Below are 254,118 nucleotides of genomic sequence, written 5' to 3' on the forward strand. Positions count from 1 at the left end.
TTAGCTGCCTTATACCATAACTCGCACAAAAAGAGCTTCCGTGTGACAAAGGTGACGCTTCAATGTCCCGAGACGCTTCTTGAGAAAATCCGCTCTTAAGCGCAGCAGCTCTACTGCCCGCATTCTCGCAAAATCCGGGTGAACTTAGCGAGCGCGCGGATGCGGGGGAGTTCGTACTTAGTTTGGCCTTGAAGCATAACTACGACTGCAGAAATACAAATTCTGGCTAATTATATGTTGCAAGGAGGCGTTATTTTACAATAAATAATATTGTTACGTGGCGGCCAGCCGAAGGAGACACGATGATCGATGGCAATGAGATGATTTAATGGCTGCTGGCCTAGCGCGAGCGCTCCTGCCCGCGCCACTGCACAGTTCGCCGTCTTTTTCGTCGCAATATGTTTACTGTACATTGCATTGAATGAGCAGAGCAGTCGACAGGCGTAAATGAGCACCGAATTTGCCCTTTGCGAGAGAGGGCTTTCTCTAAATGCCGTCAAATATAGCGAACCTTGGGAAATAATTTTTTTTTTTTTGCGTTTAACAGCGATACTTTTCAGAACAGATATTTCAACAACAAAAAAAAAACGCTTAAAATAGTACACTTTAGAAGCTTTAGTTTTGCACTGTTAAAAGCAGTCACGTTTCATTGGTGTAGTTTGCTATTGCGGGTTCGCGCCCCATGACCGTGCCATCAGAAACTTTCCCGAGCCCTCGCTTTTCAATGAGAAACTAGTTCGCATGCACTAAATGCTGGCTCTCGCCATATCCTGCCACTGCGCTTACAGATTTTGCTAAGAAAAGTATCAATTTGGAAGCGGAAAACTGTCCCACGTTAAGTAAATGACGGCTGTGTTCATGCTGACAAATGTAGCATGCGGGTATTTGCGTCAATTAATTCATGAAGTGGAAGTCGCTCCTGCATGCAATGCGCGGCAAGAGCCAGCCTTTGATAAGCAAACGCAATCCCCGGCGAGTATGGTTAACATATAGCTGCGCTTGTAGAAGAACTTTGCGCAAAAGATGTCTACAAAACTTCTAAGAGAAAATGTACAGTGATCACAGCAGCAGACGGTTGAGTTTTAAGTTCACAAAAACTTCGTCCCTTCTTTCACCTATCAATGCACAGGTAGCACAAGATTCTGCTGTACAAAGCCAGCTTGCTGCGCAAATGGCTCCAAGCGATGGGGCAAACCGACTTCAGGCCTAGCATGCACCAGACGTTGTGTTCAGCTCATTTCGAGCGCCCTCGGATCTCAAATCAACTGCGCGCGTAGCTGTTTAACTACCACCACAAAGCGCACAAAGCATCGGTGAAAAACTGCAGTAGTGAAAACGAAACTGAGCAACCAAAAAAATTCAATCCGTAGCGCAGTCAACAAGCTACCAGATGTAAATCCGCAACCGCCGACTGTGCTCTGCGGCTGCTGCGTTTCTATGGAGGCGTTACGCTAGGGCGCCCGTGTGCTGTATGATGTCAGTGTACGTTAAAGATCCCCAGGTGGCCAAAATTATTCCGGAGCCCTCCACTACGGCACCTCTTTCTTCCTTTCTTCTTTCACTCCCTCCTTTATCCCTTGCCTTACGGCGCGGTTCAGGTGTCCGCTGATGTGTGAGACAGATACTGCACCATTTCCTTTCACCGAAAACCAATTTTCAAGGGACGACGACAGAGTGAAAGGAGAGCTCTTCTCTGTCGCGTCGTCCCTTAATTTTATTCGCGTTGTTCCATAAGTTTCGGCGCATGAGGAGCGCAGGAAATCTAGCGTAAAAGCGACATCCGCTGGTGACGTGTCGCAAAGACTGCGGCGCCTAATTCGAAACGAACGTAGTACATGTTGTAATTTGCTCGAGCCTCGACGCACAGCTTAGACTGCGGGCGGCGTTATCTTTTGCTTCGTCGCAAGGAAAAAGCTATTCATCGTCAACTACGCGGCCGCCGATTTTGAGAGTAAGCGCATCCTGTAGTTTTCTTTCTTTTTCTCTGTCTCCGCCACTTTTGATGTGACTATCATGCAGACGGGCTAGATGGGAGGCGTTAGCGACTGCTCGTGCATAATCGCTGCGTGCTAGGAAGCTCACTAGACAACGAAAAGTTTCTTCCACGAAGGAGAGCTTGCGCGGCAGTGGCGGTAGGCTATTAGGCAGTTGTTCTTGTGGTTTATAGTGCCACTAGGTTTTACAAAAAGCTGTGATGTTTGCCTAGGTGCTTGTTTTGGCGGTGCGCGGGCGATATATGGGCGTTGCAGTGTCATGGGGGAGTGTCACCTCGCCCATCAAAAACGCGAACTTCAACGTCGCAGCGTGAATATTGCAGAATGGCCGCGCCAGCGCAACTCCAATACTCTGTTGCCGAGAAGATGGACATTGTGATCGCTTAATTAAGTGAGCACTTAAACGGACGCGGAGCTGACATCCACACTGTACGCTGCCCAACATCCTGGCCGTGGTGTGCCGGCTCATCCGCCGTTTTTATCGATATCCAATCGAGTTAGGACCACTGGATCAGTCCATATCCAGAAAAGGAAGCGGCCAGCCAGTGCTACGAATGATTTTGACATCGATGTCCTCGCGTGCATCTCCGTCAAACTGGAAGCAAGCATCAGTGAAATTGCCGGCGCATATGGAGCGAGCCCTGCTTCAGTTTGGAGGTCACTGTCAAGACAGAGCTACCACCCATATCATGTGTGTGTTCACCATGGGAGCTGAGACCAAATGACCTAATTTCAGAAGGCTGCGGCATAAGGTATGTAGGGCGGACTTGGTACTTTTTTTCCCGAGTACGTCCTGACCAATGTTTTTCGGAGTCCGACGATTTGATGCTCGCTCGGCGGTCTGCCCGATTTTGTTCTCGTTGCGCGCCTTTGGTTTGCCATCTACGAGTACAGTTATGCATTAAGTTGGTTTACGATCACTGCCCGGAATGGGGCGGTTGTAGTTCGGCGCACGCACTTCGATAGCGCAGCACTTGTTATACCACGCGCGTGTAAAAACCCCTTGTATGTACCGTCGTCTGCCAAAAGTAACCAGGCAGCCGCGTCGGCGGCGCATGCGCTGTCTGCGTTGGCCGCTGCTCCCCGGCTGCTATAGTGTCAACCAGCTGACGTAAGCATTCGCCCTCGTTCTCCTTCCTTGGATGATAAGTAAGCGGGCAGCATTTGCGACAAGCTATTTCTCGCCTTCGGAGCGCTGTAATACTTAGCGAGGGCGCAGGCTTAGTTAACAGTCGCAGCCGGGGAGCAGCGGTCGGTGCCTGAGACCGACGCCGCCACTCGGCTCCGAGACCGCTCCGGCAGCCGACGCAGCTGCTCGGTTACTTCTGGCAAAAACGGTGCATACTACTCCGGTTGCACTGTTTGCCGCCCTTGGTTTGATTACAGCGTGCGGACTACAAAATTACTCCAGATATTTCCATTCAGCATATGGGGCACCTATATATGTGCTTTTCTGCCGTGTGCCGGAACCCGCCTCGTCAACTTGGAAGCTTGATTCCGGCCGGCTAGCCGTTGTCCTCCAGTCGAACTGTTGCAAGTTAGCGCTCGTGTGTGTTCTTTCATGTCCTTGTCTGATGCTGCGCTATTTTATACGTCATGCACTACCAACAAGCCTAAACCGCCACCTTATTGGACTCCAGTAGAAGTTTTGTGCCGGCTGCATCGGTGCTCCAAATACATATGCGTATTTGTGTAGACAGCTGAGCATGGGCCCTTCGGCTCGCGCAGAGCTCGAATCCACTCGGACAAGCTGCAAACAGGGTACTTAATTTCTCGCCTTTCTCTTAAAAGCGCTGGCGTTTGCCCGGGAGTGGCTCATGCACACTTCCGGCTTTGCGGTTGCTCTTTTCCCGTGCATCGTGGTGAAGCACGCCTTTGCCTCGGCAGGAACGTTGGCTTTGTCATCGCTGTTGTGGCAGTAACTGTAGTCCTAAACAAATTGACATATTGCTTTTTCCATGGCTGTAAGGCAGATTTTAAAAATTTTAAACATGACCATTCTATTCGCCGGTAAAGAAGAGCTAGCATATGATATTTCCTGCGCATTACAACTTATAAGATGCGTTGTTCCTGGTACGAAGGCTCGATCCATGGCAAATACATAATTTCCGCCAGCACAAATTGTAATGATATATCTAGCCAAGCAGAACGAGGTGAGAGATTACGAGACTGTTTACTAAGCCGGAGTGCGAATTCACCGATCGAGTACATTGCTGGCCGCCGCGTCGCCTGGCCGCACCGCCGTTTGCATGCGACATGGCGAGAAGACGCTGATGTGTGCGATTTTTGAGAGCGCTGCGAGTGTTTCACCACGTCAGAACATAATCGTGTGCAATTAATATCGCGGATTCCTCATGCATGGCAGTGCCCAAGTCGCGACGAGCGGACAAGCTACCGGGTATGGTATTCCAGTGCCAACATTGACCCCCCAAAGGATTTTCCTGCGAAATCTTGAAAGGACATGCGGATACCCCCAGGAAGTGAGGACAAACTCCCGCAAACATTCCTCCAATATCCTTTGGCTGCGCTTTCTGTATCCAAGGGAGGTCCGTAGGAAGTCCTTGAGGATTTTCATAGGCCTTAACAAAAACATTGTTTATCGGTCAAATAACGATAAATTTCCCTAGGGATTTTTATGGTCCCGAGAGAAAAAAAAAACTTGCTCGGACCACGTGAAAAATATTCGCTAAGCTAAATTTACATTTGCTGCGATTTGGACGTGAAAAAAAATGACTACAGCTGATTACAGTGGTGTAGTTGCTTGGCCCAGTGTTGGCATTTTTACGGGTAAAATCTGCATAGCGCCACACGCTGTCACGGTGAACATGTCTAACAAGCATATGCGAAACACGGATCAAGCTACAAACAAGGAGTCATGCAACACCAACATATTGAGCGTACATTCACTAAACGAAGAATTTCCACGAGCTTTCCAAATCTAAGATCCTTTTGAAGCCAGTGACCCTTGTACTTTAAGCAATATTATTTCATTCAATTACCAATCCGCCGTGACACAAACAAGAAATGAAAATGAGCAGACCACGTTGTAGATATCTTCTATTAGAAAAAAAAAACAGTCCACTCTGTCATCTTTTTCGGGAACATTATGTAAACGTAAGCAAGGCAGCAATGTGGGCTAGTTGGTTGCACATTTGATGTGAATAACGCGCTATACATTGTCCGCTTGCGCGCTTGTCCTGTGTCAGCCGTTTCAGTTGTTTTTGTCAGTGTGTAGCGCGTTATTCACATTATGTAAACGTAATGAGACCTGATTCAAGCAAATGTCCTTAATATCACCTTAGCGGGATATCCACCGGATAAAGTGTCAGGACAAATCTACAGAAAAAATCCATATCAAGTTAGTGTCCGCAATATCACTCGAACGGGATATCCAAGTCCATCGCGTTTTCAAAGGATGAGGCTATACCTCCGGTCCTGACCGTAGAAGGTCAAACAGCCCTCGGAGTACTTAAGGAACTAGTCAGTGCCCCGCCTCAATCATGCGTAGTGCTCTCCGTAGGAGTCGGTAATGGCAAGAACATCGACGGTATCATCGAGGGGAACACGCAGTTGCTCCTAGACCGAGAGAGTGGCATCGCGAGAGGAATGGCCCGCTTCCGGAATGGACAGGCACAGATGCTGCTGGCGTTCTTCAGCGAAGAATACAGGCACATCAACAGATGAACGACTATAGCTTTCTTGGGCAAAATATCCGACGTCCGAGACGCATTCGCCCTCTCCGCTCTTATCCCAAGAGATCCACACGAGGAATATCGCACAGCCGTCTTCGACATAAACCTAGCCCTGCCCCGGAGCAGACAAGACCTGGTGCGCAGCCTTTTTCGAAGCTACAGCGACTGCTTTTCGTCATCGTCGAACGTCCAGCGCAGATTGCCAAGCATCGGATTGCAACCGACGAGCATGGCGCCCGACCTCTCCGCCAAAGCCCCTACCATACGTCACCGCGAGAACGCCAAGCCATCCAGTATCAAGTGGAAGAAATGCTTCGCGACGATGTCATCCAGCCGTCGAAGAGCCCCTGGGCAGCACCGGTTGTTTTGGTGCGAAAGAAAGACGGTACCCTTCGGATCTCTGTCATTACCGACGCCTGAACAGCGTCACAAAGAAAGACGTCTACTTTCTCCCAAGGATCGACGAAACGGGAGACCGACTCTGCCACACCATGTACGTACTTTTCGTCGACAGATCTGAAGAGCGAGCAATGGCAGACTGAAGGCGAAGGAAAAGACCGGGGAACTTGTAGCCTTCATAAAGCCGGACGGGTTACTATGCGAGTTCAAAGCCATGCCATTCAGGCTTTGTTCAACACCAGCAACATTTCAACGAGTAATATGGGCATGGTGTTGGCAGGCCTCAAGCGGCAAACCTTTCTCGTGTATCTAGACTACGTCGTATTCTTCTGGATGAGCTTCGACGAACACCAGCAGAGGAAGAAGGCAGTACTGGACGTGATAAATTGTTCTGGACTTACCCTAAAGCCTGAGAAGTGCTGACTTGCCTACCAGGAGCTGCTATTTCTCGGCCACATCACCAGCAAGGATGGCTTTCACCCCGATCCGCGCAAGACGGCCGCTATTGCCCAGATTCCGCAGCCTGACGACAATAAGGCCGTTCGCAGACAACGCCGTGAACAATGGACGAGCGGAGTAGCATAAAATTAAATTCAAACTCCTTATTGGGCGAACTTGGGCCCACAAAGAGCTGAACAGCTCGTAGACGACGGTATAGCAACAAGCGTGCTCGGCGGTCGTCGAACAGAATCCGTGCCGCTGTTGGCTGCGCTCAGTTTAAAACTGGCAAGGAACCATCGAGATAAGGCGCTGAACCAACTACACCAATCTGTAACAATATGGAATCAGTTGTGGCCCGTGGCTGTGATCATTCGATATAGGTCTGCTCGTATGTCGTGTCACAAACAAAATGATAAAGCTGAGTGTCGGAGGCTTTGAGTGTGAGCAAACCAACAGCACAAAGATTTTCAGCAATATGTTTGTCAAAACGAGCCCCTGATTTCCCTTCTTTTGTCTGCTTTCTAGAATAGCTAGGGTAGCCCAGATAAGCCTTGCGTCAAAGCACTCGCACAGATTACATGAGTGTTTTTTTTTCGTTACCGTTATAGTAGTTTTTCTTTGCGTTGTACACATCAAAACAGCCTGGATGGTGGGCAGCAGACAACAGGCCACAATACTGTATTTGAGGAAACTAGCCGGACCGTTACTTAAAATTTTTTATTCTGTAATGTAGTGCATTTATTATTGTGTGTGTACTGCATATGCCCAGCCTTGATAGCTTTGAAGTGAACTATATTTGTAAGTATATTAATTGCCATGTCATTTGTGACAGCTGTGTGGTGACATATTTTTTAGCGGTAATAGACAGCTTCAGTAGTCGATAAACAATGGTTTACTGAAGGTTTATAAGACAGATGCTTATATACTTGTGCACACAAAACTCTAATAGAAGTGAAATGCCATAAATATGTAGAATTTTCATAGGCCTGAGACCACTATACCAGTATACATGTCCATTGACAAAAGTCTACCATAAACCTATAGATTGGCTATAGAGCTCTCTATAAAATGTTCCACGTGACACTCGCGGCAATACAGGACGTACCACGTCCGCCGCTAAGGACAAGGGGGGCGCTGGTGAACACTCCCCAGTTTAAGTTACACGTAACATGATAACCCCGAAAGGAGAAGATTGCACAGCCGCCGCCGTTGCTCAGTTGGCAGAGCACCGGACGAGAAATTCGGATGTCGTTGGTTCAGATCTCATCGGCGGCATGTGTCTGTTTTTCTTCTACTTTCTAATGAATAATCTTTAAGCCAGAATATAATTCCTATTGATTAATGCCACAAATTAAAAAAAGACAAAGATTCTCTATGCTTTTCTTGCTTTCAGTGACTGTTGGCTTTCTTTATATGTACACTCTAAACAAATACACCTATATGGGAGTAAAAAGAGAGTAAACTGTCTTTACTCCCTTTTTACTCCTTTTGTTTAGAGTGTAAATCATATTGAGCCATTCATTTCCCTATACCTTGTCTGCTCAATACGTTAATAGGAGATAATATTCATATTACAACAATAGCCATAACACAAAACAATTAAAAAGCATTTAAAATAAAACGACTAGGGTGTTATTAACTCGCGCTTATTCCTTAACACAGCCTGCTCTCTTCCTATCTCTTAACGTTACACCTATCATTAGCTTTCGTTAGCTTCTATATAGTTTCCGTCTAATATAGGTGAGCACTGGCGATCAAGATATATGATGGTGCACTTCCTTCTTGAGGGATACTGCTAAGCTGCTATTCATGACCTTTGTGTGCCTGCCATTTGCGCTACATCCCTTTCTTATTCTCTCACTTCTCTCTCGTGGCCCGGGTCAGCAGTTACTACCTACTCAAGTAGCAGTACTCCATCACAACTTCTAGCGCTTCGCTGTCTATCGTAAAGTGTTGCATCCCTCCAAGACTATTGAACATTGCTTTTGATTTTTCCATATTGATTTTTAGATCCCCTCGTTCTGCTTTGCCTCTTTAGGTTATCGATCATGCCTTTCAGTTCGTCCCCCGAGTCACTTAACAAGGCAATGTCATCAGCAAATCTGAGATTATTAAGGTATTATTTATTACCTTTTATCTCAACCTCTTCCCTATCCACTTGTGTGAATACCTCCTGTAAGTACAGTGCTGGATAGATCATGTCCCCTGTCTGAGTACTCTTCCTGAATGGAATTTATCACTCTACGTAAGGAAGTACCTTTACATATGTCTCTTATAGTTATGTTATTACCTAAATCGATCGCTTGAGGCAAAAAAATGTCGGCACGAAAACACGGTCTTTTTCGTCTCATCCAGCATACTGCTATAAACGTGGGACATGATCGGCCAGCGATTGCACGAGCCCACAGTATTTTGACGTTGCTGTAAGCCGTTGCGAGCTCCATTAACGGCGCGCCTATAAATGCGCATTTCAGAAGTATCGATCGTTCGCCACATCGCGCCAGCTTTCCCAATTACACGCCCGCTAGATTAGGAAGCGTTCGGTATTTCGTCTTTCTCGGTGCAGAATGGCCGATCAAAGGCCTCGTCTGTGCTTAGGAGCACGTACTCTTTTGAACCGAGTCACGCTCCTGAAGAGCGTAATAGGGCATATCTGCGGCTCGAAAGTGGACGTCTGGGCGATTCCGCGCCAGTAATACGCGGGAACAACGCTTCATGCTGGACAACATTAATGGCTTCCCTCGCATATCGCGCTTGAAATTCCGCACTCTGAAGATCAAGCGGCTCATCAAAAACACCGCCGACGCGGCCTCTATGCATAGCCGGGCTTCTCTTTATGGTAGTTACGCTGGTTTCGCGGTTCATAGACCGTTTCGCATATTTAAATGGTTTAGATGTGCGTGGCACCGAATCAGTCGAGTGTAGGTTCGACGCTGCCGCCCTCGCCGCCCTGTGATTGCAATGGTGAGATACGCAAATTTGTGGATGGAGTCGGACTCTACACTGTAAACACGAATATGCATATATGCGTTCTAGAGGTCAGCTTATTTTTTTTTTTACTTTTTTCTGTTTAGAGTGTAACCTCTGAGCCTCTTTCCGTGGAAGCGTGAAACATAACAGAGGCCGTTTCCGTGCTCATCCGTTTATTCGGGAGCTTTTGCGCAGCTGGAAGGCCGCACTTCAACTCGTCGCTGTTGACAATCTGCTGCCGCGAAGTACCACAGGCGGCAGCTATACCAATGCGCATGCGCAATAGGCGCCTGAGTGGCCCGGAATACGGCGACGCTCGCACTTCTCCGTGAAGTGCTAAAACTCAGTTTCCTCCTGGCGTGTACACATGTGAGCGTCCTTAGTATGCTTTCATCGCATGTAACATGAAATCGACTTGTTTCATACACTGAAAACCTGAAATGGGCAGTACTGTGATTTCTACCCGAAAATATGCGCCTTCCAAAAAATGCAATTTGCTGTAGAGCACAAAACTGAAGGCACCACACAGGAAGTAGCGGACGTTTCGTAGTTATCTAAAGCAGTGATCTCCGTTGGTTATTCTTTCCTTCTTTCTTTCTTTCTTTCCTTCTTTCTTTCTTTCTTTCCTTCTTTCTTTCCTTCTTCTTTCCTTCTTTCCTTCTTCTTTCTTTCTTTCTTTCTTTCTTTCTTTCTTTCTTTCTTTCTTTCTTTCTTTCTTTCAATCTTAATATCCTTACATTCATATCGTTTACAAGGTTGTAAGAGACAGCGAGAGTAAGCGGAAAAACAGAGAGGTTCGATAAGGCTGCTGCCCTTTAAAATGGCCGCCTTTATCAGGAATTAATGTTTATGCAGTGTACAAATGCAGGCAGGTCTAGCACAGGCGCGGAATGGATGTACTTGAGTGTGGTAATAATTGCTGTAAATCAGAGAGAGAGAGTGAAAAAAAAATGGTCTTAATTAAATAGTTTCTTGACGAAAGCGTTTATTTCCGCGCTTTTTCAGAAAATTATGAGTATAAACAGCATTTCATGTAACGCATAAGAGCTAGCGCTAATAGTCGATGATTTTGTGGAAAAAGTAACCCGAAAAAACTCGAGTAATGAAAGTATTTGCTTAATGGCCCGATTTTAGCCGAATTTGAAATAGAAATATAGCGTCGAATTTTTACCCTCCCGAATTTTGAAAAGAAATCAAATTCGAAAACCAACGGGCCCCCTATACACGAGCCGAAAGCTTCTGAGCTTATTAGTCTATTTATTATCGATGCACACTTTGGAAAATTTTCGCCTTCAGGACATGTTACTTCAAATTAAACGCTAGAAAATACATTTGATTAAAACTAATAATTGTTTCTGCCTTATTCCTAATCACACAAGTAGTTTAATGCATGCAGAGACGGCTCTTTGTTTGCTGCTTGTTAATTTCTTGATCATAGAAGGTTTGATCATAATTTCTTGATATTTAGCCTTAAATCATCCAGCTAGCGAATCAAAGTCCGTCAACTACAAGGCCGAGTAGCGTCAAGCATTAGACAGTCTTCTTTGTTGTTTAAATTAACACATGAGGAAAAAAAAAAGCGGAGAAATGTATCGTGCCTTCTCTCCCAAACACGCAGCTTCTCCCGGTTGTCATCGTGCTGTCAGTGTTCGGCCACACCCGAGCTGAGGACAAGTGCACGCCGGAGGGAGGCATCGTGAGAAGCCTTTTACCCATTTACCCGAATTACAGGACAGAACGGTCTAGCGGTTTCGTATGCACACGCACCAAGGTCTTTCCGCTTGATGCAACCTCCTTCACGCACTTATGAAAGTGAAACAATAATGGCACCGTTTCACGATTTCGCGAAAAGTAATCGCGGGTGTACCGATCCGCTAAACGCTGTGGTGAAGGAGTGTGTTTCCACCGGTTGCACTTCCGTGTGCGCTCATGTATTCCGACGTCATCCATTGGGACGGCCAGCTTTCGCCGGTGAACCGGGCAACAGCGGCGGCAAAAGCCAATGGGCACGTGGAGTGGGGGCACACCCAAACATTCTATGAATTTTAGGTTAGGTTAGGTTAGGCAACAGCGGCGGCAAAAGCCAATGGGCTCGTGGAGTGGGGGCACACTCAAACATTCTATGAATTTTAGGTTAGGTTAGGTTAGGCAACAGCGGCGGCAAAAGCCAATCGGCTCGTGGAGTGGGGGCACACTCAAACATTCTATGAATTTTAGGTTAGGTTAGGTTAGGTTAGGCAACAGTGGCGGCAAAAGCCAATGGGCTCGTGGAGGGAGGGCACACCCAAACATTCTATTAATTTCAGGTTAGGTTAGGTTAGGCAACAGCGGCGGCAAAAGCCAATGGGCTCGTGGAGTGAGGGCACACCCAAACATTCTATGAATTTTAGGTTAGGTTAGGTTAGGCAACAGCGGCGGCAAAAGCCAATGGGCTCGTGGAGTGGGGGCACGTGGAGTGGGGGCACACCCAAACATTCTATGAATTTTAGGTTACGTTAGGTTAGGTTAGGTTAGGCAACAGTGGCGGCAAAAGCCAATGGGCTCATGGAGGGAGGGCACACCCAAACATTCTATTAATTTCAGGTTAGGTTAGGTTAGGCAACAGCGGCGGCAAAAGCCAATGGGCACGTGGAGTGGGGGCACACCCAAACATTCTATGAATTTTAGGTTAGGTTAGGTTAGGCAACAGCGGCGGCAAAAGCCAATGGGCACGTGGAGTGGGGGCACACCCAAACATTCTATGAATTTTAGGTTAGGTTAGGTTAGGCAACAGCGGCGGCAAAAGCCAATGGGCTCGTGGAGTGGGGGCACACTCAAACATTCTATGAATTTTAGGTTAGGTTAGGTTATGTTAGGCAACAGTGGCGGCAAAAGCCAATGGGCTCGTGGAGGGAGGGCACACCCAAACATTCTATTAATTTCAGGTTAGGTTAGGCAACAGCGGCGGCAAAAGCCAATGGGCTCGTGGAGTGAGGGCACACCCAAACATTCTATGAATTTTAAGTTAGGTTAGGTTAGGCAACAGCGGCGGCAAAAGCCAATGGGCTCGTGGAGTGGGGGCACGTGGAGTGGGGGCACACCCAAACATTCTATGAATTTTAGGTTAGGTTAGGTTAGGTTAGGCAACAGCGGAGGCAAAAGCCAATGGGCTCGTGGAGTGAGGGCACACCCAAACATTCTATGAATTTTAAGTTAGGTTAGGTTAGGCAACAGCGGCGGCAAAAGCCAATGGGCTCGTGGAGTGAGGGCACACCCAAACATTCTATGAATTTTAAGTTAGGTTAGGTTAGGCAACAGCGGCGGCAAAAGCCAATGGGCTCGTGGAGTGGGGGCACGTGGAGTGGGGGCACACCCAAACATTCTATGAATTTTAGGTTAGGTTAGGTTAGGTTAGGCAACAGCGGAGGCAAAAGCCAATGGGCTCGTGGAGTGAGGGCACACCCAAACATTCCATGAATTTTAGGTTAGGTTAGGTTACGCAACAGCGGCGGCAAAAGCCAATGGGCTCGTGGAGTGAGGGCACACGCAAACATTCTATGAATTTTAGGTTAGGTTAGGTTAAACAACAGTGGCGGCAAAAGCCAATGGGCTCGTGGAGCGAGGGCACACTCAAACATTCCATGAATTTTAGGTTAGGTTAGGTTAGGCAACAGCGGCGGCAAAAGCCAATGGGCTCGTGGAGTGAGGGCACACGCAAACATTCTATGATTTTTAGGTTAGGTTAGGCAACAGCGGAGGCAAAAGCCAATGGGTTCGTGGAGTGAGGGCACACCCAAACATTCTATGAATTTTAGGTTAGGTTAGGTTAGGTTAGGCAACAGCCGAGGCAAAAGCCAATGGGCTCGTGGAGTGAGGGCACACGCAAACATTCTATGATTTTTAGGTTAGGTTACGCAACAGCGGCGGCAAAAGCCAATGGGCTCGTGGAGTGAGGGCACACGCAAACATTCTATGAATTTTAGGTTAGGTTAGGTTAAACAACAGTGGCGGCAAAAGCCAATGGGCTCGTGGAGCGAGGGCACACTCAAACATTCCATGAATTTTAGGTTAGGTTAGGTTAGGCAACAGCGGCGGCAAAAGCCAATGGGCTCGTGGAGTGAGGGCACACGCAAACATTCTATGATTTTTAGGTTAGGTTAGGCAACAGCGGAGGCAAAAGCCAATGGGTTCGTGGAGTGAGGGCACACCCAAACATTCTACGAATTTTAGGTTAGGTTAGGTTAGGTTATGCAACAGCCGAGGCAAAAGCCAATGGGCTCGTGGAGTGAGAGCACACCCAAACACATGAATTTTAGGTTAGGTTAGGTTAGACAACAGCGGAGGCAAAAGCCAATGGGCTCGTGGAGTGAGGGCACACCCAAACATTCTATGAATTTTAGGTTAGGTTAGGTTAGCAAATCACAATACTGCTCCTTTCTCTCTCTCATGTGCTCTTCTTCTTCCAGGAGCTCGCATAAAGGCTCATTATTCTATCTAGGCTCTATTCTTCTTTTTCTACTCCTTCTGCTTTCTCTTCCTAGCTCGTCTGGATATCGTGGATAACATGCGGATAACCGCACGACCACAGACATGACGCTATAGAGGCGAGTAGCTGCAGCCTGTGACTGGCGCGTGCGTGCAGTGCCACTTCCTGACGGTGCCGTGCTGCCCAAAGCTGACGTGCATCCGGTTCACGCGCACCTCGGGCATGAACGGCATCTGCATGCTGGACGTGCACTCGGGCGACGAGTACAACGTGCCGCTGTTCACGCCCCAGCCCGAGGAGAGCACGCCCAGTCTGCCGGACACCACACGCTTCACGGTGCCCCCCGCTCCGACGGCGCCCACCGGCCTCACCAACCCGACCACGCAGCACGTCTGTTGCACGCAGACGTTCAGCTGCTAACGCTAGGCGCATAACTAGCGCTCTCTATCCGCAACAGGTGCCAGACGCCTGTAGACTGCTTGTCTCTGAAATACTCCCAACGATTGGTCCAAATTTAAAGGGGCTCTGAAACACCTTCCGACGGGAGCACATCAACTCGCTCAATCGCTGCACTGTGTTGTCATGGAAACCTGAGGCAAATAATACACTGCTACATGCAGCAGAGGACCCACGATCACGCGCTTAAGTTGGCGAGCTCTTCCCGGCGACTTTTTCAAGCTCGCACCCTCCTCCGTCGTTCGCACCTGCGCATACAAGGCGTGAAGTGGCTATTGGTTTGTTTCTTTCAGACGTCGGGCAGCTACCATGGCCGCGGCCGCGTAGCTCCGGCGGGTCAGGAAGCTCTCCCCCGGAGGAGGGGCCGGCGGAGGAGCGCCGACCTTCGAGCGTGCAAAAGTGACCAGAGGGAAAGGCGCCGCGAAGACGCGGAAATTCAAACTTTGGCTACAGATAAAGCGAAATAAAAAAAATTCTTGCTGGACAATATTCATGAAGCAGTGTGTTTGAACATCCCAGGCATACCGAAACTTTATTAGAGCCCCTTTCAGAGCCCCTTTAACATATTAATGACTATTGACAACTAGACCATCAAGATATTCCGTTGGCATTGTTGCATACATGAAAGAAAGTCTCTAGTTTCTCTAAGTAGTTGCGAATTCAATTTCTTCCTAACGTGCTTTGTCGAACAGAGGTTTTCATATAATTTATTTTGATCGGCAGTCTCTTTCAAGGTACATTGTCCAATTATTATAGTCAAATTCATACGAGTCGTATATTATTTCAGACACGTACAGTAGTACCAGCGAATACCCCACGAAAAAAAAAGTCGATATAGGCTTCAGTCTCTGGCACGAAGTTTGTAGCTACTTGACATTTTTTGTAAAGTCGATCTTTAATCGTTTTACAGCGAGCTGCTCACAGATATTTCAAAAGCTGTCGAAGTTGACGTCACAGCTCGAAGATGACATATTCGCTCTGCCGCCAGCCTTTGTTATGCTTGCTTTTCCGTGTTCATTTTTGTTTTTTCAATGTCAGTACGCGTCCTTTCCGGTTTCTGTTTGCCGCGCTACACATGAGCAGATCGCTCTGGATCCTGAGCGACAGATTCTGTATACGATGCTCGGGATTCCTCGCGCCGGAAAGTTTCCAGTCATTCATTTACATATACAGCGCGGCCGAGAGCAGCTGTCATGCTGGTGCCGACGACCGCCATGCAAGCGTGGATCTTGTTACCCGTATACCGCGGAGCTGTTTCTTCAGTTTCAGTTCTGCCCAAATAAACAACCTGTTTTTCAGTGCATCTGTGCACATTTTTGCCCGGCTGCCGTTGCTGCATGTCAGATCAGTGCATCCTTGCCTGCTGAAGCTGGTCACATGAGATGACTGTATTTCGAACCCGAGTCTTTAGATTTAGCACCAGGTACGACTGAAGCACTCTCGCTTCCATATGGAGCTCGAACCGGAAGCTTGTGTGCGGTGCGTTTCGTGGCGGCCACCATGCATTTTGTGACGTCAGGAAGAAGACTAGCAAGAATAGTCGCTGGTGGGTTAAAAGGTCCTGCCATATGTTCCTGAAATACAGCCTCCTTAATCCAGGCTGGTTAAGCGTCTTTATACATACACGGCGCTACCGGTCGCTGGCTGGATTCGGCTGCGCATATGAATGATAGTTCGAACATATATGGCCTGCACATGAGTATAGCTTAGTGTAAATACGCATATAAATACCTTTGGTTCTTCTGGAAATTCATTATTTTCAATTTGAAATCACAGTCAGGCTGAAATGAAGCTGATATTTATTTGTAACTTAAATATAACTGAACAGAAACGTCACGTTACTTATAAGCCAACGTCTGCGCCGGCGTGGACGAGGGTGCCTATTCCGAATAAAGCTTTTCGCTGCGATCAAGAATAAAACAGAAAAGTGGGAAACACTTTTGCTTAATTGTAATGTTTGTAGTGGTTCCTCCTCGTTACAGTCGGCCCGCGATAGTCTTCCGTACCGGTCTACGTTTCTTTCAGTTTGTGACAGAGGACACAGTAGTGCACGAAGACGCGACGTAGCCCGAAAAAAAAAAAAACGAGCATAGGCACGATCGTCAGCACAGGAAAACAAGTGTTCAAGTGTTACTGAAATAACCAAAAGAACGAAAGTACGTGGGCTGCGCATTTGTGAAAGTGGGTGACGAATGTCGAGAAAGACTCCCCTTAACAGGGGCGGTTGGGAGAGTTGGTTTGGCGTTTTCTACCAAAAGGTTCCAGAAGTAAATGGCAAATAAATACTAGTATTTAACGAGAGAAATATAGCCGGTAGAAATACTAGCAATTAAGAAGAGAAATGCTTTAGGCCTTGGAAATAAAGAATCGAGATGTTTCCTGTGTTTGGGATCTTTCACTGTCTTTATCGGGGGAGGATCTGGCATTCATTGGGTTCAGTGCGTAAACGCAAAAAAGTTGCTCTGCCACGTTCTTTATTTTTTTTTCGTGTTACATGTGATGGTAGAGATTTTCTGTGTGTTTATCGCTTGGCTGTCAGTTGTTAGTGCGCCTACATGCGCCCGGACCTGGGCGAACTACCCGTGCGAACTTTAGTTAGTTTTTTTTCGCTCTGCGGCGTACTTTTGGCGCCTTTTCGTAAAATAAAAAAATGAAAACATTCGCTTGCTGAGAGTTGAGGAACTCAATACACGACTTTTAATATACGTCTTTGCTACTTAATCAATTTTCCCGTCCCTGAGCCTTGGCATAGTGGTTACTTCCATCCGACATTTCGATTCTCAAAGCTCTCAATTCCGGTCGTACCGGAATTGAGAGCTTGAGACCTCAAATTATAATTAGCGTATAAGGCTAAGTTTTATTCTTAACTGTCATGTAACTGTTAGAATGATTTCATCGTTTTTCTTGTGTTCTGGTTTCTTGCGTGCAGTACCTGAGTGGTTAAACAACATCAGCTCACCCAAACTTCAGTCCTACTGTTCGACTTATACTTGTAATGTATATAATTAATGCGACGCACCAAAAACATGAAGATGACTAAGAGGTCCCTGAGGTGATGCCTCATGCGGTCGACCCAATCCTGGTGAGCATCCGTAAAACGTCACGCCTTACGTTACACATCCAGCTTCTGTGGCTGGAAATACAAAGTCCCGTGTCCACTTGCGAGATCTTTGGTTTAAACAACTGCTTTCTGCACCGAACGAACTGGGAGACAAGGGAGTTTGTCCGCTCTATTAGACTCTGCTTAAACATTTAATGCTTAGGTACTGAGTTACAGGGTCGCAAACTCGGCGTGGTAGACACGCTTTGTGAAGAGTTCGCAAGGATAGCGTAGACTGACCAGTTTTTAGGCTTTGATCTATGGGTGATGCTTCGTTGGTTCTCTCTGAGGTCGTAGAAGGTAAGCTGAAGCATTCTCCATTTTGAGAATGCTTGAGGCAAAAGCGCGCAGGAGTGTATAATAACAGCCTGGAAAGTAGTGCGGTTCTTCGTAAAGTGGCTTCCATATTTTTGACAAAAGGTGTAAGCTTTATTAGAAACGCACGGAAGAAAAGAAGCGAAACCTTTAAACAGCCCCGGGGAAAAAAAAAGTGTACAGGGCAAGGATATTGTGCTGTGTTGTGGTTGGCTTTTTTTTTTCGTTCGCGTTGTGTTTTTGTACTGTCTATTAAGAAACTTGGTTCTTCTTTTTGAATGTCCGTTGACTTCTTCGGTGCACGTGTCTTAAATATTGGCTTCTCTCAGTTCCCCCTTGCTAAGTACCAATTGTTCAATGGCTAAGCTATAGCAGTCTTCGACGGCCCTCAGTTTAGATGACGTGAAATGGGTTCTGAAAGAAAATTTTAAAAATGGAAAGACTCGGCTGCTGACCCGAAAGACGCGGGTTCGATCTCGGCCGCGGGAGTCGAATTTCGATGGAGGCGAAATTCTAGAGGCCCGTGTACTGTGCGATGTCAGTGCACGTTAAAGAACCTCTGATGGTCGAAATTTCTGGAGCCCTTCACTACGGTGTCCCTCATAGCCTGAGTCGCTTCGGGACGTTAAACCCCTATAAACCATAAACCATAAAAATGGAAAGACTGCGTAGGTCGTTTTCTCTTTACGCGGAGTTATAGCTGCGCAGTATTCCTGACGAACGCTGCTAAAAGCTATTTCAATTTCAAATACTTTACGGGTGATCGATTTAGCAGTTCAGCAAATCTCTACACATTAGTATCTGTGCGACGAGGCGGGTCTAATCAAGACAGCGTGACCTCCACGAACTTCTCTGGCTTTCAACGATAAGCGGTGTCGTCAGCCGCTGGTTTGGCTCGTCTGCATGCAGCTTGTGCCTGCAAGTGTTGTCGGCCCATGTGATCACAGCTGCCTACATTTGTGCACACCTTCATGTCGCAGTGTATTCGGTGACCTTAGCAGCAGAAACTCAAACTCTTTCCAATAAATAGCGATATAAATAGCACTTCTCGTGTGCTGTAGCAATCAAGGTCATCTGTCAAAATTGCTAATCGTTACTGACTTTTTTGCCTTCTAATACAACTCTAAAACAACTCTGAAAGCAACTATGAAAAAAAAAATAGTTTGCTTCGACTGCATGTCTTAACGCCGCCGCGGTGGCTCAGTATAGTTACGTGCACAATTGCTGACCAGAGAGACAGTAGTTCGATACTGGCCGTGGCGGTCGAATTTCGATAGAGCCGAAATGCTAGAGGCTTGTGTACTATGCGATGTCATAATCATAATCATCATCATCACTAGCCTGACTATGCCCACTGCAGGGCAAAGACCTCTCTCATGTCTCTCCAATTAACCCTGTCCTTTGCCAGCTACGGCCACCCTATGCCTCCAAACTTCTTGATCTCAGCCACCCACCTAACTTTCTGCCGCCACCTGCTACGCGTGCCTTCTCTTGCAATCCATTCCGTTACCCTTAAGGACCAGCGGTTATCTTGCCTTCGCATTACATACCCTGTCCAAGCCCATTTCTTCTTCTTGATTTCTACTAGGATGTCATTAACCCGTGTTTGTTCCCTCACCCACTCTGCCCTTTTCCTGTCTCTCTATGTTGCACCGTTCATTTTTCTTTCCATAGCTCGCTGCGTTGTCCTTAACTTAAGCTGAACCCTTTTCATTAGACTCCACGTTTCTGCCCCATTGATGAGTACCGGTAACATACAGCTGTTCTATATTTTCCTCTTGAGGAATATTCGTAAACTGCCATTCGTGATCTCAGAAACTGCCATATGCGCTTCACCCCATTCTTATTCTTCTAGTTATTTTCCTCTCATGATCTGAATCAGCGGTCACTCCCTACCCTTTATCACTTCCAGCACCTCGCTGTCATTTGTAAACTGCTGCTCCCTTGCGGGACTGTAGAACATTACTTTTTGAGGTGCGATGTCAGTGCACGTTAAATAATCCCAGGTGGTCGGAATTATCCTCCACTACGGCATTCCCGTAGCCTGCTGTAGAAGTGCAGGTTAACTACTACCCCCTGGAGTTACTTGTCCCATTATGAGGAATTCGGGACAGCTCCCAGCCACTATACCGTTAAGCCTATAGCGGCCTATCACGTTCTTCTGCGGTCACTCAGTCATCCTTTCTCTTTATTACGTCACGGATGATGTCAGCGCGGTGCTTCTTTAAATGCTCAAAGTCATGCGCCACGTGGTGGTAGCCAAGGAAACTAGAAGCGTTCGTCCCGTGTTCGTGGTAAAGCATCGACGTTTCAGCTCACAGGCACTTTTACATTTCGCAGGAAAAGATGAATACAAAAGTAAAAATTTTCCTATTGGTAAACCTGGTTCAGAAAAGATGCGTGTCAAAGTTAATTGGGCAAAGCGCTGGGCTTGCGAGTAAATACTATAACTCACTCAGTTATCGAATACGTGTTTTGTTATTTAGCAGTTCATTTCCTTCTATCATGGAGCTGAACTTACAGGAGTATTGGGCCGCCGTGGTGGCTCAGTGGTTATGGCGCTTGGCAGCTGACCCGAAAGACGCGGGTTCGATCCCGGCCTTGGCGGTCGAATTTCGATCGAGGCGAAATGCTAGAGGCCCGTGTACTGTGCGATGTCAGTGCACGATAAAGAAGCCCAGGTGGTCGAAATTTCCGGAGCCCTTCACTACGGCATCCCTTAATGGCATGAGTCAGTTTAGGACGTTAAGCTCCCATAAACCAAACCCAACAGGAGTATTGGAGTAAAGTAGCGCACATTATTCACAAACGAAGACGTCGAGTAAGCTTTATTTAGTTTATTTTAAGGCATGTCTTCGTTCGCTCCGCTGCGTTAACAGAAAAAGTTTTCGTACTAACTGCAATAAGGATGATTGCTTGGCATATTGGTTCATGACTAAGGCAAGGGAGAACGGCGCGAAAGACGGCGTAAAAAAAAGTAGCGAACGACAGACTCAATTAACGACCCCTGAAATTCATTGTTGCGGTTTCAGTGCCCCTACGGAAAGCAACAGCTGCTGCAATGGCGCCTTTGGTCCTTACTCATCAAACCTAAGCTCGAACGTTTCCTTGCGGTCTGCGTGCGTCAATACCATGTGCGATTTCAAAAGCAGAGAAGGGCGTGCAATGAACACTAAAAATGAGTAACCTATATTCGGATCAATCAAAGGAGTCCTTCCAGCCAATGGTGTCGACAGACTCTGATGACGTTGCAGTTGATCCAATTTTACGAAGGCACCTGCCAGCCGCCTGCTTTGTCGCGGCATTGGGTTAAGAGCGGCGTTATGACGAACGGCCGACGCCATTGGCTAGAGGGCCTCCTTCGAGGGGTATCCGCCGCTGTATCCTTGAGTTGTATCCAACTACATGCGCCATCTCACAAGTAGTTTGCGGCACTGTGTAACCTACAGCTTTCCCATCCACAAGAAATGGTCCCTCAAATATTTGGACAGTGCTAAACTGTTTCTCAAACGATTGTTGCAGTGATTGGAAAGGTAGTCGTCTTTTTTTAGAGGACAGGGAGCGTTTCATTCAATGATTAAATTAGCAAAAAAAAAAACTGCGAACACAGTACTGCGGAGGCTTGCTCCGAAGTGGTGCGCCGCCATTGACAAACATGGCGTCCACCGAGTCTTATGCGTGCAGCAGCTGCAAACAGGTGTTCTTTTCTCCCTAGTGATGGAGCCACCAGTCGCGTAATGAGTGGCACAGAGGAACACATATGCGCCGCCCGCCTTTCCGATTGGCTCATATCGGTGCAGGTTGCAGAGTGCTGCGAACTACTTGTGAGATGTGATATTCCGCAAGCTTCATGTAGTGCTGTGACAAGTTTAATAAAAGCAAAGAGAAAAAAACTGAACGTATCTCGTAAATTGTGAGTCTTAGTTTATTCCGCTCCATCAGAGGATTGCCTCCGTCTTTCGTGACCCGCATGTGCACTTAGTCTGACAGGACAACCGACGCCGAAAGCGATAGAAAACATCCGGTAAAACTGCCTAAGGTTGACAGGAAATAAATTGCCTTGGCGAGTTGCATAGGAATGCCCTATTGTTCCAAAAATTTCGACAAGCATATCGAATATCCTCCTATTCGATTCGCTGAACGAATAAAACAGTACACGTTTAAGATTATCCTAAACTAATCGAAGTTTTCGAATAATTGGCGCGATCGAAGGTCGAATTGGCCATGCCGCAGTTTTCTTTTACGATTTTTTTTTCAATAACCGGACCTCCTCCTCCTCCGACAGCGCGCAGCATGGAGCCGGGATCAGACTGCGCGGGGTGGAGGGTTCAGCGCCGCTACGCGGTTAATTCGTGTTGAGGAGTTCATAAGTCTTACACATGACCTCCAAGATTGGGCGACGCGTCAGGGTTCAGGCAGGTTTAGACAACCCTGCCTTAATGCCCCATCTCGGAGGACACCATTCATAGCTGTCGCACCTCTCATCTACTGAGGTGTGGCGCTATAATTTATTCGCTGTTGTCATCAGTGACCAAAGGTAATTTTCCTGTGCGTATCACATGATAGTCATAGAGTTAGGGCAGACTTTGTGCTACGTCGTACCCTCTTTTGCCAAAAGTAGCCACGTTGCCCGGCTTGCTTCTCAGTTGTGTAGAGGAACTGCTACCGCACCCGTCAAACTGTAAACCACAGTGAGGTAAGGAGAACCCTTTTCCTCACCTTCCGATAATAATAATTGGTTTTTTGGGGAAAGAAAATGGCGCAGTATCTGTCTTATATGTCATTGGACACCTGAACCGCGCCGTAAGGGAAGGGATAAAGGAGGGAGTGAAAGAAGAAAGGAAGAGAGAGGTGCCGTAGTGGAGGACTCCGCAATAATTTCGACCACCTGGGGATCTTTAACGTGCACTGACATCGCGCAGCACACGGGCGCCTTAGCGTTTTGCCTCCTTAAAAACGCAGCCGCCGCGGTCCGGTTCGAACCCGGGAAATCTGGATCAGTAGCCGAGCGCCCTAACCACTGAGCCACCGCGGCGGGGTCACCTTCCAATACCTTTTGGTTTTTAGGAGAGCCGTAGGGTATCCACTTATGAAGGAGAAGGAAACCATGCAGCCTGGTTAGTTTGGGCAAAGACTTGCCCCATAGTGGAGATTAGCGCTGCATATTTTGGCAGACAATGTTATGTGTTATAGCGCCCTACCGCAGCGCCGCCGCTAGTCCTCAGCCGTTTCTCGCGGATATTTGTTTTGAACGAATATTAACGCATGTGGAGAATATTTTAACGAATGCTCGGTTCGTATTCGATTCAGGGCTATCACTATTCGATTCGTGTTCGATTCGACTTTAAGCTGCACAGTTCTTATTGGATTTGGTTTTGAAAAAGCACTTTTTGTCCATTTCTAGTGTTTTAGGCAACGATGAATGAGGACAGAGAACTAGCAGTGGGCAATATGTTCGTAAAAGAAAAGAAGGAAAGTGAATTGACGCAACTACCGCGACGCTTCGACGCACACAAAACGTTTTGCACATTGTTAAACTGTATATTTACAAACATATACGAAAACTGACGCTATAATAAAATGAGAAATATTCGAACTCCATAGGAATGGAACACAGATTAATGCTTTCTAAGATCCCTTGAACCATATAGGTAGCTTAAACCATCTCTACTGCCGAGAGCAGAAATGGCGTGTACATCACGAGCTTCGACTGAACTGCGTCGCGGCGCCAAGCCTCCGGCATTTTCGATGAACAAGAGCACAGGGATCGAAACCAGGAAACTGACATTCATGCACGTAAAAAAAAAAATCTTGGAGAACGTCTAGCTACCATTAGCTGTGACAATGCGACAGCATACAAACCTCGTGAGAGTGCCAGCCGCGCTCAGGTAGCGCATTCCTCTGCCCGCATCAGAACCTCCTCCTTCGACGGTAGTTACCCTCTGGGTCCTTCCCCTGGCGCCACATGCCATGATTGGCAGGTGGCTGGCTCTTCCGTGTACCAACCTTGTAAGGTGGCAGCGTTCTTCCTTTGGCAGCCACCTTCCAGTCTCTCCCTCCTCTCCCCTAGAAGGGAGTAGGACTTCCCTCGCTCCACATTGCCACGCTCTAAACAGAAAGGAGTAACAAGGGAATAAGCTGTCCTTTAGCAAACACCCTTTTGTAAAAGGTATGCACTAGATGAGCACTTACTCCCTTTCTACTGCCATTACGCGTACTCGCGTTCAGAGTGCGCCTGCCAACCGTGGCAGGTGGCAGGTCGCAGCCGGAATTTCCATGGACCAACCGCGAACAACCCCTGTAGCTTGTAAATTGTGGCACCACCTGTAAGTGCGACTTTTTCGACACCAGACGCAGTCATAACGTGGCGGCATGATGCAGCGTGTTCGAAGCTCGCGTGGCAGACACCACTTTTGCTCCAGGCAGTGCGCAACGCGACGCTTTCCGTGCTTTAGGCTTGGTGAAGGCTGAAAATAACCTATCGGTCATATCTAAGTTTTTACATCTCTTCTTCCTCTTTTGCACAGAGTTTGTGCCTTTGCGGGGTGGTGTTCTTGGTCTCCGATGTCACTTGTGACACGCCCAAACACCGCTCGCACAGGATGGGTCCACGTGAGCCTCTGGCAACAAGTTCGTGGCGTCCGCAGCGGCGGCGGACGTCTATTGGGTCGCCGGAGCGTCGTAGGCGCCGTTGAAGTGCGCCGGCAACCGAGCACGCGATGCGCTGTCCTGCATTGCGAACAAGGGAGGCATGGACGTGAGCGGAGGATTGGTGCGATCTGCGCTGGTGTTCAGTTCAAATTGCTAAGGTTTAGGCAAATTTTTTCAGCAGCTTTCTTGCACAATCAATCAATCAATCAATCAATCAATCAATCAATCGAATTGCGATTATGTAGAAAATGCACGGCAATACACACTACTGAGGAGAAAAGACTCCGAAAGCGTGCTATTGCGGACTAAAAGTGTTTGCAGCGTTTTGTATGAGCTACGTCATAGGCTACAGGCAACGAGAAGAAAGGTAAACGGTGAAACAGGATATTACGGTATTCGACTTACGTGCTTGTTCGTGCACAAATGTCATTACTTCAGTATTACGTAACATGCATATCTTGAGCGAGTGATGCTTCACGAGAGGGGACTGTCCTCACCGGCGGCTGCTCGACCATGGCGATCTGGTTCCCCTTGGCGGCTGGCCTGGAGGCAGCCTCTTCAGCGCCTGCCGTGTCGGCCTCCACCTCCCACGAGGGGTAGTCATCGAAGAGCTCATCATCCTTGGGAGGGTCTAGTAGCGGCAGCCGCATCACCATGCCTGCGATTCAAAGGAGCACGTACTCTTTGACATATGCTATGGTTCCACATGCTCAAGCTTGAACTTTAAAGCTAACACAGCAATTGCTGTGACCATGGTAGACGACGTTGCCTCACCGACGCTGTCAGCATTGCCGTCATATGGCGTGATTAAATACTCGTTTTCGGTGCTGACCAGTGTGAACGTTTAACCAGATCGGTGTGGACGCCGCGGTTGTTCCGATTCAGCCGACGTCCAAGGAGATTAACCGCAAGGTCATGAGAATCGGTCGACGCCGGTTGGAGGGCCCCCTTTGAGGGGAATTTGCTGCTTCGTTCTTGAGTTGAATCCGACTTAAAAGAATATGCCACCTGGGTCACTTGTTCTTGGTAGGCCTTAGAGAGGGCCCGCCTTTTTAATCGGGGAGAGGGGGCGGAACAACTAACACTTACTCCGCTTCATCGCCGCGTGGGAGTGCGAAACGTGGTCCCTAGAATATGCGAAGATGGCCACTCGGGGGACAACTGTAAGCTTGCTGCTCACTGCTCCACCCTAGACGGAACTGAAATGGGCATGTGGTACGTGCACAACAGAGTGGTGGACGTTGCTATGCACGCTCCGCAGCAGCGCGATTGTCGAATGGCGTGCGAAATGGCCAGAATTTGTTGAGCCACAGTAGCCACAGTGCAGAGGGTAATCGCGTTTTCGAAACACTGATACGGAGAGAGAGAGAAACAATTTTTTGAAGGCCATCGAAGTTAACCGAAGCCATTTGGTTCCTCAGCTGGTCCAAGGCTAACGAGGCCAGCCTTAGAAGCGCCCCATAGAGCCCGTGAAACTTGCTAGCAGTGGCTAGCTGTAAGGCTCCAGTTGCCGCCAGGCGCCTAAATATTTCAGGAGTGCATGTTGTTGGGCGAGTCGGTCGTACATTGTTGAGTAAAGGTACTGTGCAAAATAATACAAACATGGACAAGAAGGGCACAAGGACGGGCGCAGTCTGCGCAGTTAGCTTGCTAGTTTACACGATTCACCTGTTTTCTAACGTCCGCTAGCAAAGGAACTACGATGCCGCAAGTCGTCTTACATCTAAAAAATTAAACACTAAAAATTATTGGGTGGCTGCTGTGTAATGTCAGTGCATGTTAAAGATCCCCAGGAGGTCGAAATTATTCCGGAGCCCTCCACTACGGCACCTCTTTCTCTCTTTCGTCTGTCACTCCCACCTTCCTCGCTTCCCTTACAGTGGAGTGCAGGTGTCCACCGAGATATGAGGAATTACTGCGCCATTTAATTTACTAATAATAATAATAATTGGTTTTTGGGGAAAGGAAATGGCGCAGTATCTGTCTCATATATCGTTGGACACCTGAACCGCGCCGTAAGGGACGGGATAAAGGAGGGAGTGAAAGAAGAAAGGAAGAGAGAGGTGCCGTAGTGGAGGGCTCCGGAATAATTTCGACCACCTGGGGATCTTTAACGTGCACTGACATCGCACAGCACACGGGCGCCTTAGCGTTTTTCCTCCATAAAAACGCAGCCGCCGCGGTCGGGTTCGAACCCGGGAACTCCGGATCAGTAGTCGAGCGCCCTAACCACTGAGCCACCGCGGCGGGGCCATTTAATTTACTCAAAAAAATAATAATAATCAATATGTGATGATGAAGGAGGTACAGGCCGGAGGGGTGTAAGGCACCCGAGAGAACCTGGCGGATGCGTTCCATGTAAGTTTCGTCTGCCAAGCCACTGCGTCCGCCACTTCAGGGCGAGCGAGCCACTACTGAGAATTAAGTCGGTAATCAGTCCATAGGAAGCATTCAAGTCAAGCGAACTGAAAACTGAAAATTGATTTTTCCTTTCCTCTTTCACTCCCTCCTTTGTCCCTTCCCTTACGGCGCGGTTCAGGTGTCCAACGATATTTGAGACAGATACTGCGCCATTTCCTTCCCCAAAAACCAATTATTATTATTATTATTTTGGACCATTTAATTTACTCAATAATAATAATAATAATTGGTTTTGGGGGAAGGAAATGGCGCAGTATCTGTCTCATATATCGTTGGACACCTGAACCGCGCCGTAAGGGAAGGGACAAAGAAGGGAGTGAAAGAGGAAAGGAAAAATCAATTTTCAATTTTCAGTTCGCTTGACTTGAATGCTTCCTATGGACTGATTACCGACTTAATTCTCAGTAGTGGCTCGCTCGCCCTGAAGTGGCGGACGCAGTGGCTTGGCAGAGGAAACTTACATGGAACGCATCCGCCAGGTTCTCTCGGGTGCCTTACACCCCTCCGGCCTGTACCTCCTTCATCATCACATATTGATTTTCGCCTCTGGCACGGGCTGACCCCCTCTTTAGTGCCACATTTCTTCTCTTTTCCTCTTTTCATTCATTTGCCCCGCAATAATATCCTCAACCCTGTCACCCATGTGAGATGGAGAGTTACTATGTCTTTCCTTCTCATTCCAAATCGCACAGCTTCGCTACTGCTGCTTACCACTGCGTTGCCGCAGCGTCCACTCACCGGTGAACAGGCCTCCCGCTATGGCGATGGCTAGCGTGGCGGCCACGGCAGCGAGCTGGTAGAGCGCTTGAGCACTCGCTGTGCGCCCGTCTCCAGCCACCACCTCGACGGTGTAGAACAGCACCTGGCTCAGGTCTGTGGAGTTCTCTGTCGGCGCCCGCGCCGGGTACAGGGTGTACAGACTGCGATAGACATCACCCATGCTTGGTACAGGCTTGTACAGGTGTTCTTATCAAACACCGCCTCTATGAACGGCGGATTTAGAACAACACGCCGTTGACGCCGGCCCCATTTGCAATACAAGCACAGACTAGTGTCTATGGGGCACTGCTTGTCGACAAGGGAACAACTGCGCTGTCCAGGAAACCGTCTATGTCCTTCTTGCCTGGAAGCAAAATAAAATATGCAACTGGAAGGAAAGGACGCTGCGAAGGCACAAGTTTAGAAGTCTCTACTTTCAAGTGCTCTGAAGCTGAAGGTCTCGAAGCGCCTAGAAACTCTGGCCGTATGCGGGCAGTGCAAAGTAGTCTCTAGCCGGCCTTGTTGGTTGGCCATTTGATGTTGAGTACCATGAACAGGATACAGACAGACAGGCGGCTAGATTACGCGAATCAGTGCCCGTGTCTCTCCTCATGGCGCTTGCCTGTATACTGTCTGCGCTTCCCAAGGGAGCGAACTTAGGAGAGAGGTGAACTTCATTTTCACACCGTGCATGGCGCAAAATCAATGCCGAGTAGCCGTGGGATCTTCGGGTGCCAGCACAAGAGAACTTCGATCTATGAATTTAGAGTAGATCTGTCACCTCTGGAAAGCGGGGTACGAGGACGTGGTGTCGTCGATTATATTGTGTGCGCTTAATTGACTAGGTAGTTTCTGCGCTATGGCGAAGCACACGTACTTCAGAAAACGCGAAATGTTACAGGTTAGGTCAGCTTGGGCCGATGGGGGAGTGCTTCCGATAATACGTTACCCGCGGTCCTATGGCCGTTGCGTCGCTTTGAGTGGGGCTCACTCATAAGTTGTATGTGGTGACGGAATACTGGAAGAAATGGAAGGCCCGGATGATCTTTGCTGGAGGACATCCTCTGAGTGAATTAAAACCCTCTCAACAGGCATCACACATGTAGCATCAAGTATGCCAGAGGTCGTGCCCTCACAGTATCCCATTACATTCGTTGACTACTGCACTTTTGACGCGTGTATAGAGCGTGTGCAGCAAGTCCCCTGAGCGTATACCTATAGTTGTATTCCTCCTCGGTGGCGCTGGCGGCGATGACAGCGCTCGTCACGCCGGCCAGGATTCCGGGCATGCCGTGCAGGTTGTTCACCCCGCATGTGTCGTGGATCCTCAGCCTCCGGGATAACAGCGGCTGCAACCAGAAGCCATTGTCGGCGTGTCAGAGTTTGAATGCTTGTACGCGGGCTCAATTTTACAGGCACTATCGGCGTAAATGAGATACTTCTCTGCGCGCTTTTATTTTCTTTTGTATGGTCTGGTGGCGGTTTGATGGGCTTTAACGTCCCGAAGTGACTCTGGCTATGAGGGAACCCATAGTGGAGGGCTCCGGATAATTTCGACCATCTGGGGTTCTTTAGCGCGCACTGACATGGTACGGTACACGGACCTTTAGCATTTCGTTTCCATCGTAATACAACCGCCGTGGCCGGGATCGAACCCGCGTCTTTCGGGTCAGCAGCCGAGCGCTATAACCACTGAGGCACCGTGGTGGCTTTCTTATGTATGATAAGTGCATGTAAATCTTTATGGTGTGATGATGTATTACGCAAATGCATCTTTAGGTTATGCATATAATGCATGATATATTAAAATAAGCCAATTGTTCAGCTGTGTTCACACTTGTTGCTATATGTTTCAAATTTAGAATTACATTTGCATCCTTCTCATTGACAGAACTTGAACCCTATTCGAGCAAAAAATTATCGCAGCTCTATATGTGGCCAGTTCAATACATGGGCGGAATAAATTATTTTTCTCACTTTCGCTCTCTTGTCGACCACTGTTTCTTAATTTACCATAACCGACCTTTCCTTTACTTTGGTCAGCCACCTCGGATAATTATTAAAAATACGCAATATTTAAGAGCAAATTGACGAATACATATCCGAACTCAAATCGATGCGCTGGCTGCTGTCATTCACCAGCCACAAATGTTTTAACACGAGCACTTTTCACGTTGCAATCTTCGCTTTACGCGCGGCATAGAGAGCCAATATTGACTCGTGAAAGTTCTGCCGATCAATGCGTGCTGGTTTGTTTATAAAGTCTGTCTTTCTTTTCTTTTCACTTTAGTTTTGACAAATGCGAATGCTCGTTGTTTACCCTCGATGTCGCCTTGCGAAGCGGATCGACCGAATTCCTCTCAATAATGGCGGTAAAGTTCATCAGGTCGGAGCAAGACCATTTGTCTTCTATGGAAGAAGGCCATTAGTGTCTGGACATTGGTTTCGAGGCCCGCCATATCATCCAAGACTTGATGAACTGAACGAGGAGCTTTGAAGGTCCTTTCGAGAGAGAAAAATATATGTCTCTTCCTTTTGTACGCCATTCCGATGAGGGCATTGCTTAAAGTTTGTACGTATCGATGACGATCCAATCGATGTCGATGTCGGCTTCGCGTTCTAGCAGTTCGTCTCTGTCGTCGTTTCTCCAATGATTTTTTTCAGTATACAAAGAACGTTTACGTGTCTTTTTAACTGCCTCGCAGCTTCCTCTGTAACGTCCTTTTCTTTTTGTTTTCACAAAAGAAAATTTCTTCGGAGCGCCCGTGCATCGTCGTGAATCCATGGCGTGACGTGCACGTGGATGTAGACGGAAAGCAGTGTTGCAAAATACCGACTATTTTGTATTGAAGCCATCTGCGGTGCAGTGCTAACGTTATATGGTCAAGAGTTCTGTACGCGTTGTCTTTTGCGCGCTCCGGATGATCATTATACAGGCTGGAAAATAGTTTCCTGAAAAAAAAAAACGATTTCGCAAAACTGATTGTTGCAACCACCAACTTACCCGCCGCAGTGGCTCAGTGGTTAGGGCGCTCGGCTACTGATCCGGAGTTCCCGGGTTCGAACCCGACCGCGGCGGCTGCGCTTTTATGGAGGAAAAACGCTAAGGCACCCGTGTGCTGTGCGATGTCAGTGCACGTTAAAGATGCCCAGGTGGTCGAAATTATTCCGGAGCCCTCCACTACGGCACCTATTTCTTCCTTTCTTCTTTCACTCCCTCCTTTATCCCTTCCCTTACGGCGCGGTTCAGGTGTCCAACGATATATGAGACAGATACCGCGCCATTTCCTTTTCCCCGAAACCAATTATTAATTATTATTATTATTAACCACCAACTTCCCTAGCCATGACACTGGAAGTGTATAGATACGACAGAGCGGCTGTTAGAAGAAAGAGAAAGCATTGTCCGCCGCTCTCAAGTTCGCTGCAGCGCTATTTTGCTGCACAGAAAGGAAATATATATAAACTCTATGCTTGCTATCAAGTTTTCCGCATGAATTACTCTGATCTAAAATATAGTAATACCGAAGACTAAGATTGGGTGAAGTATTTTTCATTGTTGCCGTATGGCTGCGCTTGGGTGGATGCCAATGAGTAATTACCCCCTTATTACAAATGTACTCCACCTTAGGGGAATTCCCCTAAACATTTGACCAACACTGTTCCCACTTCGAGTTATTGATTAGTTCGCTCTCGCCCTGCCATAAGCGTGCCGTCCCGGTTATCTCAATTGGTAGAGTGACTGCTCCGGAGAAGCGGTTGTCCCGCGTTCGAGCCTCGGACCAGGAGGAATTTCTCTTTAACTACGAAGTTTCCGAGAAATCTGTACAGATTTCCTTTTCAGTGGTATGGCTGCGCTTGGGTGGATCTCAATGAGTAATTACTCCCTTATTATTTTAATTGATTTTCACCTTTGTTCAATTGCCGCCGCATGCACGTAAATTGTCCAGTCGCCAAATCCTAAGCCCCCTGATGCACAGACATACATTATTGAAGAGACACAAAACCTTTATTTCCGTGCTTGTGTGTGTTTTTGTTCTTGAGCTATTTACTTCAAGTCATGTCAAGCGAGCATGCTCAGCTACAAGTTTTTCAGAGCGGAGCGGCGCTCAGACGAACGACTGACAAGAACACACGTTAGCGGTCACTCTAATTAAATTTTGCGATTTCTCGTCATTTCGGCGCATTGCACGGGCACAGAGTTTGATCAAGGAGACTGATGTTTATTACTCAGAAATACCAGACTATTTCTTCAATGGCTTCTGCGGAGTGCTGGTGCGGCTGAATTTTCTCATACAATGAAAACATCAGAATGACGTGGCAGTATTTTAAGTGGCGCGCCCATCATCATCATCATCATCATCATCATCATCATCATCATCATCATCATCATCATCCTGACTACACCCATTGCAGTGCAAAGCCCTCTGCCATGTTTCTCCAATTCACCCTGTCCTTACCGTGACAAACTTGAAGCCGAACACGGACAGAGCGCCGGCCAGGGCGCCCAGGATGAGAGCGCCGTAAGGATGCAGCATCATGTCGGCCGTGGCGCCCACCGCTACTCCTCCAGCCAGCGTGCAGTTCTGCACGTGCACCTGCGCCGGGGACAAACGTCGGTGCAGTGAGAACGACCGCTATCCGCCTGGCTCTCGTGTAGGCATCGCATCAGAACCACAGTGCTCCTGTACGAAGACTAATTCCTCTTCACCCTTCGCGGTTCCCAAAACGTACTACCATAAGTATGCGGTCACAAAATCTGCCTTGCCCCCAAATTTCTGCTCTAAGTGCAATAAACATTTTCACGAACGTCGGTTTGTGCAGACGTGCAATAACATTGTTGGTCAAATGTTTAGGAGAATCACCCAAGGTGGAGAAGATTAGTAATAAGGGAGTAATTACTCATTGGCATCCACCCAAGCACAGCCATACGGCTACAACAGAAAGCTATACAGCTTTCCCTAAAACTTCGTAGTTAAAGAAAAATTCGTTCTGAAAATTCGTCCTGAAAATTTTCTTTAACTACGAAGCTTTTTAAGAAAGCTTATAGCTTTCGGTTGTAGCCGAATGGCTTGCGCTTGGGTGGATGCCAATGAGTAATTACTCCCTTAGTGCAACCACGTCGCCTACATATCATCGGGGGCTGAAGTTACAGACACCCCCCTCCAAGTTCCGAACCGTGCCACTCTGCGTGGAGGCGCCACCTGACCAAACCCTTCTGGCATCGAGAGCGGCGCAGTGGGCCCGTTTCGGCATCAGAAGTGTTTTGTCAGATGGCGCCCCTACGCAGAGTGGCACGGTTCGGAACTTGGAGGAGGGTCTGTTACTTTTTCCCCTGATGGTAGATAGCCTTGGTCATCGTGCCCTAACCGTACGCTGGTGGCACGCCGTCTTCCAAAATACAGCTGGGACAGTAGTTATGATTGCTCTATCCCCGTATGCCGAAAGCTATACGAGGATTTTATATTTCCAGACTCCATGCGGGCCAAGAATCAAGCAGCACTGCATCTCACTAGTGAATTCAAAACAAAATAGGCAGACATGCATTGCGAGAGGTCTCGAAATAGCACAGGAAGGGCAGACGTGAATTAAAAATACTCCGGCCAAAAAAAATAAGGTCATGCATTGAGGAAACTAAGAGCCTCTTTGCTAACGTGAACTGCAATGCACTCCTATCCGACATGGCTTTTTTTTTTCTTATAGTGAAATTCCCGTCATAAACAACACCTTGAACCAGTACCTTGATTTCTAAACTGCATATTGCACGAAACTTTCCCAAACTAACCGCAATTACACAGCGTATACTGCTGAGGCGCAAATATGAAAACAAATGAGGTGCATTCACGTCACGTCCATACAACGCGCAGCTTCAGCGATGCAAGCCGGATCAGGTGGCGGTAAGCCGTTCAGACGTCCGCACGTCCTTTCGCCGTGCTGCATGAACCACGAAATGGCGGCCACCGTAACGTAGGTGCTAACTGCATATACCCGCCAGCAGTTGCGCGTGTCACCGCAATCACCTGCTACAATAAAGAAGAAACCCATATCACGTCGTGTCTTGCGCGTGTAGCCGATTGCCTCCCCACGCCTGCAACACCATGAAACCTATTGCCACTACGATGGTAGTGACAATGCTAGCGTGCGTAACGTGCTGTAACGCCACACACCGAGCAGGCTGCTCATTATTATTCATGCAGCTTGCCGTTTCCTTTTCCGCGCCTTGTTGCATGGACTATGAGGAACAAAAGCGGTGAAGAAGGTTGAAGGAAGTCGGCGCAAGCTTGTCCTTCGACCATGCTTGCGCAAGTGTTTCCCAGCTGTTCCTGCTGCTCGCGAGAGTCGGCAAGGCATGCACTTGCCATCGTGAATCGATTCTTGGGATCGACGAGCGCCGACACAGCGTACGAGGTGATGGTGCAGGCCACCAGCGCCAGGAACGTGTTGAGCACGGCGCGATGCCTGGCGTCGCCGTACGCCGACACCGCGTTGAAGCTCGGCCAGAACACCCACAGGAAGAGCGTGCCTGCAGAGTGGAAGCACGGGTCAAGGCGTTGTGTTAAACTAAAAGCCGCACGAGCGGTGCTGCGCTCCGTGAAACTTTCCCGCCCGCCCAACCCGACATTCAACACTTTAGTCACTACTGATCCGGTGTTCACGGATTCGAACCCGACCGCGGCGGCTGCGTTTTTATGGAGGAAGAACGCTAAGGCGCCCGTGTGCTGTGCGATGTCAGTGCACGTTAAAGATCCCCAGGTGGTCGAAATTATTCTGGAGCCCTCCACTACGGCACCCCTTTCTTCCTTTCATCTTTCACTCCCTCCCTTATCCCTTCCCTTACGGCGCGGTTCAGGTGTTCAACGATATATGAGACAGATACTGCGCCATTTCCTTTCCTCCCAAAAAACCAATTATTATTATTATTATTAGTCTCTTTGCCTCGAGGCTGTGGAGACCTCCTTCTTTCTCCGTGCAACCTGTCCCAACAATTACTTATGTCTTCTTTCCTTCTCCGCAGTCCCGGTGTGATGGGTAAACACAAGCACAAGAGACCATGACAGCACAATCAATCAATCAATCAATCAATCAATCAATCAATCAATCAATCAATCAATGAAACAATCAATCAATGAATGAAACAATCAATAAACCAACCAACCAACCAATCAATCAATAATTATTTAATTAATACTTAGTCGCCGATCGATAACCAATCAATCAATCGGCCGGTCGGTCGGTTGGTCAAATACGTTTGGTTCTATCAAACTAGTGAAACAAGGCTGTCCGACTGAGACTCAGTTCGGTTCTCATGAAACTAGTGAATCTAGACTGTCCGACTGAGATTCACTCTCGCGCGAACCCGGTGCGGTGGTGGCGGTTTCCCTCACCGATCATGGCGAATATGTCCGAGTGGTAGACGGAGCCCTCCTTGCGGTGGTCGCAGTGTTCCTTCTTGTTGAGCACGAACGCCACCGCCAGGCCGAAGTACGCGCCGAACATGTGCAGGAAGATGGAGCCGCCGATGTCCACCGCCTGCGAGACACACGCATCACTCTCCCATCCGCAGGAGAGGAAGGACACTTGCGACCGCCAATATCGGTCCATTTTTTTTTTGTTGTGGTATGGTCTGCAAGCTCGGCGAACGTACTGTATTTGTGCAGGAAGTGCGGAAACAGACCAAGAACAACACACGGGAACGTTCTCGGAAGCGCTAATTGGATAACAATGAACAGAGATTATTGTTCAAACTCGAACAGTTTACTCTTGCCGACTGAAGAAAGTTCGTCTGGAGGGCACTGAGTTTGGATAAAGAGGCCCATATTTTCACGTTTACCGCCTCGTGCCGTGTATCCCGCGTCCGTGTTAGCCTTTTGTAGTGCACGCACGAACCGCCCTTGAACCATGGCAGCCAACGTATGGAAAGAACTCGGTTTATTTATTGACGCGCACACATACGTATATACACTTATAACTCTGGCCGCCTGGCGGTGTTCACATTGAAAAAGAACTAGCTATTCAACACCTTTGTTCTCTGGCATGAGCCATTCCCTTTCGGGACATTGGGCGCAGTCTAAGGACAAATTTCTGTGGTAGAATGCCTTGTTCACGAAATGTTTACGCCGAAATTTCTCCTGTGCATTTATTTGCCGTAGGATTGAAGCGAAGCCAAATGAGATCTTTCTAAAATAGCCCTATAGCATGCAAGAGATTGAGGTGAGCGCGACGGTGAAGCAATGAGGAGTTACTGGCCAAGTAGACCGATGACAAAGCTGGGCAAGAAATAACACTAATGAGGATAAAAACAAGAATAAACAGCAAAACTGAGAACAACTGCGACAACAACAACGGATAATGCCGGAGCCAAAAATAGTTCCCACGTGGTATATATGTGCCTTGTAACCACAGTCCGAAGCTGCTAATATATAGACGAAGCCTGCGAACTTTCTTTATGAACCAAATTTTAATTTTTCGTCGATAATTTTACAAAAAGAAAGCTATAGTGCTCGCTGCTACCTCTTCGTGTTGTTCTTTCACGTTCTGCCATGTTTTGCCATGTTATTACATGGCAAACTCCCTAGACCCCGTTTTTCTTGCAGCGTGAAAAAGTTATTGATTTTTTTTTTCCTGGGCTTAGCGTTGTCACAACCGTCTGATTTGGTTGTCTAGCTTACGCATTGGCTCCGTTGGTCTACTGAAAAAAAAAAGAGAAATGAGTGGAGAGTGGTAGACAAGCTTAGGTGCACAACTTTACAGAGATACTTGTCAGATTCCATGCTCAGTTGTTGATGGCGATGACGAAGGCAGTGTTCTAGAGTGCACTATACATATTGTTTCTGAGTGCGTGAATGTTGGGTATGCTTGATTTCATCTCTAACCATTTCTTTTTTCGCTTCTCTCTTTTTCACCCTCCTCTTCTCTTATCTTTTCTTTCACCCTCGCCTGGAATAGCAGGCTAGGCTAACAACCACGCAGACATCTCCTTATTCATTACAGTCTCTCCTCTCTCTCATACATACGAGTTTGTTCACGAGCCAATGTGCTGTTAGGACGCCTTTCCTCTGCGTCGCGGTTTATAGCTTAAATGCAATGTAGCCCGAGGTACTTTCTTATTTCCGCGCGAGTTTTTCTTACGGCGGTACGAGGAAGGGCAGACGGAAAGTGCAGTGCTTTGTGGATGAAGGGCAACACGTTTCTCCTGAGAATAGCAACTACATGTGCGGCCAACGGCTGCACGGAAGCCAAGTACAAGCGAGTAGGTAAGGAAGGGAGCAAAGATTGGACGCTAGCCAGGAGTTAGCGTTGACACAAAGAACTGCCCTGGGAAGGCGCCGCACTCCGGCGATTCTGTGCCGTCCGGATGGCTCTTCCGGCCGAGAACAAAAAGATAAGTCCTCAAGTGCATCAGCAATGAAGTACGGACTGTGGTAAAGCTCCGCGGCACTTGGCTTGCGCGAACCGAGCAGTAATATGTCTGAAGACCCTATTGACTTCTCTCATAGTCACGAATTCACAATACTCATTTCCCTGCCCTGAAAAGCCTTATATGTTTGCATGGACACGAGCGACTTTTATGCGTATGCGTGTGCATCACGTCCTGGTTTGCAATCATCTAGAGTAGCCTGCCAGGCAGATCATCCCGCAAACGTATTTAGTCACCATTACAGAGCTTCCTCAAGCAGGAGATAGGACGAGAGAAGAAGAAACGGTGTCTGGTGCCATTGTCTTCCGCGGCGGCTGCGTTTCGATGGAGGCAAAACGCTAAGGCTCCCGTGTGCTGTGCTATGTCAGTGCACGTTAAAGATCCCCAGGTGGTCGAAATTATTCCGGAGCCCTTCACTACGGCACCTCTTCCTTCCTTTCTTCTTTCACTTTCTCCTTTATTCTTTCCCTTACGGCGCGTTTCAGGTGTCAGCCTAGATGTGAGACAGATACTGAGCCATTTCCTTTCCCCAAAAACCACTTTTCCACTTTTCAAATTTTCGCTTCGCTGGCATCCTGCGTGAATGCAAGTGTGCAGCAGCGATTCACCTAGAGAGCTTCACTGCAGCGCTCACTGTGTTGTTAACCAAAGGGTGGCCACTGGAAGTAATTTCAGCCGGCGTAAAAAGGTCCACCATAGACAAGCTGCCAATTGCCGCTGTAAATACTGTTCGAAATTAATACTAAGCACAACACAAGGAATACAAAATTTCAGACATTACATGGCCCCTGTCAAGAAATCTAAGCGGATTCCATCATTCTCAGTAGACGTTACTGAGAGTATTTTCGAAGAAATTCTTGTTTTAATGAAAGGGCTGGGAACGCGAGAAGCGCGAATAGGTTCGAGGTGCCAATACCACGACTCTGCAGTCACTGTGAGCGGTAAAGAGAGTGGCTGAGGCCAGTACCTTGAGCTGGCCCACCCCGAGGTGCTCGTTGCAGGAGAAGAGCACCACCTCGACGGCGGCCATGACGACCAGCTGCAGTGGGCTGGTCTTCCCCAGCACGGCTCCGAACGAGATGAGGACGCTGGCGGCCGCGAACTCGGCGCCCACAAGGCTGCGTTTCCAGCGATATACTGGTCAAGTGTGGAACTGGCCGACTTTTTGCACTAGCATGCGACCAGGTTTCAGTTCCTCCCTTCTGCGACTCTCTCAAGCATGGCGCGGATCCAGACCAGTATTGTTGGGAGGGGGGGAATAAGTGTACTATATGTTTGTAGCCTAATTTCTATGTTTTGTTGTCATTTACTTCCCGTTCTAGCTCCTTTGTTGGCAAAACCAAGACGACGCTAGTCGGCGAGTTTTGAAGCGTGCGACGTATTCAGGAACTCAGATTATTACGCATGATTTTGTCGGGTATTCGCTAGAGAACCGTGCAAAAATGCCTCAACATTACTTTAAGGCACAAAATTATTTTGCTGAACTCGCCAGGAGGCTGGGGAGGTGGGTGAGGGGGAAGGGGGATCACCCATTCGTGAAACCCCGGCTCCTAATCACCCCCCCACACACACACACACACACGTACACACCCCGGGCACACTCTATGACCGACGCTGATCTCAATCCAGAGTTTGCAGCAGACTTTCTCTTAAAATCTCCTCCGCGCCCACCCCTGTAGCTCTTCCTTAATTTGAACTCTGAACTCGTTGCATTCAAGCGTGTGCTTGTGTGCAAAATGTGTTGCATAACGTCGGAAGCAAATCACAGTGAAATACAGCTTACTCAAGGAACCCTCCTTTGCCCTCCCTCTTGCTCGATTTCTTTTCGTGAAAGAACTTTAAGACACTGATTGTGCTCATGGCGGATAAAATTCCCACAGAGTCGTTTCCAATCGTTTGCAGTTATCTTTTAGGCGAAATGAGAAATTGGAATCGGTATTGATCAATGTCTCTAGAGGGGCGGGAGTATTGGAAAGAGGAGGACACTACTGAAAAGCCCGGAAGGTTGAGGGGAGGGGAAGAAAGATCGTAACACTGCCCGAAAGGTTGCGTCGCTCACCGCACCGTGGCTGACCTGTGCGTGCTCCTGTCGCGTTACTCGGAGGCTAACGATGTCCGGCGGTCTTTAGATCGATGGCTCCGCGATATTTCGACCGGCCTGTGGAGCAGCAGTACGGCTTCGCCGTTTGATCGCCCCCGAAGCGAGCGCCCAATGACTTGGCTCAAGTAAAAAAATGAAGTAATGAATAGCTACCTGACGGTAGCTGGGCGACATGCGCATAATGCTATGCGGAATCTAGGGGAACCTTTGCCATCAATAGTCCTGCAGGTCACGTGTGCAGTGTTCCTATTATCAAGGCCAGCCAGCGTATGGTGTACGGCGGCTATATATATAGCGCCTGACGTAGGCATTCCCGTGGAGTTCCAGATAATTGAGTTATGCTTTACTATTACAGCTTCTGGTCGGCCTAAATAGAAAACTGAGCAGTGCGGTTGCTTTGGAATTACAGATATCCCGCGTTTCGTCCCCCGAGCCCGTAATTACTATTTTCTGGACACTTTTAACAAGAAAAATCCGGTAACGTTTTTATTTTGCTTGCATCAGTGCGAATAAGTCGATAGTAGCGGCTTCCTTTCTTTATGTCATTATGTATAAGTACACCGACGGTTAAATGAGGTACAATCGAATTATTCTTCTTTTCTTTTTTTGCACGGTCGGTCGACTGGAGGTTAGCAACTGGAAGTTTGTTGTGATGCATGGTCTTGCATTGAGGCGCGACACAATCGGTTTCTCCGGTAAATTCAGGGCGATAAAGGTGTCTTCTGATAATTTTATCTCCTCTTACACGCCGGCCATCAGAAAAATTTACTTCCCGGTGGCTCTACTCAGCTTCAGGTGTTTGAAAATTTTCTACGGAATTCAATAACACAAACATAAGCCAGCCCTCTTCACTGAGCCTGCTGCGGATGGGAACACGAAAGCGTCGAATAGAAATTACATTGAATAATTATTCAGGACATACGTTAGATTGTGAATTAAGAATAAATAAAAATAAAAGTAACCTGCCCGCACCGCAATTCGCACGACGGGCTAGATGGACGCGAACCCGCCGCTGTGGCTGTGTGGCTTTGGCATTCGGGCGGCGATCCCAAGTTCGCAGGATCGAATCCCGGCCACGGCGGCCGCACTTCGGAGGCGAAACGCGATGTCAGTGCACGGTAAAGACATCCAGAGGATCGAAATTAAGCTGGAGCCCTCCTTATAGCTATACGGCGTCCCTCATAGCCCACGTCGCTTCAGGGCTCTAAACTCCTCATATCAATCAATACCTGTCATGGCGGCAGGGTGAACATTGAAGATTTAGTCGGGCTAATCGCTGTCTCAACATATCGTGTTAGATCTACGTACAGGGTTGGTCAAAAGTTCCCAGCCTACACGTTCTGCTTTTCTTTCGTATATTCTGGCACTTAAGATTCCGATGAGGCTATCAAGGCATTCACAAGCTAGAGCGATATTTATTGCATCTTATACAGACATTTTGAGCTTCGCAGGTGTCTTAACTGCCGAACTGTACTGCTCAAAAACAGACCCTGTGGCCTGGGAACTTTTGACCGACCCTGTACATGCGTTCAGTTCTTCCGCTGCGTGCATGGTCACATGTAGCGTTAGATAAATTGTGTAAAGTAAATATAAAAGGCTGTACTCAACCAATGGAGAGTCATTAAGACGAAGTAATGTAGTCACGTATCCAAACTAGGTTACAACTAAACCGTACACAAATTGGACTGGAACAGAGTGAAGAAGCTACGAACAAAGCTCGCCACCACTGACTCTGCATGTTGAGGCCGTTAGCTGCTTATTTTAACGAGCCCGCTCGACCTACAGCAGGCGGCACGCAATAAGGTTTTTTTTTTTTTTTTGAGAAATAGGCGCCGACCCACAGGGATTGGGTCCAGCCATCGGTCGGTCCTGAAGACCCCTACGCAGGCCAGCGTTCACGCTCGTTTTCCGCCAAAGAATAAGGGTTCCCGCAGTGGTTGTGGACACCGCTCAACGAGGCATGTCTACCTTTCCCACACCACATCGGTCAGTAGAAGAGATTGATGTCCCGCGCGGGAGTCTGATGTTTCGGAGGGAGGCTTCCCGGTTTCTCCTTCGGTAACTCTGTGACAGAGAACTGAGCGAAAGGTGATGACAACGCAGCTAGAAAGGATTTAGGCGGCGAGACCCGTTATACGGAGCCAAACGTGAGCTTTCGTGTAACCGTGGTCCGTAGAATTTGGCAGGTGCCCGGATGTGTACCCACCGGAGGAGAGCACCTTTCGAGTCCAGATGGTGCCTGCTCCGGAGCATCCACCAGTGGGTGCACGGCCGGGCGCCTTCCGGACCCGAAAGGTGCCCGGAAATTGTAATCCGTTCCCTTGACACACGCATACGCGCACATACACACACGCGCACGCAAGCACGCACGCTCGCGCAAACACACACATACACGCTCGCTTAACCGCTGCGCCACTGCGCTGTTAGAGGTATGAGGACTCGCCGCGATCTGTGGATTGGACACATTTTGTCTAGTTGCGATGTCGAAATTCGAAGATAATCAGAATTATAATATATTGGGGAGTGAAAGACAGTGAACTCAGAAATGGAATAGGAGCAGAATTGGAACTGACAGTCAAATGAAAGAGCAATTCTATCGCTTTTCCTCCGAATCAGTCAATTTTTCAGTTTATAGGCCTCTCACGACTCACAAACACTGCCTGATTGCTGCAGCGCAGCAATCGCGCGGCAGCAATCGCATGACTAGTCTCCGCTTTAGACAGCAACCAGCTCAACCTTTATCTTCCTCTCTCGCCCCCCCCCCCCCCCCCCGTTTCCCCTCTTCCTTCACTCACTCGCCGTACCCTCAAAAAAGAAAAAAAAACACAGTCCAATCTATACCTTCACTTGTTAACCAAGTCACCTTTACTATTTTGCACTCTGCTTGTACGCGGGGTGTTGGATAGATTTTTTTTCTTCTATGTTTTTACTTTTTTGTTCAGTGATGAAATTGAAAGATGTATCACTCAACCGAAAGTTTAGGATGCACTGCGCTAAACCCTGCCAGACACTAATAAAGTTATCACTCACTCACTCACTCACTCACTCACTCACTCACTCGCTCGCTCGCTCGCTCACTCACTCACTCACTCACTCACTCACTCACTCACTCACTCACTCACTCACTCACTCACTCACTCACTCACTCACTCACTCACTCACTCACTCACTCACTCACTCACTCACTCACTCACTGCAGACACCAAACGTACTGGAAGATACGCTACCAGTAAATCACAATGCTCAGTAGCATGAGCCTCAGAGTACGCCTAGGGGTCACATCATGGCTTTCAACTTCAGCGCAGAGTATACCCGTGGCAACGGCGGGAGTACGCATTTAGCGTTCACCCTGCTCAGCGTGAATCGGTTTCTTACCTGAGCACGTTGACGAGGATCCATCCCTTGCGGGCGTGCCACACTCCGCGCATGATCACCGCCCACTGGATGCTGAGGGCGGCGATGAGCAGCGTGAAGCCCACGGCGCCGTAGCCGTAGCGCTTGAGGAACGTCATCAGGAAGCCGAAGCCGATGAACACCATCACGTTCACGTCCTGGAACACTGCGGGGGACAAGTCCGGTGAGGGCACGGCACGCCACGAAGAAGGAAGGAAGGAAGGAAGGAAGGAAGGAAGGAAGGAAGGAAGGAAGGAAGGAAGGAAGGAAGGAAGGGAAGGAAGGAAGGAAGGAAGGAAGGAAGGAAGGAAGGAAGGAAGGAAGGAAGGAAGGAAGGAAGGAAGGAAGGAAGGAAGGAAGGGAAGGAAGGAAGGAAGGAAGGAAGGAAGGAAGGAAGGAATGGAATGGAATGGAATGGAATCGGAAGGAGGGAAGGGAGGAAGAAAGGAAAGGAAGGAAGAAAGAAAGGAAAGAAAGGGAACGAATGAATGGAAAGGAAGTTATGAATAGGAAGGAAGGAAGTAAGGAAGGAAGGAAGGAAGGAAGGAAGGAAGGAAGGAAGGAAGGAAGGAAGGAAAGAAAGAAAGGGAGGGAATGAATGGAAATGAATGCAAGTTATGAATAGGAAGGAAGGAAGGGAGGAAGGAAGGAAGGAAGGAAGAAAGAAAAAGAAAGGAAGAAAGAAAGAAGAAAGTAAAAGAAAGAAGGAAGGAAGGAAGGAAGGAAGGAAGGAAGGAAGGAATGGAAAGTTGACAGCGATAGGTTTAAGGTTTGCATGGTTTTAACGTTCCAAAGCCACTCAGGCTATAAGGGACGCCGTAGTGAAGGGCTCCGGAAATTTCTACCATCTGGGGTTCTTTAACGTGCACTGACATCGCACAGTACACGGACCTCTAGAATTTCGCCTCGATCGAAATTCGACCGCCGCGGCTGGAATCGAACCCGTGTCTTTCAGGTCAGCACCCGAGCGCCATAACCACATAGCCACCGCGGCGGGGACAGCAATAACTAAATGTGCATCCTAGTGGCCACCTCAAGAAAAAACTCCAGCCACGGCGTATCTAACGGAGGGTGGGGTGCGGAGGGGAGACGGCTATGGGTAAAGGAAATACGCAGTAAGTGTCTCAGGATGGACACCTGAATCGCGTCGTGATTCAAGGGGTGTAGGAGGGTTACGTGGAGGGAGATGAAGAGTCGCCGTTGTAAACGGCTGTGGATTAATTTCGGCCACTCAGATCGCACAACGCCTCGGTAGAGTTGCATTTCGCCTCCATTACAATGCGGCTGCCGAAGTAGTTAGTGATTTTATTAAAAATATTAATAAACAAGGAACGAAAGGATTTTTGCTAGCCCCGGCAGCTGCCATCAATACTGAAGCACCTGAGCTGGGGCAGCGGAAGTAAAGGATAGCAGGCAGAATGGAGAAATGAAATGAAAGAGGTGAGGGGACAGGAAGAGAGGATAGGGAGAGAGGTGATGTACACAAAAACTATTTACACAATAATAAATATATACAGGAGGCTGCCGAAGCCGAAACGAGCTTCCGCGGCGTCGTACTTCTTCATCCGAACGCTGTAAGCCAGCGCGGGGATGACAAGGATTTTTAGGCCACAAAAACGACCTGGGTGAAATCCATAAAATTTAATGGAAGTGTTGGATTTGTGTTTGCAGTAATCAATACAAAATTCCAAGAGATCTTAAGACGAAGATATTGAAATATATACTTTTTCCGGTTTTTTACTTCATAGCTAAAACAAATATTGAAAATTTTTCAAGCCGCCGCGGTGGCTCAGTGGTTAGGGCGCTCGACTACTGAGCCGGAGTTCCCAGGTTCGAACCCGACCGCGGCGGCTGCGTTTTTATGGAAGAAAAACGCTAAGGCGCCCGCGTGCTGTGCGATGTCAGTGCACGTTAAAGATCCCCAGGTGGTCGAAATTATTCCGGAGCCCTCCACTACGGCACCTATTTCTTCCTTTCTTCTTTCACTCCCTCCCTTATCCCTTTCCATACGGCGCGGTTCAGGTTTCCAACGATATATGAGACAGACACTGCGCCATTTCCTTTCCCCAAAAACCAATTATTATTAAATTTTTCAAGTAAACTTGTCACAAACCAAGAAAAGCAGGCTTATACAGCAGAAAAAGAACATAAGATTCAGATGGGCGGGATTTTCTGCCATTATTTCATTATTAAGACTTTCGCGAAAATTTTTCAGTAAACATCAGTTTTCATGCGCAGTGTTATAAGACAAACCATACTGTTCACTTTAAATGTCCTAATATGCGCTTTTGATCAAATTTCAATGTTTTAGTTGCTGGGCTACAGTTTCGTTGCCATGAATACGTGACACACTTGCCAAAGCCACATTAGGCTTGATATAAAAAGAAAACAAACAGCAAGCATTAAAACCAATGAGAATTGCGAAACAGAAAAAAACACACACGTAATCTCAGCATTCTCAAAAACTATTTAACTGAAATTTGTTTATGAACGCAATTTTTTACATATCGTAAGAATGCACCCTATTAATTAACATATCCGCAGATTACCCATCAGGTCGCTTGCAGTTTCCTAGTATTTGTTGTAAAAAACACATTCCGCTAGTTTTATATGACAGTCGTAACTACTCGGTGCGAGCGCATGACCAACTTTGAAAGTGGTATTTCATTACGCATTGTAAGATTAAACCATTGCCACCAGTACGTTCATAACAGCACCTTACAATATTCCACAGCTGTTTCCTAGTTAAAAGTGACGTCCAGAAAAACTGAACTTCCACACTGACACTGAAATGTAGCATGTGATAGTTCATATTGCAGTGCAACCAAGCAATGGCAGTGCAGTTATATAGTCCCTTACAACAGTAAAATTATGTCGTACACAAACCCGTGGTAATATGTTGGAATTAAAAAGAGAAAGCGAGACAGGATATACTAGTAATCTAAGCACGGTAAAATACATCGCGGTGACAAAATCTGACACTTACCGCTTTATAAAACACAAACTTCAACCTGTTTCATATTTGTCACTTCTGACAAATGTAGGCAAGAAAACTGGGATTATAAATCAAAATGTTGCATGCTTTAGGGGCCACATTTTAATTTGTCTTTATATATAGCAAGATTTACGCAAGACAGCGGAATAGGCGCCTACAGAGTGAATTTCTGTATTTTACGTACACGCGAATTGGAAAACCAGTGTGGGATTCGAACTAGAACTTCAACTAATTCCCGGGGAAGGGAAAAGAGCAGAAGCGAAAGATGTATGGCTTATGGTCTATGGGTGTTTAACGTCCTAAATCGACTCAGGCTATGAGGGTCGCCGTAGTGAAGGGCTCCGGAAATTTCAACCACCCGGGGTTCTTTAACGTGCACTCACATCGCACAGTATACAGACGGTGCATAACAAACATGCACGCAGGAAAAAGAAGCCCAAAGCGTCCAAAGGCGGCCCCTCGAGCCTGCTCAAGTAACGTCGATAAACCACTTCAGGTATCTTAGACAAACTCTTGTGGTTTATGAACTGATAAAAGGTGAAGAGGGTCGGGAATCTTGGCTTTCGTAAACAGTCCCCTGTCTGATCTCTGCGATGACGCCCGTAAATACATTTTGACTTGATGTCAACGTGGAGACAGCGACAGGACAGGTTTTCGGTGGCCTATTTTGATCCACAATAGCGGCACGTTTGTTTGCAAGTCCATTCAGTCAAGGCTACTAGAAATTCCAAAACCAATGGTTCGTTAAGGTTGCGGAGTAGATTCGGAGAGGTGGAAAACCGCAGGGAACGGCAGCGAGTCAGGCGGGGAAATGTCGCTAGGGTAGTTTTGGGGGATACGGTGGCTATGGCTGGAGCGCAGGACTGGGCTAATTGGAAACCAGTGGGAGGCTGGACCTGTCTCTTGCAGTGGACGTAAGCGGTTTGACGACAACAACGATGCTGATGATGATTAAATATTCCAATGGCACCAAACAGAAAAAAAAAGATTGGCTGTCCCATTAGCTTCTTCCAAAGGGACTCCATATGCTTATCAACTAAAGGATCTCGAAGAACTGACACTGTAAGGAAAATTGTAGAGTAGATATCAAGGAAAGGGGGATTAATGTACACCCGGTCTTCCATTTCCAATGTTTAGCGTAAGACGAAGTACGCGGATTCGTAACAACGAACTATACTCATTGGAAGAGTTCTCAGATCGAGCCCTGCAGTTATTTTTATGCGCACCGAAGCTTCAGAAGCTTAATGGCTGCCGTCGTCTAGTGTTTTCAGCGCATCAAACACCAATTTCTTCCTGAATTTTCCAGTGCCTTAGGCCAGGCACTGTCCAGGCCTCTTAATGGTTTATGCTATCGCCTAGAACTCGTAAAGCTGCCCAACTTGGTGTTGAACGATTGCCAGAATTCTCTTCTTGTTTCTTCTGAATGTTGATTTCCAGTGCCACCGACGTTGATTTCGCCAGCTGCGCAAAGCTTTTAACTTAAAGGGACACTGAGGAGAACCCTATCAAAATTTTTTTGTTAGCAATATCTGATAGTTCGGCATTTCATGGCTTTGTTGACGCTTGTCCGGGAGCGAAAGATGCATTTATTTCAAAGAAATTTGGATTCGAAGTTGAAAAATTTTTTCCCGCCGCTCCGGTTCAAACTCGAGAACTCCTATTACGACACGGAGAACTCTTATGACGACACAGAACGGAGTGACGTAAATGGAGACTCCGTGATTTCTGGCTGCTAGCGGTGCGGTCTAGCAGGGGGGGTAAAGTGCGGTGAGGAGGTTGTCATACACTTGAGCAGCGCCATCTTGCTACTCCCGTAGTTGCCTGTACTTATTAGTTGTTTGCGCTACTGAAAATTAAGCGATTATTTCCAATACAGCTACACAAAACACATTAAAAATAGACCTCTAAAACTTTAAACATCCAAGAAGAGGTTTGAACATTACGCCAAACTCTTTTTGTTGTTTCAAAATTTCGAATATGCAGACCTGTACAAGAAAACTTGGGAAAGTTTCGTTTTCGTTTCGTCTGCTGTAGCAGCTGTAAGTTATCGACGTATGCTAGTTCATTACTACTTACAGCGTAGATTGCAGGACAGAATTAAGATACGGCAGTTTGATATGCCCAATACGCTCTGCATTACACACCTCTCCGCCCCATGTGTCTGCTCAAGGCACTCCCGAGCATACCACACTGAGAGCGGTATCCCTCTTTTTAGACCGTGCGTTCTAGCCACTCTTCGCACTTTGGACACATTCACTCCCGCCGCTCGGTTCGCTGTTTTTCGCACGAACGTTGCCTTCTCTGCTGGTTTTGGATGTCTGATTCGGTGCCGGGAAAGCGCTGCAGACGCAAGTCGTTTCCCGTGCGCACGTTGGTCTATCGTATCTCTTGCGCGCACGGCGGTCGATCGCGCACAAGAATCTGGACTCTGGACCCGTCGGCAGCGTTCAGAGCGACACCCGAAACTACCATAGCAGTCGGCCAAGCGAGTAAGCCCGCCTTCGCTCAAAAGCATAAGAACACAGATAACAAACAAGATAATACAGAGAACAGAACCGTCGGCTAACACACGCTCGCCTGTCAGTTGCTCAGTAGATGCCGTAAGCACGCAGCGCGCTGTGGCTCCGCGCGTCGCGGTCTACCGCTTTGAATCGCTCGTGCACAGAGTTTCAGCAGAATGCCGCCATCGTGCTTCTTGTGCGAGTACTGTTCTTCTCTGAAAAATTGATAACGGCACTGTCGCGTGTTTTTTTTTTAAGATTTTCCGCTGCAGTGATGAGCAAGGGCACAAAAACGTTGACCGCTTGGCCATACAGTCCTTCCAGCAGTTCTGCCAACGGCATGAGCAGAGCTTGAAGGAAGTAGAACATTACAAACAGAGCCCAGCACATGTAATTGGAGTGATAAAGTTCGTTTTGAAGAAATATCTGACACTCAGACTGAGAGAGGAGGCTACAAAGATAACAGAGAAGGCAAGAGGGGCATATGTTAGAGCACTGCTTACAAAGCAAATCTTGTTTCAGCATCAATAACAACCATTTCCAATTGCACTAATCAACTTAATGACATATATATGAAGGAATCCAAAGTTAATGAACAGTCAGTGTATATGTCATAATCATCCCCTCGATTATCTCCCTTTGTATGCACCACAACTTAGTGACAATTATTCAGTGCAAAGCAAGGAATGAAGGAAACAGGAATAAACTAATAATAAGAAATTTTTACAAGCCAAAGTCGCACTTGGGTTATGCAGCACGCTGCAGAAGAGGATTCTTCAATAATTTTGATACCTGGGGGTCTTACACACGCCGAAAATTTATTACAAAATACAGAGTACCAGCTGTTCCAACTAGCCGCATTTCATATTCTCTTAAATACTCCTGATTTTACATTATCAAAAGTTGGCGTTCAACTGTTGCTACAGTGACCGTAGTGGGGTAGCTTCACCAGTGCATTGTAGGAATGAACCTGGCCAATGTGCATGTTTATAAAGTGGTATCGCAGTGTAAAATTCAGGACTGCGTTCCATTGCCTTGCAAAGATCTCGTGTCGTGCCTTATGTCAGATAAATGGCAATGATGCATGACACGCAAGGTAAATATGTCTGTTGATTGTAGTAGAAGAAATAAGAATCCTTTTGTTGAAGTTCCTTAAAACACACCTTATATGTGTAATGCAACAACTCTTCACCAGTGCAATGTTCAGTGCAGAAAATGTTTCCGAAGCTAAGATCACTGAACTGTTCAGCAAGTACTCAAACATTTATTCGCATTAAGGAAATCTAAATGCAAAGCAGTTGCACATTTCAGCTTTTACACAGATGCTCATGTGCATTTCTGAAGGTTCTATTTTTTGGTTTTGTGGGGTTTAACGTCCCAGAGTGGCACGGACTATGAGGGATGCTATTTCTGAAGGGATTTGCACCAGATGCACAGTCCTGCTATAGATAACAAGTATGATGAAGAGCGACATCGAACCCTTATTCGAACATTGTTCATGCAAAATCACTGTATTGATACTAGGTTGAACATGTCTTTTTTTCCATGTTCCCCTTAGTACTGCATCAAGACTGCCCTATTAGGTGTTCAAAAAATGAGAGCAGAGGTCTTGGTACTGTTTCTATTTTTTTCATGTGCATTCTTTGAGTGTGTGAAAAGATGTGCAATGACATTATTTACCAGCTATGATACTTTTATTTGTCTATTGTGTACAACAATAACATCAGTGAATTTATGGCAGAAATAAAAAGCAGGCATTCACGAACATAACTGCTCAAGTTAAATGAGTGTGAACTATGAAACCAGCTGTAACTTTGCAGTGGCAGGTTGTATAATAATCTCACATGCTTGTAATTCTGCAGATACAGTGATTGTCAATTTTTTGTTTTACAGAATATGGCCTGAATTTATAATATTTCCAAAGCTGTACGCAAGCAAACCGCATTCCAACGTTTCTCTTTACTATCATCACCTTGCACAATACTCTGTTAGTGCTCTCCGAGTGCGACTTATCCCACATGTCTCTTGCATAAAGTTCTTCCATGTATGTACAGTTTGGTGCTTCGTTGCGAGCAGATTAAACCTTTCGGAACGGAGTCTGTTACAGATCTTCCGTTGTATTCAAACAGAATTCGCATCTTAACAGGCAGCGGTACAGAAGGCATGCGCTGCACTCTGCGCGAGTGTCGTCTCCCTTCTGCCTCGTCTCCTGTGTGGAACACCAACGAGATCTGACCGCCGGAGAAGACAGGAGGTGGCGATGGTGCACACTTTACTAAAGGGACTCCAGGTTACGTCAAAAGGCACGGGGCATGCATGTTTTATAATACCCCGTACATCAAAACAAACCTTGCTGAAACTCGCCAACAATCCTCGTTGATCTCGGCTCACACAAACACAAATCATACGTAATCAGCGGCACAAGATTCGCCACCACCTGGAAGTATCTTCGTGCGCGCACCATCCGGAACATTTTGCGCATGAACTAGAAAGGAATTCAACACGGTACGTAAGCAAGCCGCAGCACCATTCCTCGTACAACTTTTTGACGCGCACTACGAAGCGTGCGGCCATGCTGGGGGAAGTTGTGAGGTTGCCAGGTTAGTACGCTGCAAACTGCCGTTAAACCTGGTCTAGGTCGCCTGGACCATTCAGGGAACCTTGAGCGGAGTAACAAGATGGATGTCGTCCACGGTTATAAAAAAGAGGAGAGGGTTTACATGGGAATGCTGCCGCCGCTTTCGCTCTAGTGTTGGTAGTAGTAGCTCTATGTCTAGCAGCTGCCGAAATGAAAGCTGCCGCCACCGCACGTTGAAGGCATCTATCGGGGGTCGCCACCGTCGCTTCGTTTACGTTTGCACCGGCGTCTTGCCAGCGTTACGATGGATCCCGTTCCCGAACCCGACGACGTAGTTCTCGCAAAAACTCTGGCCTGCATTTCAGCGACCTCAGCCCCACAGAGCGTGCGATGCTTTTGAGGGAGCACGGTTAGGTTAGGCGCCGGCGGGTGGTTTCCCCCCTTCCTCAGAGAGCAGCCGTTGCAAACTAAATATCATAACCCCAGTGCGGGGAGTCGCGAGGGGTGCGTTGCGCCCATTGGAGGCTGGCCGGGGCTTTGGGGCCAACGGATTGGAGATTCCTTGAACGGAGCGATTGCATGGCGCAGCAGGCCGCGTCGAGGTCTCCCACGGTTGCAAGGGCCAAGTTATTTATTTATTTTTTGCCACAAAAAACAAATGGGTGCCCGACGGCGGTCGCGTTTAAAGTCGGCGGCTTGAAACCAAAGACGGCGCACGACGCTTCAACGGCTTCCGCTAGATACAACGGGTCCACTTGGATCTAGCTCTCTCGCCAACTTGCATGTACCTTCAGATATGTACTGTGAATGGATTAAAATAGCCGAGCTCGAAGAGAACAGCTCCGCCGAACTGCCGCAGCTATTGAATATAACGCGCACCTCGCCGCGGAGCCATATCAGTCTGGCCGGGCCGGCGGCGGCTGGCGCACTCGGCGCGAAATAGATACATGCTCCAATCTCCCCGCCAATGCGGTCAGAGTGCGCCGAAGCCGCCGAACGCGTCGGCGGTCAAGCGCAGTATAGAGGGTCTCGCTTTGACCGACGTAACTTCGCCGTGCAGGGCGCGCGCGCGCGCGCGCCTCGCCGCAGCATAAACGCGCCTTAACAGAGCCTGCGCTTAACCGCTAACCAACGTGTTCAGCGGCGGCATCCATGGGAGCCATTGAAACCCCCCGCCCACTGACTAAATAAAAGAAGTCCGGTGCCGAGGTTCGGAATCGAACCAATAAAAAATCGAAACTCTCCTGGCCGCCTGTGGCGCCGCCAAGCATCCGTATTCTTTGCTTCCAACATTCAGGTTGTCTTTTGCCTGCCTTCCTTGTGTGATAAAAGTGCACTATTGGTTTTAATACAAAACTTACTTCAATATTGATCTGCGCTACCTACCTTTGTCAGCCTCAGAGATTCGCGACGCTAAGTAGAATGGAAAATTCCTCCAAGGTGGCGTCTCTTGTCCTATGGCGTCACTACGCTTGTACTTGCAAGATTGGCCTGTGGTGGCGATACCTGTATTTTGGTTCTTGCTATTTTCTACCTTACAAGAGCTTTGTTTTCAGTAAGAGCGGCGTTTTTGTGATCAGGAGCTGGTATTCTATCGATACAAGCCAACTTCAATTTCTCCTCAGTGTCCCTTTAAAAGCCCTGCGAAGACAGAATGATTACATGAAAAGTTGGCTATTAGAGTTAGTTACCGGAAAAGTTTTCAGATTACTACAGAAGCGCTTTTCCTGCTTGAAACATAATGCTGCAGCCAAAAATCTCCCAAACCTGGAGGCAAATGACAAAGGATCGCGATACTTTCAAAACGTTCCAACTGGCTACAACGCACCGCCTTGTGCGAGCCTCACCGAGACGCCGTCACTGTATCGCACGCGTTTCAACCGCTCCCTGTGTGTGCGCCTGACTCCGCTACACGCGAGGCCAGAGCCGCCAGAGCTGTCCGTCCGCACCACCAAGGCCGGAGCACGTGCGTTCGCTCAACGGGACAGCCCTCTCACCTTGCAACCTCGTTTTCGTCATGCGTGCAAGAGCGGAACGAGACCTTTGACAAACATTCTTCGGCATGCAGCAGCGTAATCGCATCATGTCACGATATCAACAACAACCCCTGCCCCGCCCCCTCACGCAATTTTCATTTCAGAAGCGAGGGAGAAGGGTTTTAGCCCAACCGTTGTTGGCTTCAAAATCGGCAAAAGGCGAGTTCCTACATTCACTGTGACAAAAACTAGTACAGATATAAATTGTGCGCTTACTTTGAACATTGCTAACATGGTGTAGCTGTCCTTGAGTGTATATCGGGTGTCCCAGCTAACTTGAGCCAAAGGTTAAAGAATAAATTATTAGAGACAGGCGAGTGAAACCAGTTGCATATTGGTGATAGCCATCTCGCGCACCACATGCAATTTTTCGTTTCGCCATTAATTAACAGTTTAATTAAGTTTAATTATCTAAATTAATAAATATTGACTTTAGACAACAAATTGCATTTGAAGAGTTGTCGAGCACCTTCAGAAACCCCCATTCCACCATTTACGATAAGGAAACCCTCACGTGTGTGTTTCTTTTTTCCCCAGCTCCAAAGAAAGCCCGCGAAATACAAAATAAACCACGTGACTAACGCAGCTGCGCGCCAAGATCGTGCTGCTCTCAAGCGTGGTTTGAGCAAACGAAATAGCCTGCAGCATTGATTCGACGGCCCCGCAGCAGCGGCAGGCCGATATGTTGGCGGCGGTTTTTTCGTCTGCGTCAGCCAGTGGCACACAAGACGCTGCGAGTTGCCGCCGCCAGCATATCGGCCTGCCGCTACTGCGGGGCCGTCGAATCAAGGCTGCTGGTGATTTCGTTTGCTCAAATCACGCTTGAGAGCAGCACGATCGTGGCGCGCAGCTGCGTTAGTCGGGTGGTTTATTTTGTATTTCGCGGGCTTTCTTTGGAGCTGGGAAAAAAGAGACACACGTGAGGGTTTCCTTATCGTAAGTGATTGAATGGGGGTTTCTGAAGGTGCTCGACAACTCTTCAAACGCAATTTTTTTGTCTAAAGTCAATATTTATTAATTTAGGTAATTAAACTTCATCAAAATATAATTATTTGCGAAACAAAAGATTGCCTGTAGTGCGCAGGATGATTGTCACGAATATGATATGCAACTGGTTTCACTCGCCTGTCTCTCATAATTTATTTTTTAACCCTTGGCTCAAGTTAGCTGGACACCCGGTATAGGAGCGTCGACATATGTATATTCCTGTCAGTAACGCCACGCCTCTGTTAAACGCCCCTGCCTCAGTGGACGCGGTGTTAACGTATTTGTTACATAAATGTGCATCTTCCTTACAAGATACTGCACATGACCCACAAATGACCTTTTTCTTTGTTTCGCGGTCGTTCGAATCTTTAGCGCGGGTCTCGTGACTCTCCCATTTAAGCGAAAGTCACTCGCAGCTACCTACAATCTATGAGGTCATGTTACAGGATAAAAGCTGTAGCGAACCCAACGTGAATCACAAGAAGCACCTGCGTGGTGCTTCGCTAGCATGTGGACGGTATCACAAACGCTGTGTGCGAACAGTACACAGCGCGTGTCAGCTTTGCGTAGAGCGTTCGAGAAAGGCATTGAGGAGCAAACAAATCGACGCCTCGTCGCGGCAGCTAGGTCCTACATCGCTGTTTGCTTGGAAGCGCTACTACCTGGACCTATTATAGCAGCACGAGCTCCTCACCTTATGCCGAAAGGTTGCAGTAGATATGTCCGCTTTTTACTGGTTGTCGCACAGCGCCCTAGCGCTCTATTCAGGGTGACGAGTACTCACGCGAAGCTGCCTTTAAGAATTCGCAGGCCTGTTCATTCATAGTGTTCATGGTGTCATACCGTGCACCCGTTCTCCCGTCTTCTGCAATTCTGAAGCCATTCAATCTATCGTCTGCAGTGTATCATTCGCAGTAATGTCAGCGACCTCCGATACTTCGCTCTCAAGTTCAGTACGTCCATTTTCGTTCTACCCTGTGGTAGATGCGAAAAGAAAAAGATCTTCCACGCTTAACGGAGACTAACGGATGAGTGCGCTTCTGTTGTCGTGCAAATTGACTTCGTGTCCAGCGTCTATCTGCCGTGTGCCCGTGAACGCACGCATCGCGCTCCGTGAGCAATCCTTAATACCAGGCTACACAGAAAAGGCCAAGGTTGCGTTTTGTTGATACACGCAGCACTCATGTGAGAAGCACGCGTGGGCCCTATGCGTGGGTAATCTTTTGGTCCCCGACAATGGTTCGGTAATTGGCGAAACATACCCGCCGGCTATGCAGCCAGTGCGCAGGCAAAGATAAAAAAGGCACGAACTGTGCTGAAGAAAATAGGGCCAGAGTGAGCGAACCGGCCACCGGATGCCAGCGCCACGGTTCGCGTGGCCTCAACACGGAAAGAAAGAGGAGTAGAAAGAAACGGAGGAACGAATAGTACATAAAGAGTGAAGAAAGAAAGAGAGAGAGAGAGGAAGAAAGAAACAAAGAAAGAAAGAAAAAAGACGGAAAGAAAAACGGAAGGAAGGAAGGAAGAAAGAAACAAACAAACAAATCAAAAAAGAAAGAAAGAAAGAAAGAAAGAAAGAAAGAAAGAAAGAAAGAAAGAAAGAAAGAAAAGGACCGAGAGAGACAGGAAAACCCATAAAGACAGAGAGAAAGATGAAATGAAAGGAAGGGAATAGAGGGGGTGGGTGGGAAAGGCTAGTCTCGATCAAAAACGCCGGCGGCCATCACGGCACGGGCCAGCGGCGAGTAGCAGCGCTCGCCCCACTGATTCCGTGGAACGAGAAATCGTTTTCGACCACGCGACAGTCACGGCTGCTTTGTTCTTGGCCGCACACTATGGCCCGCCGCCGGCGTGTATAATTAGATGCGCGGAATGCGGCGTGCCCCGACGCCGCTGTGTGACGTGCTGTCGCCGAATGTTTCACAATATCGGCCGTTCTGATCAATCGCCCTTTCTCGTGTGGAGATGCTCGCGTGGAGCTGCTGCGTTTGTTTTTCAAGGGTCACTTTCCAGATCGGTCCTGATAGGTCAGCCCGTAGTAAACATCTGTAATCTATGGCTGCCGATGGCGCGAAAGCGTTTGAACGAAGTTGGCGGGCTAGTTGGTTAAGCAATCTGTATCGAACAGCGCGAACACAGACAAGCACAAGAGGATCAAGAGGAAGCGCTGCTGTGTTCGTGTGTCTCCTCGTCTCTTGTGCTTGTCTGTGTTCGCGCTGTTCGATACAGGATGCGAGATCATTTTGTTCAGGCGCACACTTTCCATTTGTGCTGCTGCACGGACGTTTTAAGTATCGCATTGGGAGCGACTTCGCGAGTACTTTTGTTTTCGTTCAGACAAATTGATTCAGCGTACGTGCATATTGGAGTGTGCCATGCATGCCCAATAGTCTGTTGCTGTGAAATCCGCCAGTGAAACGGTACAGTTCAGAAGTTATGGGGTTGCGCTCAAAAGGATGAATTTGAAAAAGTCTATAGTTGAAGAAAAGGACGTTGTCTCATTTCTGAGTGCCATGGAGATCGATCGCGGCGATGTTTTACTATTCTGGTTTAGCATACAGACGAAGAGTATCAATGGTTATGTAGCTTAGATAGAATAGCACTGTTCCTATAGTCACACCTGTGGACATTCATTTACGTGCGTCTGAGTCATCGCGCATGCCGTAATTATAATAATTGATTTTTGAGGAAAGGAAATGGCGCAGTATCTATCTCGTATATCGTTAGACACCTGAACCGCGCCGTAAGGGAAGGGATAAAGGAGGGAGCGAAAGAAGAAAGGAAGAGGTGCCGTAGTGATTCCGGAGCCCTCCACTACTGCCATAATTTTCAGCATTGCTTTTGGAGCAAATGCCAGAGGCAGATTACATACCTTGGTCCTGTGCACCACACCACAATGTTTTGCGCAAGCCCTGCATGCCTGTCTAAGCGGTGTGGAAGACCGAAATGACGAAGCTTTAGCTAACTACCCCTAATAGCCAAAAGTTTGAAACTGCCCTTGGGTTAGGGCATTACATAAGGGGAAGGGAGGGGGGGGGGGAGGAGCAGCCGAGACATAATACATTGGTCAATAATCAAAAACCAAAATTTCAGCTAGAAAACGTTAAAGCGCAAAAAATGTATCGGCCAGAGAAACGCGAGCTTGTGTCCTCTTCGGTCTGTGGTTGGCGCTTCCACAAGGGGCCCTTTGTGTTCGCCCGAGCAGCGACTTCCTGGTGCGAGCGACGCGCAGCGCGTGGCTCGGGTATTTCGGCCCCCCGTCCTCGAGGAAAGCAACGGCATGGTGTCGGGCCCTTTGTCGGTGACTGATGACCACGAGCCACCCCCCCTTGCGTTACTCTCCACGTCACTCGGGCATCTTGGTCGAGTATAGGCTGCCTTGCGGCTCAGTTCGGCAGCCGATCAGCGCCAAGTGCCAGTCACTCTGCGACGACAAAGGGCGCTTCAAACTGCCCTCTTCACGTAATCTTCTGTGCACTACTGGAACGACCCACACGCATGTCACGAAAGTTCCACGTGACCTTGTGTTTTTGTGATCGAGTATTCTGAAAAAGCGTTCTGACAGCTAGACTCGAGCTAACTCTGCAAGCCAGTGAAAGTTATCGATATATATACATCTAATTACACAGCTACAAGGTAACAAACGGCCGCATATTTCGCTTACTTACTGATTGGTTCCTTGGTCACCTCGATAACGAATCAATGGCAGTTCGATTTACCATTTCTAGGAAAAGAGTATGTGCTCTTATATGGCGAGCCACATAACCAACAGACACGCAAAATAGACAAACAGCGCCATCGCGACTGTGGCCCATTCAAGGACCCTCGCGTGAGGTTAAAACGTAAAGCTTTTTTTTTTCTCGAACTTCGGGCACACCACCCGGAAACCACCAATACAAACACTGTCCGGGATGCCCCGATAACGCTCCTATATGCAAAACTGCACACACATTAGAACGATCATTACCATCATACTCATCATCAGCGTCATCTTCGCCCAGTCCTTACTACTAATTCCTGCTTGAATACCGCCTTATTTATTGGGTCAGCCGGCTCTCTTGAACGACCTAGCTTCTCAGTACTTGTAAGTCGAAGCTGTCAGACTATCCTGGAGCCATACAATCGGATTTCACGTTTCAGTAGTGAAAACGTTTTCTCCCGTTAATGCTCTTGGGTGTCTTGCCACTCGCATACATGCAGCAATGATAGGCAGCATAGCGAGAACCTATGCGCCTGCTAATGGGGGTCGGGATGTCTGGGGTCTGGCAGAAGCTGGCGAACTTTTATTTCAGTCCCGCTGCTTGTTTAGTTAACCCTTCACCTGCTAATTCAGTCCGTGACCGTGCTGTATCCATGCGGCGGCCAATCCCGACAGTCCAAGGTGAGGCACAGAGCTTGCGGGCGGAAATTGCAACCAGAACTTGCAGTCAAAAGCGTTTGCCTAAAATCTAAACCGTGGCAGCAAGAAAGCTCAGAAGGGAGCGTTACGTCATGATGTCGACCTCCGCAATCTCAGCCCTCTTGAAAATGTTGTTTGTTGGGTTACTTGGATGGCATTTTCCTGTATATATAACGCTTGTCCTGTCCAGTTCTGTCGTCCCTTGTGTACACCTGCGCTTTCAAAATTCGGAGTACAAGCCCTCTTGAAGCTGCTTTTTTTCTCCTTTCTCTTTCCGGCCAAGCTAAAGTCTGCCCCATGTGAGAGCCGAGACCCGGACGTGGCGAACAAAACACCTCACAGGAGGCTGCGCGGGACTGACTTTATCGCAAAATGGTGCTGTAGCTCCACAAGACAGACTAGCAGAAGAAGAAAGGACAGGCCAAAGTGCTGATTGTATCGCATCGTCCTGCGCTGACTTTTATCACTTATTATGACCAGGCTTTGAAGCGGTCACTTTTCACTCCCCCCCTCCTCCAGGTTTTTATTCTTGCTAATATTATCAGACCAAGTCTTGCATGTGGTATATGGGTATAACCGCCATTAACAAGCATGGCTCAGTTCATTGACAAATTATAAGACATGAAATTTCGAGTATCCTTCAAGGCGCGAGAGAAGCCAGTGGAGCGACGAAGTCGAAATTTCTAACAATAAACAACGTGTTAGCTTTTACACGGAGCTCTCTTCAGAAAGCAAATCTGCTAAAAGTGTGTGGTTATGCACGCCTTATCACGTGCTGGAAGCGATATCGCATCCACTTACGGAAGACTGTCGCCACTCCTGTTTGTATATATTGTGCGTATGGTGCATTATCTCCAGCATCTCCACAGCACTTGCTCCCAAGTGTGCCCAAGACGCAAACGGTCAAGAGGCTCGGTGCGAAGATAGGAAGGGAGGGGGGGGGGGGGGGGGGGGGTCGGCGGTGCGTCTTTCCTCGCAATCTCTCCACGGAGCGTTTTCCTTCTGGGCCCGGCTTGTTGACACAGGGGGGGAAAGGGAAGAATGGCGGCGCCCACTCACTGGGGTAGTACTTGTCGATGGAATTATCCTTGGGCGCGTTGCCCCCGAGTGCCTCGGACATGCTGTTGAGGCCGTTGGAGGCGTCGGCCGCCTCCTCGTATTGCACGCACAGGGCGTACACGATGATCACGGAGACCTGCGCGGAGACGTGCAGTGGCGTAAAAACCTCAAAGAGCACCCGAGACTTGAACCAATTCGCAACGTCGGACACTTCAAGATTGAGGGGCTAGTTATGCTAGAGAAACTGCAAGCAGAACTGAAAGGTTGAGATTGACGTTTCTCCCCCAGTAAGTTGTCCGCTCCAAGCCCTAGAGGCCATGCATATTTGAAAAGAAAATTGAACGTATTCTTTCTAGACACTGATAAAGATGTTGAAGTTTTATGATTATCCAAGAGCACAATAGGACTGGAACTTCTTACCGCTCAGAGCAATGATACCGTCACCGCCACTTTCAATACCACGTTTTTGCCCCTGTTGTATTGATTAGTAGTTTGCCCTTTCGGCTAGTAGGCTCTGGATTTTCATTGTTTTCCTTTTTTTGTGGCTGCTATACGCCCTGGATTTCTTTTTGCTGTGATTTTGTGCACTGTGCTCACTCGTTGCCTCATTTTTAAAAGAACAGCGCTAGGCTGTGCGGGAATCGAAACAAACAAACAAACAAACAAACAAACAAACAAACAAACAAACAAACAAACAAACAAACAAACAAACAAACAAATTAGCCTTGTCATGCAGGGCGTAACGTGTGTTCTTCACAAGCTTTGGAAGAGCTGAACCTTGGGTTCCCCTGTATTGCTTGCACGCGTTTCATGCAAACATAAAAAAATAGCATTATTATTGCTTTTCTTGTTATATTTGTTGTTACCATCGACATCATGAGAGCATTTGAACGGAGGGCATTGTAAACGACCGAATTTTTGGGAGGACATAAATTGCACATATGAAATGGCCGCGAGTCCAGTTTATATACTCCAACGACGCATATTAAAACAGGCACAATACATTTCAGCTCTTCTCTTCTTGCGAAAATTAGCAAAGAAAAAGCAAAACGTAGACACGACGAAAACTAGAAAAGCCGATTTTACCACAATTGAGCACGGGCTGTTCATACAACAATGAATTTCGCAGAAGTGCATGTGTCAAGCAGTTTCAAGGAGTCGTCATGTCATGTCTTTCTTTCAGATAACTATGCCTGCACGGAAGTTTCTTTTAAGAGATCCTGGAGGAAATGAGCAGTATGATAAATCAACACTGCGTCTTAAGTAAAAAAATAAATATAAAAGGCGTATTCTCCGTAACGTTAGAGTTTGCGTACGGTCATCCCCATTGTCTGACGCATACTAATTTCACCACACCTGTAAAGGATCGAGCATAATTGCTAAGCAAGAGTCATAATGCCTTCAGTAAATATTCTCTGCTACGAAGGCAGTAATTCTTTCATCGAGCTTAAGAATGCGATTCTTGAAACACTTTTGAACCATATGGAGTCCCGTACGCATAGGTAACTGAATTGAATTTTCCATGCGATTCTGCTTTTTAGTGCGACCTTAAAATCAAGCCGTCGGTGGCACAAATTTTATTCACGTAATTTTTACCGATAATCTTTCACCTTGACGCCGTTGTTTAATAGCGCGAAGCTTGCTGAATCCATGTGGTGTGTATGCACTCCAGCCTATTGTTCTTAGGTGGTGGGTTGCGAAACAAGATGAAAGAGTCGGCATCTGTTCTTGACTTATTAGCTCCGCCGTTAAATTGCAGTTCGTACTTTCGCGACCAGCAGTGCCGTTCGAGCAGCTGCCGTTGGCCGCAACACTGTGCATTGCCGTCGTTGCAAGGAGTTCTAATTTCCGTGCTGCAGCTGCTGTCTATCGCGCCCAGCTATAGTATTTCAACGCGTCCACAGTGGAAGCCTAGGAACGCGTTTGCGGACCGTGCCCAGCTAGCTATACTATTTCAACGCGGCCACAGTGGAATCCTGGGAACGCGTTTGCGGACACGGGAAATGTGGAAACCTGGATCTCTCACTCTTCCGGTCTGTCTCTGCACCGCGCGCGTCTCATCTTCCAGAGCAGAGGAGGAGGTACGTGCGCGAAAAACGACGCGATTCGGCGCGACTTGCCACGCTGACTCTCGTTTCAAAGAGACGGAACGGCGCTCCACGCGTGCGACCAACCAGATATTGCTGCACGCTTGTCCACGACTGATTGCGCTAGCTGACTGCGTCGTTCAATAGCAGGGCAGATGGCGCCAACGTCATGCTGACGTAGGGGGCACACATGATTATTCGTCAGGCTGACCTGTCCGCCTTGACATGAGCGGTCGGTGTCTCGAAAGTGAGCTGTACTTCGCTTTGTGTGCTAAATTGCGACCCCTGCGGTGAAGCAGTTTTAAATATGAGTCACGTGGGACCATGCAGGCACGTTGACCAATGGCGAGGTGCTGGTATTAGCGAAGAAGAGAATTTGTACGCCTAGCCATCGATTAGTCGGCCGCCGGTTTCAGTCGCTCGACCGCACGTTCCGCGCCTGAATGCGTAGCGGAGACCAACTGTGAATTTATTTGTGTGTTGGAAGAACAAGCAGCCACAACCTAGCAAACACTATGGGACAACAGCGACTTTTGCAACAGCAACAACTAGTGGTGTGAAGGCGATTTATAGGCCCAATTCACAATGCCCTCCGCAGTGCCCTTCAACTGCATGTACAGTCACGGGATCAAAACAAGTGTTGAAGGCGAGAGATGTCGTAGATATGTCTGTTGGGAATTATCCGTTTTGTTTCTTGGCTTCAGTCTGAAGCGACGCAGGAGTGTGCACATTATTTTAAGCGGAAGCCTTCATGCGGCCCAAAACACTTCTCACTGCTCCGGCCGAAAAGCCTTGAATGACTACAAGCCTAGCTCGGTTGAAAATACAAAAAACAAGGCGCAGAAATTTCGGCATCACTTGCTCACCATGAGCCGTTTTTTTGCGTGCGCGTTCGAAAATACTTACAGGTCATAAACTTTTTGCGCCATAAAATGTGCCATCCATTAAATACTCGTATTCTTCAGCCGTTTGTTGTTAACCACTATCTGTAATAATTTTTGGCACAAATTTCGCTAGTTTTACGTTAACACTGATAAACGTGTTTATTTGCTCTCTGGAATAGTAAAACTTCAAATAATCAAGCGACACTTTAGAGATAGGCAATAAATTATTGGCAGCGCCTCCTTGTTTCTTAATGCTCGGCCGGGGGATTCTTCTGTGTTGTTATCGCTAAATTTCTGATGGCGAAGTCGCTAGCCGCAGACCCTGCTGTTTTTAGGTCATTCTGATCGTCGTCGAACGATACATCCTAACCTTTACAGTGTTGATATAAACGCGCCCCAAATATGTTTAATCTTTTCATTTTACTCCATGCCGGCTCCCGTCGACTGCATCCGCCAATCTGCCTGCTTGTCCAAAGGGGTCCTTTGCAATCCTAGGGCCTACTGACGCGGAACGGCTCCGAGGACAAGCCAGCTCAAAAGCGACAACTTCTGAGAGTTCTTACATCCGCGTTGTTGCGCTATAGTTGTTCGCGGGCACCACAACAAGAATTAACAAGCTGTTAACGCGATGGGTAAGCAACTCCATGCACACGCAGACTCATCGCGAAATAGATGCTATGGAACATGCATGACCCAAGTGCAGTTTCGACCATGTTTTCTTACACTCATTTTGTGGAGAGTCTCTGTGCGTGGTGCTTCGCTTAACTCGTAACGCGTATTAACTAGCCCGCCAAGAAGTCCCAGTCGAGACGAATGATACCTGTAAGAGGAGGAGAAGGAAGGCGAGCTTTCCCCGCTTCCACATGTCTGCGACGGTGATGGGAGAGTCCAAATCCCGTGTGAGGTCCGACGTAGGCGCGCAACCACAAGCACACTCTCAGGGCTCTGCCGCTGACAGCGGGAATCGCGTCTTCACTTGCCCAAGGAAAGTGGAAAGGGCAGAAGGAAGAGGAAAGAGAAAGAGAGAGAGAGAGAGAGAGCAACCGCGGGGCGGACCGCGGAGAGGCAAACGGCGGAGAAATGTCGTCATGTCGCGCGCGCACACTTGCGGGAGGTCCCAAGCACCGGCCTCGGTCGGGAGCGAAACGACATCTGTCGTGGTGGCCCTACACCACCGCGACTTGGTTGATTCTCTGAGCCAGCCACACGCGCAGTCGACCTTCGCGCTTGATTGGTGCAGCGTGTATCGAGGAGAAACCCCTTCCAAAGAAAAAAACTCCTTTTTATTGTCGTACACACTGGCCACTCCCAAATTATAGTGGGCCGAAAGAAAGCGAGACTAGAGCAGCGGGTAACAAGACAACAAACGATAATGGCTGTTGTTAACGATGGCAACAAGGGATAAAGCAAAAAAAAGTAGGCAGGTACCTATCGTGAGTTTACTAGCTAGGTTGTCAAAGCTGGCTTTATGCTTTGACGCAGTAGGTTGGCATACATTGTTACAAGCGTCTTAATTACGCATCCAGTGCGCGTTAGCCGTCAGCTAGAAAGAATAACCACGCTAATTGTGATTTACGTCCGCTGTGTACAGGTTTTATGTATCTGCTTGCTTAACTACTGTTTGTTTTAGTATATTAGCGTAACTTCCCTCCTATTTCTTTTTTATCTGTACTTTTATTACTATGCTGGTTCTTCTACACTTGCAGCGGTGCACTACCATTCCCCCTTAGACTCTTCTAAGAAGGTTAGAAGCCAAACATATCACACACTCTAAGCGTGAAAGCGTACAACAGCTACTTTGCAAGCGAAGTGCGGAGAATGTGTGACAGACTAAAGACAGAATTCGAGGGACTATTTTTCCTCTCAGCCTTTGCACAGTATAGAGTTTTCGCTGCCTGCTATTAACGAAACCGGAGCTCTTCAAATTCCGCTGTGTTTGTCTTACTCCGCAGCAGAATAGCCTGTCATGTCGACCGCGTCTGGTCAGCGCCCCTGGCGTGAATAATAGCCGTCAAAAGTCGAACGCAAACTCTTCCTTGCACCTCCGCCTATGTGGCCTAGCGCCTTTCGTGAGTTATGTCTTGACATGACATAGAGGAAGTGAATGCGAATAAGGCCGAACGCAATCTCGAACGTAGTTAAGAGGAGTCGACATCTGCATTTTGTGCCCCAACTTCTGTGACTAACGGAATGGCTTGAAAACTTTTTGGGAAGGGCGCTGACTCTTTCCGGCTAAGGGGTCTTAGGAAGTAGACAAAAAATAGTTAGTCGAGGTTAAAGAGAGAAAAAAAATGGTTAAGAATCTAACACTAGTGGCGACATCTTGTTCTGGGCGTACAGGAAGCGAACGAAAAGTTGACAGCTTCCGTGTATATATCGGATGTTTTGCGGTGGTTCACTACGTCGACGGAGCTCCGTGGCAGTTGAGCTGATCTACGAAATGTGTGCCGAGCTGGATCAGATTACGGGTAGATGCATTTACCGCCTTTGTCAAAAGTAAAGAGCCCAAAGGGTTTGATTCAGAGCAAAATACATGTCGCCGTTGAAGCATCCGTGGAAATCCTAACTTTCGGACGGGTGAGTACAAAAGTTTCTCTCACCTTCATGGGACTTGGAAAGGTGGCGATGCATAACGAGACAGACAGCATGATACTCTCGCAAAGCTTTTGGGTTATATACTTTTGACGAAGGCTGTGCGTAGGGAAGGGTGAAAGATGTAGTAGACTCGAATGCCATCGGCTCGAACCTCGGCAGCCAGAACCCACTGGTTGCACGATGTGCGGAATTTTTTTTTCATTTGATGGGCACGTTGAGCACGCATCCACCAGAATGTGTGCCTCGTCTCTTTCTTGTCCCGTTTATTCACGCTGTTTTTCGTTGCATTTACGCTTCACAAACTACCTCAACTCCAGACTGTGACCAGAATGAGAAGAATGTTTATTTAGTAACAAGCGAGCAATGCACCAGTGCAAAGCAGGGGCAAACATATACACGCACAGCATTATGCGAACAACAAAGCAACGGCAACAAAGTCTCGCTGTGCGCCTGGCACGTGGCTGGTGGCAAAAGCTTGGTGTATTACTGCAGCTCGCTGCCTTTGGGCGCAGCCAGCCAACATTTGCGTTCATGTGCTGGTGCTTTTACAGCCAGTTAGCCGAGCTACAGCGTCACATGGGGTGGCTGCGTCGTCACAAACGAGATTAAACAGCGTTTAGGTCACGTGAGAGCAAGAACTGCGATGTAATCGTTGCTTCATCACGCCACGCCAGCCTATACCCAGAGAGTCAGAAAACAACAAATCAACAAACATAGTTTTTTTTAAATGCCTCATGTGACTTCAACGTTCCTAAACTTGTCTCTGACGTCGTAGTCATCGCTGCCCTGTTGAAACCGAAACAACCTGGGGGAGGAAAATGTATTTTAAATTATTTACCGCGCTTAAACAAACTCTGCGTTATATAAAGAAAACACTAGAACAATTTGGTGCTCTTTAATTTTTAAAAAGATAATTCGTTTGCGGCTTACATGTCGCAGGGTATCGTCCAATGCTGTAGAAAATGACTGCGGGTTTCCATATGGAAATACTGGTGTTAACTCTTTCTTTTTTTCATAGTTTGAATGCTCCCCCCCCCCTCCCCCCTTCCTTTCCTGATTCTCGGAAAAAGGAAGGCAGGCAAGGGCATCGAGATGTTCTAGCAAAGCTAGGACTGGCGTGTCGTAGCTGTAAGCAAAGATCATAAACGGATTCAGAGTGCAGCATGTTGAGCGAACGGGCTTCAATCTTCAAGACTACTGTTGTGTCAACGTTATATGGCTGGTGAGGTCTCGTTTCTGGTAAATAAATTGTATTTGTTTATTTAAACATATTTAAACAATTTATTGTTTCCTCGAAGGGCAATTAATGGATCATACGGGGATTACATATGAGATTATTCTGGAATTAATCCAGCTACGTTCTTGCCGTTATCATAACATGCCACCCGTCTTCGTGGTCGGCTGCTTGACGTCCCATGATGCGACTTCAGATAGATCGTGGCTTCCGTTTCGTATCAGGGTGGCAACAGCTGCTGCGTAAAGGTAACAACTCCTTAGGGATCGGCATCGAATTTATTACGCCTATTTCAGTTTTTTCTTACTTAAACTATGCCCTTGCACTGTGCTTCTTAGATGCTATTATCTCGTCCTGCTTATTTTCCAACACAACGGAAAAACTTCCACTTCTATAGTCTGAAACAACTTAAGTCTGCAGTGAAGCTCCGCCCACACTCAGGACCGCCGCACAAGATTCTTCCGCGACAAAAAAAGTAGTCCGTTGTTAAAACATTTATTCTTACCTAAGCAAGCAGCTAATAAGAATAAAAAAAAAGTTGTAAGCTCTAGAATTTTGATGTCTGGCTTGTTTAATATAGTCAAACATTACAAACCTGATTTCGTTTATTGTTGCGATTGGCCAACAAACTAATACAGAACACCGCGGGCCGTGGCGCAATGTAACCAACTGCTGTTTTTTGCTTGATAAAGTTATTTATTGCCTCTGAGCATAAAGGGAGTTGTGAGGGTAAAAAGAAAAGAAAAAAGGAGCTGGGTGTTAAATGAATGCGAAGAGGTGGGCCGATCTCGGTCTACTCCGACGCGTCAATCATAGCCGAGATATCTGCCAGGACATACATCGTCTGGCGGCTCCCATCCGACAAGCCATTCGAATTGAGTGGGTCCGCTGTCTTCACAAAGCTGTGCAGATTCTGCAACACGCTTGGTGACCCTATCCTCGTCAATGCCTCGGTTCCTCAGCATGGATGATGCTACCCTCCTTCTCACAAGAAAGGAACTCCGGCGCCGCACACGTGCTCTCATCCCTCCGTGTGCGACAACCCTCCCCCGAGGTCTTAGCAGTGCAGATGAGGTTGTGCTTCGGAGGATTCGAGTCGCGGTTGTCCTCACTCCTGCCGTCACTCGGACGTGGCCTCACTTTCGCCACTTATATCCGCGCGCAGGGTGCCCTGTCCGCAACTCGCAAAATGCTGGGGCTGATATTCACCTCTTGTTCTGGGTTTACCTGGCGCTGAACCCAACGAGAATTCGGCACCTGGAAGCAGCGGGTCTTCCGCCGAAGAACCTGTCCTCATATATTGCTTCGACGAAGGGGCCACGTCACTGCTGTTTTTTTTTTAAGTTGTGCCCTGCTGTAGGTATGCCACAGAGCTTAAAAGAAACAAATAAGAGCAATTGAAAAATCAAGGCGACGCTGATGTGGGTTATATTTGACGTTTATTCAACGTTTTCGGCAAAGACAAGTGTACCCAGCACACACACACAGATTGTTCGGCTTAGGCTAATGCAGGGTGCGCTTGGCGGTATTGAGATGGCCGACAGGGGAGAACGCGACAAGGAAAGCGGGCTGAATAACTCGCTCAGCAGATGGTAGTTGAAACGTACGCGAAGGAAGAGGGAGATATCTTCAACATCGGTGAGGTCTGGCAAGACGTCACTTATGTGTACGGTTTGAATCGTTATCGTTCAGCAGGCGTGGAAGTTATACTAAGAAACAGTGCAGAACAGTAAATATCGCGTCATGCGTGAGAACAACTGCGTGCGGGCTTCTAGCAGTATTTCGGCTCGGAGCATGGAACCTGAATTCCGAACAAACTCGCCAGGGCTGGAGTTCCTGATGACGTGCAAATTGAACGTAGGCGTTCGCAGTGGCAAATCAAGCGCAAACTTTCGATGCACAGACACATGTAACGAGCCAAACAGCGCTTCTCGCATGCTTGCGCTGCGACTCCTCTCCCTAATAGACCCACTTTTCTGGCACCTTGAAGGACAAGTATTTAGTCAATCAAGTCCGGGTACGCAAGCGAAATAGGCAGCACGTTCAAAACGCGGCGAAAGCGGGGGGAGGGGACAGAAACCTTAGTGAAGAAAGTGCACACCCCACAAATACAAGGGCAAGGAGAAGTCGCGGACAGGGCATATGGAGAGAGTTGGTACAACACTGGTGGTGACTGGCGAGGTACTGCGGCATCACTCGCTGTGTCGCGAGTCGGTTCGCGCCAGCGGACGAGAGCAGCAAATGCACGCGGCGTCCGCAGTGCCCGCAGTGGTCAAGGCCTTCTGGGCCGCTGCCATGCCGGGATCCTCATCCCCCTCGGCGATGGGGCCGCTGTCCTTGCCTCCGTCGGCGCCACCGCCCGCCTCTACGCCTGCATGCCCGCGCCAGCGTAAGAGAGTTTTAGCACAACGACGGCCTTGCCGTATACCACCACCGCCAGCCGCCAACAGAGCATGCGCAAATGGCGGTAGCTGTGCACGGCAGGGGTACACTGTAACGATCTGCTAAAGCTCTATATTATTCACACCACCCTCTTTATAGATACTGCGTCATGCACTGTGACACTATAATAAAAAAAATGATAAAGCAGGGCCATATCCATCTTCTATTTCTTGCAAGGAAAGGTTAGTCTGTGGAGAGACGAACTGTGGCTCTAAGGGAGTAATGGTAATGGAGTAAGAAAGTCATTCTCAATGGGAGTAATGGTTGCCTTTTTGATGAACTAGTGTTCGTTGTAACGCAGTTAGTCCCTGAGAGAACTAGCCCCTGTAGGACATTTAGTCCTTCTTGGTCTAGATTGTACGAACCGAATCGCGATTCCGGACCACAAGCCGAGTATCCAGCACCGAACAGCTTAGCGTGCATGGCTTGACCGTTTTTGTTCTGCTGATGGCGCGGTTAGATGCCACTTTGTCACTTGACAATAACACCGCTAGCAATAACTGCAGTCTGACAGGTGTGCTGTTGTCTGATGCAGTTTTAGCGCACCTAACCGAGATCGCGTTGTGCAAGCAGTGAAGTAGCTTGCTTGACGGTATTGCCTTGTTCACACGAACGGAGTGAAGGCGTAGTTCATTTGCCTAAGATTTTGTCCTAAGCAGCCAGATAAAATTATGTGTAACCTCGTGAGTGAAGAATACGAAAAAATTGTGAATTTCGTTTAATCAGAAAATTTTCCTTCGAAGCTCTCGGCACATAAATTATCGTCCTCTTCGTTCTTTTTTCTCCATATAGTTTGGTAAACACCTTACGCTGCATTTGCCTTCAGCAAAGGTTTTCTGTATATTACGTACGAAAGCTGATTAAAAGCGCAGATTTAAAGATCGCCCCAGAGGAAGCGCGCACTTCAGCCGTTGCACCGGTCGTGTTAAAAAATGCACCTTGCAGTTTAGGTAAAGCGCGCCGCGTAGTAAGGGTGAGGGGCCGCATTCCATAAGAACCCATTATCCAGTTCCCATTTCATTTCGCATGACGTCAGAGTGACAGCAGCATCAGCCGAAAGCAGCAATCGGCCAGTCACAAAAAAAAAAAACACAAGGTATCGGATCCCCACGTTGACGATAGCCTCCGCCATTCGCCGCACGCATCGACTCCCCATTGGCTGCATTTCACGGCCAATGATAATGTCCGGTCGTCAATGAGCCAATGGTCCGGTCGCTTCCCACGGACGCACGCTTGAAAGCTGGGGTACGTCACCGAACAACAGTAACCAATGCCAGAGGGCCAGTTGGATCCGAAATGGAAAATGGATTATGGATGCTTCTATAATACGGCCCCCAAACCCGTTCGATGGCATGAGGCTACACCGGTGAGCTTCGGTCACATGTTAAGCTTCGTACTCACTCTTGCTTTCCTTGAGAGGCGCTCTTAAGTAGTTTCTGTCGCAGGCCTGTCCAATAAATATGTACAGACAGGAAAGCACAGAAATGGCACGTACTTTTTTAAAAAGTATAACGAAAAATCATTCGAATATCTTCAAAAGGGTGAAATCTAAAACCAAAACAGAGAAACAAAATGAAAAGGCTTTTAACTCACATTTCTCACAAAGGGAGGCGGCTAATAACGTCTGAATGCCTGGAAACAAAATAAGAGCAGCTGTAATGCGTCTTCAACAAATTATTAAAATCGATAAGAAGGTTTACTGCGCAACTTATGGCGTGCTAAGTAGTACTATGACCAAGCCGAACTCACAAAAAATAAATAAAATGACCTATAGTCGGATACAACTCGAGAACGCAGCGGCTTTTCCCCGTCAGAGGGCCCCCTTCCCGCTAATGGCGTTAGCCGATTCTCATGACACTGCTATGCGACAAAGCAGGGAGTGGTAGATGAAAGGGGATAATCCCTTCCCTCTATAGTCGGGGATAGACCCCTCTCTCCATTGCGTCGCCGCTAACTGCTTTGTCACGCTAGCAGGGTCACGAGAATCGCCCGACGCCATTAACTGGATGGTTGTCCTTTGACGAGGGAAAGCCGCTTCGTTCTTGAGTTGTATCCGACTATACCTAGCTTTCTTCCTTCTCGTGCATCGAAGAAGTTAAAAAAGCTGCGTCATTTTTCCTTCTCTCCCACGGTGAAATTTTCACTGCTCGAGGGGCCCACTTAGACCACTTAGGTCAGATGGCGAATTCCTCTTGGCTAGCAGTTGAACGCAGCAGTGCTTCATTCTCATTGGTCAGAGGAAAATCACCTGACCTAGGAGTTGTGACGTCGCCGAGTGTTCTGTTACGACATACAGCCACTATATATACTACGACAACGACGACTCGTCAAAAAAATAAAAGAAAAAAAGAAAAGAGGTGAGCCCCATCTAGCTGGCACTGCAGCACACTGCATTGCGGGAGCGAGTGCTCACCCCTGGAGGAGGCGATGAGCGAGTTGACGAGGTCCATGCGCGAGTCCAGGCTGAGCTGCTTCTGGCAGAGCATGAAGCGCTTGACGCGGCGCCGCAGCTCGGGGCTCTCCTTGGCCGTCAGCGAGAAGCGGTTCGAGTAGCGGCTCACCAGCTGCCGCAGCGCGTCCTCTCCCTCGAACAGCGCCACGTAGCTGCCGTTGACCACCTTGGGCGTCATCGGGCTGTTGGACAGCAGGAGGCTCGAGCCTGCGATGGGCAATCAGCGTCTCGCTATGTGCGGGAAACACTCTTTGGCTGCCTTTGCAGTCTCACAAGGGCTATTAAGGGGGAAAGAAGAGAGAAAGAGAGAGAGAGAGAGGGTTTATTGATAGGAAAGGCAGAGAGGTTGGCCTGAAAAAATAAATATCTGGCCTGCTACTCTGCTCTGGGGGACGGGAAGAGGAGATATAAGAAGGTCACGATGGGGGACGATGATGATGGGAGGAGGCCGATGAAAAACTACTTAAAAAAAAAAACAAGGCACACTTTCTGACATCACAAACGCGAGACAAGGTCCGTGTCGCTCAAAAAGCGTGAGAGCGCTCGCATTGCCTTTACAGTCCTAAAACTATCTGGCCAAGCGCCGAGGATCAAATCCTCAGAGAGGAGCGATGTGTCCATAGGCTTCAGAGCAGATGCGAGTATGAGTCTTTGACGTGCATACGCTGGACACGCCACTAAAACATGTTCTATAGTCTCTAGCACGCCACACGTGGTACATTCCGGGGAGTCCGCTTGTCCTATTAAGTGCAAGTATTTGCGCGTGAATGCCACGTTTAAACGTAGTCTACGTATAACGCATGCAATAGGGCGAGGTATTCCGCGAGGAACTGAAAAGGTCATCGTCGGATCTAGCCGTTTAAGGCGGATGTGGCGGGTGTCTGGCAGGGCCCAGTACCTAGCCTTCGCCCTTCTCATCAAATCCGAAAGGAGACAAGTTGTGTCCACTATAGAGAACGGTACAGCTGTACGCAGGCCTTCAGCAGTCTCACCAGGGCTATTAACTGAACACCGAGGAAAGGGTGGGGATGACAATGAATACGAAGATGACGCGGCTGACGTGCAAGATAGAGCGAAGACGCTTGAGTTGAAATTAAAGGAAAACGAAACAGCATTAAAAAAATCGCCCCCTGGATTCAGATTCGGTATGTGCCGTGTGACCAAGAAAACAACAACAACAACAACAACAACAACAACAACAACAACAACAACAACAACAACAACAACAACAACAACAACAACAACAACAACAACAACAACAACAGCAACAGCAACAACAACAACAACGACGACGACGACGACGACAACAACGATAATGACGACGACGACGACGACGACGACGACGACGACAACAGATAAGCGCTGGGGGAAGGGTGACACGATTCCGGCTGTTATTGGTGTTTGTTCGCTGCAGACACCGCGGAATAGCGGCTATCAGGCGGTGCCTTTCTGTTATCCTTGTTTAATTACCTGTCTTGTCTTATTGGACGATAGGGGCAGATTGACTGTGGGAACCCGGCTGACATCTCGAGATTATCTTTGCCAAGGGAACCCCCTATGTCCGGCTCTGCTCTCCTCCGCGGCATTGCCTCTAATCAACTTCTACAGCAGCGGCAAGGAGCATATCGTTACAGTGGTGCCACCAGATGAGGTGTCATACGACCAAAAAACCCTGCGTCAGTAATTGTCGGCACCAAGCAGGAGTGATTACAATGGTGTGAACAAAAACTAAACAGATCAAGTTCACTTGGGATACAGCAGCGCGGCAAGATACTGGGATGTGTGGAACAACGCTAAGGTCGAAATAAATATACAGTGAAACAGATCAACATCAAAGGTACTTAAGAAATCGTTTCAAATTGCTGTTTTGATTACACTTAACAAAAACAGGCAAACTATTCCAAAGTGCGATCGCACTTGGGAACAAGGAATACTTATTTTAATAAATATTTAAGTTTTATGTTATATATTTAAGTATTTAAGTAGGTTAATAAATATTTATGTGTATTAATATTAAAGTGTTGGACTTAGTATCTGATGCGGTCAGTGCCTTCCTCGTTCCTCACATTGCTCGCACGAAATATCGTTTAGTACGCGGTATCGACTCCCGAGTGCGCCTGTCCGAAATTTTTGCTGGTGTGGTTTCCATCCATCGCTCGGCGCGGATCGGCATCGGCTTCGCGGCATCGGCGCGGAACGCTGTGCGCGATGCCGGAGCTGGAACCCAGAGCCGCCTCCGTTCGGCACTACGTGTTCTGAATGCAGCCGCCTACGGTTCGAGTACCGCAGTAGCTGCGCTGAAAAATCCCATTACCGAGAAGCGTAGTCGTCGGCTAATTTTTTTATTGAAACTTGATGTTGCCCGACGTATAAAAGGTGGCGCCTGGTGGCTATATAGTTACGCTGCAGAAATGATTCGTTTTAGTAGTGTTGGATGGTCGGTGTGGCTGCTTGGCGGAGGGGATCTCGGTCGAGCCCCAGTTAGGTTACCCTGTCTTGGACGGTCGGAGATTCCGGCAACGTTCTTTGTGGTATGGAAGTGGAGGCCGAGAGCCGCACTATCGGTTGAAATTTGAGTGCTCGCCCTCCTGGAAATGAGCTCAATGGCATCAGAAATACGAAAAAAAATTCCCCTGTCCCCATATCGTCCTAATTCCTATGACCCCATCCCTATATCTTATATCCTATTCCCGTATCCCGTTCCTACCTGCTACTTCCCTGGGGAGATCAGGGGAGTCTAGCCGGGCCCGCTCCCTTGCTGTGCACGGGTCTCTTTAGTAGCTCATCCCCGTTTTTTTAACAATTTTTCCCACCTTCGGGCGGCAAAACCACAATTGCCCTCGGGCCTCCTCTTATATATTACAATTGAATTAAGCCTGTTGTGCAACAGTGGTGCAGGCAGGGGCTATTATATTTCATTCATTCATTTCACCCCACTATACTTATTGTCCCTATCAACTTGTTGATGTCTTTGAGTGCAACTTGATGCTTAGCTGTTTATCAGAAGACCTACTCCTTACCAAGCAAAAACCATTGTTAGAAGCACTCGTTAGAAGCACGGAATGTATGAGGTAGCACTCATTTGGCACGGAGTCAAGATATCTTCACGGCACAACACGTATCCACCCACTGTGTCTGAGGGAAGCACGCCTTGGCCCGCCGCCGCAAGAATAGTTGGGGAATCGCACATTACTCCTCCTGAGTGAAGGCGGCGTCGGTGTGTGCCATTGATTTGTGTGTCGGGGCCGACGCGCGGAGTGGACGACTGCTTCGGCAGACTCCCAGCGATTCCAGAGAAGGACGCCACTCGCTCGACGCTCTCCGACCCGTGGCTTTCTTTTTTGCGCAGTTGAAAATAAATCTTCGTTCTCTGCCTTAAAGTATCTCTGGGATATTGCTGAAAAACTGACACACCTTGGCCATGGAACTATGTAGGTATTAGAGGCATACAAGATTGTAAAATCAAGAAACGGCATTGCTAGTTAAGTCTTCATACTCCAAACGGGGAAAGAAAATTACTCTTGAGATAGTGGATCGTAATATTTGGTTTTATTGTTCGCAATAGTTATTTACTTGATTTATTTTGTTGTATTAGATTACATATATCTATTCATAGCGTTGCAATAAAACTCTGTTCTGTCAGCGCATACCAACAAGGCGAACTCTATGTCCTGATTCAGAGCATATGTGTCCCTTGTTGTTGTTGTTTTCTTGTTTCCTGCCACTTTCCTTGAACCGAAGTGTACAATCTCGACCTACATGGGAGAAGAAATTCAAGCTTACATTATTCATAAGTACATTTGATTTCTACGTGATGATGCATGTTGACGAATGTCTTGTGAATCTAGTCGACAAGAGAAAAATGGGATGACTGAAAGCCCACAATAGATAGATAAAAAAGTTTATTATTCATATTTTACGCTTAGAAGCTAGCAACGGGCTATGAGGGACACAGCAGTGGTGAGTTCTCGATTAATTTCCGGGCTTAAATCTCACGTGCACTCAAATGACGTATATAGGGCATTTTCTCCCTGCTACGCAGCTGTATTCTCTCCTTTTTTTTAAATTTTACCTACACAAATATGGTCTGGCTACTGTCATTATATTACGGAACTGGTACGGGCAGGAACACTCCAAATACTCCAAATGCTCTACTACAACAGATGATGAATATGATGACGGTGATGATGAATGTTTATGGCGCAAGAGGATCTGTGGCTAAACAGCGCCATGGCACAAGGTTTTTTCATTTGTTCGAGGTGAGGTGAAATACCTGCTTCGCAAGCATTTTACACCAGAGAAACCGAGCACTAGGCCAGGGGGAGCTTGTACCCATTGTTTCACCGGTGGGTACCTGGCGGCACTGGGGATCGAACCCCGCACCTCCAGCATGCGAGGCGGATGCTCAAACGACTAGGTTACCTCTGCGTTGTGATATGCTCTACTACTTCGGCGGCATTGGAAGTGCTCGCACTCACCGAACTCGGGGTCCTGTTTCTTGAGCTCGGCGAGCGTGATGCGGTGCGGCGCCACCTCGTCTGCCGTCTGGCAGATGACGCTCCAGTCGCGCAGTATGTCCGCCTCGTTGGTGTGCGTCGACGTCACCACGTAGCGGATGACGTACTTGCCTTTGAAGGCGGCCGGCACGCAGTGCAACTTGCCGCTCGCGTTCAGCCGCTTCAGCAGCTTCTCCGTGGTCGCGTTGGGACCCTGCGCGCGCACGCGGTTTGCTGCAGTGGATACTCAGCAGTAGTGCAAGTGCAGAATAAGGGGCAGCGTTTGTTGAACATTTATTTCGTTGTGTTCTTCAATGGCGGCAAGATATTTCCTCCTCTAGCTGCGTGTCATTCCTTAGAAAAACGTGTTTCTGAAATAGTGCGACCTGAGCGCATGTCTGGACACATTGGGTATATAGGAACGTCAAGGCGGTCTCATGGTGTTACCACTTTAATCTTTTTTTGTTATTCCGCAAAGGCTACTGGTTTGGTTGCCAGATTCTCTCATACAGCAGGAAGTATACAGTCGCAAATATACTAATCCGGTCGTCTTTCAGCTATGTGTCATCCAGTCATCAATGATGAATAATTGTACCACGTGTGAAAAGTAATCGTTATAGACGTCAAAACGTTGGGTGCCAGAATTTTCCGGCAACTCGCTGATGGTCTGTTAATACGCAGAAACCTAGACTCATTGTTGTGTGCAACGGTTTTCGAGAGACCAGCACCTACTCTTTTGCCAGGTAGGCAAAACTGCATGAAACAGCAAAGTGGCAAAAACGCGAAAGGCGTAAAGGGAAGAAGTCTTGTCATAGTCGGCCTTGCGGACTGTCCCCAAAGCGCACAGCTTGAGCGACCATCTCAAACGGTGGAAAATGGAAAGAGGAAATGGGGACAAAGAGAAAGGATGAGGAAAGTGTTGCTGTGCTCATTCTTTTTTGTTGTTGTGAAAACGGAGACTGAAGACAAATTGAAGTAGTCTTGCATCGATATATTACCCGTTCTTACGACAAAAGATGTCAGTTTCCCTGGAAAGTGAGACAGAAATCGGCAAAAAATACGGGTATCACCATGACCAGACGATTTCGGAAATAAGTTGTGTGCGGTTTTTTCGCGGATCCCAGAGGCTATGCTAAACCGCCATTCATTTCCAAACTGTGAGCACGGAGTAATTTTGGGTGTAGACGTCACTAGTATGAATCGAGTGGGTGGAAAAAGTTTTAAATGCATTTTTGAGAAATGAATGCGCATTTTGTTGAGGGAAAAACATCAGCATAGCCACAAAAAGCTGTTGAATAGATGTTTATTAAGCAAAAACATTGGACGGAGTTCTCTTCACTGCCCGTTTAAGGGAACGAAAGTGGCAACAGACTGGTTCGCCGGAGCATGCACTGTTTTTCTTCTTTTGGCGGGGGGAGGGGCACACGACAGTGTTCTTTTTGTTTTTTTAGGAAAGGAAATGGCGCAGTAACTCTCGTTTCACGGTGGACACCTGAACTGCGCCGTAAGAGAAGGGAGGAAGGTGGGAGTGAAAAAAAGAGAGAAAAAACGGTGCCATAGTGGAGAACACAACATGCGTAAAGAGCACCAGAGGCGTTCCCACCTTGAGTCGGAAGACGACGACGCCGAGGTGTCGTTTGGCGGGAATTTCAAAACGCTTGTCCGCTTCCACAAGACTCTCGAAGATCTCGGCCATCTGAACACTCTGTGAAGCAGATATGGACAGTGCCATCGAGTGCGCAAGCGCAGCCTGTTTCTCCGCCGAAATAAAATTTCAAACATTGCTTTAACGCCTCGGAAGCAAATAAAAAGGGCTGTGCAATGAAAAATGCATTGTGTCTCTCGTTATTCGTTTCACCCACCCGCGTTCTTAGAATTGGCACAAATCTACACTCTAAAGAGGTGTAAAAAGGGGAGTAAGCTGTCATGTAGCCCACTCCCTATTATAAAAATGGAGAGTGCTAGAGGACAGCTCACTCCTTTTTGTACTCCCATAAAGGCGTATTCGCGTTTAGAGCGTAAGTGCGCTCAGGTTGCTACCTTCTGCGCAGGCTGAAATTTGACTGCTTGGAACAGTCACGAATAATGGCTTGTTTTAACTTTCTCCGTTTTACGCTGCAATGCTGCACTGTCATCTTTTGCAATATTTTGTGATTAAAAGTTATGCCGTTTTTTGTTGAGTTATATTTTGCCGTTTCAACTGAGGCTAACAGCAATAACATACAAATGTGTTCTGAGAGAACTAAGTGAAGCTGCATGTAAGCTGCCTTAGACTGTCTTTAACATCCAAAACAAACTTCTACCCTCTGGTAACTGATTATCGCTCCTTATTTTCAAGTGTGCAAGTGTTTAGCGATTGCATGGCACCTTGAATGTATACTCCATGCTCTCCGGTTTAGAGCAATGATGTTACCTGGATGATTTAATATGAAATCTGCAGGATGCAGTTCTCTTCAAGAGTTCGTTCAGTGATCGCCTTTCTGATAAGTTACTGTTAAATGCCTTACCTTTACTTTCTCGTTAAATTCATTGTTATGCTGTGCACTTTCAATATATCTTCAATGCTATATATTGTCCCTTTATGTTGAGCGTAGTTTAAATGCACAGTTATAACGGCGTACTAATGATGTTTTCTTACGTTCTCTTATATACCGGGTGTTACAAGGAAGATTTTAAGTAAGTTTAAAAAATAAAATTTTTGGGACAAAAATATTGCTTTTCCTTAATGGTATTTCCAGGGTCGGCGGACGCTAAAAAACCGGTGAATCATCTTAACTATGAAGCTGGTTAACTAATTTCCAATGATTAACTTCTTAACTATTAGAGATAGGCGCCTAGTTGCAATTATAGATTTGTAGCCGGTCGTTAGTAATATCTATATTAGTTCTTAGAATTTTGAAAATGAGATACTCTCAGCGCTGTGGCTCGACAAAATTTGGCTTTTTCGACTAGTTACGTGCATTGGAGGGGTTCCTTTGCCTGCATGCTTTCGAAAGCGCATGTATTTTCGCACGATGCAGTTTTGTGGCGTCCGCCAATCCTGGCAATACCACGCCGCAAAAGCCATATTTTGCCTCAAAAGTCCTATTTTTGAAAATTACTTAAAGTCTTCATTGTAACACCGGTATAGATACGCGCGCCTAAGGGTCATTATAGGTGAATAAATGATAATGCTGTAGTTTTTTTTTTTTTTGTGGAAGATTCTTGTTGTGCTGCAAGCTTATAGCGTTAACCTAAACGCTTCACACGTGCTTAAGTTGCAGGCAACTGCAGTAGCGGCCTCGTAACAAACCCGAACAACCAGGCAGCGCTTTCAGACCAGCTGGACACGCACTTACCCTGCGGATGTGATCCTGTATCCCTGCCACGCCGTAGCTTCTCAGAACAAACCACAGCTTGAGGCTGCGGAACCGCCGGCTCAGGCCGATTTGCCAATGCTGTGGTGGGTCGAGGAGGCATCAGCAGATTATTGGCGGCTCTCTCGTAAAGCTATGATCAAAACGACCAACACCGACGCGTGCGGGAAAAAGATCTGACCTCGGTTGCCGCGGGTAAGTGAGAGTCGTAAAATAAATTCAACATCGAAGGGTCGCCCCTCTTCAGATGCTAAACCGGAGCGCACTTGGTCAGCTGTTCCGCCTCAGAGTTACGAAAGGCACCCCCATGTTACGAGAGCACCGCTCGTTTTATAGCTCGTCACAGACAGTCCGGATATCCATTTCTGAGAACGGCTAGAAATTGTTTGCGCGATGAAAGCTGCTCTAGCTATTTATTTTTCAATAAATTTGCGGCCGTGATGCAATGTTGCTGTTCTACTCTGTGGCGAAATTCCAGGCGCTAGTGTGTTTGTGCGGAGTATTTTTATATTCTTACGGAGAACAAGAATTAGCGGATCACAATGGATCACAATGGGTTAGTTTTGATGTAGCGCCCCGGTAATCAAAGGTTAGGCGCTCCAACACATGGCGTAGGAGGCTTGGAGGCAGCTTTGAGCATGTACTGCAGTCGTTCTGATGGAGCAGTACCTGACATGCATTTATAAAATGTAGAGCATCAGGAGCTTTTAGCGAAGAGAAACCTACCCAAGACTTCACTTATTTCGAATTCCTTAGCTCCTCAGCGACCAGCTTAGCACGCACCATGGACTGAAAACAGGTCATTACGCGTAGATAAAAAGATAATAAAAATGAAGTATGTGTGGCTGATTAAAAACGAAGGACTAAGATGGCTATGCACGAGATTCAAAACAGCGACACCGCCTTGAAAGCATGAGGTTATTCCGGTGTGCCATAGTAGCACTGGTCAGCGAAAGTCCTTGGATAAGGTCACCGCAAGTCATGTAAAACATCTTTCTTTGCATACCAGTTTCTAAAGTCAACAGTGGAGACCGCTCAAAGAAATCCTGTAGTTCAAAAATTCTCAACATCTGATCATTTGGCGGCCATTTCCTGACGGTATCAGAGTTCGTCTTTGGTGACAAATCGCGAAAAAAAAAACGCTCCGATTTAATTCCTCTTTAAAATTTGCCATGCAAGGTGACTCTAGACTTACTGCGCACAACTTACAGATCTCTGTTGTTGTTTCCAAACTTATTCCAAAATTTTGTTCACTATTCTGTACTCCGTGAAACGCATCGCATTTAACCACTAGTTTCAGTTTATTGCTTGCAAGTACGGTTGGCTTCGTGTAAACGAGCACAGGTCCCTTTGTATAGCCGCCGTTTCCGGGAGATTTAAATTCTTAAAGTCACGTGCAGAAGCTATAGTCAGATACAACTTAAAGTCACGTGCAGAAGCTATAGTCAGATACAACTTAAGTCTGCAGTGAAGCTCTGCCCACATTTAGGACCGCCACACAGAATTCTTCCACGACAAAAGAGTAGTTCGTTGTTAAAACTTTTCTAGATGCCGAAAAAGAAGCTAACCACTAGAAAAAAAATTGTAAGCTCTACAATTTTTATATCTGGCTTGTTTAATAAAGGGAAACGTTAAAAGTTGATTTTCGTTTATTTTTGTGACTGGCTAGCGGAGTAGTACACGACGCCGCGGACCGTGGCCCAGTGTTAACAACTGCAGTTTTTTTTTTAAGCTGTATCCTACTATAGCGGGAGAAGTATGGACCAATGGCCTGTTCAGGATTGTTTCCCTTGCGAAACGCGTGGCCATGGTGAGGGAATCGCTCGCTGCTCCCTAGTGGCGCTGCGGAGTATGTTTTGTTAGTGTTCCTGTATATATATGCTCCCTGCGGGAGCATATACATGAACACTATGTTTTGTCGCTTGGCAGGAACCGCCTTAGAGCGCGAGCACTAGCACTTCCAATTTCAGATTTCACAAATGTTTGTCTCTCTGAAGCGCCTCTCCGTGACCTTGAGGTTGCTCGAGAAGAGCAACTTGGATCTCACAAGCGACACCGGTGTCAGCAGCTGCCATCGCAGAGCAGTGGCGCGTCGCTTAACCGCTGCACCACTGCGCAAGGAGTGGTGTAAGGACTTCCAGCAATCTATGAATATAAAGCAGAGAATGACTAATCCCGCATCTATGGGTATTAACCCATTAACGCTATCGCGTCATACGCTTAAAGCTGAGCTTAAACCCGATTTAGCCGATCTTTGTCTGAAGCCTGTTTGACCTTGAAAACCGAGCCTCGATCCGGAACTTAAGTGAAAACCGATGTGCTCGCGCACCTAATTCTCATTTGACCTAACCACGCTAAATCTACCGCCATTTTTTTTCTTTGCGCCCTAACTCTTTGTAAGCACGATGAGGCGAATTGAATCCAAAAGTGTAACTTTCTTGTGTGACGCTTGCGGGATCATCGAAGGTAACATCAATACATGCTTGCCCCTCGTAACCTGAGTTTCTTTGGGACGTGAAACCCACATAAACCAAACCAAATCAAACCAATACACGCTTCAACTGTGCGCTTATGCGAAACGTGCAGACTCTGCTTACGTACCATGAAGTCCACGGCGTAACCTGAAAGAGAAAGAGCCAACGTTTGAAAAGGATCCAACCCTGCAGGCCAGCGCAGAGGATTACAAACCTGAATTCTCGTGTTGGAGGTAGAGAGGCTCCACATTGAAAGCGTGATGAATTGTGCTGCTGTTTTTAACCCTGCAATAAAATCGGCATGCATCACTTTTGAGGCTCACTGCTAGTATTCCAGTTGTCCCAGAGAAGGTTATGACTAATTTTTAAAAATAGGATTTTTGAAGTAGAGAGAAGCCTTTTGCGGCATAGTATTACCAGTCTTGGCAGACGTAAAAAAACAACAACAGGCTATTCATGTTAACTACTAAAGGAATTAACTAAATTCTTATAGTTAACTTTTGAACTATTACCGATAGGCAGCTGATATCAATAAGAGATTTGTAGCGGCCGTTAGAAATAGCCATACCAGTTTTTAGAATTTCTAAAACGCGATTATCCTCGGCGCTGTGGCTCGACAAAATTTGGCTACATCGTGTCAGAATGTATGTGTGTTCGCAAAGCATGCAGGCAAAGCCACCCCTCCAGGGCACGTAACTAGTCGAAACAGCCAAATTGTGTCGAGTCACAGCGCCGAGGGTAATCGCGTTTTCGAAACTCTAAAAACTGATGTGGCTATTACTAACGGCCGACTACAAATCTCTAACTGCAATCAGGGGTCTATCGGTAATGGTTAAAAAGTTGACTATTAGAATTAGGTTAATAACTTTACTAGTTAACAAAGCCTAAGATAGAGAACAACGCGGCTACGGAGAGGGCGTTTCCAGAAGCGCGGTTGTAATCCGGGAGGCTGACGTCATTTTCCTTCATCCACGTTTACCTTAGATTTACACCTTTCAGGCCAGCGCAAAACAGCGCCTGTATCGCTCCGTGCATCTGAAAGAGCCGCTATAGTAGACAAGCTATCCTGGCGCCATCCGCAAAATTTCTTGCAGAACATGCAACGCAACCTATGTAGGCGAGTCAGGGGATTTCAGAAGGAGGTTCAAGAAACATCAGCATGACATCAAGAATGAAAAAGTGGCTCTCAACGCCTTAGCAGAATCCCATCAAAGCATGGGCCACTTGATTGACGAATTCCGCGCGTATACTTGAAAGAGAAAAAAAATCTTTATCTAAGTGCCTGCTCAAGGAGTCCCTTCGTCTTCAAATGACCACTGAAATGATAAACAGGACGCGGAGCAGTGTTCCCTAGATATGCATGAACTGTGTATGTCACGTTTTTCCTTCATAAGCTACGGCCTGTCTGTTTCTGTGAACAAGACGCCCCTTCCGATGCCGAAACGCCAATGTTTTTTTTTTGCGTTTTCTTCATAATTCAACTTGGCAGACGCAGAATTCCCCTCGCCAGACGGATGTCCGTCGAACCCTGAACTAGGTATTGTGTCGGCTTATCGTATGGCACGCTGACGCATTTGTCTCCGTTTCATGACTCGCTGTGTGTCAACAGCTGTGAAGCCGACGGATCGCCCCCCCTCCTCACCAGAGGCAACTGCAGTCGAAGTGCACCATCATCCACTTGGAGGTGTTGCACACGATGGAGTCGGCGTAGTCGATGCCGCGCAGCCAGTGCCTGAACTCGGGACACACAAACGACGAGCCGGCGTACGCCGCGTCCACGTGCAGCCACACCGAGTAGCGCTCACCTGCGCACAGTGCATGCCTCCGTATAGATTATCCGTGTACTCGGAGCCACGTTAGGCTTAGAGGCAGTGGTGTACGCGTTTTTAGTGCGAAGGCCTTACTGCACTAGCAATCCTGAAAAACACCATGGGTCTCTGAGGCATCGACCTTTTACCTTTGACCTTTTAGACGAAATGACTTGGATACGGTGTGGCTAGGGGAAGTTCACGTGGTACGAAAGTTTAAAAGAGATTGTTATGGAGGACAATGTAAGGTAATGTCTAGGCACGAGCCAAGCGAATTCGATGGACAAGTTACGGCAGTGTTTAGGCAGTAGTCAACCAAATTCGAAACCAAGTTCTTTTGCACGTCGTACTCGGTTTGACGCCATTAAAACTGTAATTTCTTAGCTAAAAAAACACAAAAATCGTTGATTTATGCACAGGTGAATGGGGCCTATTTTTTTAGCTGTGCTGAGTTATTCTGGATCGTGTTAGCTGGAAGTATCATGCTTCTTCACATGAAATGTAGTTAGCTTTATTTCGTTACGTTTGCATAAGTTAGCGTTGTTATAAACGTACGCTTCGGAACAAGCTTAATCCTGTAACTAGGGTGGCCGTGGCGTCGGTCCCATTTTTCCCGCCTTGTTCTTCACGCTACGAAATTCTGCGTCTCTCTTTAGCACATCTGTAAGCAGTCCCCACCGCCTATGCGTTACAGTGCGTTTCATTTCCGCGAAGCTTCTTTTTGAATGTTTTTTTTTTCAAAGCAGTGCTTTACTTCCCGCTTCCGAAGCACTTCCTTATCATTTTCGGCTCGTCACATGAGGCGAATCATCGCGTGGATGCCCGCTGACGCATCGCAATCACGCGCTGACGATTCTGCCGTCTTCGGGACCGTTCGCGGCGAGGTATGGCCGTTATCCAGAAAGTTCTTAGTCATGTACAAATATATATCGTGGCCGGCAGCTTCGGTCAGCCTGGTAGTGACGACCGCCAAATGCGCATATGCTAACGCTGTCTCTGAGTTGCTTCCATCTCACATTCGAGAAACTACGCGGTTCATTCCGAGTTCTACGCCATGCCTACCATCTATTCCGCGTCTGCTTCCTTGCCTATCGTTATCGCCATGGGAGAGTTCACTCGAATAGTTGGGTGATCACCGGTGTTTTATAAGAGATGGACACTTCCCTGTCCGCTTGTTGCTGTGAACGACATAAGTGTCTAGAGTCGAAGCAGAAAGTAACGCCGAAAATGTAAGCTAATCATTGTTTCTTGTTTTGCTTGATCTTGTTTCGGCAGGCATGCGTTGGCACGTGCACGGAGAAGACAGCACTGGCAGACGATGCACGTGTCATTGAAATCGAGTTGAATCACGCGGCGCTATTGGTGGTTTAAGTGCGCACTTTCTTTCTTATCAAACCTCAAAATTCAGTAATTCTACTCGCACCGCTTGTTTCCTTGATTTTCAATTCGATTTCTTCATGCTCAATCTAATTAAGGATTTCCTTTTCATTCATAATCATCTTAATTGATAAGCCGTTTGAGATAAACTTGGATTAGACTTTCCCTGTTTGGATCTGCACCAATCCCTGGCCAATCCCCCGCCGTGGGTATTTGCCAACATCTTTCAGGCAACAACAACAACAAGTGCGCACTTACATTAGCGAGTCGCGAAAGGCATGCGATTGGCTACGATTTGCGGCACGGGAGGAGCTCGACAGTAGCGACGTCCACACCGCAAGCGCGACGTGCGGGTCGCTTTCGCGAACGGTCTCTTTCAGAATGGGGGTTGTTCTTGATGCCGCTGGCAACACGAAGCCGGATGTAGGACAAGCTTCGCGTCACTTCCGAGGCGCCGCAGTCTGCTTGAGCAGTTTGAGACTCTGAGCCGCACGGCTGGAAAATCAAGCAGCGTGCGGTCGTCCTGGGACTGCCGCTTCTCGACCAAAACGGTCGCACAACCTCCATGACTCGCAAGTGTGAATGCGCATTATGTGCATCGGCAGGGACTACACACAGATGTTGGAAACGAAATCCCATGGAGACAGGACTCGTTACGGTCTCTTTTTTTTTTTCAGACAATGTGCGAACAGGCAAGGAACATCTTTTTTTTTAATTGCTAGTGGTCGAATTTCGGTTGCTGTAGGACACTGTAATTTTACAACGATATTGGACAAACGCGGACCGAAGAAATTAATGCATGCACAAGGAATACGTTGCCTGTTCGCACGTTGCCCGTAAGGAGCGACGATTTTTACGGGCACTCTTTATACGCTCTTAGCGCTTTTAAATGATCCTTTTTAATTTCGCATGCATGCCTTATGTGGATTCACGGGTAAAGCAAAGTGATACATTGTGCTAACCTAGAAGAAAACGGTGTGTGATTTCTGTTACGTCTAAACGAGCGATGCGGGCAAGTCAGTCACTTATTCTGAAACGTCTTTTGAAACATGGAAAGCTTACGTGATCTCTTGTACCGTCAGCCACAACACTTTTGTTTTGTTAAAAAAACAAGAGATAGAGCCAGAAATAAGCCTAGCTGTAGCGACAGCAGAGACTCCTTGATTTTGTTGCGTTCAAGTAAAACAATTTATTTATCCTACTAAGCCTCTCCTCAGTCGACTTTTGCATGTCGGACCACTGATGTGTGAAAGACAACTCACATATCACTCCGACTTCTTGCAGGTTGTCGAAGGCAACCGCACCTGTTGTCCCGAGCGTAGCACACACCTGACGAAAGGCGAGTCAGAAACGAGGTACTTGGTCAACATTTACTGAATCAGCACTCAAATAGGAGATTACAGTGATTATGCCATAGCGTGGGACATACTCAGCAAAATGTTTTCACGTGCGAAAAAAATTCGCTAAGTGTGACAGTGACATCGCAAATGAGTTCGTTATATCGCTGCTTGAGCTACAAGTTGAAGCAAAATCAGTTAAGGATTGCCATTTGTCGGCTGCTTATATTAGTCGCATTCAGTGATTTCCGTATACGCACCCACCTAGAGGGGTGTACGCACCTTCTTGTTTTTCTGGAGGCCCTTACTTAATTTATAAAGATTTCCTTTTGCGTACGCCGGGTAATTTGCCATGTTTGTCATGAGTGTTCGGGCCAAAAGCGTTGCTAGTCCCGCGCGACTCATCAACTGCACAAATAGAAAATTAGAAATGGCTACAGCTAGAGGGTTAAATCCTCAACCCCCTAATATCCATTTCTGGGGAAACCCCTGGTCTCATTCCGCGTGGCTTCTGCCGTATTATTCGATGCCTAATTTGGCAACCATGGTTGGCAGCTGCGCTCGCACATGCGTGAAGTTGGGTAATGCAACCGGCGCCGTGTCGCACTTGTTGAGCGCTTATCGCATCGGTTACGTGTCGCGTAATTTTATTTCTCGTACTTGATATTTGTCCCAAAGCTTAATTAAGCACTAAATAGATAGTAACGATTCGCTTAATAATTCTCTGGAGGAAATATGTCGCGTGCTTCAGTCAGAATGGTTACTTTTTATATGCTAAACGTATTTGCCTTGCACGAAAAACAATTGAACATTTCTCGTAATATAATTGACGCGACGTTATGTATTAGTTCACAAGAGATAACGTGCGAACTCATCTCTATATTTGCAGAAAACAAGAACTGGTTGAGACTGAATGTCTAAACATATTGCCATCTGTAATTATTTGCTGGTGAAACCTTTTAATGAATACGTACATTTATAGAACGCATTATTTGCATCCCTCGAACGTAGTAGCTTGTAGATTATAGATCAAGTATTCTAAAGCCTAGAAACAAGCGAAGACAGGTATAGATATAGGGTGGGAGCAATGAAGATACTGCCGATAGGAATCTCAGTGGCGTTCTATCCGGCTGTGAGGGGCCAAAGATTGAATTGTTAAACCTGACAAGCTCGCTCATCAACGTGGGGATACCCATGGCACATGACAGGACGCAGTCAGTGGTCACGCTGGGAAAGTATGATGAGAGTCTGAGGTCACAGCCTTATCGCCACGTCGACTATAGTGCCCCTTTGCATCAGCCTATGCGATAGGGTCAAAATACAAACCCAGCACCGGAGAAACAAACTGCTCGGTCGAAACAACAGAGCGGATGTCGCAAACACAGCATGCTGTAGCCCTGCGTGCGTTTAGGTCATGTGCAAGCGAGAAAAGGAGCACGAAAGAAAGGAGCACATAGACGTTTGCCCTCACGTAGAAGGGGATCAGTCCCTTTGCACGGTCCTTGTCCATGGCCTCCTTGAGCGCCCAGCCGCGCATGCTGAGGTCGTCGTCGGACTCCACGTAGTGCATCTTGACCATGCCGATAAGGCCGGCCTTCTCCACCGAAGAGTGCGCCTGCCAGATACACCAAACACACCACAAGCATGAAACAAGTGCCAGTGGCGCTTGCTGTCGAGCATGAAATATATACGTGTCTCAACCCTTCAAAATGTAATTTAGTCCTATATATTAAAAAAAGAAGCCTACTACTTTCACATTACACCCTTGGAGGTGCAGATATTTTCCATTTTCCTATAGTTCTAAATATTTAGGCGTTATATTCGTTAGTAATATTTGTTGCATGGTCATGTTGACTACTTACTTGCTAAAGCCAGTTATATGCATATGAAACAATAGCAGTTATATAATGAGTAACATTTGGTGACTTATCTTACAGAACATGCGTGCTCTGTCTGGGATGCTGACATCAAGATCTGTATTGACGCGTTTGACCGCATACAAAAATGCGCAGCTCGTTCATGTGACCTGCGATTTCAGTTTGGCACCCAGCTTCTCTGCTTTACGACAAACCTTGGGATGACTCATGATTGCGAAACGAAGGCAATATCTCAGACTCTCTCTCTTCTATAACGTGTATCGTGGCAGAGCTGGCAATCATGAAAGCTTGTGCATAAAAGGCCCATGTTTTACTCCGCAGTCATCCTCCGGCCGCACAGACATTTCATTTACTGTGTCAGTGCAACTGCAGAAAATATTTAAATATACCTTCTGCCCCGCACCGTACTAGAATGAATTACCTGCATTTTCTTTCTCCGGTTCACTGAATCTTATTTTTGTTGTCATAGTTGTGTGTTTAAGCGCTTTATGACTGTCGGCTTCCTTCATATGTATGTCATAACGAGTACCTCATTTCTCCACTCTTGTCTGGTCAAAAACTTAACGGTGGCCTCGATTGTGGCCGTCTTGATGCCGTAGTTCGCCCAGCTTCCGCCCTCATCGTTCGATCACGCTAAATTTAACACTAGCGGTAATACAGGACGTACTACGTCCATCGCCTTGGACGAGGGCGGCGCTGGTGAACATCCTCAGAATTATGTTACACGCAACTTAAATACCCATGAGAGTCGAAGACTGAGCCGCCGCCGCCGTATAGCTGCCTTGGTAGAACACCATACGCGCAATTCGGAGGTCGCGGATTCGTATCGCATCGGCGGCATGTAGTTGCTTTTATTTCAACTTCCTATTCAACTATCCTTCAGCCATAAAATGTTTGCATTATTTATTTCCCATTTGATGATCACCACGCATTAAAAAAAGGATAGAAAGACTCCCTTATTCTTTCCTTGGTCTCAATGACTGTTGGGTTCCTTCATATGTATTCTTACTGACATGGTAGTTTTGCTCTGTTTTTGTTTTTCATGGCGTATTATATCGCAGTGCAAAATGAAATGAATTAAGAAGTTCCCATAAATCAGAATGAATATATTGTTAATAAATAGAAATAATTGTAATGTAAATTTTAAAAAAATAAATAAACAAAAAAGCGCCATAACGATGAACAAATGCCAAACAACTGTGCGGCATGCACGTAGCAGTGCGCCAAGAAGTGGTACTTCCGTGCGCCATGATATGTTCTTCAAGCAGTGTAAACATCAATGACAGCTAATTATCCAAGAACTTTCACGGCGACAGCAACAGAGCAGTTCTAAAGGTCACAACAGTGTGTTAAATCAAACGGCTGTCAGAGAGGTACTTTTAGCCACCAGACTAGCCATGGTTACAGCCGCGGCCGAGCAGTGTCGGCCAAAGGGAGGAGGAAGCGGCCCACCTGGTCCGAGCAGTAGGCGACCAGGCGCGCATTGATGTCGCTGTCGTCGGTGTCCGGGTACTCGTGGCGCAAGCTGCGTATCATCTCGGAGCGCGCAGCGAGCAGCGCGACGAGCGTAGCCTCGCTCGTCGTGGTCTGGATGACGCCGCCTCCGCGGCTGTGCTGGTTCGAGTGCAGGAAGTGGTCGGGCAGCCCCAGCGCCTGGGCCAGCCAGTCCAGCACGATGGTCTCCAGCTCGGTGCTCGCCGGACACGCCGCCTGCGCCAGCCAGCGCGGTGTGCGCCGTTCGAAGAACCCCAATTAAATTTGGGCTTTGCGGGATAAGCACTACCGCCATCACCGCCGCCACAAACGAAGTTTAGCGCAGTGCAAAGAAAGGGCTTTCCTAGTGAGCTAAGTTATTCCTATTTTGGGGGAGGGGGGCGGACGCAGCTACGTTGTCATAGAGAATTTCCAGTGCCGGTCGCTATCCAACTCTCGGTCGCCTTCGATTACGTGTTCTTTCGCTAAAACTGCGTGTCTGTGTTCACGTTCTTTTCTGGTTTCTCCAGTGACACTGTTTTCCATTATGCTGCGAGCACAATCAACCACTGTGTTCGTTGACAGGTTGCGCTGTCCCCCACATATATGACAGCGCTTTTGCATAAGTTCAGTGCATCTACTTAAGTCAAGAGCCTCCCTTTCTAGCTAAGGATTGCGGCATTCAACCCAATACCAGTAAGGGGCCAGAAGCTGCGCTTTTTTTAAAGCGCAGCTCTTATGCGCCCTTTCGCGGGTTGAGCCGCATCGCCGTCGGTGTAACCGAGCGCAAGGGGAGCGGCGGCAGAGGAGGAGGGCGCTCTCCTCGAGACCCGTTGTGCCGAGCGAACGTAAGTACCGGCGCTCCCTCGTAGAGGGCGCCAAAGTGGTGCGCGCCTTGCGCGCCGTCGTCCATCACTACTGCATGTGCGGAGCTAGATGACTAGGGAAGGGAGGTTTGTCTGCGGCGGCGCACGGACCCACGCGCTGTCTTTTCGCAGTCGCGAACTATGAATTGGTGTAGCAAGTTGATTATATTTCCATCCAATTCCCGACCACAAAGCCGCCTTCACGACAATGAAAGACTGGGAGGGGAGTGTTACATGAAGGAAGTGTCCGTGGAAAATAAAGAGTGCTTTGTAACTATACATACATGCACGTGTCTCTCAAATGATTTGCCTCAAAATATCGCAAAATTGAAACACCTACAGAGCTGCGCTCAAATTTCGCATTAGGGATTATCATTATCGGACAGCCTTCGCTGTTTGAAAAGATTGCTTAGTGAATTTGTTCCTCACCCAGGTGAAGCCGAGGCAGTTGATACCGTCGGCCAGCATGTCTCCCATAAGTGACGCAGGCGAGTTCAGGGCAGGGAAGTAGCCGTGCATGTACGGACTCTGCCAGTGTGTTACCTGCGGGAAAAGAGTAGTGGTAGTACAAGAATGCTATCCGCGTTTCGGCTCCACAAATGAAGGCAGAGCGAATGCATACGCGGCACCGGGAGAGTTGTCTTTGTTGTGAAAGCCAAGTTATTCCATAGCTGTATGTCTAGCCAGCAATATTGGTATCAAAATCATTATAGATGCTTGCCTGTAGCCTCAAGCGGCCTTCGTCAGCACTTTTCAAACCTTTCGTTTTTAACCCTCTAACGCGCACATTTTTTTTTTTTGAAAATGATACCAAAACGGTCAAATGGTACCCGTCCTGCCATCTGTCGCCAAACCATTAAAACAAAATACGTCGGACGAGCCCTGCTACTCGCCTAATACCGGTCGCAGAGTGCCAAAAAACACACAAGCCGGATTAGTCATGAGACAAAAATAACAGTCCGCTGAAAGTTAAACTCCCTCTGAAATTTAATGCGGTTAATTCATGTTTCGCTCTTTCAGCAGCCAACTATACCCTTCAGTTTTGGATGAGTGTCCGTATCAACGTGTCAAACGTATCTCATGTTTCCCGATTACATCGACAGTTTTTCCCTTTCCTCATTTGAAAAGTCCAGGAGAAGGAATTGAAGACATTCACCCCGGGCATGATGACCCTCTCGATGTCCTTGAAGATGTTCTCGTACGCCTCGCCTTGCTCGGGAGCGTGGTCCGGCAGCAGTTCGCGCATGTAGCCCGGCTTGACGTTGGGGAACACACGACGCTCACGGATGTTGGTGAGGTAGTCGGCGATGTAGTCCACCATCTCCTTTCCTGCAAGCCGGGAGAACGAACGGAGCCGACACACGTGCCCCTGTTTGAACAGTTAAACCACTTTTATTTTCTCACCGCTGCTTGTCATGGCCAGGCAAAGAGCGTTCCAATTTGGTTTTGCCACCTCTATATACATGCATGAATGATATGCGGTTCATATATAGATCAATAGAGCATACACTAGGGAAGTTTCGTAATCTGAATCGAATCGTGTCTCCATTTTTTCTGCCGCGACACCTTTATGGCTCATACCTTCGGCATTTCGCACAGGGCACGTCCGGGCAAAAATGTAATGCCCCTAGCGGTCGCGAGCATCATCAGCGACAATATCAGCTTTAAAGTTTATTCCCTCGTTTGCATCATTTATCGTCTCGCACGCTTTAATTTTGCTCAGAAAAATGCGGCACTGTAACCAACGCATTCTCTGATTTTCTGATATCTCCTATTCTTGCTGATACTAATTAAGATGGTTCAGCTCCGCCATCGGAAACACGTGGAGTCCGCAATGCGCCGGGACCATTAGAAACGATATTCGTTCACAATTTTCGACGACCGCATGTCAAAGAAGGTTCTTTTTTTTCTAAATTGGTACTGCAGATCTCGCTGTAATTCTTCGTCATGAGACAGAAGAAGACCCGTGAACTACCAAAAAAGAAAATAAATTGAGAAATTACAACTTTTTACCGAAGTGGCAAGTTTACTTTTCCGCGTCCCTCCTTACTCTGGATTACCTCGTAGTCCGCGAGGGTCTATTGCCGTTGTACTTACTGGTTGACAAACTTTAGGCTTTCTTAGCAAAACTCGTCTGCACTCCTCCTTTCTTCTACATCCCCATCTATTTTCTAAACCTAAGCACTCTGACGTAGTTGTTGAATGAAATAAAAAGAAAACGCGCTGATCTGTGTACCGCTCGCGTTGCACTCTCGATTTGAGGCAGTATGTGGATTGCAAAAAACACGCTGCATTCATGTGTTTAGTGCAAAAGGACAGGAACGACAGAGCGACAAGCATTACCAACGTGTCCAACAGGTAACGCTTTTGAAGTAACCGGACTGGCTTACTACGTAGGCGTGAGATCTAGTGAAACCATCGCTATAGTACGGTGAGCGGGATATGAAAATATTTGCTCTTCGCACTACGAATGTGGAGACCGAAAAACAATTTTGTTGAGGATACCGGATGTTGAGAAATATATTACGATTGTTAACTGTCACGACTGCAACACAGGTCAGAGCGCGAGGGGAGAACCCACCCGATATACCGAATCAAATATGGTCAAAATAGGGGAATGCTGTTACAGTCGCGGTAAATAAAGAATAAACATAGAAACGAAGAAGTTACTTACCTCGCTTGCGGTACTCTTCAATGTCCATGGTTACCTTGGAGAAGAAAGGGGGAGTATTATAAGGTGATCGTGGCAAGAACTGTATGCTTTCTTGGGGCACGTAGGTGAAACTCTAAATTCCTTCTGCTTTGAGAATAGAGGGCTAAGCTAGAAAAGGCGTCTACACGACTTCTGTGGCGTTGAATAGCCTTATAAGTACAGAGCGGTTGAATCTAAAACAACAGCAAAATCGAGAGCATCTGTTGCTGGCGAGCAGGAGTAAGTCTCCGATCTCTTCGGGCAAGTCCTAGAATAATACATCTGAGGATTTGAAGGATGAGGTTGAGGTTGCACCAGGCTTGCTGTATACATGCCTACGTTTTCTTAACTTGTCGGACAAATGCATGAAAATTTAGTTGACAGGCGCTAATGAAGCAAACAGAGATGAGCAGTTTGAGCATATGATACATGCGGCCACAAAAGCAAACCCCGGATGCAGCGGGAAAGCTACCTTGCCCTTAAAAAGCGCTGTCTCCACAAACGACAGATGCAGGTCAGTTGTTCACCGGTGCAAAAGCTGTCCTCTGTTCCAGGCTGCAAACGCGCCTCTGCCGCGAGACATTTCAGCTTTCAACGGCCAGCCAGAGACCGTGTACGCCTGTCTCCAGGTGCTAGTGGCATCGAGATCGTTGATACTGCGTTAAGAAGCTGCGCGCATTTGGCGACCGATTTTCACAAACAAAAACAAATAACCTTGTCTTTAACGTATCCGGACGATGCAAGTACATATACGCTACTACGCGCATGTTGACGAGCATGTCTAGAAGAAAGACTACCATCAAATAGACTCTTCTTACCTTCTCTGCAATGTCTACTTGCTTTTCTATCGTGGCTTCCTCGTGCTTAAACACAGTCAAGAAAACAATAGCTCTCGTTCAACGCTCCTTTCAAAGGACGGTTGTAATTCATTCAAACAACCTTCACCTCAGCAATCAGCGGAAGTTAAGAGCTCATCGTTCAATCCATTTTTCTTGGGGACTCACGCGCGTATTAGTCGGCGCCTCTCTTTTGACTAGGTGCCATTTTTTTCTCCTCGGAGTATTCGCAGTTATAGTAGCTGACACATCTACTCGGGTTGAAAGGCAAGGCGTCACACTTTTTGGGAAAACGGACACAGCACGCAAATTAGCGCAGCTCATAAGCAGCCGTTGCCTGCCTCCCCAAAATCATTCACCGTGCAAAATGACGCAGCAACAGCCTATCCGTGGCCTGATGAACCTATAGCAGACTTACCTGTACTGTACACGTTCTCGAAAGGGGGAAGAGCGGTTTCGAACCCTCGACCTTTTGATAAATGAGTAGTCAAATTAGCGCACCGTCAAACGAAACGGACTCCACCGTTACGGGGACTGCGTATACAGCGACGACCTCTGGCAGAAACTCTCGCGGTGGCGACGGGAACTAACACGCCCACAAGAAGAATGGCGCCGACGAATGCGCTGGAACGCAGAAGACGTTTCGCCCTTCTCCCTCGCACCGACGGCCCTTGGTCTCTAGGGTCACGCGGGCTCCGGCTAATGGCATGCCAGTGGTTCAGACAGCGGGCCTCTTATTCTGCCTGTCTCTGTATGTGCGTTCCACCTTGAACGGGCGATAAGGCAAGGCCTGACGTTCACGGCACGTGGCACCTTGCGAGCCACCGGATCGGGTGTCTTCGGCGGGTTGTCTGTCCTTTCGCGGCTTCCGCGTACGTCAATCGCAGTTTGGGTGCCTAATGCCGAAACGAAAGGCACAGTGTGTTCGGGTTCCGGCGACCGGAACAAAATAAGACGTGTGACGGAGTCAGTCAGACGTCTCCTGCTCCTCCTCGCCACTGCTGAAGCTATGGGCAAGAATAGAGACGAGGGAAGGTGTGGAATGTGGTGCGAAGTACGGGGCAGTTTATTGTTTGCTTTTGCTGACCAGTTGTTTTTTTCTTGACGTGACGTCTTTAACGACGTAGTTGTTCGCTCGGTGGGCGGATGACATTTTCATTCAACAGAGCCTGGTCTAATTTATATTTTTAAGGTCACTAATCAGACACAGAAAAAATCTGAATGAACTACAGAATGAAAAGGACAAAAAAAAGCGAAGCTTATCCGCATTCAGCGAGCAGGAAGAAAAGGGACACTGAGGACAACGTAATTCAATTATTGTTTCGATAAAAAGTGTATTCTCTGACTGTTTCATACCGTGTTGACAGTTCTCCGGCGTAAAATGACGTATTTATGGAGCAGAAAGTTTGAATCAACAATCTTCCTGCCAGTCAGTTGGTTCAGACTCGTGACGTCCTCGCCGAAAAGGACGGATTGCAACCGTATTCAAGAGAATGGCAGCGCAGCGCAGGGTCCGGGATTCGCGACAAAACGGTGTCGACGCACGCATTTTGCTATAGTCGGACACAACTTAAAAACGAAGTGGCCTTTCCACGTCAAAGGAACCCCTTCCGGCCAATGGCGTCGGCCGATTCTCGTGACCCGGCTAGCGTGACTAACTGCCACCCATGTGTTTGGGAAGTTATCTTCGAGTTTGTGATCCAATAATTGGAAGGCGCAAATAGGAGTGCTGCAACCAGAGGACAGGAGGTTGTGTAGGTGCAGAAGTTCGTCACAGACGTCCCTATTATTGATGTCAGCACTCTCTTTGTCATCGATAGCACGATGGAGGTCGCTGCACCGTCTAGCAAGCAGAGCTCTTTCTGGAAGCTTTGTGAAGTCAAAACCCCAGATATTCACGTGCTCCTCCATCTTCGTAAAGCGTTCCTCGATTGACATCTTCATAGAGCCCATCATTTCACAGAAAAAAATCGTTTTGAATGTTTCTACTCCGTTAGTTGCTTCGTCGCCGCGTTCGTAGCTGACTGCCGTTTCTTCTGCCGGAACCGTAGAGCTGGCCTCATGTTGGCGTCAACACCCATGCCTTCAGCAAGACCCTTGGCTGCCGCCAAAGAGTTCTCGCATCCGTCATCTCGATATTTGAAAGCAGAGACGGATCCAGACGCCCATTTTGGAGTGAAAGCGGTGTCTTAGTGCGGCTGGGTTGCTTCTCTTCGTGCCTTCTATTATGCAAAATACGTGTTACGCGCCATATGTTTCTAATCCCTATGAATATTTGCATGTAGAGAACAGAATATCAGTTTTTTTTTACACATTGAAAGATACGTGTGATGCGCTCTTATTTAATGGAGTCTACAATTCTCCTGTCACATGCTGCCAAGTGCAAATCACTGAGGATTGGTGCTACTTTAGATCCGATGCAGATACCTGTGAGGCGATTGTATAGAGCCCAGGTAGGCGCTTAACAGTTCTAGAAAAGCACCCACAGACATAATAATAATAATAACAATTGGTTTTTGGTGGAAAGGAAATGGCGCAGTATCTGTCTCATATATCGTTGGACACCTGAACCGCGCCGTAAGGGAAGGGATAAGAGAGGGAGTGAAAGAAGAAAGGAAGAATTAGGTGCCGTAGTGGAGGGCTCCGGAATAATTTCGACCACCTGGGGATCTTTAACGTGCACTGACATCGCACAGCACACGGGCGCCTTAGCGTTTTTCCTCCATAAAAACGCAGCCGCCGCGGTCGGGTTCGAACCCGGGAACTCCGGATCAGTAGTCGAGCGCACTAACCACTGAGCCACCGCGGCGGGTCCCACAGACATCCCGGCCAAGTTTTGAAACGGAATGGCAACCTGTTCTTCAATAGCCTTTCTTAGTGCTGCCATTATTTCCGTGGGCAGGAAGGATTGAATAATACTTATCTTCGATATCGATCGAGAACCCGTACAGATCCTTCGATTCATATCTTCTTATCTCAGATTTTAACTGTTCCGAAGTTTTGATTCTGAATGGGTCGTCAACCCTTACTTAGGAAAGATGCTTGAAAAGGTGCTCCGAAAGCAGTGAAGGGACTCCCACGTGGTTGCTTTCGACAGAATCCATAGCGCCGAAGAGGATGACAATTTTATGTGTTTTGGCGCTGAAGAACACCGGTAAAGTGTTAGTTCCTGCAGCTTTGAACGAAATTCGAACATTTTTCTAGCGGGCAAAAAATGCTGAGTCTAAGTTTCATTTCCCGCTACTAGGAAATGGAAAAGGGGCGGAGATGAATGAAGGCAGATGGGAAGCGCGTGAAATGCGAGAGATATTAGTCGCCGTTAAAAATTCTGCGCGATCAATTAGTTTTAGTTCAATTAACAAAATGAAGCTAACTGTCTTAATTATATCGTCATTTTCTTCCCGTTCGCGAAACAAAAAATAAAATTCTGAATCGGACTTCAGTCTTTCGCGTCGTTCTTACAATACAAATGTGCGGAGAAATACGTAACTGCAGCGGACCGTTCCTATTCATAGGTATATCATCCCTTATAAAAACTTCTTTAGAAAGTCTATAGACTGTGCAAAGACTTCTTTCTTTAAGGTAATAGAATCTCTATAGACGAGCCCTAGAGAACAGTCTAAAGTTAATACAAATCCTATACACTGTCTATAGACATTCTATAGATTTATGGCCATACACATTTAGTAGACTTTTGTCTGTAGAGAGCTTATAGACTATGAGTAGACAAAAAGGAATATCTATAGGAAGGCAACAGATTCTATAAGAAGTCTATAGACTGTCTACAGTCCATTTTTCAAGGGATCGGCGAGGTTATTTCCGGTTCTCGCTCACAGAACAGGCCGCAAGCTTCGCCAGTCGCATTGTGGTTTACCTGGAACAACCCAGTCACTATCACCATCACTGCGCACGTCTCTCTGAAAACAAAAAAAAAGTGCGCGCGATCCACGAGCTCGTGCGAGGAACACGAGCTGAGAAGACGATCGGCAGCCGCAGCGGAAGGACGAGTTCAGCGGAGCAGCGCCTGAGAAAACCATGGAGGAAGAGAGGTCCATCGACGACATCCCGGAGTTCTGTGAGTGAATACGGAGTTGCTCTCGGTTACCGGCGAGTTGTGGTTGCCCGCGTCTCCGAAAGAGCACCGCGTGTAGAGAAGGACCCTAATGTAGCTTTTGACCAAGCTTAGGGTTAGCTCATTTCCGCCTTATATTTTGCGCGAAGCGCGTTGTCTGCGTTTTCAGGCATCTCGCATCACGCTCAAAATAATGTGGTCGGGTGTTGGACAGCCCATCGCCTTTTCTGATGATCTGGCGCGCTACACTAAGAGAGACCAACAAAGTCTCCATGTTCGACACGATCAGGCACCGCAACATTCGAATATCAATGTCCATCTGTCTTTACCTGATGGTGGCAGCTAAATTGGTTGGTTAACTTATTGGGTTTAACGTCCCAAAGCGACTCAAGCTGAGGGACGCCGTAGTGAAAGGCTCCGGAAATTTCGACCAACTGGGGGTTCTTTAGCGTCCAATGACATCGCACAGTACATGGGTCTCTTGAATTCCGCCTCCATCGAAGTTCGACCGCCGCGGCCGGGATCGAACCCGCGTCTTTCGGGTCAGCAGCCGAGCGCCATAACCACTGAACCACCGCAGCGGCTCTAGTGGTGGCAGCTAGATGCTTTTCTGAGCGCTCGTACGACTTAGACACAAGAAAGCTGGGTGCAGAATAGTGCTACCAAAATGGCTGACATTAATTTCATTATCTAAGTTTCGCTACGGTGGAGCAATTGCCGGCATCATTACGCAAGGCTAGTTCCGCCTGTACTTTGCAATCAACCTCAAATTCAAGCCCGTTATCCTGACGAGACAAAACATTACCGCTTCTATCTCAGTGTCGACTCCTCTTTCTTTTTTTTGTTGTTGACAGCAGCTATTTCCTGTTGTATAGGTTTGCGCAATATAGCGACGTTCATTGGACCCATTAGCTCAAAACCAGACACAGTGTTTGCAGTTAAAGCAGGAAACTGATTGTGACTTTAGTGTTTCCTTACTTGAGAGGCGCATTCTTGCGTCAAAAGACACAATACTGCTGCTATGACCAAGGCTTAGAAGACGCACACAATTTATGCTCTGCAAGCGTCCAATCGCGGATGACAATAAGCAGTGGGTCAACTTGAGTGACCAGGCGATTTTATCATTGGTATCACTCACCTATCGTGCGAAGGCTGTCGTTGAAGTATATATCTTGCCTAGAGAGCAGTCTGAAGTGCTCAGCAACTGACTAGGCTAGTTAAAGTGCTCGTGAATGTAGTGCACTTCTTGTTTCAAGACTCTTTGTCTCACTAAGTGATGAAAAGGTGAACGCAATAATGTCTGTTGGGCCTCCTACGCTCGCTTTTGTAATTGTTAATGACAACGAACAAGTGGCTTTCATTACCCGGTAGACGCAGCAGCCAGCTCTGTCAGTTGCGAGATGGGGAATTTATTGCTGGCACGCTTACGCTGGCTTGCACATAATGCAGACTAGCTTTAGATATAAATAGAATATTATTATCTTAAGGAGACCTCTAAACAGCCTCCCATTGGCACTGCCATCCACATAGGTCTCTGAAGCTTTCTATCCTAATTCTGGACAGCTATCGGGACGAAAGCTATAGAAGTACGCCTGGTGCGATACATGCAGCATTGGACATCGCAGAACACAGTGGAGTGCTGGTGATGTACTCCCCCCCCCCCCCCCCCTTCCGCCCCTAAGGAGCCATACTCATAAGAAACAACACCTTCAGTTGAGCCCGCCTTTTCGACTTCCGTGAAAATAATATGGCTGATGGCGGCATACTACTTCAGTGGCCTTGAAGACAGCATCTTAGGCCACGGAGGTCGGCAAATGTTTAGGGTGACCGACAAGATAAGGCAAAAATAGCTCAGTGTCCCTTTAATGCGTCGTTAGAATTTAGAAAGACAATACGAGGTTTGAGCCATAAACTCGCGGAAAGCTCTTCAGTCTGACCGGAGCGTGGTAATACCTTGCTATGTACAAACAATGCTGATGGCTTCGTGTAAAATGTGCGCGGGAAGGGCGTTTTGCGCGACTGTCACTGCTAATAAGGTGCCCAGATGAATGCGCTTTCAGTTCGCTTTTGCTGCCCCTCCTCGCTTCCTTTATTTACCCTTTCTCTGACCACACTTCGTAAAAGCTTAATGTGCATTACGCTTAAGTTCAGTGGACGGCTCAACATAAAGTGCTATGCCGGGGGCATTCTTCCCTTCTGGTCGCGTAGAATAGCTGTTCCAGAGTCCTCTCTGAGAACCGTTAACTAAAGCATATTTTAGACCATCCTTTACGTCCTCTAACGTCGCTCTGTGTGTTTCTTCTTTCCGTCACGCGGCGCGCCACTTGCGCAGCCATCATCGCCGTCCGAACCCTTTTCGCGGTGATCTGGATCGCTGTCACGGCCGTCGTCACATTCTCTTCGGAGAAGCAATACACTCCGCCCGTGTCGTATCCGCACTGCGGGCCGCTCCAGGGCATCGAGGAGACCTTCGACGAGCGGCGGCTGCACATCTACTACGGCGTGCCGTTCATGCGGCCCGCCCTTCTTCACAACCGGTTCCAGAGGCTCCCTATCCTGGAGAGGCCATGGACGTTCCTCCTGGACGCCAGGAACCAACCCAGCCCTTGCCCGCAGCCGTCCCTGAACGTCGGCAGGATGACGCTGGACAACAGGAACAGCAGCGAGGACTGCCTCTACCTCAACATCTACGTGCCGGCGCGGAAGTCTACAGACAACGTGCCTAAGTACCCCATAATCGTATTCATCTACGGCGGCGGTTACTACTCTGGGGGAAACTCTTTTCCCTTCTACAGCGGCAAGTACTTAGCTGCGTACGGCAACGCCATGGTCGTAGTGCCAAACTATAGACTAGGAGTCTTCGGCTTCTTCCGGTCGTCCATGCTGGAAGTGAAAGGTAACCAGGGCCTCCTGGACGTACACGCGGCGCTTCGATGGGTTAAGAAGAACGCGGCAGCCTTCGGCGGCAACATCCAAAGCATCACTATTATGGGCCATCAGGTCGGAGCTGCCCTGGTCGGACTCCTGCATTCGGTGACTGGAGCCTCGGACCTCTTCCATCAAGTTGTCATGATGAGCGGCTCGCCTTACATGCGCCACTGGAAGGGGGACAGCAAGGCCAAGGCGCGTGAGCACGAAGAGCTTGTGCGAAAGCTTGGCTGCAAGGGCGATCCCAAGACTGTACTGGACTGCCTGAGAAGTAGGACTCCCGAGACGATCCTGGACTTTGCCACCAAGCTGAGCAGCTGGAAGACCCTGTACATGCCGAACGAGTACGAGGACATTCAGGATGACGCCAGCGTCGATTTGAAGAGCACGGCTGTGTCGAAAAATGTCATCATAGGCACAACTGAAAACGAGGGCTCCTACTATGCCAGCATGTTCCTCGAGCTCTTCTCGAAGTACGATGCGTCCAAACTTACCCGAAGCGAGACCCTTCAGTACCTTCAGAACGTGACCTTAGGTCTAGGCTTTCATGGGTACAACGACCTGGTCACTTACTACGCCCAGAAGTACAAGGACGACACCCCGGAGGCCCTCTTCGCGAAGGCCGTAGGTGACATAGTGGTGAACTGCCCCATGAAACAGTTCGCCCAGGACACCGCCAATGTGAACACCAAGGTGTTCATGTACGTGTTCAAGCACAAGCCCTCTTACTCGACCAGCCGTCTGAAGGGCGCAGCTCACCTGGACGACATCTTCCTGTCATTGGGTTACGCCCTCGACGCAGCGTTCCTGAACGTCACTGAGTCTGAGAAAGCGCTGAGCAAGGATTTGCTCAGGATGTGGGCCCGTTTCGCTGCAGAGGGGTGAGTTGCGTCGCTAATGCTGTGACATCGCAACCTTACCCGTGATTTAGGGCCCCTTCCGCCTTATCGTCGTTGTGCGTATGCTGGACACCCCAGCAACAACATCGCTTAATCGACTGCTCTGCAGTGAGCTGCTTTTAGAAGAGGTTAAGATGTACTCTCAGCAACGAAAGAAACGTCAACAAGAAAAGTGGGGTGGCAATACAAAACCACCAACATATTAGCTTCTGGAGTGGAAATCCAAGCGAGGTTGAATAACACTTCTGAAGAACAGTCTTTGCGCCTTCAAATTTACAGTAGAATAACCGGAGCCAGTATTGCTCTTCCCCTGGCTCAGAGCTTCATATCTTGCTGTCCGTGGCTCGATTGTCTTGTTCGCGTTCCATTTCTTGCTGATAGTACTTACTACTAGCTTCTAGTACTTACTAGTACTTACTAGACTACTTACTAATACTTACTAGTCTAGTACTTAGACGCTTTTTTTGCCAGCTTATCTCCAGAACCACTCAACCACTTGAGCTACTGTGAAACGAGTTTTTCCTTGGGTTTTTTTCGACGCGCTATGTCGAAATGGGCGAAACGCATTTGCACCTCGTTATTCTTTTCGTTGTCTTGGCGAAATTTTCTTTGCGGAGAAAAACCGGAGCGAGTTGGCGGCCTTATCGCCGCCATAAAGCGGCGGGGGGATGGCCGGAGGGCGTTCGCTGTTGATGGCTTCGATGGAATAACGGAATGCGTCCCCGCAGGGAGCCCGGATCGCTGCGGAACGTGACGTGGCCGCAGTTCACGAAAAGCGAGGGCGTCTATCTCAACATCGGCCCCGAACCGACTCTGGCCGCCAGGTACAGGGAGGACGACTGCGACAAGGTGTCCCGGGCTGTTTTCAACTAATAAACGCGGGGCGTCCGCGTGCCTCTTTTGCCGGCGTCTTTTTTTTTTAATTCGGAAATGCATTCTGTAGAGCTTTTATGCCATATTCATCCTCCCCTTTGCGTCCGCGCAGCTCGCCTGGACAACGATTAAGGACAATAAAGGAATAGCGCTGAAAGGAGGCAGGAGGCGAGCGCACACTCCCAGCTGAGCTTTATTCGAAATATATTGATTATAGCAGGTGTTTAAAAGAAACCTGCCGCTCATTTAAAAAAAAAAAACTTTCTGAGATAAGAGCACGGCTTTTGCGGCATAGCAAAACCAGTGTTGGCGGGCACCAGAAAACCGGTGAATCGCTTTATTAGTCAGCTGGTTAACAATTCTATCAACTTTTTAGCTGTTAGAATTCGGCGCCTCGTCGTAATACTTAGCTGATACTAATAGCCCTATAGGCTTTCAGTGCTGAGGATGAACGAGTTTTGGCATTCCTGGCGCAATTCGAAAATCCCGCTCATCGCTGCTCGCTGCTCTTGCTGCGCCAACCGAGGCTTGGCAGAGAAGGCCGTATGGCTGCTCGCCACGGATTGTCGCTATTGGATGGACGTCGCTGAGCAGTCACCGCTCGAAACGAGATTTTCAAATTGCGCCGGAAATGCCAGAGTCCACAGCACTGTCGGAAATGGCGTTTTTGAGATTCTGAAAGCTGGTATGGCTATAAGTAAGAGCCAGCTGCGAATCTCTAATCGCAGCGAGATTCCAAACTCTGAATAGTTCAAAAGTTACCTATTAGAATCTAGCAAAAAAGAAGACTGGGATAGTGGGCTTGCTATAAGTAAGATCTCGTTAACCAGCTTACTAATTAGTGCTATTCACCTGTTTTTGGTTCCGCCAGCACTGGCATTGTGCCGCAAGAGCCATACTCTTACCTCAAAAACCTTTTTAAAAATTAGTGGCGGGCTACCCTGTAACATCCTAGGGTGCTTTGTTCACAGTCCTATAGGTAACGCCGACAACGCCAGATTTTCTGTGTAACGGGGCGTTTTACTCTATTGCGTTAAAGGTTTTATCAGCGAGTCAGTACTTTTTTCTGTGTCTCCTTTCGGCTGTCTCTTTTGCGCTGTTATACTTCTTTAATAAACCATAGCTAAGTCGGCCAGAAATCCATCTTGCTAAAACAAAGAGCACCCATGTCTCTAAACGTGTACAGATGAGCAGGAAAAATGTTCTACACTGCATTCATTACTGCGTATTTACAAATATATGTTCTTCGTGTTATCAACATGAGCAAAAGAAGTAGTTGACTAAGAAAAGGAACATAACCTCGATGTTATCCAGTTTTCCAGGCCAACATGCGAGATAGGAAGATGGAAAGAAAAATGAGGGAGGCGTTAAAAAAGAAAGAGGTAGATGAAGTGTAATAAGTAGTAGACGACGAAGAAGAAGAAGGACATCATACATATAGTTTGACTTCTTCCTTGTGTGATCAATACCCGTCATGAGCATGTGCCAGCCTCCAAGGGCACAGCAACAACTTCTAGGGCAGTCGGCAGGAATGCATTCCTTGCAGCGTCGCCCCTAACATTTGACGCGTGTACCATTTTTATCGCCATTTATGATGCATCTCAGGGAACCGAGCCGGGGCCAAATACAGGGGGAAATTTTCTTCCTAAACAGTTTGCTGGAGATCTACGCAACTGGCTCCTCATAGCGCTGTGAAGTCAACGAGATTTTTTGGACTCTGCTTGTGCACCTTTATTTTTGTTTTATTTTTATTTCAGAACCGTTGTTTTAGTTCCTGTATTGGGCCCGAAAGATATGCCGTAGCTTTATTTCCCGTTACCGCCCACGTGACGCTAGAAGCTGGATGACGTCATTGCACTCCCGCTTCGCGATGCGTCTCAAATCGGCAAGATTTCGTGTTTATGGCTGGTCATGTTTACTTTTCAGTTGAGGCATTAAATCGTCTTTTTCAACAACAAAGCATCTCGTCAACTGAGCGAGGCGTCGCTACCATGCTGCAGCGATCAATACTCCCCAGCCGTCATTCAGCGCGTATGTTGCTGCCGTTAATGGCAGTACTGAAGCGGCTGCTTCTCCAGTCCTAGGTAGCAGGTCACTGAACCCCAACCAAAAAATAATTTCTATGCGGCAGGTGTGCAGCTGTGCGGAATGTTAACACATATCGATGCAGCACAAAGCGAATGCGGGCCAGTCGGTTTCGGTTGGTGTTTGCGAATGAGGAGTGGTTCGTCTGGTTCCTACTGTTTTGGGGGGAGTAGGGCAGAGGAGACAACACGGAACATTTTTTATATGCTTATTGCCTCCATAGAGGAGTACTTCAGCCAGCTCCTTCGGTGCCAGTTGCTACTTACCAAGCATTTAGCACCAACTGATTAAACAGTTTTGCTCCTTGAAATGCTTGGTGCACATGCGACGCTGTTCACTCGCTTTCTTGGCCGTCCTCAGCGCAAATAACTACAGTTGTAGCAGCTTTTTATTTTTCGAAAGAACTGAAATCGGAGCTTGCACTGGGGCTGCGTCGCGTACGTGGCATTGGGGCTGTAGTAAACCACCGTAGCAGAAGCGTAAATAACCTTCCACTGTTACTACGACTGCAAACGGCCAACATATGCAATGTAGAAACTCGCAGAGAAAAATAGAGAAAATAAGGTGGTCTGTATCTTTTAAAACGCAGAAGTTCAGTCGAGCACCCACTGCCGCCGCAACGAGTCACGTGATCTCCCCCTATGGCACAAGATCGACTCTGGCGCTGTTCGCTCCACTGGCGGAGATCGCTTCCAATATGGTACACTTGTGCCTGTAGAAATAAAGCTCTATTCTGGACCGGACACTGTCCCGCCGTTTTCCGCATGTGCCTGGCTTTCGCGCTTGCGATTCCACGATTGTGCCCTCGTACGACAGAGTTACAAAAGTGAAGATGACAGTTATTAACTCTGTAAACTTTTTTGAAAATGAATTTGCTTGCTTTAGTTCGTGATCACTGGGACATGAGAGAACGCCACCAGTCTCCTTAGCTTTCACGAGCAGTACCATGCATATTTGTTGTGCACGGCTGAACATAAATTTATAAGTGTTAATTTTGTTATTGCGCTAATTATAAATGAGAAGAATTATTTTGCGTCTTACCTTTGTTTGAACTTGAAGAAAAAGCGGTATTCTATATCAAGGTCTAAATGCGTCAAGCAATAAACTGTAGGTGACAGCAACGACTGTAGGTTCACTAAGCCCACTGAAGGTTTCAGAGTAAAAACCTTTGGATAGAAAGCAAAACGACGCTTTTTTTTTTAATTTGACATCGGCGACAGCTGGGCGGTCGTCTTGTCGCGGCAGTGCAGTTCCAGTGGAACTCACAAGAAGGTTCTTGAACTTGCAACGAGAAGTTCGGAGTTCTGCGACTGTAATTGTGAGAATTCGCTTGTATGTTAGCCTGGCCGTCTTAATTATAGTAGCGCGATTCTTCAGCACTGAAATCTAATCTGCGCCTTAGTCGCATTCGTGGGCTTAGGTTCGTATTTCCCTTCGTTGTTCAGATATCTGCGTCAAGTACTCCATAAGCCGATCACAACATCGGCATTAGCTATCGTCTCGTCGCCAAATGTGGCTTTCCAGCAAACTGTCTCCGGCCAATCGCGAACTGATCACGCTGTGTGGAAAGCTATGGACGGTTTCTGTGAATCTGTCTTATGGTCAGGCGAGAGGTAGTGCCAATTACCAGCTGATGATGCCTGTAGAAGAAGGGGACGTACGAACATGTTTATGAATATTGCTCCTTGTTTTCCTGCATACATTTACGTTGCTTATGGAAAAAGCTGATTAACAGGCGCGTGTGTTCGACGGATTAACCGCAATAGCCTCACTTTTTCCCCCGTAAAAAGCTTGTGAATAACAACAGCGACCGTTCAGTGACACCAGTTAGTACATCTGATTATCGCCTAATTCAGTTAATTCATTCAGTTGATGCACCTGAGTTGTAACTTAATTCTATTGTGATCACTTTCCTACCATGGTTGTGAAATTACGAGCTTTTCCAAAGAACTTGATTCCTATTAGCTGCTGCTCCTTTTCCTTTCATGCCTATTCCATTGTTATCCGCTGCGCTACGAGACTGCCAGATCCTGATGACAGCGGTAGCCTAATATTATCTCGAACCTTTTCTTTTCATTTCATTTGCAAAACAATTTGTATAGGCATATCATGCAACTCTAATAACTGACACTGTGTTAATTGTTGCCGAATGTATCAATGATCACTGCAGCTGCCTGCTCGTCGGTGCATGGCAACAATCGCAGGGTTTCCTCAGACAAATCTTTTGGGAAGACTTAAAAGAACTACTTATACCGCGTATGTTATGCCTCAAGTCTCTTAAGTATCATCATTATGCGAACAATGCAAACGGGTGACCTGAATGTATATATGCAGTCGGGAACTAAGGTCTCCTGACTGCATGCTTCCGAATCGAAGCCAGAAGTTCTATTATTAGCCACTGGCTGGCGACCACACTCGTGGAGGTGAAAGCAAAAGATTTTGCCTTTAACCTTTACAAATGTGGTCTCTAGCCTTCGGCTAATAATACAGCTTCTGGCTTCGTTTACAGAGCACGCAGTCCTGAGACTTTTGTCCCCGACTATACACCAATTAAGAGGGCCGCTTCGTTCAGCACCCGAAATTTTGTTATTTTTACGTGAGTGCATCGTGAAGCGTTTGGTAAACACTGTTAAGCTAAAATGCGGCAGAGTTGTTCGACACCGCGAGTGCCAGCATATCAAGGTTGGTATAATGTAACGAGAAATTTTCGATTACAAACTAATTTTCTTTTCTCGGACTTTGTGACAGGCTCAAAAGACATTTCGCCCTACATTAATGGCTTGTTCGTCAGAGATGGCGGGCAAATGGTATCTCTTCGGCCAATCACAAAAGGAGGAAAAAAAGAAATGTGATCAAAAAGGAATCGTTCGATTATGCAGGCCTAGATGTAACCTCGGCCATAGTTTAGTTAAAATACAGGTAACGTTGGCAAAATGAAGAGTCGCGAGGCATCTGTTCAAGATGTTACTTCCCCATTGTGACAGTGACGTTCAATCATTCTCGCTTCGTACAAAATGGCCATCGTGCCCCTCTATAGCTTTTTATCACTCTGTTTTACTTTTATTCCTTCCTATGAATTATTTGCACGATGTCATCCCGTTGAATAAGCAGTTCATATTAGAGACCCGTGAAAACGCTGAGGCCAATGCATATGCATGCGTACCAAGAACTGCAACAAGCAATCAACATATTTTATTTGACTGATGCAATTGTACTCAGTCTGGGATAATCTCAGCTTTTGCGTAGGCACCTCGCATGCCAATCGTCCTGTACAACAAACGAATGCCTAGTTTGACGCAGGGAATGCTAAGCAGTAAGAGTATAACGCTTTTGGCCTCTCTCAGCGACCAAGTTTGGGGCACGTTCAAGTGCGTTGTCGTGTTTTCAACATCGGTGCCTGCCGTTAAATACAGCCTTTGTGAGAACAACGTGCGACATATTTGACAGAAGGATTCGCCGATTTGTGTTGTAAAACTCACCCGTGTTATCGTTCTGGAATTAGCGCAATTCTACGCTAAGCAGCCTGCCAACCTTATTCATGCCACCTTGAAACGAAGCAGCTAAAAAGGGCCTTAGAATAACGGAAAGTTGGGCTAGTTGGATTGAACTGTACATCACAGCGCTGAACAATGCAGACGACAGACAAGTCAAGACAGGCGCAGTCTTGTTTTCTTCTCTGCCGTCTTCGTCGTTTAGCGCTGTGATGTATAGTTGAAAGGACTCTTAGCTCAATACAGGGCTGCTGTTTCGATCGGAGTTTTCTGTCCTCACCACTTTCGGAAGTTCTCGTAAACCTTTCCCATCGACCTTTCTTCAAGGAACAACAACAAAAAAAACACTAATATGATGCGTTGATGGTTTTAAAGTTTCGAGTTGTATACGAGTAGTTGCGCCACCTTTTTGCAGTGGACTGATCTTAACAAAGAAGTTCAAAAATACACATCGCCTTCAGCAATAGTTGAAAACACTCATGGCAGGCTCATTACGTATGCCGATTTTCCAAAATGGCCTGATCTTGAAAACTGTTTCCAAACGAGTTTAGTTTGGGGATAAACCAACTGGTACGCGTGCCTCGAGCAAAGGCTGCACAATAGTCGGTCGCACGTCGTACCTCGTTTGTTTGGTTTCGGTTCCAGCAAACATGTATAGACCACAACCGTCGGCGCTGCATTCGCGAATTATATACAACACAAGCATACGCAGTTGACAGCGTTGCTTAAAGAGTCCACACCTTAAGCTCGCGTCAAGCGTGCTTAAGGGGCTCGTGATGCAAGGCTCGCGGGGCGCTGCGCTGAACGCGCCGGCGTATTGCAGTGAACGGCTCCGAGGCGTCCTTCTGTCCGTCGCCAGCGGTGTGGCACAGCAGCTCGCGGATCGCCGGTTTACGAGGCCCGCTCTTGTTGCTCCTCCGGATCACGCCTTGTGTGCGGCTGTGTTCGGTCACCTGGCCACCGCGTTGTCCGGCGACACCTTGATGTACCGCTCCCAGGCCCGGCAGTTGTCGGTGTGCGGCTCCCAGCCCACGGTGAAGTTCTTGGGCCTCAGGTTGAGGAGGAGCGGCCACTCCGGGGTGAACTTGGGCCACCGGTTTCCTCGGATCTTGGGCACCTTCCTGCGTTTTTGCCGGAGAAGGCAAACAACAGAGACAATGAATGTAGATCGGTGTTTAAAGTACGACTATTGCTTCGCTTCAGTGAACAAAATGGCGTGAAAGGGAAAGCTAGGCTGGGTTCAGTTTGATACCCGTGCTTACGGTTACGTATGTACAGCCTTGATGGAAAGTCTACGGGCCACAGGGTCTGATTCTGAGGCTTGTAGCGGAGCGTACCACACCCCAGCAGGTGAAAAACATTGGAGGGTGAGGAGAATTCTCATCTTCACCACCCCCTCCTCCCCTCCCCCCCCCCCCAAAAAAGAAAGCTTGGGGCCCTTCTTAATCACATTCTTAAAGAAAATCCGATAGCATTTAAGTTGGCTGCTGTGGTGTCTACAACGAGTGTCTAATGTCCTTACGATTTTCAGGCTCCGGCTGGAAAATCAGACTTTATCCGGTTCCATTGCCCTTATATGGTGCGCATAAGTCATCACCTTCTATAATGTTCGAATACATTTAAATTTTATTATCATATGGGATTATACTAAACCCACCCACTAACCCACATTAATCCATTTTCTGGGGTCGGTCTACTTCCAAATTTTGGGGGGTCCTTTGGATTTTTTTTTGTGGGGGGGGGGGGGGGGGGATAACTATACGAAATTTTGGGAGTCCTTATATTTTCACATTTGTCGGTACTGATGACGTCACGAAATGTCAGGGAATTTCGTGATAGAGAAACCGCATTTTTTTTAGACGACAACCTAAATGCTATAGCATTATAACTTCGATCGCTTCTCAGGCGCCGATAAGTACCCAATTGGATTTCTCTATGGCCTGACGACTTTTGACCCAGGGTATGCGTCCGCACATTGTATGAAGAGCGCGCAGTGGCAGTGAACTCGACAGGCAGTGCTACAGCCGACACATTCGGATAACGTACGCATGTACATTGATTACTTAGCTGAAATGCGAGCAGCACAAAACATATTTGGGGGGAGGGGGGGGGGGTGTAACGGGCAGAGGGTATGACCGCATAGTTACGCATGTCGACTAATTAATGAGAGTAAAAAGAGTGTGCGAATGGAGAACAGACGAAATCAGCTTCCGACCTCTGCAATGGCACTGACGGGGAAAAAAAAATAGGAAAAATGAAACAAGCTCTGGCTCTCAATCTTTGCTCAGGATTCACTTTGGTCTATGCGAGCGCTCAATAGTGATATCTGCAGGCAGCGATATCTGCCCGGAAGGAGTGGCCGACATTCGGAGCCCGCTGCAAAACAAGTGCCACGCTGATACTAGAAGCACCCCTGCCCACGTGCTGCTGTTTTGAGCAACGGCTGCTGCCGGCATTCGAGCACACCGATACCAGTTTCGTTAAGCTCTGCCCGATTGCCATCTCGTCCAATTGTACGCCCGTCGAGACGCGCTGTCGCTGGCGTAAAAGCTTACGCAAGGATCCAGTTCATATTGCTGAAAAGCGATTAAGACACGTAATCGGCAATGAGACGCGAGCGAAAAAGCGAGCACGGATATCACTATAGGGCGTGGCCGGTGGTTGCGTTGCACAAAGCTTTGCGACACATGAACTGTGCTCGCGTCCCCTGGCGTGAAGAGCGAGCACGCGTTCCGCTCCGGTCACCTCAGGCGCGGTGTGCGTCGCGAGCAGTCTTGCGTGCGCCTGTCGCGTGCTGCCGGTCGTGGGCAAAGTAGAACGCACGCTATCAGAGAGCTTAGCGGTTTATGAAGGCGACGCGTACGCGCCAGGTGCGCTTCCACGAGAGGTTTTACTACTACGTAATATACGTAGTGTGGAACGCGAAAATGTGCGGAATGCCAGGTGAGCTGGCGTACGCACTTAACCTTCGAGTTTCGCTCTGGGGTGCTGTTGATCGAAGCATGACGCTGAAGTAAGACGGAGAGGTCGAGCTAACAGCAGGGAAGTTACAAAAGCATCATTATTAGTAATGATAATCGTCTTAATTAGGTCCATTTCAGCGGAAAGGAGTCTCCCATAGCTATCCTACAGAGGATATCTTGATCACTTGTTTTCGTCAATGAAAGCTATTCTCTCTTCCGAAAATCGGTCATAGGAGGCAAATATATAGAAGTCATATCAACGAAGCCTAGCAAGAAAGATCTCTTTGAAGCTATGGGAATTAACAACTCCGGCGTGGAGCAGTTTTTCCAACCACAAGTGTGCTGTTAGGCATAGCTGAGTATGTGCAGAAAAGGGGAAAGGGGATGTATATAGCCGGCTTCACAAATGCACTCCAGTCAACCCTGCACCCCTATCAGCTGGGCTTCCCCGGGGCCCTCAAGTCCTCACCGCAGGGCGCGCGCCGGAGTGGCCTACACTGCCGATCAGCCTTGCCAAGTGGAGAAGCCACAGTGCCAAGAGAGAGCAACTGTCTGAGGCGCATCATGATGCCTCGCAGTTACCACACGTGTCCTGTTCTACATGCGACACATGCACGAAGCATGCCATCTACCACCTTTTACGGGAGTGTGCGCCCAGCACATTACCCCGGATATTTGCTGCCTACAGGTTTGGATTATGCCCCGGAACCCTGCTGCTGCCAAAGACATGCTCCTACTTTTGTGGGCCTTTGTGCGCGCTACCGGCTTCGACCGCCGCATGTGGCATCCCTCTAAACTTCCTCTCCCAATAACTATAACTACTGAGCCGTCCCACTTAAAATAAAGGGTTTCTATCACATAATACTAAAGTGTGGCTTTTGGGTGTTGTTCATTTCTTCTTGTGTCCTGTCCTACACTGCGCTATATTATCTCACTATAATCAATACTAATTAAGTTATAAGAAGAAATATAGCTCAGTCACTGCTCTCCGAATTCTACGCTATTTTATGACAGCACTTCAAGAGTAATGTGGAAAAAAGACTCCGTTATACGTTGCCGTCACACTGTGCATAATTTTTTTTTAATATATGTCTGTATAGCTTTTATTATCCATACAGCAATGTTACTCGTAGTTCATTTTATTGATTACATGTCGTCCGAATTTATAACAGGCTGTCGGGAAGCTCTAAAACGCCTCTCAGTTTTGCAGGGGATTATCTGCCGCCCCCTGCTATGCTTGCCTTCTCTTCGATAGACTGCATTACCCAAAGAGACCATCGGTTATCTTGTCTTGATATTGCATGCCTTACCAGTGTCAATTTCCTTTTCTTCATTTCATCTAATATAACTATAACTCACGTTTGTTCCCTGACCCACTCTAATCTCTTAATTCCTATCTTTTAACCTGCACTCGTATAATTTTCCTTTGGTAGGTATTTACTTCTAATCATGATGGCGTGCTGTGAGACGCTCCGGTGTTGGTAAATACTGTCCTATTGCTTCTGTCGCTTATAAGCGCTGTCATTTCACAGCGTTTTCTGCTATGAATTACTCAGTGTAGTGTTCTAACATTTGTCTGCCCTAAAGCGGTGATAATGAGCAATTCCCTAATCAGGATAGTGACAGCAAGGACATTATATTGTGAGTCACGGACTCACCACTTTCGCCACCTACCATTCACAGCAACCTCACAAGCCAAGCCCAGTGCAATCCACTCTCGTGCAGTGCGTGTAGGCGTGTTCGCTGAGCGTGGGCAGCTTTGGCGCTTAGTGGGGCACCATGCCTCGTTAATGAAGTTATTAATATTATTACGTGAGCCTTAATCAGTGCCGAACACCTCGGCCAGCCTCCGCCTAGCCTTTCTTCATCGTTGCGCACCCGCCTTAACAAAATAAATTTATATAACCCCATTGGGTGGCATGCATTCATTAGCAATGCCCCCCGCTTCTCCGCCCGCTCTCTTTCTGGGCACGAACAAGACAGTCTCTTTAATTCAAGTCTCTAGAAATCAGACTTCTTGGAGCTCCTCACTGTCCTTACGACATCTGCCAAGCTGATTCCTGGTTATTTCCAAAAATTTTATGCCCCTACTTGGGAGGCCAAGAGCCGAGCTCTTGTGATGGTCTTTCGTCCCGGTTATTGTCTCGCTAACGCAAAGGATATCATGCAGTGCATATCGCCGGATGTGGCATAAAATGCATTGACTGACCAGTGGCGGAGAAGCAAAACATCACTATAATCATCATCTTGGTAATAACATATGCCGGCTGTGGTGTGAAATGAGGTGCTGACCAATGGCTTCGGAAAATAAAGCCCTCCATGAGGGTGATGCAGGAACAACTGGAAAACTGAAGAAATAGTAACCCCGCTCCTTAATGAAACCAAACCTCTTCTCCAGAAAAGCTCACTCAAAATTGCTAGCAATTATATGGTAAAGAAGGCTTAAAAACTGCACGAAAAATAAAACGTTTTTGTGCAGCTCATATTTTGGATAATTCAGCGAATTTTACACTGAGCATGTTACTTTGCAGCTACATACAACCGCCTATATATACGCTACTCAGACAGTTGTTTAACATGAGCATCCGCTGTGATGAAGTGAAAGGAAAAAAGAAGACGTGGACATACTTGCAATTGGCGACACTTCCAATGATGTCAATACCCTCCTCAACAGGATAGGCATTGCGCAGCGCAGTAACCTTCGAGTTATTGAACCCCACGGGTTCCAAGCATTTTTTTTTTCAGTGCGAACCATTTGTACGAATTCCTCATATCGAACATTGGAACGCAAGAGGATAAAGTCCATTATTTTCCGACTACTTGAAGAAGGAAAAGTGCAGGTGTTATCGCGCATAACTGATATGTTTACCGAAAGCATCAACTTTGCTATCTATAAGTTTCCTTTCCAGTTCATTTCCCGCCATTCTGCTGCATGCCGTTCAGTCGGCGCATACTCGCAAGTTTCAGTCTTCACTCTGTTCGCTGCACAGAATTACGTAACAAGCGCGCACCTCGTTGGCAGCCTGCCAGTCAGCGCGTAATTAGTTTTTCTTTTCGGAGGCGACGTCGGTCGAAGGAAAATGAAGTTTGATAGGCCTCGAGCACAGAGCACTACTCGTTTGCATGCAAAACTGACGAAGTACTTCCTCATTCCAGACCCACCCACAGCCAGCCAGCGGCTGCTGAATATTCAACCTCCCGCTGAGCAGTGTTTGATACCCATGCACAGTCGAACCAAATGTTTCCATCGACGCCTGGCAACGCTGTCAAGCGGAGTGTTGCGCAAACGACCATCAGTGACAGCAGTCAAATCGCCCGAGGCACACTTGGCTCGCTAAATCCCACGTCTCGTGACAGCGCCCCTGGTGTGTTGTGCTTGTTGTCACGAGGAGAGAGATACTTGTCACGTGTACAAGCGCGTCGGTTAATATGTCATCGGCTAATATGCATAAAAAGGGAAGGAAGGGGGGAACCTGCCGAAAGCAAAGAGCTGGCGGATGCATACTAACAACGAAAGAAAACACGCGAGCAAAATACAAAACGCTATGGCTAAGCGACTTGCAGCGGGCGCTGCAAACGTTACCATCGTTTAAATGCAGAATTCAAAAGTGTTTTTTTTTATTATAACGATATTTACTGCCTCAGGGCATAAAGGGAGTTGGGAAGGTAGAAAGAGAAAGAAAAAAGTGGGTGGGTGTTAAATGAAGGAAAAAAGGTGCGCCGATCTAACGAAGGCGAGGAGGAAGAGGTGATGTGGCCCCGGCGTCCAAGCAATATATGAGGACGGGTTGTCCGGTTGGAGACCCGCTGCTGCCATGTGGCGAATTCTGGTTGGCTTCAGCGCCGGGCAAATCCACAGCAAGTGGTGAATGTCAGCCTCAGTATCTTTTATGGCCACCTCAATCTCTAAACTTACGCCTAATAGCACACTCGTCGCATAAAAAAAAAGTGAAAACACTTGCTCTTTCGGCTTTTTGCGAACAGGTTCGGAATGCTCGCACTATCACTTCCTCCGTGCTTGCAGCATGCGCGCCCAACGGTCCAGCGAGCGATATGGCGATACGCACGAGCTAGCTTTTTGGCAAGGTCTACAACCGGACACCTGGGGTGTCGGTCTGTTCGAGACTTAACGGGGCACAGCCACTGGCCGCGACTGAAATAGCCACGCGAATTGTATTCCCAACACAAAACGCTAATTTTATAACCGGCTCTTCCACGCTTGAATTCCTCGCAGGTGTTCTTCCTCATCTGCATTTCTAGTTTCCTCGTAACTCCATGAAGTGTCCTGTTTTCGTTTTCCCGCGTACGGCAGTCACGAAATCGCGCAACGAGGTACGGAGCTGCTACCTGTGCGCTTATCACATCCTTCATGCATCGTTCTATCTTTCAGTTTGGGTCATCATCATCGTCAGCCTGACTACGCCCACTGCAGGGCAAGTGCCTCTCCCATGTCTCTCCAATTAACCCTATCCTGTGCCAGCTGCGCCCAGCGTATGCCCGCAAACTTCTTAATCTCTGCAGCCTACTGCTACGCTTGCCTTCTCTTGGAATCCACTCCGTTTCCCGTAAGGACCAGCGGTTATCTTGCCATCGCATTACATGCCCTGCCCAAGCCCATTTCTTCCTCTTCACAGGGATACGTAATTCCATTATTTGTTGGCAATGTGACTGCCGCATTACTAAATGTTACCTTTACCGAAGGTGACATCACTTTCGGTCTGGCGACATCACTTCCTTCCAGACAGTGGGAATGCTCCGGTCTGATGACGTCACTTCCTCTGTCCACACGTAAAGCTTGCTTTGATGACGTCACTTCCCTCCAGCCAACGGACGAATTTTACGACCAACGACGCATTTTGCCCCATAGAGCTTCTAATGCTAACGCATTTAAAAGCTGCAAAACATATAGCAATGAGTGAAGGCGGATCGTCTAAACTTATGCCGTGTTAATTTCGCCCAGAATCGAATGAAGCTCACGAGGGCGTAAACAAGCTGCGGGAATAGCCGTTTTACCCGCCTCGTAAAGCGTCCTTCGTCTGGCGAGACGTTTGTTTTCTTTTCGCACCACTCAGCTTGGGCTAAGCGACAGGTGCTGTGGGCTCCGCGGGAGGCCGCTTCGCTGTGTACGGTGGCGGTCGCCTGGTGTTGAATGCCGAGCGTCAGAAGCGGCGAGGCGTGCCCGTTCAAGGTTGCCGAGCCCCTCATTTTTTGGAGCGTGGAGAGATATTTCCTCTTTGCATCTCCGCATGCGAGCACGCGCAAGCAATCTCCTCCGAATAAGAAGGTTGAAATTCACCCTGCGAGGCAAGCGTTGCTGCTGGCTCGCGCACAGTGTATATACGTTACGCCTGGCCTAGAATTCCGCGCGAAATTTGCATTCGCGTTCGAGTGCGCGGGCGCGAAATACGCTTTTTGCGAGCCGCTGTGTAGCGCGCCACGGTATATAGAGGTCGTGACTTCAGGGAGGCAAGAGCTATAGGCGTCAGAAGCCGTAAAATGCCCGATCAAGGCGATAGTGTAAGAGTTACTGTGTGTGCTGTACGGGTCGCGCAACAAGTAAGCAACCGAAAAAGTTAGGCGTGCCCCCCCTCCGGACTGCTCGGTTTCTCCGTTTGCTCGTGTCGCATTGTGCAAGGTTTCGCAATTTTGCCTTCAGGTGTGCCCGTTTAACGAGATTTCGCTTTGCAAGCCGAATCTAAATGCATGGCCGTACTCTGAATGGTCATTTGTTGCATCGGAACTTTTCAAATCACATAGGTACAGCCCCCGTCAAAAGTATACGGCCCAAGGGGTTTTCTTGCGAGGCCTTTCGGAAGCCTCGTTATGCGTCCTCAGCGACCGCAATGTCTCGAAAGAGGAATGGCTTCGCGTTCTCAATTCTCCCAAGCTCTGGACTGCTAGATGTGCTAGGGAGCCCCGCTAGACAGCTTAGAAGCAGACCCCTTGGGCTGTATACTTTTGACGGGGGCTGTACGTTTTGGTGCAGCTCAAAGGCACTCTACATCTACATTATACGGTAGAGAGAGGGCAGGCAGATGGTTTCCTGAAACAAACAATGTGAACAATAGAGGAGGAAGCCTCAGGGTGCTTTCCAACGTTTCTACAAGGACATTCGCCAACCAAGAGACCTGAGCCGCAGCTGAAACCGCAAAGTCAAAGCCAAAGCGTCTCGGTAGTTGTTCCAACAGGGTAGCTTGAGCGGCACTCAGAGATGCGGTATTTGCACTTACCCCTTCCTGGCGAACGTTGTCCATATTTGGATCAGCTTTGAGCTGAACTCTAGTTCCTCGACGGTCGACATGTGCATGTCCCTGAACAGGGTGCCGAAGACGAAGAAGAACTCGTCAAAGTGTGCCACTCCTAGCCAGTCTTCCCACCAGCTGAACGAGGGGCGGTGGTCGAAGTAGTACATGTACACAGTGCTGTTCCTGGCTGCCAGGCTTTCGGCGAAGTAGTTCACGGGGCACTGGAAAAGGAAGTCTCCGATGGCGTCGCCGGCGGCTGCCAGCGCTCCTCGGCCGTCTTCAGGTCTGACGTCGCGCAGGTAATGCGAGGTGACTTCGCGCGGACTTTCACCGAGCACGTGGTGGAAGAGAAGAATGAGGTAGAACCCCACTTCGTCTCGGGTGAGCAGTCGTGGATCCTCTTGCCGCAGCACCTGGGATTATGAAAAGGATTGTCGTTATAAAGCAGCACACATATATGATCTAGAACAGGCTGCAGGAGCACACGCACAAGACCGCGTCGGAAAGAAGTTCGCGAATCGTTCATGCGCACAGTTCTCAAAAACGTTAGCCTCTAAAGAAGGTTCGCTGCCAGCTCGCGACTGTCGGGACTTCCGTTATGATGTACCACTGTTGGAGCGATAACGAACAGCTCTAACGTGCGAGCAGCATTAAGAACTCACTCTTTGATTTGCTGACGCCAGCTCTTGCTTCAATTCCGCTGTCAAGTTATGTGTAATGTGTGTATTTGACAGCAGTTGGTTTAAACAGCTGTACTAGAGTTTAAAAATTATCACTTCGCACACGGTACCACAACCTGTCTAGCCGGGAGAACAGCTTTTGTCAGAAATGCGCACCCCACAGAGTTTCCGTTGGGGCTAACCTTTCAGTGGAAACGAGGAAAATCAGAGGAACTTCCACCCTCATCTCCCCATGCAGGACATAGGACATCTAGGAGTTCTAGAGATCCTCTCTGTATGGCTACGAAGGAAACTCCTTGGGTTGCATATTTTTAACAAAGACTCTACCACCACGTGGTCACCTGATCAAGCTTGGTCGCTCTGTAATGGCGCATCGTGCAGTCACAACACGCAAGGCACAGCCGAGCGGGTCATTGAAGGGAATGACAGGCACCCTCTAATACGCGTATTTAGAAATTTAACTTACATGAAACTTCTCTGCCATTTCATTTACTCTCTTGGTGATGCGGTGAAAAGAACAGACCACATTTGCAAACTTCATACCGCAGCGGCCGCATGCAGTAAACAATACCTGGGCAAGCTATCAAATATGGGATGTATGCGCTTCGGCATTACAAAATTATGTATGGTCAATCTACACGGAAGCTGCTATCTAATGCTGAGTTTTAATGTTTCCTATGGTAATGGAAAGAGACCCTTCACTGACCTTGACCATAAAATAGTTGACGAATGGGCTTCCCTCGTTCGTGTTGGTCCCGATGAGGACCTCCACATCAGCGATCTGGCCCCGCTCGATGAGGGCGCGCGGCTCGTCGGGAAGGAACTCGTCCCCGTATGAAGGGAAGTAGCTGGCCGGGTTGAGTATGTTGAGCTCCCTGTTGGCCGACATCAGAGCCGATGCGTTCGCCCAGCGCAGACAGTCCAGGACGTGGTGCCTGTGGCTGGACAGAGTCACATTCTCGTTGCCGCATCCCACAGCGTCCGCGAGCTGCTGGACGCGCTCAGCCCCTGCCTTGAGGCTCGCCGGTTGTAGGAGGTACGGGCTGCCGCTCTGGAGGATGGCCCTCTTGAACAGCCCGCGGCTGAGCGGCGACAGCATGTGGAAACCGACGGACATGGCTCCAGCACTCTGGCCCATGATGGTCACCGACTCGGGGCGGCCGCCGAAGTGGGCTATGTTGTCCCGCACCCACCTCAACGCTGCCAGCTGGTCCAGAAGGCCCATGTTTCCCGGTGCATCTGGATGGCCCGCGCTCAGAAAGCCGAATACACCCAGCCTATAGTTTGGCACCACTACCACCACGTCCCCGAGGGCAGCCAGCTGAGTACCGTCGTAGAAGAAGTAGCTGTTTCCTCCGGTGTCGAAACCTCCGCCGTGAAAGAACACCATTACACTCTTTGGTCCACATCGTTCGATGGTGTTGCAGTGTAGCGCGGGCGTCCACACGTTGAGGTATAAGCAGTCTTCGGTGCTGTTGGAGGCATCGATGGTGATTCGCTTGGTGACGAACGTGTCGTACTGCAGACAGGGGAAGGGCATCTGGACCGCGTTGTAGATGCCCTCCCAAGGCTTCGGGGGCGTGGGTTTTCGGAAGCGAAGATCTCGCAGGGGAGGCTCGGCAAACGGGATGCCCAGGAACGTGTCGATGGGCTTGTTGAAGAACACGTTCGTGCGGCCCATGACGTAGCCCGACCTGGTGAACACCACCGGATCGTCCTTGGGGCGAATGCTTTCCGCGCGCTGAACTCGCAGCGCGCCGAGCGTCGCCCAAAGGAGAACCGCGGAGATCGCATTCCTCTGTAGCGGAAGGTAGAAGAAATAAAAGAAGAACGTGTTTAATAGCGGGAAGTGGTATGCACGACGCGCGCGCTCCGCAGGCGGAAGAAAGCAATAAAAATAGTCTCGGCAGCAGAGAACAGGCGAGCCGCACACGTTGACGCGTGCTTTTACTACGAAACTTGAGGAAGTGGTGAGCGCACAAGACAGCGGCCTGACGTCCTTGTGCGCTTTCACCCTGTTACAACGTTGCCTGATTCTCGCTGGATGCGTGACAGATGGCGAGCGCTTTCAGCGGCGGGCTTTCACAGCTGCAACGTGCTCAGTGAAGTGAAAGACGTATTTCATTTTTGAAAGGCTCAACTAAACGAGGCTACGATACAGTTCTTGGTGACCTTAACCTATTTATGTCGCCTGTGATATGTTTCGTTTTTTTTTCGTATTTATCGCATTATTATTTTTACGACTCCGTCTTATAACGATCTTACGGCCTTTAACGGGCTGAACAATAAGAGTATAGAAACCAAGCGGCAGTAAGGTAGTAGCTCCGCTCATGAAACGACTTTATCGAGGAATGGCTCATGCAGCTGCGTCTGACTAGTATTTAATTAAACTTAATTATGCTTAAAGCCTACGTCACTTTTATCCCCGAGAAAAGCGTGATTATTGGTTTACGAAATCAAAGCGATTGCTTTCTCCTCAATCATCAATCATCCTAGGTAGCCCGGCAACAATATATAAATTGTTTGATGAATGTCTGAGGTATACTCCGGCTTGAGTGATGACGAAGCTTGAAATTCAGAAATATGCAGTGCGTTCTAGCACATGCTATCTTGACAGCAAAACAGCATAATAATCCGAGTGTCGTACTTTCGAGGGTACTTTCTGCAATACTGCTCCCTTTTTGGGAGATTCGCTGAGTGTGCGCGAGGCTTTAGCAGCGCACTTAAGGTTCCCACGAATGCTGTACATTTGAGCAGATGTCATCAGCGCTTGTACAGAGCGCAGCAGCCATCCGATGCGATTCCAAAAAAAAAGTGACGCCACAGCTTACGTATCTGCTATTTACGCAGTGCTGTAAATATCCCCATTCGGCAAGTGTAGCCGCATAAACACTCAAATCTTATTGACAAGGCGACTTATCTCTTTCCGACGTCGCATACCTAGAACACAAATAAGTCTACCACATCTTCGGGAGTTATTGATTGGAGGACTCAATCCTGAGTTCCGTTTCCTTCTTTCGTATCAGATGACGTCAAAATGAACAATATTAATTCGCTCCCCAGTGCACTAATCTTGCGAACTGAGTAACTGTAAATGCGTCTGCGTAGCACACACTACATACATCAGCTTAGCGGATTAGGCCTCGTCAGCAAGTATTGAAAGTAGGTTCGCTCTCCGCTGAAAACGACCGCCGGAGTTTTTTTTTTTTTTTTGGAAAACGCTAGCTGTTTGTAAGAACAAAGTGCACAGGGGCGGGGGTTGATTAGCTTGCATACCACGTCAAAGTTGGGACATGCTTCGAGAAGAACGCTCTCGAGCACAAAGCCAAAGCTTCGCGGGTTTTTCGTGCCGCTCACGTTTTGCGCATTGTGGACCGACCTTGTATCTTAGTGGGACCCGCCTAGGTATGAATCATGCGCATAAGGCTGCGCCTGCGTAGAATGTCTTTTTTGTTTCGTTATATTTGGCACCAAATTAACGGATGGTCTCGCAAAAGAACAAAATACTTTAAACAGGTATTGTATTTGTTGTGAAATAACTCTACCGCATACAAAGGCGAAAATTCACTACAAAGATCTTGTATGGAGTGCATCTATATAAATCAGCTGGCTGGTGCCAGCCAACACTAAATGATGAACTGTGAAAAACAGAAGCTGACATTAAGAAAGGGACATATTCTGTTGTGTCCTTTCCAGCGGAGAATCGCTCTTTAGAAATTGGCTCATCGGTAGCCAGAACGGCGTTGTGCATTTTCCGTACCACACGAGGTCACGTGTTATCCATAGGCTTACCTTCAGTTCGTTCACAACCGCGGCGCATTTAGGGAGGTGCTGGGTTCGATCCCCAGTGCGGCCTGGTATCCACCGGTTTTCTACTGGTACAATATTTCCCTTGGCCTGGTGCTCGGCTTTGCTGGGGCGAAATGCTTGGGAGAGGGGCCCGGTACCAAACCGCTGCTTGGCGGCGGAACGAATCCCGGGCGCATTCTTCATTTTGCTTAGGCTGTGAGCCCTAAGCCCGATTCAGGAGACATCTCTACTTTTGTACGAGCACTTAGAACCAGGTAGAAATGAGAGGAAGCTGCAGTAGTCTAAATTTATTGGTCGAGTGTCAGTACTAAATGGAGCCAATGAAATTCCGGACATCAGCCCTTCTCTGTCTGCCTTCCCCCAGCACCTGAAGTACTGAGGCACCCAAGATCCATCGCAATCCATCTTCTTCTCATATCAATAATTTCGCATAACCCATGGGCGCACTCTGTAAAGACACAAAATCAGATCAGCATTTTGCTAGGTTGCGTGAACTATGCTATTTGCTTTCCGCCTATATTGGAGCGACCTATCGAAAATCATATCTTGTTAATGGAAGCTGCAGCCTGTCTTTAGTGTCGTGGAAGTTTTCCGAACAGACTTACCTCCTCTCGGCGAAGGCTATCTCTGGAAGGCACACAAAAAGCACCGATTGTGCAAAGGAAGAAAAGTAAGCGATTAGCTCAAAGCAGCAACTGCGGCCTTCTGCGTCACTTGTTCCAGCTTTTGACGGCTACCTCTCATATCGGCTCCGTCGTCTTATCTTTGAACGTAATCTCGACGCTTTCGAGGTTCTCAACATCACGTACAAATAAACACAGTGCAAGGGTTCTTAAAGTAATTGACCAAAGTTTCTGGGACGCAGAAGGGCTTTTGCGGTGGAGCATAGACACCTCTTTAAAGAGAAGCACACGAAAAAAGAAGTCCAAAAGTGAGAGATGAGGGGCTGATTGGTACGACATGATTACGAAGCATAAAACTGAGCAGGGGACAAGACACGGGAGAGAAGAAAACGGGACGAGAAGGGTAGCGGAGGTGAGTACTGCTTACCACGAGCAGTTCCATCGTTATCCTCTCCTTCGATGCCAGCATCCAATGAACAACTCTTTCACTGCCACACAGGGACACACAGGGACCTCAGTCTCCTCCCATTCTGGACTCGTGTTCCGAACGCTCTTCGCGCTGAGTATTCACACAGCTCGAGGGTAACACACTCGTGTAGAGCAGAAAACGGGCACGTGAAGGCACCGCGACTGTTCGTCGCTGGAGGGCGTCAAAGCCTAAGAGGGCACATGCCGACGACGATGCGACTGGTGAAGCCGTCGTCGCTCCCGGGGACCCTGATGATTGTTGTGGACGTCGCGGGCGTTAGCGCCGGCCGACAAGAAGTGGGCGCTGTCTCGCGCACAAGCACACAGAGTGACGCGCGTTGGCGAGCTTGGCAGCAGGCCGCTGGTGACGCGGGCGGAAGGTTCTGCACGAGACAGCCGAGGATATTAGCCGGGCGGCGCCTCCGGAGGAAGCACGCGTGCGGTTCGGCCGGTGCAGCCAGGGAGAGTGAAAGGCCAACGCCGCTGCTGCGGGCCCACCCCTCCCCTTCCCACCACACGCACTCTCCCTGCGAGGACACACGGTGGCCGCCGGAGACGACGGCGAGGGTGGACCACGCGCCTTCGTTCCGTATCGTGCCGCGAAAGCGAACAAGCCAGGAAGGAACTTGCGCCCGTTTTGCACCCCCCGCCGCCGGCGCGCCGAGCATCCGCAGCGTGCAATCACGGTTAGCGGGTCACTGTTGCTGCCTTCCCTTGCTCCCGCTCCAGGAGCGCCGTCGGCGTGATGATGGCACGGGACGCGTGTCGCGGTTGCGGCGGCTCCCGACGTTCCGGGCGCCTCCGCGCCGATTCGCTTCGCCTGACGCCACGCCGACCGCGAACGCATCCTCCTGGAGGGTGTGCTGGGCCATACGGTTCCTCGGCCTAAAGAAAGCGCGGAGGGCTACGGGGACCCGCTTGTGGATGCGCCTCGTGTGTATTATGGCTTTGTTTACTTTGGAGCGCGGTAGACTCCCCCGTTCGTCCTAAGCTCGCTCGCTCCCTCGCTGGCGTAGGGGCACGTTGCGCGAAAGGCAGTTACGCATAGATGGCTGAGGAGGGGCAACGTGTTGCGAAATTGAGGAATAGATGCGGAGCTGGCGCGCTGCTTCAATATACCGCGTCAGCGATGGAAATAACAGTCGCCTTGTGACCTTATGCATGGCACGCGATGCGTCTGTGGTAGGGTTTCTTTGGGCTAGCCGGTAATTGCCTAGCTTACATTAGCAATTTTTAATGAAGTGGAAGTTAATGTGCTCAGGGGATTACCTAAAGGTGGAGTATATTTCAATTAAGGGAGTAATTACTCAGCATCGTCCACCTGATTGCATGGCTTAATTTTGCAGCGAATCGCGTTCTGGAGGTACGGCGAAAAAAAATGGCGTTTGCACCCTATCTCCGCCACTCTGGTTTTAAGCACTATTCAAAGCGCACTTCGTGACGACTGGGAGAGCGAAAAATTTCCATCAAGTCTATGCGGGTGCTTAGCATGCCCTTAATCTATTCAAGTATCGGCAGCAGCTGCATGACATTGGGAATTTTACGACCATAATAAAACAGGGAGTGTTCTTTATTCTCCAACTAGAACAAAGAGCTCAGCAGAATGCGAAACGAAGTCTGCAGCTTTTCTTTGTGAGAGAATAAAAGTTCGCGCTTGCCAAGGTCAGTTCTAAAAGCCGAAAATGTCAGCGGAAACTGACTTGAAGTTCTTTTTCTTTCTGATATCTGAGGCCATTGCACGAAAGGGTCAAGGGTGGGCCGTGTAGTGGATTCTCTGTAGCACTTAAATGATCCTGAGAAGGGCACCCGCTAGCCGCCCTCTATACACGTTAGGGGCGAGTGCCTTTCAAGCTTAAAGCTTTGCCTTGTCAGCACCTATCAAGCGCTCAGTAGGAGTCAACTTTTCGAGAACAAGAAGTCGTGGTAGTGTTCGTGCCGCTTCAATGGGCCAGAAAACGATGAGTGCGGTTGGATTAGAGTTAGAAAGGTTAATTAGACGACGCATATTGTTATATACCCCTAATTTGTAGTTTATACGTGAATAGGGGAAGAATTTGTCACGAGTAGGTTTCGCCGCTTTGGTTTGTCAGTGCAGTGTGATCCATGTTACGCAGCTTCTTTCATTCAGTAGCAAGGAGGCGGATAGCTGTGAGCATTTCTTTACCCTTTTTCTTTCTACTCAAGGCTGCCAAAAAGAGGGTTCGAGGGTACAGCCGTGGTATGGAGAGAGAGAGAGAGATAAAGTAATTTAATGAAAGGAAAGGCGGGGAGGTATGGAGGGATGTATGGCGCACGGTGTGTGGTTTATATTTTTCGATCGCAGTCGACAGTCGGGATACAGCACATCACTTGGGGGGGGGGGGGGGGGGGGGGCATTGGTCGGCTCCTTAGCCCGAGTTTGCGGGAGGCTGCCCGGTGGCCTTGTTGAACATAGGCTGCTGCTCTCTCCGTGATTGTTGACGTGGCCGGCTGCCTGCTCAGGCACGCATAACTCAAGGACACGCGGAAGGTGGGGGGGTCCGGCGCCACGAATCGACATGTTGAGCCCACCAGCGTGTAAATACTGTACATCGAAAAGAAGGAAAGCGAGTGAAGCCGTGCAGAGGCACAAGAAGCTACCTATCTGGTTCTCGAAATTCGCCATGAGTAATTCAGGTGCAGGACACGAAGGTGCAATACATGTATGGGTTGAATTGATGCAAGACGTTTCCATAATGTACGTGCTAAACGTACCCGGCAAGAGAAACAAAGGCAATTTTTAGCACCTGGTTGGTTTGAGACAAATCTTCCATTTATTTGTGCTCTGCTTAGAACAAACTTAGACGTGTGTGTGTGTGTGTGTGTGTGTGCGTGTGCGTGTGCGTGTGTGTGTGTGTGTGTGTGTGTGTGTGTGTGTGTGTGTGTGTGTGTGTGTGTGTGTGTGTGTGTGTGTGTGTGTGTGTGTGTGTGTGTGTGTGTGTGTGTGTGTGTGTGCAACGCAAGTTAGGCCACGCCCAACCTGGCGAAGACCGCCTCGAACCTGGGGAATCCTAGGGACCGGACCCTTTTTAAACCGGACGACGAGTGCCGTGAGAAGGAATCCTCGATCATCCTCAGATCTTCTCAGATCCTCCGACCTTCCCCCATCACCCTCCAATGGGTTCCAAAATCTTGTAAATAATGTAAAATAAACCCCCTGTACAGTTTCCTTCATAACCAAGTCCGACAACGTCATTCGGAGAAGGGACCTGCGGCGCTGAAAGAGTCAGCTCACTCAAGGACCCCTCGTCCCCAACAAGACGTAGTAGCGGACGTCTCCTGCGCACGTGCAGTGGATTAGTGGGGAGTAGAGCAGAGGAGTAGGAGAGGAGGAGGGCTATGAGGAAAGGGGGTGAACGGGCATAGGACAGCTGTTATAATGCGATACTTGTGCGACGTTGCTTCCTCTTACTGGCATTGTTTTCATCACACACGTGGGGCAACGTAACAGCCATTGCTGTGCATACGCAGCATACGAGTACATCGCGAACATCTTGTAACTTTTTTCTCAAGTTCCTTTCCTTGTTTCGTCTTTTTTTGCTCGCTCTTTTCGCACATTCTGCAACTTCTTAACACTTCCTGTCCCCGTCATAAGCTAGCACTTGTCCTTCCGGAACAACCTCTGTCGGCTTCGTTCCTCAGCTTCTCACCCGCTTTCATGTCGGTGCGGCGCGAACGGGGCAAAAACGGCGAGTGATGCGGTGATCTCTATAGCCTCGTGGCTGATCCTGTGTGCCGCGCAGTGTCGCTCGTGAATGCGGCTTCGTGCAAAACGACGGCGGCTGCAAATCGACTCACAAAGACGACGCGCATCGGCCTCTATGAACGTCCGCGCGGTCGCCTTTGACAGCGCCGCGTTCGCCGACGCCGCTAAAGGGACCAACTGCCTTTTTGTCTCTAGCGCGCCTCGGGCGACGCATGTGGCGCAAGCATCGGTGAAAAGGACGCCGTCAATACCCCCCTCCACACTCCGTCATCATCCCCCCCCCCCCCCCCTGCCTTTTTCTTAAGGTGTGCGCCTAGCGGTCTGGCGACCAGGAGACAACGTCGCGGTACACACACACGCTGCGAGCACGCGTCCTGGCTGTGGACTCAATCACGCCCGCGATGACAACACCGCGATTGCTCCATTGAGTCAGGCCGGCCTCAGGCGCGCCGCGTTAAAATAACAGAACGCGCGTGTCGCTAGATCGCTCGCTCAGGCTCGCGGTGCGTACCCGGGCCACTCGAGTTGCGTGCACTGTATTGAAGTTTGTCGCAGTGTCCGGGCGCCCTGCCGCATATTCTAATCGAATGTATATCGTATCAAGAAGCAATTAAATTGCAAATATTGAATCGGTCGCAATGTGTTTTTATTTTTTTATTTAAGCGGAATGGAAGAAACTTAGCTGCCCCTCCGAGTCGTTGATTAATTCGGCCTCGCCCTGTCATATACTAGCCAGAGCGATCAACTGGTTTCCTGCCTGAAGCGATTGTTGGGAGGTGGTTGGAAAGATGGCATCAGAGGATCGTATTATAGTTCCCTACAATGCTCCCGAATCATGACGTTTTTTTTTTTATTTCAGGAACTTGTATATACTGGCAGCAACGAAGTTTCAACGAAACATTATTGTAAATGTCTAGCTCAGAGAAAAGGAGAGGAATGAGACACCTAGACGTTCAGAGTTCACATTTATATTCTACCATGTCTCATTACAAATTGCGCCAAAAACGGGAGACACTTAAGCTTCGTCTTAAGGGCATGACGCGATAAGGTTGATGGGTTAATGCCCATATATTCGGAATTGGTCATTCTCTGCTTTATGTTCGTAGATTCCTTGGAGTTCTCTTACCCCTACTTGCGCTGTGGTGCAATGGTTAAGCGATGCGCCACTGCCCTGCGATGGCAGGTGCTGCCACCTGTGTTACTCTTCCCGAGCAACTTATCGCGACCAATCATTAATTTAACTGTCACCTGCTACGATGCGCACTTTGCCAACAATACAGTGAGCAGGTTGTGATGACGTCACATGGTCTCGTGACCTAGGATGACGTGACTAGGTCACGTGACCGGCCCTTTTGTCGACCAATGGTGAGATCTTGTGCCCCGGGTTGACCACAGGGGTTTTTACCCAGGGTGGATAGGTTGGCCACCCTTACCACGCCAATTTCTCACTCACAACGCCAATAATTATGCCGGATTTACTGAGGAACGGGAGTCTTAACGCTATATGTCCGCTCTCTGAGGGCTGTAATCCTCGCTGTTTGCATAATCACACAAGACATGCTCCTACAGCAACCGTGTGCAACCGCGTACACACCGGGCGTAAACAAATATGGGCAGTTTCTAAGAAGACGAGCATGTTGCCATTACGGGCATTTCATTTAAGAATTCCATTTAGCTTCATTGAGAATTCCAGATCCTTCTGCTAGAGAATCGCAGTTCAAAAAGCATTCTCGCTAAGTCCGTGGGCAATTACAAGTCGGCAACAGTGGAAAAAAAAAAGGTGGCACTATTGAATAGAGGGCACCTCGACACCCAGCGTCACCGCTGAAGGTTGGGACAAATACACTGTTTTAGGTCAGAGACGCAATGTTAAGCCGCAGTGATATAATTCTTGAAGGCTGGAATTTAACCTCTGCGGACTATAAGCCTGCTTACACCACTGCTGTTACGCGTCGACGTCCTCTTCCAAGAAATTTAGACCTCGCTCGATAGCATAGCTTTGCGCAACATTTGCGGCCCAGGGTATCGTCTCCACCCTGAACAGTGGCTCTAATACGTAACTAGCCAAGAGTGAAGCACTGCACATAATTCACGGAATTTAGTTCAAGTCACGGTGCAAAACGCAAGTGGGAACACATGAATATGCGCGGCCACCAGATAATCTTCCTGAACTGGGCCCGGTGGCATCATCAGACGGCCCTTCTACGATGACCGGTAATATAAAATGCGCCATTGGTTTCGGTAAACATGATGTTCTGAAATCACTTAACCACTGAAACTGTATGACAGACCTTTAATAATTAGGGAGTAATTAATCCGCGCAAGCGCAGCCATATAGCTACAAAGAAAAGCTACGAAGCTTCAAGCTTTAACTGTGAAGTTTCTGGGGAATATGTATAAATTTCCTCTGTAGCTTTATGGCTGCGCTTGAGTGGATGTTAATGAGTAGTTACACCCTTATTACAAATCTACTCTACTTTGGGGGATTCCCCTTAAACATCCGTCCTATGACAGACCTTATCCGGGTCAAACGGCGCTAACGTTCTTGGTGCCTCGCGTGGTGCGTATTGAAGAAGGAAGAGGTCATAAACGCTCCACAGGGAAAGACAAAATGAGAAGCACAATGTGGGGCGATCCTACTCGCTGTTTCACAAGTATAGCTCAGTGAGGGGACCTCCTCGAGAACAAATGGCTTCATGAGTTGCGGTGGAAAACCCTTGCCTTCACCTGGGCGCCAATTGAAAATATTATTCATTTGTCTGGCGGTGAGTGGGCGCTCTCAAGGATACGTCATCTGTTGTCATAGTTCTGTGCGCATATATAGGGGCATTGATGAGGTTCAAGGACGTCAAGTGTTCGGCCTTTTTGGTAATGAGCGATCCATCGTGAAACAGTGCGCACATAAAGGACGAAACACAAAGTACAAGACTGGCCGGAATCATGATGAAGGAGCTGTTGGTGTCACTTTCTTAGCTCCGCGAAAGGGCGAAACTCGCTATAGTTCTTTTTTCTCTCACTATCTTTTACGAGCTTGTCCACCGTAGCCCAGACTTCCTCGTGCCCATGTCGACTCGGTGAAAGCTCAATATTCAGCCGCACCACGCGTATGAGCCGCGGTTTCCGCGTGGCTGGTCCCGCGCACAGTAAAGCCGCGTGTCGTGTGTGAAGGACAGCAAGTGAGTGACACCTTGTAGACACAAGAGTGGAGTTGCCTTCACGCACGTCACACTGGATAGCCTACACCGCCGCTGTGGCTACGACGTCGAGCACCTGTCGCTGCTGCTTCACTTCGATGCTGACAGCACGATCGTGCAGAGCTGTCCGCTCAAGCCAGCAAGGCGACGACCTGACTCGCGTGCGCCCAAGAGACGTGGTAACTAGAGGTCTGTGGACTTGGGGCCCTGATGGAAAGGTCGTCACACCGTGCAGCGACAGAGTTCTCGATGCTTGCGCAACAGCTGTTAAAATTAATATTTTTTGTATGTGTAAAAGGCGTACCCATAGCCTTTGTGTGGATTTGGATTTGATATTGGCCACCCGATGTTATTTTATGCGCACCGAATTCGAATTCGCGGTGTAGGGGCGTTTGTACGCCTCGCCTGCACCACAATTCGCCAGCCGCAGTTGGGAATCGTACCATCGTATTCGTGCTCAGCGCCAGAACTGTGTTACAACTCAGTGATCAGGGAAATTTTTCTGCGCATTTGCTAGCTGCTCGGCAATTTCTTGTGTTGTTTCTTTCCAGAAACAGTCTCGGCGTCGTTTTGACCTTTTAAGTGGAAGGAGTCTTTCACAGATCTTGTGGCTTGATTTTTGCTGTGCCTTCGCAAGACTGGTTTGTTATAGGGCCAGCAACAGACGTCGACGAGAAGAAAACTAATGAAGGTATGCTACTCCGCTCTTTGTATGAACAAAGCCGAGGACGACTTAATCAATCGTTTATGTTTCAGCAACAAAGCCGTCAGCAAAGCGATCACAAATAAGACACAAGACAACAGTGTTCAGTGTCTTCTTGTTTTTCGTGTTCATCGCTGACGTCGCCCTCCTATTATGAAGATCAGACCGGCTCGACGAGGTTACTGTTTTGCCTCCCTTTTGCGTACAAACCAGCTGCTGCTCGTTTCAACTGTTGCCAAAAATGCGTTTTTCACCGAAAATCGGTTTTCGTATGCAGCTAGTAATAGGCCATCCCGTTTTTTCGATCAACCATTCATACCTCGGGAAAAGCCAGTGTTCCTGCACGTTGAAATGAATTTCAGCAACCATTTTCAACGCCACTGTTCTCCATCTCAAGCTAGTCACCTAGTTCATCACGACGATCGTTGCCAGCTGTCATTGCTGGCTATGCTAGCAGCATGCTCCACGTATGCCCTGAGTACAGTGGACCGAGAAAGGCTGATTCCTCTGACGTCGTTTTCAAGAACTGTAATCACCATCTCTCAGATACGTTCTGTGAATGTAATATTTAAATACTTCATACCAGTAATCCTGGTTTACACGCTACGATATGAAAAACAGATATAAATACAATACATGTGTATCAGGCCTCGACAGCCACAGTTATTTTGTACAGTCTTTTCAACTTGCACAAAAAAAAGTTCACCGGGGGGCCATATTGTTATAGTAATGTTTTGTTGCTTTTAAGAGCGTTAGCTCTTACTCATCATGTTTAGAGATTTCGTGGGGTCTGCTACCACCCTGAGATCACAATGGCACCTGTGGCAGCAACTAAAAAACAGCATATCTCACATGAAGACTTTTAGCGCCATCTACAATAGAATTGTAGAAACAACCACCTGCCGCATGCCAATGATGACGTCTCGGTGCAATATGGTGGATAGGGGTGAACTATGTGAGAATGACGTCAGGGGACAAAATGGCAGCATAGTTTCGGTTCCTCGAATCCAAGATTGCGGCCATTAAAATTGATTGTGCCCTCCCACCTCTTCCCTCCTCAACCCCCAAAAATGTCCTTCAACGGGACGAAAACTGTCCTGTTGGGGGACCGCTATATTTCCGCTATATATATTCCGACAACAAGGGGCACCCATCCGGGGACAGTTGTGTACCGAATTTGGTAGGCAAATAAAACCCTATAGGTTGTGGTATAGAAATAAAAACACAATTAAATAATAGGTAAAGTTTGTATACATGCAATTACTAATTGAAGCGTTACCATATCGCACTGCAAAACGACTTCTAGGCCCACCTTGACCCCTCAAAAGAAGCAAGTTCTGTTTGGGACGTATCTTGAGGGGGTGTAACTGGACAACGGGCACGTTCTTCGCTTTCTTCGTCTAGTAAACCAAACAGCTAACGCTCGTCACTTCAATGTCTTCCAGACGGTGGCGGCCTTTTTCTTTTTCTTTCTTTCGTCTCCTTTCACTGGCGTCATCCGCAACATTCATCGCCACTTGGAAGCTACGGATAATTACAGAGTATTAGAATGAGGAAAACAACTCGATATGGTTAGAAAAAATGGAGGGGACACTTAAGCTCCGCCTTACGGGTATGACGCGATAAGGTTAATGGGTTAATGACCATATATGCAGAATTGGTCATTCTCTACTTTACATTCATAGATCCCTGGGAGTCGTCATACCTTTCCTGGCGCAGTAGCCCAGCCGACCAGGTATGCAATTTCTCGCGACGAATCATTATTTTCAGATTTACCTGCCACCTGCCACGGTGGTCAGTTTTCTCACAGGTTGTCCACCTAGGTTGCTTCTGCGCGGATTTTCTCCTCACAACTCCGACGACGACACCGGATTTTCAGCTCAGCGGTAGCTTTAACACTATCTGGTTAATACAGCTTCAGGGCGCCATGAACTATGGTAAACTGAAATTCTTAAAATAGAAAAAAAATTGTTCCCATGACACATTATTTGCTTAATATTTTTAATCATCTGCTTCTATAAGGCGACTAAATTCGTGCTTAAAACTTCAGCTGCCGATATCCTGCAGCTACATTTGACGTATTTAACTGTAACGAGTATTCTGGGTCCGTACTACGCGCGAAGTAACGAAAGCAGGCATGAAAGGGAGCTTTCGTTTCTCTCTCCGGTTGCGGCAAAACATTAATATATATATATATATATATATATATATATATATATATATATATATATATATATATATATATATATATATATATATATATATATATATATATATATATATATATATATATATTTCGCTTCGAGACACCGTTCACACAATCTCAGGAGTTTCTTTAACGTACTGCGGGGGCTTTTGGACGTCCAGCGGATAATCGAACTATCCAAAAAAGCACACGCCGCTGTGTGTTCAGAAAGTTGAGTGGGAAAGTTGTCTCTCGGGCTCGTTACAGCCGAACCAAGTTGATGGAGTAGGCGACTCCCCTTAATGGCTCATTTCGCTCCCACGAATGCCAGTCCGGCGCTGTACGCGTCGAGGTCGTCCCTTCGATGTCGTCAGTAGGTTCACTTAACTAGCGCGCTGCCTATCCGGGTGCTGCTTAGCATAATGAGCTTAGATTCACGACTGAAAAACAAACAAAAAAAGGTGAAAGGCCTCTCAGTGCGATAGCCGCCCGAAGAGCGAAGTCGGAAACGCTGGAAAGAGAAAGCGGCGACCTTTCTTCTTTCAGCTTTCGACTCCTTCCGTTCTGTACCCGCAGATACGGTTGGCAAAGCGCGCACAACAGTAACACACATACACTACGAGGCAGGACTGTGTCGGGTCTGCCGCGAGGCAGTATAGTCCCACAGGTTGCCGTCGTCGCCACCGCCGTTACTGTCGAATTTCTTCTATTCGGGTCAATGCCGTCCGGCCGCTGCAGCAGTGGAGGCAGCAGCACAAAACAGCGCCTTCATCGCTCCACCGAGCGCCATCGACAGCCGTACTGAACAAAACACACTCACAAACAAAAACAAAAAAACGCGGAGAAGCCAATAGCACCGGCCCTCTTATCGCCAGTGGCGATCGTGCCAAGGATTGCCCACTTTCCTCCGTTTTGCGGCGGATGGCGGGCGAAGCGAAAAGAGTGCGCGAGACTGTAATAAGGAGGGGAGGACAAAAGCCGTTTAGCGCGCGTAGGAACGACTCCTGCTGAGGAGCGCGTGGGCAGGCGCGCTCGCATCTGTTTGGTCCTCGCCCCCACAGCCGCCCGGGAGGCGCGTCTCGGGCTGAAGACCTTCGGCTTGCGCAGATATGGGTGTGATGGGATCCCCCCTGCCTCGGGCGGCGCACCGCCAGCGCTTTTTCTCTGCAAGGCCGTGGAATCGGCTTGCTTTGTCCCCTCTGTGGAGCTAGCGTCGTCGCCGATTTCAAAGATTTAATGGCTGCCTGCGCATTCCGCCGTCTCACCTTGCCTATTAATTAAGCGCTAAAGGGAAGGAAAACGGATTATACTGCCAAGAAGGGCACATAGCGAGGAGATTGTGTGAAGTAGGCTTTTGTTTGTTTTTTAGCGTCAATGGAAAGTTCAACTCAACCAGCAAGTGAGCGCTGACTTGATCGAATTGAGCGCCGCGCCAAGTTTTCCGCATTTCTAGGTCGTTTTTTTTTCTTTTGTGATGTACTCGTGGCACAGAAAAACTTGTCGGGAACTGACGCAGCACGCTAGCAAAAATGACGTAAGTTGCTGAGAAGTGTCGCCAACTTGCGCCTTTTTAAAGTGTTTGCACGATGAGTCATTTACGCACAACTTTAAACATACACGTAGTAAACGCCTCAAAACGGAGACACATGGGAATATCACAAAGAGAGTCGCTGTACCCAGTTACACAGAAGGCTACTTTACAGTCTGCCCACGATGTTTGGAGGGAGGTGCAGGTTTACTTCGGGAAGTGTTAAACTGTCAACCATTTGTACGAGGGGTGATCATCGCATAAAGCGAGAGAAACGTGTTAAGAAACCTGTGTGTACTAAACATACCCATCAAAATCCCTCCACGCCACACTCAGAGCTCGCAATCACGAAGTATTCTGTTCGTCTGCTAACAGCACATTCACTTTCGTCTTGCCTATCAAGTTGTGCGTACAATAGCAGGTTTTCGAAAAGCCACAACCCATAAACACCCCAGTGTATGCGCTTGATGTACAGTCTTTGTCAAAAGTATACAGCCCAAGGGGTCTGCTTCTGAGCCCTGCAGCGCAGCTCCTCTTGCATACCCTAATCTGAAGAAGGCGGGAGGAACTTAAGTTCTCAACCCTCCCAAGCTTAGGACTGTGAGATGCGCTAAAGAGCCCCGATACACGGCTTGAAAGCAAACACATTCCATGGGCTGTATATTTTTGACAAAGAATGTACCTGGTGTTTCAGCAAACACTTTCAAAAATTCCTGAAAGTAGGGTTGTTGAAAAATAAAGTCTTTTCAGGAGTAGGCTGTCAGACACAGCGGATCTCGGTAATCTCGAAAACGGTGCTAATTATGTGGCAGACAACTTAAATTACGAATTAGCTTTTTAACACCAGCACATTGATGGCCACATATATCTGGCGACGACTATCTTTTTTTCTTGTAGCAAGCGACGAATCCAAAGAAGTGCATGCCGCGGTACAAAACCGAAGACGGTTCAGGTTTGGTGCCGTAAACTATATGGGAGTAAACAAGGACTAAGCTGTTTTCTAGCTTACTACCTTTTATAAAAAGGAGTGTTCGAAAAGACAGTATACTCCTTTTTACTCACTTTTTTTAGAGTGTAGACACCGCAACGTGTCACCGGTGGACATAGATTTTGCGCTCAACTTCCTCCTCATCATACGCTTTGAGTTTCTATTTTGCGCGGAAATATGCATCTTATTTCCTCGCACTGCAGGGCTTTACAAAACCACTTTTTCTTTGTTTAACAAAATGATACGACATCACTGTTCCGCGGCTGCAAACACGCTATTAGCCCTAATTGAGACTGTACTAATCAGAAAGTTGCTTAGTGAATATAATTAGTCATCTTGTTAATTATAGTGATTTTAGAATTTACTGGCGTCCACCGCGGCTGACATTTCGTTCCCGAACAGATATGCTTTCTTTTTCGACAACCTTTATTTTAGGCATTTTTTTTAATTATTAGAAGAAACAGGCGCTTTATATAAGGGGTTCCAGTTTGTGGCTAACTTGCTTAAAACATAGTGACTGCTGCATGCAAGAACTTGATTTACGCAAGCGAATCAATTATTCTGATCACGCAGGAACGGCGGACGTGGCCGCTTCCGACCACATTTTTGACAACACCGGCGCCATCGGAGCAATTTCGACGCCAAGTTTAGCGCATGCCTCGTTTCCTTTCTTATCGTTGAATCTGACAGTTCTTGTTAAAACGCTCGTTTAATATTTATGAACGAGCTTACACAGTGGCCGCGAATGTACGCATACCTCACGCCTTAGACGTCGTTTACCGCCTTCCGTTGCTTTTATTTTTTTTTTTCGTGACTCAGTGTGCCAACGCCCTTGGAAACGAAGCGGGCTAAACTTGCGGGCGTGCCCGTGCACATTTCAAGAATGTAAATTTCCACCGCGAGTCCGAAAGCAGGGCTGCGCGTACGCACATACAACCGAGAGGCCGTTCTCCGCCACGAAGCCGGAAATTCATTTTCTCCGCACTGTTTTTCGGGCCTCGTCGCGTTGTGCAAGTCCGACCTCGGCAACGTGAAGCCGCAAGTCACGTTTCGGCCAGCACAAGGGACACTCGTGCGGGCCCGTTCATTACGCATGGACGAGAGTGCTATGGGAAAAATGCGACCGCCCGTCTGTCAGAGGCCCACTTGACTGTGGTCCCGCTAATTGGTGATTCTCATTTTCTCAGGACAAGTTGAGCTGGGTTGCGTAATGCGCGCCGCATTATACAGCGTAGCCAGAGATCTTTGTCAAGCGGCTATCTTGAGGCTGGCTCACACAGAGCTTCCCCTTCACCGACAGTTTATCGGCCAAGCCTGGAAGGCCGTCTGCAACAAGGGTTTCCCGGACTTGGGCGAAACGCCCGCCTAATCACAAGGCACCTGTAAAGTTTGCTCTCTTCTTCTCCCTCTCTCTTGCGCGTTTGTAAACATCATGTATTCTGTATGATTGCGCGTAGTGGCGCGGGGGGGGCGGGGGGGGGGGGGGGGAACGCTAGCGCTATAGGTCCGCCGCGTCATTAAAGCACATCTTTTGCTGTCATCATGCTGTGCTGTTCTTTCGCATGCCACTGGGTAGCAATATTAATGTGAAATCATTAAAAGCCTCATCGGGAAAAAAAATGTGCCGTTCGTCATAAAATTCGCCCATTGGCTGGGGTGAAGCGACGTCACCAGACCGGAAATGACATCACTTCCGGCAACGCTATCAACAGCTTTTAAAGCTATCTCATTGCCAACACATAACGTAATTAGGTGTCCCTGTGAATGTTTTGTCTCGGTGACTGATTTTTCTGCGCGAACACGGGTTTGCTTTTATCTTTCAGATATCAGTGATAGCTTCAGCTATCGGAAGCTTTTTCCGTGATTAGGAACGGAACGAAAGGGAGTGGCTGTCGCCGACCTACTCTTTCATACTTGCTAGAAAGAAAAAAACTCATTGTGAACAAAAGTAGAGCGCGAAGAAACTCATCAGGCTTAATGCAAAACGTCATGCTTAGTCTTTGTTACCGAGTCACCAGGGAGGGTTGTAAATGTCACTCTTTTCATGCTCGGAACTTTCGGGCGAGTAGTTGCATGACAACAGCGATACCATCTCGTGCCATCTAAACCAGGTTGCCCGAAGCGACGCTCGGTAAGAGAGACCATATACTCTGACCGTCTTGGCTCTGTAGCACATGTAAGTTCCTTACGACCTGAGAAACCAAAGCAGGACGAAGAATATGGAACGTGGTCCTGTTCTTGCAATACAGTCCCGATAATCGCGGCCTCGCGGTATGTGAAGCTCGAATGAAAGTGAAATAGAAAATAAAATCCTGACAACTTGATCGCCTTTACATTTCATTGCATGCTTACTCGACATCTTTCGTCAGCGGCGCGTGTACGAGTGACGCCGTGTGAACCACTACAGCATTCACGAGATGTGCATGAGGTAGGATTAAAGCGAGTGCGGATAATGTCCCCATTCTGACGGCGCAGGGACAGCTCGGGGTCACCGGATGCTGCTACCGGGCTCTTTGTCAAACGCGACGCACATATGGCGTATAACGCCGGCTCCCGATTATCGGCGCTAGATCGCCGCGGCGGCGGAAGGCTGGAATTATTTAACGTCTCCTTTAGCCCGCATCGCCGACTGTGAAGCTGCCGGATGTTGCGAAAAAACGATCGCTCTCAAGACGGAATGCGAGTGGTGCGAGTGCTGTAGGAGAAAGAGCGCGAGGCCCTCCAGTTAACCATTAGTCGAAGTCACCTCAGAGATTCGAGACGCTTTGGGATTTATAAACACCTTGGATGTATACTCAGTTGTGAGGAAGCAAAAAGAAATAGAAAAAGGTTGGAGGATTGTTGGTTCACAGCGAGAAAGTCACTTTCTTAGGAAGAGAAGAAATTGGCGAAATTGTTTTCAATAAAACGCTAATATTTGTTCTTATCGGCGATGTGAAACTTTCCAACGTCACGACAAAAACGGAATTTGTCAGTCTGCAGAGAGACGCAGTAAATATTATGGCGAAGAACAAATTCGTCTTCTAAGTACCTGTCATCATCATCAGCCTGACTACGCCCACTGCTGGGCAAAGGCAGCCTCTCCCATGTCTCTCCAATTAACCCTGTCCTTTGCCAGCTGCGCCTAAGTACGTTTATAACGACTTGATCTAGGAGAAAACGCCCTTAAACGAACAGTTTTACCACCGCGTACGGTCTGTAAATGGGAACTGCTTGTCTATTACAAACATTCGTTTTGTAGCTATCTCAGCTTTATTTTCTAATCGCGCAAAGCCCGTGTGAAACCTCTGAGCTCAAAATTTCCTTTCATCAGAGACTGAACTTTTTTTTTTTTTGGTAAGTAAACTTCGCTGGAACCTGGACATGCACTGTTCTTCGTAACGACCACGAAATGTGCTTGGAAGGTCTGTCTCACTGCACTCAATAAAAAAAACAAACCCAAAAGCTATTAAAACCTGAGAAAGCATAGTGGAACGTTTCTTGTGCCTGCGTGCACGCTTGATGGGTCAGAGCGAGAACTTAGTCGCGTGGCCATCTTACGCAGAAGACAATCTCACAGAAATCTGAGAGAAAAAGCCGCGACCAAAGTGGGCCGCGTGCGGTGTTCTACCACATGAACTACGCCGTCGACTGCCTCTCTAATACTCTCGAGAGTGTTGGCGTTGCGTATCCTAAACATGAGAGTGTTCATCAGCGCCACCCCGCGACAGTAGTGGCGGACGTGGACGCAAAAAAACTACGGCACAACACCGGTGGCCAACCGAAATGTTACACAAGTGCGGATTGGAGAGTGGGGGTCATGATGGGCAGGGACCAGGCAGGCATTGCAGTGACCGCGATAGATTTCAGATGCAGGACGAATGCGACGATCTTTTCCGCAGGCCCCTCAGGTGTCGCTTTCTCAACGATACCGTAAATTACTCGAAGTTTACTTTTTTTTCATATACATGAAAGGAAATACAGGAAGTACTAAAGTTTTATTGCCGTTTCCTCTACAGAAACGAGTGAGTATTTGCAAGCCGTTCTTGAACTCTATGGTGAAGTTAATAATTACAAACACATTAGCTTCATCATGGTTATGACCATCTTAGCCGGCAAATAGGCTATTCGTTTTTATGGCATACAGAGCACTTCCTTCCCCGAGCTAACCGTTTAAAAATAACATTTATTCATTCATTATTATTTACGTTTAGACACCACTGTTCGATAGAAAGTTAAAGCTGCATTCCAGGCCCGCTCCTTCAGTAGCAGACGCTGCATGTACTATCAATCGTGGCTTCTTGTTGCTTTTAATGACGATAATTTATTAACTGCAGCAAGGAAGGCGACACTACTCTTGCATGCTACATTGGCCGCTCAGTTTGGCACAACGTTGCGTACACTCTAAGCAAAAAGGAATAGAAAGGGACTAAGCTTCTTCTAGCACACACCCTTTTATAAAAGGGAATGTGCTAGAGGATAGTTTACTCCCTTTTAACTCCCATATAGGCGTATTCCTGTTTAGAGTGTACGCGCCAGTAAGCCCTTATACTTTGACTGGCACAAGGATGTACGGAAACGAAGCCCATAATGATATCTGGAAAGAAATGTTATCCTGTTAACAGTGGGAGGGCAAAAGATCACCGATAAAAGTTTGAGTCTAAAACAAACTCTCGTAGAACACGAAAAATATGCTCAACAAGATCTTGTCAACACAGACGCACACGCGCATGCACACGCACTTAACTCCGTCCGCACCAGTGCGATGTAGTACTCATGATATTGCATGTAGAAGCTCGCAAAACAACGTTTTCAAGCACGATGCAATGCTTTGTGGTGCATGGAAGTTCAGGTGCGTGTTATGGATATTCTCAACGAACACAGTTTATCTGATCTGGGACCATTCATTACGCTCCTCAAGAAAGCAGTGTGGCGTTCTTTTTAAGAGCAAGGAGATGTATTTTTGAAACTCAGTGATTAGCACAGGCAGAAACCCCCAGTTGAGCTACTTGCAATTACTAAAAACGGAGCCGCGTATCACGCATGGTTTGTAGGACGTGCGTGTGCACACGTTGCCGTTTTTCTATATTGCATGCCGTGCGTGCGTGTTCGTGTCTACGTGTTTGAGCGCATGTGCATGCAGGTATACACTGAGTTACCACTTCTCGGAACCGCGCACAAGTAGATAGCGTGCATCCAAACCTGACGCGTTATTTACGGGTACCTGCTCCTCCTTCTCTCCTTCCTGCATCACTTCCTGCATTCTTTCCTTGAAAGGTTCAGACGCTGATGTGTACCACCCGCGGCGGCTGTGCTCGGGTGAAGGCGAAAGCAAAAGGCGCCCCTGTGCTGTGCCATGTTCGTGCCCATTAAAGAGCACCGGGTGGTCGAAATTAATCTGGGAGCCCTCCACTACGGCACCTCTTTCTCTCTTCCTTCTTTCACTCCCTCCTTCCTTGACGGCGCGGTTGAGGTTTCCACCGAAGGAGGCACAACGCTAAGGCGCCCGTGTGCTGTGCGATGTTGGTGCACGTTAAAGATCCCCAGGTGGTCGAAATTTCCCCGGAGCCCTCCACTACGGCACCTCTTTCTTCCTTTCTTCTTTCACTCCCTCCTTTATCCCTTCCCTTACGGCGCGGTTCAGGTGTCCAACGATATATGAGACAGATACCGCCCCATTTCCTTTCCCCAAAAACCAATTATTATTATTATTATTATTATTATTATTATTATTATTATTATTATTATTATTATTATTATTATTATTATTATTATTATTATTATTATTATTATTATTATTATTATTATTATTTCCGCCGAGAAGTGAGACGGTTACTGCGCCTCTCCTACCCTCATATCATATGCTTCGACAATCACGTTTCGTTGCTGTTCAAATTTCGGTGCACACTAGATCCCGAGATCAAATGCATAGGGGACGGACCAAGGGCAAGGGCCAGTTACATATCGTCGCACCCAAGGCTTCGGGTGCCACTGTAAAAGAAAGCGCGCCACTACAGGGAAGTCGCTCACCAAGGGCAATTGTTGGCACGCCAAAAAATCTTTATTCCCCCTTCACCGTTCTTAATGAGATCAGGAGACGTGAAGCCGGGAGTCGAGGGCGGTTTTAGCAGTGCAGCCACGGTAGTGCCAACGAAGTCAGCGCAGCCTCAGCGGAGCACAGGCGCACGTGGCGATACGACACATGCGGTGCGCAGCGCGCGAGCAACTTTATCGTGACTATAGGCGGCACGCGTCCTACGACCTCGATGCGATCGCTTTCTTCAGCTGGGCCTCTATCTTTCTCGCTGAAGAAAAACTAAGAAATGCCCAACGGCAAACGGCTTATCTTACTGACTTCACGCAAGCCTCTCCTGGTATCCCGGGCTTTTGCATGCGCCGTGATTTCGTAGAGGCCCTCGTCCACTCGCATAGATCTCCCATCCTTGGACACTGTGTGCTTGCACTCTAACCCGGAACGTCGGCTTTCGCAGAATGCAAGAAAATAAAAAAAACAGGTCGCACAGACGTAAACATTCCCCTATGCAAACGCGCGTACGAATACATAGCAGTTGTGGCTTTCAGTTCTGTACGTTTTCGTTTTTCTTTTCTTTTCTGCCTGTTTGAAGCATATAAGCGCGGCGAACTTTTCAAAACTCGGTTCTCTATCTACTGCTCACCTTTCATTCGTTGTTTTCTTTGTGCTTTGTTCTCATCTTCAATAATAATAATAATAATAATGTCGAGAACGCATGGCTCGAAGGGACCGTTACGTTATGGACTTGACCCTTTCGCTGTTTTCAAACGGTCTGCCTCAAAACGAAGAAAGCCTACGCAGCTAGAACCACTGTGCGCGCGTGTCATTTTCGCGATAGCGTAGAAATAACAGCGGCCAGAACATTTAGCCTCATTTTCCGCAGCACGTGCTTCGTATATGTTCGCCTCCGACTACGCGTCACAGCTTTCGCTGGAGCCAGTGCATCTTCTGGTTCCAGATAGTGTCACTATATGTCTTCTGTGTGCATTTGTTCTTTTACCGCCACTTCCTTATAAGTAGCGTCGGGGTCACGATGCTATCGTTTCGATCTCCGCTTCACGAGGTGAGCTGTCCGGTCTCATGCTCTTCCAACGTGATGAGTTTGTTCGCGAACTATCGCGAACACGCGCTTGTCATTTTTTACAAAGTTCTGCGCCATCTTGAACAGAGCGCGGACGAAAACTACAACGGCCGCCATTTGTACGTGTAGTTTTAAGCCCGGAAACACGCGCGCGAAAACACGCCACGTGCGATGCGCACGCGGGTTGCAAAAAACTCTCCATGCGGGCCAGACTTTATCGCTATCTCAAAGTTTTTTTTTATCGGTTTCCAACGTTCACCCTAAAGAACAGTTTTTATTTCTAAGCCTGATTTCGTGCGCATCAGCTACGTCTGCTTCCCTATGGGGAACCTGCGGTGCCAAGGTGGCACTGAAATCGTTCCATTCGGTGGCTCAAAACTGCTTTTGTCAGCCGCTTGGGCCGCTGCAAACGCGAGAACACATTCTGCGCGATTAGATACCCGCGTTCGGCTGACAGCATTCATTGCCTAGCTTCTCTCGGCGTAGCCCAGATAGCTGACGCACGGCACGTGCGCCTTCGACAGAGCGCGGAGGCTCACGCCAATAAGCGCCTGAAGGTGACGCGGAAAAGTACTAATAGTACTACCCAAAACTGCTTACTCTTCTCGTCAGGAAGTGTGTTATGGCGCTGCAATCGGAACCGCTAACTTCAGCGCAAGTTCCCCATAGCTGCCTGTTGTCCCAAAACCGTGACATAACATGCTCAGCACTTGCTTGTCCCGCAAGTTTTCACAGTGTACGCAATATTACTGATTTGCTCCTTTAGATTTCCGTGCTGTTTTCGCGATGCTACCTTTTCATACTATGTGCGCCTTTAGATGAACTGAGTATCATCATGCGTGAACGAGTGCCGCTCCAGGAATCAGAGGAAACCTAATGCCGAGACGTGGGCGCAAGTCTATGCAAATGCTTCGCCGTTTGGATGCTAACCGAACGCTTTGTGGTGGGCATCGCGGCAATGTCTATGGGTGCCAGAAGTGCCTTGAAGAACGATAAATCGCTTTTCGGGACGCCGGCGCTAAGCTTCAAGAAAGGACTTCGAGACAAAACGTCTGTCGAGGCCTCAGGAAATCAACGCCTGTCGGTAAGCGCATCGAAAATGTCTGGCTACCACTTTTCTTTCTTTCACATAATCTGGTGTCTAAACGTGCAGGTCTCACACGAGTATTCCAAATGCAGATGCTCACCTCGCCATGTTTTGGCTCCAGCCTCATTTTTCCCGAGTATTATACAGACAAAGCCCGGCAGAATTGTTTCATCGGTCGCTTCTCATCGCGATCAGTTCACTCCTTTTTTAATGTCCTCGTTGGTGTCTCATCTTACGCGGTAACGTAAATGACCGGTAATTTCCGCTTCAAGTGACATTAGTCTGCTCTCATGGGATGCATATTTAAAAGCTTCCACGACAGCGTCCACAATGTTTTTGGTGTCAGTTTTTTTAGGCAAATAATTAGATACGTATTAGGAGTTGTCGAAGTGTAAAAATTGCGCATTCTATCGTGTTCATTAAAAAGAATTACCAGTTGCAGTTATAACGCCGAGCATATGATGTCGTTGCTCCCAACTCCATTCTGGTGACCGCAAGGAGTTCGGAAAAGCGGGTGGCGAACGAGTCCTACGAAAATTTCCCAGATCACTGTTCTCCACTGCAGCTATAATCGAGCTAAACTTCGCTGCACTAATTAAATCAAATACATGCCAATCAATAGAATTTTCCAAACTACCATCAAAGATACTGCGAATTTGAGCGCTGGAAACTCGTTTTGGGTCACTCATAATTTCTTACACAGCAACTGGCTTTATGACAGCACGCTCTCAAGCCGTCGTGCGATCGACTGACGCAGACTAGGGGTATCACTGCGAGTGCTGACGTGTGCTCTATCGCGTGATGATGTGATTTATTTTTGGAATTGAAAGGTCAGTTCACTCCTGCTGTACACCAGTGAGCAGGGTAGGCACAGGTGTACAACAGTTGTAAATTGACTTTTTGAGGTCTCACTGTACACGCGTCCTTAACCTGTCTCCTGGTGCACCTGTGCGACACCGACCGTCCTGAGACAGGCAAACGCGCGTCCCTTAAGCTGGCGCTGTAACACGAAAACCACCGCAACCTCGTGTCACACAGCCGTTTATAATGTGGAGGCGTTTAAGGGAATACGTTTTGCACTGCATGCGTGATCCTCTAAGGGATCACTTGTACATTATGAAAACAATAGTAACCTCGTGCTGGAAAGCAGGAAGGCAGTTGAGCAACGATGCTGTACACCATATGCGTAATCCTCGAAATGGTCACTTCTAAACATAAAAATGACAGCAACATAAGGCTACTGTCATGACAGCAATTAACAGTAGCCGTTTAAACTGTAAATGCGGCTGATCAAAGGTGTTTTGCACCACATGTGTAGTGCTCTAAAAATTCACTTCAAAATATGGAAATGGCGCTAGCCTCGTGCAGTAGTGCTGCTGTCTGTGTGAACGCGGTTGAGTAAATATATGTTTTGCACTGCATTCGTAATACTCTAGGAGGTCACTTCTGGATATGAAAATGGCAGTAACTTCGTTGTAAAACAGTTGTTTATTATATGAATACTGTTGAACAAAGATGTACCGCATGTATTAACCTCTGTGACCTAGTTCTAAATTTTTTGCACTTCCATATTACATTTATGTATTTATTTATATGTATAATTTATCACAATATGCTCACATGTCCTTAAACCACTGCAGACTTCTTTCGTACATTTAATATTTAAATCTATTCATTTTACAAGACTCCCCCTACAATACCTTCGTGGTTACACAGCCATTTATTATGTGAATACAGTTGAGCAAAAATGTACCACATGTATAAACCTCTGTGCCATGGTTCTAAACGTCTATACTTCCATATAACATTTACGTATTTAGTTATATGTATAACTTATCACAGTGTGCTCACGAAACATGTCCCTAAACAATAGCAGACCTCTTTCATGCATTTAATACTTAAATTTATTGTTTTTAGTAGGTTTACTTCCCCGCTCCTCTCATAGTATCCGACAGTGCAACATCGCTCCAACTATTTATTCCCCGTACCAAAACCTGCCGATCTGTTTTAAAGCTTTCCATCGACGCTCATTAAAGCAGGACGCCTTGTATAGACATTACTGTGCGCGCTGCAGTCCTGCTGTGCGTGAATTACTCGTGTCCCTGGCGTTCCGACCCGGTCGCGAAGATGTCGATATCAAAACACACAGCGGAATGCCGGCAGCGCCTGCCGGAGATCTCTCGTTTCGTTCGACTCCGAAACCTCGACACGTTCCAGTTTTCGAAGGCGCGCGCCTATACAGCGTTGCTCGCCGAAAAGAACAAAGCAAGAACAACTCTCTTTTTTCTTATCGACAGCTTTCGCGTGTAATCTGCTGTTCGAATCTACGGAATACGAAAGGCAGTGGGTCGTTGCCCAGCTTCTGGTTTCTACCTTGCCCGGTCTTCGGCTATGTCCCTTGGCGTCTGTTTGCTGCGTGGTCGGCGGTTTCTGTCCATATGAGCGCATGGTGGGAAAGGGGGAAAAAATAGAGACTGGATTTAATGTCACACCCGTGCCCCGGCGTTAAGTGAAGAGTTGCGAGAAGCGGAAGTTATCTGGAAAACGGCGCACTGAGTTTGCGCATAGAATCCGAAGCCTCATTCGAAGGCCACGAAAGGGAATCGGCGCCCGAAGCCTCTGCCTTGCGTAATATGGATCGTCGATGATGCAACGTTCGATATGTTGTGGCAGCAGCCGCGGTTGTGGCGCCTCGACTTTGTGTTGCGTTACCTTTGGGGCCAAACATCCGGTGCGCAATCTCGCCAATGGAGAAAATCCGGGCAAAGCGCTTTTCTGTGTTTTTGCGCGAGCTGGCATTATAGGCCATGCACAGCGTGGGGTGGGAGCTGCCTATTCAGTCTGATACCGCTTGCTTGAATGCGGTGTAAACGGACATTTTTTTTTTTTGCTCTGTGTGTAACTGGCAACATTTTTTATGCATCCACTAGGGGCCATAGCTGAGAAGATTTATTGACTCAACGCAAGAAAACAATGTACTGTTATGACTCATGAGACCCAGTGCCTGTAAAGATGGTTCTCGCCAATTTAAGTAAAAGGTTTGGATCACTTGTTATAAACAATGTGCCTGTGCAGTTGCTGCAGGACTGACGCATTCAAATGTTCATGCCATGGTTGCTCATATATAGTAGCGGTTTTTTTCGTGTTCTGTTTATCGCAAAAAAAAAATGTCGTTCTTTTTTTTCTTTTGTTTTGGGGGATGAGGGAGGGTGTAGACGGACCGCTGTGCCCATCTTTTCTATCTCTTTTAGAGCGCAGCTCTAAGGGGCCCGTTCCTGCGTTCTGCGTCGTAGTCGGCGTTGTCGGCGTAAACGGTTGTCCAACGATGGATGGATGGATGGATGGACGGACGGACGGACGGACGGACGGACGGACGGATGGACGGATGGACGGATGGATGGATGGATGGATGGATGGATGGATGGATGGATGGATGGATGGATGGATGGATGGATGGATGGATGGATGGATGGATGGATGGATGGATGGATGGATGGATGGATGTATGCGGCTGAACCCTTTAAATCGGGCGGTGGCTCAAGCCACCTAGCCATGACATGAAATTTTACTCTTGTCTTGATTTTAGCCACCAATCGTATAACCTGCGCTTGATTACTTCTACCCGCTTAAAATCTACTGTCCCTTCACTGTCCTTAAACCCGAATGCCTTGAATAAATCAGCCCCGCTGCTTTCCACTGTAGGGTGAAGCCCTTTACAGAAAAGTATCAAGTGTTCAGCCGTTTCCTCCTCATTCTCCGCACGCAACGCACAACGTGTCTATCTCCTGGTACCTGACTCTATATGTCTTAGTGCGCTAAAGTCCCGTCCTGGCCTCAAACAACAAAGACCTTCCCCTACAATTATCATAGATATTTTCTTTGGCAATTTCCTGCTTAAAAATCCTGTATGTTCCCAGTAGCAGAGCGAATTAAGCGCCACCTGGGAAGTGGATGCAACGGTAAGATCCCGGAAGGTGGTTAGCAGCGCAACACGCCACCTGACAACCGTGGCAGGTAGTAGCAGAGCGAAACGCCACCTTCCAGCAGACAGACGAACAAGAGGACGAAGAAGCTTTAGTGCCGAAATGGGCCCATGTTCTTCTTTCTGAACAAGTTCACCTACACGTACGCGAACGCACACACCAAATACATCGTGCATTTTGCTGCGCCTCGCATTAACCACGCATCAATAACACCAATGTTAGTAGTCGGAGACTTCAACGTAGGCACAAAGACAAACAAGAACTCCCTCTACCTCCCTCGTAACTGTTCCACGTGCTATAACGCCCTCACGTGACTCATGCATAGACCTCGTCTGTGAAAAACCAACCCTTGGTACAGCACCTGCAAAACATCTATACTACTACTACAACACAGATCATAAGGCCTCCTTTATAACACTCAACAAGTAGCAGGCCAGCGTCACGTTTCCACCGGCCGACCTCTCCTCCTTTCCTCTCATTAAAATTCATTTCTCTCTCTCAATCAACAAGTATGGAAGGAATCTCACTTCAAGCAACCATATTTGTCGAAAAACGCAAAATAAAGAGTATTCGCCCACTTCGCGTGTATAGAAACACGTCGCTATAAAAATCTCTTTACCCCTGAATATCGCAAACTTAAAATGCGTGAAGAGCTGCTCTCAAATTTCGCATTACCAACTACTGTAATCGATTGTCATTTTTTTTTATTTTTCGTGTGTATTGATGGTATTTTTTCGGCACCACCAAGAACTTTCCATAGTGCTTTGTGCAGGCAATATTTACTGGTCTGGAGTTTATGAAAAGTTTCTTGTCCCTCTACATCATCATGACACATTATTTACGTTCACTTCTGGAGAAAGGCCACCACTGACCTGCATTTATCCCTGTCCTGAGCCAAATAGGCCACCTTATCGCCTAACACTTCCTATAATCGCATCGGCTCATCTGACTAGGTTGCCGCCCCCTGTAGCGTTCACCTCTTAGAATCCGCTCCAATACCCTAAGGGACCCGTTACCTGTTTTCCGCATTACATTCCCCGCCCAACTCCCTTTCTTTCAGATAAGATATCATTACCTCTCCCTGGTTCCCACAGCCGCCTTGTTCTCTTCCTGCCTCTTAACCTTACGCCTATCATTTTCCGTTCCATAGCTCGCTTTGATGTCCTCAGTATAATCTCGATGCATTTTTTTTTCTTAGCTTCCACGTTTATGCCCCATAGCGGAGCACTAGCAAAATACAACTATTAACACTCTATTATAACCGCAGGGTGCCTGCAAAATGCCTTCCTCCCCGTTCTTATTCTCCCAGATGTATCTCCCTCTCGTGGTCCGTATCTGCGGCAACTGCCTGTCCCAATTAGCTGTACTCACTCAATGCTTCGCTGACCTTCGTAAACTGTTGTTGGCATCTGGGACAGTTGTACATTACATTATTTTCTTTCATAATAAATTTTACACCCTAGCTTACCCTTTGTGCATCTAGGTCCATAACACAATCATGCTTTACATTTCCTCTCCTGAATCATGCTGTACGATTCCTATCCTTACTTAGCAGGGCAATATTGATTTTCACACCCTCCTTTTTCTTTTGTAGGTCTTACGTCCTAAATCACGCTTTGAAATTCCTCTCCTGACGTACTTAGTGGGATAATGTAATCAGTGAATCAGATATGACTAAGTTACTGGCGATTTTAACGAAATCGATGCCACGCTGCGGCGCTGCCGCGAACTATGGTCCAAGAAGGAGCGGGGCGTGCTGAGCAGCTTCACTTGCTCCGTTGCCCGAGTGATTCGCTGGTATACTCAGACGTGGTTGTCAGTTTTGCTGTAGAATATATATCTTAAGAGCGCTTTTACATGTATGTTTGCAAGCTAACGAAATGGAAGAGCCGCTAAGCGTCATTGCATGCGTGAGTTTTGTGCTGGCAGCAATGCAGAGAGAGCATGAGCTACAAGATGTTTCCACACATCTGTGGAACGCTTGCAGGACCTTGACAGCGCTGTTCTTATTAGCCACAGAGCCTATAAATTTTGTTATTTGACCGGAATAGTAGGATCTGCATAAACACGCGGCGTCATTGTGAAACATCACTGAGCACGTATGACTAACGGGCATATTAGCACGAGTACGTTTCTGCATGACCGTATCTGTAAATGTGGGCCTTACTACGGAATACGTGAGCGGTGATACGGTGCTTTGTTATCCACGAAGGGGGTGAAGAGTGATGTAGTGATTCCATGCGAACTGCATTTCATTGTGAATATTTCTGCACTTTAACTACCCCCCCCCCCCCCCTTTGTCGCTAGAATCAGTCACACAGACGGGCGAGTGGAAAGAATTAAATAGAACCGGGTGACCTACTGTTTACGAAGAAAGTGAAAGCTGAAGGCGCGGTTAATGTCTCCGAGAATGCAGTGCGCGGCACGAGGCGACCTCTATGTTTTTGCTTTATAACTGTACGCATCTTTAAAAATCTATATCCATATGCAAAGTAGCACATGGTTCATAAAATTTATAAGTACGGGAAAGCGCAAAAGAGCCCAGTTTTGTCAGTTAATAAATACTAAGGCGAGTGACTGTCAAACTTCTCTACCTTGTTTTCTGACAAGTAGCATGACAAATTGACGATCGCTGGGCCTTGCTTACCTGACCTCCTGGCTTTGTCATTCACCTGTTTTACAAGAGTCTACATAATCATGACTTTTAAATATTCTTCAAAGCGTGCACGGACCACCTACCTTGTCCTTTTTACGCCAGGCATTTACGCCAGGCACAGTCAATAAGACACACTTAAAGTAAAATATAAGAGGTTCAACACAAGCGAACCATTTCAGCGACTGGAGCTCTTTGTATCGTTTCTTTTTTTTCATTACTGGAACACTGCCGCGCGTTTCAAGTGGCAAAAAATTTTCGATCCGATCCGCTACTAGGGGAGCTGGTGTGACGAAGTGTTCAAAAGTTTCAAAGCAGCGCGCCACACTTTCGGCGAAGGACACAACACGATGAAAGTCTTAATGGTTTGCTCGTTGGCAGCACCGTCGGTGACGTGCATGGACTATCGAGGGCTAGTGTAGTCGTGTTGGAACGCCAGTTTAATGCGGACCACTCCACCGAAGAACGCACTGCGACATCCCCAGCATCGATCGAAGCGAGTGCCTTCACGGGTCGGCGCTCAGCCGAAAAGGAAACGAATTTTGCAGCAGCGGCTGCGGGTGGTGGTCACAAAATAGCACGCGGAAATGGCGCGTTCGTGCGTTGCATTTCTCATCCGTCGAAAAAACAACAACCATGCAAGCGAAATATAGAGACAGCCGGCTGGTGCGTAAAGGGGTCGGAGTGGACGCACACGGGAGCAACAGCGTTGTAGTGGTAGTAGTAGCGGCATCTGGGGCGCATTCCGTTTAAGGCATTCAATTAGGTGCGGTCAGAGAATCCGTCAGCGCCACGAATGCGCAGGCCTCGGCAGGCACGTCGCATCATTTTTGTGGACGCCGTGGGGCCAGCCGTGGGCGGTGGTGCCAGCTTCCTTCCCAGTACACCCCCCCCCCCCCCCCCCAACACCCACCCCTCTTTCTTCCTTCGGAAAGGGGTCGCCGCACGTAACTCGGTCAAAGTCGGCCGCGGCAGCGTCGTGTATTGCTGACTGACACTTTCGCATCCGAGCTCGCCCTTCCCCCCACAGCGCGCCGGTTTTGGTGGCTGTCCGTCCGTACCCGATTTTCTATTTCAGGACGCCCCGCGGCCGCCGGAGGTCTCGATCGGAGCACGAACAGTGCCTCACTTTGTGCGTGCGTGCCCCGATGCGCGCGGCGGGCTGGCGACGAGCGGCTATAAAAAGAGAAGGTGGACCCCCTTCGGAACGCGCCCTCCTGCTCGGGAGTGCGCCGACGACTCGGGTAAATCCGACTGACCCACGCAACGCCGGCGGCAGCGTCCGCTGGCGCTTCCGCGCGCCAATGTCGAGTGATGCGCGCGTCCTGGCAGCCGGTGACCTGGTCACCCACTTCCTGCTGCTCCATCGCTCGGACTACTCGGACCTTTCCCTTTTCTCCGCCGTCTCTGTGAACCGCGAAATTGAAAGTTCGCGCCACTTCGACGAGTTTGACGCGGCTGATGTTGCGCCTGCTCTTTTCCTTCTCCCAGCACGCCTTCTCTCTCGTTTCTCCTCCATTGCGAGTCTCCGTTTCTCCCCTTTTCCAGCACTGCGGAGGAGAGAACGTTGCGTAGTGACCGCTGGGCCCGGCAGGTAACGCTGTCAGTTGCTCCGTCTTCGCAGCCTCGGCAGGCCAGAAGCGGACAGGTGGCGCCGCGTTGAGAACACAACAGCAAACCTGGGAAGACCCTTTTTCACTTTTGTTCATTGTCTCTCACTGGAGGTCACTGTCTGCGACATGTCGCCAGAGCCGCCAGAGCCACTAGGAGTCTTGGGCTAGAGTACTGTGCTGTACGGGCCTGATTTCGAGGCCCGATCCCGGCCCAAGACCGGGACTTAAAGCCCGTGCCTAGCACTGCACCGCGGTTTCAAACCTGGGCCTGGGGCGGGCCCGCTTGATTTTCAGTCCGCTGAACCAGTGCCCGGCCCGGCCCGTACAATTAGACTCCTACAACACATGTATACCCCTGCGACATATGTAGAGAAGTGGTCGACAAAAGGCGATCAAATCGCATTGATGAATAAAAAAAAAAGAAATTGGTTTGTTAAGCACAGAAAGAACAGAAGGTAAGGAGAGTTCGGCGGCTCAGGATTTTGAACGGTGATTTCGTCGGTTTGTAGCCCCGAACTTCCGAGAGCCCAAATGAAAAGGGCTGCATACACGCGTAATAAATAACTTTCCGTTACCTATACGTTTCAATCCGTAATTTCTTACGGCGCGCGATATCAAATAACTGAAACGTCCTATAAGCTCTAGCGATGACATCTTTTTTTTTTCTTTTTCGTGACTATGATCTCCTGGCTTGAATCCACGGCCTCACTGGCCTCGTTTTGAAAAGGGTCTGTTCATTGCGTTGTAGGAGTCGAAATACCCCATGTGCATAAACTAGTAAGCTTCCCCAATGATGCTTCTCGTAGTTCAGAGAGGTGTTTTTGGGAAGCGAAGGAACACAATCGAAGACATCTTGGAAAAGACGGTTGACCGTCGAGCAGTTGAATGAAAGTCCTTCTCTAGCTGTTTTTACGAGATTTGAAACGTCAAGTGGCGAGCGTCAACACAAAAACGAGCAGTTGCGAAGCGGCTTTTGATAGAACTCACGGCTTGTGCTCTTTAATAGATGAAGCACTCAAAGCCAGCGGTGCTTTGCACTCCGGTGTTGCTTTCCCGCGTGGTTTTCATTTTAATTACCTGAGTACAAGTGAATAGCCACCCGATTTTTGGCCGATCCCCCAGTGTAGGTATGTAGGATAACAGCAACAACTTTAGTAGGAGAACGCACTCATGCAAAGGAGCCATGTGTCAGGTGTTACAGCGTTCTATCAAAGAAGCTGCTTTAGTGTAGCCCGCTTCGCGTCTTCGAACTGGCGAGAGTGGTCTGCTGCTCTTCAACAGCCGAAAAATGTAATTTAACTTCCACTCTTTCATCATTCAATGCGGCAGCTGTGGCGCGCGCCTCAACTTACCGGACGTAGCTACGTGGGTGGCGCTGGTGAAACTCTGTCTACAAATGGCGCAATTAATATTTCTCTCATTCCGCTTCAACGGAGAACTCTTTGAAGAAGTTTTGGCGCTGGGATTCCTTTTCAGAGACCTATTAAACGGCAGGAAAAAAATACTGTACTGTTGGTAACTTTTCTCGCATGACAAAATGCAACTATAGCGGACACCAAATGATAAGCATATAAGCGTTGAGAAATTTTTTTCCCCGTTCCACACGTGCGATCCCTGTTTCATCCTTGTCGCTGCTAGAACGCCTCAAATGCACTTAGCCATGTAAACCTACAGTATACTGAATCAAAAGCTGGACAAAGGCTTTCTATGTACGGGCCCTGCCAGGGTCCGGGCTTTCAGGCAGGCCCGTGCCCATGCGCTACTTTAGTCGTGGCCGCTGTGTTTTGGGATTTTCGTCCCTTATACACCCCCGACGTCATCGGTGCCGTCAATTACGTGCCTCCGGTCCACACAAATTCCACAGTGGTCTCCATTGTGGTCTCCACGAAAGAAGCCAAAAGCCTCTGAAACCGATGAAAGCGCAGCAAAAATACTTCTCTTGGCGTCCTTTCTAATTCTGTTGTAGAAGTGAAGTAACTGACTAAGCACTTCAGATAGGAGATAATGAAGCAGAATAGACGAGATGACAACATGCCGTCGTTGGGAGCCAAACCCATGACCACTGTATGTCGCGTGTGGTGCTCTACGAAGTGAGCTTCTGCAGTGGTTCTTTATCCGAGCTTATAGTATACAGGGTTTTTCAATACTTCACACATTTTTTTTAATAGGCTTTTTGAGTTAAACGAGATTTTGTTTTTCGCAAACAGCTAAGGCGTGCTAGCTAGAAGGCTGGTTAGCGAATATTGCATAGCTAACTTTTTAACTATTATTGTTAGACTTCTTAATTACTGAGAGGCGTGTAATCCACCGTAAGTAATATCAATGTCAGTTTCTAGAATTCCGAAAATGCGGTTACCCTCAGCGCTGTGGCCAGACAAATTTCGGCTATTTCGGCGTGTTACGTGCGCAGGAAAGGTTGCTTTACCTACAAGCTTCTCGAAAGCCCATTTATTTCGGCGCCATGTAGCCAGAATTCGCTGGGCCACAGCGCCGAGGGTAACCATGTTTTCTAAATTCTAGAAACTTATATGGATATCACTTACGGTGAGTTACACTCCTCTCAATAATTAATAAGCCTAACAGCAATAGTTAAAACGCTAACTGCTTAATATTGGTTAACCAGCCAGCTAGTTAGCACGCGCTGTCGAAGGACTTCACCGTGATTTTATTTACGAGGGCATGAGCCACGTAATTAATGGCGGTGTGGAGAGCGGGCATGTGGTTTGGCGCCGACGTAATCTGTTCCATCATGCGGCTCTGGAGATGTGCTCGAGTGACCTAATGCCGCATTCATCGACAACCTCCGTGCTCCTAGAAATTCCATACTAGCTATGAAGGGAAGAACATGACCCAATGGAAAGTTTGCTCAACGCATTATCGTATTCCGACAGAAGCAAGTAACAAATCAATATCTAAACCAATGCGCACTCCGAAAGTGCACGCTTAATTCACGTCAAGGCGTTGCTGAGAGCCGATGACTCCAGCCTGCAGTGCCTTCCAGCGAATGAGCCGCAGCATAGTTGCATCTATAGTCTCCTCCGCCCCAACTTCGTTCTTGAGGGGCGGCTCCGACGAGACGGCGAGGTTATGCGCCCGGGCCACGGCCCCTCTGGAGGGCTGCGGCCCGTGTTTCCGCGCCGCGGTCGCGTTGACGTCACCCCTTGTGGCTGCGCGAACGACGATGTCATAGTCAGACACGGCCGTGGTGGTCACGTGTTCGTTGTGGACCGACATGCCGAGGCCCAAGACAAAGAAGAAAATCAGGACGCCCGTGAGAAGCGCCAGCACCACGATGAGCGTGCACGAAGCCACCTGGGTCACTTGGCTGTCGTCAAATAAATGCATCGACAATTCCGTGGGCATCGGTAGCCGTTGCGGCGGTGCGTACGCCATCGCTTGCATGGGCGCCACGCCGAAGTACCGATTGTTGTAGAGGTGCTGCGGCATCTGAAGATGCGTGGCCGCAGTGTGGAACGTCTCGGGCTGCGAGTAGGCCTGTTGGAGGTGTGGCGCTTGCTGCTCGGGGTATGCTTGTGCCGGCACTGCCTGGGCTTGCTGGAGATGCCGCCCGTGCTGCAGTAGACTCGGTGGCCTCCCTGGGGGCAGTCTGGCAGCCGGGCCTGTCAACGTCTCGGCCGCTGGCAGAAGTGGAGGCGGTGCTGCGGATGTCCCCGCCTCTGTGGTCACCGCTGCCGCCGCTACGGGTTGCTGATGCGGAGCTACGCCGCCGGCAGCGACGCCCCAGTCGAAGTGTGACAGTGGCCAATGCCACGCCGCTTGGATGTCTTCGGCGTCTACGGGGTGAGAAGCCGGGCTTTCGGGAGCGGCCGGCTGCTCCATCGTTCGTCTTCTTCTGAACCGACGTGCATATGCGCGAGAGCAGGAGCGCTGGAATGGCAATGTTGTTGTTTCTCTCGCTGTCCAGTCTTTGCTGTCCGCGCGCGCACCTCCAGGCTGGTTTAGTTAAAAAAAAAATGAGCGCTTTACAATTGATAAAAGACCCAAAGGTGATTTCTGGCGCCCCGCAAAATACTACGCTTTGCAACGGTTGGCTAATTTTCAAATTTTATATCCTTGGAAAAGGACATTTCAGCAGAAATATTAATTCTACGACGAAGTTTCAATTGCCGTGTAAGAGACACGCGAAGCTATTTTAGTGGAAACAGGTTCCCGGCTGCAGCAGACTGTTGGCAGCCAGTTGGCAGTCTGTTGACAGTCTGTTAACAGTCAACATGTTGACAGCCTGTTGGCAGTCTGTTGATGTATTAAAGGCAAAGTATTTACCAAGAGTTTTGCGAGCTGTTCATATCAGGACAGGAAAAAAGGGCATTCACCACCTTTAAAATGATAAAGACATTTCTAAACGAACGTAACAACAGAAATGGGTGCGCTGATATAAAACAAAACGAAATGAGCTGTACGAGCCTGTGAGCGTATACTTTATGCATAACGAAAATGACGTTGCAAAAAAAAATAACAACTATCGTGCAATTAAGAGTTTAATGCCGTGGCTTCTGTACGTCAGAGATGGATTCTCTTGCTTGTAAAAGTGTCGCTTGAAACGGCAGTCAGGTATACTACGCATGTTCTCCGAAGGTGCTTTGCTCAAGGCGTCATTGGGGTTCTTTAAAGCGCACGACAGCGCGCACTGTACACGGGCCTTTAGCATTTCGCCTCTCTCGAAATGCGACCGCCGGGATTGAACCGGCGTCTTTCGTGTGAACAGCTCAGCACCACAACCACTGAGCCACCACGGCGGCCAAAGAATTTACCTTGTGGTCTTGATCCGAGGAAAGCAGCGGGGTAGAGGCGCGAACATGGCCAGCGAAACAAGGAAGAAGACGGCGAAGTGCCGGCAGGTTAACTCGCTTTACTTTTGTAGATGCGAGTTCAGTCCCGCAAACCATTGCGCGGCTTGTGGAGAAGTAGGAGCAATGGATCATTTCCTACTGTCTTGCCGGAGGTTTGCGCATCAGGAAAGGACGCACCCAGAAATTCCCATTGCAAAGTTGAGATTCACTTTGTCGGCCCCGCTGCTTCTATCCTTCGCTGTAAGCGCCCGAGGTTTTTTAATTGCATCGAGTTTGCGAATACCTCCCCGAGTGCATAATGGCTACCGGCAGATTTCCTTGCTAATTGTATCCAAAATTCCCACATTTAAAACATCCCTCGGTAAATTTGATGTATTCAGTTTTGTGATCTTGTCTCCTTTATTTTTATTTCCTCGTTAATTAATCATAGACTTATTACCAAAAGCACAACCACTAGCTTGGCACCAGTTTACACTCTTCTTTTGGCCCACCTCACTGAACTCTGGCTTATCCCCCTCCGTGAGTATGCGCCATGTCACGAAGGAAACAACAACTCGCCACGTGGCCGATCGTCGCAGGGGTCCTCACATGTGGTCCTTGACCGGGGGACTCTAGTCTGCGAGCACAGCCGGTGGTTTATCGTGCTCTGTCTTGGCGTCTTGAGGCGACCAGAAGGACTTGCGCTTCCCTTTCGCTGCTACGCCGAAGGCTTGTCTCTAGGCGAGTTCTTGCAATTGAAGCAACGGGCTGGTGAGGCGTCCTCGACCAGACCCTCTCTTGGAATCAACTCCCTTTCGTGACAGACCACCGGCTATGTATACTGCCCACATCTGATCTCAGCTATCCGTAATTTTAATCTGAGCCTGGGTAGATACAAACGCCATTCTCAAGCTCAATTCCAAGATCACCGGGAATAAGTACGTTGCGACGGTGCAGGCAGCCGTCCCCAAGAACCCATCAGACTTTCCACGGTGCCGTGAAAACATGTTGGGTGCCTTCGATCGTGTCCCTGCAGAGGTGGGTGTGCCGAGCGTAGCGTTCCCAGAGGGCCTAAAACGCAAGTACCGCTCCTATACAACCTCATTGCCGGCTAGCGGGCGGCAGTTCGCATAGCGTTACTGTTCAGTAACACCGCAAGAAATATGCCGCTAAGTCGGCAACAGGCTGTGCTGCTCTCACCGTAGCCCACGTGCTTTACGTTACGTCATATTCGGTTACATTCTGCTTAGGCTAAATTAAGAAGTATTCTGTTTTCGCTAGAATGAGTGACGTCTCCTGCTCTTTGCAGACTATGCTCATTTGTTCCCTCACGTCTTATACCAACCTCACTCCTGTTAGGAGGTACAGTACTCACGGATTGAAATAGGACATTCGGAGCGCGTGGCCGTCGCTTCATGGAGCGCCGCCTGTAGACGCTCATGGAACCAAGGTGGTGCATTGTAGTATGGCGCGAGAGGGAGAACATCTACAAAGCAGAATTGTTCCTTCCAGTAGCCAATGAGCCGGCCTGTGGTTTACCACATGCCTGCGTGGCACTGCAAGGTTAGCGCTCCGAATGTCCTATTTCAATCCGTGAGTACTGTACATTGCTTCCATGCATGCAGCGGCTTGTGCTTGTATATTTATATTTGTCCGCGACACTAATTTCTGCTGCGCAGCTTACCTTCATCATAACCCGAAGAGCGCTTGCGGCATGAGGGGACAGGTGCAGCTTTGAACGCCACTGTACTTCTTTTCTCAAGGTCTACCAGTCATGGAGAAACTCTGTGACAACCGCCAGTCGTAGTCCCATATGGTGAATTTCCGCTTCGAAAATGCATGAGAGAAGGGCAGAAAGAACTGTTGCAGGTAATCGTATCGTCTGCGTCCATCCTCTGGACATCGTGTTTCGTAGCGCACATCATTTTGGTGTAGCTTAATGTAGCACATATACCTCGAATGGCATTCGTCAGGGCATCCGAGGTATCCGGAAATCCAAAAACGCTTCCGCCGAATGCCCGCGGTTGCATCTCGCAGTCGAACACAAGTCTGAATACCGCAGAGGCACAACCCGTAGAGATGCAGCAGAAGAAACAATAGCATGCAAAGGCGTTGACCTCGCTGAGGCAACCCTTACAAAAACTTCCTTAGGCAGTATGTAGGCTGTCCATGGACTTTTCCCATTAAGTCTAAAGACAAATCCTATAGACTAGTCTGTAGGCAATACAAATCCTCTAGACAGTCTAAGACGAGCTGTAGATTTATGGCCATATACGGTTAGTATACTTTTTTTCTATAGACAGTCTATAGGCTATGAATAGACAAACGAAAATACCTATAGGAAGGCAATATAGTCTATAGGAAGCCTATATACAGTCTATTAACCATTTTTATAATATAACGGCGACAGCAGCGAGCCCAGTCGGGAACGTGCGTGCAGACGGAGACGGGAAAGGCGTGTATATATGACCGGTTGCTATAAGGTTCATAATTTCGTTCATGGCTTTGCAAGGCTGCTTCACAAAGAGCGCGGACTCAAAAGAAGAGCGAGTGAAAGAAACTGGTGTTTTCTTTTGTTGCTGCTTGTTTGGTTCGCGTTTGGGTAACTTGGCTGTTTCTTCGCCGCCATTTTTTTTCGCAGGGACGAACAGTTGACTCTGTATTTGTTTTTTCACCCTCAGGTTTGTGTACCTTATACTGCAGCAGGCATTCTCAAGCCATGCACGAGCCTGTGCGAGCACAATCAAGAACAAAACACTACTGTTACTATCATTATGAGCATACACTGCTTTCGATTTACTATTTCTCTTCTTTTTAAGTGGCCTGTGAGGTCGACACCGTACAATGTTCCGAAAACATTGGACAGAAGTGTTTTGGACGACTTACCGGGCTCTTGGCTATTGTAATAGGCCTGACCAATGCGTCCTTGTTTACAGAGAAAAAAAATATTACAGTTGAAACATGCTCGTGTACGTCACAAGCACCACAAATGCGCCTGTGTATACCGAATATATCGTCGACGCCTCAGAGTATATGAATGCGCCTTTGCTGCAGTATGCTGCAATATAATATTTTACTTGTACATGCGCCTCTGCACATCACGGCCTGTGGCGATGCACGACGTACAAACCTACACACAACAAGGCACAACACACAACAACACTTCCATGGTGCCACCTCTGTTGAACACACGCCGTCTCAGCGGTAGTAATTTTCCTTTCTACTTACGGTGTAGCATACATCGGCCAGACGTGTTGATGTATATACCATTTATATGCCACGGGATGGCCGCGTTTCATTTAAATCAGATTGAAGAGCACATCTTCTTAGTCATTGCAAAGCGTGCTCCTGCACTCCTATTTTTAGTAACGTCAGCATTATTGGTCGAGGCAGAACTCGGCTTTAGCGTGATATAACATTTGAGACAAAGAAGTTTGGCAGTGGTTATAGCAATGAAATTTCGGAGAAAAAATTTGTTTCTAGCAGGCCGTCTTTAATTGACACATACGAGTAACAGCGTTGCATTAGCAGTCACATGGGATCTATTGTGTGTGTGTTTTTATTATAATAATGTGTGCAGGCTCGCCTTGTAATCTTGGAGCGTTTCTATACAACTGGTTAAACTCACTTGAGTTTCAGCGCTGTCCTGCGTAGTCACTTTCCTTTCTGCGTATTCCTTTTCCGCTGGTTTCTACACCTCCGTATATGTATAGGGTGCGTCAAAAGTTCCCAGGCCACAGGGCCTGCTTTTCAGCCGTTTGTTGAGGCATTCCCGACATCCACGAACCTAAAAATCTGTGTAAAGGGTAGGTGAAGTACCATTCCCTCCTCTGAGGACCTTGACAGCTTCATAGGGGTCTCAAGTGCCAGAATATGGGAAGTACGGGGCGAAACACGATTCGCAGACCACCGCCCTATCTTTATTATTCGCAGATATCAACAAAGTATTTCCGAATTATTTGCTACCGTCGGGACATCATACTCACTAAATTTGAAGAGGCCAGCGGGAAGCGAACACCCTAAAATTTAGTGATATTAAAAACTTCGAAGTGCCACATTTAGCCCCACCCTGCGAGGCAAAATGAGACGCCCTTCCAAAATTAATATATTGCACAGTACTGCAGTCAGTGCATACGAGGTTGGCTCCATGGGCACAAACACGAACTTTGCGAGCCTATGCTCACGAAAGACACTGCGTCTAGACAGAACCCAGAACTGTATTGTTCTGTGACCCGCTACAGACAATAGGCACTTTTACAGCGAGACTTTGCGTGCAGCCTGCGTACGCATCTTTTTTTTTTCCTGCCTGCTTCGCTACCTTTTCCTGTTTTAGTGCTAAGATTTTTTTTTCGCCTACTGCCTTGTCGAATGAATCCGATTCGATTCGGTTCGCTGTACGTGAACACGACCTTGTGGACATGATTATAGGTCAGACCGAACAGAACTTGCTCTACGGTCAATGTGCTGTAATGCAGCCGTTCTTGCTCGCCGGAAAAATCGCGGGAGTTACATTCTGAAGAAAGTTCGCGCATTTTCTCGTGCGTGCTTGATGCTCTCCAAGGGTTTCTTCATTTTTTATGCGATAGCATTCGAGTACAAATTCCGTAAAATTGGCGGCGTGTGCCACAAAATTCGCTGATTGGTAGAGAGAGGTCACGTTGACCTTGTGATGTCATTGCAGCCTGCCCACCTAGATAGGAGGCAACCGACCCACCGGCCCACATTGTGGCAATGTCACGTGACCTTGTAATATCATCACAACGTGCCCGTGGTGGCAGGTGGCAACACCGGCCCACCGGATTAAGAGGTCATGTTATTTTTGATGTCTTTACAACTGACCCACAGGGAGAGGTGGCAGCCGACACAGAAACATCAAAGTAGCAACAATAGGGATCTATAATGCTATCGCATTCAACACTTATCCGCGTTAAGTGTCTTCCACGTTTTTTTTTCTTCATGCCACTCGTCTATCAATTTTTTTTTTTTTACGTTCAGACCAACCCAAAGAGCGATCAATACAAGGGCAGAGTTAAGCCATTATGGTTACTTTAGGCCCTGCAGGACACCACAATGTCGTGTTTCGCCCCACGTGCAGCTTGCTCCTAAAGTAGTTTCATCGCAAGAACCTGCGGTACAAACATTCCTAAACTTCAGACCAATAAGACCAATAACCAACTGTTATAACTAAATACTTACGCTAATCGTGGACGCATGGTCGGTTGAGATGCACAGTTTTGAAAAATGTGGCGTGTAGAATTTTAATTTTTTTCGATTGCTTTGTAGTTCAACATGGCTCACTTCGAAATTTTTTTTATTTGCTTATAAGAGGCTTGTCTGATCAGCCTTAGGCAAAATTTCAGCACACATGCCGGCGGTCATGCCAGCTGAATATACAATTAATATATTCTCACGCTTAGAAATTATTGGGAAAATAACGCGTCTTGTCCCGCTCTCCTCTACTGCGGGAAAGAATACAATGGGGCGTGGCAACAATGTCCTGGGAGCCTTCTACAGACTTGCCCAGCAAGCCAGGCATCTCACTGAACTACGAGGTGGAAGTGAGGACTGACACACTCTATGATGCGACTCCTCCAAAACCTCCCTTGTAACTGCTTGTGGGTGTTTCTCTATATTTACACATATATTTATGTTTAAGCACATGAGACATATTTATCGGGGCATGAGTGCGAACTGTACACAGGAATGTGAGCGCGTGAGTCTTCGGCGATGACCGGTCACCGCCGTCACCACGAGCCCGAAGGTACTAGGTACTTTCTCCAGAAGGAGCACAGCTTCTTCCGGAAGTCGATGCCGTGCGAGTAGTTCTTGAGGTTGATGTTCAGGTGGAAGGCGTGGTCGCGCGTGAACCTGGGCCACAGCTGGCCTCCGACCGTCGGTGGCTTCCTGCGAATGGGCGGAATAAAGGGGATGACGCAAATCACACCTTGCAGGGAGATGTATAGAGTGAGAGGACGAAAAGGGAGAAGGTGCCGGTTCACTTCCCTGCACTGGGGGAAAGGAGAGAGGGAATATAAAAGGGAAAGAGAAAAGAGGGCTGAGTTAAAAATATAGTATGTCAAAAAGGAAACAAGGACTTCGCACCCGCCGCGGTGGCTGTGTAGTTATGGCGCTCGGCTGCTGGCCCGAAAGATGCTGGTTCGATCCCGGCCGCGGTGGTCGAATTTCGATGGAGGTGAAATTCTAGAGGTCCGTGTACAGTGCGATGTCAGTGCACGTCAAAGAACCCCAGGGGGTCGAAATTTCCGGAGCCCTTCACTACGGCGTCTCTCATAGCCTGGGTCGATTTGGGACGTTAAACCCTTATAAACCATAAACCAAACCAGCAAGGACTTCGCATGTGACAAAGTCTGATAGCTCAAGCACGACGCCCCCACGAAACGAAGCAGTGCCTGGAAGGCCTGTTTCCCTTCTGGCACCATCCGAGGATGCGTATAGCCGGCAGCAAAAGTGTGCGGGATGCAAGAGTGCGGGAAAAAAAAATTACTTCGGAAAATCAACGCAAGCGCCAATCGCTTGTAATGTTTGAGGGGAAGCGAATGCTTCATCCATTCACATTAATACCAGGCGACAGAATTGCGAGGTAGCGCTACAGAAAATTCTTTCCCGAGCGCACCTCTGCTGCCGACTGTAAGGTACTGAAGTTGCAGCGTAGATGTCAAATTGCGCAGGCCTCGGCCGAACTGCTCTCCGTATACCGTATACCGACACGGCATGCACGGTCCTTGGCCTCCGAGCACGAACCGAAGACATATAAAGGAAACAAACTTTAAAACGGTGTGCTCGGGGACTTTCAAGTTACTGTGATGGGGGGGGGGGGGGGGGGGGGGGGGGACTAAGAAAGACGACACGAAAGAGAGAAGAGCACACAGCCGCGGTACTGTTTCTCCCAACCGACAAAGAAAAATGGACCAGCATTCGTTTGAAAACTAACCGGGCGTTAATAAAAGATAACTGTCCTCGCAAGAGTGTACGTCCTGGAGCTCTAAATACACGTCCGTGAAAGCCGGTAAAAGTAACCCTCCCTCCTTCCCACCCCCCTTCCTCTTCACTGTCGGGCTAAAGGTAGCAACGCTTCCCTTTTCCGCATCGCTGTTTCATTGGCACCGATACCATTCGCATCGTAATGCGGTGCCGAAAACTGTCGAAAGCGCGAGAGCGAACTATAGACGGAAACCGTGAGCGTGGGGAAGTTTGAGCAGGCTGTAAGTAAAAGCAGAGCAAGTATACGTATCAGGAAAAAGATAAGAACACCTCGTGTTCTGACTCCGTGCTGAAATTCGTACATTCGAGGAGGGAACAAATTTTGTGCAAGCACAAGACGTACATGCATGCCATGGCGCGGTGTTTTGTTCACCTGACTAATGCACTTGACGCGCGCTTTGAATTTGGCATTCGAGAACCGCATGTCTATCGACTCTGGACGTTCATCTGGCAGTTACTGCGATATGGTGCCACTTGGTTTGCTGCAGTTTCTTCGTAACGCTACGGAAGTCCGACCCTAATGGTCAGCTGTGTTAAAATTTGTGCATTCATTCTGCCCTTAGAATCCATGCTTTTTGTTTGCGGTGGTTAGCTCAGCGGAATGTAATAAATGTATGTATTCCTTCGTCCAAATTAACGTATTGTTTTTGTAGAGCTATTCTGTAGTGAATCACAGCGCATTCCTCGTTTAGTTTTAATGTTAGTTTGCATTCGCGCTGTTAGCTTCGCGTAAACTAAATAAGCAGGTTTATAGCTTAATTCATGCAGACAATAAGAGTCATCGAGGCTGCTTCCGACACCTGCTGGAGGCCAAGTGATAGTTACGGCGCGTTGTGAAAATACAGGCTTGTCCCTTACTTTATAACTCATTTTTTTCATTTTTTTATTATTTACAAAAGGTGAGAGAGATGATGGTGCCTTTAGCGGCGCCAACCTCCCTTGCTTTCGTTAAGTGAGAACAAACACCACTGAGTGGTCAGCGAACTCCGACGGGATTGCAATTTCATCATTGATGGTGTTTGTGTCCATCAGCATTATCATCATCATAGCTGGTCCATCACCAAGGCCAGCCAACTATAGTTATGTCCACTGCAGTGAGGAGCCAAGACGCGGTCACACACAGTTCGTGTAAACGCACAGGTAAAAACTTGGTCAAAAGTTCTCGTGCCACAGTATTTATCACTGAGCGGTCTAGTGAGGTATTAACGGCACCCATACAACTTCAAAGTCCGGAAGGATGAGGACGGAAGTCATCCTCAGCCTCCAGAGATTTGAAAGTCGAGATGTGCTGAAAGCGCATATACAACTCAATAGAGGATCGTGTACCTTTGGTAGTTTGAAGCAACCGGTATATATTACAATACACAGGCGGACATATTTCACTGCATGAGGAGAAAACACATAAAGCAGGACAAAAAAAAAGTTCTGAGCGGAGTTCGAAAAGCGGACGAAAAAATGCCGGGGACTACAGCTTTCCGTGGTGTGTTCTCGACTATATGTGACGTGTTTTCGTTGGCTCAAGATGCACTCTAAACGAAAATACGCCTATATGTGAGTAAAAAGACAGTAAGCGCACTGCATTTTAATAAAGGGAGTGCACTAAAGGACAGCTTACTCCCTTTTTACTCCTTTCTCTTTAGAGTACGCGAGTACGTTTTTCTTTCAGAGAACAAACCGGAGTTAATGACGTCCTATAGTCGAAGTCAAGGAGAAAAAATGGGCTTGGGCAAGGCACGTAATGCGAAAGCAAGATAACCGATGTTCATTGCGGGTAACGGAGATGATGATAAGAGAAAGCAAGCATGGCACGGAGCATCAGGCAATCAGGTGGATGGTTGAGATTAGGAAGTTTGCAGGGGTAAGGCGGCTGCAGCTGGCACAGGAGAGGGTTAATTGAAGAGATATGGGAGAGGCCTTTGTAATAAGGGAGTAATTACTCATTGGCGTCCACCCAAGCGCAACCATATGGCTACAAAGGAAAACTAAACAGCCTTCTCATAAACTTCACAGTTAAAGAAAAATTCGTCCTGGTCCGGGGTTTTACTCCACCTTGGGGGATTCCCCCAAACATTTGACCGGGACAGGCCTTTGTGCTGCAATGGACGCAATTTGGCTGATGATTATGATGACTCCCATCGGGAACACGCCGCACTGTCTGCTATGCTGTACTGAACGCTGTTCATGTCGAAAGTGCCTAGGCGCGATCTCTGCATGCCGCTCTGACAGATCGGATGACAGTAATCAGAATATCGAACTTTTAAATTTGAAGTTGACTTTAAAGTTGAGCTCTCGCCGTTATATTCAAGCGGCGCGTCTCTCGAAAATAACCGAGAACGTCTAGCACGAATGGTGACGCGCGCATCACGGTGTGCCCCGCGAATGAATTTCCCGGAATGTCGCAGTCAGTGGAGGCCCACTTAGAGAAAGCTTCGCGATTATTTCTTCGACTTCAGTGCGTACTTTCCTTTTATTTTCCTCTGACACCAATGAACAACTGCCCACCTTTACATATGTGCGAAAGGTTATCCACGAGGTTTGCGGTGACTGCTGTTAGCGATCGCAGGGTGATCCTGCCGCTGTCACTTCAATTTCGTCGCCCTGGAAGGTAGCGAGTAATGAGGAGATTTTTGTTGCACCCCAGACCTCCACACTTAAAAATGACCCATGTAAATCGACAGGTATGACAGCATTCTAAGGGCCCGATGTCAAGTATACAAAATATAAAACTTGCAGTCTTTTCGTTCGCCCTTGATTCCAGGTTTTACCGGTATGAAAACACCGTTTAGCGGTCAGGAACTAGCGCGAGGTCACCAGCTAAAACAAATGAAATCATATGCATACCCACCAAACAGTCCCTACCAAGCTATTCTGCTGAATGTTTGGCGCGGAAACAGCAGAACAGTATTTATCTGTCCCTACAATACACTCCCTGCCCGCTCTTAATTGCAGTGCAGTCCGGAAAGCGTAAGATGACATCTTGCCAGAAACAAGCACTGTGCAGACAAAGTTCCTAATTAGCACTTAAGAGAAAATAACCACAGGTTTTAAGCATATTTCTTAAGCAAGGCTTGAAAAACCGTATGCGTTATTTGTAGTTGAGTTCACATTCATTCTTCACGGACAATGATCTTAAATGAGCAATGTTGAGAAAATGCGTCTTGAGTGACATCGATATTCCGAAATCACGCCCCCAACAGGACAGTTAATTTGCCCTGAACAGTTTGACTGTAACTACTGCACAAATATAGGGTGCCTCGGTTGCAGCGCCGCCGGTATGGAGGCACTCTCTATTGGTGCAATATTGCTTTCGCTAGCATGTGTACTAACAGTCATCTACCGTACTGCCGTAATTTTTCTTCTCTAAGCAGCTTTCTTTTTTACCAGCTGATCACCCAGCGCACCCAGGCCCCCACTGCTCGCCGACCAAAGCGTGTTCTGGCTACGCGTGTCGGCGGCGTCTAGCCGAGCTTGAGAAGTCGGTGCAGAGGACAGGCACGACTCAGTGCCACTGACCTCGGGCTTCACCGCAACGGTCGCTCAAGATGCTGCTTTCCGCGCTTGCGGCACGCGAAAACAAACACGTTTATCCCGTGACTGATTCGTTCTTCGCTCTAAAGTCAAGGTCGGCGGGAGTCGCAAGACAAAAGAAAACGATCCTAGAGTATTCACCCTCTCCCGGCAACAAGAAAGCGACAGCGAAAGCTCTACCGCAGCCGACGGCCGTCCCCACAGTGAGTGCGATTCACTCCCGAGAGCAGCGCTGGACCCCGTGACCGGAGCTGATGCATCCCCGGACGTGGAAGTCGTGGCTGTGTGACATTGCTTTATGGACAACAGATGACTGCGACGCCGATACTGTTCATCCCAGATACCGTGTCCTCAAGACGCAAGCTGAAACAAGTGGAAGGGCTTTACAGAAAGGTTGGCCGACGTTTCGGTAAAACATGGGCTGTCTTCTTCAGCCGTAGTTGGGTGTCGGCTTTGTCCAAGGTACACAGTGTCGAGTCGTAGTAGTTAGAAATCGACAATTTTCGTTTTACCCTGCTGCGTGATGAGAGTGCCATTTAGGTGAACTCAGGAGCGGGGGCTTACTGGGTAGCGTCACGTATGGTCGTGTGATTAAGGTGGGCCTATAAGAATGGATGATCTCACGGGGAGTCGCGTGTTGCCAAGCGTGTGTGTGTGTGCGGGGGAACGCAGTAGTTCACTCGCTGTCACTCCCTGAAGAATGCATGTCATTCTGAAGAAGAAGAATGTCATTTTAACTTTGACAAAAATTGATTTCTCAGCCAGAACGCCGGCAACTTTTCTAAGTAAGCGACTCTCACATTCTTCGCTTCTTTACCGATATCCTAATTTGTGTCGGAATTAGTTTTCATGTAAATAAAAAACTTATCGTGCAGATTTTATCCGCAGAACGATGAGCAGTCTAACAGTGAGCACAAGACCCCTCCACTGCAAGTCGTTCCTGTATATGCACGCGGAAACAATACCCGAGTGAGTGATTTGTGTGAGCTCACGGTGGCCTTAATCCTCCTGTGGCCCGCGCTAAATATATACGTAGCGTAAAACAGCGCAGCGCCTTTTACAATATTTTTGTACAATGTAGTGTCCGTGTGGCAAGCAGGAAGCGCGAGTGCCTAGCTGCGAAAACGTACGCAGAACCAAAAATTAAAATAAAATCAGAGCGAGAAACGCAAGCAAATCTCTTGACTGTTCCTTTGTAACTCGCGGGCTGTAGGAGACGGCGAAGACAGTTTGCATCCGCAAAATGAGCCTGCCGTGACAGCAGCATAGAAATCTCTCTATTGCCGCGACTAATGTCGCCACCATCGCCGCGTTTTATCACAACACCACTTTTTCCTCAACGCACTAAGCGCTGCCTCCTGCCGGCGGCGGTCTACTTAGAGCGTAAACACTTCAACGGCAATATTTCCTGTCCGCGCGGTGGCCCGCACAAGCTTTCGCGGTAGTTAAGAGGGCACTTCATTTCAACCACAAAGGAAAAAATAAAACGCCTCAGTCTGCAGCGTGGCGCCGAAACTAAAGCAGAACGCATCTGTGTTTGGGCCGGCCGCGGCGGCTCATTCTTCAGCTTCCGTCTTCCTAGAAAGGAAAATCTCGTCACGGAAGTCGGAGCGATTCGCTCGGTTTGATCTCGTCTCTTTCGCGTTTCCTGCTCTTGTATCTTTCAGGCAGCGAATGTTCTCTCTCTCTCTCTCTTTTTTTTAATCTGATTTCAGTCTGGAGTTACCTCGCCCCAAGAGGTGGTCCTGTACCTAGAACTCTTTATCAGCAGCGTTTTCCTTTCCCTCATAAGTTGAGCTTTGTTGGCTGCACGCAACGACGTGTTTTTAGTTTTGTTTGTGAAACGAATCTTCCTATCGACACAAACGTGCGTTGTCCCGATGTTCCGTGTCCTGTTCTCAGGTATCTTTAAACTAGAAGCAAGTTCTTTTTTTTTAACCCTTTCATCACTCTTAACCGTTTGGTTACACAAGTAACGCTCTCTCTAGAAAACGCGAAAGATAGGATTCAGGCTTGGCAATAATGTCTTCAAAACAATCACGTAGTTTTCCTTATCGCTTGTTCTCATTCACGCAATGAAAGTCTCAATTGTTATGCAGTCTGGGTCTGCAGCAGTTGAAAAAGATGATAAGTAGCTGCAAGGTGGGATAAGCTGCACAAGTGGACGACAAAGTAGAACCTATACTCTTCCGGCTGAGCCATTTCGCTTATCTACTGAAAATGGGAACACTGATGGAGACGACGGCGAAACTGTTGCGTTGACGAAGTCTGATAAGCGCTTCACGTTTCGGTTTTTAATAAACTCGCGAGTGAAGCTGAAAGCGCACGCACAGTTTGTAGTTTTAATGAGCTGAACCTTCAAAACACCAGCATTTGCTTCTGGTGGAAGGTGTATAATGTTATGGCTAACAGTCTTGCGGGTACTCAAACTGCGGGTACTTGCGGGTATGACAAAGCGGGTACTCTAGAGAGGAGACTTAAGGTCACCAGGAAACGGGGGGGGGGGGGGGGCGTATATGCTGAGTGGTTAGCAGTTTTTACTAACATGGCACTATGATCCGCACAGGTACCCTATACGTTCGTTACAGGTACCGTATTGAGTACTACCGCATAGTACTAAGAATACAAATGCTTAGTGTTGTCTCCTTAACAGCCCACAACTCAATTTAGGAATAGAATGAGGTAATCTATTGCTTTGTGCCTGCAACATGCTGCAAGTTTGTTAGTTTGTTTTTTGCCGAAAAATTCAGTGATAGCTGGTTATCACGCGTATACTTCGCTTCTTCGCACTTTTTTTTTTCTAACGAGTCTAGAAAGACTAGCGGAGCCGAAACATTCATGCTGTTTATTCGGACCGTTGCTTTCATATGGAGCCGCCGCGGTGGCTCAGTGGTTATGGCGCTCGGCTGCTGACCCCAAAAGACGCGGGCTGCATCCCGGCCGCGGTGGTCGAATTTCGATGGAGGCGAAATTTCAGAGGCCCGTGTACTGTGCGATGTCAGTGCGCGCTAAAGAACCCCAGGTGGTCAAAATTTCCGGAGCCCTTCACTACGGCGTCCCTCATAGCCCGAGTCACTTTGGGACGTTAAACCCCCATAAAGCAAACATTTCATATGGAAGTACCGGCTGTGTGCGAACTTGCATAGTCATAAAATTGAACCTGTTCTTGTTTACACGTGCTGAAGTTAAGGTGCCGCTGCGTCTTTTCGACACTTAATTCCGGCTTGCTTAAAGTAGGCGTGGCACCTTTTCAAGGAGAGCTGCATTGGAAATGACAGCTAGTTCATGCGAGCTATGAAATGTTTGGTCTGTAACGACGAAAAAGTGCCCGCGCGGCAGCGATACTGCTCTCGGCGAGCACGTGCTTCGGGCTGGTGCTGCTGGAACCGCTGACTGTCTGTGAACGCCGTTCGGCGCTTTGTGCTTTGTGCCGTGCTGTGCTCTGTGCTTTGTATTGTATAGGTCACTGATCTAGCCTTTAATCACTCTTGTCATTCCAATTACACAGGAAAGCTCTCAAAACAATTCACAGCGTAAGTTAGCCGCAAGCGATCCTTATTCAAGTTATCTTCTGTGCCGGTTGCGTGGAGAGACAGTTCCACGCAGTCAGAAAGTAACTATAGAATTCATGTGGTGAGAAAAATTTGCGCGGTTAAATGAACATATAAGAAAACTAAAAAAAAATAAAATCCTCAAAACTTGGTGGCATGCAGATACTGAACACGAGCACACAGGATATTTCTCATAGCAGTGCTCCAACTTGGACGAGCGCAAAACACAATCGCTGTAACGAACTAACATGTTGTAGTTGTCAGTTAATTCGGCAACTGAATGACTCCTATCTCTAAAAAAAAAAAACCTTCAGGCTTGCTGAAAATTTCTCTGCAATGTGATGATGGTGATGATAATGTCCTCGGGGTTAGTGGCAATACCCACGGCGGGGGATTGGCCAGGGTGCATTACTGATGCAAAAGCGCTCATGGACAAGGAGTGGATTATTTGGATAATTTAGTGCCTTAGACAGAATTTGTACCAAAACAAAAATAAATAAAAACGGAAAAGAATAAGCAATGCATTCTCATTCTAGCAGAGGAATCTGCCTTGTGTAACGATGGTCAACGGTTGAAGCAAGCACCTTCGTTTTCATCGTGCTCATAACTATGATGAAGTTTTGGACGATATGTGCTTACACATGTTGCTCAAAAGTTTCAAGAACGAAGCACAGCGGAAGGCGAGTGCTTTACGGAATAGTGGCATCATGCGTTCCTTATTTCTCTGCGTAGATTCCCAGTTTCAAAGGTTTACCCTTCTCCAGAAGAAATTTTTTTTTCGGCAACATTAACTGGTTCACGTATATGTAACGATTGAACGAGCTGACTGAAGTAGTTTCCGCAGCATCAGCAGGAAGTTCTTCTGTTGTCGTTAAGAACACACTCCTGGTAGGAAGTAGTTCAAGTTAAAAGTCAAAATATCTATTTGAAAATTGTAACTCTGGTCGCTTGTAAGGCAAGAACATGCAGCCAAGTTGGACAAACACTGAGTGCAGGAACCTGTGCTTACCCTGTTCTGGCAAACGTCGACCAGATGCGCATCATCCGCCTGGAGAGAATCTTCTCCTCGTCGGTCGAATGTTGCGGGTAGAGCAGCGGGAAGCCGAACACGAAGCCCAGTTCGTCGCCGTGCGCCACGCCTGTCCAAGGCTGGTACACGCTGAACGACGGGCGATGGTTGAATATGTAGAAGTACACGTTGTTCTTTCGCTTCGCGAACGCTTCGGCGAACAGCTGGGACGGGCAGATGAGGCTGAAATCACCTACGGCGTCGGACAGGCGGTTCAGCGCCAGCCAAGAGTCCGTCTCGTTCAGATCGTTCAGGTACAACTCGCGGATGGGCGCGGGATTCTTGCCCAAGATCACTCGGAACACTAGGAGGCTGTAGAACCATATCTCGTCCACGGTGATCCTGCTGTAGTCCTTGAAGTTGAAGATCTTCCAAAAGAAGTGGTCCACTATGCCGGTGCCTTCATTCCTGACGTTGCCGATCATGAGGTCAACGTCCTGGAACTGACCCTTCTCGGTGGCCATGACTGGTTCGAAAGGCAGGAACTCGCTGTAGTAGGCCGGGATCATGTAATGCTCTTCGACGCCGAACACTTCCTTCATGGCCCTGAATATGCTAGCGCGGCTCCTGGAGCGAATGCAGTCGATGACCTTTCCGGGTTCGGCGAGCACGTTGCCCCTCTCGCCAACGGGACAGCCGAGGCCGACTGCGAGCTGCTGCACCTTGAGCTTGCCCGTGAAAGTGTTGTCGGGAACCTTCCAGTAGGGTGTACCGCTCTGCATTATGACCCTATGGAACAGTCCCCTACTGAGCGGTGACAGGAGGTGGTAGCCAATGGAAACCGAGCCGGCACTTTGTCCGAATAACGTCACGCGACTAGGGTCACCGCCGAACATGGCGATGTTCTTTTGGACCCACTCCAGCGCTAGGATCTGGTCGTACATGCCCATGTTCCCCGGCGCCTCCGTCACGTTGGCGTTCAGGAAGCCGAACACGTTAAGCCTGTAGTTCGGCACCACCACGACGACATCGCCGAAGAGGGCCAGGTACCTGGCGTCGTAGAGAGAGTAGCTGTTGCCGCCAAACTGGAAGCCGCCTCCGTGAAAGAAGACCATGACGGCTTTGGTAGTGCACAACCCTATGTTCGGGTGGAAACAGTACCGAGCGGCCGTCCACACGTTGACGTGTAGGCAGTCCTCGGTTGTGTTGGAGGCGTCGATGGTAAATCCTTGCGTGAGCTCCCAGGACTTTTGCGAGCAGGGGGGCCTTTTATGCGTTGCATAGTAGATTCCTTTCCAAGGTAACGCGGGCCGTGGCTTCTGGAAGCGCAGGTATCCGAGGGGTGCTTCGGCGTACGGTATTCCGTAAAAGGCGTCCACCGGTCTGTTCCCGACGCTAAGGCGTACGCCGCGAACTAGACCGGTCCTTGTGTGTGCGAACGGTTGGTTCGGATCGTCTCGTATCCTGGCCTCCGTCGGGATCACGATGGCTGGCGAAAGCACCAGCGCAGTCGCTGCGAGGAGACTGTGTACTCGCCTGAAAATGCAGTCAGATCGTAAGTAGAGTGTCATCGTACGCACTTTGCGCACCTGGATACTAAGCGCAACTATTCGCGGCTGACTTCGCGTAGGTGCCGGCTTTCACTCAGGAAGCTCAGTTGACACTACAGCCCATTTTTTATGCATGCACTAAGGGATGAGCTGCATGGTTGGCAAAGTACGCAGCTTGCTTCCTGATGCAGATATCCTGGTGCTGGTAGGATAGTGAAGATTTTAAATGTATGCACATGAAACACTATTCGAGTCGCAATGTCGGTGCTTGAGTAATCTAAAAAAAAATATCCACAGCCTCACTTCTTCCAAACCAATAAACAAATCTCCTTTGCGGGTTTATTTTTAGGCAAGCAAATGGAATTGATGATTCAGTCGTTTAGCGCGCAAACTGCGCACATCTCTGGACGAAGCCGCTTGCAATACGTTTCCCCCGCCTTTAGCTCAATTTAAAACGGCACTGTCGGCGCGAACATATGGAGCATGGAAGCGCGCGCGCGTGCACCGTATTAGGAGCGATGAGAAACGGTTTACTCACATTCTCTTATCGATGCACCTTCGGGAGACGACGGCGGGAACGACGGAGCCGGCCACGGCGCGTGCGGCTGTCTCAGGCGCTTCAACGAAATGAGCGCCTCGGGGAGGGTGCGTGGCTCGCCGATGCGCTGATGCCGGCACGCGCGCGCTCCTCGATGATCCCGCGGGGGAAAGACAAAGACGAGCACTTTTCCTGGCCGTCCCCCCTCTCGCCGCTTGGCCGGCGCGCGCGTTGAAGCCGGTGAGCGTATCTCCTCTCGACACTACTACCGCCGCATACTATGCTCCGGCCCCTTTCGCACGACCAGCTGCAGCAGCGAGCTGGTGTGTGTTTTTGATCGCACACACCCCAGATCGCCGCTACGGCGGCCGCGGGGTGACCCCTCAACTTCCTCCTCGCCCGCGGGCTAGCGGGGAAGGGAATAGGCCTTCCTGGACAGCCAGACAGCGGCTCCCATACAAAGGTGGGTAACCCACCCCGTCCCCTCCCCCCAACTCGACCACCCTTTCCTCCCCTTTCTTAACGAGGAAAGCAAGATGAAAGAAACGGGCCACGCGGGACGTCAGCACCCAAACAGTCGCGGCTTACGACGAGATGGCAGCGACGTGCCTTAGCGCGACGGCACGGTGCGTTGCTGCACGCGAGCTCAGTTTCACTGCTCTATAGCTGGTGCTGCTGGAACGCGGTGTAGATGCAGGAGAGGGTGGAGGCGGTGAGGGGGGGAGAGGAGTTGAGCTGACAACAGCAACAACCTCGCGCAGGCATAACCGAGAAGAATCTGTTCGCCAAAGCCAGACAAAAAATCTTGAGCGCTCAGCGGATTACTGGTTTCGGAACGCCGCTGTATGGAACACGTAACAGCTGTTGTCCGGTTCGGATGCAGAAGGAAATACGGGCGTGCGTAAGTCACGCCAACAGAATTGCCGAGAACAGGCAGTGTGAAAGCTCACTGCAGTGACAGCGCAATACCGAAGAGGAAGTAAAAGCAAATCGGGGACAATGCCGAAGAGAATGGAACGAGCTGTTACTTTTGCTCGCTGGAGCCGGGGAAATTGGGCGTAGCGCGCTTGCATTGTTCGCTGACGAATATTTGGAACGATTCTCGCGCTGGTCGCAGCCCGCGTGGGGCGAAAGTCTACGTGGCAAGAGAAGGTGGAATGGGTGTGCCCGGGTGCGCAGATAGTTGAGTCGACTAGCAGAAACAAGCTAGGTAAAATGGTTAGGGGAAAATCCCCAAGGTGCAGTAGATTCGTAACAAGGGAGTAATTACTCATGGGCATCCATCCAAACGCAGCCATACGGCTACAAAGGAAAGCTTAATGCAGCTTCCACAAAAACTTCGTATTTAAAGAAAATTCGTCCGGGTCCGGGGTTCAAACCCGGAAACACCGCTTCACCGGAGCAGTCGCTCTACTGATATCGTAGTTTGGTCCTGACCAAATACCTTCCGTTTACTTATTTCGCAGAATGCTATATTCCGATATCCTGTTAGAATATCATGAGTGCGGTTTCTTTAACAAATACACAGGGAACACGACACACAAAAACGCAAGATACTGTTTATCTGTTTTATATCTATAGTTTGTACTTATCCAAACCTATGATCCTTTTTTTGTCAGTTTTTCCCAGTCGCCATTGGTACTGACTACTATAGAGGCCGACAGCTCTTGAAGAGTGTTCAAGACGCATTCAGCAAGCGGCTGTGTACTCCATCGTTGCCGCGTGCCGTTGGCAGCTACACAACGACGCATGTGCGTCCTTTCGTCTCTGTAGAGATCGTTCGAATTCCGATTGCTCCGCAGTCACGACGTGCAACTGGCACACATCCACTGTCCCCGTGGGCTCAGTTATACGCGTGTGTATTTCTTTTTCCGAGCGAAACTCGTCCGAACGAAAACCACACGGAGGCTTTCACTCGGAGACGCGATGCTCCAGAAACCGGCCATTGTGCGGCGGTCGTCGGGAGGGGGGATTGACGCATCACGCGGGAGCCCCAGAGAAACAAATATAGCAGTCACGATCCGAGTGACCCACAGCGGGTCAACGCTACGTCACGCATTCCGCGTTTACACAAGCTCTGGACGCGCAACTATGCGGCGGCAGGGCGGATGCTTGGAGTGTTGTTCTCAGTCCGAGGAGGCAACGCGCGTGCGCCGGTGCTAAACGGGCGTTTCAACGACGCCGTTGCGCCCAATGGTGGCATACGCTTCGGCCGCCGACTCAGATGCTATCTCGGCGACTCGCGCCGAGATAGCACGCATGTAATGTAGCGCGCATATAATGTTCGCTTTCATCAGAATCGGTCAGCCTTGCAGGAGCCGCATAGCGGCGCTATAGACTACCAGAAGGCGCACTTGAGAACCGTGAAAGGGAATGGCTTCGAACCAGACCGCGGCCGCGTTTCGATGGCGGCGAAATGCTAAGCGCGCCCGTGTGCTGTGCGATGTCAGTGCAGGAAAAGAATCCCCAGGTGGTCGAAATTATTCCGGAGCCCTCGACTACGACACCTCTTTCTTGCTTTCTTCTCTTAGACGTTCCTTTATCCCTTCCCTGACGGTCCGGTTCGGATGTCTGCCGAGATGTGAGAAAGACACTGCGCCATTTGCTTTCCCCAAAAACAGATTTTCAATTTTTAATGGCCTCTAGCCCTCCACTGCGACAACTCTTTCTTCCTTTCTTCTTTATCCGGAGTTCCCGGGTTCGAACCCGACCGCGAACCCGAACCCGAACCCGGCTGCGTTTTTATGGAGGAAAAACGCTAAGGCGCCCATGTGCTGTGCGATTTCAGTGCACGTTAAAGATCCCCAGGTGGTCGAAATTATTCCGGAGCCCTCCACTACGGGACCTCTTCTTCCTTTCTTCTTTCACTCCCTCCCTTATCCCTTACCTTACGGCGTGGTTCAGGTGTCCAACGATGTATGAGACAGATACTGCGCCATTTTCTTTCCCCCAAAACCAATTAATTAATTAATTAATTTCTTCTTTACTCCCTCCTTTATCCCTTCCGTTACGGTGCTGTACGGGTGTCCACCGACGTATGTGAGACCGTTACTGCGTCATTTCCTTTCCTGAAAAAATCAATTTTCATTTTCCTCTAGCCGATGCTAGTCATTCACGCAGCACACAGTGGTACATTAGTCGCCGCGCCAATCACTAACCATTCTTATGTGTTAGACAGCCCTGCGAATTTGGCGGCGCCGACTTTGCCTTGCGCAACGCCCCACGTTAGACACACACTAGCTGAAAGGAGTCAAAAGGGCAATGTGATTGGGAGGGGATGCAGCGGGAAAGGACGCTCGCGATGATTTGAAAAGGGAAATGGAACTATGTGCTCGGTTTTCAGGTAGTTGCCAAGGGGTTTATTTTGTTTTTCTTTTTACCGTGCGTTTAATTACCACGGCCCACAGAAAGATGACACGGTAAGAAGTGTTCGAAGTCTTACAAGTAAAACATTAGTTCGCTCGCGGGGTTTTCGGTAGGCAGAGCTGTTACTGAACAATGTCTCTCGTTTCCGCTTGTGGTTGACGGTCAACGCATGCATATACTCGCAGTCTGTGCTTTTGCTTGCTTCAAGAGAGGCTGCATTTCCCAAGCGCAGATCTCCCCATTCGACAGCTTCGACTCATGTAACGTTAAACAACAGAGCGCCGTGATAGCTGTTTTGGTGAATGTTTAATGGATAAAGGCCGCTGAAGCCTCTAATAGAGTCCTGACGAAGGATTCAAGCCGTTGTTTCCCACTTCTTTGTAACTCTATAAAACTTTTATCTAACCTGCTCTTCATTGAGCGATGTTGGATGTGGGTAGAAACTTTAAACAATCTCACAGGCAGCTAGAAATGATCGGCATACCGGCAGCGAATTACAGTGAGGTACGAAGGCGGATCATGCTGCGTCTCGACCCAGGTCTCATTAATGACCCGTATTCCGTTGTGTAACGAACGTGAATCTCCGTAAGAGTGCTCGCAATAACCCGAGTGCGGAGCAGTGGGAGAGTCGGCTCAACAGCTGCGAGCTCACGGCCCAAGGGGCTTTAGTGCAGCACGCAAGTGAGGTAGCTAGGCTCAGTGGAGCCCTGGAATTGGGGCCCAACCTTGCTTAAGAAGAGGCCTCAAGTCGCCAGCGCAGTGAAGACGACGGAGGCCTCGAGACGCCAAGCCCTTGAAAGCACCCAAATAAAGTTTTTCTTTCTCTCTCTCTCTCTCTCGCATAGCTGCTACGGCATGTAGAACAACTTGGAAGATATAATGACTAAAGGGGAATGCGGCTACAGCATTGTGGTATACAGCTAAACATCCTCGCGCAAGTTTGTGCTTTTTGCAGTTGGATGTGTTTGGCAGCTCAAAGACGCCATGACACGGAATGAAGTTCCGATTGGCACATGCGTTTCATGTGTAAGCGCTTCATTGAAACCTGTCGGCAACGAGCGGACAGCAGGGACTTGAGCGGTACAGTGTACGCGGCTATCAGCCAGCCATGGAGGAAAAAGAATCGGTCCAGCAGGTTGACGCACCAGCGTGATATATACGCTACTCAAGACTGCGATGTTGCGTAACAATAGCTCTCCTTTTTTCTTTCTTCGAAGGTGTTTTGGAAGGAACTTGAAATGTTGGTGAATTGTAAGAAGTCATAATATGAGCGTACTTTTGACCAGTTTATATCTCATACTTTCATAGCTGGAGCACAAGTAAACGAAAGGGAGCTTTCGACTGCGTCCAGCAGCGCTGCCTCGATTTAAGATGAACTGCACATTATCTGTGGCCACTGACTGCAACCGCAGCGGACATCTGCCGTCTATGCAACTTAATATCTCAGAGGTGTACCCTTATCAACAGGAAATTCTCTGCAGCTGTCTTCGGCTGAGGAAAAGTGAAACTATTTTAGGGAGCCAAACTTGCAGTAAAAAGTATGAGTAAATATTTGAGGTACATCGCTGGCCACTTCTGTCATGATAGTTATCGAAAGCGGGGTGAGAAAGAAGAGGGCTGTAATAGAGAATTTTTATGCATGTTCTCTGCCTCATGTATGCAGCAGAACACCGAAATGATAAAGAATAATTTTTCTTTGCATTCGAAGAAACTGCACAGCCTTTCTTAGAGCAGCAGCACGAATTATGGAACTTTGGGCTGAACGTGTAGAGCCAAAAATGTGATTCCAAAAGCGTTGATAACGCTAGTTGTCTCAAGATTCCAAAGCCAGGCTGTCTGCTCTGCAGCTGTAGCTAGCCGGGGCATAAGAGTAGAACCGCTTTATGCTCCAGGTGTACAAACACGCGCGAGGTGGCTTCTGCAGGCACCCGACATATTGATGAGGCAGCGATCGCCGAGCGTGGTGAACCCAGTAAAAGGCTCGAAACCCATTCCTTTTAGTCATGGTACGGATACGGAACACGACTTCGACATGTGTGGGTCTTCACTCGCGAAGTGAAGATTTCCAGCCTTTTCCATGCCTTGCGTAGCGATGCGATGTGCTGGCTTTTGTTGCTGCCATTCGACGAAACCTGTACGCAAGGTAATAACGTAAGTGAGTATAGAGATGGCCGCTTATATATAGAGAAAAGAAATTCACCGGACGAGTGCAAAGGTGAACCGCGTTCCGGGACCGGCACGGGTCCCGAAACGTCAGTGGCCTCTTGACATGCTCACTGACCTTACCATACCTGCCTTACCGAACGAGTTTTCGTCGAAACCTTGAATACGTGCCCACTTATACAAAAGCAAGGGTTCTGAACACTGGCATCAGAGCTTCGCTGCGGTTGCTTCGGTGCGAAGAAACCACCGGGTATAATTACTGACTGCTTCCTGCCTGCCTCTCTCGCTCATCTCTCTTGGTTCTCACGCCGATACGACCACACACGCGCACTGACGGCGTCACTTTCTCCCTCGACTGTGTGTACACCGACGGTGCGCGTGCATAACTGGAGCGGACGAAGGCCGCCCTGTGGAGATGCGCGGGATGAGAAGAACGGGTCATTTAGCGACCCTTTCGGCCGTGCTCCTCCGGGGTCTAGACGCGCAGCGATGTGTGTACGCGCGGCTGTTACGAAAGCAAACGGTCCCGCGGTGGGGGCCGATCTATTGTCTCGGCGAACAAGCGGTCATTCGTCGCTTTCTCCCGGGGCCGTCGCGTCTTTTTTGACTTTGTGCGCTGCTCCGGGCGTCCGCGCTCGAGCGTGAAGTCCTTCGCGTCGCGCCAGTGGCCAGGTATGCGTCGCAGCCTGAGACGCTCGAGCATACCTCGTTGCGTCTGCTCCTGTTGTTGTTGTTGTTCCCACGCACGGCTGTAACCACAGTCGAAGGAAAGGTAGAGAAGACGGTAATAGAACGGTGATGACCTAACAAAGATGTTTTACCTCCAGAGGGCGTCCTTCATACCTGTCTATTGACCGAGAGTCGAAACAAAGATTGCTCTAGGTATTAATGGTGGCATGCTACGTTTCGACTAGAATGGAGTTCCTAGGATGCCGGAGCACCGTTATGATTCACGCCTACGCGCTTACCTGGCGCGCATCTGAATTTGTGCTTTAATTGCTTTTCACACAATGCGAGAACTGTACAAGCGGCGTTTCTGCGTGACATCTTCGCTGTAGCGGAAGTCTCCGTTCCGTTCAAGCATGCTCACTGCAGGATGTTGAGAAATTGGAGCCATCACCTGATCACCTAACGCCACCTGATGTTGAAATAAATGCATTTGTATTTGTATTTGTCAGGAGCTTGTCTACAGCTTGGCACTGAATTACGACACTAGGCGATCACACTGAAGTGCGGCGCTCCCAAACTGCAATTGAATAAGAGTGGACACGTTATATATTCCACGAGCACAACGTTACTTTTTGTCAAAAGAGCACAGTGCGTCGCGCTATGCGTAATTTTAGGGACAAACGTATATAAATCGGTTTAGATGGGCAGTCGTCGTATGAGGACAATTAACAAGTCTGGGAAACAAGATGCACAGGAATCATCCTTTAGGAGCAAAGAATGCGCTACAAAGGCCCCGTGCGAAAACAAATTGGTTCACAAACGCATAATTTCGAGTTGTCATGAAAAATCTAACCCTTTGCCTAGAGCAGTGTTCGGCGAACAATGTGTGTTGTGACACATTGGTGTTCATACATGGTCATGTCTTAAAAGAAAGCACGTTTAGTGACTAAATATTTCGCTACAAGCCAATACAGCGTGTGATTACTGAAAGGTCAATGTTTCTCATCCTGAGGCCACTCCAGCCTCGTCCACCAAACAGGTCGCAGATACGTAGACTCCCAGCGAGGTCACATCGAAATAATCGAGCCTTGAGGTCGCCTTATTCCTAACAACCTCGTATTCACCGTGCATCCGCGGCCGAAGTTCGTCGAGGAGCCAGGGCAGTGCACAATGCGCAGAGCCAGGAAAGCCCAGGCGCAGTCGGTTAATGGGGCCAATTAGGGCCTTGACCCGCCCGCACTCGGCGCTCCTGCCGGACGACAAAGCGTCCCGAAATACCCTCGACGCCGGCTCACCACCAGAGTTGTTCCTGCACGTACATGGATGCGGGCACCCACAGGCTGGCTACAATAACGACACCGCGCAGCGCCGACAGTGCAGGCGAGTCCCTACGCATCCATTCGCCCCGCATTTGCGTGTAGAGGAGCCAGAACGACGAAAACAATGAGGCGGTAGAGAAAGAAGCCGGCCGCTTTAAAACGACCGCCGGGTTGAGCAGATGAGAGAGCCGGCGACAATGGGACATGCAGCATCGTGGTATAATGGACGATCGCTCTGTATACGTACGGCTTGCTGACTCGCGCTCTCACGAAGAAGGAGGGGGGGGGGGGGGGGGGGGGGGGGGACGTATGCGCGCTGGAGCGCTTTCGCAGTCCTCGCTACCACCATCTCTTCTTATTCTTATTCTTTTCGTGTGGGGAGGAAATGTGTCCCGTAGAAAAATAAAACGAACCTAAGTGGCCCCTCCCATCTTAGGGGCAATTTGCATGCGAAACGGGAAAGAACTGTGCCATCGAGCACGATGGAGTGCACGCTCATGTGGGACAAGCGATGGCGGTCGGCCGGCCGTGGAATCAGCTGACCGTGTACAGCTTTTGTTTTCTAACCTTTGTACACTCCCCCCCCCCCCCCCCCCCGTCTCCTCCTCACCCGACATGGCTCGGATTACCCGGGACGTGCTTTCAGATACAATGAAACAGGGCGACGAGATGACAAAACGGTGCCCCCAGCTGCTGTCCGTAGCGTTGTGGTTTGAAAAGCAGGTACGTGTGTAAAAAAGCAGTGTGCGTGGCGTGTACGCTTCCTTTTGTTTTGGACACGCCGCGGTAGTACAGAGCGTGCTCGTGTCGTTGACACCGCCAGTACTTCGCCCACTGTGATTACTTGCTTAGTTTTTTTATGATCCTTTTACGTGCCACAAATGCACGTCGTAGCTGGAGTCTTTAGGGATGATATTCGACCATGTGGACTTCTGTAATGTGAACCGAAACCTCGCTGGGCTGCCCCATCTTCTCTTTCTCTCTCTATCTCTATTTTAGTTTTTGCAATTTGGCTCCATGAATATGCAGCCACGCGTTGAACCTGTTGCTAATGGCTCAGTTGCCGAACTTCGTAGTCGCACTAACCCAGCGAAGCGAGACCAGTCTTTGCTTGTTGCCTGCCGCAATGACACAGTGGACGTAATGGTGAGGAAAAGAAGTTTGACAAGTTCTTCACAGTGCATGCAAACCAGTCGATTCATTCATGTGGGCTCAGCAGTCTCGGACACTACGCTGTTCACACACGCGCAACATTTCTCGATTGCGACACTTTCAAGAGCTCGCGCCACCTCAGATCAGTAGACATAACTTGTTAGGCTGTATACCGCTATAATTTAACCCGGTACTTGCAGCTATCAGTCTTCGAAACGCTGATGTGGAGTACGCAAATGATACACTCGACAGCCATAACGTAACGCGTTTACGCAGAACAGTGAATTCTGCACGAGACGGTGTCTCTTTACAGACTGACCATACAACACCGTGCGCTGGGCAGCATGACGAGAAAACTTGAGCACCCGTCGTCTGGAACTATTCAACGCTGCAGTGAGGTTGCTTCCACTGGGAAATCTCTGTGTATGAGGTTACTGCGAGAGAAACTGTTAACGCTCGCGAGTTATTCGGATAAGGATCTTGGCCTGTTTAGAGGGTCCACTGTGACTCTTTTCCAACCTCTACGAAGTTTGCAACTGTTACGGTCTGACTGGTCATGACTACTAGCAGCCATTACCAGCATTTTCCTTTTATATTCACGTCAATAATACGAAAGCACACAAGTGAACTAAGACTGCAAAGAGCCAAATCCGTGATCATGTCAGTCTGTAATTATTCTCCGCTTAGGGGCTGCGCAAGCACATGCCTCTCTTCTGATGCATAGAACGCCACAGTTATGAATCCTTTCCTTCTTTCTCGATTCTCGTTGGACTATTCGCATGCGCTTGTAGCAAATCAGGACATGGAGAGAGCCAGTGCCTGTGCTGAAAAAGTTTCAGGCTGGAAGTGCTGTAAGCACGTTGCGCTGAAGCGTTTGTTTGCCTTGGTGGCTTTTATGATCTTCCTATAGAGCGACTTCGCTGGTTCGTGGCATTGAAGGCCAGAATTTCGATGCAAGTGCTCGCTGTTCATCTTATCCTTACGCACAGTCGTGTGTCAGCCCCCGGCGATTGCCATTGCTTAAAATCGGGCTCATAATGCGGCACTTATTTTTATGCTCTGTGGGTGGAAGAAGGATCACGAGCCTCCGCAGTTGGTCCTCCTTAGTCCATACGTCTGCAACGGCTCCTCTCGTTACCTTCTTAATATTTGCGTAAGGGGTCACAAGCAGACCAGGCAACGACGGTGCAATGCACTTGAGGTTATCCACAGCCATAAAGCAGAACAATCGCACATTCGTAGGCTAGGCATGGAGAGTACGCGTAACCGCGTGTGTGTTTAACGTGCAACCTTTGGCTCCGAAAGATGGTCGTCAGCCTTCGTGAGCTGGAAAGACGCTTCCGCAACAAGGGTCACGTAACGCTGGTTTCCGTTCAACAGTGCGGTTGCCTGGACGGGCGCGCGTGGCAGCACCGTCAGTCTCGCATATCGTTGCTCTCGTTTTAGAACTAGGCGTACACAAAGCGTACAAAGCTCGGCTAGTATATTTTCCACACTGCCACGCATACTCTTCAGCAGGGGAGGGTACAGCGAATTCGTCGCCATTTCTAGGTTAAAGGAGTTCTAAACCGCAATGTGTGGACAGAAACGGAAAACCGATTTCGCAATGCTTATTGTCTTAACGATCACAAATTAGGAAGCCGCTTGCTCATGTGCTAGCGCATCACATCTGATTTAAAATGTGCTGAATGGGAGCTTAAAGCATTTCATACTCAATACCGCACATATATGTTTGTGTTTCAATTCGTCCCAGTAATAAAGCAAAGAAGGCTACGTGTATACAGAGTGTTTACGCGAGTGCGTCCGATTTCTTTCGCCTTTCATCCCGGAGTGCCATCTGTACCGTATTTCCCTCGCCGAGGAAGGCAGAGGGATGGCCTATTATGTGTGCTGCTCACGGCTTCCACGCAGTCAGTGGTGGATGCACGGTTCCCAACTTCACTCTCCGGAAGTGCGCAGTGGATAGGTGACTGTAGTACATCGCCTTGTACAGGGTGCACTGTAGCCTTAGAGGGTTCGTGTCCCATCTTCCTAGACATTTGACTAGTTCTGTGCACGAACCTGGCTGTTAAAAGCTCCGTCGTTGTGTCATCCCGGTCAAGCCCGAGCTTGCAGATTGCCCTCAGCTGGGCTGCTTGAGAGTCTCTTAAGTGTCCGTGCAGCGGCTGCTTGCATTTGGCCCGCAAACGTACGCGCCAGACAAACACTGCGAACTGCAATCCGTCAATGTGTAGCGTCTGGCACCACTAACAAGACCCTCGAACCTGTCCTAATGCACCATTCATTTTTACACAGCCGTTAGTTATTACATCTTCCCTCAGTTTTCAGCCCGTGCCCAGCAATTCTGGACAAAAGCATTTGTGAGCGGGAAATCGTTTATGAACGCAATTTTTTCATATAAAGTAAGATTTTACTACAACAATCAATATATCCGCAGATCACCCGGCGGTAGTCTTGTATTTTTTTTTCTATTCACATTTTTGCTATCCTCAAAAGCGTTCCCCATTGGTTTTCTGTGGCAGTCTTAACTATTCGATGCGATCGCTGGAAACACTTTAAAAGAAAGATTTTGCTACGTATCAGAATAATGAAGCATTACCTTCAATATTTCCATAACAGTGTATTAAAATTTTCGAATTTTCAAAATTTTTGCTCTAGAAAGCTGGACGCTCACAAGCCCACCACCGGGCACCCAACGCTGAAAATTCGCCGCCCACCTACGAGCGCAGCATCCACCGCATACAATGTTTATGCACTAATATTATAACCGTAATATGTCGCTATTTCTTCGCGATCACAAGCCAGCTAACGCTGGATCAGTCGCTTTACAAACTCGTAACCTTCCGATGGCCTCTTTTGGACCTCTATTTGCAGCAAAAAATTAAAGGCAATTTGCAGAGTGGTTCTCGAAACAGCTTCTCACTCGGGGGTAAGACTCCCTCTTCCAGCTCCCCTTGGATATATTTGCTGACAGATTGCACTTGTGGTGAATTCGCTCATTTTCAAGCTGATTTCCGGTTTTCTATCCGACTCGAACGCGCTTCCTGTCCTGAGTTTCGTACTGAAAGGCTTGCTAGCCTAACCCGTTTGCTGCACAGTTTGTTCAGTTAAATTTGTCTATTTTTCATGTAATTTTTACCGGCGATAGCAAAATATTTTATCGGAATTCATAAGTTGTTTGCTTCCAACTGAAAGATCGATGCTCGCATGCTTGTAAAGTAATAAAAAAAAACTGATCAGTATTAGTAAAAGTGAACTAGCGTTGCAATGATGGAACGACTGCACACGCAGCATGTGCTATACCTCCTCACGTGGGACATGGCGAACGGATACTTACGTTTTAGTTACTACAATGGTGTCGATGGCTGGAAAGACTTTGAGAGAGAACGCATTTTGTGTAATACAGCGCGGTGTCAAGAGTCTCCCGAAGTAGATACTCGCAATCTGTCGAACAAGTACAAATCATTGATGTTTTGCCTCGCTAATCAGTCAGCTGGTATTTATTCAGAAAGTGGAGTATACATGCTCTATTGTGCTTCAATGTTTTGTATAAACCTGCTTAGCTAGACCGCAAATAATTTTTTTTCGCGAACCCGCATCCCGTAAACTTTTGTCCATGACTGTACATAATTCAGCTTCAGTACGCTGGCGCGCGCGTCCCGCAATTTCCATTGTCGGGACATCCGCGGCGTCGTGCCACTGTGCCCGACAAGTTCATCGTACTGGGCGTGGGGATGAAGCCATGGCTTCAGATTCATGCGCGGTATCTGAGAAAGATGTCGATTATCCCGCGCTGAGTCCTTCTTTCCTGGATACCCCCGGACGTAGGTTGTTGAGTTCGCTGGTCATACTTCCGGTCAGAGCTGAGTCACAGTGTTCTTCGCTGTCTAATATCTGACCTCTGCCCCGTATAAGCTGATGCGCGTATTTATTCACGCATTGTTGGAGCAATTGTGAAAATGTACGAGAGCAGCATAGAAAATCTTCACCCGGTGTTCTGTCAATCAAGAGCAAAAGTAAATCAACCGCGGAAGGGGATTTTAAATTTTATTTCTTAGAGACTGCCATGGCAGTAATCATTTACACGATCGGTGGGCGCTAAGGATGCATTGCAGACCGCGGATGGAGTGCTCCTCATTTTTTGACTAGAGTGTTAAGCTTTACTGCAATAAAAACTGCTTTCATGGCCCATCTACTTTTACTGCCGACGGTGCATGCAACCAGGCGCAACGCGGTGTCCTTACATCCGCAAAGGAGCCTGTGTGGACGGGCGCTTTTGCATAGACGCGTTGGTCGGGCTGACATTGATGGCAGTGTTTTTGCTGTCGTTCCGCTTCCTAGGTCTCACATCTACTCGAGGCGCTGGGTAATCGGAGCAATCGAGTTCTGGTAAAGGAAGAGCCTTAGTCAAAACTCTTGAGGCCACAAAGTTTGGTTTTGAGCTATATGTAGTCGAGTACTTACGGCACCTCTAAAGATTAAGAAGCATGGAGGGGTGGGGACAATACCCTTCCTCTACCTCCGGAGATGTGGAACGTCTGATGAACAGCCACCTGCAGGGCTCAAAAGTGAACAGTGCGTCCTGAAGACTTTTGACCAAGGCTGTACACATTGGTGCGGGAAATCGCTTGGCTCGTTCACGCGTTTAAATGTATGAATAATGTCGCTTTTGAGAGAAATAAGTGGCCGATGTCACATTTGAATCCGACGCAGATGATTGGTGTGTGTTACGCAAATTATACTGCAGCGCCCTCCGCGTCTGCAGTACGCCATGTAGTGAAAAGACCGCCGAAGTGTTGCAAGCGACTGAACTGTAAAGTTTGAATTTGGATAAATATATAGGAAAAAACTGACATTCGCGTAGCAACGACGGAGCAACTTTATTTTACTTTAGGAACACACTAACAAAATTTCGCTCAACAAGATGGTGACCTGCTTAGTGTCCGGCGCTTACTTACAGCTAAGTTGTCGTCATGAGGTCAACAGGAAGATCACAGTACGGATACAAAAAGATATGTCGAGCAGCGCTTCGCTGACATTGCAGCATTACCGTCATTCCATGTCCCCAATGTGTTTAAATACGGGAACGCTTTAAACCACCCGAAGCCTTGCGATTGTTGACAGGACATCCACCTTTCACGCTCATTCCGCTGCGTATGCATTGTTTCCATATTGGTACAAATACTCCAGACTGAACCAAGAGCGGAAGCTCTAAGAAAACGCTACCCCAGAGATAGTTTTCGCGTCATTGCGGTCTCCGGACACTTTGTTTTCCACCGCAGTTGGTGGGACATAATTTCAAATGGTACTCGCGTATGCACACTGTTTTACTATTTATTAAAGCTACACGTGGATGCTACGCGACTTGTGAACGCACATGTCGGCCAGGTGTAAATTCCTGCTGTGGTCTCACACGTCCACATTCCACCGCGAACGTACGCTGACCTCTCCACAGTGCGAACGCTTACCTGCCGCGAATTATAAACCGAAAAAAGAAATTGCGCGTACTACTCGTACGGCAGTTCATGACACGGTTACTGGTGGATATCTGAGGAACAGGCACCGTGCAGGCCGAAGCTATGAACTCTGACGTCACACAGGGAGAGTACGGGTTCGGGCCAGCCCCTGCAGGAGCGCTGATTAGGTAGCACATAACCACTTAATAGATGATATAAACGCATTTTACAGGTAACAGTCAGGCTACAGTAGACAGCAAGTTTTTTCAGTTAAGAGGCCTATTTAATTCAGGGATCGCTATGCAAATATTCTTATGCTAGTGGATGCCCATTTGTCCATGTACAACTTCGCCTGTTTGACATTAAACTTACTAACCCTCGCGCGAAATTAGTACGAATGTGAACAAGCAACACATATTGAATCCCAAACATTCCATACCATGCCACTAGAAACTGGACAAAAGTTTTAACTCCTGCACTGTATACATCTTGCTAGTGCACTGTATATATAAACGTTGTCGCAGCGCTCTTTCCTGCGGCTTACATACAGTTATCGTCAACTGCTGCAAAAAAATACGGTAAAAATTTCGACGTTTTTGCTACCACCGAATAAAGCGCGTGTGATAAAAATCAGTGATGTCCCTTCGCTTCGGATCTGTTCTTCGGCCAATAATCACTCTTCTGGATGCTGCGTTATGTGTTATGCCGACCCGGGCTGGCATGCACAAAACACTTAGAGAAAGCATGCAAGCCCATTCTGAGCGCTTTCAGTAGGCGAATCAGGGGAGTACTTTTTTATTTTTAGCGAGAAATTTTACATAAGTGAACCATGCTGAACCTCATTTTTCCGATGAATACCGAGAAATGCATGATTCAGATAGAACCCCTTCAGCCCCCCTCTCGCCGGCTGCCCCCTTCAAGAATGACCCCTAAATTCACCCGTTACGGGAGTCAATTAACACAGAAAACGTCAACAAAGTCTGAACCTTTGTTAGAAAAGCGAGTCTGCCAGTGATTAACTCGGTGTAGCGCCGTGTCCACTATTCGCGTAGACAAGTTACAAAACCTCGCTACAGTTACGAACAGAAAAGACCTTTCTTCACGACTCTGGACACATATAGGCTCGTCGAGAAATGACGTTCTACGACCGTGAAAGCCGCCGGAGACAGTCACTATAAAACCGCTGTGATATGGAAACTTTCTTTATGAAATGGTATACAAGGGGCACGGCACAGACCCCGAAGTGACAGACTTTCGAGTTACCAGTGACATTATCGCCATACATCAGTTGTCATCGTGGCTTCGAAAGTACGCATAGCTTATCGGGTTCTCGTGCGTGTGGAACAGCGAAACGGTGAAGAAAGGTCGGAATGCAAATTACGGAAACCCTTCTCTCAGCAAGTGGCGACGGGGCTGCAGTGATTGCTTCGAAATACCGAAGGTATAATGGACTGCACAGTGTTAAACTGACGTTCAGTTCACTGGCAAGCAGAAATTCATGTATTAGAAGGAAAGGGGTTACGAGAAATCCTTCTGCGCCTAACCGATGCATCGGGTCACGCTGCTTCAAAGACAACAGCCCACGTGGGCGGTTCCCGGTGTTCCTTGGTCACCGGCATTGGTGCCCCCCCCCCCCTGAAAGCTGAACTGCGAAGGCCCGTTCCGAACGGCAAAGGTTTATCGGTGCTCAGTGCGCAACGTACGTGCATATGCCCAACTATGCACCATCGGACGAGTACGCGGATGCGCTTTTGGAGCACGCAGTCGTTGGCGTCGCTGTTCTTGAAATAATGTAAGAATGTCCCAAGCGAGTACTTTGGAAAGTTCCGATAGCTGGAGTACAAACACCTGTTGTAAGTGACAAGTGCCTCAAAAATACGACTGACGCACGCATGCTCATTTGGTCCCTTCACGACCCGCAGCACGCTTCAAGCGCTGCTCTGTGTCTCTTTTGTATAAGTTCCTTCTGCATCTGTCTTTGAAGACAGTTCAATGTATGCCACTTGTTCAGCCCTAGGCGCTAAAAACACACGTCTAATGTCGCACTAAACGGCAGTTTAGCTAATGTCAAAATTAGCTACTATACCAGACGGAAAGCACAAGACTTCTGCTTTGTTGTCTGCTTTGTTGACTAAATTACCTAAGTTATGCAGCTTGACGCTGCAAAAACTGATTGCTTCCCTAATCTCTAAGTCCCATAAGTTTTCAGAGTACGCAAAAGGTGGTGCACTACATTCAGTGGATCGCCGCACTGCAAGCATGAGCTCTACACCTTAATACAAAAATGCCCCGTGAGAACTTCGCTGCATCGAATGCGATCGAACATCGGCGTATGACAAGGACTTCCGGCCTTGGGAGTTTTATCCCATAAGCGCTACACTCGACAGCTACAGGGTTCAAAGTGCAAGGAACCGCTTATTTCGTCAGTTTCTTGAGACGATACGAACCCACGTATTCATTAAACGTTCAACCATCATGTTTCACGAACACCAGAGCCGAAGTAGTAATGGACATTGCATGCTCACGCTGTCACTTCAAGACCTGTCAACACTAGTCACAGGACCGTCAGTGATGATTCGAAAACTATACCACCAGCACAGCGGCATTTTACAGTCTAGTAGTTGTTGCGTGAAAGTTTTCTTTTTCATCTTTACAAAGTGCTCTTTTACACCTGTCTTCCCCCCAGCGTCTGTACTTGTGCGCCATATCGCGCGTGGCACCTGTCGAGCACAGTCTCTAGGCCACCGCCTGCTGCTGGTCGAGGAAGGCCCGCACCACGGGCAGGGTGCTGACACGCTCGTAGTGCGCCTTCAGCTGCGCGTGGCTGTCCAGGGCCCCGTGGAAGCGCTGAAGCAGCTGCACGCATGAGAACGTCACCGCCAGGTCGGCCCACGTCAGCTGCGCAGGGTAGATGGCGCGGTCAGTATTAGACAAGCAAAGCACGCAAACAAGCTTCCAGTCGTACGAACGGCCGAACTGGTTTACGGTTTATGATTTAAGGGTGTTTAACGTCACAAAGTGACTCAAGTTATGGGGACTCAAGCTATGTAAATCCCCTTCTCTACTCGATTGACTTTTTTAACTGTTTTAGTTGTGTTCTCATTTGATGTTACTGATTGTATTCGTTGTCCTAATTGCCCCCCTCATTGTATGTTTATATATGCGTTTTACTAAATTTGTTCTTTTTTTTCAACCTCTTTCAACGTGCCCCCCCCCCATTTATGTAATACCCTGTGAAGGGTCCTTAAGGGATCAATAAATGATGATGATGATGACACCATAGTGGAGGGCTGCGGATACTAATTTCGACTACCTGGAGTTCTTTAACGTGCACTGACATCGCACGGCACACGGGCCTCTAGCATTTCGCCTCCATCGAAATGCGGCCGCCACGGCCAGGATCGCACCCGCGTCTTTCGGGTCAGCAGCCGAGCTCCGGAATTAACCAGTGAGCCACCGCGGCAGCTGAACTATGAAATTGTACCAGAATCTAAATGCACAGTGCTTGCGACATGCGTAGTCATTCATTAACCTGTACGCCTTGCATTCGTAGTGATCGGATTGATGGGCATACTTTACCGCAAGCTAAGTACGAAGCAACAACATGACGCGGATGGTGTCCATCACAGTTCGTGGCTAGTTATGTCCAGCAGCAAATCCCAAGTATTTGTTTGCCAGCTATGTAAAAAACAAGTTTTTTTTTTCAAGCGCACTGACGTCGGAATGTTGTCCAGCCCGTGCGGAAGGAGCCTAGCAAGGGCACGTCGTTAGAATGGGTGATTAGCTGAGGTCTTTATTACATCCAGCACTGACTGCTAGTCCTCACGATGGAGCATGCTCTTTAGAGAGCAAGGGTAACGTGTAGAGAGGGGAAACGTGATGGTTACTCCGAACCCGATATAGTAGTCTACTACGATTCTCCAACATGCGAAGCTAAGGTGCAGAAAAAAATCACGGACTGGCCGATCACGTGAGTAGCTTTGGGCATTCGACCCCACCTGATTGGCTGGCTGTAGCTACGGCTTCAGTGCCTGAGAATTGTGAAACAGAGCAGATGCACCGGCATACATGGAGTTTCTGTTTAGGGGCTAGAAAGTACGAAGGCCAAGCAAGAAAGAAGTTTAATGAGTATGGGTGGATATGTAAAGTTTACCGTTACAAACCTACGCGTGGACTATAAGAGGCGCCGTAGCGGAATGCCGCTGATAAAATGGTTCTTGCACGAGCGTGTTTTCATTTTTGCGTTTGTCCCCATCGAAATGCGGCGGCCCTTGATTCAGCAGCCGAACGCCACAGCCACTGAGGCACGGAGAAAAATGAAGTCGGATATTTTTACCGCCGACTATCGCTACCAGTGTAAACATATGCTAAGAGCATGCCTCGCTTTTTGCTGCTGCTTTACTACACTCGCCGTCATGGTAGACTTTAGTGTAACAGAACTCCTGCTCTATCTGATATGATTCCCAAACGCGCACAGCGCTGGTTCACGGCGATTTTTATTACTGGGGGCGTGGGTAGGAGAGGAGCTCCCGCGATAAGAAGGATGAGGAGGATATGTTCTCCGACAACCAGTGCCTGCGGTTTGCAGAAGTAGGCCGGGTCGAAAGAGCGCCGACGCGCCGATGGCTGCTAAATATGGAGGGGGCGCAGACTGTACTCCGGCTGGGCATGACCGTGTCCCACGCCACTCACGCGTCCTTCAGGCGTGGAGGAAGGGCGCGCGCTCTAACGCACGCGCCGTAGTACATGCAGACCCGGACGTAGGGAGGGGGGAATAGCGCGCGCGCTTTTTCGGACAAACGCCTTCAGACAACCCGCATGCAGAAGCCGCGCTGCTCGTCACGGTTCGCGCGCTTTTTCTGCACTCGCTGTGCGGTCGCTTCTCTTTCTCGCAGCCCGCCCCCTGTGTGTGCAAATTCATCCTCATCGCGAATCAGCTAAACCGGTGCGTACGTATACTTAAACAGCGCCGACTCAGAATCGCCGTGATCAAGATTGACGGGTAATCAGAGTGGGCAGTCTTGACGCCTATACTCTGAATAGCGATCGCGTCGTTCTGGTTTTGACCGCTCGTGTGGGGAACGGTGTTAACAGCCGCCGTACCTGACAAGCTCTACAAGCAGCTGTCACGAGAGGGACGTATAAGTGTGCTGGACGGCGAGTGCAGATGGGGTCGCAACCCGCTTCCATGTTTGTACAGCTGCCCAGAGGTCAGAGGTGAGGACGTGCATCGTGCCCGCATACTCGGCTCTGTCCGGTTGCGGGGATTCTTTTAGGGTTGCCGTCAACAAAGACGGTGCATATGCGGACGAACAAAGAGGCCGGTGTGAACGCCGACTCGAGAACGGCCTACAAGAACGATGCAAGCGCCGCGGCCAATCTTTCTGTTTTGTAACTTAGCCCATGCTATTTCTCCACTTTTCAACTGCTGTGCTTTTGTGTAGCTCTGTATCATTTCATTTATTTCGTTACAGTTGTGTTGTCTAAGGCCTCTAGGTTAGTACAGTGAATAAACAAATAAATACTCCAGCAGTGCACTGTGGTCTTGCTTCTCCTACCCTTGACCAATATTTGACCAATGCCCATTGGCACGCCGTGAGACGCGCTATACAATGCACTGCTATACACGTCTAGAAAAGAAGGTAATGCATTGTGTTGTAAACGTCCCGCATTGGCGCGTTAAAGCACTGTTCCGGAGCGAACAGGAGGAAGCCGAGGCCCGCCACTAACGCTCAGTGCCTTTGGTGTTCGGTTGCTGATGCAAAGGTTTCGGGATGCAATCACGGTCACGGCGGCCGCATTTCGATGGAGCCAAATGCAAAAATGTCCTGCGCTGTGCGAGATCAGCGCACCTTAAAGAACCCCGGCTACGTCCGAATTAATCCAAAGCCCTCCACTACGCGGCGTCCCTCGTTGCCCAGGTGTCGTGTAGGGGCGTTAAATCCCGCATTCCGCATTACGTAAGAAAGCTGAGCACACTCCATGCCTACGTTCGCACCGGGTCCGTGAATGACCGCATCAGCGAAACTAGATTTGATTTATGATTTGATTTATGATTTAACGTCCCAAAGCGACTCAGGCTATGAGGGACGCCGTAGTGAAGGGCTCCGGAAATTTCGACAACCTGGAGTTCTTCAACGTGCACTGACATCGCACACTACACGGGCCTCTAGAATTTCGCCTCCATTGAAATTCGACCGCCGCGGCCGGAATCGAACCCGCGTCTTTCGGGCCAGCAGCCGAGCGCCATAACCACTCAGCCACCGCGGCGGCCTCAGCGAAACTAGAATATGCACGTACTTGACATTCCATTTAGGCATTTCGCGGCTGCACAGTCGCAAGGCCGCAGCTTGCTACATTTACTGCAGTCCACGTCCGCAGAGTACGTGAATGTTGCTTCACAATGGGAATACGCATTTGAGTTACTGTAGTCCGCGGTCAATCGAAGAAGTTTGGGAGCGGGTTTCCAGCAGTTTGCTTCAGGAATCGATCTTTGCTGCTTCGTGTCATCCGCCATGGGAGTGCAATTTTTTATTGGGCGAATTTCTGTGAAGTACGATGGTTCTGCAGGTTTGCTGTCAATAATCAACTACCGAATGCGCATCAGCGAAATTCTATACTAAGCCCGAAGTGACGGGCGATGGCGCTGAACTGCACGCTGGCAAGTTGCGGTTATGGGTTAGGCCTGCAACGGCAGCTTATAGCGTGTTGCATTAGCATACTTTCTTTTCGTCACAGGGAACATGTTCCGTCAATTCTCCGCACAACCAGTGCACAGTTTGTTTCTTTTTGTTTTTGTTTTTCCCCCTCAGACGAAAGGAGCGCAGACGAGGCTCGTCGGGCACGTCCAACAAGTGCTCTGTTATTCTTCGGCGTCCGTGCCTGTCTGCGAGTACGGCATGGGCGTACGACACGTTTGTATATAAAAGGCATCATGGGTGTGTTTCTGCCTCGACCGGCATGACGTCATCCCGCTCTCCCTTCTTCCCGGGCTATGTCACCGGATGCAGCGACCAATGGCACGAGAGCAAATGAAACAGAACCGAAATGAAACGTTAGGCCGCTAAGAGACGGCTTCCGAATACCTGCGAATGCTCATCATTTAAAACAGCATTTTCTTTGCCGTTCCCCCCTACCTCCTAAATGGACTGTCGGGGTGAGCCTGACAGCGTACATAACAAGGGCACCAAAGGAGAGTGAAGTGCAAACACGTGGCCGTCTCACGGGCCCACGGTTTGTGTTTGTTCATAATTTGGACGGTCAGCTTCGGGAGAAGGATATTACACGAATGTCAACCACGTGCTGCAAAATGGCAGGTGGTGTCATATTGCTACCGTGTGCTCACACAGCACTATGTTCTGCGATTCTAACGAAAATAAATGCGGAAGAAAGCAAACACGCGCTCTTCATGCTGATGGGGACGAAACACTGCATACGCGTACATTGCAAGATGTGCTCAGCATGTCAATTATTGCCGCTCCAGAAGAAGCGCACTACGCTCAACGTGTTGTCTCAGTGTAAATTAGAGAGAAAGAATCCGGTTTCATTTCTCAACCTCGATGCATTCAAAGGTGTCTTTCTCCGTCAGTCTCACTGGCCGACCTTCTAGCTTAACCTTTGGCGTAACCTCCACAGAGCGTTGCGTCGCATCGCGCTCACTGCACTTGGTTCAAGCGAGAGCGGAAGCCGCAGTCGCACGCACGTTCTTTGCGAGCAGCAGCTCGCCTATTCTGATCTCTCTCTCTCTCTCTCTCTCTCTCTCTCTCTCTCTCTCTCTCTCTCTCTCTCTCTCTCTCTCTCTCTCTCTCTCTCTCTCTCTCTCTCTCTCTCTCTATTTTACATGGGTAGTATATTGAGCCCTGTGTGTTGTTACCCTTCCCTCTATTTATTTATTCTCTCTCTTCGTGAGCACATAAGCAAGGCCGTCCTGTTTGCTTCGTCAGTTCCTCAGACAATTTATAATACTGTGTTCTCTCTATGTAGCATCTAGACTGGCAGACACTGCAGTGGATAATCACATGGTGTTCCGCAGCCAGCGAAAGTCTCCGCCCAGCTCTATATGCATCGCCATGGAAAGTTAGCTCATTCTTATATTTGGCTCGAGAAATGCACTGTCTGTTGCCCTTTTTCCTTCTTGTTCTTTCCGGAAGGTTTTGTTCGCGATGAATATCCTTAAGAGACGTACTAGGGGTGGAACAATGACATGCGGTAAAATAAGCTGCGGGCTGCCCGCACTCTAAAGTCGAAAATTTAATTCGCTGGAGACCATGGGTTCACCAGTAATGCTGTTAAAAACATCGACTGGACTGTCTGGAGACCAATACTGCACTGGTCTAAATTTTCTTTTTCGGCCCACCACACAAGAGTACCGACACACACAGGAGGGGCTGCTGTCATTTAGATAGAATGCTTGCCTGTGTTCCACTGCTTCCAGCGTACCTAGAGATCGACTAAAACAGTCTCGTATAAGCAAAATAAAACTGAGGCTGTGAAGGGCGTATTTTTATTTAATCGTGCATGTACGAATACACAAAACCCCAAAGCTGAAGACTTTTCGCCTCCTCCGGAATGAACATTTAAGTGATGATGGCTGTGCTCCGCCCCCTTGCTTTTCTTTCACCGAATATATATATATATATATATATATATATATATATATATATATATATATATATATATATATATATATATATATATATATATATATATATATATATATATATATATATATATATATATTGTCACGGACGCCGGTAGGACGTTCAATCCCTGGCAGAACAGTACCTGGCGAGCACACTGCGCAGAGCGTAGCCGGCAGGGCCTAGCACCGAGCAGAAGAGGACGAAGTCCGGCGCGCGACAAAGGTCGAAGACAGACCGTAGGGGGGAGCCGGTAGCGTGATGGCTAAACTAAGTGCGGCATTGCCCCTCCCCTCTGGAAAGGCATCGACTCGATGCCTGACAGTGAGGGGGAGCCACGTGTTGGTGTTAACAGAATCCCAGGCACCGAACGTGGTGAGAGTTGTCCTAGCGGGCATGGTATGGCTTGAGTCTTGCGACGTGCACAATTTCGGATGTCGGCGGGCGTCTGGAAGAACGAACACTCCCTTGCGGGCGCACTTCATACGTAACGTCGCTGAGTTGGCGGAGTACCTCGTAGGGGCCGAAGTAACGGCGCAAAAGCTTCTCGGAGCGACCGCGCAGACGGATGGGGCTCCAAACCCACACTTGATCGCCAGGCTGGAAAATGACTTCGCGGTGACGGAGGTTATAGCGGTGAGCATCGACTTCTTGCCGCACGCAGGTTCGTTGCCGAGCCAGCCGGCGGGCAGCCTCTGCATGGCGAACGAATGCATCAGCGTCGGCAATGGATGGGCGGGCAATATCGGGCAACAACATCGTGTCCAACATAGTCACGACTTCACGACCGTGTACCAAACGAAATGGCGTGAACCCCGTCGTCTCTTGAAGGGCAGTATTGTAGGCAAACGTGACGTACGGAAGGATTTCGTCCCAGTTCTTATGGTCGTCGTCGACGTACATAGAAATCATATCAGCGATAGTCTTATTGAGGCGCTCGGTTAGGCCGTTGGTTTGAGGATGGTAAGCTGAGGTCTTACGATGACTTGTGCCACTGAGCCGCATAATTTCCTGAGTAAGCGTGGACGTGAACGCTGTGCCTCGGTCAGTTAAAACAACATAAGGGGCGCCATGGCGAAGGACTAGGCTGATAATGAAAAAGTCAGCAATTTCAGCAGCAGTGGCGCGGGGAAGGGCTTTCGTCTTACAATACCGGGTGAGGTAGTCGGTGGCAACCACAATATACCGGTTACCCAATGATGACGTGGGAAATGGGCCCAGTAAGTCCATGCCGACTTGGTGGAAAGGAATTCTCGGCGGAGCAATGGGTTGGAGCAAGCCAGCCGGCTTGAAAGGTGGTTTCTTCCGACGTTGACACTCGCGGCAAGTACGTACATAACGCTTGACAGTCGCAGAAAGCCTGGGCCAGTAATAACGGTGACGAACTCGTGCCATCGTTCGAGAAAACCCGAGGTGGCCGGAAGGAAGCTCGTCGTGGCATGCCTGCAAAACGTCAGTGCGGAGCGCCGTTGGAACCACGAGCAGGTAACCAGAGTCCGTCGGGGCGTAATTTCGTTTGTAGAGGACGCCATCTCGCAAGCAAAACGACGACAAGCCACGCGCGAATAGACGAGGCGGTAACGAGGCGGTACCCTCAAGATAATCGATGAGTGGCCGCAATTCCGTGTCGTCCCTCTGGTGTTGAGCGAGGTCGGACGTGGTCAGAGCACCAATAAAGAGGGGGTCATCTTCGAGGTCATCAGAGCTGGACGGGATAGGAGCACGGGACAAGCAGTCTGCATCGCTGTGTTTGTTGCCCGACTTGTAGACAACTGTTACATCAAATTCTTGCAAGCGAAGGCTCCAACGAGCTAGCCGGCCCGAGGGGTCTTTAAGATTCGCGAGCCAGCACAGTGAGTGGTGGTCACTCACGACCCGAAACGGGCGACCATACAAGTAGGGCCGGAACTTCGTTATCGCCCACACAACAGCTAGGCACTCCTTTTCAGTGGTTGAGTAATTGGCCTCGGACCGAGACAGCGTGCGGCTTCCGTAAGCAATCACACGCTCAACACCATCTTGCCACTGGACGAGGACTGCACCGAGGCCAATGTTGCTGGCATCGGTGTGAAGTTCTGTATCCGCCGCCTCGTCAAAATGGGCAAGAATGGGCGTTGTTTGTAGGCGTTTGCGGAGCTTTTCGAAGGCGTCCTGCTGTTCCTGTGCCCAGACGAAAGGCTGACCGTCTTTTGTCAGCCGTGTGACAGGCTCAGCCAGCCTGGAGAAGTCTTGCACGAAGCGTCGGTAATATGCGCAGAGGCCAAGAAACCGGCGCACAGCACGCTTATCAGCGGGAGTCGGGAACGCAGCTACAGCAGCCGTCTTGTCGGGGTCGGGGCTGACACCCTCAGGTGTCACAACATGGCCCAAAAACTTAAGCCGTTGGTACGCGAAGTGGCATTTTTCGGGTTTTAGATATAGACCGGCTGATCGGATGGCCGTCAATACTGCACTCAAGCGTTTGAGATGTTCTTCGTAGGTCGCAGCGAAAATAACCACATCATCAAGATAGACGAGACACGACTGCCATTTGAGGCCAACCAGGACAGTGTCCATCATTCTTTGAAAGGTGGCAGGAGCGGTACACAGGCCAAAGGGGAGCACCTTGAATTCGTACAAACCGTCAGGCGTTATGAACGCGGTCTTTTCACGGTCACGTTCATCGACTTCGATCTGCCAGTACCCACTGCGTAGATCAAGAGAGGAAAAGTATCGGGCATGACGCAGGCGATCGAACGAGTCATCAATTCGGGGCAACGGATAAACGTCCTTTTTAGTAATCTTGTTGAGGCGACGATAGTCGACGCAGAATCGGAGAGTGCCATCCTTCTTGGCGACCAGCACAACGGGCGAAGCCCACGGGCTTGTTGACGGCTGGATAACCTCGTCGCGGAGCATTTCCTCAACCTGCCTCCGAATCACCTCCCGTTCTTTCGCAAACACTCGATAGGGGTGGTGTTGTATAGGCCTCTCGCCTTCATCCACTACAATGCGGTGTTTAGCGACCGATGTTTGTCGAACTTTAGAAGTGGTCGCAAAGCAGTCACGAAAAGAGTCGAGGATCATGTGGAGGCGGTGTTTCTGATCGGCGGTTAGGTCGGGGTTCACGTCAGTCATAACGGGGGCGTCAGACGTCGATGCATGGGTATCGTTGAGGGAGCAGGCGCAGTGGGAGACTGAGTCACTCATTTCATCGAAATAGGCTATGGCGGTTGCTTGCGGCAAGTGACGGTATTCGGCGCTAAAGTTCGTAACAAAAAGCTGCGTTCGCAGTCCGCGGAGGGAAGTAACACCCCGCGCAACGCAGACTTGTTTACTCAGCAGTAACGACAGATTACCTTCCGCAACCCCGTGAGGAGTGCGTGGGTTGGAGCATTCCACCGTAATAAACAAACTGGAGCGTGGTGGTAGCGTGACATTGTCATCAAACACGCGAAAAACAGGCCTGTCGGGCTCGCTGCTGTCGGCTATGGTACAATGAGGTGAGAACGTCACGACAAGTTCGCGGAGGTTGATTATCGCACCGTGTTCCCGAAGAAAATCTAACCCGGGGATGAGGTCCTTCGAGCAATGAGCCAACACAGCGAAGCAGGCAGTGAAGGTGACACCACGAATCTCTATTCTAGCGGTGCAGACGCCAAGCGGTGTCACCAGATGGCCTCCAGCTGTCCGGATGTGTGTTCCAGGCCAAGGTGTCAGTACTTTCCTCAGGACAAGCGTCAGACCACGACTCATGACGGAGAAATCGGCGCCGGTATCTATGAGAGCAGTCACGCGGCGGCCATCAACGATGACCGAGATTTCAGCCGAAGCTTGGTCACCGTCAGAAAAACGCTGTGTGAGGGAGGTCGGACTAGGGGATCGTTCTCGCGGTCGGGTTGGGGCGTCAAGCGGAGGCGTCTCCGTTCGTCGAAAAGTCGTCGGACTTAAGGGTCGTTCAGATTGTCCAATTGAGGCGCCAAGCGAAGAAGGCGTCTCTGGGCGTCGAAAGGTCGTCGCGGCGTGGGGTCGGAGGTCGGGTCGCATGCTAACGTCGGTGAGCGGAGGATGTTCGTCATTATGTCCGGTGACGGCGGCCCTACCTCCAGGGGTCGCCGTCCTGTTTTCCCGGCGCGGGCTGGAGGACTGCCGGACGTAGGACTGGGGAACTGGTGAAGAAAACCGTCGAGGCGACGGTAACCTGGACTGACGTTGGGCAGTGGGTACAGGTGGGACGTTGGCCGCTAGGTACTGATCAATCTCGCGGGGTCGTTCACCATAGCGCGGCAGGGGTGCGTCGGGCGAAAAGCCGCGCAGGCCAATCCGGCGGTACGAGCAGTGACGACGGATGTGGCCTGCTTCGCCGCAATGGAAGCACAGGGGCCTGTTGTTCGGCGTTCGCCACATGTTTGCCTTCGTGACGGGTGGGCGGTCGTCTGGCAGCGCTTTCGTATGCGGGAATCGGTGGGACGGCGCGGTAGGGGCAGGAGAGTAGAACGCCGGCGGTGGTGGCGCAGGACTTCGCAATGTCTCGCTGTATGTCATCACATAGGGCGCTGGCGGTGGCGGCGGTGGAGTGGGCTGCACCGTGCGGCGTATCTCGTCACGCACAGCCTCCGAGATGGCGGTGACACTAGGAGGCTGCTCCACAGAGCGAAGCTTCTGCAGCTCTTCGCGAACGATGCTCCTGATGAGCTCTCGGAGGGAGGTGTTCTCATCCCCGGGCCTCGGCATGTGGCACTCCACAGCAGTGATGTTTGAGGAACGGCCGTAGTGCGCAAACCGCTGCTGCAGGGCGCGCTCCATGCCTGCCGCCTCCTTTGCAAAATCGGCGACTGTAGCCGGAGGATCGCGCACGAGCCCAGCGAACAATTGCTCCTTGACGCCCCGCATCAAATGGCGCACCTTCTTGGCTTCCGACATCGAAGGATCAGCGCGGTTGAAAAACCGGGTCATGTCCTCCACGAACATCACCACGCTCTCGTTTGGCTGCTGCGCTCTCGATCGCAGGGCCAATTCAGCACGCTCCCTCCGCTCGTTGCTGCTGAACGTATCCAGCAACTGGCGCCGGAAGTCTTGCCAGGTGTGGATGGCGGACTCGTGGTTTTCGAACCACGTCTTGGCGGCGTCCTGGAGGGCAAAGTAGACGTTCCGAAGCTTGCGGTCCTCGTCCCACAGATTAAATTCAGAGACCCTGTCATACCCGTCCAACCAGTCCTCCACATCTTCAAACTTGTCACCATGAAACGGCGCGGGCATACGAGGCGAATGGAGAAGCAGCGGTGGCGAACTCACAGTTTGCTGGAAGGTCTGGCTGGCCACCGTAGAGGTCATCTTGCGGGATGGCGCGGCGAGGGGTTTGTACTCGGGAGCTAAGCCTTTCAAGCGGCGGCTTGACTTGTGGACAGGTGTCGTGTCCAGGGGGTGTGGCTTAGCGCTGGAGGTTCCTGGGACCTCTTCGTACATAGATCGTACCCAGCAGCTGCACCAAAAATGTCACGGACGCCGGTAGGGCGTTCAATCCCTGGCAGAACAGTACCTGGCGAGCACACTGCGCAGAGCGTAGCCGGCAGGGCCTAGCACCGAGCAGAAGAGGACGAAGTCCGGCGCGCGACAAAGGTCGAAGACAGACCGCACGGGGGAGCCGGTAGCGTGATGGCTAAACTAAGTGCGGCAATATATATATATATATATATATATATATATATATATATATATATATATATATATATATATATATATATATATATATATATATATATATATATATATATATATATATATATATATATATATATATATATATATATTGTTACGGTGTGGGATGCCACGGGGTGGCCACGGGCCCGCCCAGAGAAATATAGCAGCAGTACGGAGGAGAGCCGGCGAAGCACGACCGGCGGCGGCCAAGCTTTCTCGTTCTATCTCCCTCGTGCTAGCGCCGCGCGCTCGCCGCTCGCGCTCGCTCTCCGCCTCTTCTTTTATTCCCGTATCACCTTTCCACCGGGGGGGGGGGGGCGGGGGGGGGGGCGGAGAAGTCAGGCCGTGCTTTGATGCAGGGCTTCCTGGGGCGATGCAATGTGGGCTCGCAGATAGGAAACGGTCACACTCTTCGTTGAATTCGAAGTGTGTGAGCTGGGCGAAGGTGTCTGCAGTCGCCGAAGAAGGTCCCACACCGGTTAGGCGAACTTCAGGGAGTTTTATGCATATTGAGCGGCGATCCGTTTATGGGACTGCATTGCGTGGGGAAGGCATGGAGCCAGCAGGCGACGACGGCACTGATGAGGACCCGGTAGCTAAGTCGGAGTCACCGCAGGCGCCGTAGACATATCGCTTCATGTTTGAAACATGCTCTGGGAAAATGTGGTGCACACCGCATGGTCGATGCTCTGGCAGGTCTTCAAGGCGGTATGTCACGGGGGCCGAGTCGGGCAACGACACGGTAAGGGCCGCGGTATCGGGGCAAGAGCTTTGCGGCACGGCCAGTCGCACGGATGGTGCGGCGAACGAGGACCAAGTCACCGGGCCGGAAGGGGGGATGTGGTGGTGCTGCCGTGTTGGCCGCTTGCACACGCGCGTGAGCCGTGAGGAGGTTGCGCTGGGCGTCGAGGCGGGCGGAATGAAGTCGTTGAGCAGATTCAGTTGGTGACGCAGTAGGATGGGGAAGGCCCAACTGCGCGTCGAGAGGGATGGAGGGCGTTCTGCCATAGACGACTGAGAACGGCGTCACATGCGTTGTTTCTTGCGCTGCAGTGTTGACTGCAAAAGCTGCAGCAGAAACAAAACGATCCCAGTTTGTGTGGGACGGAGCGACGTAGGATGCGAGTATATCCGTGAGGGTACGGTTAACACGCTCCACGAGGCCATTGCACTGCGGATGATTGACGGATGTAGTGGAATGCGCAATGCCGAAGGAGCGGAGTGCTCGCTCGAATTCATGGGACATAAAGCAGCTCCCACGGTCCGTGATGAGGCGCCGGGGAACACCGTGCCGAAGAACGAGATGCTGTTCCACAAACGCGACGGCATGAGCGGACGACGTGTCTGGAACGGGCAGTGCTTCGACCCACTTGGAGAAGTAGTCGATCGCAACCAGAACATACCGGTTGCCGGCACGCGTCTTCGGAAACGGGCCCAAATGATCCAGTCCAACCAGCTCGAAAGGTGAACTTGATGGCGAAAAAGCCTGCGGGGGTGGCTTGGTTACACCTGTGGACGGTTTTCTGTACTGGCATGTCTGGCAGGACGCCACGTGTTCCTTGACATCTCTGGACATATTAGGCCACCAAAACCGCTACGACACTCGTGCGTAGGTCTTGCCGCGACCAAGGTGACCAGCCGTGGGAGCGTCGTGTAAGCCGCGCAAGATTTGCGACCGCAGTGTTGCCGGCACAACTGGCAACCAGACGGGTGGTCGACCACGGAGCCGCTTCACATGACACAAGAGGTCGTCCTTCATTCGATAGACCCGGCGTAGTTGGCGGAGGCCTGCGCCGGCGGCGGTGCCAAGGGAGTGGATCATGGCAGCTATGGCGGGATCTTGCGTTTGTGCAGTCCTCAGGTCCGTCAAAGCCATCACGGAACAAGGGTGGCGAGAAAGGAAATCGGCATCTTGATGGGCAGAGCCGCGCCGATGCACTATTGTGAAATTGTACTCTTGAAGTTGCAGGGACCAGCGTGCAATCTTGGCATTCAAATGTTTGGCGGACTGCAGCCAAGTGAGAGCGCTATTGTCCGTGACTATGGTGAAGTAACGGCCGTACAGGTAGGGACGGAACTTCTCGACGGCCCAGACAACGGCGAGGCACTCGAGTTCTGAAGAGTGGCGGCGGCGCTCAACGTCGGAAAGCTGGCGGCTGGCATAAGCTAGGACTTTGTGGTCACCAGACTCGTCTTCTTGCAGGAGGACAGCGCCGAGCCCATCTTGGCTGGCATCCTTGCAGGAGGACAGCGCCGAGCCCATCTTGGCTGGCATCCGTGAGGAGGACGATGGGGGCCGATTCGTCGTAATGGGCCAATGTAGGAGGCTCGAGGAGGGCGTGCTTGACGTCAAGAAACGCGAGCTGTTGGGCCTGCGTCCAACTCCACGGTGCATTCTTCTTCAGCAGGGCGGTCAATGGAGCGCTGCGCTTGGCAAAGTCCGGAATGAAACGACGGAAATACGAAGCAAATCCAAGGAAACTTTTGAGCTCCTTGGCGGTGGTGGGAGCTTCGTAAGCTGTAAGCGCTTTTAGCTTTTCAGGGTCGGGACGGATGCCATGCCGGCTCACAACGTGACCCAAGTACGTCACCTCCGCGAAACCGAAGAAACATTTTTTTGGTTTTAAGCGAAGCCCAGCAGAGGTAAGGGCTTCGAGGACGAGTTTGAGGCGTCTCTGGTGTTCTTCAAATGTAGCCGCGTAGACAATTACGTCATCCAGGTAGACCAACGCCATAGTTCACTTCAAATGGCCTAAGACTCGGTCCACGAGACGCTGGAAGGTGGCTGGAGCGTTCGAGAGACCGAAGGGCATACGGTTGAACTGGTAAAGGCCGTCGGGAGTCACGAAAGCCGTCTTTTCCGCATCATCGGGGTGAACAGGCACCTGCCAGTAGCCCGAGAGCAGATCTAGCGTGGAAAAATAACGGGCCCCCTTCAGGCGGTCAAGCGCATCGTCGAGGCGAGGCAGCGGGTACACGTCGCAATTAGTAATAGCATTTAGCTTCCGATAGTCAACGCAGAAGCGGAGTGTTCCATCCTTCTTGCGCACAAGGACGACAGGGGAGGACTAAGGGCTACAAGAAGGGGCAATGATTCCCTGGTCAAGCATGTCGCACACGTGCTGCTGGATGACTCTCCGTTCGGCTGGCGCTACACGGCGAGGTTGGTGATGAACGGGCCCGCGGTTTTCGGTGTTGATCCGGTGTTGAGCCCAGGAAGTGCACCCGAGTTCACCGGCGCTGAGAGCAAGGCAACTGCGATGCTGGAGCAGCAAGGTCTTCAGAGAGGCGAGCTCCGCGCAGGTCAGGCTGGGTCCAAAGTTAAATTCTTCCCATGATAGGATCGCCGGCGCTGGAAGGTGGCGAGGCGGGGCTTCAGGTTGCAGAGACGCCACTGGTGACCCGGGGTCCAAAACTGAGGCTGTACCCAATTGCGTGCCGGGAGTCAGCGCGAGAGGTACGCTGCCGATGTTGAGCATAAATACGTGGGCCTCTCCTTTGAGCACAGGCAGAAGGCTTCGAGGGGAGGTCATCTGACGGGCTGGAGCTGAACACCGGATGGGTTCGAACAGCACGTCTGCTGTGACCGGACTGTCAAGCTTGGCATACACCCACGTTGCCGCACCCGGTGGCAGGGTCACGGCGGACGCCACAGTCACGGTAGTGACGTCGAACGGCTTGACTCGACACGGCCACTTCGTCGCGAGGTCACGCAGAGATGCTGAGGCACGCTTGGTCGCCGACACCAGGGACTGCCACAGGGCGACACCGAGGCTGGAAACCCGGCTAAGCCAGCCCGGCCCACAGAGAGTTCGGCTCGCCCGTGGTTTGGTTCTAGTAAAATTAAGGACGACTCCGGCTTGCTGGCACCAACCGCACCCGAGGAACACTGGCCAAATAGGGCTGCCTGCAACAACAAACTCGGTGGAGATGGTATTTCCGAGTGCTGTCAGGTTGACGACGACACGTCCGACTTGCTCCACAGGGATGCCGTTAAAAGCTAGAGCCGGGTTTTGGCGGCTGGCAGAAGCAGGTGGGGCGCGTTAGCAACAAACGATTTGTGCAGTACATTGACAGCCGCTCCAGTGTCAACCAAGGCCTTTACGTGCCGGTCAAGCAGGGCGACGTCGACGAGCACGTAAGGAGCATCAGTGGTAATCGGAGCCGACGAAAGGAGGGGACGCGGAGAACGAAGGAGTGTGGGGACGGACTTTATTCGGCAGAACGGTGCCCCCGGAGTTCCGCCAAATCGTTTCCCGACGTTGGAGGGCCGGCACAGTCCCTCGCGTAGTGTCCCCGCAGGCCGCAGCGGAAGCAGGTCATGCGGACGTCGTTACGCAGGCGTCGGATAGAGGCCGCAGTTGGGGCTGCGGACCGAGGAGCCTGCACCCGGACGCTGCGCTCGGCAGACGGTGGCGAGCCCCGCGTGGCCAGCAAAGTCAATTCCGCCTCGATGGCGAGCGCCATTTCGGCGCGGACGGAATCAGGACGGCCAGAGCGGACCAAGCGCTGCACCTCGGGGAGTCGGATGGCGTCGACAAACGCCTCGGTGCCGACCAGGGCCACGGCGTTCTGAGGCGCTCCCGGCAGCGACTGCAGAGCCAGGCGCTCAATGGCGGCGGCGAGGTCCTGGTACGTCTCCCCGGGCTCGCAGGCGGTGGTACTGCACACGGGGTTGACCTGAGGCACCATAGTGGTCGGCGAGGAGGCCCGCCAGAACAGTGTAAGAGCCCAGCTGGTCGGGCGGCACGTTCTGCAGCAGCTCGGTGGCGCGGCCCCTCAGTTTTGCAACGAGCATCCATGCCTTCATTTGCTCGTCCCAGCCTCTCGCCGCCGCAATACCGTCCAGCTGGATGCGGTAAGCATCCCACGAGATGGTGCCGTCAAATGTGGGCAATTCCACAACGTCCAACGAACACTGCGGCGAGGACGCACCCGCGCCGAGCACGCCATTGGCGGCCACGACCGCCAAGAGAGAGAGAGAGAGAGAGGCACTACAAAAGCCTGCTAGTATAGAAATGCTGCTTCGCTACATGAAGGCCCATTAAACCACTAAGCCATCAGCGGCCATCAGATGAAGACCGAAGTTTTCAATCTCCAGTTGCGCTCACTGCCATAGCGTTAATACTGCGGATAAAGCGCCTTATCATTGTAAAACGCCTGTCTTTACAGCCACTTTGAGACAACTGCGTTTTTTGTTTTAATGATACAACACTGCGTGAAGCGGGTAATGAAAGCGCGGGAAGCACTTTATTTCTCACTTTTAGTTCGCCCTCTCAGCGGGCTGTTTCGTCGTTTCTGGATAATGTGACAACAGGCCCACTTCAGCGACAAATAAAGAATTCACTGCAAGTGCTCATGTAGGCTACGCGCGGTGGAATGGTGGCGCCTGAGGTCGCTTCGTCCCCAATCTTGGGACGTGGCCATGCAAAAATTTCTTCAGACAGTCTATAGACTGTCGATAGACTTCTGTCTATAAAGTATCCCATACAAAAAAGTCCTATGGGAGTCTATTGAAAAAGCTATGTCCGTCTATGGCCTTTTATGAACGTCTATAAGCACCCATAGAGGTGCTTATTGCCAGCTATTGAAAAATCTATGCCACTAAAGCTATTGCTTTGGAACCATACAACTGCCTTAAGCTCTCTATAGAAAAATATATCAGCCTGTATAGACAGCTATAGACAGAAATAGGATAGGTCTATAGCTATTTGGGCCAAAATTCTATAGCCGGCCATAGGACATTTTTGTATGGGATATAGGCTCTCTATAGACGAACCCTAGAGAACAGTCTATAGACAATCTATAGATTTATGACCATACACTTCTAGTAGACTTTTTTCTATAGACTTCTGATAGAATCTATTTTCTTCCTATAGATATTTATTTTTGTCTGTCTATTCATAGTCTATTGACTGTCTATAGACCATTTTTGTAACTGCGGCCTTCGTACCTGGTTGCCGACGAAGTAGTCCGTGCCGTTCTTCTTCAAGAGATTCTCGAAGTACCGCAAGTATCTCGGGACCTTCTCCCGCAGGTCCTTCGCTTCAGCTAGTTTCTGAAAGAATGCGGAAACGAGCATAAGTTCGTGGTATTTCTTCGCACCTTAAATCAGTGAGTAGAAGCCTTTCGACTTGTGAAAGCTCCCCGAGTGCAGATAACTCTTGTGCAAAGCGATTTAAGTTACTCATGATGTGCTTCGTTCATCATGTGTCATCCGTCAGGGAAGAGCCTGGAGTACGTTTCGAGGCTTTTCGGGCACCTCAAAGCAATTACGTTCCATTTGTTTTTAATGAAGCCCTTGGGCACGAAGTCCTTGATGTAGTGCGCGGAATCTCTGTTGGGGAATTACAAGCCCTTACTTAATGTAAGGTACGGCAAAAGGTTTCGCATTCTCCTTGAACTGATAATTTTCATCATGCAGGGTACTCCAGGACAGAAGAATGTCTTCGCTAATGTGATTTCGCGGCATCCTCAGGGTATATGATCAAGCGCTGTCGTAGGATTTGCTACTTCTGATGCACCGTGTTCAATTTATTTGTTCATCACTGTACCTATACACCGCCAGTCATGTAATTACAGAATTAAGTGAGGCAGAGAACCACGCGGTACGAGATGATTCATTGCCGAAACACACAGTGCCGCCCTCAGCTGCAGTCGGAAAAGCCTAACGTGTTACACTACAGGCGGATACTAACTGCCGTTTTCGCTGCAGCTGCAGTGTTGACTCTCATGAGGAAGTAGCACTGCAACAGGCACAACTAACGCCGCATTGACTGCGCCGCAATGGCTGGTGCTACTTCGCGTTATTATCGGCTCCTGTAATCGGATCAAGGACACAAGGACACTGGACGCGTATCGTTTAAAGGCTACACACAAAATTACTTCCTGCCGAGTGGCCTTGCAGCGATCTTGCATACTTCGATTTTTCATTAAGAAGGAGCTGCAGCTGCCGCCAGCTTCCTCCTATGCTGTTGTGCTGATTAACGGTTCATTTATTTACTGCGAACTTGCCTCTGATCGCCGGCGGTGGAGCGGGGCCGGCAGGCAATGCCATTAATTACTCCGAGCCTCTGCTGTTGACATACGATCGTGCCGCGGCGCCGTTTGTTGCAGTTAGTTAGCGAACGTCCAAAGGATGCTACGGTTCATTTAGTCCCGTTTGAATCTCTAAGTGATAGGAACAAAGCGGGGCACACGGCAGGAATGAGAGTGAAAGGGTTGCACTTCGCTGAAAGCTCGACGGAACGCTTGAAAAGTGCTTCAAAACCAGAAGGAGGAAAAGGAAATCATACGGATGCCTAATTACGTTCTGCGCGAGCAATGCGATAGTATTAGAAGCTGCCGATGCCTTTACCGGAAGTAGCGTCACTTCCGGTCTGGTGACGTCATATATCTCCAGCCAATAGGAATTATCCGCTCTGATGACGTCACTTAATTCCCAGCGACTGGGCAAATTTTATGACTGGCACATTTTTGGTCGCGATTAGACTTTTAATGCTATCGCATTAATAAAAGCTGGAGAATCACAGATACGCATTAACGAAATAAAGAACGCAGGTACGGCAGTTCGTGCTCTGCCGGTCACACCATACGCGTATACAAGCTCCGCCAAAACTTAAAGCTCAGCACTGTGGGGTTGACATGGGGAGATATTTACTTTCTCCCCACTCAATCGCGGCTGACACGGTTCAAAGCCGCCCGGTCCCCACCCCGTGATCGCGTACGCTACCGAGCGCTCGCCGACCACGGCGGGCCTTGCTCTGGGGGAACAAAGGAACGACACATTGGCTGACACAAACAGGCATTTATTGCTACAGAAACAATAACGCCAGCTAGCAACAAGGTACGCTAATGAATCAAGGACGTCCGACTCACCAGCAAGGTTCCGAGCGAATGTTCGCCCGCGCTAGGGCAAGGGATATAAACTCCGCAGGCCGGACGGGACGAGTACGGGAGCCTGTCTCCCCGTCGCTTCTTCGCCCCGTCGGCGAAGAGCGGAGCCCCGACGCGACGCGTCCGATCGCGGCGATTATCCCGGCCCAAGAGAGCCCATCTCCCGCGGGCAGGCTTCAGCAGTCTCCCCCGCAGCGACGCTGGCGCCCTCTCTTGCCAGTTAATGTAACTGGCAAGGGAACGCGCTCATCCTCGGGGTACGACTGCTGCTGCACGGTGCCTCGCGGGAAAGCAAACTCAGGAGGCTGCAGGGCAGGTCCCCACATCCCCCCAACCTTAAATAGACCCACGCGCCTGAAAGTACATGCTATGGAGGAGTCTCCTGGTCTTCATGTCTTTGAGGCACGTCTTGCAGCGGAGGTCACGCCGACAGCGTCCACGCAGACTTCCGCGGTATTCCGAAGGCGGCGTGAAGGTCTCCGCTGGGACGACTCGTATGGCCCGCGGACTACCGTGTCCGCAGGCCCGCGAATCGAAGGCCGGTGGGAAAACTGCAGGCCAGGATCCTGCAGTAGTCGCCAGGGCAGCAGCAGCCGGAGGTGACTGCTGACTGGTCTCGCCACAGCTGCCCCGGATGGATGCGGCGAACAGGATACAGGCCGCTCCGTCGCAGCAGGTGGCAGCGAGACGATGTGCACCGGTCAGCAAGCCTGGGTGGCTCCACCGGATCTGCAAAATTGTCGAAACGCTCTCGGCGTGCCTTTAACGTAGGTCACGGGAGGGGAAACGGCATCCGCAAGGGCCTCGTGGCACAATGCCTAACTCGCTAGCAAAACGTGTCGGCGGCTGTGCAAACGCAAAGTTCGAGTGAACAAGCCCTTTCTTGAGTTGAACGAGACTGCTCAGTTCGTGCGAGGTTACAAAAAAAACGGACGGGCAGCAAAGTGCGCCCCCTCTCAACGTCACGGTCCGGTGGTCATGTCTCTTTTAATGTGGTGCAGGCAGCTCCGAAAAGCCTCAGGCCTAACGACCACTCCGACAACGACCGTGAGCACAACAAAGACCCGAAACGGGTTATGTGCGCGCAGCCGCGAGGAGACGTCAGCTTTGTGGGGTGGTCCTACCCCGCTCACCGCACAAAGCAGCTTCTGAGCGGTCGGCGCCCACCGTATCGGACGGTGTCGGAGCGCCCGGTGCCGAGCTGCAATACCAGCGAGCTCGTAGCGGCACCCGTGGCCCCAGGCCACCCGGCTCCCGGAGCCGCGACTCCCAGAGTCGAAAAAGAGATAGTAGAGAAAATATATACAGAAACTCGGACCACCCACGCGGCTTCCGTACTCACTCGCTTCGGGCTCGGCGACTCCGCGGGCGCTAGGCCTCGAACTCCCTCGATGCGGACCAAGTCATTCTCACGAAGAAACTCCAGGGAAAAAAAATGTGCTGAGCATGTCGAAAAGTTCAAACATGCTGCAGCGCAATACACCTCGCACTCAAGAAAGCATGCCGCAGGTCCTAGCGATCAAAATTCACTCTAGGCCTAGCACTTGTCAAGTCCGGACAAAGAGCGTTCCTCGAACCGAACCGACAGTCGTCCAATGTTCCAAGAGCAGGCCCCACGTTGGGCTGCCAGATGTGGGGTTGACATGGGGAGATATTTACTTTCTCCCCACTCAATCGCGGCTGACACGGTTCAAAGCCGCCCGGTCCCCACCCCGTGATCGCGTACGCTACCGAGCGCTCGCCGACCACGGCGGGCCTTGCTCTGGGGGAACAAAGGAACGACACATTGGCTGACACAAACAGGCATTTATTGCTACAGAAACAATAACGCCAGCTAGCAACAAGGTACGCTAATGAATCAAGGACGTCCGACTCACCAGCAAGGTTCCGAGCGAATGTTCGCCCGCGCTAGGGCAAGGGATATAAACTCCGCAGGCCGGACGGGACGAGTACGGGAGCCTGTCTCCCCGTCGCTTCTTCGCCCCGTCGGCGAAGAGCGGAGCCCCGACGCGACGCGTCCGATCGCGGCGATTATCCCGGCCCAAGAGAGCCCATCTCCCGCAAGATATGGGGTCACTCTGCGTCCAGCCGGCCGGGAAGGCGAGCTTCCGTGCAAGCTACACGCAGGCGTTATTTAAGCACGCAACACGTTTCCCCAACCCGTGGCGCAGAGTCGCAGCCACGGCAGGTCCGGACGAAATAGGCAACGGCAGGGTACGCTAGGAAATAGTTTATTATCCTAACGCGAGGTAAAGCACACTGCGGAAGAATGTTCTATCCGTAAAATAGATGTTCAGTAGCTCACCAAGTCGTTGACGTCGACCGGCGTTGGTGTTCGGGGGCCGGCGGGCAGCGGAAGGGGTCCGTGGGGTAGTTAGGTCAGGTCCGGCGGCGAGAGAGACCTTCCCGCCGCGCGATCACGCCTTTTATCCCCTCGGTCATTGCCTCCCTCGCAGCAAATCGTTACCGTCAAGCTTAGGCGTGCTACCCTCTCCGCAGAAGGCGACGCGCTGCCGTGACGTCACGTCAGTGCTGGGGCGGAAATGAGCAGAGTCGCGGGGGTGCCTTCTCTCCACATTCCTGGTGGCCAGCGCGCCCGTATAGGTCACGGTCGCCGCTGGCGCGGGGGACGAGGAGGGGATACCCGTGTATCCCACATCCTCCCCTCCTTAAGAAGCCTCCCGAACACAGAAACAGGGGCAACATTACTTGATCTTCGCCATCCTGGGATCGAAGTTCTTCAGCTCCCGCCGGTGCATCGGTTGACGGCCGCGCCACGCCCCCGCCGATCAGCTGCTTCGCTCCGAGGGCTTGGCCTCCCGCACGATGACGCTTGGAATCTTGCTCCCTCTCACGGTCTTCCGAGTGCGCGCGGCTGCGCCGTTCCGGCGAATTCGGTCGACCGCCTCCTTGGCGCCGGCTGCAGGGCTTGGCGGCCAGGTCCATGGCTGCGCCCCTGAGGTACTGGGTCAGGTGGCTTCAGGGGCCAGGGCTGCGGCGCTTTATGGTTGAGGCCGCGGTTGGGCTGCCCTGGCATACCTGGTCAGCAGGCGAGGACCCAGGGTTGCGGTGGTAATGGGGCCCCGCAGGCGGTGGCGCACAGTCGACGGGTGGGCAGCTCCGATGCGTTGTGGCAGGTAGCCGGGGTGGCCAGGGTGGCAACTGCAGGTCGCGGGCGGGGCGTAGCGTCGAGCCTTGGGCGCGGCGCGTTGCCGAAGCTGGATGGTGGCTGGTAGTGGAACGGTGTCGTTCCGATGTGCCCTGCTTCTTTTCCATCTGCGCTGGAAAAGGTCAACACAGATGTAGCCAGCTCCCGCAGCGCGTGCTGCGTGGCTGTTCGACCCTCACGAGAGTCATGAGGGTTAATGCAAGTCAGTCTTGCGTGACACTGATCGGCATGAGCGGCCCGTACGTTCATGCATCTAACGAGACTGCCTGCCGGCTTGCGCCCTCGCTCTAGGCTGCGCAGGCAGATTCTGTTTCTGCCTAGGGCGCAAGTTATAGCGGGACGCGGGGTTCGCCGGCTGATCGCAGATCTCGTTATCCGACTGCGGCGCGGGTCGGGCTGTGTCCTCTACCCACTCATCTCGCTGCACGTAACGTTTCAGGTCGCATACGTGCACCGGTCCGCCTGTCGGTTTCGACCGCAAGTCCTCGAGCCTGTAAACGAGCGAGGAAAGTTTCTCTCGCACGCGGAACGGCCCGATCCATTTCGGCGCCAACGAGGCCGCAAACTGTTTGCTAGCGTCACTGAGAACGTGCTGGCGTCGAAGCACCAGATCGCCCACTTCGTAGTGAACATCCCGGTGCGAGCGGTCGTACTGTGCTTTCTGCTGCGCCCTAGCGGTGCTCAGGTTGCGGCGAGCCTTGCGCAAGGCCTCCGTCATCTTAGCGCGCAGCTGCGTCGCGTACTCAGCTCGTGCTGACGAAGCGACTGGCGTCTTCCTGCTGTCCGATAGAATCCGGTCCATCGGATTTAGCAGCTCTCTACCCAGATTGAGAGAAGACGGCGCATACCCAGTCGAGCGGTTAACGGTCGAACGCAAAGCAAACGCGATCTCCGGCAGATAGGAGTCCCAATCTTTGTGCCTCTCAGAGTACGCGACCAGCAAGTGCTTAACGTTGCGATTGACTCGTTCCGTGGGGTTCGACTGAGCATGATAGGTGGTCGTTTTCTTGTGCTTAATGCCGAGTGCAGCGCACGAATCAACGAACACCTTCGCAGTGAAGTAGGACGCGTTGTCCGTTATCAGCTGCTCTGGGAAACCGAACCTGGTGAATACGTCCATCAGCTTCTCCATGATCACTCGTGCCGTCAGCTTTCTAAGGGGGAAAAGTTCAACCCACTTGCTGAAGTGATCCGTGACCACCAGCAAGAACTTGTTCCTACTCGGTGTCATAGGATACGGTCCCATGATGTCGCACGCCGCGATTTGCCAGGGAGTCTGGCTGTTAATCGGGTGCATGAGGCCGGGTGGTCGTCCGCCTCGGGGCTTCACACTTTGGCACACGTGGCACGAGCGGGCGTAGCGTATTACGTCCCTTTTCATGCCAAGCCAGGTAGCAAAGCGACACAACTTAGTGTAAGTCTTGGGGCCGCTTGCATGCCCAGCGATGCACGAGTCGTGAAAGTAGCGTAACAGTGCTGCTCTCAATACTCGCGGTATCACCACCTTGAACGCCTCGTTTGTGTCGTTCTCGGAGGGGATATACCTCAGCAGGACGCCGTCGGAATCCAGCAGATACGAATCCATCGCGCTCACAGCACTACCAGCTGTTTCCCAGCGCTCCGCACCGACAGCAAAACCAGCTGTCTCCGTGTGCGCGGCGGCCCTGCCGCCCGGCTCCCGGAGCCCGTCGAACACCTTTCGACAAAACGGATCCTTCTGCTGAGCTTCGAGCAGCTCCTTTCTGCTGAACACGACCCCCACGGAACTCGCGTAGTCCACGTGGTTCACGCTCTCGCCCTGGATCAACGGTTGGTCCGCGTTCCTTACATGGGCTACGGCTCGGGTCAGTCCCTCGCTCTCCCCGGCTGTCGGGCGGTCGGTCGCGTGACCTTCCTCGCACTGGACAGGCGCTCGCGAGAGTGCGTCAGCCACAGCGTTGTTTTTCCCTTTGCGGTAGCGCACGGTGAAGTCGTACCGCTGCAGCAACAGGGACCAACGCGCTAGGCGGCCGCTCGGCTCGCTGAGTCGTCTCAGCCAGGTGAGCGCCATGTGATCCGTCTCGATCACAAATGTCACCCCATCGACGTAGTAGTCGAACTTACGCAGAGCAAAAACTATCGCGAGACATTCCTTCTCTGTCACCGAGTAGTTTCTCTCTGCCGGCGTCAACGAACGGCTCGCGAAAGCTACCGGACGGAGAAAGCCTTCATGCTCCTGAAGCAACACTGCTCCTAAGCCCAGGTCGCTTGCGTCGGTTTGAATCACAAACTCCCTGTTTAGGTCGGGTAGCTGCAACTCAGCCGTGTCAGCGAGCACTTTGGTGAGGTTGCGCAGTGCATCCTCTTGCTCGTGACCCCAACTCCAGCGCTCGCCTTTCTTCAATAGTTTTGTCAAAGGCGCCTGCAGCGCTGCGCACTCTGGGATGAACTGGCGATAAAAGTTCGCCATTCCCAGGAAGCGCCTGAGTCCGGCTATATCTGTGGGCGACGGAAACTTAAGCAAAGCCTCAAGCTTATCGTCGCACGGCAGAATGCGGCCTCTGTCGATCGTGAACCCCAACAGTGTTATTCGGGTCGCGGCGATCTGTGCCTTCTTCGGGTTCAAAGTGATTCCCGCGGACCTCAGCCTCTCTAGGACGTCCCTCAAGTGGCGCAGGTGTTCCTCGAACGTTTTCGAGTACACCACGATGTCGTCTAGGTACGCGAGCGCATGTTGCCACTTCGCATCTCCCAGAACACGGTCCATTAGGCGCTGATAAGTAGCGGGTGCTCCTACCAAACCAAAAGACATTCTCTTGAACTGGAAAAGGCCTCTGTGACAAGTGAAAGCAGTTTTCTCCTTGTCCCGCTCATTCATTTCAACCTGAAAGTATCCGCGGCTAGCATCGAGCGTTGTGAAGTACTTCGCCCCACCTAGGTTGGACACTAGGGAAGAAATGGTGGGTAGAGGGTAGGCGTCTTTCCTCGTAACCTCATTCAGCTTGCGGTAGTCCACGCAAAGTCGATATGTATCGTCTTTCTTTGGAACCAAGACTACCGGGAAGCCCCAAGGGCTGTTAGACCTCTCAACAACGCCAGTGTCGATAAGTTCGTCTAAGGCGCTGTCCAGTGCTTTTCTCTTGGCCAAGCTAATTGGTCTAGGATTGCACTTCCAAGGCAGTGCGTCACCCGTGTCTATTCGGTGCCTGACTAGGGTAGTGAGGCCCGGGCGGTCAGTGAATGTCGCGTTGTACTCGTAGAGGAGCGATGACAAACGTGCCTTCTCCCTCTCCGTCACGCTGTTCACTTCCGACAACAAGGGGTGCGCTGACCTTCCCTGCGCGGCAGAGCAACTTTCTACCGCGGCAACCTTCTCTCTGCCCTCTCCCTCAGCGGCGATGGTCCGCTCGCCTCCTGGATCTCGGGCTGGCGCGGTGGATTTGTCACGGTCTCCCCCCGCTCGCGCCGCGTTCGGAGTCTGAATGGTCTGCGACGCCGCGGGCGCTTTCGCGAAAGGCTTCAAGGCGCCTGACGTGCGCTCCCTGTAGCCTCCGCTGCTGATGTCTATCACAATACCTGTCTTGGCTAGGAAGTCTCGTCCAAGAATTACAGGAACGGATAAACAGGGAAGATGAACGAGGCGTTGTCGCCGCACGCGTCTTTCCCAGCGAACCACTATCCTAGCTGCACCGCTTGATTGCGCTGTGCCGCTCGCGAGGCGAAAAGTGGTATCGCACTCTCTCAGCCGGATTTTGTTCTCGCGGAGATGGTTTAACACCTCGTCACCGAACAAAGAAGCGCTTGCTCCTGTATCTAGTAACGCGGTGAATTTCTTTCGAGCTATTGTTAGCTCAATGAACGGCGCTGACAGGTCAACAGAATTTCCTACGCGACATGCCAAAGGCGCTAGCAAACCGGGGTTTTCTGTGCACGCCGCGCGGAATCGAAGGTCGATCACCGGCGGCTTTGGCCGTTTCCCGACCGTGTTTGGTCACGGGCGGGAGGGCGGCCACACTCGCGGGCGAAGTGTCCCGGCTGGTCGCACCGGTAGCAACGGTTGCCCGGGCCCCGACGGGCTAGGCGCTGGTCGCCCCGTTCCGGTCGGTCATCTCGAACTCGCGGCGCGGATGGTGGGGGCCGCGTGTCGGCCTCGCGATCTCGCCTCGGTTCATTCCGCTCTGCGGCAGCGTGTGCTGTTCGCAACGCGTAGCTGAATGGGTCCAAAGCGCGGTCGGACAACTCCCAACCCCTTGGGACACGCTCGTCAGCAAATCGTGCTGACGCTTCAGCTCTGGAGGGGCTGCGGGCTGAGCTGCCATTCCACGCGCAGCGCGGCTCAAGTGACAGCGATGCGGGTGGGGGCGGCCGATACGCTCGCGCAGAGAGGATGTCTCCCTGAATGCGCTTCGCCTCAGCTGCCAGCTCATCCAAATCTCTGAAGCTGACTCCTCTCAGGTAAGCCGTGAAAGTCGGGTGCGCTTGTCTCGTGACACGCTCAACTTTCTCCGTGTTCGTGGCGCGAGGGTCAGCGAGGCGATAAAGTTCGTCCATCGCTCGGACGTACTCTAACAGAGACTCGTCGGGGTGCTGGGTTCGGAGCTCCAGCTCTCTCCTCAAACGCCACTCATAGTTTGCGGGAAGGAATTCGTCGCGGAAGCTTGCGCAAAACTCCTCCATTGTCCTCGCTCGGTTGCCGGCTAGTCGGTACCAGCGGGCCGCTTGCTCCGTCAAAGAAACAGGCACAACACGCGCGAGCATTTCGGCGTCTGCGATTCCTGTCACTTGCTGATAATGCAGCAGACGGTCGAGGTACTCATTTGCTCCCGCAATGTCGTGGTACCCCGTGTAGGTAGGCAAGTCTATCCTAACACGTGGTGACTGGGCCGGGGCTTGCAAATTGTTTTGCAAAATACCCGCTAGACTCTGCATAACCTGCATTGCGTTCTGCAAGAGCACCTCGGATGATTGCGGACTAACACCCCCGGAGTTGGGCGCAGCCGCTGATGGCGTCGAATGATGAGGCCTAGATGCCTCATTGTTCGCGCCGCGGAGCGGCGAGGCGCCCGATGTGGAGCCCCCCATGCCAGGCCTAAGTCCTACCGACGCGTCAGGGGATGTTACTCGGCTATTCCGCGTGGAACGCCCAAGATTCACAAATTCAAACCCTTCCAACGGCGCGTCAAGTAGGGAGCCCTGGTTATGTGCCGCTGGCTCTGACAGCATAAACAAAGACTGCAAGTCACTCCTGTCGGCTGCCATCCTTTGTTAGGGCGACGGTAGTCGTTCGCTCCAACAAAGGTCACTGCTCTATTGCCTAGTTCGCCCCACGTTCGGGCGCCAAGATATGGGGTCACTCTGCGTCCAGCCGGCCGGGAAGGCGAGCTTCCGTGCAAGCTACACGCAGGCGTTATTTAAGCACGCAACACGTTTCCCCAACCCGTGGCGCAGAGTCGCAGCCACGGCAGGTCCGGACGAAATAGGCAACGGCAGGGTACGCTAGGAAATAGTTTATTATCCTAACGCGAGGTAAAGCACACTGCGGAAGAATGTTCTATCCGTAAAATAGATGTTCAGTAGCTCACCAAGTCGTTGACGTCGACCGGCGTTGGTGTTCGGGGGCCGGCGGGCAGCGGAAGGGGTCCGTGGGGTAGTTAGGTCAGGTCCGGCGGCGAGAGAGACCTTCCCGCCGCGCGATCACGCCTTTTATCCCCTCGGTCATTGTCTCCCTCGCAGCAAATCGTTACCGTCAAGCTTAGGCGTGCTACCCTCTCCGCAGAAGGCGACGCGCTGCCGTGACGTCACGTCAGTGCTGGGGCGGAAATGAGCAGAGTCGCGGGGGTGCCTTCTCTCCACATTCCTGGTGGCCAGCGCGCCCGTATAGGTCACGGTCGCCGCTGGCGCGGGGGACGAGGAGGGGATACCCGTGTATCCCACAGCACATAGTTGAGAATGCTACTGAAATTATTGTGTTATGTCTGAAGAGGATCGCGAAACAGTTCGATATATTCGTAATTCGATATACAAAAATGGCAGTATAGAAGGTGATCTGTAATCTGGAAGCAAAAATACATTGCGCCCACTATATATAGGGATGTACTTACTCCTGGTACGACGTGCCACCCGCCGCCGTGCTGGCAGAACATCACTCGCTGTACGTAACCTAAACCCACAGCAGACGATTGTTTGGAACTAGCCACTGCCTATCATAACGTATCTAATCCTGTTACTAGTACACTATAAATGGAGTAATCGCTCATTATAAAATTCCGGGGCAGTTGGGTTCCGCGACGCTTATGGCAGCAAAGCGAGCGAAGCATCCCAAACAAGGGCTCCCGCTAAGCCTTAGTTAGGTTGGCTTCACCGCATCACAGCAGTATGGCGTGGAAAAAGAGTCGTTATTATCCGGAGTACCCAGGGTCGAACCTGACCGCGGCGGCCTCGTTTCGATGGAGGCGAAACGCAAAGGCGCCTGTGTGCTGTGCGATTTCAGTGCACGTTAAAGATCCACATGTGGCCGAAATTATTCCGGAGCCCTCCACTACGGCACCTCTTTCTTCCTTTCTTCTCTCAGTCCCCCACTTATCCCTTCTCTTACGGCGCTGTTCAGGTGTCCGCCGAGATGTGAGACAGATACTGCGCCACTTCCTTTCCCCCAAAACCAACCAACCAACAGATCGAAGGCCACCCTCAAGCACTACCCATGTTAAACTCGTCAAACGATTTCACAACACTAGCGGTGCCACCAGCTGCCCAAGGCCGTACAGCCGACCAGTCTTTGTGAGAGTATATCTAAGAGCGCTAGTAGGAGAAGCGCCACTTGCAGGGAGCAGGCGCGTAGTTCGGTATGTCGAATGTCTGGCGAAATTCTAGTTCGTTATAGAGCGCAACTTACCTATACCTTGACGCAGGATTTCCAAGGTAATAATCTGTGTCTTCGATATAACCAGTAATTCGAAATATCTGAGTTCAATATATCTAGGTACGGCTGCATCGCGTATGGTCGGAACACCGACAAGAATTTAACCATAAATGTCCATATATATACTCCTAACAGTCTAGTTTTGAGCAAAAAAACAAAACAAAACAAGGCAACTCCTAAATAACTTTCGACTGTAGGGCCAGGACCACTTATTCCCTTGTCACACAAGCAGCCTTAACCGCACTAGCCGCACTTGACCGCAGTTGCAATGCCTTAAACCGAACTGTGGCGCTGCTACGTTTTCAGACACAGCAAACATGGCGATCACGTGGTCGTTACGCAAACGCATTTGTTCAACAAGTTTAAAGCTTATCAGTAATGAAAAACAATCATTTTCCGCTGGAAAATAAACAATACTTCCTTTAAAAAATATGTTCATTTTGTTTGGAGTACACTAAGCGTGTAAAACCGCGTCGGTGGCCTAGTCGTTTGAGTATCCGCCTCGCATGCGGGAGGTGAGGCTTCGATCCCCAGTGCCGCCGGGTACCCACCGGTGATACAATGGGTACAAGCTTTCCCATGGTCTGGTGCCCGGCTTATTTAGGGTGAAATGCTTAAAATAGGTCTTTGACCCCCACCTTGAGAGAAATAAACACCTTGTGCCATAGCGATATTTGGCCACAGATGCCCTTGCGCCATAAAAATTCATCGTCATCACCACCCCTTTAATCTTGTGTTTTTTTAGCTTTAGTGAATATTAGAGCCAGCCTTCCAACAGTGGCCGTTGCTGGCATCGTAGCCCTGTTTGTAGCCGCAGTTAGCCGGAGTATAGAAGACATGCAGTTGGAGGCGTGTTGTTTTTCTAACCGATTCCAAATATCTGGAGTCTGATTCGGACAATCGAGGACCCGATTGGGCGGAAATAGAAAGGCGTCAGCAACGGTGAATGAATGGGATTGGAAGTTTCCGAGGTTTTTAATAGCCTGCTCAAAGCCTGAATGAATTCGGGCGGCTGCACTGGCGGCTTCTGAGATGTGTCTGTGCTTAAAATGCGCGCAGAGATTAACGTACACTATATATTGAGGACCAACACGCCGAGAAGAAAACGTCCGTCTTTGTCTGCATCCGCTTGAGTATCAGAGCAAAACGATCTTCCTGCAGGTTTAATTTTTTTTTTTTGCTTGCATGTCGGACACATCTGTCGGAGAACAGGCGCGCTCCAAACATAAGCGTTGTGAAGAAGCATCGTTCTGTGGCAGTAAGCAGCCTGCCTTTGGAACGAGCATTTAAAAATATATGATGCTCTAAACATTAACGGGCGAAGCTTCTTTACTTTGACGTGATCCGGTGAAGCTTTAGGATATCGCAGTTCCTGCAGATGTGTTGCCCGTGTTTACCATATTGCGCGCGTTATGTGCTGGCTAACGCGACCAGAATTACCTGTAAGTAGAGCAACATAAAAAATATATTAACAAAAATTGCCTCACATTTCTTTTAACACGCCGCAGCCTGCCCTCTGCAGTGAAAGCGTTTAGTTTAAAAACAACGCCAACCACGAGTAACAGACAATACAACAGTACAGAGGGTGACATTGAAAAGAACAGCTCAAAGAGTGATACTGAAAACAAAAACGGAAATAAAGAGCTTGCTAAACGTACGAATTAAGGAAATCAGCAGTCCTTGTAATGCATTAAGGCTTACGGGCATTGAAAAGTTTGAAGTATAAACTATGAATTTCAAGATTTTAGGTGATATTAACGGCCATCCAACAGAACGACATCCTGTGACTGAAGGTGACCGACTCCGCGACCATTAGGTAACAGCTGCGGCGCTCTACCAAGCCTAACTACGGCGTTACCGCTTTCATGGGTAACTATATGCACGGACATGCACCCCGCAGCGAACATTAGTTAAAGAACACGCTACTAAAAGCCATGGAAGAAGGCACACAACATGCAGAGGTTATGCATTCGTGTTTGTCGGTGGCCAGACGTGTTTCGTTACATATAATTTCAGTCCATCTAGTTACAGAATACAAACCTCAATTCACAGCTCGCTCGCCTCTTCGTTTTTGCGAGCGGAATGGCTACTAAACGCTTCAGCTACGTTTAGTTTCGTGTTTTCATCCGTAACTGGCTATCATTCTAAGCAGCTAAGTACAGGACTCGGCATGCAACCACAGACTTAGCGCCTCAGCTTACAAGGCATGCTGTGTATCTCTTCGCCACTGTCCGACCCGAGTGTGTTCCTATTTGCTGCTGCCATTACAACCCGACAGTGCGCGCGTTACTCGTGGTTGCAAACCGAAATTCTCACTACAAGTGCCGACGATACAAGCTGAGCGACGAACGGAACTGACCGTGATCTTACTACGCGCATGTGTATGCGTTACGAAAATTTCTGTACATCAAACACGGTTCCATATAATAATCTTCAGAATGTAGTCGAAACGTTGTTCAAGATACGCGTATGAAGAACACTGTTCTACATATAACTTTTTTTTTAATTTTAACCGGAACATTGTTCCACATATTCTATCTTTTCCTTTATTTGGAGCACCACTTATATAAATGGACCATTTTTAATAGGTCCATCCAAGTTTTAGTTACTGAGCACGAATTCGATCGTGTCGCTTGCTGCTATTCCCCAACTCGGCATTATAAAAGCCTCTCTCTCCTCCTCCGTTTCGCCCCCACCTCCGTTCCACTTACGTCTTCTTCGGGCGCTAGTCTCTGCGGCTTGGCGTGACGCACGCTGGCGAAGAGGGACGCGATGCCCGTCACGATGGTCGCGCACTTCGTTGCTTCCCGGGCGCCCTTGCCCTCCAGACCTGCAGCAGAAAGAGCATATGCGAAGTTTTCCGAGGCCAGAAGCGTGGGATGGAAACTGACGCTGTGCTCACTGTATACCCAGATGTTAGACATAACACCAGACGAACAACCTCGGCACTGAACAAATTTCAGCGGCTCTCAAGCACCCAAACTGGACGCAGTTTATACAGCAACACCCCCCCCCCCCCCCCCCCCCATCGTATCGTTTTCCTCTTAGCTTTGAAGACTGACGTAGAAGCTTCAAGTGTCGGGTACTTGTGTTGCACCGAATCCGGATCCGGCATACAGTTCCGCAAACCCGGAGAAGCAGAAGACAAAATGGGAAACGCGACTTCGTGTTCGATGCGCGTTACTGCCTCTGCTACTCTGACCGCCGGAGTGACGTAGCGTCGACGGCGTTTAGTGATCTCCATTAAAGTGCAGCCTACAGGCGTCCGCGTTCCTGTCGGAGAGGTCACGTGCTCAGCACTCACCGTACTGCCTTGCGATGTATACGCAGATGGCGTAGTCCGAGCCCAGCATCTCTCCGTCCGCGTAGAGCACGGGCAGCGAACCAAAAGGAGCAGCTGTGCGCAGCGGAAGAGAAGGGCACCGTTTATTCTCGAGCAGGGGTGCGAAAAGAGAGAGGAAGAGACACCATGACCCAATGGCTTCTAGGTGAAAGACCGTATACGACACTGGGTGGCGTGTTGGTCAGTGACCTTCGCAACAAGAAGCGACTGCTCACCGGGGCACATTCCGGTTATTTCTTTACCCACTTTCTCTCTACTTGCTTGTCGAGCCCCTCGCCCAGCGCTTCCTGTGCTCTTTTGCCGTAACCATACCATACCATACCGTACCGTACCGTACCATACCATACCATGCCGCACGATACCAAACCTTACCATACATACTATACTATACCATACCATATACACCATGCCGTACCATACACACCATACCTACCACACCATATTGTGCCGTACTACACCATACCAGATACGTTTCTGCAGGGCTGAGGCTAACCATACCCTGGAGATCGGACAAGCGCATTTTTCTACGCGAAGTTCGGAAGCTCGCAGTTTTCTGCGAATTACTGTCAAAAACACACCGCATTGTTTTTTCTGTGGCAGTGTTAATTAACTCATCGGTGCGAGCGCAGGACAAACAATAAAATGAACATTTCGCTACGCATAGAAATAATTAGACCACTCCCATCAGTAAGTTAAAAGCAGTATCTTACAGTATCACACAGCTTCCTCACAACAGAAGGGATATGTCCGAGACAGCTGGCCTTGTGCAAGTCGGACGCGCTTTGTGAAGAAAGCACAAAATCAGTGGTTCTTCAATTTTTTTTTTCTTTTCACTCTCGTCGTAGTTTAGTCGCTCCTGCGCAAGCTGTCAGGAACTTATAGGAAGTGCTTAGCCGCAAAGCGGAGTGCGGGGCTGCTGCTTCGATAGCGCGGCGGGCGAAGCTCCTCCGCGGCAGCGCGGCATTTGTGGAACGCACAAGGCAGCGTCGCGTGAAACGCGCTCGCGGAGCGTGTTTGGAGCAAATCAATTTCCTGCGCCGGTCGTGGTGCACGGCTGCTGCTGAGAACAGCCCCTGCGGCGGCCCACAAGCCTACAGGTAGGCGGGAAGAGGGGGAGAGAGAGCTGCCCGGAACGCCTCATTTCAGTCGCGGTTCAATACGAGCAACGTCATTTGGCACGGAGGAAATTCGTGTTATGCCGGCGCCACTGCTGTGGCCCAGTTCGCACGTAATAAGCGTTATAGATCACGTGTCATACGACAGCGCCTTGTTGTTGTTGCTGCTGTTGTTCTCCTCTGTTCAAATGGCACGTGCGTTACTCTTGCTGCTATATTTGTGGTCGTTGCAGTACAACACTAGATTAAGTAAAACAGCCGCCGCGGTGGCTCAGTGGTTATGGCGCTCGGCTGCTGGCCCGAAAGACGCGGGTTCGATCCCGGCCGCGGCGGGAGAATTTCGATGGAGGCGAAATTCTAGAGGCCCGTGTACTGTGCGATGTCAGTGCACGTTAAAGAACCCCAGATGGTCGAAATTTCCGGAGCCCTTCACTACGGCGTCCCTCATAGCCCGAGTCGTTTTGAGGCGTTAAACCCCTTAAAATGAAACCAGATTAAATGAAACAAACCTGCTTATGGCATCCGTGCTCGCTGCAAGATCTAGAGCTTGGGCCATTATAACAAGTTCATTATGGGAAAGTAACATCTGCGACAGTTTCGTTGCTTCCTGTTTCTGAAAGTGCAGAATATAAGCACGTCAATCGTCATTCCCGGAATGGCGACGTAGAGCCATTCCATGTAATGATTCTCACATGCTGAAGCCTGCGCTGCGAAATGCTTTTTGTGAGAAAAGATGTTGTGAGAGATGCACGTCGTACTGGTTGCTTAGAGAAGCAGGCTTCCAAAACATTCGCCCACTTCGGAGCGAAGTTCTCTTATCTGAAACAATGGCAAGCATTCGACTCTCGTTCTGGACCAGCCCTCCGTCTTCACGCCTACCTCGCACCGAAAGCTGGAATGATACCAGAAAGGAAACTCGGCAACTCTGGTCGATACGCCTCTAGGCGCATTGTATGCTTTCATAACGTGATGAATGACAAAGACGGGCCGGCAGTTCTTTGACTGCCTTATTTTTATCGATTAATTAATGCATCAGATGCCCCTGTTGGGTATTACATGAGTGGTTCAAAAAAGGTAGTTTCTACCAGCCAGAAAAGACGCATAGACAAGAGTCGTTCTTGCTTTAATTCACCATCTATGCCACTTACTTAAGGGAACTTCATTTTTTTAATTATTATACATAGGTTACCAATCCTGACTTGGCGCATGCGTGGCTTTTACTCGGCCATCTGTTTTGAGTAAAATTCTCACTTGTTCGTCCAGCCAGTGTCCTGTGCTGTCCTCGCTCATGTCTTTTTTTTAACTGGTAGAAACCCTTCTGAACATGCATTACTAACAGGCCCACCATTCGGCCTTGCTACACGAGGGGTAGGTCGTTCCGGGCAACCCCGTCATAGCAAGCTGCCGGCGCATTTGTGATGAGAAATCTTGGAGGAAAAATATCTGGGCCTAGCCATGCATGACGACATACACATGGAGGCGGGAACGCCGGTCCCGTTGTGCTTCTTCTGCCCATCGTCTCGTCTGGTTAAGCCTAGTTTTCTTCGCTGCCCGTGCACTACTTAACCCACGAATGCACGCTTGTCAGAGGTCTCCTTGTCTCCCAACAAATAGCTGTCATTTCGCACCGTCTATCCCAATGGACATTAGAACCACTATGGACATCCTTCGGACGTTTAGGACGTCTCCAAGACGTCCAAGGGAAGTCCAGCGCCCATTAGGATGTTTCCTCGTTGGTTGTGTACCGCTGCGCCTGTCGTGTACCTGTCGTGTACTGTTAGTTGACAGCCCAACATGGACACTGATAAAAGATAGAGCATATCGGGCTCAAGAGACTCAAGAGAAGGTGGACGCCCGTCGTTTATTCCCGACGGCTGACTATGCGTGGAAGACAACACGCTTTCCTGTCTCAGCAGAACACCAACGACCATGTACTGGTTCCGGTAGCGCCTGGGTATGTCGGCCACGAAGTAACCATAAGCCACTTCATCTGGAAGCGCAATCAGAACAATAGAAGACGTTCTCATCCAGATTTCTCATCCACGGCTACTTGCCGCATTTTTATTCGCTGACTATAGACTCGGCAATCAGCCCCGCTGCCTGACACAAGGGGCCCGCATACGGCACGCGCCTTGTATCCGTATTATCATTTCTTTTACTTCTTTGTAAAGTTAAATGTACGCGCGCACTAACACAGTGACCAAAGCGAGAGGATTAGCCTCAGTGCTGACAGCGGAATAAAACAGTTGGCGCTGCGTACTGATCCCAGAATATGCTACTTTGCAGCACCTGAATGGGTTCATAGTGCTTTCTTACTTAGCGCATACATGTATCGACCCACAGGAACTGAAGTCATGTCATGCAATCACATATTATGTGATTGCACGATATAACCTCAGCTGCGCTTTTGCGGTGACCTTAAATATGAGCAAAATGAAGGCATCAGTCAATCAACTGACCGATCGATCCATAAAACAATGAATTACTGAATCGATAAAAATTGTTGTTCGTGACCTTGCCTGCAGAAACAAACAAACTTGTCCTCATCTTCCTGCAGCAGAAAGTTTCTTATGAAGCCATACCAGCTGCACTGAATTACATACTGCATCTCCCATCGCGCTGAGGTGGCTGGAAAGCAAATTACCGTCCCCAAAACTGGCGCTACGCTAAAACGGAGCGAGTCCCTGCAACTATGCGGGCCAGATGTGCGGGCTTGCAAGAACTGCGGGCCTGCAGTTTTCGTCTTTTCGTCTGCTGAGCTCTGCAGACGAAAGTAATTAACTGCGCTCGGTATGCAGAATTTCAAGACTACGCGCTTGGCTTAATTATCCGGCTCCCGTGACTAAAAATCGCACGACGGTAATAGAACTGTCGATTGATTAATCGGAGGTTTAAGTTTAGTACGATTCGTGTCCCTTACTTAGCATAAAATATCGCCAGAGCACAGGGGCAGATTTACGAGGGTGCCAACAACCTCCACTCTAGCCGAGGAATTTTGCATAGGAAAACTAAAATGGCCACCATTGTTGTTCTGCAAATAAAGGCCCAATAAATGCTCTTTATGTCATTGTCTGTAAAACACACGAAGATTTATTAACCTCAAAGGCATTGAAGAAACTAGGATATCTGCGAGGCCACGGCGAGACCACGGTCTGAGCATCCGCCTCGCATGCGGGAGGTGCGGGGTTCGATCCCCAGTGCCGCCGGGTACCCACCGGTGATATAATGGGCGCGAGCTTTCCCCTGGTCTGCTGTTCGGTCTATTTAGGGCGAAATTCTTGGGAAATTGGTACCTGACCCCAGCTTGAGTAGATGAAAATATCTTGTGGCATGGCGCTCTTTGGCCACAGATGCCTTCGCGCCATAAAAATTCATCATCATCATCATCATCATAGGATATCTCCGAGGGACACAAAGTTAAGTATAAATCACTAACCCGGCCATTACTAGAATATGTCCCTCCAGCCTGGAATCTTTACAAAAAATGCGACGTTAGCGAAATCGAAGCAATCCAAAAGAAAGTCATTCGTTTTATATGCTGCCGATACGATAAGAACGTTTCGCTTTCCACAGCGTTTTGTTCTCTATATTTACAACCGCTCTCAGCTAGTCGACTCACTGAATCATTAAAGTTTATTTGTTACATAATTAACGCCTCCTGCCAGTTTCTGCAGATAACTGCCTAATTCTTTCTAAACCATCTACAGCAATAAGTAAGCATTAGCTAAACATCAGCCTTTGCTTAGCCCGCACAAACGCTTTTAAATGATTTCTTTCCGCGTGCAATTCAATGCTGGAATTTTTCACCTGTCTCCTCTCGTTCTCTCTCTTTAAATTTATTTTTAGCCACTATTGAAAAGTGGGATCTCTCTTAGCATTTTGCCTGTATTGTTGCTCGTATTTTTTTCTTGTACTATTCATTTTTGCTTCTATTATTTCATATTGCCGTATACTTCGTTGTTGCAATTGATGCCTTTCACATCCACTCCTGCGATAGCCCTATGAAGGACGCAGAAAGTTGATGAACTTTAATTATTTCGCCACTTGTGGTGGCAAAACATTGCAGAATGTAAGAGACTGGAATCTATATGAGGCAAAATATGACTATATAGTGCATAATTAAGTGAATTAGAACAATTTCTGAATGCCATACAATTATAAGTATGTACACTAATGGTCAGGCGCATGGAAAAGCTCAATATAAAAATCCAAAACTGTTCTATCAACTGCCAGCGAATAAATACGACCACAGAAACTAGGTTGTTTTGCCCTTATAGTTAGCCTTTGCAGCGAGTCATCTTCCAGCAGGCCTCCTGCATCTCTGGCGGCTGGCAACATGACCTTGCTTTGAAAAACATTTTAGTAAAGGACGTTTCTGCACTAATGAGAGAAACTGATGTTCATTTGCGAGCACGAAATGAAGATAGTCTTCCCTTTTCTTTTACAGTATTTATCGAAAGTGACACGAAGGGCTTTTAAATGGTAAAAAATGACCTCCTCTGTTTCGGGGGCAATTTTTTTGCCAACAACAATAACTGACCCCCCCCCCCCTTTTTTTAATATAAAGTTCAATTAACGCAAGGTGCATATATGAGACCACCCCATCCAACCGCCTCCTCTCATACTTTCCCATAAATTCGCTACTTTCAGAGCAGTCAGTATTTACTGAAACCTATAGTACACCAATTCCGGCATGCCAAAAGCCACTTCCTGATCGCAACGAAATGCGTTTTTCAACACTCTACTGCAAACTTCGCGAGCGTGCGCATAATACAGTTGTGCCGACCTAACGGGGTTACAGGCAACGCAAGTTATTTCCTTCATCGCGTTCTCCGCGCTCCATGCCTCCACATCCACCTCATGCTGGTTTTGGAGCGTACCAGCAGCTCATTTACGAAAACGCGAGCGTGTGCGGGGAAGAAAGGATTACAGAAAGCACGCGGCATGCGGTGGCAAGTGTTTGGTTCGTTTACCGGCTTCTGCCTCGGCCGCCTTGGACTTCTCGTAGGTGACGTACTCGAAGTCGACGCCCGCGTAGGTGAACAGTAGCGCCGCCAGGCGGCCGGACGAAGGAACCTTGTAGTCGACCAGCTTGTACTGCGGCATGGCTGGCCTGCGACGTGTACGTGCATGCACGCGAACAGGGCCGTATACATTGTACAAGCCTGTCCGCTTTGGCACGTTTGAGTACAACATTGAGGTGGGCCACCCAGACAGGTGTTACTTTCGGCGCTGTGGCCCAACAAATTTTGGCTATTTCGACGAGTTACGTGCACTGGAGAGGTTGCTTTGCCTGCAAACTTCTCTAAAACGCACGTATTTTGGCTTCATGTACGCAAAATTTTTTGGTCCGTAGCGCCGAGGGTGATGCGTTTTTGAAATTCTAAAAACTGTTGTGGGTATTAGTTACGGTAGGCTACACGCCTCTCATTAAATGAGGAGATTAACATTAATAGCTAAAAGGTACTTAGTAACAGTTAACCAGCCTACTGTTAGCACGCTTTAGCTCTATTCTGATGCGCTGCGCCGCTGAGAATGCTATGCCAATAAAAAAAAACGTTTTTATATCTCAGAAAGCCTACATTTTAAAACTGCAGAACATCTGAGATGAAACAACTCGTATAGTGTCGATGCTTTATGCCATGTCACAAAATCACAGCTTTGAGCAAATAACAGTACGTCCTGTGTTCGCAGTGCGGTGAGTGCTGCAGTGATATAGATTTAGGCAGTATGTTTCTTTTTTTTTTCAGTGTGAGAATAGCGCTTGCGAACTGTAGTTTACTATTCCACTTTCTCTCAGAGGTTTTCAGTGAACCTGGTTTCCTACTGATTTTTTTCTTTCTCTTATCTGTGTATACCCGTGAGCGAAAAAAAAAAAAGCCGCCACCTCCCAAATCTCGCACCAGAGCCACACTTGAGCCCAGAGGTGACAAAGCTGCTGTTTCTTTTTATTGCTTATTGTACAAATTAGGAACAAAATTAAGCGCTAAACTAGAACAAAACTACTGACAGTTTTGTTATTTAGACCGGCATTAAAATTCAAAACAAACGGACGGCTCTTTCTTTTCCTCGTAAGTGCGCATCTCCAAGTATCAATTCCGGCACCACCACGCTCTACAATTTTTTTTTTAGCCCTACACTATACAAACGAGCTTTTTCCAGAGCAGCTGGCTAACGATGTCTAGCGAAAGTGAGGTGCATCACACATGGTAACCACACCAAGAGGTTGCAATGCAAAATAAAGGCGCGCAGATCATTAATCAAAGGCGCAGCAGTGATCGAAGACCTCATTGTTTCTGCAGATTCCTGCTACTAATCATCGTCCGGCTCAAGTCTGAATCTGATGGAAACAATGTGCCCAGTATTCCTATAAGGATGAACGCAATGCAGCGTGGGGGAAATAAGGCTGATTCGTGGCTACTAACATTAAAATAACTTACAATATTGTTATAATGTTACTTAATTACGTTACAATGTTAATAACTCAACGTTACAATAATATTATTACGGAACGCTATGTCTTCACAACGTCAATCTTGCCGAGCGCTAGGGCACTACAAGTATGGTCACGGAACACGGCTGATTTAAACCACATTGAGGTGAACTGAAACATTAAAGGAAAAGAATTGCATTGTGCGTGGTCCGGGTCCGAGTTGGAAGAGGGAAAAAAATATTTTATACCATTGCGCCTTTCAAACATATTCAGTGTTTGAGAAAATTATAAACATTGGTATTGAGTGGAGAAAAAAATCTAGTATTGAGCGCTGTTCGAAGGTGATCGACAGGGTGATCAGCACAGCTACATGTAAAAGGTGCGGATAGGCATCTTGACGTGTACTCCGATATATATTCGAGGAGCTAGTTTATTACAACAAATCGCACCATTACATATCCGAAAACTGCTCAGACCCTGCACTCTTCGCAGCAAATTTTCTGGTATGCGCTATGCATATATTACTCTACATGAGTAGATAATTCAGGAAAAAATATCAGATGGGGTTAGGATGCAGGGTAGGGGGCCATTAATTTTCATTGGCAAAAGACACACTGAGAGCTGCATACGTAAAACAAATAAAAAAGTTCGAACCCGCTGAATATTGCTTACCTGTTGACGTCAGTTCTCATGCTGCTACCACAGATAACAAATGATTCATATGCTTCTGGTAATCAGACTTTCTGTTGGGCTATATTTAAAGTGCAGAAACATATTTCGTATCTTACGCCATTTTAAGATGCCTCGGGGTCTGACTGTTCCGTCTCCAAACTAAAAATAAAGAACAATTTACACTTGAGTCGAATTGGTGTGATTGTTCAATTCATTGCAGCTTGCACGGCCAAACTTGCAGAGCTGGAACTTTCTACACTTCAGCGTCGATGGACTGGTGTGTCCTTGTTGGAAGTCATTCCTTACAGACAGGAATTCGCGTAAGTGCAATTGCGTATCGTAGTTGCGCCGCGCCTTACCGCGATTGGTCGCTTGTTTCTTCGCCCACTGACAGTGACTATGTCGACACCCGATATCCTTGACGTATCTCATCCGGAATGCTTAGCACACTGGACATTGCATATTGCAGAAATCCAGCCTTCTGCAAGAGGCGAAACTTATACCCACAAGCATATACTGTGTATGCCTCTAGCTCCTCCACAATCTTCTCGAGGCGCTTGTGTCGACACACCAGCCGCGACCATATTCTCAGCTCACAAAAAACGACCCTCGACCATAGCACATTACGTAACTCCACGAAGCCCCTCTGACCACCCTCTGAAACTTACAGCGCTGCTACTGTGCCCTAACCAAGGGCACTCCTCTTATAACTTAGTACATTCACTTCTGGCACCTTCATGTGACCGAATTTCAGAGCATCTTACTGCTGTGAATCTAAATGGCTATCTAACACACGTGTAGCTCCGAAGTGGTGGTACGCGATTAATGTGTACCTGTCTAAACACGAGTCTCTGACACGTTCAAAAGCTAGACAGTACTGCGACTGAGTATTTGTTTTACGATTCGCGAATTTAGAAAGGGCGAAACGCACTTACGAGACATCTCTCCGGGAAGAGGATGAATCGCTTCTTTATAATTTTGATGAAATCATCTCGATTAAACCGCGTCAACCGCGGTCAACATAGTCGCTAAGATCGCCACGCTATAACTCCGGAATCAAGGCCATCTAGAAGGCCCGCTTACATCGATAACGGCCAATGGCCTTCTCCTAATACAGTCCTCGTGCCGCATACCGAAACAGCAAAACTGCCGCACGTGCCCTGAAAAGGAAGTGAAAAAAGCGCTCGCGCGCTCGCATTGGTTCAGAATTGCCAACTCCACAGCAGCTGCAGCACAGCGCGAGTATATGCCAACAACGACCAGCGTGCTTCCACAGAAAACTACTTCGTCATGCGTACAAATCGCGCTCTTACCTGGATGTTGAGAAAGCCAGGGGATGCCGCGAGCCGTCGATGAGGCGAAGCCCGACTGCCGGCGCGAAAGAGGATGCGGAGCGGTCGAAGAAGCGGCTCGTTCGCCTCGCTGCCTCGGCGCGGATGCGAGGCGAGGGCGAGAGACAGAGAGAGAGAGAGACAGCGTGTGCGAGGGAACCGCCAGGTGCTGCGCGATAGCCCTGGCTCTCCAGGTTTCCTGCTTCCCGGCTTTCGTGAAAAAAAAAAAAAAGCCTCCAAGCGCCGGTGCATCCGAAGGGCCTCTACGACGCGCGGATTAGGGCTAGTTAGGCAAGCCAGGTCTCTCTATTATTACGGATACATTGTTGCTACGCGACGCCAGAAGGCATAAGCCATGCAAATTAAGCGGGCTTCATTATTTTATTCACGAAGAAAGCCAGCTAAAAGAAAATCGTTTAAATACAATTGTTAATTGGCACTGTAAGCGTATTTCTTGTTTCCTCTATAGTAGGATCCAGTTACATTACATCGTTGCCTGTCGTGTTCACATTTACGATGCACGTATTCCGCACTTGCGGAGAGATTCGGGGTATGCACACTGGAGAGTGATATAGGAAGAAGGTGTGCAGGACAGGTACCGTTCATAAGATTGCACGACCAGCCACGATTTGCATCGTGCATTGCCCAAGTGTCTCCGTACCCTGCACCAACGGCACCGACTCCGTGGCTCGTGCCTGAGCACAGCGTTCAGCCAGGGACGCGGTTTTTCGCATGCGCTTGGGCCCTCCCCCTCAATCGATATCGCTGCACCGCGCTCGGAATTGCCACCTCCGCGGAGGAGTCCACGGGAGCGGAGGACTCGACTCGCCTACGCGAGGAGAGAGCTAGACACCCCGCCGTGAGGAACGCTGGTCGCCCGCCGTTTTTTTTTTATCCACCCGCCTTGTTCCATTGTCTGCGGCAAAAATCGATTAAGAAAGCGGCGCACAGATACAACCTTCCGTGGGCAGCAGTTGCCTCCTCTTATAATGATGTGGGCTCCCCGGCTCTGCTGACCAAAATAACGTTACTTCTTGCGTTCGTTTTTGTTGGTCGTATATCTGAATACTCATCGCACGCTTGACCTTTACTCACCCCACACGTCACTCCTCCATTCAGTTCTCCTAACACTTTTTTTCCTTGTTCTCTGTAACGCCACTTTGTTTCAGTGCGCAGATCCCTTCCAAAAGCAGCTCCTAGCTTTTACATTCCCTGTCCATTTCGTCCCCCATACATTTTTTTTTTGTCAAGCAAAAAGTTTAAGAAACGGAGGCAGGCGAAGAAAAAGAAAAGAGAACTTAATCTTCTTGAAAGCTACCCGCAGTTTCCGAAATTAAACGGTGCAAGCAGCAGTTTTACGCACTCAGGCCCGTGGAGTGCATATACCGGGTGTTCCAGCGAACGCTTTCAAAAATTTTCAAAAGTAGACTTTTGGGGGTAAAAAGATGGCTTATGCGGCATAGTATTACCAGTGTTGGCGCACACCAGAAAACCTATGAATCGTCCTAAGTGGTAAGCTGGTTAACTAATCTTTAATTAACTGTTTAACTAGTAGAGTTAGGCGCCTAGTTTCAAATAGATATTTGTAGCCGGTCGTTAGTTAATAGACATATCAGTTTTTAGAGTTTCGAAAACGCGATTACCCTCGCCGCTGTGGCTCGACAGCATTTGGCTGCATCGTGAGAAAATACATGCGCTTTCGAAAGCATTCAGTCAAAGCAACCCCTCCAGTGCACGTAAATAGTCGAAAAAAGCCAAATTTTGCCGAGCCACAGTGCCGAGAGTAATCGCGTTTTCGAAATTCTAAAAACTGATAAGGCTATTAACTAACGGCCGGCTGCTAATCTCTTATTGCAACTAGGCGCCTAATTAAATTAGTTAAGAAGTTAATTATTAAAAACTAGTTAACCAGCTTTAAGACGATTCACCGGTTGTCTGGTGTCCGCTAACACCGGTAATACTATGACGCAAAATTCATATTTTAACCCCCAAAATCCCATTTTTGGAAATTCCTGAAATTTTTCGCTGAAACACCCGGTACATCAACTGCAAGAAGATGCTGAGCAATTTTTACCCCCCGCTAATGACGCCCTGCACAAACGTGTGAACGAGCAAGGATGTACAATAAGCGGTTTGTCAGCTGTTTTGAAGAAAATGTATTTTTCAACAATTTATTTTTTCTTCAATGAAACTCTCTCTCTCTCTCTTCCTCCGTTAAATACTTCGATCAGTCACGTGTTCACTTGAGAGAGAGAGCAGCCTAAAAGAAGGAGCTGACTACATCCCGTTTCGGTACACAAATTAAAATAAGAGAAAAAGATGCATCTCAGTAAAAAAAAGTCAGGTTCACTCCCGTTGCATATCCCTGAATGCTGCCAGATGCACATCATTCAGGCGATCCGTCAGCGATTATGAAGACGATAAGTGATGATGATCATGATAGATGATTCACTAATGAGACTCGAGACGGGCATTTTTCCTATCCTAACTTCGTCTAATTACGGCAAGTACAATTAAGAACTTTCTGAATTACATCCTTGGGTACTGATAACACTCAACTTTGCAAGGAAACGATGGAGTTATAGCACTCCAGGCGGATTTCTTCCTTTTTAATTTTTATGAGGACTCAAAATGTGGACCCACACACTAAACAATTTCTCACCCTTTAGGGTGTAAATCAGCTTTCCCCAGACGAACACCCTTTTCCAATTGTTCGGTGCTAAAAAAGGGTGCCGAGATCAGCACCCTTAAGGAAGGGTGTACTTAATGATACTTTAGAGGATGTAATGGTTGTAGCCTAATTAAAGGGTACTATTTTTCCATAACACCTCTACGAATGTATGTTGGAAGGGTGCTCCACATTGATCCACCCATGAAGCAAAAGACTTGGATTGATGCGCGCCCTCTGAACTTTCGCGCTGTGCACCCTTCCTGAAGGGTGCTGATTTCTGCACCCTTTTTAGCACCTAAAAGGGTGTTCTTCTGGGGACAGCTGATTTGCACCTTTAAGGGTGAGAATTTGTTTAGTGTGCAGTTTGAAAATTTTCTGCTTGATACGTACTGAAACACAGGCGAATAGCCCTTCCGTGCATATTGCATTAAAAATGACAATTTCGGAGCAAGATCGCACGTTCTGGCCAAGGGCTGCACATTTTACGCGGTCCCCAAGCGCTGCCTGCAGAATAAACAGCGCACATGCGGCCTAATTACGCACGCAGCTAGCGCTGTTAGTTTGGGAGTATACACATAAATTTTAAAAAATGTGTTCTATGAAACAGCCTCGTTCACGATATTATGGTAGGAGCCAAACCGTGAAAAAAATGTGCAGCATCTGCGATTTTTTCAGTCTCCAAAGCTCTCCTTCTGTTCCGATTATCTCTGCTCGCGCATATACCTATACGTGCACTGGTTCTTCGTTCAACGGCAAAAGCCTCGCTAGTTATCTCAGCGGCCCTTTCAACTGTGTCGACTTTTTCTCTGTCTTGAACCCACAGTTTCACCACTTGGGGAATGCTTCGGTAAAATTGCTCAAGGCAAAAACACTCGATGAATTTGTCTCGGCTTTCGTAAACCTCGGATTCTTTTAGCCCCTCTAGCAGATACGTCTTTAGGCCATACGCGAAATCAGGATAGCCCTCGCTATCGTTTTTCATTCCGTTCCTGAAGCGCTGTCGGAAAGCTTCGGCTGACAGCCGGTACCTTTTTAGCAGGCTGGCTTTGACTTTTTCGTAGTCAGCTGCGTCTTGCGTGCTAAGTCTCGCTTTGACTTCAGCTACTTCACATGGCAAGAGTGTCAGAAGCCGCTGCGGCCATGTACTGCGAGCAAAGTTCTCCCTTTCGCAAGTTCTCTCAACGTTTCCCAGGTACAATCCTATGTCCCTTCTACTTTCATAGGGCTGCATGAATCTGTTCATTCTATATGATTGTACATCGCTTGCTCTTTCAGGAGACTCGGCTCTCGTACTGTCGCCTTTTTTCCGATTTTCGTTTTCAAGCTGCAATCGCTTTAGATTTCTTTCTTCTTTTTCAGCTTCCCACTTTTGCCGTTCCTTCTCTTTTTCCCATTCCGCTTCCCTTTTGTTTTTTTCCTCCTGATCGGCTTTCTCTTTACGTGCTTTTTCCTCCCGTACCAAATTCCATGTATCTACCAGCTGATTGTCCTCTACGTGTTTTTGAAATGTCTTGCATATTTCAGGTTTTGTATTTTTTTTTTGTAATTTTGCCCTGTAGTTCTATTGACAGTTCCTCGCATAACAAGTCCGGCTTTGACAATTTCATAACGTCCATGACAACGCTTTCTCCGCTTTGGCAATGCTATCTTCAAATTGTCGTGAGATTACTCTTTCTCAATTGACATACACTTCCCAGTGATTCTAGATTATTCTCTCAAAATCTGAAGCCTGGCGAATCCTATAGCAAAATGCCGAAACGCTTACCGGTTGAGAAAGCACGATGCCGCACGGTCCATCCCAGCTGCTGCCAACCAGTTGTTAGAGATGAGGAGTCCTTGAGTGAGCTGACCCTTTCAGCGCCGCAGGCCCCTTCGACGAATGACGCTGTCGGACTTGGTTATGAAGGAAACTGTATAGGGGGTTTATTTACATTATTTACAAGATTTAGGAACCCATTGGAGGGTGATGGGGGAAAGTTGGAGGATCTGAGAATATCTGAGAATGATCGAGGATTCCTCCTTCACGGCACTCGTCGTCCGGTTTTAAAAGGGTCCGGTCCCTAGGATTCCCCAGGTTCGAGGAGGTCTTCGCCAGGTTGGGCGTGGCCTAAAACCTGTGCTGTCGTACACACACACCCCATCACATAGAGACACGCCCCCGTCACATGTCTCGACGGAGAGAGAGGGTGCCGCTGGACCATCGCCCCCTCCAGAGAGAGCGTTGTCTTCGCGTCCAAACGACAGTTCTCACGCTGTCAAGCCGGACATGTCTTCCGGGAAGTCCGAATGGGCGAGGCGCCGGTGAGCCGGCACAGTAGAATGGGTGAGCCACCCCTGCTCGGGTTGGCGGTCACTAACGTCCTCCGTAGCAATGTTGTTTACAAACGGCGGCAGAGTCGTCCGTCTCGAGTCCAATAACCCATGCGGGGACAGACCGTGGGAACCAAGATCCCTATCGCCGTGCAGGGACACCGGCTGCAGGTGTCCCGGGCCGACTATGCAGCTAACCCAGACGGGTTGTCGCCAGAATCCTTACAGCACCCACCTTGGCAGTTAATGGTTGATCGCGAGAGGTTGGTCACCCCATGAACGTTGCGCCCTATTGCTGCAGTGCCGCGTGTCCTCCACAGCGTTACCATCGCTAATGAAAGGAGCCCACATTTCTATCTTACCACCGCCACGTACCTATAAAAGCGCGATTGAGGCGTCCACTCTCCCAGGGAGCCAGTTATGCGCCTTCCTTCCCTCAAAATTATCGGAGTCTATAGAGCGTTGTCAACGCCAACGGCAATGAACACAATGAACACCGAAGGTGTAAGATTCTGTGCCGCGTTTCTCCTACAATGTTGTGAATGCCAACGCATGCAGCGCGCATCTGTCACTACCGCCACGCAGGTTAAAGCGCGACTGAGCTGCCCACTGTCCGTGGGTCAGTTATGCACCTTTCGTTTGCTTTCGAAGAAAATTGAAGATAGATAGGTTTTGAAAATTGGTTTTGAGAATAGAAAATGGCACAATAGGTCTCACATATATCAGTGGACACCCGAACCGCGCAGTATGAAAGGGATAAACGTGGTTGGGCTGAAGGTCGTTAGGGTAATTTGCCGGTTTTCGCGACGACTGCTTTACATAGCGCATTGAAGCTTTTCGCTTCAATATTAAAAGCGACGCCCTTTTATCTGTGTCACACATAATAAGCTGATGTAAGTATGTATCGCCACCCACATCGGCCGGTGGTCGGTGGGGTGTCGGCGCCAACCGTGCGTTTCACAGCATTGTAGCGTTCTCGCAAAGCTGTGATATGCATACCTCGTATATATGACGATCTGGAAGGCGTATAGCTATGAAGGTGAGACTTAATCCTGGCTCGCAATGTGTAGCCGGTCCTACATTTCCGGGCACGATGCTCGTACAGGGCTCCATGGAGAGATGCCACCTCATGACCCGACAGCGTGCCACCCACGTATTTCCATACGAGACCGAAGCACGCAGTACACAACTTCGGATTACAGGAAAGCCAGAGTTCACATGAGGAACAAACGGCGTCCTTGCACAGGCCTATGAAAAACCGCGGATGAGGGTAACCGTGGGCCTAAGTTCTAGCCAGAAGACTTGAGACGCCACATCGACAGGCGCGCAACACGCATACTGACATAATATTCGAAATAAAACACGAAACAGCACGACAGTGAATAACCAAGATGTATCCACAGCAGACAAGCTGAAGACGCTAAACAACAAAAAAAACGTCCTCTGCGGCTGCAGCCGCCAGTACTGGGCGAAACGATGGTCGTGAGCGTCAGCGTTCATCGGCACGGAGATGGAGGTGAAGGGTTCGCATGCGGACTAACGTTGGCTTGAGGTGCGGCGTGAAGACAAGCACTTGGTCCTCTCTGCGCAAGTCCCTGGACCTTGACGTTCAGCCGGAGCTGAGAAGCTGGCATCGAACTCAGAGCTCGAACAAGGCCCCGCCGCGGTGGCTCAGTGGTTAGGGCGCTCGACTACTGATCCGGAGTTCCCGGGTTCGAACCCGACCGCGGCGGCTGCGTCTTTATGGAGGAAAAACGCTAAGGCGCCCGTGTGCTGTGCGATGTCAGTGCACGTTAAAGATCCCCAGGTGGTCGAAATTATTCCGGAGCCCTCCACTACGGACCTATTTGTTCCTCTCTTCTTTCACTCCCTCCTTTATCCCTTCCCTTACGGCGCGGTTCAGGTGTCCAAGGATATATGAGACAGATACTGCGCCATTTCCTTTCCACCAAAAACCAATTATTATTATTACTAGCTCGAACAAAGCCTCAAACCAAAGAGCAAGTCACCGCTGTTAACGGCGGCGAGCGCACCGAACACTCAAAAGCGGGCAACGCTCGCGCCTTCCCGCGTCCTACCTCCCATCATACGTCAAACGCGCCCTTTATTGCATTATTGCTTGTGCTGGCTCCGCTTCATGTTTATGTTCACTAAAGCGGTAAATAAGGGTAGCGAGAGGACATCGCAGAAAGTGCACTGACATTGCACAGCACACGGGCGTCTAAAGGGGCGCTCACATTAGCGGGAAAACGCGCAACGCCGGGCGTTTCCCGCGTGCCGCTTCCCGCCCAAGCCGGTTTTTCTCCCGCGGACAGCCTGCTCTGCCGTCCCGCGGAGCGATGGGTTCGGTACCTATTTTTCCCGTGCCGGTGACCAAAACAGCCAATGGGCGCCGACCGTGAACCGTGACGTCGGTCCCAGTTCAGTGACCCCGTCGGCGGAGGCGGAGGCTGCGCGCGTCCGGCCGGCCGGCCCCGGCCGGCCGGGCACTCGGCGGCTGCTTTGCCAGGGCGACGGGAGGGGAGCTAGCAGGGTGCGCTTTCCAGTCTTCTCTAGTGTCACGTGACTATCCCCTTCTCTTTCTGCTCGTTCGGGTCCTCCCTCAGCGCCTCCTCTCTCCACATTCCAAGACAACCGCAGCGTGAAAACGCGCGCAGTGTGAGCGTCATTCTGAGGAGCTGCGAGGCAGCGTCGACGTTGACGCTGTGCCGGCGCGGGAAGCTTCCCGCTAGTGTGAGCGCGCCTTTACGAACACACTAGCGGAAAAACGCGCGGCAAGCCGCTGGCGGCACAATTCGCGGCGCGAAAGGGACGGCCATACCGGCGGCAAGGAGTGCGCGGGAAAGCGCGACACTAGCGGAAAAACGCGCGGCAAGCCGCTGGCGGCACAAAGGTACGGCCATACCGGCGACAAGGAGTGCGCGGGAAAGCGTCGCCGCGCAAGCTCTTTTCACGCCAAACCGGCCGAGGTCCCTGCTTCCGGAGGAGCGCGCGCGGCTCCGCTGCCGGCGCTGGAATGTAACTTTGGTAGGAGCCAAGAGGTGGCTGCTCAGACGCTTCCCACGTGACTAAGTCGGGCTCCTCTCATTGGTCTCCCCGCTCCGCGGCACGCGGCAAGCCGCCGAAAATGGCTCCTCGACCCACCCTCTGCGCGGCAGACCAACCCGCCGCCGAGGCAGGTTTCGCGTAGTTTCGCGGCACGCGGCGCGCCTCCGGCGGCGTGCAGCGCGTGTTTTGCCGCCAGTGTGTCCATACCACTTTGCCTCCATAAAAACGCAGCCGCCGCGGTCGGATTCGAACCCAGGAACTCCGGATCAGTAGCCGAGCGCCCTAACCACTGAGCCACCGCGGCGGGTTACTTGATTTGCAATGCGTGAATTACTGTCCCTGTGTCTACTGTGACTTCGATGTGCATTATCATCACGGATGCGACAATGTAAGGTGGCAGATGCGCTGTCACGCTTACCACTGCCTGCATTACATGAACAAGAAGAAGAGATTGTCTCCGTGGTTTCATTATATATCACTAAAGAACAACTGCAGGAAGCTGTACAAGCAGACCCAGTGCTGCAACATGTAATTTTGTAAATAACAACCAATTGTGGCCTACCAGAAGTACCCTCAGCTCTGAGCTGTTGCCGTTCTTCAATGTATTGGTAAAAGTTGGCAGTAATAGAAAATCTGTTCTTACAAGATGAGTAAGAACATTGACGCCGTAATCCTTGACGCCAGCTTAGCTGACAGCTGAAAATGAGTCACCCTGCCATATTGTTCAAACAAAACAGAGGCTATGCAACCAGTACTGGTGGCCAAGACGTGATAGACAGGTGGAGGATCTCGTTCGAGAGTGAACATTTGCACATTTGCAAATGTGCACATTTTCCAAGCTGCAGATAAATTTGTTAAACCATCAGAACATGCAGAAATAGGTGTAGTCCAGCAGCCAGACCGGGGTCTACTTGAGTATTACGACTGCCTACATGATTGAAGGATTATGTTGTGAAGTAGGACTTTCATTCTTAGCAGTGTCCAATTTTTTTAAAGGGAAAAATTAATATGTGTATGTGACGAAGAAAAATAAAAAGGAAGCGGGGACAAGATGATGTTGCCATAGCATCACGCGTCCGGTTTGTCATTTGATCTTCGATTTACTATACAGCACTACACATTATGCACAGTGGCGTCTAAGCAGGAATCAACTTTTTCCCCTAGTGTCACAGTTGTGCACAAAGTTCTTGAGGCTCATTCTGCAGATTGGTCACTGATCCTTGCAATAAGAAATTACTTGTCAAATTTGTAATGCCGTTTATCTTTGCACAGTTACTTTTCTGTCACAGTTACCTTCAGGAATAACACTTCTGTAATGTTTTGTAAAGACCTCTCACTGGAGTGTTCTCTTGAAAAAAGTGCGTAATGTCTTTTGAGCACAAAATGTGCCTAAATGCATAAATATCACCTGAAAGCCACATAACACTACACTAATCTTACTGAATTTCCTTTGGGGAAACTAGAAGCATAGCAAGCAATTTGGCTGAATGGTGACTTTTTGGTTAGCTGTGATGAATTGATAACGACACTCCAGCAACAGACCATTAGGTGTCGAATTAACCTGCAATACTATGGGTCTTGCAATACAATTACATGAAATGGCATAAAAAATTATCCTGACAACTTCTAGAATGCCATAAAGCCAAACCCCTACCTGGACATAATCCTTTTGAATGCCTAGAGCACACCAGCCCCCAAGTCTGAGTGTGCTCATCTACTCAAAACTTGTGTAGCAGTGTTGACCTATGTGGACATTACTTCTTCTCCTCCATTAGGTGCATTGCACAATACAAAAACACATAAAGTAATCAACACCTCCATGTCAATGAAATTATAATGAATACATCTTACAGTGTGCATTCACTGCTTTCATCTGTGCTCAGTCATTATCAAAAGGTCTAGTTCATCCTGACCAACACTAGCAAGCCTGATTCTAATCTTAAAATCTGGGGATGATTCATCTACGCTCAATCATCACCGCATCTCATTACTCAGTACTGTTTTAAACTTTATAGCATGGCATACATATGCAAATAATTAACTACCTCACGGAACACAGTTTCTAAGCACCGGTTTTTCATAATGGCTATCTGTGTAAAATGCTACTCACCAGATTTGTTAATTGGCAGGGTATTTAATACATATTAATATTATTTCTGTCTACATTTCAGTTCCCAAGCTGACATCATATTTTAGATTTTATGGCATTTGACTGTGTTTCTCACCTCGGGCTGTTTTTAAAATCATCCTGACGCCTTTGCAATGATACACAGCTTTCTATCATTTAAAATTACTTTAATTATTCTAGTTCTTCCCAGGAAAATTAACATGTAGAATCTTTCAAGGTTGTCTGAGTGAATTTGGCCTTTTACTGTTTTTAATCTATATATGAACAACTTACTCATCTGTATGAAGTCGCGACCTAGATTATTCACTGATGATGCTTTGATTTACCTCAGTGATTACTCATGTGAACTGCTAATATTAAAAGTCATATCTCGATGTAACAATTTCTTGTTCCTTAATGTCTCTAAATGTCACTAAAGCTGAATTCATCATTCACACGGTACCCGAATATACACCAGATAGTTTCCAGCTAACAGTAGTGTGCACTTATCACAAGCTATAAATATCTTGGTGTTACATCTTCATTCATACCTGTCATGGAATCAAAAAAGTAACTGTGTGTACTGCTAACACCTCGCTGGGCTTTATTGAACATCTAGAATAAGCTCCTGTAAATGAAAAATGACTTGCATACATTACACTAATCCTAGCCAAAAACTAGGACATGCATCACACATTTTGGATCGTGAGCAATCTAACCTAATTAGTGACATTGAAGGCTTGCAAAGCCGTATTTCTTGTTTAATTTTTTCTCAATATTCAAAACACTTCAGCATCTTAGTACTAAAAAACTTGGCTGAGTTGCATAAACTAGCATGTTACTAAAGCTGGTATAAATTTAACCAGTCATGCATTGTATCATTCATGTTTTCCTGCAGGTTTCTGTCAGCTACCCCCCCCCCTCAATACATCTTTCTGCATAGTGACCACCCCTGCAAAGTTATATGCACCATCTGCCTCGCAACTCATTTTGCAAGATCATTCGATCATGATGGTCAAAGTCACACACTAGTTCAACTTGATGTTACACATTGCAGCAAACACAAGCCCTAACGAAATTTTAAGGTCGAACAGATTCAGACATTGCCATTTGAACTGTATTCTTTATATTGTGGGAACAATTTTCGTGGCTTATGTTTTCCTTAGTAAACTGTTCTTAATTGTTTCTTATGTGCTTTTACATGCCACATCCCTTTGTGCCGTACTGTGTGTTTATAGCCTTCCTCTTTTATCAGCACACCACTTTGTTCTGCAGCTTGCAATTCTGTTTCAACTTTGCTGTTATTGACGTACGTTACTATTCCTTTGTTAGCCAGCTTTTTACGGCATCGCATGAATGCAGTTTCTTTGTACCTTAACGCTCTTTTTTCTTCTATTTATTTTTCTTAATCTTACTGTATATAATATTTTAGTCGTTTTGCTGCTTCAGCTATCACCTCCTCCCCCCTCGTGATATTCATTGCAATGAGAGCCTTTAAGTGTACTTTGAATGAATGAACAAATAAAAATGAGCAAAATGGCTACTGTGCAAAGCTGCCTTTGTGTGCCATGAATTTCACATCATTAAAACTGGCAGAATGCCTCCATGGCATTACCCTTAAATGAGAATGGGTCAGAAAGCAATGCTAGATGCGAACAAACTAATCATGCCATGACATACCACGAAAACAGCACAGATACTGCACCAGCCTTCTTGCATACAATGAAACATTGCTCGACTGAAAGCAAGTTGTGTAATATATGGGTATCATCTTGAATACTGAAAATATGCATCAGGCAAATGAGACATTATGAAGTCATAAGCAGTACATGTAGCTGCTGAAACAGCATGCTCCATTAAGCAGTATTGTGAGAGAGAGATAAGATTTTGATGCATGCTTCTGTTTCACTGAAATATTGGCTTTCTGTGTTGTATAGCTACGTAACCTTTTAATTTTCAAGCAGTGCAGGCATCAGATTTTTGTGTTTTCGTATTTCAAATAATGTGTTGGACATTAGTATACATGAATTACCCCGTGGTATTCTCCTTCCAGCCAGCATAATTTATAATTGGATTTTTTCTTGATGAATTTTTGGTTCTGGTTTCAGCTACCTAATGATGGCCATGACATGTAAGGTGTGTTTAGGTCATGTCAGGAATGAAAAGAAGTACAGTATAAGCACTAAAGTACACTTTTACTCCAATACAACGCTTAAGCCAGCCTGCTTCAATAGCTGGAATCACAGCAAACAATGTATGAGCAATTATGTTGCATTTTTTTTCATGCCCGATGTGACCTAAATGCACCTTACGTGCCGGAACTGAAACAGTGTCGAGAAGAAATTTGTTACAAATTATTTAGCGGCCGTAGGCAAATGCCAAGTGATGACCCGTCAATACTAATGTTCGATGCATCATTTCATAGAAGATGCAAGCAAAAATTTCGTATCTATACCTCTTTATGCTCAACTCTATATTCATATCAGGAGATGATCATCCAAGCTTTCGTTACCAATGTAGTGTATTGGAATGTAAACAGTAAATATTTGTGCAGTGCTAATGCAATATTTATTTCATAAAAAAAAAGGCTGTGACGACTTACATTCCTCAAGAGCTGTTCTAATGACTGTCACTATGAAAGCAGGCTAATCCATCTTACCTATTCACTCAGTTAAATGCTATGTGGCCCTTTCTGCAGATTCTACAGTACTGCAATAACATAGCATTTTGAACAGTGTTATGCATAGTGTTATTGTGGTCCCTTTGTCTATTTTGTGTGCTCACTTAACCATATCTCAACTCACACATCAGTTTAGTTGTCACACCTCAGTGTATCTACTTTCATCTATGTGGGTGCTTAAGAGAATAGGTAAACAAAATCTACAATGCATCGATTGTTTTTATTGGAAAAAATAATTTACGAAAGCTTGTGGTGTCAACTTGCATCTTTAAAAAGTGTTGCAGCTTTGTTTATTTCTGCACTGCATGCCAGACAATGCTGGTGATAAATTCAAATCTCTGGATGCATGTACCTGCAAAGAGATTGGATGACAACACAGCTGCAGGAACAATATAGATATAGGTTTATTTCAGTGCTATGACAAGCAGGTTGCAATATACTAGAATCTGAAATGTAAGACATAGAGATTGGACGACAACACAGCTGCAGGAACAAAATAGATATAGGTTTATTTCAGCGCTATGACAAACAGATTGCAATATACTAAAATCTGAAATGTAAGGCATAGTATATGTTGCGATCTTCCAAGTATTTCAATAACTGATGCTAATGACATCTTCAGTACAATCATGAAAGGCCACCAATGTTGTCTTCACGTCTCTCTTTGGTTGTTTGTCACCTGAAAGACATCACAACAGGACAAATTAGAACAGTCGTCGCTTTTAGCTTTGCACATGCTTAATTCTTACTTGACACCGCATAATAGTACCATGTGTCACTTAGCAGAGTTGTTCAGAACATGTCTACATCAAGTTGCACCCTAACAGCAACTTTCCGAACTGCCAGCAATGCACAACCATGGACCTGAGGAAAAAGGAAGCATGTACAGGTGAGGAATGTGTCAAGGCAGTGAAACCCCTGTTGGTCCTGTACTTATAAGACACACCATGCCAGAAGGTGCCCTCATTTAATCAAACTTATTGTGCCTTTTGCAAGCTGTACACTTCAGGCGCTTGGTTAGAGTCTCCCTATCCGCCACCTGGGAGACGCGCTCGATCTCTAGCAGTCAGGTTCTGCAGGGAGAAAAAAATGGTCTGGCTCAGCCAGATGCAGCGAAACCATTGTGCTGCAGTTGTTTCAGTGTGCAACACACTGAGGAAAATATTGAGTAAAGCTGAACTTTGGGCGAGTTGGTAAACATTCTTTTTTTTCTGTTTTTATTGTTTACGTTCACTATGTATTACCACTTTTCGTTCTTCAATAAACTCAGTTGCTAGTCAGCGCTTGTCTTGCCTTTGTCCCGCATTAATTTGTTGTGCTGTTCACCCACCAGGAAAATATACTTACCTGCAGCATATATGGCTGATATAGAGGTGCCTCTCGCACTCTAACGCACACACCATCTTACTGGTACCACAAAGCTGCTGCTGAGAAGAAAATATACTTACCTGCAGCATATATGGCTGATATAGAGGTGCCTCTCGCACTCTAACGCACACACCATCTTACTGGTACCACAAAGCTGCTGCTGAGAAGAAAATATACTTACCTGCAGCATATATGGCTGATATAGAGGTGCCTCTCGCACTCTAACGCACACACCATCTTACTGGTACCACAAAGCTGCTGCTGAGAAGAAAATATACTTACCTGCAGCATATATGGCTGATATAGAGGTGCCTCTCGCACTCTAACGCACACACCATCTTACTGGTACCACAAAGCTGCTGCTGAGAAGAAAATATACTTACCTGCAGCATATATGGCTGATATAGAGGTGCCTCTCGCACTCTAACGCACACACCATCTTACTGGTACCACAAAGCTGCTGCTGAGAAGAAAATATACTTACCTGCAGCATATATGGCTGATATAGAGGTGCCTCTCGCACTCTAACGCACACACCATCTTACTGGTACCACAAAGCTGCTGCTGAGAAGAAAATATACTTACCTGCAGCATATATGGCTGATATAGAGGTGCCTCTCGCACTCTAACGCACACACCATCTTACTGGTACCACAAAGCTGCTGCTGAGAAGAAAATATACTTACCTGCAGCATATATGGCTGATATAGAGGTGCCTCTCGCACTCTAACGCACACACCATCTTACTGGTACCACAAAGCTGCTGCTGAGAAGAAAATATACTTACCTGCAGCATATATGGCTGATATAGAGGTGCCTCTCGCACTCTAACGCACACACCATCTTACTGGTACCACAAAGCTGCTGCTGAGAAGAAAATATACTTACCTGCAGCATATATGGCTGATATAGAGGTGCCTCTCGCACTCTAACGCACACACCATCTTACTGGTACCACAAAGCTGCTGCTGAGAAGAAAATATACTTACCTGCAGCATATATGGCTGATATAGAGGTGCCTCTCGCACTCTAACGCACACACCATCTTACTGGTACCACAAAGCTGCTGCTGAGAAGAAAATATACTTACCTGCAGCATATATGGCTGATATAGAGGTGCCTCTCGCACTCTAACGCACACACCATCTTACTGGTACCACAAAGCTGCTGCTGAGAAGAAAATATACTTACCTGCAGCATATATGGCTGATATAGAGGTGCCTCTCGCACTCTAACGCACACACCATCTTACTGGTACCACAAAGCTGCTGCTGAGAAGAAAATATACTTACCTGCAGCATATATGGCTGATATAGAGGTGCCTCTCGCACTCTAACGCACACACCATCTTACTGGTACCACAAAGCTGCTGCTGAGAAGAAAATATACTTACCTGCAGCATATATGGCTGATATAGAGGTGCCTCTCGCACTCTAACGCACACACCATCTTACTGGTACCACAAAGCTGCTGCTGAGAAGAAAATATACTTACCTGCAGCATATATGGCTGATATAGAGGTGCCTCTCGCACTCTAACGCACACACCATCTTACTGGTACCACAAAGCTGCTGCTGAGAAGAAAATATACTTACCTGCAGCATATATGGCTGATATAGAGGTGCCTCTCGCACTCTAACGCACACACCATCTTACTGGTACCACAAAGCTGCTGCTGAGAAGAAAATATACTTACCTGCAGCATATATGGCTGATATAGAGGTGCCTCTCGCACTCTAACGCACACACCATCTTACTGGTACCACAAAGCTGCTGCTGAGAAGAAAATATACTTACCTGCAGCATATATGGCTGATATAGAGGTGCCTCTCGCACTCTAACGCACACACCATCTTACTGGTACCACAAAGCTGCTGCTGAGAAGAAAATATACTTACCTGCAGCATATATGGCTGATATAGAGGTGCCTCTCGCACTCTAACGCACACACCATCTTACTGGTACCACAAAGCTGCTGCTGAGAAGAAAATATACTTACCTGCAGCATATATGGCTGATATAGAGGTGCCTCTCGCACTCTAACGCACACACCATCTTACTGGTACCACAAAGCTGCTGCTGAGAAGAAAATATACTTACCTGCAGCATATATGGCTGATATAGAGGTGCCTCTCGCACTCTAACGCACACACCATCTTACTGGTACCACAAAGCTGCTGCTGAGAAGAAAATATACTTACCTGCAGCATATATGGCTGATATAGAGGTGCCTCTCGCACTCTAACGCACACACCATCTTACTGGTACCACAAAGCTGCTGCTGAGAAGAAAATATACTTACCTGCAGCATATATGGCTGATATAGAGGTGCCTCTCGCACTCTAACGCACACACCATCTTACTGGTACCACAAAGCTGCTGCTGAGAAGAAAATATACTTACCTGCAGCATATATGGCTGATATAGAGGTGCCTCTCGCACTCTAACGCACACACCATCTTACTGGTACCACAAAGCTGCTGCTGAGAAGAAAATATACTTACCTGCAGCATATATGGCTGATATAGAGGTGCCTCTCGCACTCTAACGCACACACCATCTTACTGGTACCACAAAGCTGCTGCTGAGAAGAAAATATACTTACCTGCAGCATATATGGCTGATATAGAGGTGCCTCTCGCACTCTAACGCACACACCATCTTACTGGTACCACAAAGCTGCTGCTGAGAAGAAAATATACTTACCTGCAGCATATATGGCTGATATAGAGGTGCCTCTCGCACTCTAACGCACACACCATCTTACTGGTACCACAAAGCTGCTGCTGAGAAGAAAATATACTTACCTGCAGCATATATGGCTGATATAGAGGTGCCTCTCGCACTCTAACGCACACACCATCTTACTGGTACCACAAAGCTGCTGCTGAGAAGAAAATATACTTACCTGCAGCATATATGGCTGATATAGAGGTGCCTCTCGCACTCTAACGCACACACCATCTTACTGGTACCACAAAGCTGCTGCTGAGAAGAAAATATACTTACCTGCAGCATATATGGCTGATATAGAGGTGCCTCTCGCACTCTAACGCACACACCATCTTACTGGTACCACAAAGCTGCTGCTGAGAAGAAAATATACTTACCTGCAGCATATATGGCTGATATAGAGGTGCCTCTCGCACTCTAACGCACACACCATCTTACTGGTACCACAAAGCTGCTGCTGAGAAGAAAATATACTTACCTGCAGCATATATGGCTGATATAGAGGTGCCTCTCGCACTCTAACGCACACACCATCTTACTGGTACCACAAAGCTGCTGCTGAGAAGAAAATATACTTACCTGCAGCATATATGGCTGATATAGAGGTGCCTCTCGCACTCTAACGCACACACCATCTTACTGGTACCACAAAGCTGCTGCTGAGAAGAAAATATACTTACCTGCAGCATATATCGCCAGTATGGACAGGCTCTGTCCGAAAACGTCGACTCAAAATAAATCTGTCTAAATGAAGCCTTTCTCAACTTTGCATACATACATACATACATACATACATACATACATACATACATACATACATACATACATACATACATACATACATACATACATACATACATACATACATACGTACGTACGTACGTACGTGTACGTACGTACGTACATACATACATACATACATACATACATACATACATACATACATACATACATACATACGTACGTACGTACGTACGTGTACGTACGTACGTACGTACATACATACATACATACATACATACATACATACATACATACATACATACATACATACATACATACATACATACATATGTAGAGGCTGTCCTTTCTCAAGACTGAAATTACAGCGCTCTTCCTCCCCTTCTTAAGGAGTTGGAATTGGCACACATGTCAGCCACATGAACAGAGCTACAAGCAATCGTATGCTGAGAATAAGATGGGCACAAAAGAAAATACTAGAAAAGGGAGAAAGAGAAATAAAGAGAAAAAGCAAAGCACCCTGTCGCCCCCTGTCCACCGAGCAGCCGCGGGGAGCGGGCAGAAAAAAAAAAGAGAAAGACAAAAAAGGAAAACGAGGAGCGGGAGGGGAGGATAGGCACCTCAAGGCAGAGCGGCGGCGCAGACGGTGGCGGATTCGCGGAACAGATAAGAATTATAGGTGCATGTACTCGCGTGCCGCTGGCCAAAACGAGTAAACAAATAAACAGAATGAAACGCAGACAGAGCAGGAGACTTCCCTGGAGCCTCTTCGGCACGAATAGTCAAGGCGGAATCAGCGGCGCAGTTAGCTTAATTAGAGACAAGTGCACTATGCATGAAAACACAAACACACAAAAGAAAAAAAAGGCGGAAAACCATCCGAGTTCGGGAAAGTGTCGTGTGGGGGGTAAATGTGAATGGCGGGAGCATTTAGGCAAGGGTTCTTCAATTGCACCCCGCTCGGCAAGGTGGTCGAACTGGGAAGGGTGGGGCGGGGTGGGGTTAAAGAGCTTTAATTGAGTAAGCGGGTGGGCGGCGAAGCTTGAAAAAATGCCGTGCTGGCGAGACACGACCGACGTTTGTCAAGCCGGCACTCCTAAGGTCAGCACTGGCTCTGCAAGGGGCGGGTGGAGGTCAGTGCACCCGGACTTTCATTAATGCCGTGAGGAATTGTCTCAAATTTGTAAATTAAGTACGACTCGCTTTGATCTCTTTCTCGGGTGTTTTGGAATTCACCCTGTAGGACTGTTAACTTAACTGCATCAAATGAGTGGTTTGTAGGGATAAGATATATATGCGCGCGGTGGTTATATTAAAGCGAATTCGTATAGAAGCCGGTTAACAGTCTGCCCAATGTACTGCATACTGCACACACTGCATTCTATGAGGTATATTACGTTGCAGGAATCACAATCAAGGTTGCCATTAATTTTCGATTTGAAGCCTGAACGGCTGTACACAGCTTGATGTTTGTATGTGTTTGCAGACCTGGCATCTACTTTTTCCACAGGGTCGACACCCCAAAACTGGCTGGTTATTTGCTGTTGAGTGTACTAAAATGTTTCGAATGTTTTTCGGTCGTATGTAGACTGCGTGAGGGGGAGCAGTGAAAATTTTGGCGAAGCGCTCGCAAGCTCTGCGTGCAGCTTCACCGCAAATGAGCCAGCGGTTGAGGCAGGGAAATTTTTGAAAGTCTTCACGATAAAAACGCACAATACTGCATATGCGTTCGCACAAACTTGCTAAGAACATTAAAGCAAAACAAAAAAAAAGCCAAAGAGGCATTGCAGATCAAATTCATGCACGTCGATCGCGTTGCATACGTCTCATTACTTTTGTCGTTCCCAAAGGACAGTTTCAGATTTTCGGCTGGGAATTTGTGCACCACGTTGTATAAGGATGAACCAAATTTTCGAGCGTTGACAGCTAACTGCTGCATTGGTCGCAGTGAAGAAATGCTCCTTTTGTCTCCAACTTGTAGACAATCCTCATATGCTGCAGCACGTGCTTCCGCTGAGTGAAGACAAATTTGTCGCAGACGCCGCAACGTCGATCATGATCGTCGTGATGCAAATCGTGGTCACCGTGCTCAGGTTGCCGTTCACTCTGGTTGGGGGGCGCTGCGAGCATCCGAGGCGAGCGGACGTGTGTCACATGCGCTCCGCAGTTTTCGGGCCCTGGGACCCGGATAATTCGACTGGACTACCAACACTTTAGTTGCAATCGACGCAGCAAGTAACGAGGACCACGAGGACCCAAATTTCAAGCCAGTGGGCCCGATTTTTCGAATTTTAAGCCAGTGGGCCCGATTTTTCGGATTTTATCGGACTTGGAATTTTCCGAGTGGCGGACCCTACGCTAAGCCTAACGAAGCCTAGCACGACTACGGGACCCCGCGGCCTCCTCGGTCTCGGCCCGAGGCGAGAAGACCCGGAATGATGTCCCGACCGAACATCCCCAACTACGACCGACCCACGGTGGGAGGACCGACGAGATTTTCGGCAGAATCTCAGATGGAAGAAGACATCGCGACGACTCCCGTGCAGCAGCAGCGGCGAGTCCCGGGCGGACCGGAGGCAGCGGCGATGGCGACGGGGAACCAAGCCCTCGAAAGCAGCACCCCAACGCAAATTTCACAAGTAAGAACCGACACCAACGCAGATTGGGAGATTGCCATGTCGAGACGGCAAAAAAGGCGCCAACAACGCGGCGAGCGGCAAGTTTTGGCGGGAAATTCCGGAAATCCGGCGGGAAAACCCGGGAATCCCCCCGGGGAAGCCCCGAAGCGAGAGGAAGCGCCACCTAGGCGGAGATTTCCGCCGCTGCCGAGAGAAGACCTCAAAATAGTCCTGCGACCGAGGGGACTCGCAGCCAAGGATCTGCAGACGCACCAAGTGGCGCGGGCGGTGGTCATGGCCACCGGGCACGGATGCAAGGTGGAAGACTTGATCATCCGACTACGCAACGGCTCGAACATCATCATCGTGAGCACGAGTAACGAAGAAGCGGCCCAGAAGATCAGAAGCATAACGCAGTTGAACTTTGGAGGCAAGGACTACGCCATTAGTGCCCACGTGGCGGCACCGGAAGGCACGCTGCGTGGCGTTATCCACGGCGTGGACCAAGGAACCTCGCCGGAAGAACTCAAGACCAACCTCAGAACCCGCACGCAAGGAGTAAAGATCCTGGCGGCCCGCATGCTGGGCAACTCTAGCACGGCCGTCATAACCTTCGACGGACCTACGCTCCCGAAGCAAGTATTGTATTACGGCGGGGAGATGTGGTGTTACCCGTACCGGCCCACGAGGCAAGTGTGCTACGCCTGCGGCCAACAGGGGCACCGAATGGACGTCTGCCCGTTGCCGGAATCCAGAACCTGCCGGCAATGCGGTTGCCGAAACCCGGAGGACATGCACCAGTGCACGCCAAAATGCCTGCTGTGTGGCGGAGACCACGCGGTGGGCACCAAGGACTGCAAACAACGCCTCAAGCCGGCGAGCGAGCTGAGATGGGGCCCCAAACAACAGCAGCGACGCGGACGCAGCCGCGGAAGACGGCCGCGATGGTTCCGGAACGAGAGCCAGGTCCGGAGCGAGTCGCGGAGCCGCAGCCGAAGCCGGAGCCGGGGACCACAAGGCCGGGACGAGTCCTTCCCGCCCCTCGGCAAGCCGGGCCAGAAGAAACAGCAAAAGAAGAGCGACGGCACTAAGGTGAGCTGGAGAGACGGCCCTCTCAAATCGCTTTATGCTCCGCACTCACACACAAAGACACAAGACAACCAATTTAGGGAAGAGATTAAGAACCTTAAGCGCGAGCTCGAGCAGAGCCGTAGAGAGTCGAACGAGCTGAGAAGACAGCTCAATGAGCTCATCAGAGAGAAACAGGAG

At 48.8% G+C, this 254,118-nt stretch overlaps 7 protein-coding genes across 7 annotated transcripts; 2 read left to right on the top strand and 5 right to left on the bottom strand.

Annotated features, from left to right (window-relative positions):
- Positions 1–9,432: 9,432 nt before the first annotated feature.
- Positions 9,433–15,818, top strand: LOC144094733 (uncharacterized). The gene is made up of 3 exons (XM_077628642.1): positions 9,433–9,490; positions 11,115–11,192; positions 14,118–15,818. Exons 1-3 carry the CDS (start codon positions 9,488–9,490, stop codon positions 14,379–14,381), a joined length of 345 nt encoding a protein of 114 aa, XP_077484768.1. The 5' UTR covers positions 9,433–9,487; the 3' UTR covers positions 14,382–15,818.
- A 5,915-nt stretch (positions 15,819–21,733) lies between these two features.
- Positions 21,734–63,063, bottom strand: LOC144093554 (ammonium transporter Rh type B-like). Its single transcript, XM_077627085.1, has 11 exons — positions 62,922–63,063; positions 59,131–59,266; positions 42,558–42,741; positions 38,049–38,199; positions 35,049–35,193; positions 34,023–34,186; positions 32,124–32,261; positions 28,879–29,012; positions 27,643–27,824; positions 24,981–25,141; positions 21,734–24,561 (listed from the first exon to the last, which is right to left on the bottom strand). The coding sequence occupies exons 1-11, from the start codon at positions 62,964–62,966 to the stop codon at positions 24,493–24,495; spliced, it is 1,509 nt and encodes a 502-aa protein (XP_077483211.1). The 5' UTR covers positions 62,967–63,063; the 3' UTR covers positions 21,734–24,492.
- A 4,296-nt stretch (positions 63,064–67,359) lies between these two features.
- Positions 67,360–98,738, bottom strand: Hdc (histidine decarboxylase). The gene is made up of 16 exons (XM_077627086.1): positions 98,627–98,738; positions 92,563–92,596; positions 91,045–91,217; positions 90,318–90,431; positions 89,002–89,259; positions 87,144–87,287; positions 85,598–85,664; positions 82,793–82,955; positions 81,365–81,435; positions 81,278–81,297; positions 78,659–78,757; positions 76,924–77,025; positions 75,303–75,534; positions 70,786–71,031; positions 69,966–70,004; positions 67,360–68,301 (listed from the first exon to the last, which is right to left on the bottom strand). The coding sequence occupies exons 2-16, from the start codon at positions 92,588–92,590 to the stop codon at positions 68,123–68,125; spliced, it is 1,935 nt and encodes a 644-aa protein (XP_077483212.1). The 5' UTR covers positions 92,591–92,596; positions 98,627–98,738; the 3' UTR covers positions 67,360–68,122.
- On the top strand, positions 97,410–102,188 carry LOC144095291 (acetylcholinesterase-like). The gene is made up of 3 exons (XM_077629070.1): positions 97,410–97,491; positions 99,821–101,297; positions 102,044–102,188. Exons 1-3 carry the CDS (start codon positions 97,452–97,454, stop codon positions 102,186–102,188), a joined length of 1,662 nt encoding a protein of 553 aa, XP_077485196.1. The 5' UTR covers positions 97,410–97,451.
- A 5,245-nt stretch (positions 102,189–107,433) lies between these two features.
- On the bottom strand, positions 107,434–123,027 carry LOC144093556 (acetylcholinesterase-1-like). The gene is made up of 4 exons (XM_077627087.1): positions 122,513–123,027; positions 118,359–119,450; positions 116,958–117,385; positions 107,434–108,885 (listed from the first exon to the last, which is right to left on the bottom strand). The coding sequence occupies exons 1-4, from the start codon at positions 122,552–122,554 to the stop codon at positions 108,714–108,716; spliced, it is 1,734 nt and encodes a 577-aa protein (XP_077483213.1). The 5' UTR covers positions 122,555–123,027; the 3' UTR covers positions 107,434–108,713.
- Positions 123,028–161,132: 38,105 nt separating this feature from the next.
- LOC144093557 (acetylcholinesterase-1-like) lies at positions 161,133–173,717 on the bottom strand. The gene is made up of 3 exons (XM_077627088.1): positions 173,274–173,717; positions 171,186–172,721; positions 161,133–161,999 (listed from the first exon to the last, which is right to left on the bottom strand). Coding segments are annotated over exons 1-3 (1,698 nt in total). The 5' UTR covers positions 173,276–173,717; the 3' UTR covers positions 161,133–161,839.
- An 11,700-nt stretch (positions 173,718–185,417) lies between these two features.
- On the bottom strand, positions 185,418–232,679 carry LOC144094734 (glutathione S-transferase 1-like). Its single transcript, XM_077628643.1, has 7 exons — positions 232,556–232,679; positions 229,111–229,250; positions 222,984–223,076; positions 222,391–222,509; positions 207,670–207,774; positions 186,685–190,296; positions 185,418–185,562 (listed from the first exon to the last, which is right to left on the bottom strand). The coding sequence occupies exons 2-6, from the start codon at positions 229,241–229,243 to the stop codon at positions 190,135–190,137; spliced, it is 612 nt and encodes a 203-aa protein (XP_077484769.1). The 5' UTR covers positions 229,244–229,250; positions 232,556–232,679; the 3' UTR covers positions 185,418–185,562; positions 186,685–190,134.
- Between the last annotated feature and the right edge of the window lie 21,439 nt (positions 232,680–254,118).

The sequence above is a fragment of the Amblyomma americanum genome, chromosome 6 (assembly GCF_052857255.1).
Source record: "Amblyomma americanum isolate KBUSLIRL-KWMA chromosome 6, ASM5285725v1, whole genome shotgun sequence".
Taxonomy (NCBI): Eukaryota; Metazoa; Arthropoda; class Arachnida; order Ixodida; family Ixodidae; genus Amblyomma; species Amblyomma americanum.

Coding starts and splice junctions, on each gene's coding strand:
- LOC144094733 (XM_077628642.1), top strand. Junction 11,193..14,117: donor GCACGCCGGAGGGAGGCATC/GTGAGAAGCCTT, acceptor GCGTGCGTGCAG/TGCCACTTCCTGACGGTGCC.
- LOC144093554 (XM_077627085.1), bottom strand. CDS start 62,966: ATGTGGAAGCGGGGAAAGCTCGCCTTCCTTCTCCTCCTCTTACAG. Junction 34,187..35,048: donor GGACATATTCGCCATGATCG/GTGAGGGAAACC, acceptor TCCACTCTGCAG/GCACGCTCTTCCTGTGGGTG. Junction 29,013..32,123: donor TCGGCTTCAAGTTTGTCACG/GTAAGGACAGGG, acceptor TTCTGGTTGCAG/CCGCTGTTATCCCGGAGGCT.
- Hdc (XM_077627086.1), bottom strand. CDS start 92,590: ATGGACATTGAAGAGTACCGCAAGCGAG. Junction 91,218..92,562: donor TGAAGAGTACCGCAAGCGAG/GTAAGTAACTTC, acceptor CCCGGCTTGCAG/GAAAGGAGATGGTGGACTAC. Junction 71,032..75,302: donor GAAACAGGACCCCGAGTTCG/GTGAGTGCGAGC, acceptor TGCCCATCGCAG/GCTCGAGCCTCCTGCTGTCC.
- LOC144095291 (XM_077629070.1), top strand. CDS start 97,452: ATGGAGGAAGAGAGGTCCATCGACGACATCCCGGAGTTCT. Junction 97,492..99,820: donor CGACGACATCCCGGAGTTCT/GTGAGTGAATAC, acceptor CCACTTGCGCAG/CCATCATCGCCGTCCGAACC. Junction 101,298..102,043: donor GCCCGTTTCGCTGCAGAGGG/GTGAGTTGCGTC, acceptor GCGTCCCCGCAG/GGAGCCCGGATCGCTGCGGA.
- LOC144093556 (XM_077627087.1), bottom strand. CDS start 122,554: ATGCTGGCATCGAAGGAGAGGATAACGATGGAACTGCTCGTG. Junction 119,451..122,512: donor TAACGATGGAACTGCTCGTG/GTAAGCAGTACT, acceptor CTTCCGCTACAG/AGGAATGCGATCTCCGCGGT. Junction 117,386..118,358: donor TCAACTATTTTATGGTCAAG/GTCAGTGAAGGG, acceptor TCATAATCCCAG/GTGCTGCGGCAAGAGGATCC.
- LOC144093557 (XM_077627088.1), bottom strand. Junction 162,000..171,185: donor TCGACGTTTGCCAGAACAGG/GTAAGCACAGGT, acceptor GCCCATTCGCAG/GAAGCCACCGACGGTCGGAG.
- LOC144094734 (XM_077628643.1), bottom strand. CDS start 229,243: ATGCCGCAGTACAAGCTGGTCGACTACAAGGTTCCTTCGTCCGGCCGC. Junction 207,775..222,390: donor GACTAGCGCCCGAAGAAGAC/GTAAGTGGAACG, acceptor GCATTCTTTCAG/AAACTAGCTGAAGCGAAGGA. Junction 190,297..207,669: donor ACTACTTCGTCGGCAACCAG/GTACGAAGGCCG, acceptor TACCCTGCGCAG/CTGACGTGGGCCGACCTGGC.